Source organism: Pelobates fuscus, chromosome 2 (genome assembly GCF_036172605.1).
Source record: "Pelobates fuscus isolate aPelFus1 chromosome 2, aPelFus1.pri, whole genome shotgun sequence".
In the NCBI taxonomy this organism is placed as follows: Eukaryota; Metazoa; Chordata; class Amphibia; order Anura; family Pelobatidae; genus Pelobates; species Pelobates fuscus.
In genome coordinates, this window is record NC_086318.1 from 268,819,723 (window position 1) to 269,108,080 (window position 288,358).

The 288,358-nt window shown below is 43.9% G+C and overlaps 1 protein-coding gene across 1 annotated transcript; it reads right to left on the reverse strand.

The window, feature by feature from the left end:
* Window positions 1–98,148: 98,148 nt before the first annotated feature.
* Window positions 98,149–214,540, reverse strand: KCNK1 (potassium two pore domain channel subfamily K member 1). Its single transcript, XM_063443389.1, has 3 exons — window positions 213,846–214,540; window positions 126,172–126,567; window positions 98,149–98,693 (listed from the first exon to the last, which is right to left on the reverse strand). The coding sequence occupies exons 1-3, from the start codon at window positions 214,198–214,200 to the stop codon at window positions 98,428–98,430; spliced, it is 1,017 nt and encodes a 338-aa protein (XP_063299459.1). The 5' UTR covers window positions 214,201–214,540; the 3' UTR covers window positions 98,149–98,427.
* Between the last annotated feature and the right edge of the window lie 73,818 nt (window positions 214,541–288,358).

Here is a 288,358-nt window from a genome sequence, read left to right on the forward strand (position 1 = left end):
ACTACTGCCGTCGGTGTAATATTGAACATCGGGGTTCTGGATGGGAAAATCACGAAGATCTGGTCTACTTGAGAATACTTCATCCATTACTTCCAGACAATCATGTTGACTTTCAGTAGGTTGTGGCAAAAGGGTAGCTGGATTTAAGGTGTTTACAGTCTCTAAATGCACTCTTGGGTTTTCACACAACATTGCTTGATACTTGGTCATACGGCTGTTACTAAACCAATGATTTCCTTTGTAATCCAACAACGTCTGTACTGCATGTGGGACTCGTACATAAAGTTCTTGACCCAGAGTGAGTTTATCGGCTTCAGCTACTAGCAGGGCGGCTGCAGCTACGGCTCTTAGACAAGGTGGAAGTCCGCTGGCCACTGCATCCAGTTGCTTAGACATGTAGGCAACAGGTCTTTGCCATGATCCCAAGTACTGTGTCAATACTCCCACAGCCATTCTTCTTTGCTCGTGTACATATAAGTAGAATGGTCGTGTGTGATCAGGTAGACCTAATGCTGGGGCACTCATCAAAGCCTTCTTCACATCTTCAAATGCCGTTTGCTGTTCTTGGGTCCATAAGAAGGGGTCGTGCTCTGTACCTTTGATAGCTGCGTACAGAGGTTTTGCTAGTATCGCATAGCTGGGAATCCATATCCTACAGAAGCCTGCTGCCCCCAAGAATTCTCGCACTTGTCTTCTATTCTTGGGTATTGGTATTTGGCAGACAGCTTCTTTTCTCTCTGGCCCCATAATTCTTTGACCTTCAGAGATATGGAATCCTAGATACTTGACAGTTGGCAAACACAACTGAGCCTTCTTTCTAGACACCTTGTATCCTGCCTTCCAGAGAATGTGTAGTAGATCGTGCGTTGCTTGCTGACAGATTTCTTTTGTAACTGCTGCTATCAACAAGTCATCTACATATTGTAACAATACACACTCTCCTGGGATGGACTCGAAATCCAATAGATCTTGACTTAGGGCTGAACCAAATAGGGTAGGTGAATTTTTAAACCCTTGGGGCAGTCTTGTCCAAGTCATTTGGCGTTTTGAGCCCGTTACAGCGTTCTCCCATTGGAAAGCGAAAATACATTGACTTTCTGCGGCAATTCAGAGGCAAAAGAAGGCATCTTTGAGGTCTAAAACTGTGAAGTAAGTAGCCCCGCCCGGAATTAAAGCAAGCAGGTTATATGGATTGGGTACAACTGGATGTATACTAACAACCGCATCATTGACTGCTCTTAAGTCCTGCACAGGTCGATACTCATCTGTGCCGGGCTTTTGAACAGGCAGCAATGGGGTGTTCCAGGGGGAAGTACAGAATTTTAGGATACCATACCGTATGAACTTATCCAGGTAGGATTGTATGTTCTTCTTAGCCTTCTGCGGGATGTGATATTGTCTCAGGCTCACTGGATAAACCCCATGTTTAAGTTCAATTTTTATAGGTGGAATATTGCGGGCCAGTCCTGGTGGGTTGTTCTCTGCCCAAACTCCTGGTATGTTAAACAATGTCTCATCACTCCTAGGGTTTTGGCTAGTCAACACTGTATAAAGTCGCCACTCTTCTTCCTTTGGTACGGATAAAGTCATAATACCTGAAGGTCCATTAAACTTTAAGGATGTTGTTCCATTTGGTAGGAACGTAATCTGCGCTTGTAATTTTGATAGCATATCACGTCCCAGCAATTGGACTGGACATTCAGGCATATAAAGGAATTGGTGTTTTACTACGTGGCCTCCCAATGTACAGAGTCGACTTTTAAGAACCGGTTTTTCAGCACTTCTTCCAGTTGCTCCTATCACAGTAATAGTCCTTCCAGATGGAGGAGCAACTAGATTAGTCACCACTGAATGTTCAGCACCAGTGTCGATCATGAACGCACTCCTTTTCCCCCCTATTGATACATCGACCATAGGCTCCGCTCGACCAAGGGGGATGGAGCCCGGTCGGTATCAATAGTCCTCCATGACAGTGTCAGCCAATCCTACAAAGTCCCTACCTTCTCTATCGCGGGACCTTTGCGCTGCTGGAATATACCTGTCTTCCCTAACACTTCCTCTATTCCCATTACTCCCTCTATAACCATTACTCCCTCCGGGGCCTCCTCTACCTCTCGCTCTGCCTCTAAAGTTTCCGTAGCCTGCCCTGGGTAGGACCCTCTCGTACTGCTCTCTTTGCGGACATTCGTTCCTCCAATGCCCTTCTTCCTTGCAATACGCGCACTGATCCCTACTCAAAGGCTCCCTACTCCATCTATTATTGCCTCTATCTGGGCCCCGTTTATCTACGCCTGCGATCGCTACCGCTAGCATATCAGCCTTTTTACGCATCTTGCGCTCCTCCTCTTTCTTGCTTTCTGTTTCCCTATTCATATACACCTTATTAGCTACCTCCATTAGTTGGGTGATTGACATACCTGCAAACCCTTCTAGCTTTTGTAGCTTGCGCTTAATATCTCCGTAAGCTTGGCTGACAAAGGCGGAGTTAACCATTCGGGAATTGTCTGCGTCTTCCGGATTAAAGGGGGTGTACAAGCGGTACGCCTCCAATAATCGGTCATAAAAGACACTGGGCGCTTCATCGCTTTTCTGAATCACCTCAACTGTCTTTGACATATTAATAGCCTTCTTTCCTCCGGCTTTCATGCCAGCAATTATAGCGTCTCTATAGGCTCTGAGTTGAACCATATCAGCACCATTTACGTTCCAATCGGGATCGGTGTTGGGATAGTGTGTCGCGGCCCATGCTGCTGGATTGGCTTGGTTCAAAGCACGGGCTCTATCCTCTAATGCTTTAATGGCTGCTTGATTTATTCTTGTCCTTTCCTCATTGTTAAATAAAGTCATTAATAACTGCTGGCAATCAGCCCATGTCGGATTATGTGTCTGTACTATTGAGGTGAACAGATCAGTCATGGCTTGTGGTTTCTCAGTATACGAGGAATTATGGGTCTTCCAGTTTAAAAGGTCGGTAGTGGTGAAAGGGACATATACGAAGACAGGGTCAGCGTGTGCCATTTGACCTGCGGCATCGATATAAGCTGACCCGGGATTTAAGCGAAGAGGCATCTGATAGTGCTTTAATTGTTGGGCACCAGTCAACTGTCGGGTTTGGATGGGGCTACGTAGGGAAGCGTCAGTCATGGGTTCCGGTCGGGGAGAGATAGGGTATGGGGATGTGGGAGGTTGGTTTTGGGAAAAGGTAGTGAATAGAACACTTCGGGCCGAGCTAGATGAAGCTTGACCGGAAGTCTGAAGTGGCGCCAAATCAGGATATTCGTTTCTAATGGGGGTGGATTCTGGTTCCGGAAGGGGAGATTTAGTACGAGGGGGGGTGGATCCTGTACTGGAGGAGGAAGCGGAAGTGGATGGGGGTAGTGAGGGAAGGGTTACAGGACTTCCTGTATTTGCGTCACTTCCTCTTACCGGAAAGTAAGGGGGCGGCAAAGGGATCTCGGACTCAGGGGGCGTGTCCAAAATGGGCCTAACACCAGTCCTAGTGGACGAACAAGTCCTAGCTACCATGAGGCGACACTGCTCCTCGTGGCATGTCCGGAGCCATTTTGGCGAGTCATTTACGGCCTGTCTCCAACAGTCAATATAAGGAAACTGGCCGTAAAGTTCAGGCCTACCCGATACAGCCACGTGTAAGCGCTGTACCAGAGTTGGATCCAAACTGCCACGTGGCGGCCATGCCGCAACCAAAGTAGGCCACTCCCTAGTGCACAAAGTGACCAAACGTACAGGGGACATCTTAACCCCAAAATCACAAACTTTGAATCCCTTTTTAAAATTCTTAACCATACATCCTAAGGGATCCGGAATCGTTGACTGCGACGCACCCATATTTAACAGTGGAACGTCGTCGACAACGATTACTATACACGCGTACTATTCAACAGTCACACCCGTTTCCTCTGGCAACAGCACCACGTGGTACGGTTACCAAGTGAAACGTACACAATAACAATAAACACTCAGGGAATTCCCGTACACACACAGCTGCTACACCAGTCACTATATAATCAATATTATGCCCTTTGGCGTAACTACACAGTCACCCACGCTATAATTCTCTATATACGAATTACCCGTCTATAACACACCCCAGTAACATCGTCTTTTACAAATAGCGGTTACAGTACGGTTAGCATAGGTCAAAGCACAAGTTAAGGTCACAATACAATTATTAGTGGTTATGGTGTTAAACATGCAATGGACGACAATGATTAGTACTTATTATATAATGTCAGTAAATATACAGGGTTATGGTACCGTGCACTATAATACAGCAACACACTATTAACACTCTCGCTAGACGGCTGAGCTCGCGCTATCTAACAAGATATACACTTTACTAAAACAATCGTTAACACATTTACAATTCCCAACTAAACTATTGGCCAGTACCTTGAATGGACTACCTAAAACTATATACACCCGTTTTGGTTAGCCACACTGCCCAATCACCACATATATAGCGAGCTAGAGAACCGAATTTACACAGGCGCCTCTTAGTCGCACTATCAAAAGTCTAGTGGGTTCCAAATTTACACGCCTTCCCACTTAGCCCAGATAGGATGAGAACTAGCGAACCGAATTTACACAGGCGCCGCTTAGTCTCCCGGTCCCTCCGACCTAGCGAACGTAATATACACCCTAGAACGCTAGTCTAGACAAGACACCGGTGTCCGGCTAGGGCTATTTACACCAGGACCCCGCCTGACTAACCAAATCATACCGTCTGACTAAAGAGCGTTCGATCGAGCGGTGCGCCTTCGCTCCTTCCCTCCGACAGAGGGGGCAGATACAGATTCAAAAACCCCTTTGGGCCTACCGCACAATCGGTATACCCCTAGCGGGTCCTGCCGTCTAAAACAGCAGTTATCTTACCTCCTCGTTCCTGAACCTGAGTTCACACTCATCGACGGGGACACCCCAGCACTTCTCACGTAGAGGCCGATGATCTCCTGGACAACAGACCAGTGGCGCCGAGACGAAGGGAGGTCCACGCAGAAGTTCAGGGGTGCAGCCGTAGAGAACGTGGGCAAAGATAGACCGTCTCACGCCTCTGCCTCTCAGCTACCGTTGAACGATGAGCTTCCCGGCCAATGCACCAAATGATACCGGAGAAACTGACGGAAGCCAAGCACAGAGAGATGGACACAGGTTTCTTCAGGAAGGAAGAGATTCTTTATTGGATCACCGATCGGGACTCAGAGGGACTAGCGTCACCAAAATACAGCAAAGTCTGAGTACTGAATACATAGAGTACATTCCTTATATAGCACTGTAGCTCCTCCCACAATTAACTACACCCACACATACCCTTAACCTATTTAATAAATAGAGTCTAAACTCATCCATCCGGTCTAACCACGTGGCTCAGGAGAGGGACGCGTAATTCCAGTTCTTACATTCCTGCACCTGGTCAGTACAGTGATAACAGTATCTTAGCTACGTGTAATTAACTAACTGATACTACAAACACATATACATACATATGCCTTGTGGCAATCTTAGCCTGCTAAACTTGTATTTTACTGGAATTACATCACACTTATTCCCTTGTTTTCTTCTGTACCCCTACCCCACTGACACTGAAAACAATTCAAAATCTGACAAAAATAAAGAATTTAAAAAAAAAAGAATACACAAGCAACGTATACCCTTAATGGAAGGGAATTAGGGATAACAACACACGAAAAGGACTTGGGAATTGTTATAGACAACAAACTATGCAACAATGTGCAATGTCAATCAGCAGTGACCAAGGCCAGTAAGGTATTGTCATGCATGAAAAAGGGCATTCATTCTCGGGACGAGAATATCATTTTGCCTCTCTATAAATCACTGGTAAGACCACATATTGAATATGCTGTGCAATTTTGGGCACCTGTTCTAAAGAAGGATATCATGGCACTAGAAAAAGTGCAGAGGCGGGCTACAAAATTAATAAAAGGAATGGAACATATCAGCTATGAAGAAAGGTTAACAAATTTAAACCTATTTAGTTTAGAAAAACGTCGCCTGAGAGGGGATATGAGAACATTATACAAATATATTCGGGGCCAATACAAACCATTGTGTGGAAATCTATTCACAAAACGGACTTTACATAGGACACGAGGCCATGCGTTTAGACTGGAAGAAAGAAGATTTCGTCTAAGGCAAAGGAAAGGTTTTTTTACTGTAAGAACAATCAGGATGTGGAATTCTCTGCCTGAAGAAGTGGTTTTATCAGAGTCCATACAGATGTTCAAACAGCTACTAGATGCATACTTGCAAAGACAGAATATTCAAGGATATAATCTTTTAATGTAGGGTAATAACTGCTTGATTCAAGGATAAATCTGACTGCTATTCTGGGGTCAAGAAGGAATTTTTTGTCCTAGCTTGTTGCAAAATTGTGCTTCAAACTGGTTTTTTTTTTTTTTTTTTTTGCCTTTTGGATCAACAGCAAAAAACAGGTGTGAGGAAGGCTGAACTTGATGGACGCAAGTCTCTTTTCAGCTATCTAACTATGTAACTATGTAACTATGTAATATCATCGCTGTGATATGTTTTACTATTTTGAAAATACTAATATTTGTGTTCAGCGAAACCTCCCGAGTAAAACAGTACCCCACATGTACAGGTTTTAGGGTGTCTTGGAAAGTTACAGGGTTAAATATTGTGCTAGCAAATTAAATTCTGTAGACTTTTGACCTGGGTTTTCAGACAGGTCCCTCAAATTGCAATCAATAACATTACTTAATTATATAAAAATATTACATAACATTACATTTAAATATATATACATATTTATATATTTGAAGTCTATGTGTATATTTATGAAATTATTTATGTAATTATGTTTATGGACATATGTATATTTTGCATTATTTTTATTTATATACATTTGAGTAATTGTGGGAGGGCTTAAGTTAATTCACTTACCTTTATAAGGTACACCTCTTACCTGAGTCCATACCGCTCGAGGTCAGCTTTTGAATGCACTTCCGGTTCATCCAGACGCCATTTTGGAATACCGTTTGCTTTCCCACGAGGTCTTCCACGCTGAGCTGTGTCCAGAAATCCAGCCGCAGGCTTTTCCGTCCAACCAGCTTCTTGCTTCTTTCCATCGCCGCAGATAACGTCCTAGTGACTCGCAAACCGTAAGTTGACCTACCCGTTACGCAAGGCAACAGTCCCACGGCATCATTCATGGGTCAGGTCCTCACTTTACGGTTACGTTCGGTTCTTACTGTTACACTATCACTGTACATACAACTGTTCGTAGGCAACAGCCTTTCGTTTACACGGCATTCGGTTGCATCCATGGTTATGAGTATATAGCCCCGCTCAAGCATTCGCATACTCCCGAACGGGAACCACATAGTAACTCTACATTGTGTGCAGGCATCTCCGTTCGTGCATTACTACCGCACGAACGGAATCCAAGTTTCTGTTTTCTGGATAGAACGGGCGCACAACCGTATGGTTTACAACCAGGTGTCCAATATCACTACATATCTGGGCCAGCAGGCTTTCGCATACTCCCGAACGGACACACTCTGTACATATAATTTTATGTAAGGTAATCGCCAATTCGTGCATTTCAACGCACGAGCGGGAAAGCCTGGGGCCTAAAAGGCTTCTTGTCTGCTTTTTATTCCTGCCTTACGGGAACAGCAGGTACCTACATATTGCCAAATCAACCCATGTGCAGGCTTCACATACAACACGGGACCACCCTCAGACACACACAGCACCCTCAGACACACACACAGCACCCTCAGACACACACAGAGCACCCTCAGACACACACACACACAGCACCCCCAGGCACACACACAGCACCCCCAGGCACACACACAGCACCACCAGGCACACACACAGCACCCCCAGACACACACAGCACCCCCAGACACACACAGCACCCCCAGACACACACAGCACCCTCAGACACACACACAGCACCCTCAGACACACACACAGCACCCTCAGACACACACACAGCACCCTCAGACACACACACAGCACCCTCAGACACACACAGCACCCTCGCTCACACATATACAGCACACTCCCACACACACACACATATATATATATATATATATATATAAAATAACCCTCAGTGAGTTAACAGACAAAGAAAATTAGAAACCTAGAATGTGACGGCACATAAAAACACCCTCACACACAGCACCCCTCTTACATACACACACACTGCGCCCCTCACGCATACAATATGTCCAAATATATATACACACACACACTAAAGCACCCCTCACACTGCACCACTACACACATTATGCTCCAGATACACGCTAGATCCCTTACCCTATATGCACTCTTAATCCTCTACACACACACACACACACACACACACACACACAATCTCCTATACACACTCTGGGTCCTTTACACAGTAGATCTCCTACACACACACACATACAACATTCTCTAAACACACCCTCTCTACAACCCCTACACACACTACGTCACCTATACACACACACTACAATCCGTATGCACACACTTGCTACATCCCCTATAACACTATGCTCCCTATACACACACACACTCTCTACAGCCCCTAGCCACACATATTAAACCACAAACACAAATGAAATGTACCTATTTACACAATACCACACCACACTCTACACACACGCAATCCCACAAGCAGGCTCCATACACATGCACCATACACTTTCCTGGCCCTTTTGTCCCCTGTTATCCCACTTGTGGAGACACCAGAGACAATTTAAAAGCAAACTCAGCGCAAGCATGTTATTAAATTTGCTTGCACTGCGCAGAACAAATTCAGGGCCTTTTTCTAATGCCAGAGCTCTTCAGCGGGCTCTGCGCATTGAACTAACATGCTCACTTTGAGCCCCTTCTTAGGGGGCCGCTCTGATTGAAAAATGCCCAGGCCTAATTTTTTTCCCAGTCCTGCCCTGCACGGGACATATGTTAAATAGACTGCTATTACGTTCACCAGGCTACAATTGTATTCACCTAAATCATACTCCCGTACGGGCTCAATTGCATGTTTAAGTCATAAAAAATACATCAAGACCGACAGTGGTTCTACCGACACTGCCACCTACAGGTCTTTTCAAGTACATTATCAAATTGTATGGGATTTTACAAACACCATGACCACTGACCCCTACAGGTCAACAGCCAAACCGCAATCTTCACATAACCAATCGCTATACTACCAAACCGATATACGTACACATTTTCTCATACAGTAGCCAGTAAAATTGCACATATGTACCCGGTAATACATATATATATATACAAGCACAGACCACACAATGGCTTGTCTACACATACATATCCCCTAAACAATACAACGTACACATATAATGAGATAGAACAATTTTACTTCTGCATACGGCGCACAAGGGGTCAACACCTGGTACATTTTTTTATTTATTTTTTTTTAATTCTTTATTTTAGTAAGGCATACGTGAGGGATACAGAACGAAGATAGGGAAATGCAGGTATGAGTTACATCGTAGGGTTAATACATCAATACGTTTAGTTAATTACATTTCCAGATTGTTAATGCCTCAAGTTTTTATTTTTTATTGTGAGGTGTCGGTTAACTTTAGCATATTATAGCCAAGCTGCTAGTGTGATACATTCGATGAGGCTAGTGCCTCGCTGTCGTACTATGTCGCTTGGGCCCGTTTAAAGTATTGCACGGTGTGCTATTCCCATTGTGTGTGCTATAGTTATTATTAAGGTATGGCTAAAGCTCTGCAGGTTAGTCTGTGGGCTTGTCGCTGTAAGTCATGCTACATTGGCATGAATGTGTGAAAGTCAGGAGTCTAAAGCATTAACATCATGCATTTATTCATGAACCGGTTCAGCTATCGCTGGCAAATATAAAAAACAAACGGGTTAGACAGATAATTCTAATGGAGTTGTCAGACACTCCCCTCCTTTACCCCTCCAAAGGTAGGTATAACAGTAGTCTAGCGAGTTATCAGGCTGTAATGTATGACAATAATGAGGTGTCCCTTCATCTCCCCTAAGCCCTATACTTGCTTCAGCTGTCTCAGTAGGTATAGTGTTAATACAAGAATAGAACCAACAGTATTAGAACAAATACAGAGCTCTATAGGATGCATGTCAATGGGGAGTTAAGGGAAAACAGGGAGTACAACACACTATGTTAGCTGAGATGACTATAATAACGTAAAAGAAAAGGAAAACAGAATATAAAAACAGTAGCTTATCAGGCTTTATGCTCTTCAGAAGCATGACTATGACAGCCAGGCTGCTGCAAAATTCCTATGGGTCTGATGCCTAAGGGTAGTGAGCCGCTTGGTCTGCGCCACTCTGTGTGTCGGTAGCGCGTGAGTATAGTCCATAGGGCAGTTCAGCCGATGCCCAGGGATGGGAGGCTGGTAGCAGGTGGGTGCTTAAGTCCGTCTGCTGCTCTAAGAGAGAGATGGTCCCGCCGGACTCTGATTGCTAGACGCTGTGTCTTGAGGCCTTCCTGTTGTAAGCCGCATCTGACCGCCATGGGCTGTGCTCCCAGACCTCCAGTTGCTTGTGACCGGTCTCGCTTGGTACGGTACCTTCGCCTGGGTGGGCTGGGATGTTTCCGCCATCTATGTGAGCGGTAGTGGGTGTGTGAGTAGTATCTTCGGCGTTTAGGTGCCGACTGTTTGCGCGTTCGCCTCTGTGGTGTCGAGTGGGGGATGCTTGGTGGTGGCCCAGCTCTGCGTGCTCTGTCTTCAAAATGGATCAAAAAAGGCTTGGCTTGGCATGTGGGAGTAGCAGGCAGGGTATGTGCCCGAGCAGATAGCTTCTCCCAGAATCGGGCAAATAAGCAGTCCAGAGCCTGTAGGAGTGGGTCCACGTGTGTCGGAGGAGGCTGAGGGAGGACTTCAGACACTTGCGTGGCGGCCATCTTGAGAGGTAGGCCTCAACCCTCCAACTGGTCAGTAATTTTTATGTTTCGTCGCTTAAGCCACTAGAGTGACCCAGTGGGGACCGGGATATCCCCCGCCGGTCCAAAGGGGGGGGGGGAGATTGGGGGGTCCTATGTTCCGCAATGCAGAGAGCCTGGGTCGCCTCAAGCGGAGAGAACGGCCGCTTCTCCCGCCGAGAGCCCACAGGCCTTGAGTAGCTAGAGGCTGCAATAGTCGATCGGCTTACATGAGGTGACCCGGATTTTACTCCAAAGTCGCCCGGTGTGTACCCAGCATGGGTCCAGTACAGGTATGGCTGTAGACGGGGTTTTATCACCCTTAAAGTTGCTTTAATAGTTTTTCCTGGCTGGAGCTCCACTGATCTGCGACCATCCAGTATGGCTTCCAAGCCCCGCCCCCACCTGGTACATTTTAACACCATCATGGCTACATTTTTACACACATTAAGGTACCATACTGCATTAAATACTACACATAAATTAAGGTAAAACTCAGATTGTGCCATATTCCATTATTTTCATACGGTCTCTGTCTATTTAAGTTACAGGTACTACTGAAACCTATATGGATTGGCAGGTTTCAAAATCATACTTCCAGGTACGTACACCTGCTTACACAGTATATCCATATCTGATCTCCCATGAAATATAAATAGCGTACTGGCAATCAGGGTGATAGGGGCCAATAGCTATTACCCCTCTTTCTCGGCATTATGCTTCGGTTTAGTGGTCCCGCGAGGCCAACACCCCGCCTCACCCCGCCACTCGTGAGCTAGCCTCCTCGCATTGTATCATAGAGAGGGCCTCACCAGTCACTCCCCTCCTATTTTCTGTTAACTGTCACCGAGAGGCCAACATCCTGCCACTACGTTTGGTGGCCACCAGAAACCCCTCGCACCAAGCATAGATAGAGCCTCCCAAGCCACTTGGCAACTAGCAGGGCCTCACCAGACTCCAAAAAACAATAATTAGAATCGTTTTGCCTTACAGCTTAGCTAGCAAGCCAGTACAAGACCTCTGGGTACAAATAATAATTGCAAATGCTTATTATTATTTAAGTATGTCTCAAGTAGGTGGTGAAAAATTATCTCTTCCTAGCACCCCAGCTAGAAATGAAACACCTTCAGTCCAGCATCAATCAGGACCTGGACGATCCCACGCATTACCACCGAGTTAAGGAGGCGACAAATCCCCTACCCTGCCACGGCAAGAAAAGTGAAGTCATTCAAACTCCTCCACACGTCAACGGACAACACGGAGGCAGGGGAAGGCCCCAGCAACACCAACTCGGGGGACAATTAAGCTATGCTGGCCTTGCTCGTCAACTCCATGAGCAAGGTCAACAACAGACTGGGTAATCTCGAAGCGGTCACCACAGCCCTCAGCATGGCTGGCCTTTTCGATACCGTACAACCAGCACCAACCGATCCTCGGTTCACTGGTACCACAAACTCTTCCGATACTCAGGACGTTAATCCTGCTCACATGATCCCAGCACACATTAAGAGAGATATCCTGGAAGGTAAAGATGTCAACCTAGCATCTCTACTAATTGCCTCCCAGGATGTGATGGAAAACAAAACTTATATGTTTGGTGAAGTATCTGTGGTGGTCAGATCCAGAGACTCCAGGTTAAACCAGAAACTGACCATCCCTGAATTTGTGTTGGCATTTGGTATTTATAGAGATGTCATCTGTGCAGTGTACCCTAATCGAAGGGAAGAATTCGATCTTTACATGCACAAGCTGCTAGACCTGGGAAACAAATATGGTTGTTCGGCTTTTTACGACTACCATAGGTCTTTTTCAGCCAAAGTGTCTGGCGCTCTCTCCCAGTATGGTACCCGAATCAACTGGAGCAGACTAGATACAGACATTTTCTGTAGGCACTTCGCAGGTCTCAAACACTGGCTTGTGCATCCTGCTCCTCTACTACCCACACTACAAATTTTTGTTCTAGCACGGCAGATGACCACAATCAGTCACCTAGCACTAGCAATGCTGGTACAACTGAGAGAACCACCAGAGACAAACTGGGTCGTCCCATAATATTCTTTGGCAAGTCACAGATTTGCAATAATTTCAATGTGGGAACATGTAGCTTTAGTGCTTGCAGACTATTGCATATATGTTCAAAATATTTCAGGGCACATGCAAAAACCATGTGCCCAAATAAAATGTACCCAAAACCGTACCTAACGTCTGTTAACATTTATGCTTTCTCAGCATCCTTTTAATCACCGTTCCAGACATTTGGTAGATTTTCCAATGACTGGATTTTAAGACGGATTCCATACAGGCATCATAAAAATGCCCACAGGACATCTAGAATGCCCTAACTTACAATCAGCACAACAGAACCCAACAGTTGTAACCATACTCATATCCCAAGAACTGGCCTTTCAAAACCGGGCCTTTCAAAACCCCACCATTTACTGCATGGCACACAAATCCCATTGGGATTGTCACCGGGAAATCTTCCCTTAAACAGCGACTTATTATAGATTTATCAGCCCCTCATACCTCTACTACCCCAAGTCTCAACTCCCTCATTCCCTCCGAAGAGTTTTCCCAACAGTATGCTAGCATAGATCATGCCATTACAGCCATCACCCAAAGAAGGGTCGGAGTCTGGTTAAGTAAGACAGACATCACTTCAAACTACTACCAATCCACCCTACACTTACATGGTATCAAGTGGGCAGACAACTATTATTTTTCTCCCGCTTAACCTTTGGGTCAAAAAGTAGCCCCAAAATCTTCGACACATTTGCAGAAACACTTTGCTGGATGTTACTAAACATCTCCAGATGCCCCACAGCCATACATTATCTAGATGACTTTCTGCTGGTCGAAGAAAACACCTTTCCCCCCAGAAGCCTAAAAGAAGCCATTAGTATGTTCGACCACTTGGGTGTCCCAGTATCCCCTAAGAAAACCGAAGGTCCAGACACCATCATTAAATTTCTGGGCATTCAACTTGACTCAGCATCTATGCAAGCAAGCTTACCACAAGAGAAAATGATAAACATTCTCAACAGCATAAATCACTACATCATGCTGGGTACTTGTAACTGCAAGGAACTTCAATCTCTCATAAGTTCCTTAAACTTTGCCATGCGCATCATTCCACAAGGTCGGGCTTTCATATCCAGGCTTCTTTGTCTTTTTCCAAATTTTCAACACAACGACCATAGACTGTCCATGGATATGCAGGCCACAGCACATGTGGAAGGAATTCTTAACCACCTGGAATGGTAAAAGCTTGTTCCTCCCAGGATTATCTGACACGTCACCAACCATATGTTTAGACGCGGCGTCTACCACGGGTTTCGCAGCAATCGTTGGGAACGAATGGCTTTGGGTAGGTGGCCTGAAGAAGTCCAAGACTTGGAAGGCTTTTTTACGACCTCAGCTCTTTTTGAGATCTACCCCATCGTAGCGGCTGCTGTGGCATGGGGGCATTCATGGTCAGGATTGTCAGTTCGTTGCTACTCAGACAACCAGGCCACATGTCACATCATTAACAAAGGCCGCTTATCATCCCTAACATTCATGAGATTTCTCAGGAAACTCACTTGGTTGGCAGCATGTCACAATTTCTTCTTGGTTTGCTTACATGTACCAGGTATTTGTAACATAGCAGCTGACAGTCTGTCTCGTTTCAATTTTCAGGCTTTTCGTCAAGCACTTCCTTCAGCCGCTCAAGCAGCCACAGCCACCCCTTCGTTTCAACAGCTAATCATGGGTTAGAATTAATTATGCAACACAGCAGGGATCTGTCCAAACTAGCACTATCATCCAACATCCGTTCCTCCACACCCCCGCAGAGATTACCTATAGACAATACACTTTTCCAATCACTATCTAACCTATTAGACTCCAAACCTTTCTAGTCTACCACCAATTCAGTCATCAAAGCAGCTATGTACATAGCCTTCTACGGTTTCCTCAGACCAAGAGAATTCACTACTATCACCACCACTCAGACAGATGTCTTTTACGGACACACCTACGCAATCATATGGACCACTACATACTAACACTACCTCAGTCCAAACAAGCCAACACGCACATCCAGTGGAAATCACTTATTATCCTACCCACAACAGATAGTGTCCAGTGGCGGCTCTAGATTCCTACCTTCTACATACCACATCACTACCATCACAACCTTTATTCACATTACAAGGCTCTGTACTCACTACCACTACTTTCATGAAATACACCAGGTCCCTGTTAACCATGCTTAGGCTTTAACCCTTCTACCTACTCAGGTCATTCCTTTTGTATAGGGGTGGCCTCCACAGCCTCCAGCGCTAACATACCAGTGCATATCATAAAATCACTAGGGCGGTGGAAATCATCAGCATACACGACTTACATACGCAAACCAACACAGGAATTAAGGAATGCATTTAAATACATAAAACAAATTGGGAACAGCTCACTCTGGTATACTGGAGGAGAAGGGGGGTAACCCCTAGTGGAATCAAAGGGAAGAAAAAAAGGGTAGTATACCAATATTAGGGTACTAGAAACACATAGGAAGTACTATGAGTTATAATACCAATGGAGGCTAAAGATACCAATCAGGAATAATAATAAAAAATAAAAAATAATTTATTTGAAAAGATATATTAAAAATTGCCGTAACACACTAACTAAATATAGTGGAAAAAACTAAAATAAATTGAATGATTAAATGAAAAATGGCTTGATAACTAAAGATTCAAAAGTTCTAAAGTTGCACTCCATTTGTTGTCTGTGGAGCACACGTCTGTGCTTCACAAGAATTATGATAAGCGTGGAGTATTGGAGGGGGAAGGATAGGATGCCCTAGGAGTGTGGAAGATAAAACCTGTGTATATAGTATCGAGGAAAATGCCTAAGTAAAAAAAGAGCCTTGATACAAAGTCTGCAAACAGCAGGCTCAATAACTGGGCATACGTGATAAGATGTAACAATTTGTCAGTACGTGTTGCCAATTTTTTTTTGTCAATCTTTCTTTTATTGAGGCAGGAGTTAAATGGGGTACAGAATAAAGAGGAGGGGATGCACAGCTTTGTACAGAGTGGGATTGCTTTAACACAGTAGTACATCTCCTTCTAATGACAGCCTAATTTTATATTTTATATTATGCAAACTTTTCAATAGGTTAATAGCACGCATAGAGAAACAGTTATCAATGTAGTTTTAACTAAGCGATTGTATCATCAAGAGTTAAATGAGTTAAACCAGTTGAAAACAAATGTAAAACAAAGGAAAATACCATCCACGCTTGTCGTTGCTAGACTAGTTATGAGAATTAATTCAATCTAAATATGTAGGTACATTCCAGCCTAACAGTGTTATCAGCTACATATATAAAGTAAAAGGATCGATATTTCGACAGCTTATGTTCTCGTTTGGTTTAGATGAGTAAACAGGACGTACAGATCAGCAGTGACATATTCACTAGATCCTGTAGTATGCATGCTGACTAAGCTTGGTAGCTGGCTAGGCTTTACATTATTGTATGATTAACTGATGGATGGCTGAGTGGTAAACGTGTATGAGTGTCCCTGGGTGATCGACTGTACACTACAAACAATGGCGAAAGGCTCATCAATATTTCCAAGGATTAACTGTAAATAAAGTAAGCTTAACTATGCAACGGTCAACTGCATTTGCCCAAGTCCTGGCAGTACGTTGGTCACAGGTACTCGTTCAAGACAGCATATTGGAACATGTTAGGTAGTCACTATATGACCTAGTCGCTGTGTACAACTGACTACTGAGTAGGATTAAGCAGGCAAGTAGTATGCAACGTGTATCATTAGTCAGGATATGCTCTAAAGTACATGAGATAGTCCTAGTGGGTCTTGGGTTGCCTCCTCTAGGGCTTGGGTATCAGTTGGTTTCTGGTAGTCCCTTGGGGTAGCAGGCGGTCGGCGGCAGGTATACAGGCTGTTTCTTTTGCTGAGGCTCTTCACCCTATCCCCCGTCTGGGTACCACCTGGGAGTATCTGTTGGGTCCTCCAGAGGGTGTTCCGCTGTGCCTACTGTACATGGTTCCGAGTAGCATCATGCTCTCTGTGGGCTCCGTGGTTTCTTCTGCCCGGTAACAGTCAGACGTGGTGGCACATTGGGGGTGGTGAGGTTGCTCCCTGTAGCCCCGGGCCTGCATATGGGCCGACATCTCCGGTCCACGGACCCGGGAACCTCGATGGGCCGGGCCCCCCCCGGAACGGGAGTGGCGGGGGGCTCTGATGGTGTTCCGCCGCCTGCGGCGGGGTGCCCTCCGTCGGTGTGGCCGATGTCTTGGGGTTACACCCCTGATGGCCCTCAGCCCGGGTAGGCCTGTAGGAGGTGTCGGTGTGCGGGTATTGGCTAGGCCCGAGGGGGCTCCCTTTTCCCCCCGACTCTCACCCCTCTGTACGTCCACCGTTGTTTGGGGTGGCGATCTGGCTCTGTGATTTTCAAGAGCTTCCCAGAAGTGCTGGAGGTGCTCATCGAGCCTCTGCAGGAATCGCTCTATGGGGCACCGATAGTTTTCTTCAGGCTGTTGCTCAATGCGGTGAGGTTGCTTGCCTTGGGTCCATTGTCGGCCCTGCACCTTAGTGGCATTTTCGTCCGCCATCTTGTGGGGTGCGTTGTTCGCCGATCGGGCGTTTGGCGCTTGCAATAGGGGCAGGTCCGTTCAGTGGGGACCGGTTTTGGTACAAGCTGGGGCGGACCGGGATCTCCCCCACCGGTCCGGGGGGGGGGAGCAGGGCTGTGTTGTACGTTTGGGAGGGCACTAGGTCGCGCAGAGCAGGGGATCGGCCGCCTCACCCGTCCGGCGATACTACTAGGCCTCACTCCCGTCGGACGCTCCGTGCACCCACGGGCGGCAGACCCGGGGCACCTCGGCTGGCTTCTGGGGTAAGTCGATTCAGTCTTCTTGTGTTTGTGTGTGTTCAGGCTGGCTGGAGTGCGTTTAATTCGTCTCGATAAGCAAATTGAGCTCGGAGCTCCCACGATGCACGTCCAGCCGCCATGAAGCCCAGGCCCCGCCCCCCGTGTTGCCAATTTTTAACACTGTCCGTTCGCTGTATGTATAAACACTGAGTCTCTGTGGAACACAGAGCAATTTAAGGCTGTCACATTACCCGATAGGGTTAAATGCACATTGATTGTGTCAGTGATTCTGGATAATGTGCCGTAATATTATAGTCTACAAAAAAAGCAAGAAAAATGGGAAAGGAGGTCCGCCCACTAAAAGTGGATGGAATCTATTCCCATTTATACACTACTCCCTTTAATTTAAATAGTCACATAAATATGGTAAAAAAACCTTTATTGAAACAAGTAAGGGTAATGGTTGGTAACAAAAGTTGCCAAAAACAAAAAAAATTATATATGGTGATGAATACACCGTGTTAGTGTTTGAAGTGAAAAAAAACAAAACCAATTAAAAACCTGGATAAAGCTCCTATATATCCACCTACACATGTATATCGAGAAATAAAGCAAAAGAAGGGGGGTAGATATAAACAGACCTTCAAAGAAGATCAAAGTAGTGTCCCCAGATTGCTAAAAAAGGGTGGAAAGTACGGTCTACTCAGGTGCTAGCACAAAATAATAATAATTGTAGTACTTGCTACCAAGGCATAAATAAAAGGATAGGGGTAGAGGGTGCCTAGCAGCAGGTAAACTGTTGGGTGGAAAAACAGAATAAATAGTCACTTAGTGCAGGCGTCCAGGGAGTCATACAGAGCCTACTGAGGGTCTAGTAGATTGCCCCTCCATATAGTAGGAAGGACTAAGAGAGAAACGGTACCCCTCCCAGTTCCAGCTGGAGGATAGGAAGTAGCACCAAACCTATATACGCCCTAAATAACTGTCTAGATCACAGCCAACTAAACTGCTGCTTCGAGGCAGCCTAATAATATCCCTCGAACCTAAGTGCATAGCTGAACCAGAGTAGACATTGTGGGAGCCCAGGTAAGTAAAAATAAAAAAAGAATTCAATCAGAGTGAATGCATCGGCAAATGAGCCCGACGCACGTTTCGTCGTTTCCAAACGCCTTTCTCAAGAGCTAACCAGCAAAAGGGCACTACTCTGTTTAAAAGGGATCTAACAGCTCCTCCCCCTAGGCGTCCTCCAATCCGTGCCCTCTGAGGATTAGAGGTGGTCCGAATGGAATTCAACACCCTCTTCCCAAGCCGAGCCAATTGATTGATTTTCTTCTCAAAAGTATATTAATAATTTTGTCAATTCCTCTCTATTCTTCTGATCTCTAATAAGAGCATCACTCAGTTTCCACGTGGTTCTACCTGGTGATTGAACTAAACCTAATGCCATCAAAATGTAACTATGATCAGACCAGGGATTATCATTAATTGTTACTTTATTAAAGTAATAGAACTAGCATTAGTTTAACAAAGGGCTATCCGTGAATAGGTATTATGAGCACTGGACAAGTGAGAATAGTCTCTTTCTAGAGGATGGAATAATCTCCAAAACGTCATAGAGATTGTATAATTTAGAAATAAGTTGTAGCTTTTTAGCTTGTTTAAAAGCTCTCTTATCTCGAACATTTGGAGAAATATACGTTTTATCAAGTTTAACATTGGCTACACAATGAAAATCGCTGGATATTATCAACGTACCCTTAATAATTATGGAAATTTTGTCCATTATACGTGAAAAAGAAGCCATTGGGTCTTTATTTGGGAGGCATACATACAACTTGATCTTCAAAACTTCTGTAATTTGTCCGCTAGTAAATTTATTTAGTGTTTAATTTCCACTTTAATCCCATCTACCATAACGGCCAGTTCCTTTTTTATGTTCTCCAAATTTTTATTAGTGGCAATGTGCACTTGCAGAGGTTGGCAGAGTATACGCTGTAGGCCTGACACACCCGCTTGAAGACAAGTAACTGCTATTGAATCTATAACAGTGAAAAACGTTTTTTGGTTTTAAATGCACGCTATTGTGACACCAGATATGAGTGGCAATGTGCACTTGCAGAGGTTGGCAGAGTACACGCTGTAGGCCTGACACACCCGCTTGAAGACAACTAACTGCTATTCAATCTATAACAGTGAAAAAAGTTTTTGGGGTTTTAAATGCACGCTATTGTGACACCAGATATGAGTGGCAATGTGCACTTGCAGAGGTTGGCAGAGTACACGCTGTAGGCCTTCCACCCGCTTGCAGACAAGTAACTGCTATTCAATCTATAACAGTGAAAAAAGTTTTTTGGTTTTAAATGCACGCTATTGTGACACCAGATAGAAGTGGCAATGTGCACTTGCAGAGGTTGGCAGAGTACACGCTGTAGGCCTGACAGCCGCTTGAAGACAACAAACTGCTATTCAATCTATAACACTGAAAAAAGTTTTTGGGTTTTAAATGCACGCTATTGTGACACCAGATATTAGTGGCAATGTGCACTTGCAGAGGTTGGCAGAGTACACGCTGTAGGCCTGACACACCCGCTTGAATACAACTAACTGCTATTCAGTCTATAACAGTGAAAAAAATTTTTGGGGTTTTAAATGCACGCTATTGTGACACCAGATATGAGTGGCAATGTGCACTTGCAGAGGTTGGCAGAGTACACGCTGTAGGCCTGACACACCCGTTTGAAGACAACTAACTGCTATTCAATCTATAACAGTGAAAAAAGTTTTTTGGTTTTAAATGCACGCTATTGTGACACCAGATATGAGTGGCAATGTGCACTTGCAGAGGTTGGCAGAGTACACGCTGTAGGCCTGACACCCGCTTGCAGACAAGTAACTGCTATTCAATCTATGACAGTGAAAAAAGTTTTTGGGTTTTAAATGCACGCTATTGTGACACCAGATATGAGTGGCAATGTGCACTTGCAGAGGTTGGCAGAGTACACGCTGTAGGCCTGACACCCGCTTGCAGACAAGTAACTGCTATTCAATCTATAACAGTGAAAAAAGTTTTTGGGTTTTAAATGCACGCTATTGTGACACCAGATATTAGTGGCAATGTGCACTTGCAGAGGTTGGCAGAGTAAACGCTGTAGGCCTGACACACCCGCTTGAAGACAAGTAACTGCTATTCAATCTATAACAGTGAAAAAAGTTTTTTGGTTTTAAATGCACGCTATTGTGACACCAGATATTAGTGGCAATGTGCACTTGCAGAGGTTGGCAGAGTACACGCTGTAGGCCTGACACACCCATTTGAAGACAACTAACTGCTATTCAATCTATAACAGTGAAAAAAGTTTTTTGGTTTTAAATGCACGCTATTGTGACACCAGATATGAGTGGCAATGTGTACTTGCAGAGGTTGGCAGAGTACACGCTGTAGGCCTGACACCCGCTTGCAGACAAGTAACTGCTATTCAATCTATAACAGTGAAAAAAGTTTTTGGGTTTTAAATGCACGCTATTGTGACACCAGATATGAGTGGCAATGTGCACTTGCAGAGGTTGGCAGAGTACACGCTGAAGGCCTGACACCCGCTTGAAGACAACTAACTGCTATTCAATCAATAACAGTGAAAAAAGTTTTTGGGTTTTAAATGCACGCTATTGTGACACAAGATATGATTGGCAATGTGCACTTGCAGAGGTTGGCAGAGTACACGCTGTAGGCCTGACACACCTGCTTGAAGACAACTAACTGCTATTCAATCTATAACAGTGAAAAAAGTTTTTTTGGTTTTAACTGCACGCTATTGTGACACCAGATATGAGTGGCAATGTGCACTTGCAGAGGTTGGCAGAGTACACGCTGTAGGCCTGACACACCCGCTTGAAGACAAGTAACTGCTATTCAATCTATAACAGTGAAAAAAGTTTTTTGGTTTTAATTGCACGCTATTGTGACACCAGATATTAGTGGCAATGTGCACTTGCAGAGGTTGGCAGAGTACACGCTGTAGGCCTGACACACCCGCTTGAAGACAACTAACTGCTATTCAATCTATAACAGTGAAAAAAGTTTTTTGGTTTTAAATGCACGCTATTGTGACACCAGATATTAGTAGCAATGTGCACTTGCAGAGGTTGGCAGAGTACACGCTGTAGGCCTGACACACCCGCTTGAAGACAAGTAACTGCTATTCAATCTATAACAGTGAAAAAAGTTTTTTTGGTTTTAAATGCACGCTATTGTGACACCAGATATGAGTGGCAATGTGCACTCTGTAGGCCTGACACCCGCTTGCAGACAAGTAACTGCTATTCAATCTATGACAGTGAAAAAAGTTTTTGGGTTTTAAATGCACGCTATTGTGACACCAGATATGAGTGGCAATGTGCACTTGCAGAGGTTGGCAGAGTACACGCTGTAGGCCTGACAAACCCGCTTGAAGACAACTAACTGCTATTCAATCTATAACATTGAAAAAAGATTTTGGGTTTTAAATGCACGCTATTGTGACACCAGATATGAGTGGCAATGTGCACTTACAGAGGTTGACAGAGTAAACGCTGTAGGCCTGACACCCGCTTGCAGACAAGTAACTGCTATTCAATCTATAACAGTGAAAAAAAGTTTTTTGGTTTTAAATGCACGCTATTGTGACACCAGATATGAGAGGCAATGTGCACTTGCAGAGGTTGGCAGAGTATACGCTGTAGGCCTGACACACCCGCTTGAAGACAAGTAACTGCTATTCAATCTATTACAGTGAAAAACATTTTTTGGTTTTAAATGCACGCTATTGTGACACCAGATATTAGTAGCAATGTGCACTTGCAGAGGTTGGCAGAGTACACGCTGTAGGCCTGACACACCCGCTTGAAGACAACTAACTAATATTCAATCTATAACAGTGAAAAATGTTTTTTGGTTTTAAATGCACGCTATTGTGACACCAGATATGAGTGGCAATGTGCACTTGCAGAGGTTGGCAAAGTACACGCTGTAGGCCTGACACACCTGCTTGAAGACAACTAACTGCTATTCAATCTATAACATTGAAAAAAGATTCTGGGTTTTAAATGCACGCTATTGTGACACCAGATATGAGTGGCAATGTGCACTTACAGAGGTTGGCAGAGTAAACGCTGTAGGCCTGACACCCGCTTGCAGACAAGTAACTGCTATTCAATCTATGACAGTGAAAAAAGTTTTTGGGTTTTAAATGCACGCTATTGTGACACCAGATATGAGTGGCAATGTGCACTTGCAGAGGTTGGCAGAGTACACGCTGTAGGCCTGACACACCCGTTTGAAGACAAGTAACTGCTATTCAATCTATAACAGTGAAAAAAGTTTTTTGGTTTTAAATGCACGCTATTGTGACACCAGATATGAGTGGCAATGTGCACTTGCAGAGGTTGGCAGAGTACACGCTGTAGGCCTGACACCCGCTTGCAGACAAGTAACTGCTATTCAATCTATGACAGTGAAAAAAGGTTTTGGGTTTTAAATGCACGCTATTGTGACACCAGATATGAGTGGCAATGTGCACTTACAGAGGTTGGCAGAGTACACGCTGTAGGCCTGACACCCGCTTGCAGACAAGTAACTGCTATTCAATCTATAACAGTGAAAAAAGTTTTTTGGTTTTAAATGCACGCTATTGTGACACCAGATATTAGTGGCAATGTGCACTTGCAGAGGTTGGCAGAGTAAACGCTGTAGGCCTGACACACCCGCTTGAAGACAAGTAACTGCTATTCAATCTATAACAGTGAAAAAAGTTTTTTGGTTTTAAATGCACGATATTGTGACACCAGATATTAGTGGCAATGTGCACTTGCAGAGGTTGGCAGAGTACATGCTGTAGGCCTGACACACCCGTTTGAAGACAACTAACTGCTATTCAATCTATAACAGTGAAAAAAGTTTTTTGGTTTTAAATGCACGCTATTGTGACACCAGATATGAGTGGCAATGTGTACTTGCAGAGGTTGGCAGAGTACACGCTGTAGGCATAACACCCGCTTGCAGACAAGTAACTGCTATTCAATCTATAACAGTGAAAAAAGTTTTTGGGTTTTAAATGCACGCTATTGTGACACCAGATATGAGTGTCAATGTGCACTTGCAGAGGTTGGCAGAGTACACGCTGTAGGCCTGACACACCCGCTTGAAGACAAGTAACTGCTATTCAATCTATAACAGTGAAAAAAGTTTTTGGGTTTTAATTGCACGCTATTGTGACACCAGATATGAGTGGCAATGTGCACTTGCAGAGGTTGGCAGAGTACACGCTGTAGGCCTGACACACCCGCTTGAAGACAACTAACTGCTATTCAATCTATAACAGTGAAAAAAGTTTTTTTGGTTTTAAATGCACGCTATTGTGACAGCAGATATGAGTGGCAATGTGCACTTGCAGAGGTTGGCAGAGTACAAGCTGTAGGCCTGACACACCCGCTTGAAGACAAGTAACTGCTATTCAATCTATAACAGTGAAAAAAAGTGTTTTGGTTTTAAATGCACGCTATTGTGACACCAGATATTAGTGGCAATGTGCACTTGCAGAGGTTGGCAGAGTACACGCTGTAGGCCTGACACCCGCTTGCAGACAAGTAACTGCTATTCAATCTATAACAGTGAAAAAAGTTTTTTGGTTTTAAATGCACGCTATTGTGACACCAGATATGAGTGGCAATGTGCACTCTGTAGGCCTGACACCCGCTTGCAGACAAGTAACTGCTATTCAATCTATGACAGTGAAAAAAGATTTTGGGTTTTAAATGCACGCTATTGTGACACCAGATATGAGTGGCAATGTGCACTTACAGAGGTTGGCAGAGTAAACGCTGTAGGCCTGACACCCGCTTGCAGACAAGTAACTGCTATTCAATCTATAACAGTGAAAAAAAGTTTTTGGGTTTTAAATGCACGCTATTGTGACACCAGATATGAGAGGCAATGTGCACTTGCAGAGGTTGGCAGAGTATACGCTGTAGGCCTGACACACCCGCTTGAAGACAAGTAACTGCTATTCAATCTATAACAGTGAAAAAAGTTTTTTGGTTTTAAATGCACGCTATTGTGACACCAGATATTAGTAGCAATGTGCACTTGCAGAGGTTGGCAGAGTACACGCTGTAGGGATGACACACCAGCTTGAAGACAACTAACTGCTATTCAATCTATAACAGTGAAAAAAGATTTTGGGTTTTAAATGCACGCTATTGTGACACCAGATATGAGTGGCAATGTGCACTTACAGAGGTTGGCAGAGTAAACGCTGTAGGCCTGACACCCGCTTGCAGACAAGTAACTGCTATTCAATCTATAACAGTGAAAAAAAGTTTTTTGGTTTTAAATGCACGCTATTGTGACACCAGATATTAGTGGCAATGTGCACTTGCAGAGGTTGGCAGAGTAAACGCTGTAGGCCTGACACACCCGCTTGAAGACAAGTAACTGCTATTCAATCTATAACAGTGAAAAAAGTGTTTTGGTTTTAAATGCACGCTATTGTGACACTAGATATTAGTGGCAATGTGCACTTGCAGAGGTTGGCAGAGTACACGCTGTAGGCCTGACACACCCGTTTAAAGACAACTAACTGCTATTCAATTTATAACAGTGAAAAAAGTTTTTTGGTTTTAAATGCACGCTATTGTGACACCAGATATGAGTGGCAATGTGCACTCTGTAGGCCTGACACCCGCTTGCAGACGAGTAACTGCTATTCAATCTATGACAGTGAAAAAAGTTTTTGGGTTTTAAATGCACGCTATTGTGACACCAGATATGAGTGGCAATGTGCACTTGCAGAGGTTGGCAGAGTACACGCTGTAGGCCTGACAAACCCGCTTGAAGACAACTAACTGCTATTCAATCTATAACATTGAAAAAAGATTTTGGGTTTTAAATGCACGCTATTGTGACACCAGATATGAGTGGCAATGTGCACTTACAGAGGTTGACAGAGTAAACGCTGTAGGCCTGACACCCGCTTGCAGACAAGTAACTGCTATTCAATCTATGACAGTGAAAAAAAGTTTTTTGGTTTTAAATGCACGCTATTGTGACACCAGATATGAGAGGCAATGTGCACTTGCAGAGGTTGGCAGAGTATACGCTGTAGGCCTGACACACCCGCTTGAAGACAAGTAACTGCTATTCAATCTATAACAGTGAAAAACATTTTTTGGTTTTAAATGCACGCTATTGTGACACCAGATATTAGTAGCAATGTGCACTTGCAGAGGTTGGCAGAGTACACGCTGTAGGCCTGACACACCCGCTTGAAGACAACTAACTAATATTCAATCTATAACAGTGAAAAATGTTTTTTGGTTTTAAATGCACGCTATTGTGACACCAGATATGAGTGGCAATGTGCACTTGCAGAGGTTGGCAAAGTACACGCTGTAGGCCTGACACACCTGCTTGAAGACAACTAACTGCTATTCAATCTATAACATTGAAAAAAGATTCTGGGTTTTAAATGCACGCTATTGTGACACCAGATATGAGTGGCAATGTGCACTTACAGAGGTTGGCAGAGTAAACGCTGTAGGCCTGACACCCGCTTGCAGACAAGTAACTGCTATTCAATCTATGACAGTGAAAAAAGTTTTTGGGTTTTAAATGCACGCTATTGTGACACCAGATATGAGTGGCAATGTGCACTTGCAGAGGTTGGCAGAGTACACGCTGTAGGCCTGACACACCCGTTTGAAGACAAGTAACTGCTATTCAATCTATAACAGTGAAAAAAGTTTTTTGGTTTTAAATGCACGCTATTGTGACACCAGATATGAGTGGCAATGTGCACTTGCAGAGGTTGGCAGAGTACACGCTGTAGGCCTGACACCCGCTTGCAGACAAGTAACTGCTATTCAATCTATGACAGTGAAAAAAGTTTTTGGGTTTTAAATGCACGCTATTGTGACACCAGATATGAGTGGCAATGTGCACTTACAGAGGTTGGCAGAGTACACGCTGTAGGCCTGACACCCGCTTGCAGACAAGTAACTGCTATTCAATCTATAACAGTGAAAAAAGTTTTTTGGTTTTAAATGCACGCTATTGTGACACCAGATATTAGTGGCAATGTGCACTTGCAGAGGTTGGCAGAGTAAACGCTGTAGGCCTGACACACCCGCTTGAAGACAAGTAACTGCTATTCAATCTATAACAGTGAAAAAAGTTTTTTGGTTTTAAATGCACGCTATTGTGACACCAGATATGAGTGGCAATGTGTACTTGCAGAGGTTGGCAGAGTACACGCTGTAGGCATAACACCCGCTTGCAGACAAGTAACTGCTATTCAATCTATAACAGTGAAAAAAGTTTTTGGGTTTTAAATGCACGCTATTGTGACACCAGATATGAGTGTCAATGTGCACTTGCAGAGGTTGGCAGAGTACACGCTGTAGGCCTGACACACCCGCTTGAAGACAAGTAACTGCTATTCAATCTATAACAGTGAAAAAAGTTTTTTGGTTTTAAATGCACGCTATTGTGACACCAGATATGAGTGGCAATGTGTACTTGCAGAGGTTGGCAGAGTACACGCTGTAGGCATAACACCCGCTTGCAGACAAGTAACTGCTATTCAATCTATAACAGTGAAAAAAGTTTTGGGGTTTTAAATGCACGCTATTGTGACACCAGATATGAGTGTCAATGTGCACTTGCAGAGGTTGGCAGAGTACACGCTGTAGGCCTGACACACCCGCTTGAAGACAAGTAACTGCTATTCAATCTATAACAGTGAAAAAAGTTTTTGGGTTTTAATTGCACGCTATTGTGACACCAGATATGAGTGGCAATGTGCACTTGCAGAGGTTGGCAGAGTACACGCTGTAGGCCTGACACACCCGCTTGAAGACAACTAACTGCTATTCAATCTATAACAGTGAAAAAAGTTTTTTTGGTTTTAAATGCACGCTATTGTGACAGCAGATATGAGTGGCAATGTGCACTTGCAGAGGTTGGCAGAGTACACGCTGTAGGCCTGACACACCCGTTTGAAGACAACTAACTGCTATTCAATCTATAACAGTGAAAAAAGTTTTTTGGTTTTAAATGCACGCTATTGTGACACCAGATATGAGTGGCAATGTGCACTCTGTAGGCCTGACACCCGCTTGCAGACAAGTAACTGCTATTCAATCTATGACAGTGAAAAAAGATTTTGGGTTTTAAATGCACGCTATTGTGACACCAGATATGAGTGGCAATGTGCACTTACAGAGGTTGGCAGAGTAAACGCTGTAGGCCTGACACCCGCTTGCAGACAAGTAACTGCTATTCAATCTATAACAGTGAAAAAAAGTTTTTGGGTTTTAAATGCACGCTATTGTGACACCAGATATGAGAGGCAATGTGCACTTGCAGAGGTTGGCAGAGTATACGCTGTAGGCCTGACACACCCGCTTGAAGACAAGTAACTGCTATTCAATCTATAACAGTGAAAAAAGTTTTTTGGTTTTAAATGCACGCTATTGTGACACCAGATATTAGTAGCAATGTGCACTTGCAGAGGTTGGCAGAGTACACGCTGTAGGGATGACACACCAGCTTGAAGACAACTAACTGCTATTCAATCTATAACAGTGAAAAAGGTTTTTGGGTTTTAAATGCACGCTATTGTGACACCAGATATGAGTGGCAATGTGCACTTACAGAGGTTGGCAGAGTAAACGCTGTAGGCCTGACACCCGCTTGCAGACAAGTAACTGCTATTCAATCTATAACAGTGAAAAAAAGTTTTTGGGTTTTAAATGCACGCTATTGTGACACCAGATATGAGAGGCAATGTGCACTTGCAGAGGTTGGCAGAGTATACGCTGTAGGCCTGACACACCCGCTTGAAGACAAGTAACTGCTATTCAATCTATAACAGTGAAAAAAGTTTTTTGGTTTTAAATGCACGCTATTGTGACACCAGATATTAGTAGCAATGTGCACTTGCAGAGGTTGGCAGAGTACACGCTGTAGGGATGACACACCAGCTTGAAGACAACTAACTGCTATTCAATCTATAACAGTGAAAAAGGTTTTTGGGTTTTAAATGCACGCTATTGTGACACCAGATATGAGTGGCAATGTGCACTTGCAGAGGTTGGCAGAGTACACGCTGTAGGCCTGACACCCACTTGCAGACAAGTAACTGCTATGCAATCTATAACAGTGAAAAAAGTTTTTTGATTTTAAATGCACGCTATTGTGACACCAGATATGAGTGGCAATGTGCACTTGCAGAGGTTGGCAGAGTACACGCTGAAGGCCTGACACCCGCTTGAAGACAACTAACTGCTATTCAATCTATAACAGTGGAAAACGTTTTTTGGTTTTAAATGCACGCTATTGTGACACCAGATATGAGTGGCAATGTGCACTTGCAGAGGTTGGCAAAGTACACGCTGTAGGCCTGACACACCTGCTTGAAGACAACTAACTGCTATTCAATCTATAACATTGAAAAAAGATTCTGGGTTTTAAATGCACGCTATTGTGACACCAGATATGAGTGGCAATGTGCACTTGCAGAGGTTGGCAGAGTACACGCTCTAGGCCTGACACACCCGCTTGAAGACAAGTAACTGCTATTCAATCTATAACAGTGAAAAAAGTTTTTTGGTTTTAATTGCACGCTATTGTGACACCAGATATTAGTGGCAATGTGCACTTGCAGAGGTTGGCAGAGTACACGCTGTGGGCCTGACACACCCGCTTGAAGACAATTAACTGCTATTCAATCTATAACAGTGAAAAAAGTTTTTTGGTTTTAAATGCACGCTATTGTGACACCAGATATGAGTGGCAATGTGCACTTGCAGAGGTTGGCAGAGTACACGCTGTAGGCCTGACAAACCCGCTTGAAGACAACTAACTGCTATTCAATCTATAACATTGAAAAAAGATTTTGGGTTTTAAATGCATGCTATTGTGACAATAGATATGAGTGGCAATGTGCACTTACCAAGGTTGGCAGAGTAAACGCTGTAGGCCTGACACCCGCTTGCAGACAAGTAACTGCTATTCAATCTATAACAGTGAAAAAAGTTTTTTGGTTTTAAATGCATGCTATTGTGACACCAGATATGAGAGGCAATGTGCACTTGCAGAGGTTGACAGAGTACACTATGAAGGCCTGACACCCGCTTGAAGACAACTAACTGCTATTCAATCTATAACAGTGGAAAAAGTTTTTTGGTTTTAAATGCACGCTATTGTGACACCAGATATTAGTGGCAATGTGCACTTGCAGAGGTTGGCAGAGTACACGTTGTAGGCCTGACACACCCGCTTGAAGACAAGTAACTGCTATTCACTCTATAACAGTGAAAAAAGTTTTTTGGTTTTAAATGCACGCTATTGTGACACCAGATATGAGTGGCAATGTGTACTTGCAGAGGTTGGCAGAGTACACGCTGTAGGCCTGACACCCGCTTGCAGACAAGTAACTGCTATTCAATCTATAACAGTGAAAAAAGTTTTTGGGTTTTAAATGCACGCTATTGTGACACCAGATATGAGTGGCAATGTGCACTTGCAGAGGTTGGCAGAGTACACGCTGAAGGCCTGACACCCGCTTGAAGACAACTAACTGCTATTCAATCAATAACAGTGAAAAAAGTTTTTGGGTTTTAAATGCACGCTATTGTGACACAAGATATGATTGGCAATGTGCACTTGCAGAGGTTGGCAGAGTACACGCTGTAGGCCTGACACACCCGCTTGAAGACAAGTAACTGCTATTCAATCTATAACAGTGAAAAAAGTTTTTTTGGTTTTAAATGCACGCTATTGTGACACCAGATATGAGTGGCAATGTGCACTCTGTAGGCCTGACACCCGCTTGCAGACAAGTAACTGCTATTCAATCTATGACAGTGAAAAAAGTTTTTGGGTTTTAAATGCACGCTATTGTGACACAAGATATGATTGGCAATGTGCACTTGCAGAGGTTGGCAGAGTACACGCTGTAGGCCTGACACACCCGCTTGAAGACAAGTAACTGCTATTCAATCTATAACAGTGAAAAAAGTTTTTTTGGTTTTAAATGCACGCTATTGTGACACCAGATATGAGTGGCAATGTGCACTCTGTAGGCCTGACACCCGCTTGCAGACAAGTAACTGCTATTCAATCTATGACAGTGAAAAAAGTTTTTGGGTTTTAAATGCACGCTATTGTGACACAAGATATGATTGGCAATGTGCACTTGCAGAGGTTGGCAGAGTACACGCTGTAGGCCTGACACACCCGCTTGAAGACAAGTAACTGCTATTCAATCTATAACAGTGAAAAAAGTTTTTTTGGTTTTAAATGCACGCTATTGTGACACCAGATATGAGTGGCAATGTGCACTCTGTAGGCCTGACACCCGCTTGCAGACAAGTAACTGCTATTCAATCTATGACAGTGAAAAAAGTTTTTGGGTTTTAAATGCACGCTATTGTGACACCAGATATGAGTGGCAATGTGCACTTGCAGAGGTTGGCAGAGTACACGCTGTAGGCCTGACAAACCCGCTTGAAGACAACTAACTGCTATTCAATCTATAACATTGAAAAAAGATTTTGGGTTTTAAATGCACGCTATTGTGACACCAGATATGAGTGGCAATGTGCACTTACAGAGGTTGACAGAGTAAACGCTGTAGGCCTGACACCCGCTTGCAGACAAGTAACTGCTATTCAATCTATAACAGTGAAAAAAAGTTTTTTGGTTTTAAATGCACGCTATTGTGACACCAGATATGAGAGGCAATGTGCACTTGCAGAGGTTGGCAGAGTATACGCTGTAGGCCTGACACACCCGCTTGAAGACAAGTAACTGCTATTCAATCTATTACAGTGAAAAACATTTTTTGGTTTTAAATGCACGCTATTGTGACACCAGATATTAGTAGCAATGTGCACTTGCAGAGGTTGGCAGAGTACACGCTGTAGGCCTGACACACCCGCTTGAAGACAACTAACTAATATTCAATCTATAACAGTGAAAAATGTTTTTTGGTTTTAAATGCACGCTATTGTGACACCAGATATGAGTGGCAATGTGCACTTGCAGAGGTTGGCAAAGTACACGCTGTAGGCCTGACACACCTGCTTGAAGACAACTAACTGCTATTCAATCTATAACATTGAAAAAAGATTCTGGGTTTTAAATGCACGCTATTGTGACACCAGATATGAGTGGCAATGTGCACTTACAGAGGTTGGCAGAGTAAACGCTGTAGGCCTGACACCCGCTTGCAGACAAGTAACTGCTATTCAATCTATGACAGTGAAAAAAGTTTTTGGGTTTTAAATGCACGCTATTGTGACACCAGATATGAGTGGCAATGTGCACTTGCAGAGGTTGGCAGAGTACACGCTGTAGGCCTGACACACCCGTTTGAAGACAAGTAACTGCTATTCAATCTATAACAGTGAAAAAAGTTTTTTGGTTTTAAATGCACGCTATTGTGACACCAGATATGAGTGGCAATGTGCACTTGCAGAGGTTGGCAGAGTACACGCTGTAGGCCTGACACCCGCTTGCAGACAAGTAACTGCTATTCAATCTATGACAGTGAAAAAAGTTTTTGGGTTTTAAATGCACGCTATTGTGACACCAGATATGAGTGGCAATGTGCACTTACAGAGGTTGGCAGAGTACACGCTGTAGGCCTGACACCCGCTTGCAGACAAGTAACTGCTATTCAATCTATAACAGTGAAAAAAGTTTTTTGGTTTTAAATGCACGCTATTGTGACACCAGATATTAGTGGCAATGTGCACTTGCAGAGGTTGGCAGAGTAAACGCTGTAGGCCTGACACACCCGCTTGAAGACAAGTAACTGCTATTCAATCTATAACAGTGAAAAAAGTTTTTTGGTTTTAAATGCACGATATTGTGACACCAGATATTAGTGGCAATGTGCACTTGCAGAGGTTGGCAGAGTACATGCTGTAGGCCTGACACACCCGTTTGAAGACAACTAACTGCTATTCAATCTATAACAGTGAAAAAAGTTTTTTGGTTTTAAATGCACGCTATTGTGACACCAGATATGAGTGGCAATGTGTACTTGCAGAGGTTGGCAGAGTACACGCTGTAGGCATAACACCCGCTTGCAGACAAGTAACTGCTATTCAATCTATAACAGTGAAAAAAGTTTTTGGGTTTTAAATGCACGCTATTGTGACACCAGATATGAGTGTCAATGTGCACTTGCAGAGGTTGGCAGAGTACACGCTGTAGGCCTGACACACCCGCTTGAAGACAAGTAACTGCTATTCAATCTATAACAGTGAAAAAAGTTTTTGGGTTTTAATTGCACGCTATTGTGACACCAGATATGAGTGGCAATGTGCACTTGCAGAGGTTGGCAGAGTACACGCTGTAGGCCTGACACACCCGCTTGAAGACAACTAACTGCTATTCAATCTATAACAGTGAAAAAAGTTTTTTTGGTTTTAAATGCACGCTATTGTGACAGCAGATATGAGTGGCAATGTGCACTTGCAGAGGTTGGCAGAGTACAAGCTGTAGGCCTGACACACCCGCTTGAAGACAAGTAACTGCTATTCAATCTATAACAGTGAAAAAAAGTGTTTTGGTTTTAAATGCACGCTATTGTGACACCAGATATTAGTGGCAATGTGCACTTGCAGAGGTTGGCAGAGTACACGCTGTAGGCCTGACACACCCGTTTGAAGACAACTAACTGCTATTCAATCTATAACAGTGAAAAAAGTTTTTTGGTTTTAAATGCACGCTATTGTGACACCAGATATGAGTGGCAATGTGCACTCTGTAGGCCTGACACCCGCTTGCAGACAAGTAACTGCTATTCAATCTATGACAGTGAAAAAAGATTTTGGGTTTTAAATGCACGCTATTGTGACACCAGATATGAGTGGCAATGTGCACTTACAGAGGTTGGCAGAGTAAACGCTGTAGGCCTGACACCCGCTTGCAGACAAGTAACTGCTATTCAATCTATAACAGTGAAAAAAAGTTTTTGGGTTTTAAATGCACGCTATTGTGACACCAGATATGAGAGGCAATGTGCACTTGCAGAGGTTGGCAGAGTATACGCTGTAGGCCTGACACACCCGCTTGAAGACAAGTAACTGCTATTCAATCTATAACAGTGAAAAAAGTTTTTTGGTTTTAAATGCACGCTATTGTGACACCAGATATTAGTAGCAATGTGCACTTGCAGAGGTTGGCAGAGTACACGCTGTAGGGATGACACACCAGCTTGAAGACAACTAACTGCTATTCAATCTATAACAGTGAAAAAAGATTTTGGGTTTTAAATGCACGCTATTGTGACACCAGATATGAGTGGCAATGTGCACTTACAGAGGTTGGCAGAGTAAACGCTGTAGGCCTGACACCCGCTTGCAGACAAGTAACTGCTATTCAATCTATAACAGTGAAAAAAAGTTTTTTGGTTTTAAATGCACGCTATTGTGACACCAGATATTAGTGGCAATGTACACTTGCAGAGGTTGGCAGAGTAAACGCTGTAGGCCTGACACACCCGCTTGAAGACAAGTAACTGCTATTCAATCTATAACAGTGAAAAAAAGTTTTTTGGTTTTAAATGCACGCTATTGTGACACTAGATATTAGTGGCAATGTGCACTTGCAGAGGTTGGCAGAGTACACGCTGTAGGCCTGACACACCCGTTTAAAGACAACTAACTGCTATTCAATTTATAACAGTGAAAAAAGTTTTTTGGTTTTAAATGCACGCTATTGTGACACCAGATATGAGTGGCAATGTGCACTCTGTAGGCCTGACACCCGCTTGCAGACGAGTAACTGCTATTCAATCTATGACAGTGAAAAAAGTTTTTGGGTTTTAAATGCACGCTATTGTGACACCAGATATGAGTGGCAATGTGCACTTGCAGAGGTTGGCAGAGTACACGCTGTAGGCCTGACAAACCCGCTTGAAGACAACTAACTGCTATTCAATCTATAACATTGAAAAAAGATTTTGGGTTTTAAATGCACGCTATTGTGACACCAGATATGAGTGGCAATGTGCACTTACAGAGGTTGACAGAGTAAACGCTGTAGGCCTGACACCCGCTTGCAGACAAGTAACTGCTATTCAATCTATGACAGTGAAAAAAAGTTTTTTGGTTTTAAATGCACGCTATTGTGACACCAGATATGAGAGGCAATGTGCACTTGCAGAGGTTGGCAGAGTATACGCTGTAGGCCTGACACACCCGCTTGAAGACAAGTAACTGCTATTCAATCTATAACAGTGAAAAACATTTTTTGGTTTTAAATGCACGCTATTGTGACACCGGATATTAGTAGCAATGTGCACTTGCAGAGGTTGGCAGAGTACACGCTGTAGGCCTGACACACCCGCTTGAAGACAACTAACTAATATTCAATCTATAACAGTGAAAAATGTTTTTTGGTTTTAAATGCACGCTATTGTGACACCAGATATGAGTGGCAATGTGCACTTGCAGAGGTTGGCAAAGTACACGCTGTAGGCCTGACACACCTGCTTGAAGACAACTAACTGCTATTCAATCTATAACATTGAAAAAAGATTCTGGGTTTTAAATGCACGCTATTGTGACACCAGATATGAGTGGCAATGTGCACTTACAGAGGTTGGCAGAGTAAACGCTGTAGGCCTGACACCCGCTTGCAGACAAGTAACTGCTATTCAATCTATGACAGTGAAAAAAGTTTTTGGGTTTTAAATGCACGCTATTGTGACACCAGATATGAGTGGCAATGTGCACTTGCAGAGGTTGGCAGAGTACACGCTGTAGGCCTGACACACCCGTTTGAAGACAAGTAACTGCTATTCAATCTATAACAGTGAAAAAAGTTTTTTGGTTTTAAATGCACGCTATTGTGACACCAGATATGAGTGGCAATGTGCACTTGCAGAGGTTGGCAGAGTACACGCTGTAGGCCTGACACCCGCTTGCAGACAAGTAACTGCTATTCAATCTATGACAGTGAAAAAAGTTTTTGGGTTTTAAATGCACGCTATTGTGACACCAGATATGAGTGGCAATGTGCACTTACAGAGGTTGGCAGAGTACACGCTGTAGGCCTGACACCCGCTTGCAGACAAGTAACTGCTATTCAATCTATAACAGTGAAAAAAGTTTTTTGGTTTTAAATGCACGCTATTGTGACACCAGATATTAGTGGCAATGTGCACTTGCAGAGGTTGGCAGAGTAAACGCTGTAGGCCTGACACACCCGCTTGAAGACAAGTAACTGCTATTCAATCTATAACAGTGAAAAAAGTTTTTTGGTTTTAAATGCACGATATTGTGACACCAGATATTAGTGGCAATGTGCACTTGCAGAGGTTGGCAGAGTACATGCTGTAGGCCTGACACACCCGTTTGAAGACAACTAACTGCTATTCAATCTATAACAGTGAAAAAAGTTTTTTGGTTTTAAATGCACGCTATTGTGACACCAGATATGAGTGGCAATGTGTACTTGCAGAGGTTGGCAGAGTACACGCTGTAGGCATAACACCCGCTTGCAGACAAGTAACTGCTATTCAATCTATAACAGTGAAAAAAGTTTTTGGGTTTTAAATGCACGCTATTGTGACACCAGATATGAGTGTCAATGTGCACTTGCAGAGGTTGGCAGAGTACACGCTGTAGGCCTGACACACCCGCTTGAAGACAAGTAACTGCTATTCAATCTATAACAGTGAAAAAAGTTTTCTGGTTTTAAATGCACGCTATTGTGACACCAGATATGAGTGGCAATGTGTACTTGCAGAGGTTGGCAGAGTACACGCTGTAGGCATAACACCCGCTTGCAGACAAGTAACTGCTATTCAATCTATAACAGTGAAAAAAGTTTTGGGGTTTTAAATGCACGCTATTGTGACACCAGATATGAGTGTCAATGTGCACTTGCAGAGGTTGGCAGAGTACACGCTGTAGGCCTGACACACCCGCTTGAAGACAAGTAACTGCTATTCAATCTATAACAGTGAAAAAAGTTTTTGGGTTTTAATTGCACGCTATTGTGACACCAGATATGAGTGGCAATGTGCACTTGCAGAGGTTGGCAGAGTACACGCTGTAGGCCTGACACACCCGCTTGAAGACAACTAACTGCTATTCAATCTATAACAGTGAAAAAAGTTTTTTTGGTTTTAAATGCACGCTATTGTGACAGCAGATATGAGTGGCAATGTGCACTTGCAGAGGTTGGCAGAGTACACGCTGTAGGCCTGACACACCCGTTTGAAGACAACTAACTGCTATTCAATCTATAACAGTGAAAAAAGTTTTTTGGTTTTAAATGCACGCTATTGTGACACCAGATATGAGTGGCAATGTGCACTCTGTAGGCCTGACACCCGCTTGCAGACAAGTAACTGCTATTCAATCTATGACAGTGAAAAAAGATTTTTGGTTTTAAATGCACGCTATTGTGACACCAGATATGAGTGGCAATGTGCACTTGCAGAGGTTGGCAAAGTACACGCTGTAGGCCTGACACACCTGCTTGAAGACAACTAACTGCTATTCAATCTATAACATTGAAAAAAGATTCTGGGTTTTAAATGCACGCTATTGTGACACCAGATATGAGTGGCAATGTGCACTTACAGAGGTTGGCAGAGTAAACGCTGTAGGCCTGACACCCGCTTGCAGACAAGTAACTGCTATTCAATCTATGACAGTGAAAAAAGTTTTTGGGTTTTAAATGCACGCTATTGTGACACCAGATATGAGTGGCAATGTGCACTTGCAGAGGTTGGCAGAGTACACGCTGTAGGCCTGACACACCCGTTTGAAGACAAGTAACTGCTATTCAATCTATAACAGTGAAAAAAGTTTTTTGGTTTTAAATGCACGCTATTGTGACACCAGATATGAGTGGCAATGTGCACTTGCAGAGGTTGGCAGAGTACACGCTGTAGGCCTGACACCCGCTTGCAGACAAGTAACTGCTATTCAATCTATGACAGTGAAAAAAGTTTTTGGGTTTTAAATGCACGCTATTGTGACACCAGATATGAGTGGCAATGTGCACTTACAGAGGTTGGCAGAGTACACGCTGTAGGCCTGACACCCGCTTGCAGACAAGTAACTGCTATTCAATCTATAACAGTGAAAAAAGTTTTTTGGTTTTAAATGCACGCTATTGTGACACCAGATATTAGTGGCAATGTGCACTTGCAGAGGTTGGCAGAGTAAACGCTGTAGGCCTGACACACCCGCTTGAAGACAAGTAACTGCTATTCAATCTATAACAGTGAAAAAAGTTTTTTGGTTTTAAATGCACGCTATTGTGACACCAGATATGAGTGGCAATGTGTACTTGCAGAGGTTGGCAGAGTACACGCTGTAGGCATAACACCCGCTTGCAGACAAGTAACTGCTATTCAATCTATAACAGTGAAAAAAGTTTTTGGGTTTTAAATGCACGCTATTGTGACACCAGATATGAGTGTCAATGTGCACTTGCAGAGGTTGGCAGAGTACACGCTGTAGGCCTGACACACCCGCTTGAAGACAAGTAACTGCTATTCAATCTATAACAGTGAAAAAAGTTTTTTGGTTTTAAATGCACGCTATTGTGACACCAGATATGAGTGGCAATGTGTACTTGCAGAGGTTGGCAGAGTACACGCTGTAGGCATAACACCCGCTTGCAGACAAGTAACTGCTATTCAATCTATAACAGTGAAAAAAGTTTTGGGGTTTTAAATGCACGCTATTGTGACACCAGATATGAGTGTCAATGTGCACTTGCAGAGGTTGGCAGAGTACACGCTGTAGGCCTGACACACCCGCTTGAAGACAAGTAACTGCTATTCAATCTATAACAGTGAAAAAAGTTTTTGGGTTTTAATTGCACGCTATTGTGACACCAGATATGAGTGGCAATGTGCACTTGCAGAGGTTGGCAGAGTACACGCTGTAGGCCTGACACACCCGCTTGAAGACAACTAACTGCTATTCAATCTATAACAGTGAAAAAAGTTTTTTTGGTTTTAAATGCACGCTATTGTGACAGCAGATATGAGTGGCAATGTGCACTTGCAGAGGTTGGCAGAGTACACGCTGTAGGCCTGACACACCCGTTTGAAGACAACTAACTGCTATTCAATCTATAACAGTGAAAAAAGTTTTTTGGTTTTAAATGCACGCTATTGTGACACCAGATATGAGTGGCAATGTGCACTCTGTAGGCCTGACACCCGCTTGCAGACAAGTAACTGCTATTCAATCTATGACAGTGAAAAAAGATTTTGGGTTTTAAATGCACGCTATTGTGACACCAGATATGAGTGGCAATGTGCACTTACAGAGGTTGGCAGAGTAAACGCTGTAGGCCTGACACCCGCTTGCAGACAAGTAACTGCTATTCAATCTATAACAGTGAAAAAAAGTTTTTGGGTTTTAAATGCACGCTATTGTGACACCAGATATGAGAGGCAATGTGCACTTGCAGAGGTTGGCAGAGTATACGCTGTAGGCCTGACACACCCGCTTGAAGACAAGTAACTGCTATTCAATCTATAACAGTGAAAAAAGTTTTTTGGTTTTAAATGCACGCTATTGTGACACCAGATATTAGTAGCAATGTGCACTTGCAGAGGTTGGCAGAGTACACGCTGTAGGGATGACACACCAGCTTGAAGACAACTAACTGCTATTCAATCTATAACAGTGAAAAAGGTTTTTGGGTTTTAAATGCACGCTATTGTGACACCAGATATGAGTGGCAATGTGCACTTACAGAGGTTGGCAGAGTAAACGCTGTAGGCCTGACACCCGCTTGCAGACAAGTAACTGCTATTCAATCTATAACAGTGAAAAAAAGTTTTTGGGTTTTAAATGCACGCTATTGTGACACCAGATATGAGAGGCAATGTGCACTTGCAGAGGTTGGCAGAGTATACGCTGTAGGCCTGACACACCCGCTTGAAGACAAGTAACTGCTATTCAATCTATAACAGTGAAAAAAGTTTTTTGGTTTTAAATGCACGCTATTGTGACACCAGATATTAGTAGCAATGTGCACTTGCAGAGGTTGGCAGAGTACACGCTGTAGGGATGACACACCAGCTTGAAGACAACTAACTGCTATTCAATCTATAACAGTGAAAAAGGTTTTTGGGTTTTAAATGCACGCTATTGTGACACCAGATATGAGTGGCAATGTGCACTTGCAGAGGTTGGCAGAGTACACGCTGTAGGCCTGACACCCACTTGCAGACAAGTAACTGCTATGCAATCTATAACAGTGAAAAAAGTTTTTTGATTTTAAATGCACGCTATTGTGACACCAGATATGAGTGGCAATGTGCACTTGCAGAGGTTGGCAGAGTACACGCTGAAGGCCTGACACCCGCTTGAAGACAACTAACTGCTATTCAATCTATAACAGTGGAAAACGTTTTTTGGTTTTAAATGCACGCTATTGTGACACCAGATATGAGTGGCAATGTGCACTTGCAGAGGTTGGCAAAGTACACGCTGTAGGCCTGACACACCTGCTTGAAGACAACTAACTGCTATTCAATCTATAACATTGAAAAAAGATTCTGGGTTTTAAATGCACGCTATTGTGACACCAGATATGAGTGGCAATGTGCACTTGCAGAGGTTGGCAGAGTACACGCTCTAGGCCTGACACACCCGCTTGAAGACAAGTAACTGCTATTCAATCTATAACAGTGAAAAAAGTTTTTTGGTTTTAATTGCACGCTATTGTGACACCAGATATTAGTGGCAATGTGCACTTGCAGAGGTTGGCAGAGTACACGCTGTGGGCCTGACACACCCGCTTGAAGACAATTAACTGCTATTCAATCTATAACAGTGAAAAAAGTTTTTTGGTTTTAAATGCACGCTATTGTGACACCAGATATGAGTGGCAATGTGCACTTGCAGAGGTTGGCAGAGTACACGCTGTAGGCCTGACAAACCCGCTTGAAGACAACTAACTGCTATTCAATCTATAACATTGAAAAAAGATTTTGGGTTTTAAATGCATGCTATTGTGACAATAGATATGAGTGGCAATGTGCACTTACCAAGGTTGGCAGAGTAAACGCTGTAGGCCTGACACCCGCTTGCAGACAAGTAACTGCTATTCAATCTATAACAGTGAAAAAAGTTTTTTGGTTTTAAATGCATGCTATTGTGACACCAGATATGAGAGGCAATGTGCACTTGCAGAGGTTGACAGAGTACACTATGAAGGCCTGACACCCGCTTGAAGACAACTAACTGCTATTCAATCTATAACAGTGGAAAAAGTTTTTTGGTTTTAAATGCACGCTATTGTGACACCAGATATTAGTGGCAATGTGCACTTGCAGAGGTTGGCAGAGTACACGTTGTAGGCCTGACACACCCGCTTGAAGACAAGTAACTGCTATTCACTCTATAACAGTGAAAAAAGTTTTTTGGTTTTAAATGCACGCTATTGTGACACCAGATATGAGTGGCAATGTGTACTTGCAGAGGTTGGCAGAGTACACGCTGTAGGCCTGACACCCGCTTGCAGACAAGTAACTGCTATTCAATCTATAACAGTGAAAAAAGTTTTTGGGTTTTAAATGCACGCTATTGTGACACCAGATATGAGTGGCAATGTGCACTTGCAGAGGTTGGCAGAGTACACGCTGAAGGCCTGACACCCGCTTGAAGACAACTAACTGCTATTCAATCAATAACAGTGAAAAAAGTTTTTGGGTTTTAAATGCACGCTATTGTGACACAAGATATGATTGGCAATGTGCACTTGCAGAGGTTGGCAGAGTACACGCTGTAGGCCTGACACACCCGCTTGAAGACAAGTAACTGCTATTCAATCTATAACAGTGAAAAAAGTTTTTTTGGTTTTAAATGCACGCTATTGTGACACCAGATATGAGTGGCAATGTGCACTCTGTAGGCCTGACACCCGCTTGCAGACAAGTAACTGCTATTCAATCTATGACAGTGAAAAAAGTTTTTGGGTTTTAAATGCACGCTATTGTGACACAAGATATGATTGGCAATGTGCACTTGCAGAGGTTGGCAGAGTACACGCTGTAGGCCTGACACACCCGCTTGAAGACAAGTAACTGCTATTCAATCTATAACAGTGAAAAAAGTTTTTTTGGTTTTAAATGCACGCTATTGTGACACCAGATATGAGTGGCAATGTGCACTCTGTAGGCCTGACACCCGCTTGCAGACAAGTAACTGCTATTCAATCTATGACAGTGAAAAAAGTTTTTGGGTTTTAAATGCACGCTATTGTGACACAAGATATGATTGGCAATGTGCACTTGCAGAGGTTGGCAGAGTACACGCTGTAGGCCTGACACACCCGCTTGAAGACAAGTAACTGCTATTCAATCTATAACAGTGAAAAAAGTTTTTTTGGTTTTAAATGCACGCTATTGTGACACCAGATATGAGTGGCAATGTGCACTCTGTAGGCCTGACACCCGCTTGCAGACAAGTAACTGCTATTCAATCTATGACAGTGAAAAAAGTTTTTGGGTTTTAAATGCACGCTATTGTGACACCAGATATGAGTGGCAATGTGCACTTGCAGAGGTTGGCAGAGTACACGCTGTAGGCCTGACAAACCCGCTTGAAGACAACTAACTGCTATTCAATCTATAACATTGAAAAAAGATTTTGGGTTTTAAATGCACGCTATTGTGACACCAGATATGAGTGGCAATGTGCACTTACAGAGGTTGACAGAGTAAACGCTGTAGGCCTGACACCCGCTTGCAGACAAGTAACTGCTATTCAATCTATAACAGTGAAAAAAAGTTTTTTGGTTTTAAATGCACGCTATTGTGACACCAGATATGAGAGGCAATGTGCACTTGCAGAGGTTGGCAGAGTATACGCTGTAGGCCTGACACACCCGCTTGAAGACAAGTAACTGCTATTCAATCTATTACAGTGAAAAACATTTTTTGGTTTTAAATGCACGCTATTGTGACACCAGATATTAGTAGCAATGTGCACTTGCAGAGGTTGGCAGAGTACACGCTGTAGGCCTGACACACCCGCTTGAAGACAACTAACTAATATTCAATCTATAACAGTGAAAAATGTTTTTTGGTTTTAAATGCACGCTATTGTGACACCAGATATGAGTGGCAATGTGCACTTGCAGAGGTTGGCAAAGTACACGCTGTAGGCCTGACACACCTGCTTGAAGACAACTAACTGCTATTCAATCTATAACATTGAAAAAAGATTCTGGGTTTTAAATGCACGCTATTGTGACACCAGATATGAGTGGCAATGTGCACTTACAGAGGTTGGCAGAGTAAACGCTGTAGGCCTGACACCCGCTTGCAGACAAGTAACTGCTATTCAATCTATGACAGTGAAAAAAGTTTTTGGGTTTTAAATGCACGCTATTGTGACACCAGATATGAGTGGCAATGTGCACTTGCAGAGGTTGGCAGAGTACACGCTGTAGGCCTGACACACCCGTTTGAAGACAAGTAACTGCTATTCAATCTATAACAGTGAAAAAAGTTTTTTGGTTTTAAATGCACGCTATTGTGACACCAGATATGAGTGGCAATGTGCACTTGCAGAGGTTGGCAGAGTACACGCTGTAGGCCTGACACCCGCTTGCAGACAAGTAACTGCTATTCAATCTATGACAGTGAAAAAAGTTTTTGGGTTTTAAATGCACGCTATTGTGACACCAGATATGAGTGGCAATGTGCACTTACAGAGGTTGGCAGAGTACACGCTGTAGGCCTGACACCCGCTTGCAGACAAGTAACTGCTATTCAATCTATAACAGTGAAAAAAGTTTTTTGGTTTTAAATGCACGCTATTGTGACACCAGATATTAGTGGCAATGTGCACTTGCAGAGGTTGGCAGAGTAAACGCTGTAGGCCTGACACACCCGCTTGAAGACAAGTAACTGCTATTCAATCTATAACAGTGAAAAAAGTTTTTTGGTTTTAAATGCACGATATTGTGACACCAGATATTAGTGGCAATGTGCACTTGCAGAGGTTGGCAGAGTACATGCTGTAGGCCTGACACACCCGTTTGAAGACAACTAACTGCTATTCAATCTATAACAGTGAAAAAAGTTTTTTGGTTTTAAATGCACGCTATTGTGACACCAGATATGAGTGGCAATGTGTACTTGCAGAGGTTGGCAGAGTACACGCTGTAGGCATAACACCCGCTTGCAGACAAGTAACTGCTATTCAATCTATAACAGTGAAAAAAGTTTTTGGGTTTTAAATGCACGCTATTGTGACACCATATATGAGTGTCAATGTGCACTTGCAGAGGTTGGCAGAGTACACGCTGTAGGCCTGACACACCCGCTTGAAGACAAGTAACTGCTATTCAATCTATAACAGTGAAAAAAGTTTTTGGGTTTTAATTGCACGCTATTGTGACACCAGATATGAGTGGCAATGTGCACTTGCAGAGGTTGGCAGAGTACACGCTGTAGGCCTGACACACCCGCTTGAAGACAACTAACTGCTATTCAATCTATAACAGTGAAAAAAGTTTTTTTGGTTTTAAATGCACGCTATTGTGACAGCAGATATGAGTGGCAATGTGCACTTGCAGAGGTTGGCAGAGTACAAGCTGTAGGCCTGACACACCCGCTTGAAGACAAGTAACTGCTATTCAATCTATAACAGTGAAAAAAAGTGTTTTGGTTTTAAATGCACGCTATTGTGACACCAGATATTAGTGGCAATGTGCACTTGCAGAGGTTGGCAGAGTACACGCTGTAGGCCTGACACACCCGTTTGAAGACAACTAACTGCTATTCAATCTATAACAGTGAAAAAAGTTTTTTGGTTTTAAATGCACGCTATTGTGACACCAGATATGAGTGGCAATGTGCACTCTGTAGGCCTGACACCCGCTTGCAGACAAGTAACTGCTATTCAATCTATGACAGTGAAAAAAGATTTTGGGTTTTAAATGCACGCTATTGTGACACCAGATATGAGTGGCAATGTGCACTTACAGAGGTTGGCAGAGTAAACGCTGTAGGCCTGACACCCGCTTGCAGACAAGTAACTGCTATTCAATCTATAACAGTGAAAAAAAGTTTTTGGGTTTTAAATGCACGCTATTGTGACACCAGATATGAGAGGCAATGTGCACTTGCAGAGGTTGGCAGAGTATACGCTGTAGGCCTGACACACCCGCTTGAAGACAAGTAACTGCTATTCAATCTATAACAGTGAAAAAAGTTTTTTGGTTTTAAATGCACGCTATTGTGACACCAGATATTAGTAGCAATGTGCACTTGCAGAGGTTGGCAGAGTACACGCTGTAGGGATGACACACCAGCTTGAAGACAACTAACTGCTATTCAATCTATAACAGTGAAAAAAGATTTTGGGTTTTAAATGCACGCTATTGTGACACCAGATATGAGTGGCAATGTGCACTTACAGAGGTTGGCAGAGTAAACGCTGTAGGCCTGACACCCGCTTGCAGACAAGTAACTGCTATTCAATCTATAACAGTGAAAAAAAGTTTTTTGGTTTTAAATGCACGCTATTGTGACACCAGATATTAGTGGCAATGTACACTTGCAGAGGTTGGCAGAGTAAACGCTGTAGGCCTGACACACCCGCTTGAAGACAAGTAACTGCTATTCAATCTATAACAGTGAAAAAAAGTTTTTTGGTTTTAAATGCACGCTATTGTGACACTAGATATTAGTGGCAATGTGCACTTGCAGAGGTTGGCAGAGTACACGCTGTAGGCCTGACACACCCGTTTAAAGACAACTAACTGCTATTCAATTTATAACAGTGAAAAAAGTTTTTTGGTTTTAAATGCACGCTATTGTGACACCAGATATGAGTGGCAATGTGCACTCTGTAGGCCTGACACCCGCTTGCAGACGAGTAACTGCTATTCAATCTATGACAGTGAAAAAAGTTTTTGGGTTTTAAATGCACGCTATTGTGACACCAGATATGAGTGGCAATGTGCACTTGCAGAGGTTGGCAGAGTACACGCTGTAGGCCTGACAAACCCGCTTGAAGACAACTAACTGCTATTCAATCTATAACATTGAAAAAAGATTTTGGGTTTTAAATGCACGCTATTGTGACACCAGATATGAGTGGCAATGTGCACTTACAGAGGTTGACAGAGTAAACGCTGTAGGCCTGACACCCGCTTGCAGACAAGTAACTGCTATTCAATCTATGACAGTGAAAAAAAGTTTTTTGGTTTTAAATGCACGCTATTGTGACACCAGATATGAGAGGCAATGTGCACTTGCAGAGGTTGGCAGAGTATACGCTGTAGGCCTGACACACCCGCTTGAAGACAAGTAACTGCTATTCAATCTATAACAGTGAAAAACATTTTTTGGTTTTAAATGCACGCTATTGTGACACCGGATATTAGTAGCAATGTGCACTTGCAGAGGTTGGCAGAGTACACGCTGTAGGCCTGACACACCCGCTTGAAGACAACTAACTAATATTCAATCTATAACAGTGAAAAATGTTTTTTGGTTTTAAATGCACGCTATTGTGACACCAGATATGAGTGGCAATGTGCACTTGCAGAGGTTGGCAAAGTACACGCTGTAGGCCTGACACACCTGCTTGAAGACAACTAACTGCTATTCAATCTATAACATTGAAAAAAGATTCTGGGTTTTAAATGCACGCTATTGTGACACCAGATATGAGTGGCAATGTGCACTTACAGAGGTTGGCAGAGTAAACGCTGTAGGCCTGACACCCGCTTGCAGACAAGTAACTGCTATTCAATCTATGACAGTGAAAAAAGTTTTTGGGTTTTAAATGCACGCTATTGTGACACCAGATATGAGTGGCAATGTGCACTTGCAGAGGTTGGCAGAGTACACGCTGTAGGCCTGACACACCCGTTTGAAGACAAGTAACTGCTATTCAATCTATAACAGTGAAAAAAGTTTTTTGGTTTTAAATGCACGCTATTGTGACACCAGATATGAGTGGCAATGTGCACTTGCAGAGGTTGGCAGAGTACACGCTGTAGGCCTGACACCCGCTTGCAGACAAGTAACTGCTATTCAATCTATGACAGTGAAAAAAGTTTTTGGGTTTTAAATGCACGCTATTGTGACACCAGATATGAGTGGCAATGTGCACTTACAGAGGTTGGCAGAGTACACGCTGTAGGCCTGACACCCGCTTGCAGACAAGTAACTGCTATTCAATCTATAACAGTGAAAAAAGTTTTTTGGTTTTAAATGCACGCTATTGTGACACCAGATATTAGTGGCAATGTGCACTTGCAGAGGTTGGCAGAGTAAACGCTGTAGGCCTGACACACCCGCTTGAAGACAAGTAACTGCTATTCAATCTATAACAGTGAAAAAAGTTTTTTGGTTTTAAATGCACGATATTGTGACACCAGATATTAGTGGCAATGTGCACTTGCAGAGGTTGGCAGAGTACATGCTGTAGGCCTGACACACCCGTTTGAAGACAACTAACTGCTATTCAATCTATAACAGTGAAAAAAGTTTTTTGGTTTTAAATGCACGCTATTGTGACACCAGATATGAGTGGCAATGTGTACTTGCAGAGGTTGGCAGAGTACACGCTGTAGGCATAACACCCGCTTGCAGACAAGTAACTGCTATTCAATCTATAACAGTGAAAAAAGTTTTTGGGTTTTAAATGCACGCTATTGTGACACCAGATATGAGTGTCAATGTGCACTTGCAGAGGTTGGCAGAGTACACGCTGTAGGCCTGACACACCCGCTTGAAGACAAGTAACTGCTATTCAATCTATAACAGTGAAAAAAGTTTTCTGGTTTTAAATGCACGCTATTGTGACACCAGATATGAGTGGCAATGTGTACTTGCAGAGGTTGGCAGAGTACACGCTGTAGGCATAACACCCGCTTGCAGACAAGTAACTGCTATTCAATCTATAACAGTGAAAAAAGTTTTGGGGTTTTAAATGCACGCTATTGTGACACCAGATATGAGTGTCAATGTGCACTTGCAGAGGTTGGCAGAGTACACGCTGTAGGCCTGACACACCCGCTTGAAGACAAGTAACTGCTATTCAATCTATAACAGTGAAAAAAGTTTTTGGGTTTTAATTGCACGCTATTGTGACACCAGATATGAGTGGAAATGTGCACTTGCAGAGGTTGGCAGAGTACACGCTGTAGGCCTGACACACCCGCTTGAAGACAACTAACTGCTATTCAATCTATAACAGTGAAAAAAGTTTTTTTGGTTTTAAATGCACGCTATTGTGACAGCAGATATGAGTGGCAATGTGCACTTGCAGAGGTTGGCAGAGTACACGCTGTAGGCCTGACACACCCGTTTGAAGACAACTAACTGCTATTCAATCTATAACAGTGAAAAAAGTTTTTTGGTTTTAAATGCACGCTATTGTGACACCAGATATGAGTGGCAATGTGCACTCTGTAGGCCTGACACCCGCTTGCAGACAAGTAACTGCTATTCAATCTATGACAGTGAAAAAAGATTTTGGGTTTTAAATGCACGCTATTGTGACACCAGATATGAGTGGCAATGTGCACTTACAGAGGTTGGCAGAGTAAACGCTGTAGGCCTGACACCCGCTTGCAGACAAGTAACTGCTATTCAATCTATAACAGTGAAAAAAAGTTTTTGGGTTTTAAATGCACGCTATTGTGACACCAGATATGAGAGGCAATGTGCACTTGCAGAGGTTGGCAGAGTATACGCTGTAGGCCTGACACACCCGCTTGAAGACAAGTAACTGCTATTCAATCTATAACAGTGAAAAAAGTTTTTTGGTTTTAAATGCACGCTATTGTGACACCAGATATTAGTAGCAATGTGCACTTGCAGAGGTTGGCAGAGTACACGCTGTAGGGATGACACACCAGCTTGAAGACAACTAACTGCTATTCAATCTATAACAGTGAAAAAGGTTTTTGGGTTTTAAATGCACGCTATTGTGACACCAGATATGAGTGGCAATGTGCACTTACAGAGGTTGGCAGAGTAAACGCTGTAGGCCTGACACCCGCTTGCAGACAAGTAACTGCTATTCAATCTATAACAGTGAAAAAAAGTTTTTGGGTTTTAAATGCACGCTATTGTGACACCAGATATGAGAGGCAATGTGCACTTGCAGAGGTTGGCAGAGTATACGCTGTAGGCCTGACACACCCGCTTGAAGACAAGTAACTGCTATTCAATCTATAACAGTGAAAAAAGTTTTTTGGTTTTAAATGCACGCTATTGTGACACCAGATATTAGTAGCAATGTGCACTTGCAGAGGTTGGCAGAGTACACGCTGTAGGGATGACACACCAGCTTGAAGACAACTAACTGCTATTCAATCTATAACAGTGAAAAAGGTTTTTGGGTTTTAAATGCACGCTATTGTGACACCAGATATGAGTGGCAATGTGCACTTGCAGAGGTTGGCAGAGTACACGCTGTAGGCCTGACACCCACTTGCAGACAAGTAACTGCTATGCAATCTATAACAGTGAAAAAAGTTTTTTGATTTTAAATGCACGCTATTGTGACACCAGATATGAGTGGCAATGTGCACTTGCAGAGGTTGGCAGAGTACACGCTGAAGGCCTGACACCCGCTTGAAGACAACTAACTGCTATTCAATCTATAACAGTGGAAAACGTTTTTTGGTTTTAAATGCACGCTATTGTGACACCAGATATGAGTGGCAATGTGCACTTGCAGAGGTTGGCAAAGTACACGCTGTAGGCCTGACACACCTGCTTGAAGACAACTAACTGCTATTCAATCTATAACATTGAAAAAAGATTCTGGGTTTTAAATGCACGCTATTGTGACACCAGATATGAGTGGCAATGTGCACTTGCAGAGGTTGGCAGAGTACACGCTCTAGGCCTGACACACCCGCTTGAAGACAAGTAACTGCTATTCAATCTATAACAGTGAAAAAAGTTTTTTGGTTTTAATTGCACGCTATTGTGACACCAGATATTAGTGGCAATGTGCACTTGCAGAGGTTGGCAGAGTACACGCTGTGGGCCTGACACACCCGCTTGAAGACAATTAACTGCTATTCAATCTATAACAGTGAAAAAAGTTTTTTGGTTTTAAATGCACGCTATTGTGACACCAGATATGAGTGGCAATGTGCACTTGCAGAGGTTGGCAGAGTACACGCTGTAGGCCTGACAAACCCGCTTGAAGACAACTAACTGCTATTCAATCTATAACATTGAAAAAAGATTTTGGGTTTTAAATGCATGCTATTGTGACACCAGATATGAGTGGCAATGTGCACTTACCAAGGTTGGCAGAGTAAACGCTGTAGGCCTGACACCCGCTTGCAGACAAGTAACTGCTATTCAATCTATAACAGTGAAAAAAGTTTTTTGGTTTTAAATGCATGCTATTGTGACACCAGATATGAGAGGCAATGTGCACTTGCAGAGGTTGACAGAGTACACTATGAAGGCCTGACACCCGCTTGAAGACAACTAACTGCTATTCAATCTATAACAGTGGAAAAAGTTTTTTGGTTTTAAATGCACGCTATTGTGACACCAGATATTAGTGGCAATGTGCACTTGCAGAGGTTGGCAGAGTACACGTTGTAGGCCTGACACACCCGCTTGAAGACAAGTAACTGCTATTCACTCTATAACAGTGAAAAAAGTTTTTTGGTTTTAAATGCACGCTATTGTGACACCAGATATTAGTAGCAATGTGCAATTGCAGAGGTTGGCAGAGTACACGCTGTAGGCCTGACACCCGCTTGCAGACAAGTAACTGCTATTCAATCTATGACAGTGAAAACAGTTTTTGGGTTTTAAATGCACGCTATTGTGACACCAGATATGAGTGGCAATGTGCACTTGCAGAGGTTGGCACAGTACACGCTGTAGGCCTGACACACCCGCTTGAAGACAACTAACTGCTATTCAATCTATAACAGTGAAAAAGGTTTTTTGGTTTTAAATGCACGCTATTGTGACACCAGGTATGAGTGGCAATGTGCACTTGCAGAGGTTGGCAGAGTACACGCTGTGGGCCTGACACACCCGCTTGAAGACAACTAACTGCTATTCAATCTATAACATTGAAAAAAGATTTTGGGTTTTAAATGCATGCTATTGTGACACCAGATATGAGTGGCAATGTGCACTTACCAAGGTTGGCAGAGTAAACGCTGTAGGCCTGACACCCGCTTGCAGACAAGTAACTGCTATTCAATCTATAACAGTGAAAAAAGTTTTTTGGTTTTAAATGCATGCTATTGTGACACCAGATATGAGAGGCAATGTGCACTTGCAGAGGTTGACAGAGTACACGCTGAAGGCCTGACACCCGCTTGAAGACAACTAACTGCTATTCAATCTATAACAGTGGAAAAAGTTTTTTGGTTTTAAATGCACGCTATTGTGACACCAGATATTAGTGGCAATGTGCACTTGCAGAGGTTGGCAGAGTACACGTTGTAGGCCTGACACACCCGCTTGAAGACAAGTAACTGCTATTCACTCTATAACAGTGAAAAAAGTTTTTTGGTTTTAAATGCACGCTATTGTGACACCAGATATTAGTAGCAATGTGCAATTGCAGAGGTTGGCAGAGTACACGCTGTAGGCCTGACACCCGCTTGCAGACAAGTAACTGCTATTCAATCTATGACAGTGAAAACAGTTTTTGGGTTTTAAATGCACGCTATTGTGACACCAGATATGAGTGGCAATGTGCACTTGCAGAGGTTGGCAGAGTACACGCTGTAGGCCTGACACACCCGCTTGAAGACAACTAACTGCTATTCAATCTATAACAGTGAAAAAGGTTTTTTGGTTTTAAATGCACGCTATTGTGACACCAGGTATGAGTGGCAATGTGCACTTGCAGAGGTTGGCAAAGTACACGCTGTAGGCCTGACACCCGCTTGAAGACAACTAACTGCTATTTAATCTATAACAGTGGAAAAAGTTTTTTGGTTTTAAATGCACGCTATTGTGACAGCAGATATGAGTGGCAATGTGCACTTGCAGAGGGTGGCAGAGTACACGCTGTAGGCCTGACACCCGCTTGAAGACAACTAACTGCTATTCAATCTATAACAGTGGAAATTTTTTTGGGTTTTAAATGCACGCTATTGTGACAGCAGATATTAGTGGCAATGTGCACTTGCAGAGGTTGGCAGAGTATACGCCGTAGGCCTGACACACCCACTTGAAGACAAGTAACTGCTATTCAATCTATAACAGTGAAAAAAGTTTTTGGGTTTTAAATGCACGCTATTGTGACACCAGATATTAGTAGCAATGTGCACTTGCAGAGGTTGGCAGAGTAAACGCTGTAGGCCTGACACACCCGCTTGAAGACAAATAACTGCTATTCAATCTATTACAGTGAAAAACGTTTTTTGGTTTTAAATGCACGCTATTGTGACAGCAGATATGAGTGGCAATGTGCACTTGCAGAGGTTGGCAGAGTACAAGCTGTAGGCCTGACACACCCGCTTGAAGACAAGTAACTGCTATTCAATCTATTACAGTGAAAAACGTTTTTTGGTTTTTAATGCACACTATTGTGACACCAGATATGAGTGGCAATGTGCACTTGCAGAGGTTGGCAGAGTACACGCTGTAGGCCTGACACACCCGCTTGAAGACAACTAACTGCTATTCAATCTATAACAGTGAAAAAAGTTTTTTTGGTTTTAAATGCACGCTATTGTGACAGCAGATATGAGTGGCAATGTGCACTTGCAGAGGTTGGCAGAGTACAAGCTGTAGGCCTGACACACCCGCTTGAAGACAAGTAACTGCTATTCAATCTATAACAGTGAAAAAAGTGTTTTGGTTTTAAATGCACGCTATTGTGACACCAGATATTAGTGGCAATGTGCACTTGCAGAGGTTGGCAGAGTACACGCTGTAGGCCTGACACACCCGTTTGAAGACAACTAACTGCTATTCAATCTATAACAGTGAAAAAAGTTTTTTGGTTTTAAATGCACGCTATTGTGACACCAGATATGAGTGGCAATGTGCACTCTGTAGGCCTGACACCCGCTTGCAGACAAGTAACTGCTATTCAATCTATGACAGTGAAAAAAGATTTTGGGTTTTAAATGCACGCTATTGTGACACCAGATATGAGTGGCAATGTGCACTTACAGAGGTTGGCAGAGTAAACGCTGTAGGCCTGACACCCGCTTGCAGACAAGTAACTGCTATTCAATCTATAACAGTGAAAAAAAGTTTTTGGGTTTTAAATGCACGCTATTGTGACACCAGATATGAGAGGCAATGTGCACTTGCAGAGGTTGGCAGAGTATACGCTGTAGGCCTGACACACCCGCTTGAAGACAAGTAACTGCTATTCAATCTATAACAGTGAAAAAAGTTTTTTGGTTTTAAATGCACGCTATTGTGACACCAGATATTAGTAGCAATGTGCACTTGCAGAGGTTGGCAGAGTACACGCTGTAGGGATGACACACCAGCTTGAAGACAACTAACTGCTATTCAATCTATAACAGTGAAAAAGGTTTTTTGGTTTTAAATGCACGCTATTGTGACACCAGATATGAGTGGCAATGTGCACTTGCAGAGGTTGGCAGAGTACACGCTGTAGGCCTGACACCCACTTGCAGACAAGTAACTGCTATGCAATCTATAACAGTGAAAAAAGTTTTTTGGTTTTAAATGCACGCTATTGTGACACCAGATATGAGTGGCAATGTGCACTTGCAGAGGTTGGCAGAGTACACGCTGAAGGCCTGACACCCGCTTGAAGACAACTAACTGCTATTCAATCTATAACAGTGGAAAACGTTTTTTGGTTTTAAATGCACGCTATTGTGACACCAGATATGAGTGGCAATGTGCACTTGCAGAGGTTGGCAAAGTACACGCTGTAGGCCTGACACACCTGCTTGAAGACAACTAACTGCTATTCAATCTATAACATTGAAAAAAGATTCTGGGTTTTAAATGCACGCTATTGTGACACCAGATATGAGTGGCAATGTGCACTTGCAGAGGTTGGCAGAGTACACGCTCTAGGCCTGACACACCCGCTTGAAGACAAGTAACTGCTATTCAATCTATAACAGTGAAAAAAGTTTTTTGGTTTTAATTGCACGCTATTGTGACACCAGATATTAGTGGCAATGTGCACTTGCAGAGGTTGGCAGAGTACACGCTGTGGGCCTGACACACCCGCTTGAAGACAATTAACTGCTATTCAATCTATAACAATGAAAAAAGTTTTTTGGTTTTAAATGCACGCTATTGTGACACCAGATATGAGTGGCAATGTGCACTTGCAGAGGTTGGCAGAGTACACGCTGTAGGCCTGACAAACCCGCTTGAAGACAACTAACTGCTATTCAATCTATAACATTGAAAAAAGATTTTGGGTTTTAAATGCATGCTATTGTGACACCAGATATGAGTGGCAATGTGCACTTACCAAGGTTGGCAGAGTAAACGCTGTAGGCCTGACACCCGCTTGCAGACAAGTAACTGCTATTCAATCTATAACAGTGAAAAAAGTTTTTTGGTTTTAAATGCATGCTATTGTGACACCAGATATGAGAGGCAATGTGCACTTGCAGAGGTTGACAGAGTACACTATGAAGGCCTGACACCCGCTTGAAGACAACTAACTGCTATTCAATCTATAACAGTGGAAAAAGTTTTTTGGTTTTAAATGCACGCTATTGTGACACCAGATATTAGTGGCAATGTGCACTTGCAGAGGTTGGCAGAGTACACGTTGTAGGCCTGACACACCCGCTTGAAGACAAGTAACTGCTATTCACTCTATAACAGTGAAAAAAGTTTTTTGGTTTTAAATGCACGCTATTGTGACACCAGATATTAGTAGCAATGTGCAATTGCAGAGGTTGGCAGAGTACACGCTGTAGGCCTGACACCCGCTTGCAGACAAGTAACTGCTATTCAATCTATGACAGTGAAAACAGTTTTTGGGTTTTAAATGCACGCTATTGTGACACCAGATATGAGTGGCAATGTGCACTTGCAGAGGTTGGCAGAGTACACGCTGTAGGCCTGACACACCCGCTTGAAGACAACTAACTGCTATTAAATCTATAACAGTGAAAAAGGTTTTTTGGTTTTAAATGCACGCTATTGTGACACCAGGTATGAGTGGCAATGTGCACTTGCAGAGGTTGGCAGAGTACACGCTGTGGGCCTGACACACCCGCTTGAAGACAACTAACTGCTATTCAATCTATAACATTGAAAAAAGATTTTGGGTTTTAAATGCATGCTATTGTGACACCAGATATGAGTGGCAATGTGCACTTACCAAGGTTGGCAGAGTAAACGCTGTAGGCCTGACACCCGCTTGCAGACAAGTAACTGCTATTCAATCTATAACAGTGAAAAAAGTTTTTTGGTTTTAAATGCATGCTATTGTGACACCAGATATGAGAGGCAATGTGCACTTGCAGAGGTTGACAGAGTACACGCTGAAGGCCTGACACCCGCATGAAGACAACTAACTGCTATTCAATCTATAACAGTGGAAAAAGTTTTTTGGTTTTAAATGCACGCTATTGTGACACCAGATATTAGTAGCAATGTGCAATTGCAGAGGTTGGCAGAGTACACGCTGTAGGCCTGACACCCGCTTGCAGACAAGTAACTGCTATTCAATCTATGACAGTGAAAACAGTTTTTGGGTTTTAAATGCACGCTATTGTGACACCAGATATGAGTGGCAATGTGCACTTGCAGAGGTTGGCAGAGTACACGCTGTAGGCCTGACACACCCGCTTGAAGACAACTAACTGCTATTCAATCTATAACAGTGAAAAAGGTTTTTTGGTTTTAAATGCACGCTATTGTGACACCAGGTATGAGTGGCAATGTGCACTTGCAGAGGTTGGCAGAGTACACGCTGTAGGCCTGACACCCGCTTGAAGACAACTAACTGCTATTTAATCTATAACAGTGGAAAAAGTTTTTTGGTTTTAAATGCACGCTATTGTGACAGCAGATATGAGTGGCAATGTGCACTTGCAGAGGGTGGCAGAGTACACGCTGTAGGCCTGACACCCGCTTGAAGACAACTAACTGCTATTCAATCTATAACAGTGGAAATTTTTTTGGGTTTTAAATGCACGCTATTGTGACAGCAGATATTAGTGGCAATGTGCACTTGCAGAGGTTGGCAGAGTATACGCCGTAGGCCTGACACACCCACTTGAAGACAAGTAACTGCTATTCAATCTATAACAGTGAAAAAAGTTTTTGGGTTTTAAATGCACGCTATTGTGACACCAGATATTAGTAGCAATGTGCACTTGCAGAGGTTGGCAGAGTAAACGCTGTAGGCCTGACACACCCGCTTGAAGACAATTAACTGCTATTCAATCTATTACAGTGAAAAACGTTTTTTGGTTTTTAATGCACACTATTGTGACACCAGATATGAGTGGCAATGTGCACTTGCAGAGGTTGGCAAAGTACACGCTGTAGGCCTGACACACCTGCTTGAAGACAACTAACTGCTATTCAATCTATAACAGTGGAAAAAGTTTTTGGGTTTTAAATGCACGCTATTGTGACACCAGATATGAGTGGCAATGTGCACTTGCAGAGGTTGGCAGAGTACACGCTGAAGGCCTGACACCCGCTTGAAGACAACTAACTGCTATTCAATCTATAACAGTGGACATTTTTTTTGGTTTTAAATGCAAGCTATTGTGACAGCAGATATTAGTGGCAATGTGCACTTGCAGAGGTTGGCAGAGTATACGCCGTAGGCCTGACACACCCGCTTGAAGACAAGTAACTGCTATTCAATCTATAACAGTGAAAAAAGTTTTTGGGTTTTAAATGCACGCTATTGTGACACCAGATATTAGTAGCAATGTGCACTTGCAGAGGTTGGCAGAGTAAACGCTGTAGGCCTGACACACCCGCTTGAAGACAAATAACTGCTATTCAATCTATTACAGTGAAAAACGTTTTTTGGTTTTAAATGCACACTATTGTGACACCAGATATGAGTGGCAATGTGCACTTGCAGAGGTTGGCAAAGTACACGCTGTAGGCCTGACACACCTGCTTGAAGACAACTAACTGCTATTCAATCTATAACAGTGGAAAAAGTTTTTGGGTTTTAAATGCACGCTATTGTGACAGCAGATATGAGTGGCAATGTGCACTTGCAGAGGGTGGCAGAGTACACACTGTAGGCCTGACACCCTCTTGAAGACAACTAACTGCTATTCAATCTATAACAGTGAAAAACGTTTTTTGGTTTTAAATGCACGCTATTGTGACACCAGATATGAGTGGCAATGTGCACTTGCAGAGGTTGGCAAAGTACACGCTGTAGGCCTGACACCCGCTTGAAGACAACTAACTGCTATTCAATCTATAACAGTGGAAAAAGTTTTTTGGTTTTAAATGCACGCTATTGTGACAGCAGATATGAGTGGCAATGTGCACTTGCAGAGGATGGCAGAGTACACACTGTAGGCCTGACACCCTCTTGAAGACAACTAACTGCTATTCAATCTATAACAGTGAAAAAAGTTTTTTGGTTTTAAATGCACGCTATTGTGACACCAGATATGAGTGGCAATGTGCACTTGCAGAGGTTGGCAGAGTACACGCTGTAGGCCTGACACCCGCTTGCAGACAAGTAACTGCTATTCAATCTATAACAGTGAAAAAAGTTTTTTGCTTTTAAATGCACGCTATTGTGACACCAGATATGAGTGGCAATGTTCACTTACAGAGGTTGGCAGAGTAAACGCTGTAGGCCTGACACCCGCTTGCAGACAAGTAACTGCTATTCAATCTATAACAGTGAAAAAAGTTTTTTGCTTTTAAATGCACGCTATTGTGACACCAGATATGAGTGGCAATGTGCACTTGCAGAGGTTGGCAGAGTACACGCTGTAGGCCTGACACACCCGCTTGAAGACAACTAACTGCTATTCAATCTATAACAGTGAAAAAAGTTTTTGGGGTTTTAAATGCACGCTATTGTGACACCAGATATGAGTGGCAATGTGCACTTGCAGAGGTTGGCAGAGTACACGCTGTAGGCCTTCCACCCGCTTGCAGACAAGTAACTGCTATTCAATCTATAACAGTGAAAAAAGTTTTTTGGTTTTAAATGCACGCTATTGTGACACCAGATATGAGTGGCAATGTGCACTTGCAGAGGTTGGCAGAGTACACGCTGTAGGCCTGACAGCCGCTTGAAGACAACAAACTGCTATTCAATCTATAACACTGAAAAAAGTTTTTGGGTTTTAAATGCACGCTATTGTGACACCAGATATTAGTGGCAATGTGCACTTGCAGAGGTTGGCAGAGTACACGCTGTAGGCCTGACACACCCGCTTGAATACAACTAACTGCTATTCAGTCTATAACAGTGAAAAAAATTTTTGGGGTTTTAAATGCACGCTATTGTGACACCAGATATGAGTGGCAATGTGCACTTGCAGAGGTTGGCAGAGTATCACGCTGTAGGCCTGACACCCGCTTGCAGACAAGTAACTGCTATTCAATCTATAACAGTGAAAAAAGTTTTTTGGTTTTAAATGCACGCTATTGTGACACCAGATATGAGTGGCAATGTGCACTTGCAGAGGTTGGCAGAGTACACGCTGTAGGCCTGACAGCCGCTTGAAGACAACAAACTGCTATTCAATCTATAACACTGAAAAAAGTTTTTGGGTTTTAAATGCACGCTATTGTGACACCAGATATTAGTGGCAATGTGCACTTGCAGAGGTTGGCAGAGTACACGCTGTAGGCCTGACACACCCGCTTGAATACAACTAACTGCTATTCAGTCTATAACAGTGGAAAAAATTTTTGGGGTTTTAAATGCACGCTATTGTGACACCAGATATGAGTGGCAATGTGCACTTGCAGAGGTTGGCAGAGTACACGCTGTAGGCCTGACACACCCGTTTGAAGACAACTAACTGCTATTCAATCTATAACAGTGAAAAAAGTTTTTTGGTTTTAAATGCACGCTATTGTGACACCAGATATGAGTGGCAATGTGCACTTGCAGAGGTTGGCAGAGTACACGCTGTAGGCCTGACACCCGCTTGCAGACAAGTAACTGCTATTCAATCTATGACAGTGAAAAAAGTTTTTGGGTTTTAAATGCACGCTATTGTGACACCAGATATGAGTGGCAATGTGCACTTGCAGAGGTTGGCAGAGTACACGCTGTAGGCCTGACACCCGCTTGCAGACAAGTAACTGCTATTCAATCTATAACAGTGAAAAAAGTTTTTTGGTTTTAAATGCACGCTATTGTGACACCAGATATTAGTGGCAATGTGCACTTGCAGAGGTTGGCAGAGTAAACGCTGTAGGCCTGACACACCCGCTTGAAGACAAGTAACTGCTATTCAATCTATAACAGTGAAAAAAGTTTTTTGGTTTTAAATGCACGCTATTGTGACACCAGATATTAGTGGCAATGTGCACTTGCAGAGGTTGGCAGAGTACACGCTGTAGGCCTGACACACCCATTTGAAGACAACTAACTGCTATTCAATCTATAACAGTGAAAAAAGTTTTTTGGTTTTAAATGCACGCTATTGTGACACCAGATATGAGTGGCAATGTGTACTTGCAGAGGTTGGCAGAGTACACGCTGTAGCCTTGACACCCGCTTGCAGACAAGTAACTGCTATTCAATCTATAACAGTGAAAAAAGGTTTTGGGTTTTAAATGCACGCTATTGTGACACCAGATATGAGTGGCAATGTGCACTTGCAGAGGTTGGCAGAGTTCACGCTGAAGGCCTGACACCCGCTTGAAGACAACTAACTGCTATTCAATCAATAACAGTGGAAAAAGTTTTTTGGTTTTAAATGCACGCTATTGTGACACAAGATATGATTGGCAATGTGCACTTGCAGAGGTTGGCAGAGTACACACTGTAGGCCTGACACACCTGCTTGAAGACAACTAACTGCTATTCAATCTATAACAGTGAAAAAAGTTTTTTTGGTTTTAACTGCACGCTATTGTGACACCAGATATGAGTGGCAATGTGCACTTGCAGAGGTTGGCAGAGTACACGCTGTAGGCCTGACACACCCGCTTGAAGACAACTAACTGCTATTCAATCTATAACAGTGAAAAAAGTTTTTTGGTTTTAAATGCACGCTATTGTGACACAAGATATGATTGGCAATGTGCACTTGCAGAGGTTGGCAGAGTACACACTGTAGGCCTGACACACCTGCTTGAAGACAAGTAACTGCTATTCAATCTATAACAGTGAAAAAATTTTTTTGGTTTTAATTGCACGCTATTGTGACACCAGATATTAGTGGCAATGTGCACTTGCAGAGGTTGGCAGAGTACACGCTGTAGGCCTGACACACCCGCTTGAAGACAACTAACTGCTATTCAATCTATAACAGTGAAAAAAGTTTTTTGGTTTTAAATGCACGCTATTGTGACACCAGATATTAGTAGCAATGTGCACTTGCAGAGGTTGGCAGAGTAAACGCTGTAGGCCTGACACCCGCTTGCAGACAAGTAACTGCTATTCAATCTATAACAGTGAAAAAAGTTTTTTGGTTTTAAATGCATGCTATTGTGACACCAGATATGAGAGGCAATGTGCACTTGCAGAGGTTGACAGAGTACACTATGAAGGCCTGACACCCGCTTGAAGACAACTAACTGCTATTCAATCTATAACAGTGGAAAAAGTTTTTTGGTTTTAAATGCACGTTATTGTGACACCAGATATTAGTGGCAATGTGCACTTGCAGAGGTTGGCAGAGTACACGTTGTAGGCCTGACACACCCGCTTGAAGACAAGTAACTGCTATTCACTCTATAACAGTGAAAAAAGTTTTTTGGTTTTAAATGCACGCTATTGTGACACCAGATATTAGTAGCAATGTGCAATTGCAGAGGTTGGCAGAGTACACGCTGTAGGCCTGACACCCGCTTGCAGACAAGTAACTGCTATTCAATCTATGACAGTGAAAACAGTTTTTGGGTTTTAAATGCACGTTATTGTGACACCAGATATGAGTGGCAATGTGCACTTGCAGAGGTTGGCAGAGTACACGCTGTAGGCCTGACACACCCGCTTGAAGACAACTAACTGCTATTCAATCTATAACAGTGAAAAAGGTTTTTTGGTTTTAAATGCACGCTATTGTGACACCAGGTATGAGTGGCAATGTGCACTTGCAGAGGTTGGCAGAGTACACGCTGTGGGCCTGACACACCCGCTTGAAGACAACTAACTGCTATTCAATCTATAACATTGAAAAAAGATTTTGGGTTTTAAATGCATGCTATTGTGACACCAGATATGAGTGGCAATGTGCACTTACCAAGGTTGGCAGAGTAAACGCTGTAGGCCTGACACCCGCTTGCAGACAAGTAACTGCTATTCAATCTATAACAGTGAAAAAAGTTTTTTGGTTTTAAATGCATGCTATTGTGACACCAGATATGAGAGGCAATGTGCACTTGCAGAGGTTGACAGAGTACACGCTGAAGGCCTGACACCCGCATGAAGACAACTAACTGCTATTCAATCTATAACAGTGGAAAAAGTTTTTTGGTTTTAAATGCACGCTATTGTGACACCAGATATTAGTGGCAATGTGCACTTGCAGAGGTTGACAGAGTACACACTGTAGGCCTGACACCCTCTTGAAGACAACTAACTGCTATTCAATCTATAACAGTGGAAAAAGTTTTTTGGTTTTAAATGCACGCTATTGTTATACCAGATATTAGTGGCAATGTGCACTTGCAGAGGTTGGCAGAGTACACGTTGTAGGCCTGACACACCCGCTTGAAGACAAGTAACTGCTATTCACTCTATAACAGTGAAAAAAGTTTTTTGGTTTTAAATGCACGCTATTGTGACACCAGATATTAGTAGCAATGTGCAATTGCAGAGGTTGGCAGAGTACACGCTGTAGGCCTGACACCCGCTTGCAGACAAGTAACTGCTATTCAATCTATGACAGTGAAAACAGTTTTTGGGTTTTAAATGCACGCTATTGTGACACCAGATATGAGTGGCAATGTGCACTTGCAGAGGTTGGCAGAGTACACGCTGTAGGCCTGACACACCCGCTTGAAGACAACTAACTGCTATTCAATCTATAACAGTGAAAAAGGTTTTTTGGTTTTAAATGCACGCGATTGTGACACCAGGTATGAGTGGCAATGTGCACTTGCAGAGGTTGGCAGAGTACACGCTGTAGGCCTGACACCCGCTTGAAGACAACTAACTGCTATTTAATCTATAACAGTGGAAAAAGTTTTTTGGTTTTAAATGCACGCTATTGTGACAGCAGATATGAGTGGCAATGTGCACTTGCAGAGGGTGGCAGAGTACACGCTGTAGGCCTGACACCCGCTTGAAGACAACTAACTGCTATTCAATCTATAACAGTGGAAATTTTTTTGGGTTTTAAATGCACGCTATTGTGACAGCAGATATTAGTGGCAATGTGCACTTGCAGAGGTTGGCAGAGTATACGCCGTAGGCCTGACACACCCACTTGAAGACAAGTAACTGCTATTCAATCTATAACAGTGAAAAAAGTTTTTGGGTTTTAAATGCACGCTATTGTGACACCAGATATTAGTAGCAATGTGCACTTGCAGAGGTTGGCAGAGTAAACGCTGTAGGCCTGACACACCCGCTTGAAGACAATTAACTGCTATTCAATCTATTACAGTGAAAAACGTTTCTTGGTTTTTATTGCACACTATTGTGACACCAGATATGAGTGGCAATGTGCACTTGCAGAGGTTGGCAAAGTACACGCTGTAGGCCTGACACACCTGCTTGAAGACAACTAACTGCTATTCAATCTATAACAGTGGAAAAAGTTTTTGGGTTTTAAATGCACGCTATTGTGACACCAGATATGAGTGGCAATGTGCACTTGCAGAGGTTGGCAGAGTACACGCTGAAGGCCTGACACCCGCTTGAAGACAACTAACTGCTATTCAATCTATAACAGTGGACATTTTTTTTTGGTTTTAAATGCAAGCTATTGTGACAGCAGATATTAGTGGCAATGTGCACTTGCAGAGGTTGGCAGAGTATACGCCGTAGGCCTGACACACCCGCTTGAAGACAAGTAACTGCTATTCAATCTATAACAGTGAAAAAAGTTTTTGGGTTTTAAATGCACGCTATTGTGACACCAGATATTAGTAGCAATGTGCACTTGCAGAGGTTGGCAGAGTAAACGCTGTAGGCCTGACACACCCGCTTGAAGACAAATAACTGCTATTCAATCTATTACAGTGAAAAACGTTTTTTGGTTTTAAATGCACACTATTGTGACACCAGATATGAGTGGCAATGTGCACTTGCAGAGGTTGGCAAAGTACACGCTGTAGGCCTGACACACCTGCTTGAAGACAACTAACTGCTATTCAATCTATAACAGTGGAAAAAGTTTTTGGGTTTTAAATGCACGCTATTGTGACAGCAGATATGAGTGGCAATGTGCACTTGCAGAGGGTGGCAGAGTACACACTGTAGGCCTGACACCCTCTTGAAGACAACTAACTGCTATTCAATCTATAACAGTGAAAAACGTTTTTTGGTTTTAAATGCACGCTATTGTGACACCAGATATGAGTGGCAATGTGCACTTGCAGAGGTTGGCAAAGTACACGCTGTAGGCCTGACACCCGCTTGAAGACAACTAACTGCTATTCAATCTATAACAGTGGAAAAAGTTTTTTGGTTTTAAATGCACGCTATTGTGACAGCAGATATGAGTGGCAATGTGCACTTGCAGAGGATGGCAGAGTACACACTGTAGGCCTGACACCCTCTTGAAGACAACTAACTGCTATTCAATCTATAACAGTGAAAAAAGTTTTTTGGTTTTAAATGCACGCTATTGTGACACCAGATATGAGTGGCAATGTGCACTTGCAGAGGTTGGCAGAGTACACGCTGTAGGCCTGACACCCGCTTGCAGACAAGTAACTGCTATTCAATCTATAACAGTGAAAAAAGTTTTTTGCTTTTAAATGCACGCTATTGTGACACCAGATATGAGTGGCAATGTTCACTTACAGAGGTTGGCAGAGTAAACGCTGTAGGCCTGACACCCGCTTGCAGACAAGTAACTGCTATTCAATCTATAACAGTGAAAAAAGTTTTTTGCTTTTAAATGCACGCTATTGTGACACCAGATATGAGTGGCAATGTGCACTTGCAGAGGTTGGCAGAGTACACGCTGTAGGCCTGACACACCCGCTTGAAGACAACTAACTGCTATTCAATCTATAACAGTGAAAAAAGTTTTTGGGGTTTTAAATGCACGCTATTGTGACACCAGATATGAGTGGCAATGTGCACTTGCAGAGGTTGGCAGAGTACACGCTGTAGGCCTTCCACCCGCTTGCAGACAAGTAACTGCTATTCAATCTATAACAGTGAAAAAAGTTTTTTGGTTTTAAATGCACGCTATTGTGACACCAGATATGAGTGGCAATGTGCACTTGCAGAGGTTGGCAGAGTACACGCTGTAGGCCTGACAGCCGCTTGAAGACAACAAACTGCTATTCAATCTATAACACTGAAAAAAGTTTTTGGGTTTTAAATGCACGCTATTGTGACACCAGATATTAGTGGCAATGTGCACTTGCAGAGGTTGGCAGAGTACACGCTGTAGGCCTGACACACCCGCTTGAATACAACTAACTGCTATTCAGTCTATAACAGTGAAAAAAATTTTTGGGGTTTTAAATGCACGCTATTGTGACACCAGATATGAGTGGCAATGTGCACTTGCAGAGGTTGGCAGAGTATCACGCTGTAGGCCTGACACCCGCTTGCAGACAAGTAACTGCTATTCAATCTATAACAGTGAAAAAAGTTTTTTGGTTTTAAATGCACGCTATTGTGACACCAGATATGAGTGGCAATGTGCACTTGCAGAGGTTGGCAGAGTACACGCTGTAGGCCTGACAGCCGCTTGAAGACAACAAACTGCTATTCAATCTATAACACTGAAAAAAGTTTTTGGGTTTTAAATGCACGCTATTGTGACACCAGATATTAGTGGCAATGTGCACTTGCAGAGGTTGGCAGAGTACACGCTGTAGGCCTGACACACCCGCTTGAATACAACTAACTGCTATTCAGTCTATAACAGTGGAAAATTTTTTTGGGGTTTTAAATGCACGCTATTGTGACACCAGATATGAGTGGCAATGTGCACTTGCAGAGGTTGGCAGAGTACACGCTGTAGGCCTGACACACCCGTTTGAAGACAACTAACTGCTATTCAATCTATAACAGTGAAAAAAGTTTTTTGGTTTTAAATGCACGCTATTGTGACACCAGATATGAGTGGCAATGTGCACTTGCAGAGGTTGGCAGAGTACACGCTGTAGGCCTGACACCCGCTTGCAGACAAGTAACTGCTATTCAATCTATGACAGTGAAAAAAGTTTTTGGGTTTTAAATGCACGCTATTGTGACACCAGATATGAGTGGCAATGTGCACTTGCAGAGGTTGGCAGAGTACACGCTGTAGGCCTGACACCCGCTTGCAGACAAGTAACTGCTATTCAATCTATAACAGTGAAAAAAGTTTTTTGGTTTTAAATGCACGCTATTGTGACACCAGATATTAGTGGCAATGTGCACTTGCAGAGGTTGGCAGAGTAAACGCTGTAGGCCTGACACACCCGCTTGAAGACAAGTAACTGCTATTCAATCTATAACAGTGAAAAAAGTTTTTTGGTTTTAAATGCACGCTATTGTGACACCAGATATTAGTGGCAATGTGCACTTGCAGAGGTTGGCAGAGTACACGCTGTAGGCCTGACACACCCATTTGAAGACAACTAACTGCTATTCAATCTATAACAGTGAAAAAAGTTTTTTGGTTTTAAATGCACGCTATTGTGACACCAGATATGAGTGGCAATGTGTACTTGCAGAGGTTGGCAGAGTACACGCTGTAGCCCTGACACCCGCTTGCAGACAAGTAACTGCTATTCAATCTATAACAGTGAAAAAAGGTTTTGGGTTTTAAATGCACGCTATTGTGACACCAGATATGAGTGGCAATGTGCACTTGCAGAGGTTGGCAGAGTTCACGCTGAAGGCCTGACACCCGCTTGAAGACAACTAACTGCTATTCAATCAATAACAGTGGAAAAAGTTTTTTGGTTTTAAATGCACGCTATTGTGACACAAGATATGATTGGCAATGTGCACTTGCAGAGGTTGGCAGAGTACACACTGTAGGCCTGACACACCTGCTTGAAGACAACTAACTGCTATTCAATCTATAACAGTGAAAAAAGTTTTTTTGGTTTTAACTGCACGCTATTGTGACACCAGATATGAGTGGCAATGTGCACTTGCAGAGGTTGGCAGAGTACACGCTGTAGGCCTGACACACCCGCTTGAAGACAAGTAACTGCTATTCAATCTATAACAGTGAAAAATTTTTTTTGGTTTTAATTGCACGCTATTGTGACACCAGATATTAGTGGCAATGTGCACTTGCAGAGGTTGGCAGAGTACACGCTGTAGGCCTGACACACCCGCTTGAAGACAACTAACTGCTATTCAATCTATAACAGTGAAAAAAGTTTTTTGGTTTTAAATGCACGCTATTGTGACACCAGATATTAGTAGCAATGTGCACTTGCAGAGGTTGGCAGAGTACACGCTGTAGGCCTGACACACCCGCTTGAAGACAAGTAACTGCTATTCAATCTATAACAGTGAAAAAAGTTTTTTTGGTTTTAAATGCACGCTATTGTGACACCAGATATGAGTGGCAATGTGCACTTGCAGAGGTTGGCAGAGTACAAGCTGTAGGCCTGACACACCCGCTTGAAGACAAGTAACTGCTATTCAATCTATAACAGTGAAAAAAGTGTTTTGGTTTTAAATGCACGCTATTGTGACACCAGATATTAGTGGCAATGTGCACTTGCAGAGGTTGGCAGAGTACACGCTGTAGGCCTGACACACCCGTTTGAAGACAACTAACTGCTATTCAATCTATAACAGTGAAAAAAGTTTTTTGGTTTTAAATGCACGCTATTGTGACACCAGATATGAGTGGCAATGTGCACTCTGTAGGCCTGACACCCGCTTGCAGACAAGTAACTGCTATTCAATCTATGACAGTGAAAAAAGTTTTTGGGTTTTAAATGCACGCTATTGTGACACCAGATATGAGTGGCAATGTGCACTTGCAGAGGTTGGCAGAGTAAACGCTGTAGGCCTGACACCCGCTTGCAGACAAGTAACTGCTATTCAATCTATGACAGTGAAAAAAGTTTTTGGGTTTTAAATGCACGCTATTGTGACACCAGATATGAGTGGCAATGTGCACTTGCAGAGGTTGGCAGAGTACACGCTGTAGGCCTGACACCGGCTTGCAGACAAGTAACTGCTATTCAATCTATAACAGTGAAAAAAGTTTTTGGGTTTTAAATGCACGCTATTGTGACACCAGATATGAGTGGCAATGTGCACTTACAGAGGTTGGCAGAGTACACGCTGTAGGCCTGACACCCGCTTGCAGACAAGTAACTGCTATTCAATCTATAACAGTGAAAAAAGTTTTTTGGTTTTAAATGCACGCTATTGTGACACCAGATATTAGTGGCAATGTGCACTTGCAGAGGTTGGCAGAGTAAACACTGTAGGCCTGACACACCCGCTTGAAGACAAGTAACTGCTATTCAATCTATAACAGTGAAAAAAGTTTTTTGGTTTTAAATGCACGATATTGTGACACCAGATATTAGTGGCAATGTGCACTTGCAGAGGTTGGCAGAGTACACGCTGTAGGCCTGACACACCCGTTTGAAGACAACTAACTGCTATTCAATCTATAACAGTGAAAAAAGTTTTTTGGTTTTAAATGCACGCTATTGTGACACCAGATATGAGTGGCAATGTGTACTTGCAGAGGTTGGCAGAGTACACGCTGTAGGCCTGACACCCGCTTGCAGACAAGTAACTGCTATTCAATCTATAACAGTGAAAAAAGTTTTTGGGTTTTAAATGCACGCTATTGTGACACCAGATATGAGTGGCAATGTGCACTTGCAGAGGTTGGCAGAGTACACGCTGTAGGCCTGACACACCCGCTTGAAGACAAGTAACTGCTATTCAATCTATAACAGTGAAAAAAGTTTTTGGGTTTTAATTGCACGCTATTGTGACACCAGATATTAGTGGCAATGTGCACTTGCAGAGGTTGGCAGAGTACACGCTGTAGGCCTGACACACCCGCTTGAAGACAACTAACTGCTATTCAATCTATAACAGTGAAAAAAGTGTTTTGGTTTTAAATGCACGTTATTGTGACACCAGATATGAGTGGCAATGTGCACTTGCAGAGGTTGGCAGAGTACACGCTGTAGGCCTGACACACCCGTTTGAAGACAAGTAACTGCTATTCAATCTATAACAGTGAAAAAAGTGTTTTGGTTTTAAATGCACGCTATTGTGACACCAGATATTAGTGGCAATGTGCACTTGCAGAGGTTGGCAGAGTACACGCTGTAGGCCTGACACACCCGTTTGAAGACAACTAACTGCTATTCAATCTATAACAGTGAAAAAAGTTTTTTGGTTTTAAATGCACGCTATTGTGACACCAGATATGAGTGGCAATGTGCACTTACAGAGGTTGGCAGAGTAAACGCTGTAGGCCTGACACCCGCTTGCAGACAAGTAACTGCTATTCAATCTATAACAGTGAAAAAAAGTTTTTTGGTTTTAAATGCACGCTATTGTGACACCAGATATGAGAGGCAATGTGCACTTGCAGAGGTTGGCAGAGTATACGCTGTAGGCCTGACACACCCGCTTGAAGACAAGTAACTGCTATTCAATCTATAACAGTGAAAAAAGTTTTTTGGTTTTAAATGCACGCTATTGTGACACCAGATATTAGTGGCAATGTGCACTTGCAGAGGTTGGCAGAGTACACGCTGTAGGCCTGACACACCCGTTTGAAGACAACTAACTGCTATTCAATCTATAACAGTGAAAAAAGTTTTTTGGTTTTAAATGCACGCTATTGTGACACCAGATATGAGTGGCAATGTGCACTCTGTAGGCCTGACACCCGCTTGCAGACAAGTAACTGCTATTCAATCTATGACAGTGAAAAAAGTTTTTGGGTTTTAAATGCACGCTATTGTGACACCAGATATGAGTGGCAATGTGCACTTACAGAGGTTGGAAGAGTACACGCTGTAGGCCTGACACCCGCTTGCAGACAAGTAACTGCTATTCAATCTATAACAGTGAAAAAAGTTTTTTGGTTTTAAATGCACGCTATTGTGACACCAGATATTAGTGGCAATGTGCACTTGCAGAGGTTGGCAGAGTAAACGCTGTAGGCCTGACACACCCGCTTGAAGACAAGTAACTGCTATTCAATCTATAACAGTTAAAAAAGTTTTTTGGTTTTAAATGCACGATATTGTGACACCAGATATTAGTGGCAATGTGCACTTGCAGAGGTTGGCAAAGTACACGCTGTAGGCCTGACACCCTCTTGAAGACAACTAACTGCTATTCAATCTATAACAGTGAAAAAAGTTTTTTGGTTTTAAATGCACGCTATTGTGACACCAGATATGAGTGGCAATGTGCACTTGCAGAGGTTGGCAGAGTACACGCTGTAGGCCTGACACCCGCTTGCAGACAAGTAACTGCTATTCAATCTATAACAGTGAAAAAAGTTTTTTGCTTTTAAATGCACGCTATTGTGACACCAGATATGAGTGGCAATGTGCACTTACAGAGGTTGGCAGAGTAAACGCTGTAGGCCTGACACCCGCTTGCAGACAAGTAACTGCTATTCAATCTATAACAGTGAAAAAAGTTTTTTGCTTTTAAATGCACGCTATTGTGACACCAGATATGAGTGGCAATGTGCACTTGCAGAGGTTGGCAGAGTACACGCTGTAGGCCTGACACACCCGCTTGAAGACAACTAACTGCTATTCAATCTATAACAGTGAAAAAAGTTTTTGGGGTTTTAAATGCACGCTATTGTGACACCAGATATGAGTGGCAATGTGCACTTGCAGAGGTTGGCAGAGTACACGCTGTAGGCCTTCCACCCGCTTGCAGACAAGTAACTGCTATTCAATCTATAACAGTGAAAAAAGTTTTTTGGTTTTAAATGCACGCTATTGTGACACCAGATATGAGTGGCAATGTGCACTTGCAGAGGTTGGCAGAGTACACGCTGTAGGCCTGACAGCCGCTTGAAGACAACAAACTGCTATTCAATCTATAACACTGAAAAAAGTTTTTGGGTTTTAAATGCACGCTATTGTGACACCAGATATTAGTGGCAATGTGCACTTGCAGAGGTTGGCAGAGTACACGCTGTAGGCCTGACACACCCGCTTGAATACAACTAACTGCTATTCAGTCTATAACAGTGAAATTTTTTTGGGGGGTTTTAAATGCACGCTATTGTGACACCAGATATGAGTGGCAATGTGCACTTGCAGAGGTTGGCAGAGTACACGCTGTAGGCCTGACACACCCGTTTGAAGACAACTAACTGCTATTCAATCTATAACAGTGAAAAAAGTTTTTTGGTTTTAAATGCACGCTATTGTGACACCAGATATGAGTGGCAATGTGCACTTGCAGAGGTTGGCAGAGTACACGCTGTAGGCCTGACACCCGCTTGCAGACAAGTAACTGCTATTCAATCTATGACAGTGAAAAAAGTTTTTGGGTTTTAAATGCACGCTATTGTGACACCAGATATGAGTGGCAATGTGCACTTGCAGAGGTTGGCAGAGTACACGCTGTAGGCCTGACACCCGCTTGCAGACAAGTAACTGCTATTCAATCTATAACAGTGAAAAAAGTTTTTTGGTTTTAAATGCACGCTATTGTGACACCAGATATTAGTGGCAATGTGCACTTGCAGAGGTTGGCAGAGTAAACGCTGTAGGCCTGACACCCGCTTGCAGACAAGTAACTGCTATTCAATCTATAACAGTGAAAAAAGTTTTTTGCTTTTAAATGCACGCTATTGTGACACCAGATATGAGTGGCAATGTGCACTTGCAGAGGTTGGCAGAGTACACGCTGTAGGCCTGACACACCCGCTTGAAGACAACTAACTGCTATTCAATCTATAACAGTGAAAAAAGTTTTTGGGGTTTTAAATGCACGCTATTGTGACACCAGATATGAGTGGCAATGTGCACTTGCAGAGGTTGGCAGAGTACACGCTGTAGGCCTTCCACCCGCTTGCAGACAAGTAACTGCTATTCAATCTATAACAGTGAAAAAAGTTTTTTGGTTTTAAATGCACGCTATTGTGACACCAGATATGAGTGGCAATGTGCACTTGCAGAGGTTGGCAGAGTACACGCTGTAGGCCTGACAGCCGCTTGAAGACAACAAACTGCTATTCAATCTATAACACTGAAAAAAGTTTTTGGGTTTTAAATGCACGCTATTGTGACACCAGATATTAGTGGCAATGTGCACTTGCAGAGGTTGGCAGAGTACACGCTGTAGGCCTGACACACCCGCTTGAATACAACTAACTGCTATTCAGTCTATAACAGTGAAATTTTTTTGGGGGGTTTTAAATGCACGCTATTGTGACACCAGATATGAGTGGCAATGTGCACTTGCAGAGGTTGGCAGAGTACACGCTGTAGGCCTGACACACCCGTTTGAAGACAACTAACTGCTATTCAATCTATAACAGTGAAAAAAGTTTTTTGGTTTTAAATGCACGCTATTGTGACACCAGATATGAGTGGCAATGTGCACTTGCAGAGGTTGGCAGAGTACACGCTGTAGGCCTGACACCCGCTTGCAGACAAGTAACTGCTATTCAATCTATGACAGTGAAAAAAGTTTTTGGGTTTTAAATGCACGCTATTGTGACACCAGATATGAGTGGCAATGTGCACTTGCAGAGGTTGGCAGAGTACACGCTGTAGGCCTGACACCCGCTTGCAGACAAGTAACTGCTATTCAATCTATAACAGTGAAAAAAGTTTTTTGGTTTTAAATGCACGCTATTGTGACACCAGATATTAGTGGCAATGTGCACTTGCAGAGGTTGGCAGAGTAAACGCTGTAGGCCTGACACACCCGCTTGAAGACAAGTAACTGCTATTCAATCTATAACAGTGAAAAAAGTTTTTTGGTTTTAAATGCACGCTATTGTGACACCAGATATGAGTGGCAATGTGTACTTGCAGAGGTTGGCCGAGTACACGCTGTAGCCCTGACACCCGCTTGCAGACAAGTAACTGCTATTCAATCTATAACAGTGAAAAAAGTTTTTGGGTTTTAAATGCACGCTATTGTGACACCAGATATGAGTGGCAATGTGCACTTGCAGAGGTTGGCAGAGTTCACGCTGAAGGCCTGACACCCGCTTGAAGACAAGTAACTGCTATTCAATCTATAACAGTGAAAAAAGTGTTTTGGTTTTAAATGCACGCTATTGTGACACCAGATATTAGTGGCAATGTGCACTTGCAGAGGTTGGCAGAGTACACGCTGTAGGCCTGACACACCCGTTTGAAGACAACTAACTGCTATTCAATCTATAACAGTGAAAAAAGTTTTTTGGTTTTAAATGCACGCTATTGTGACACCAGATATGAGTGGCAATGTGCACTTGCAGAGGTTGGCAGAGTACACGCTGTAGGCCTGACAAACCCGCTTGAAGACAACTAACTGCTATTCAATCTATAACATTGAAAAAATATTTTGGGTTTTAAATGCACGCTATTGTGACACCAGATATTAGTGGCAATGTGCACTTACAGAGGTTGACAGAGTATACGCTGTAGGCCTGACACACCCGCTTGAAGACAGGTAACTGCTATTCAATCTATAACAGTGAAAAACATTTTTTGGTTTTAAATGCACGCTATTGTGACACCAGATATGAGTGGCAATGTGCACTTGCAGAGGTTGGCAGAGTACACGCTGTAGGCCTGACACCCGCTTGCAGACAAGTAACTGCTATTCAATCTATAACAGTGAAAAAAGTTTTTTGGTTTTAAATGCACGCTATTGTGACACCAGATATTAGTGGCAATGTGCACTTGCAGAGGTTGGCAGAGTAAACGCTGTAGGCCTGACACACCCGCTTGAAGACAAGTAACTGCTATTCAATCTATAACAGTGAAAAAAGTTTTTTGGTTTTAAATGCACGCTATTGTGACACCAGATATGAGTGGCAATGTGTACTTGCAGAGGTTGGCCGAGTACACGCTGTAGCCCTGACACCCGCTTGCAGACAAGTAACTGCTATTCAATCTATAACAGTGAAAAAAGTTTTTGGGTTTTAAATGCACGCTATTGTGACACCAGATATGAGTGGCAATGTGCACTTGCAGAGGTTGGCAGAGTTCACGCTGAAGGCCTGACACCCGCTTGAAGACAACTAACTGCTATTCAATCAATAACAGTGGAAAAAGTTTTTTGGTTTTAAATGCACGCTATTGTGACACAAGATATGATTGGCAATGTGCACTAGCAGAGGTTGGCAGAGTACACGCTGTAGGCCTGACACACCTGCTTGAAGACAACTAACTGCTATTCAATCTATAACAGTGAAAAAAGTTTTTTTGGTTTTAACTGCACGCTATTGTGACACCAGATATGAGTGGCAATGTGCACTTGCAGAGGTTGGCAGAGTACACGCTGTAGGCCTGACACACCCGCTTGAAGACAAGTAACTGCTATTCAATCTATAACAGTGAAAAAAGTTTTTTGGTTTTAATTGCACGCTATTGTGACACCAGATATTAGTGGCAATGTGCACTTGCAGAGGTTGGCAGAGTACACGCTGTAGGCCTGACACACCCGCTTGAAGACAACTAACTGCTATTCAATCTATAACAGTGAAAAAAGTTTTTTGGTTTTAAATGCACGCTATTGTGACACCAGATATTAGTAGCAATGTGCACTTGCAGAGGTTGGCAGAGTACACGCTGTAGGCCTGACACACCCGCTTGAAGACAAGTAACTGCTATTCAATCTATAACAGTGAAAAAAGTTTTTTTGGTTTTAAATGCACGCTATTGTGACACCAGATATGAGTGGCAATGTGCACTTGCAGAGGTTGGCAGAGTACAAGCTGTAGGCCTGACACACCCGCTTGAAGACAAGTAACTGCTATTCAATCTATAACAGTGAAAAAAGTGTTTTGGTTTTAAATGCACGCTATTGTGACACCAGATATTAGTGGCAATGTGCACTTGCAGAGGTTGGCAGAGTACACGCTGTAGGCCTGACACACCCGTTTGAAGACAACTAACTGCTATTCAATCTATAACAGTGAAAAAAGTTTTTTGGTTTTAAATGCACGCTATTGTGACACCAGATATGAGTGGCAATGTGCACTCTGTAGGCCTGACACCCGCTTGCAGACAAGTAACTGCTATTCAATCTATGACAGTGAAAAAAGTTTTTGGGTTTTAAATGCACGCTATTGTGACACCAGATATGAGTGGCAATGTGCACTTGCAGAGGTTGGCAGAGTACACGCTGTAGGCCTGACAAACCCGCTTGAAGACAACTAACTGCTATTCAATCTATAACATTGAAAAAATATTTTGGGTTTTAAATGCACGCTATTGTGACACCAGATATTAGTGGCAATGTGCACTTACAGAGGTTGACAGAGTATACGCTGTAGGCCTGACACACCCGCTTGAAGACAGGTAACTGCTATTCAATCTATAACAGTGAAAAACATTTTTTGGTTTTAAATGCACGCTATTGTGACACCAGATATTAGTAGCAATGTGCACTTGCAGAGGTTGGCAGAGTACACGCTGTAGGCCTGACACACCTGCTTGAAGACAACTAACTGCTATTCAATCTATAACATTGAAAAAAGATTCTGGGTTTTAAATGCACGCTATTGTGACACCAGATATGAGTAGCAATGTGCACTTACAGAGGTTGGCAGAGTAAACGCTGTAGGCCTGACACCCGCTTGCAGACAAGTAACTGCTATTCAATCTATGACAGTGAAAAAAGTTTTTGGGTTTTAAATGCACGCTATTGTGACACCAGATATGAGTGGCAATGTGCACTTGCAGAGGTTGGCAGAGTACACGCTGTAGGCCTGACACACCCGTTTGAAGACAACTAACTGCTATTCAATCTATAACAGTGAAAAAAGTTTTTTGGTTTTAAATGCACGCTATTGTGACACCAGATATGAGTGGCAATGTGCACTTGCAGAGGTTGGCAGAGTTCACGCTGAAGGCCTGACACCCGCTTGAAGACAACTAACTGCTATTCAATCAATAACAGTGGAAAAAGTTTTTTGGTTTTAAATGCACGCTATTGTGACACAAGATATGATTGGCAATGTGCACTAGCAGAGGTTGGCAGAGTACACGCTGTAGGCCTGACACACCTGCTTGAAGACAACTAACTGCTATTCAATCTATAACAGTGAAAAAAGTTTTTTTGGTTTTAACTGCACGCTATTGTGACACCAGATATGAGTGGCAATGTGCACTTGCAGAGGTTGGCAGAGTACACGCTGTAGGCCTGACACACCCGCTTGAAGACAAGTAACTGCTATTCAATCTATAACAGTGAAAAAAGTTTTTTGGTTTTAATTGCACGCTATTGTGACACCAGATATTAGTGGCAATGTGCACTTGCAGAGGTTGGCAGAGTACACGCTGTAGGCCTGACACACCCGCTTGAAGACAACTAACTGCTATTCAATCTATAACAGTGAAAAAAGTTTTTTGGTTTTAAATGCACGCTATTGTGACACCAGATATTAGTAGCAATGTGCACTTGCAGAGGTTGGCAGAGTACACGCTGTAGGCCTGACACACCCGCTTGAAGACAAGTAACTGCTATTCAATCTATAACAGTGAAAAAAGTTTTTTTGGTTTTAAATGCACGCTATTGTGACACCAGATATGAGTGGCAATGTGCACTTGCAGAGGTTGGCAGAGTACAAGCTGTAGGCCTGACACACCCGCTTGAAGACAAGTAACTGCTATTCAATCTATAACAGTGAAAAAAGTGTTTTGGTTTTAAATGCACGCTATTGTGACACCAGATATTAGTGGCAATGTGCACTTGCAGAGGTTGGCAGAGTACACGCTGTAGGCCTGACACACCCGTTTGAAGACAACTAACTGCTATTCAATCTATAACAGTGAAAAAAGTTTTTTGGTTTTAAATGCACGCTATTGTGACACCAGATATGAGTGGCAATGTGCACTCTGTAGGCCTGACACCCGCTTGCAGACAAGTAACTGCTATTCAATCTATGACAGTGAAAAAAGTTTTTGGGTTTTAAATGCACGCTATTGTGACACCAGATATGAGTGGCAATGTGCACTTGCAGAGGTTGGCAGAGTACACGCTGTAGGCCTGACAAACCCGCTTGAAGACAACTAACTGCTATTCAATCTATAACATTGAAAAAATATTTTGGGTTTTAAATGCACGCTATTGTGACACCAGATATTAGTGGCAATGTGCACTTACAGAGGTTGACAGAGTATACGCTGTAGGCCTGACACACCCGCTTGAAGACAGGTAACTGCTATTCAATCTATAACAGTGAAAAACATTTTTTGGTTTTAAATGCACGCTATTGTGACACCAGATATTAGTAGCAATGTGCACTTGCAGAGGTTGGCAGAGTACACGCTGTAGGCCTGACACACCTGCTTGAAGACAACTAACTGCTATTCAATCTATAACATTGAAAAAAGATTCTGGGTTTTAAATGCACGCTATTGTGACACCAGATATGAGTAGCAATGTGCACTTACAGAGGTTGGCAGAGTAAACGCTGTAGGCCTGACACCCGCTTGCAGACAAGTAACTGCTATTCAATCTATGACAGTGAAAAAAGTTTTTGGGTTTTAAATGCACGCTATTGTGACACCAGATATGAGTGGCAATGTGCACTTGCAGAGGTTGGCAGAGTACACGCTGTAGGCCTGACACACCCGTTTGAAGACAACTAACTGCTATTCAATCTATAACAGTGAAAAAAGTTTTTTGGTTTTAAATGCACGCTATTGTGACACCAGATATGAGTGGCAATGTGCACTTGCAGAGGTTGGCAGAGTACACGCTGTAGGCCTGACACCCGCTTGCAGACAAGTAACTGCTATTCAATCTATGACAGTGAAAAAAGTTTTTGGGTTTTAAATGCACGCTATTGTGACACCAGATATGAGTGGCAATGTGCACTTACAGAGGTTGGCAGAGTACACGCTGTAGGCCTGACACCCGCTTGCAGACAAGTAACTGCTATTCAATCTATAACAGTGAAAAAAGTTTTTTGGTTTTAAATGCACGCTATTGTGACACCAGATATGAGTGGCAATGTGCACTTGCAGAGGTTGGCAGAGTAAACGCTGTAGGCCTGACACACCCGCTTGAAGACAAGTAACTGCTATTCAATCTATAACAGTGAAAAAAGTTTTTTGGTTTTAAATGCACGATATTGTGACACCAGATATTAGTGGCAATGTGCACTTGCAGAGGTTGGCAGAGTACACGCTGTAGGCCTGACACACCCGTTTGAAGACAACTAACTGCTATTCAATCTATAACAGTGAAAAAAGTTTTTTGGTTTTAAATGCACGCTATTGTGACACCAGATATGAGTGGCAATGTGTACTTGCAGAGGTTGGCAGAGTACACGCTGTAGGCCTGACACCCGCTTGCAGACAAGTAACTGCTATTCAATCTATAACAGTGAAAAAAGTTTTTGGGTTTTAAATGCACGCTATTGTGACACCAGATATGAGTGGCAATGTGCACTTGCAGAGGTTGGCAGAGTACACACTGTAGGCCTGACACACCCGCTTGAAGACAAGTAACTGCTATTCAATCTATAACAGTGAAAAAAGTTTTTGGGTTTTAATTGCACGCTATTGTGACACCAGATATTAGTGGCAATGTGCACTTGCAGAGGTTGGCAGAGTACACGCTGTAGGCCTGACACACCCGCTTGAAGACAACTAACTGCTATTCAATCTATAACAGTGAAAAAAGTGTTTTGGTTTTAAATGCACGCTATTGTGACACCAGATATGAGTGGCAATGTGCACTTGCAGAGGTTGGCAGAGTACACGCTGTAGGCCTGACACACCCGTTTGAAGACAAGTAACTGCTATTCAATCTATAACAGTGAAAAAAGTGTTTTGGTTTTAAATGCACGCTATTGTGACACCAGATATTAGTGGCAATGTGCACTTGCAGAGGTTGGCAGAGTACACGCTGTAGGCCTGACACACCCGTTTGAAGACAACTAACTGCTATTCAATCTATAACAGTGAAAAAAGTTTTTTGGTTTTAAATGCACGCTATTGTGACACCAGATATGAGTGGCAATGTGCACTCTGTAGGCCTGACACCCGCTTGCAGACAAGTAACTGCTATTCAATCTATGACATTGAAAACAGTTTTTGGGTTTTAAATGCACGCTATTGTGACACCAGATATGAGTGGCAATGTGCACTTACAGAGGTTGGCAGAGTAAACGCTGTAGGCCTGACACCCGCTTGCAGACAAGTAACTGCTATTCAATCTATAACAGTGAAAAAAAGTTTTTTGGTTTTAAATGCACGCTATTGTGACACCAGATATGAGAGGCAATGTGCACTTGCAGAGGTTGGCAGAGTATACGCTGTAGGCCTGACACACCCGCTTGAAGACAAGTAACTGCTATTCAATCTATAACAGTGAAAAAAGTTTTTTGGTTTTAAATGCACGCTATTGTGACACCAGATATTAGTAGCAATGTGCACTTGCAGAGGTTGGCAGAGTACACGCTGTAGGGATGACACACCAGCTTGAAGACAACTAACTACTATTCAATCTATAACAGTGAAAAAGGTTTTTTGGTTTTAAATGCACGCTATTGTGACACCAGATATGAGTGGCAATGTGCACTTGCAGAGGTTGGCAGAGTACACGCTGTAGGCCTGACACCCACTTGCAGACAAGTAACTGCTATGCAATCTATAACAGTGAAAAAAGTTTTTTGGTTTTAAATGCACGCTATTGTGACACCAGATATGAGTGGCAATGTGCACTTGCAGAGGTTAGCAGAGTACACGCTGAAGGCCTGACACCCGCTTGAAGACAACTAACTGCTATTCAATCTATAACAGTGGAAAACGTTTTTTGGTTTTAAATGCACGCTATTGTGACACCAGATATGAGTGGCAATGTGCACTTGCAGAGGTTGGCAAAGTACACGCTGTAGGCCTGACACACCTGCTTGAAGACAACTAACTGCTATTCAATCTATAACATTGAAAAAAGATTCTGGGTTTTAAATGCACGCTATTGTGACACCAGATATGAGTGGCAATGTGCACTTGCAGAGGTTGGCAGAGTACACGCTGTAGGCCTGACACACCCGCTTGAAGACAAGTAACTGCTATTCAATCTATAACAGTGAAAAAAGTTTTTTGTTTTTAATTGCACGCTATTGTGACACCAGATATTAGTGGCAATGTGCACTTGCAGAGGTTGGCAGAGTACACGCTGTGGGCCTGACACACCCGCTTGAAGACAACTAACTGCTATTCAATCTATAAAAGTGAAAAAAGTTTTTTGGTTTTAAATGCACGCTATTGTGACACCAGATATGAGTGGCAATGTGCACTTGCAGAGGTTGGCAGAGTACACGCTGTAGGCCTGACAAACCCGCTTGAAGACAACTAACTGCTATTCAATCTATAACATTGAAAAAAGATTTTGGGTTTTAAATGCATGCTATTGTGACACCAGATATGAGTGGCAATGTGCACTTACAGAGGTTGGCAGAGTACACGCTGTAGGCCTGACACACCCGTTTGAAGACAACTAACTGCTATTCAATCTATAACAGTGAAAAAAGTTTTTTGGTTTTAAATGCACGCTATTGTGACACCAGATATGAGTGGCAATGTGCACTCTGTAGGCCTGACACCCGCTTGCAGACAAGTAACTGCTATTCAATCTATGACAGTGAAAAAAGTTTTTGGGTTTTAAATGCACGCTATTGTGACACCAGATATGAGTGGCAATGTGCACTTGCAGAGGTTGGCAGAGTACACGCTGTAGGCCTGAAAAACCCGCTTGAAAACAACTAACTGCTATTCAATCTATAACATTGAAAAAAGATTTTGGGTTTTAAATGCACGCTATTGTGACACCAGATATGAGTGGCAATGTGCACTTACAGAGGTTGGCAGAGTAAACGCTGTAGGCCTGACACCCGCTTGCAGACAAGTAACTGCTATTCAATCTATAACAGTGAAAAAAAGTTTTTTGGTTTTAAATGCACGCTATTGTGACACCAGATATGAGAGGCAATGTGCACTTGCAGAGGTTGGCAGAGTATACGCTGTAGGCCTGACACACCCGCTTGAAGACAAGTAACTGCTATTCAATCTATAACAGTGAAAAAAGTTTTTTGGTTTTAAATGCACGCTATTGTGACACCAGATATTAGTAGCAATGTGCACTTGCAGAGGTTGGCAGAGTACACGCTGTAGGGATGACACACAAGCTTGAAGACAACTAACTACTATTCAATCTATAACAGTTAAAAAGGTTTTTTGGTTTTAAATGCACGCTATTGTGACACCAGATATGAGTGGCAATGTGCACTTGCAGAGGTTGGCAGAGTACACGCTGTAGGCCTGACACCCACTTGCAGACAAGTAACTGCTATGCAATCTATAACAGTGAAAAAAGTTTTTTGGTTTTAAATGCACGCTATTGTGACACCAGATATGAGTGGCAATGTGCACTTGCAGAGGTTGGCAGAGTACACGCTGAAGGCCTGACACCCGCTTGAAGACAACTAACTGCTATTCAATCTATAACAGTGGAAACCGTTTTTTGGTTTTAAATGCACGCTATTGTGACACCAGATATGAGTGGCAATGTGCACTTGCAGAGGTTGGCAAAGTACACGCTGTAGGCCTGACACACCTGCTTGAAGACAACTAACTGCTATTCAATCTATAACATTGAAAAAAGATTCTGGGTTTTAAATGCACGCTATTGTGACACCAGATATGAGTGGCAATGTGCACTTGCAGAGGTTGGCAGAGTACACGCTGTAGGCCTGACACACCCGCTTGAAGACAAGTAACTGCTATTCAATCTATAACAGTGAAAAAAGTTTTTTGTTTTTAATTGCACGCTATTGTGACACCAGATATTAGTGGCAATGTGCACTTGCAGTGGTTGGCAGAGTACACGCTGTGGGCCTGACACACCCGCTTGAAGACAACTAACTGCTATTCAATCTATAACAGTGAAAAAAGTTTTTGGGTTTTAATTGCACGCTATTGTGACACCAGATATGAGTGGCAATGTGCACTTGCAGAGGTTGGCAGAGTACACGCTGTAGGCCTGACACACCCGCTTGAAGACAACTAACTGCTATTCAATCTATAACAGTGAAAAAAGTTTTTTGGTTTTAAATGCACGCTATTGTGACACCAGATATGAGTGGCAATGTGCACTTGCAGAGGTTGGCAGAGTACACGCTGTAGGCCTGACACACGCGTTTGAAGACAAGTAACTGCTATTCAATCTATAACAGTGAAAAAAGTATTTTGGTTTTAAATGCACGCTATTGTGACACCAGATATTAGTGGCAATGTGCACTTGCAGAGGTTGGCAGAGTACACGCTGTAGGCCTGACACACCCGTTTGAAGACAACTAACTGCTATTCAATCTATAACAGTGAAAAAAGTTTTTTGGTTTTAAATGCACGCTATTGTGACACCAGATATGAGTGGCAATGTGCACTCTGTAGGCCTGACACCCGCTTGCAGACAAGTAACTGCTATTCAATCTATGACAGTGAAAAAAGTTTTTGGGTTTTAAATGCACGCTATTGTGACACCAGATATGAGTGGCAATGTGCACTTGCAGAGGTTGGCAGAGTACACGCTGTAGGCCTGACAAACCCGCTTGAAAACAACTAACTGCTATTCAATCTATAGCATTGAAAAAAGATTTTGGGTTTTAAATGCACGCTATTGTGACACCAGATATGAGTGGCAATGTGCACTTACAGAGGTTGGCAGAGTAAACGCTGTAGGCCTGACACCCACTTGCAGACAAGTAACTGCTATTCAATCTATAACAGTGAAAAAAAGTTTTTTGGTTTTAAATGCACGCTATTGTGACACCAGATATGAGAGGCAATGTGCACTTGCAGAGGTTGGCAGAGTATACGCTTTAGGCCTGACACACCCGCTTGAAGACAAGTAACTGCTATTCAATCTATAACAGTGAAAAAAGTTTTTTGGTTTTAAATGCACGCTATTGTGACACCAGATATTAGTAGCAATGTGCACTTGCAGAGGTTGGCAGAGTACACGCTGTAGGGATGACACACCAGCTTGAAGACAACTAACTACTATTCAATCTATAACAGTGAAAAAGGTTTTTTGGTTTTAAATGCACGCTATTGTGACACCAGATATGAGTGGCAATGTGCACTTGCAGAGGTTGGCAGAGTACACGCTGTAGGCCTGACACCCACTTGCAGACAAGTAACTGCTATGCAATCTATAACAGTGAAAAAAAGTTTTTTGGTTTTAAATGCACGCTATTGTGACACCAGATATGAGTGGCAATGTGCACTTGCAGAGGTTGGCAGAGTACACTCTGAAGGCCTGACACCCGCTTGAAGACAACTAACTGCTATTCAATCTATAACAGTGGAAAACGTTTTTTGGTTTTAAATGCACGCTATTGTGACACCAGATATGAGTGGCAATGTGCACTTGCAGAGGTTGGCAAAATACACGCTGTAGGCCTGACACACCTGCTTGAAGACAACTAACTGCTATTCAATCTATAACATTGAAAAAAGATTCTCGGTTTTAAATGCACGCTATTGTGACACCAGATATGAGTGGCAATGTGCACTTGCAGAGGTTGGCAGAGTACACGCTGTAGGCCTGACACACCCGCTTGAAGACAAGTAACTGCTATTCAATCTATAACAGTGAAAAAAGTTTTTTGTTTTTAATTGCACGCTATTGTGACACCAGATATTAGTGGCAATGTGCACTTGCAGAGGTTGGCAGAGTACACGCTGTGGGCCTGACACACCCGCTTGAAGACAACTAACTGCTATTCAATCTATAACAGTGAAAAAAGTTTTTTGGTTTTAAATGCACGCTATTGTGACACCAGATATGAGTGGCAATGTGCACTTGCAGAGGTTGGCAGAGTACACGCTGTAGGCCTGACAAACCCGCTTGAAGACAACTAACTGCTATTCAATCTATAACATTGAAAAAAGATTTTGGGTTTTAAATGCATGCTATTGTGACACCAGATATGAGTGGCAATGTGCACTTACAGAGGTTGGCAGAGTAAACGCTGTAGGCCTGACACCCGCTTGCAGACAAGTAACTGCTATTCAATCTATAACAGTGAAAAAAGTTTTTTGGTTTTAAATGCACGCTATTGTGACGCCAGATATGAGAGGCAATGTGCACTTGCAGAGGTTGACAGAGTACACGCTGAAGGCCTGACACCCGCTTGAAGACAACTAACTGCTATTTAATCTATAACAGTGGAAAAAGTTTTTTGGTTTTAAATGCACGCTATTGTGACACCAGATATTAGTGGCAATGTGCACTTGCAGAGGTTGGCAGAGTACACGCTGTAGGCCTGACACACCCGCTTGAAGACAAGTAACTGCTATTCACTCTATAACAGTGAAAAAAAGTTTTTTGGTTTTAAATGCATGCTATTGTGACACCAGATATTAGTAGCAATGTGCAATTGCAGAGGTTGGCAGAGTACACGCTGTAGGCCTGACACCCGCTTGCAGACAAGTAACTGCTATTCAATCTATGACAGTGAAAACAGTTTTTGGGTTTTAAATGCACGCTATTGTGACACCAGATATGAGTGGCAATGTGCACTTGCAGAGGTTGGCAGAGTACACGCTGTAGGCCTGACACACCCGCTTGAAGACAACTAACTGCTATTCAATCTATAACAGTGAAAAAGGTTTTTTGGTTTTAAATGCACGCTATTGTGACACCAGGTATGAGTGGCAATGTGCACTTGCAGAGGTTGGCAGAGTACACGCTGTAGGCCTGACACCCGCTTGAAGACAACTAACTGCTATTTAATCTATAACAGTGGAAAAAGTTTTTTGGTTTTAAATGCACGCTATTGTGACAGCAGATATGAGTGGCAATGTGCACTTGCAGAGGTTGGGAAAGTACACGCTGTAGGCCTGACACACCTGCTTGAAGACAACTAACTGCTATTCAATCTATAACAGTGGAAAAAGTTTTTGGGTTTTAAATGCACACTATTGTGACACCAGATATGAGTGGCAATGTGCACTTGCAGAGGTTGGCAGAGTACACGCTGAAGGCCTGACACCCGCTTGAAGACAACTAACTGCTATTCAATCTATAACAGTGGACATTTTTTTTTGGTTTTAAATGCACGCTATTGTGACAGCAGATATTAGTGGCAATGTGCACTTGCAGAGGTTGGCAGAGTATACGCCGTAGGCCTGACACACCCGCTTGAAGACAAGTAACTGCTATTCAATCTATAACAGTGAAAAAAGTTTTGGGGTTTTAAATGCACGCTATTGTGACACCAGATATTAGTAGCAATGTGCACTTGCAGAGGTTGTCAGAGTAAACGCTGTAGGCCTGACACACCCGCTTGAAGACAATTAACTGCTATTCAATCTAATACAGTGGAAAAAGTTTTTTGGTTTTAAATGCACGCTATTGTGACAGCAGATATGAGTGGCAATGTGCACTTGCAGAGGTTGGCAGAGTACACACTGTAGGCCTGACACCCTCTTGAAGACAACTAACTGCTATTCAATCTATAACAGTGAAAAAAGTTTTTTGGTTTTAAATGCACGCTATTGTGACACCAGATATGAGTGGCAATGTGCACTTGCAGAGGTTGGCAGAGTACACGCTGTAGGCCTGACACCCGCTTGCAGACAAGTAACTGCTATTCAATCTATAACAGTGAAAAAAGTTTTTTGCTTTTAAATGCACGCTATTGTGACACCAGATATGAGTGGCAATGTGCACTGGCAGAGTACACGCTGTTGGCCTGACACACAGACGCTTGCAGACAACTAACTGCTATTCAATCTATAACAGTGAAAAAAATGTTTTTGTTTTTAAATGCACGCTATTGTGACACCAGATATGAGTGGCACTGTGCACTGACAGAGGTTGGCAGAGTACGCGTTATAGGCCTGACACACAGACGCTTGCAGACAACTAACTGCAATTCAATCTATTACAGTGAAAACAACTTTTTTGCTTTTAAATGCAAGCTATTGTGACACCAGATATGAGTGGTGGCACTGGGCAAGTAGGCACAGTATCCACTGTGAGCCTGACACAGAAGCTGGCAGGCAGGCAGGCAGGCAACTGCAATTAGATTACAAAAAAAAAAAAAAAAGCAGACTGATGTTCTAGCCCTAAAAAGGGCTATTTGGGGTGCTGTCCTTACAGCAGAGATCAGATGAGTCCTTCAGGACTGTAGTGGACACTGAATACACTAGCCTAGCTATACATTTCCCTATCAAATGAGCAGCAGCTACACTTTCCCTCCTCTATCTAAGAATGCAGCTTCAGAATGAATCTAAAATGGATGCTGTACAGGAGGTGGGAGGGTCTGGAAGGAAGGTTCTGCTGCTGATTGGCTGGAATGTGTCTGCTGACTGTGAGGCACAGGGTCAAAGTTTAGTCAATGATGACGAATAGGGGGCGGATCGAACCGCGCATGTGTTCGCCCACCGTGGCGAACGCGAACACGCTATGTTCGCCGGGAACTATTCGCTGGCGAACAGTTCGGTACATCACTATTTCTGACCTTTTGAGCAGACACATGCACATTTGTGGCCTGCTGGAGGTCATTTTGCAGGGCTCTGGCAGTGCTCCTATTGTTCCTCCTTGCACAAAGGCGGAGGTAGCTGTCCTGCTGCTGGGTTGTTGCCCACCTACGGCCTACTCCATGTCTCCTGATGTACTGGCCTGTGTCCTGGTAGTGCCTCTATGCTCTGGACACTATGCTGACAGACACAGCAAACCTTCTTGCCACAGCTCGCATTGATGTGCAATCCTGGATGAGCTGCACTACCTGAGCCACTTGTGTGGGTTGTAGACTCCGTCTCATGCTAGAGTGAAAGCACCGCCAGCATTCAAAAGTGACCAAAACATCAGCCAGGAAGCATAGGAACTGAGAAGTGGTCTGTGGTCACCACCTGCAAAACCACTCCTTTATTGGGGGTGTCTTGCTAATTGCCTATAATTTCCACCTGTTGTCTATCCCATTTGCACAACAGCATGTGAAATTGATTGTCACTCAGTGTTGCTTCCTAAGTGGACAGTTTGATTTCACAGAAGTGTGATTGACTTGGAGTTACATTGTGTTGTTTAAGTGTTCCCTTTTTATTTTTGAGCAGTGTATATGTCTTGCCGCTAGGCATTACATTTAAAAAAAAAAAAAAAAAATCTCTTTCATCCTTTGTATTTCTATAGAAATGTAATTCCCCAAACCTAATATAAAGGTTTGTGTATATTATTATTATTATAAATGTCCTTTTCTTTTCCGTGTGTCACCATGCGTGATACTTATTTCTTAATGTCTTCTTTATATTTATTTGTGTTGAGACTTTTAAAATTTTGATGCTTTTGTTAAATTGACTTTGGGCTATCAGTGTTGTGGTGTGCCATATTGTTTTAAAAAAGTGTTGACTCTTACATCTAATTCTTTCAATTTACGTTTTCCTTTTACATAGTTACATAACTAAAAAAGAGACTTGCGTCCATAAAGTTCAGCCTTCTCCACATATGTTTTTGCTATTGATCCAAAAGAAGGAAAAAAAAAAAACCTAGTCTGAAGCGCTTCTAATTTTGCAACAAGCTAGCAAAAAATTCCTTCTTGACCCCAAAATAGCAGTGAGATGTCTCCTTGGATCAAGCAGTTATTATTCCACTAATTAGAAATTATATCCTTGTATGTTATGTTTTTGTAAGTATTTATCCAATTGCAGTTTAACCACCTCTTCAGGCATATAATTCCATATCCTTATTGCTCTTACTGTAAAAAAACACATTTTCTTTGCTTTAGATGAAATCTCCTTTCTTCCAGCATAAATGTGTGACCTTGTGTCCTATGTATAACCCTGTTCATGAATAATTTCCAGATAAAGGTTTGTACTGGCTCCCGAATATATTTGTATAATGTTATCATAACCCTCTCAGGCGTCGTTTTTTTCCAAACTAAACAGATTTAAATTTTTTAACCTTTCTTCATAACTAAAATGCTCCATTCCTTTTAGCTTGTCTCTGCACTTTTTTTAGTGCCATGATTTCTTTCTTTAGAACAGGTGCCCAAAATTGCACAGCATATTCAAGGTGTGGTCTTACCAGCGATTTATAAAGAGGCAAAATTATATTTTCATCCAGAGAATTTATGCCCCTATTTATACATGACAAAAACCTTACTGGCCTTAGCAACTGCAGATTGACATTGCATATTGCTGCCTAATTTGTTGTCTATAACAATTTCCAAATCCTTCTCGTGTGTGGTTATCCATAATTCACTACCATTTAGGGTGTAAGTTGCTTGTGCATTCTTAACCCCGAAGTGCATAACTGTGCATTTCTCTACGTTAAATTTTATCTGCCATTTTAGTCCCCCAATCTATCCAAATCCCTCAGCAGCAAAGCAATATCCTGCGCACATGTTATTACTTTACAAAGTTTTGTGTCATCTGCAAACACTGATACATGGCTTTCAATGCCTATTTCAAGATCATTTATAAATATGTTAAATACAAGCGGTCCCAAAACAGAACCCTGAGGGACAACACTTGCCACTTTTATCCAGCCTGAAAATGTACCATTAATGATATCTTTTTGTACTCTATCCTATTGTTCTACCCAAGAACAAGAATATTCATCTAGACCAATTTATTTTAGTTTGAAGACTAACCTATTGTGAGGAACCGTATCAAATGCCTTGGCAAAATCCAAGTAGATCACATCCACTGCAACACCCTGATCTATACTTCTACTTACTTCTTCGTAGAATGCAATTAGGTTAGTTTGACATGACCTATGTTTCATAAAACCATGCTGATTATTGCTAATAATAAAGTTGTTCCCAATGAATTCCTGAATATTATCACTTAATAGCCCTTCAAATATGTTCCCAGTCACAGAAGTTAAGCCCACAGGTCTATAATTTTCAGGCAAAGATTTTGAATCCTTTTTAAATATAGGAACAACATCTGCCTTCCTCCAATCCTCCAGTACAATACCTGAAACAAAAGAATCTTGAAAAATTTAATACAGAGGTTCACTTATTTCCCCACTTAGCTCCTTAAGTACTTGTGGGTGAATACCGTCAGGCCCCGGAGCTTTATTTACATACATTTTCTTTAACTGCTGTAGCACCTTGTCTCGAGTCATCCAATTGCAAGTTATATGCAAGTTTTTCGCAGCATATCTCTTGCCATAGGATCCTCATTAATATATACTGAAGAAAAAAAGTTATTTAAAATTTCTGCCTTTTCCTGGCCTTCATTAGCTAACAAACCCATCTCTGTTTCCAGTGTACCTACACTTTCAATTTTTTTTATTTTTTTTTTTAGAATTGATGTACTTGAAAAAAAATGTTGGGGTTGGTTTTGCATTCTTTGGCTAGCAATTTCTCATTTTCTAGTTTAGCCACTTTAAGATATAGGGAAGCCAATAATGCTTGCAAAAAGGCAATTATTTAGGATGCCTCTGATTTGTCCGATTTAAGTACTTTAAATGCCCTTTTCTTATTTTTACTCTCTTGTTTTACGTCTCTACTGAGCCACATTGGTTTTAATGTGTTTCTTTTATATTTATTACCCAATGGTACATACTGAGAAATGTACCTTTCTAATATTTGTTTGAATAGTTTACATTTATTCTCAGTGTTTTTATCACTAAGGAGTTTATGCCAGTCGATCTATTGTAGAGCTGCCCTAATCTTAATGAAATTGGCTTTTTTTTAAATTATACGTTTTAGTATACCCCACATGCTTTTGCTTTTTTGAGTTTATTTTAACCCCTTAAGGACACATGACATGTGTGACATGTCATGATTCCCTTTTATTCTAGAAGTTTGGTCCTTAAGGGGTTAAAAATTACCATATTATGATCACTATTTCCCAAATGCTGTCCCATTTTATAACTGCATATTTATTTCAAACCCAATTTTTAAACTCTAATATATATTTTTCCCTTTAAACAAGCTTTGGACTTTATAAACTTTAAATGTGTCTATGCTTCAATAATTTTTTTTGCAAGTTACTAGTATATCCAGGATTTTGTGTCCTAATATTTACACTATTTATTATTTATTCAAAATTATTACATAAAATCGTCACACCAACGTTTTAGCCCTCATCCGGGGCTTTTTTCAGGATGAACTGACAACACAAAACTAACAAACAGTAGTGTATTATATAGCCACAAGAAAAGAAATGAACTCACCTCAGGTGAATGTGATCGGAGTATCGGCGTCTATCCGGATCATGTGCGTATGTTTTCTATCCGGAAAGAAAAGTATCCAATCATGCATGTAAAAGATATAAACAGACATTGTACAGCGCTGATTTAAAAATAGTTTCACACTTTAACCCCTTAAGACCGCAGCCAAATGTACAAGTTGTGATCCAAAAAAAATTTAAACAAACCACAGAATTTTACTATATGTCTGTTCAACAATAATTTACCTCTTTCATACTAAGTGCACCCACACTTATTATATATCATTTTGTTCAGGGGAAACAGGGCTTTCATTTAATATCAAACATTCATGTATGGAACTCCATTTTATATGAATAAAATCTAAAAAACTTGAAAAAATTATGAAATCTTGTTATTTTTCAATTTCAGCATGGCAATTTAACTGTTAATGTCAGAATACTATTCGGTTTTCCTGCAATAAAACATACATATTTGTATTCAGAAATGTCTCACGAGTAAAACAGTACCCCCCATGTATAGGTTTTATGGGGTTTTGGAAAGTTACAGGGTCAAATATACGACTTGTCCATTATTTTATTTTCTGCATAGAAATTTGACAGATTGGTTTGAGTGACCTAGGTTGCCTTTTAGACCGTATGGCAGCCCAGAAATGAAAATTACCCCCATCATGGCATACCATTTGAAAAAGTAGACATCCCAGGGTATTCAAAATGGGGTATGGCCAGTCTTTTGTAGTAGCCACTTGGGCACAAACCCTAGCCAAAGTTAGCGGTTTTTTTTGTGTTTTCTTTTTTTTACATAAAATCTGTACTTTCACTGATAATATTATTGTTAGTATATAGTTTACTGCCCTGAAACACTCCTAGTTCTGCTCAGTGATGTCTCACGAGCGCCATGGTACCCCCCATGTATAGGTTTTATGGGGTTTTGGAAAGTTTCAGGGTCATATATACGGCTTATCCATTTATGCTTTTTCACCTTGAAATTTGTCAGATTAGTTTGCAGTGTCCAGGCTGCCTTTGAGACCGTATGGCAGCCAAGAAATGAAAATTACCCCCATCATGGCATACCATTTGAAAAAGTAGACATCCCAGGGTATTCAAAATGGGGTATGCCCAGTCTTTTCTAGTAGCCACTTGGGCACAAACCCTAGCCAAATTTAGTGTTTGTTTGTTTTTTTTGCATTTTTCACATAAAATCTGTACTTTCACTGATAATATTATTGTTAGTATATAGTTTACTGCCCTGAAACACTCCTAGTTCTGCTCAGTGAGGTCTCACGAGCGCCATGGTACCCCCCATGTATAGGTTTTATGGGGTTTTGAAAAGTTTCAGGGTCATATATACGGCTTATCCATTTATGCTTTTTCACCTTGAAATTTGTCAGATTAGTTTGCAGTGTCCAGGCTGCCTTTGAGACCGTATGGCAGCCAAGAAATGAAAATTACCCCCATCATGGCATACCATTTGAAAAAGTAGACATCCCAGGGTATTCAAAATGGGGTATGCCCAGTCTTTTGTAGTAGCCACTTGAGCACAAACCCTAGCCAAATTTAGTGTTTGGTTTTTTTTTTTTGCATTTTTCACATAAAATCTGTACTTTCACTGATAATATTATTGTTAGTATATAGTTTACTGCCCTGAAACACTCCTAGTTCTGCTCAGTGAGGTCTCACGAGCGCCATGGTACCCCCCATGTATAGGTTTTATGGGGTTTTGGAAAGTTTCAGGGTCATATATACAGCTTATCCATTTATGCTTTTTCACCTTGAAATTTGTCAGATTAGTTTGCAGTGTCCAGGCTGCCTTTGAGACCGTATGGCAGCCAAGAAATGAAAATTACCCCCATCATGGCATACCATTTGAAAAAGTAGACATCCCAGGGTATTCAAAATGGGGTATGCCCAGTCTTTTCTAGTAGCCACTTGGGCACAAACCCTAGCCAAATTTAGTGTTTGTTTGTTTTTTTTGCATTTTTCACATAAAATCTGTACTTTCACTGATAATATTATTGTTAGTATATAGTTTACTGCCCTGAAACACTCCTAGTTCTGCTCAGTGAGGTCTCACGAGCGCCATGGTACCCCCCATGTATAGGTTTTATGGGGTTTTGAAAAGTTTCAGGGTCATATATACGGCTTATCCATTTATGCTTTTTCACCTTGAAATTTGTCAGATTAGTTTGCAGTGTCCAGGCTGCCTTTGAGACCGTATGGCAGCCAAGAAATGAAAATTACCCCCATCATGGCATACCATTTGAAAAAGTAGACATCCCAGGGTATTCAAAATGGGGTATGCCCAGTCTTTTCTAGTAGCCACTTGGGCACAAACCCTAGCCAAATTTAGTGTTTGTTTGTTTTTTTTGCATTTTTCACATAAAATCTGTACTTTCACTGATATTATTGTTAGTATATAGTTTACTGCCCTGAAACACTCCTAGTTCTGCTCAGTGAGGTCTCACGAGCGCCATGGTACCCCCCATGTATAGGTTTTATGGTGTTTTGGAAAGTTACACGGTCATATATACGGCTTATCCATTTAGGCTTTATTACATTGAAATTTGGCAAAGTGATTTTCTGGGCCTATATCGCATTTGAGAGAGCATGGCAGCCTGGGTAATAACATTTCCACTATTATGGCATACCATTTTCAAAAGTAGGCAACCCAGAGTATAAGAAATGGTGCATTGCAAGATGTTTGGTCTAACCACTTTATCAGAAATGAAGGGCCCACATAGGGGTTATAGCTTTATTTGTGCTTTTTCACGCACATGAACTCCATTTTCACAGGACATTTCATATTCCTGATATGAGTTATTGCAACAAAGCCTCACTATTTGTATTTAACATTGTCTCCTGAATGTAACAGTACCCCCATGTACTAGATTCTCTGTTTTGGGGGGGGAAGTCATGGGGACAAAAATATTAGATGTCCTTTTCAAAGTTGGCAATTTAACAAAGTGATTTTCTGGGTCTATCTCGCCTTTGAGAGAGCATGGCAGCCTGGGTAATAACATTCCCACCGTTATGGCAAACCATTTTCAAAAGTAGGCACCCCAGAGTATAACAAATGGCATAATTTGAGATGTTAGGTCTAGCCATTTTAACAGAAATGCTGGGCCCATGTAGCGATTTCTACTTTGATTTTTGTCTTTTTAATCAGATAAATAGCATTTTCACTGGAAATGTCATAATACAGATATTAGTTAGTGCACTAGAGACTTGGTATTTTGATTTAACACTGTCTTCTGAATATAACGGTACCCCCACGTACTATTATTTCAGATTTTACTGATAAGTCACAGGGCGAAATATATTAGATGCCCTTTCAGCTTGTAAGTTTGCCAATATTATTTTCTGGGCCTATGTAGCTTTTCAGAGAGTATGGCAGCCTGGGTAATAACATTCCCACCGTTATGGCAAACCATTTTCAAAAGTAGGCACCCCAGAGTATAACAAATGGCATAATTTGAGATGTTAGGTCTAGCCATTTTAACAGAAATGCTGGGCCCATGTAGTGATTTCTACTTTGATTTTTGTCTTTTTAATCAGATAAATAGCATTTTCACTGGAAATGTCATAATCCTGATATTAGTTAGTGCACTAGAGACTTAGTATTTTGATTTAACACTGTCTTTTGAATATAACAGTACCTACATGTACCATGTTTCCAGGTTTTTATTATATCACATGAATAGAACAGTACCCCACATACACTTTGATCTGAAGGCAGAGAGAGGCAGATAGATCTTTGATATCACATAGAGAGTCACTGTGCGAAAAGTTTGAGAAGTAAAAAAAACGAAAAAAACAAACTATTTTTTGTAACCCTTTCAGTGCTAATCACAGCATTAACCCTGTGATCAGTTTTTTATTGGGAAGTCACATTTCAAGTACTACAAATGTAGTATTTTGAGTTGTTTGGTGCAGCCACTTTAGAATGGCTAGCGTAAACAGGGACAAGCCAAGGTCAGGGGAATCCAGAATTCAGAGTAGTCGGTAAAACAAGCCAATGGGTCGGTACAGGCAGCTAACAAAGCGTAGTCAGGACAAGCCGAGGTCAGAAATCCAGGTAAATCAAGCAAACAAACTGCCAAAGTCCCATACAGAGTGATTCAGAAATTCAGCTCTGTATGGTAGACTTTGAAACAGTCTGTTATGCAGAGGGCGGGTAGAGATGGGCAGGTTGGACAATAAAAACTGGAGTCCTTTCGGACTCCTTTCTTGTAGCAAACACGGCACTTTTTTGGGGGAGCTTTTTTACTAGGGGTGGATGGGATTCGGGAAGGGAAGTGTTTGCCACAAAGTCTTTGGAGATCTCCTGATTCCAAAGTGGGATTGGGGGGCTGGGTAAATAACATACGGGACAAAATGCTTAATGTGAATTCGAGGAAAGGGCAGGGCCTACCTATGACCTCTTTTGTATAGAGGACATAGGCATTGAAAATTGCAATCTGGCTCACATAGATTGCAATTTTCTTGTACCAGGTCCTAGTTTTTCGGTTCACCAGATAGGGCTGTATGCATTGGTCAGCCAAGTCTACTCCCCCCATAAACTTGCTGTAGTCTACAATGCACTTCGGCTTTTCCAGATGCTCAGTGCTACCTCTCACAGACACTGGCACTGTACTTTCGTCATGCATCGTAGACAGCATGTATACATCTTTCCTATCTCTGAAGCGAAGAGCAAGCAACTCATCCTGGCGGAGAGCTGAAGAGGAACCTCTACTGCTTCTGCCACTTGCCAGGGCTTGGGGGAAACCCCTGCGATTCTTCCTCACTGTGCCACAGGCTAGGGTTTCAAAACAATATAAATTTTTAAATAATTCTATACTGGTATAATAATTGTCAACCCATAGCCTATATCCCTTATTCAACAAGGGAAGGATTAGATCCCAAACAATCTTGCCACTTGTACCCACAGAATCAGGGCATCCTGGTGGGTCAAGATGGCTATCCTTCCCCTGGTAAATGCGAAACGCCCATGTGTAACCAGTACAGGATTCACATAATTTATAAAATTTAACGCCATATCGGGACCGCTTCGATGGAATATATTGCTTAAATAGCAGTCGACCTTTAAATTTCATAAGGGACTCGTCAATTGAAATATCTTTATCGGGGACATAATTTTCAGAAAATTTGTCTGACAGGAGTTGAATAAAGGGCCGAATTTTATATAGCCTGTCAAACAGTGGGTCGTTTCTAGGGGGACACAGCGAGTTATCATTAAAATGAAGGAATCGCAGCAGTTGCAGGTAGCGATCCCTCAACATAACCTCAGGGAAAAGAGGTGTAGCCAGGATACGTTGCTTGCTCCAGTAGGACCTGATACTGGGCTTTTTTACAATACCCATCATTAGGGTTAAAGCCCAAAACCGCTTCATCTCTGCGACATCCGTGGGTCTCCACATATTCCTGCGACCATGATGGGACCCCGGATGTGCAGAGAGATACTGCATAGCAAACAAATTCGTTTGCTGAGCCATGAGCTCAAATATATCGTCTGACATAAAGAGCTCAAAAAAACGAATTGGCTCGCAGTCGTCCACTGTTACAGTGATGCCAGGTGTAACAGTGAACGGCGGTATTTCTGGGGCCATCATATTTGGAGGCACCCAGTCTCCGCCTGGCATTGGGCTTGCTGAGCGTCCTCTTGTGAGTGGTGGTGGGGCACCATCACTTGAGGTCTCACTCAGAGGCTCAATGTCAGAGGCAGTGATAGTGTCACTGTCTTGCAGAGTGTCACTATCACTGCCTGCCAGAATGGCATACGCCTCCTCGGCTGAGTAGCGACGTGCCATTCTAGGGGGACAAATTAATTAATTTATATACTAAAGTGGGTAATTAATTATCTACCTGCCTAACACCTACTACCCGCCCTCAAAAAATAATATAAATGTACTGATCACAGTATAGGCAGCTGCAATCAGTACACTGAAAGGGTTATTTTCAGATCTATAAAAATAACCCTAAAAAAAAGTCAGTCTGATCAGAGAGCCCTCTGATCACAGTGATCACTGATACAGTACTGTACAGCAGATAAACTGTACAGTTTAGTGATCACGGCAGCGGGGAAAGGGTTAAGGGAGATTTGGGTTGCTGCGACTGACACAAAGGGTAAAAAAAAATTAGAAATAATTTTTTTGACCCAAAAAAGTTTTTAAAACTGAAAGGGTTATTTTTTGATATGTAAAAATAACCCTAAAAAAGGTCAGTCTGATCAGAGAGCCCTCTGATCACAGTGATCACTGATACAGTACTGTACAGCAGATATACTGTACAGTATAGTGATCACGGCAGCGGGGAAAGGGTAATGGAGATTTGGGTTGCTGCGACTGACACAAAGGATCAAAAAAAATTAGAAATAATTTTTTTTTGATCCAAAAAAATAATAATAAATAAATACCCTAATCAGGTTGATCACAGTAATATGCTGTGATCAGCACTGAAAGGGTTAAATAAAATATAAATTTTAAAACTTTGAAAAAAAATTTAAACTTTCTTTTTCCACAGGAGCTGCAAAAACCACGATCTCTCTGCCTCTCTCTCTGAGATCGAAGTGAGGTGAGGAGAGGGGCAGAGACAATGTGTCAGCCAGTGATCTGAGATCATTGGCTGACACATACTAACAGTGATCACAGTGACTGGCTGTCACTGTGATCACCTCCTACAGATCGCGGTAATTGGCCACAGGGGGATGCCTGGGAGGTACAGGCATGCCCCCACCGCGATCTGTAGGGGGCTAATGGCTGCAGTTACATGTGTCAGCCAATGGGCTGACACATAGTAACACTGATCGCACTGACAGGCTATGGCAGCCTGTCAGTGTGATCAGACTGCAGCCTGACAGTTCAGATCGCGGTCACTGACCCCAGGGGGGCTGCCTGGGGGGCCAGGCATGTCCCCGACCGCGATCTGCTGCAGAAGAATGCGGCCGGCTCCATGTGTCAGCCGATTTCAAATCGGCTGACACATGGTAAATACCGATCGCAGTGACAGCCTGTCACTGCGATCGGAAGCTGCAGACCGCGGTCCTCAGGCACAGGGGGGCTGCCTGGGGGGCCAGGCATGCCCCCCGACCGCGATCTGCAGCGGCCATGTTCCGCCGGCCACGTGGGGCTGAAGACTGCCCAGGACGTACTATGCCGTCCTGCGGCGTTTAGAGCCACCAAAATAAGGACGGCATAGTACGTCCTGCGGTCTTAAGGGGTTAATAGTTGCACTTAGCACGAGAATATTTTCAAATCAGCACTGTACTATGTCTATTAATAATTTTTACATGCATCATTGGATATTTGAATAACTATGGATCCCTGGGATTATCTACACTGTTGATGAGTCTGAAAATTCCCTCATTTTGTGAGTGCAACATTTAAATAAGGATTTCACTGTGATTAACGTTCTTACCCTATGAGTCCTTTTTGCTTTCTCTGTTTATATTGTTTAGGTATTTCTTGTTTTTTTGCTCATATTGAGGATTGAGAGGAATCATTTGATATAACTAACTTAAGAGTAATTATCTTTTTGTATTATACATTTATTGCACCTGGGTGGTCTATATTTACCTGTTTGGTTACTACGGTTACATACTGACACCCAATATGCCGTGGTAACATTGAAACATAAAAAAAGTGTATAAAGGATATAAAGTATCTATGAGAATCAAGTGTGCAAGAGATGTCCTAAAGTTAAAGAGCCCAAATATATGTGCATGTTGAAGACCTCATATAGAGGAAAAATGGGCGAGACTAGAGGACCGTCCATAAATAACTAAATGCACCATATGCTATAAAGGACAAATAACAAATAAATTTAATATAAGACTTACTTGGGCTAAAAGTGGATAAAGTGCAATGATATATAATCATTGTAATAATGTTGCTTTCTCCTTAGTTTTTCCAAAATGTCCACAGAAATGTCTATATTAACCTTTGTGCTTTAGATTGTAAAATTACAAATAAAGAATTCAACAACAAACAATAATTTAAAGGGATTTAATAGTGCCAGGAAAACAAACCCATTTTCTTGGCACTATAGGCTCTTCGAGTGCCCTCCTCCCCTTCAGCCATTTACCTTAACCCAGCGCCAGTCTCCCTCAGCACTGGTGACCTCTCAACCCCCGGCGACGTCTGCTCCAGAGTAGAGCCGAATGTGCATATGCGGCCAGAGGTGCATGCGCATTCATACCCGCTCATTGAAAAGCATTGCTCAATGCTTTCCTATGGGGATCTTATTTGACGCTGGACTCTGAGGATGTCCAGTGTCAAATAAGTGCGATTTACTCAGTGTAAATCACAAAAACGGCCTCTAGTGGCTGTCAGGGAGACAGCCACTAAAGGCTGGATTAACCCTGCAGTGTAAACATAGCAGTTTCTCTGAAACAGCTATGTTGTCCGCTGCATGGTTAAAACTAGGGGGACCTGGCACCCAGAGCATGATCTGGATGCCTATAGTGGTCCTTTAAGTAAAGTGAAAATAACTTTAACTCACACTGCATTATTCCTTCTTAAACTATTCATATGTATTTTATGGAAACTAGTTGTCATGGAACCTTGTAAATTACTCCACAATTTAAATACTTACAATCTTCAGTATTAAATATGATGCAATTTAATGCATTTAGTGTTAAACAAACATATAGGAAGATAAGTAGCCAAAAGTTGGAAAATACACCACAATTCACTGTTTAGTGAATACAACAGAGTCACATTTTATTTGCAATATAGAAACTGTGTTCTTTTTCTAGATTAATTTGTCATAAACACTATCTTTTAATGTAATGGTCAGGGTGCAAAGAACTGTTTTAAAGCATCCGATGCCTATCTTTCACAAATGTGATAACATAGCGTTTTGACAAATGTGTTGCCTATCCAAATCCACCCAATCTTGAACGGCAACGAATAGAGAGCTTAGAAATGTCCATTTAAACTTAAGGTATACATCAACAAGAAGTCTTAATTTGCACTACTGATTCACAGGACCATTATCAGCATCACTAGAAAATGGCTGCAGTGTTACAAATGGTTCATTTAATTTCTGTTCTTCTTTTAAAATAACGGTCTGTCCTGAAATTGAAGAAAAAGTGAGTTGGTCATTTTCAGCTATGGCTTCTTGGTCTTCATGTTTTTTTCTTTTCACATGGAACATTTTTCTGAATGTTGTCAGTTGTGGCAGTTCACAGAAAGTTTCCAACACTATAAGCATTGCAACTAGGCCCAATAACAAATAGCCTGTAGAAAGAAAACAAAGAAAAAAAAATTACAATATTTTTTTTTTACCTATATTCACACACAGTTTTGGAAGAAAAAAAAAAAAAAAAAAAATAGACATATGCCTGAATTATACTTTATTTTCCAACCCTGAATATAACCATGGTTATTCACTAAAGTCAGAATAGCCCTGTATTGAATGGAGCAAAACCATTTGGTTTGGCAAAACCCAGACACTGTTCACGCTATTTAATAACGTTCGGATTTTGCATCCAAGGCTCTTCTTTTGACTGCCGGATAAACTTCATAGTATATTTATTACGTTGTCCATGCAGCAAGCAATATATAGGGGGGACTAAAAGACAGCTAAAATCCAGAATCATTGTAACAATATGAAAAAAATGTTTTTTTACAGCACTCTTGTATTAACTGTACGTTTAAAAAAAATTACGTATTTTTTTATTTCTTTATTCAAGTTTTACATTATATGATAAGTCAAACTAAGAAAACATTGTCTATAACCTGTATGTATGGTATTTGAATTGCATCCTTTTACATAGTGCTAATTAACATATACATTTAATTAATTCAGTAGTTAGGTAACAATTTATTAACATTTGTTAAATAAATTGTTACCTAACTACTGAATTAACTAAATGTATGTGTTAATTAGCACTATACCATACATACAGATCTGCACTATTATTTGTAAAAAAAATTTTACATGTACCATATGATCTTGAAAACACCACTGTTATCCATTGAGGAGTATAAGTATCATAATTTCTTTTTACTCTAATTTTGTTTGCATGTGGGAAGGGGCTGATCACCTTTACATCGCTCCACTTCTTGAAATGTTTTCTTAAGATGTTCTGATATGTGGTGAAGGGATCACATTGAAGTGTTGCGGCTGGATGACATAATTTATACTTAAATAGTATATTTTTAAATTTGTGAAACAATATATAAGCTTTATCTACTTTATTTCTATAAAGCTCTTTAGCGCGCCGATATCACCTACCTTAACGTATTAATATAAAGTTATGTGGAAGGGAAAAGTGTGGAAGAAAAAGGTGCACAAGCAGCAGGGATGACCGCAGCCTGGAGAGGATTGTCAGGTAAAGGCCATTCAAATGTGTTGTGGACTTTCACAAGGAGTGGACTGAGGCTGGAGTCAGTGCATCAAGAGCCACTACACACAGATGGATCCTGGACACGGGCTTCAGATGTTGTATTCCTCTTGTCAAGCCGCTCCTGAACAACAAACAATGTCAGAAGCGTCTTACCTAGCCTTAAGAAAAACAGACCTGGTCTGTTGCTCAGTGGTCCAAAGTCCTCTTTTATGATGAGAGCAACTTTTGCATCTCATTTAGAAACCAAGGACCCAGAGTCTGGAGGAAGAATGGAGAGGCACACATTGCAAGATGCTTGAGGTCCAGTGTGAAGTTTCCACAGTCTGTGTTGATTTGGGGAGCCATGTCATCTGCTGGTGTTGGTCCACTGTGCTTCATTAAGTCCAGGGTCAACGCAGCCGTCTACCAGGAGATTTTGGAGCACTTCATGCTTCCTTCCGCAGACTAGCTTTATAGGGATGCTGACTTCATTTTCCAGCAGGACTTGGCACCTGCCCCCACTGCCAAAAGCGCCAAAGCCTGGTTCAGTGACCGTGGGATTACTGTGCTTGATTGGCCAGCAAACTTGCCCGACATGAACTCCATAGAGAATTTATGGGGCATTGCCAAGAGAAAGATGAGAGACATGAGACCGAACAATGCAGAAGAGCTGAAGGCCGCTAGTGAAGCACCCTGGTCTTCCACAACACCTCAGCAGTGCCACAGGCTGATAGCTTCCATGCCACGCCGCATTGAGGCAGTAATTGCTGCAAAAAGGGCACAAACCAAGTACTGAGTCCATATGCATGCTTATACTTTACATAGATCCGATATTGTTCTATGTACACTCCTTGTTTTATTGATTGCATGTAATATTCTAATTTACTGAGATTGTGGATTTGGGGTTTTCATGAGCTGTAAGCCATAATCATCGCACTTATGACAAATCACTGCTTGAACTATCTTGCTTTGCATGCAATGCGTCTATCTCATATATTAGTTTCCCCTTTTACGTTGCATTACTGAAATAAATTAACTTTTGCATGATATTCTAATTTTTAGAGTATCACTTGTAAATGCTACAGATTTTTTGATATTTAAATGCTTTTCCTTTATTCTTATAGAAACCATCTTCCATCTGTCTTTGATGCCCTGTTTGGTTTACTATTTCTGGCTAGATTGACTTAAAGGAGATTTTCCAGTTTCTGTTAGTTCTGTTGCCATAAGGGTATGAATTAAGAAAAATTAATGTTCTAAGTGAAACAAAAAAACAATTGAGGTAAGAGGTTAATTTGTTTTGTACATAGTGTTGAGAATATTTTTTTGATATTCCTTTTGAGCTCTGAAAGACCTTCGCACTCCCACCACATGTTGTATATTGTGTCTTCCTGCTTTGAACATCTTCAACATGTGGTTGAATAGTTATGCTTACATTTTTCATGTACTATCTATGCACGAGCTTAAAAAATGTTTCATGCAATGTTAAACAGTGCGTGGCCTTCTTTACCTGCAGAAATGCTTCCCCCAATTATTCATATTAAAGGATTTCCCCATTTCATTTTCCCATTTATTCATGGATTTGAGATTATGAGAGGTCCTTAGACTGTCAGTTATTGCACTAACTTTGGAAATTACCGTATTTATTGGCGTATAACACGCACCTCATTTTAAGAAGGAAATTTCCCCCCTCCCATAGTATTCTCCCCCCCCTCCCATAGTGTTCCCCCACCCTCATCCCATAGTGTCCCCCCCCTTTCCATAGTATTTTCCACCCCCTCCCATAGTATTTTCCACCCCTCCCATAGTATTTTCCACCCCCTCCCATAGTGTTCTCCCCTTGTCCCATAGTGCACTTTCCTCCCCTTGTCCCATAATTACTTACCTGTCTTGAAGCGTGGGCCGGCTTCACAGCGCGCACCACGGTACAGGAACTTACATTTCAGGTTCCGGTTTCCGGCAGGACTGAAAGTAAGTGTGCACACTGAGTGCGCACTTCCTTTCAGTCCCGCCGGAAACCGGAACCTGAAATTGAAGTTCCAGTACCGCGGTGCGCGCTGAACACCGGCCCACGCTTCAAGACAGGTAAGTAAACCTTCACATTCGCTCCATAAGACGTACAGACATTTCCCCTCACTTTTGAGGGGAAAAAAAGTGCGTCTTATGGAGCGAAAAATATGTATATCGGCGTATTACACGCACACATCGTTTGCCCCCTATTTTCAGGGATAAAAAGTGCGTGTTATACGCCGATAAATACGGTAGTTTGTTTTTATGTTGTGTGGAAATAAACATTTGAAACTCTGGATGAGCTTCGATTTCCTTTTTATCAATAATATATATATATATATATATATATATATACACATATACACACATATATATATATTTATTTATTATTTATTTTTTTAAATGTCAAAAGGAATTAATTTGTTCCCTATAGTAATCTGTGTCAATTTGTGGATGTTCGATTTTCTCCATTTACTCAAATTAATATCGGGAATCATATATTGCAAGGCCTCAATTGGGGTGTAATAATTTGTCAGAAATTTTAAAATTATCCTTACATTTTCTTAAAGCTGAAAGGATATCACCCACTAATGGGTTGTATGTCAGGAAAGATTTATATTGTACCCAACTAAACCATACCACTTTGTGGTGGAATCTCGGTAAAAATAAATTTAGTAGGCCGAGATTGCCACGTGGTATGTGTACATGCATATACTGATGTATCGGTCGGTTGGTTGCACGTGGCGAAGATACAATCAGTAGTGTACGGAGCATGTGCAAGAATACAGGATATAGTATTCCCCTCCTCCATTGTGCTGGGCAAGCCATGTGGTCAAACAGGAAGTTAGTCTTTGTTCTATTGATTGGTTAAGAGCATGTGTGGGTGGAGCTTATTATGGGTGGAGTTATATGCCTATATAAGGGATCTACACTATTGTTCGGGGCTCAGATCTTGTTGTATTTTGGTGACATTAGTCCCTCTGAGTCCCGGTCGGTGAATCGAATAAAGAATCTCTTCCTTCCTGAAGAAACCTGTGTCCATCTCTCTGTGCTCGGCTTCCGTCAGTTTCTCCGGTATCATTTGGTGCATTGGCCGGGAAGCTCATCGTTCAACGGTAGCTGAGAAGCAGAGACATGAGACGGTCTATCTTTGCCCACGCTCTCTACGGCTGCACCTCTGAACTTCTGCGTGGACCTCCCTTCGTCTCGGCGCCATTGGTCTGTTGTCCAGGAGATCATCGGCCTCTACGTAGTAAGTGCTGGGGTGTCCCCGTCGATGAGTGTGAACTTAGGTTCAGGAACGAGGAGGTAAGACGACTACTGTTTTAGACGGTGGACCCACAAGGGGGGTATTGGATACCGATTGTGCGTTAGGCCCATAAGGGGTTATTTGTGTATGGAATCTGCCCCCTCCAGTGGAGGGAAGGAGTGAAGGCGCACAGCTCGTAATTAAATGCCCTGTAGTCAGCCCGTTTAATTTTGGTTTGGAGTCAGGCTGGGTTCTGTGTAAATAGCCCAAGCCGGACACCGGTGTCTTGTCTAGACTAGCGTTCTAGAGTGTATATTACGTTCGCTAGGTCGGAGGGACTGGGAGACTAAGCGGCGTCTGTGTAAATTCGGTCCGCTAGATCTCAACCTATCGTGGCTAAGTGGGAAGGCGTGTAAATTTGGAACCCACTAGACTTTTGATAGAGTATATAGACTAAGAGGGTGCTGTTGTAAATTCCGCCCTCTAGTTCGCTATATGTGGTTCTTGGGCAGCGTGGCTAACCAAAACGGATGTAAATAGTTTTAGGTAGTCCATCGAGGTACTGGCCAATAGATTAGTTGGGAATTGTAAATGTGTTAAAGATTGTTGTAGTAGCGTGTATATCTTGCTAGACAGCGTGAGCTCTGCCGTCTAGCGAGAGTGTGAATAGTCTGTAACTGTATTATAGCGCACGGTACCATAACCATGTATAATAACTACTGATATTGTAAATAACTACTAATAACTGTCGTCTATGTTGTAGTTTAACACCATAACCACTACTAATTGAACTGTGACTTTAAATTGTACTCTAACCAATGCTAACCGTACTATAACTACTGTTTGTAAAGACGATGTTACTGGGGTGTGTTATAGACGGGTAATTCAGATATAGGGAATTATAGCGTGGGTGACTGTATAGTTTCGCCAAAAGACATAGTAATAGTTATTTAGTGACTGGTGTAACAGCTGTGTGTGTACGGGAATTCCCTGAGTGTTTTGTTGTGTGCGTTTCACTTAGTAACTGTACCACGTGGTGCTGTTGCCGAGGGAACGGGTGTGACCGTTGGAAGTGTGTTTGTTTGGTTTCTGTTGGAGACGACGCTTCATTGTTAGTATGGGTGCGTCAGATTCAACGGTTATGGATCCCTTAGGATGCATGTTGAAAAACTTTAAAAAGGGATACACTGTGTATGATTTTGGGGTAAAGATGTCTCCAACACGCCTGACTACTTTATGTAGTAGGGAATGGCCTACTTTGGTGGCTGCATGGCTACCACGTGGCAGTTTGGATCCTAATCTGGTACAGCGTGTACACGTGGCTGTATCAGGTAGGCCTGAACTTTACGGCCAGTTTCCATATATTGATTGTTGGAAGCAGGCCGTAAATGACTTGCCAAAATGGATCCGGGTATGCCACGAGGAACAATGTCGCCTCATGGTGGCCAGAACTCGCTTGTCCACTAAGGCTGTAATTACGCCCATTTTGGACACGCCTCCTGAGTCCGAGATCCCCATGCCGCCCCCTTACTCCTCCTCCACAGGAAGAGGAAGAGGAGGTGCTGTTGGTAACGCTACTCCCCTTGCCCCGTTGTCCCCACCTACCCCCTCCTCTAGCTCAGAGTCCAGCCCTCTTGTTTTAAACCCTCCCCTTCCGGTACCTGTTAACCCCACTTATCCAGATTTGACGTCATATCTAGTTCCTGGTCAGGCTCCTCCTAGCCCGGCCCGGAATATTTTACTTACTGACCTCCCCCTCAGTAAAGCGTCCCCTTCCCCTCGTCTTACTACCCCTCGACCGGAACCCCTAACTGACGTATATAAACGAAGCCCCATACTAACCCGACAACTGACCGGTACCCTCCAACCCCGACATTATCAAATGCCTCTTCGACTGACACCGGGCCCGACACACATTAACGGTGAAGGCCAGTTACAACACGCTGATCCTGTATTCGTCTATGTTCCCTTCACTACTACTGATCTATTTAATTGGAAGACCCATAACTCCCTTATACACCGATAAGCCTCAAGCCATGACGGATCTGTTTACCTCCATAGTCCAGACACATGATCCCACTTGGGATTGCCAGCAATTGCTTATGACATTGTTTAACAACAAGGAAAGGACACGGATAAACCAAGCGTCAATTAAAGCGCTGGAAGAAGTGGCCCGTACACAAAATCAGGCCAACCCGGCAGCATGGGCCACAGCCCATTATCCAAATACTGATCCGGAGTGGAATGTCAATGGCGCAGATATTTAAAAGCATACAGGGACGCTATTATTGCTGGCATGGAAGCCGGAGGGAAGAAGGCGATTAATATGTCTAAGACGGCTGAGGTATTGCAGAAATGTGATGAATCGCCCAGTGCCTTTTATGATCAATTACTGGAGGCATACAGGTTGTATACCCCCTTTAATCCAGAGGCTCCAGAGAATTCCCGGATGGTTAACTCTGCCTTTGTCAGCCAGGCCTACGGAGATATAAAGCACAAGCTACAGAAATTAGAAGGGTTTGTAGGGATGTCTATATCCCAACTAATGGAAATAGCAAATAAGGTCTATATGAATAGGGAGACAGAGACGAAAAAGGAGGAAGAGCGCAAGATGCGAAGGAAAGCAGATATGCTAGCGTTAGCTATCGCAGGCGTAGATAGAAGGGAAAAGGAAGCGTATAGGGGAACGGATAAAGGCGAGAATAAGTGGAATGGGGAGCCTTTGAGTAGGAACCAATGTGCGTACTGTAGGGAAGAAGGGCATTGGAGAAGTGAGTGTCCACGGAGGGAACAATATGAGAGAGACAGACCTAAGGCAGGGTATAATAATAATTATAGAGGCAGAGCGAGAGGAAGAGGAGGTCCTGGAGGAAATAGTGGGAATAATAGAGGAAGCGTTAGTGGAGATAGGTATTACCCAGCAGCGCAGAGACCCGAGAGAGAGAGGATAGGGACTTTGTAGGTTTGGCTGACACAGTCATGGAAGACTATTGATACCGACCGGGCTCCATCCCCCTTGGCCGAGCGGAGCCTATGGTCGATGTAGCAATAGGGGGAAAAAGGAGTTCTTTCATGGATGACACTGGTGCTGAACATTCGGTGGTGTCAGGGTACCTGAAGTCTCTACCTTTGAGAGAGGTAGAGACTTAGAAGTTTATCCGTCCAGAAGGGCTGTTTCCTCCGTCCCTCGCGGTCCTCCCGGTCATTTACACGCCGGCCGCGAGGGATCCACTTCCTTTTGTAACACGACGCTCAGTAGTCGACGTCATGACGCCAACCCGGACCGACCTGTCACTCAATTGTCTGGAAACTAATCAGGACTCGTCGGAGGCGTGTCTACTCTCCTGAGCCAGGGTATTTAACAGTGCTTCTTCCATTTGCTCATTGCCCTGTCGTGGTTCTAGCCTGTCTAGTCACTCAGCGCTCTTGTATTCCAGTTATCCCTTTGGTTCCGACCCGGCTTGTTTGTATTACTCTGCTTATCTCTGTTACCCTTTGACTCGGCTTGTTCCTCGCTTACCTGTCTTCTCGTTCCCTCGACCTCGGCTTGCCTTTGACCATTCTCTCTATCTCCGTACGTTAGTCCGGCCATTCTAAGGTCCGGTATACGTACCTTTCTACTGTCTGTACTCTGCGTGTTGGATCCCTGTCCCGATCCTGACAGGTGGTGACTGACCTAGTCGCTCCTCCTTCAGGAAGAACTATTACCGTAATAGGAACAACTGGAAGGAGTGCCGCTAAACCGGTTCTTAAAAGTCGACTCTGTACATTGGAAGGCCACGTAGTGAAACACCAGTTCCTTTATATGCCTGAATGTCCAGTCCAACTGCTAGGACGTGATTTGTTGTCGAAATTACAAGCACAGATAACATTTCTGCCTTACGGAACAACCTCTCTGAAGTTCAATGGGCCTTCAGGTATAATGACAATATCTGTACCAAAGGAAGAAGAGTGGCGACTTTATACAGTGTTGACTAGCCAAAACCCTAAGAGTGATGAATCCTTGTTTAATATACCAGGAGTGTGGGCAGAGAATAACCCACCAGGACTTGCTCGCAATATCCCACCAATTAGTATCGAACTAAAGCTTGGGGTTTATCCAGTGAGCCTGAGACAATATCACATTCCACAAAAGGCCAAGAAGAACATACAATCTTATTTGGATAAGTTCATAAGGTATGGTATCCTAAAATTCTGTACTTCCCTCTGGAATACCCCATTGTTGCCTGTTCAAAAGCCCGGTACAGATGAGTATCGCCCTGTGCAGGTCTTGAGAGCAGTCAATGATGCGGTAGTAAGTATACATCCAGTTGTGCCCAATCCATATAACCTGCTTGCTTTAATTCTGGGCGGGGCTACCTATTTCACAGTTTTGGATCTCAAAGATGCCTTCTTTTGCCTACGAATTGCTGCGGAAAGCCAGTGTATCTTTGCATTCCAATGGGAAAATGCTGTAACGGGCTCGAAGCGCCAGATGACTTGGACAAGGCTGCCCCAAGGGTTTAAAAATTCACCTACCCTATTTGGATCAGCTTTAAGTCAAGACCTACTGGATTTCAAGTCCATCCCAGGAGAGTGTGTACTACTACAATGATTTGTTGATAGCGGCAGTTACAAGAGAAATATGTCAGCAAGCAACACATGATTTACTAAACATTCTTTGGAAGGCAGGATACAAGGTGTCCAGGAAGAAAGCCCAGTTGTGTCAGCCAACTGTCAATTATCTGGGATTCCATATCTCTGAAGGTCAAATGATAATGGGGCCAGAGAGAAAAGAAGCTGTATGCCAAATACCAGTACCCAAGAATAGAAGACAAGTGCGGGAGTTCTTGGGGGCAGCAGGCTTCTGTAGGATATGGATTCCCAGTTATGCGATATTGGCGAAACCTCTTTATGCAGCTATAAAAGGTACAGAACACGATCCCTTCCTGTGGACCCCCAAACAGCAGAAGGCATTTGAAGATGTTAAGAAGGCATTGATGAGCGCCCCAGCATTAGGTCTACCTGATCATACACGTCCATTCTACTTATATGTACACGAGCAAAGAAGAATGGCTGTGGGAGTATTGACACAGTACTTGGGATCATGGCAACGACCTGTTGCATATATGTCCAAACAACTGGATGCAGTGGCCAGTGGTCTTCCACCTTGTCCAAGAGCCGTAGCTGTCGCCGCCCTGCTGGTAGCCGAAGCTGATAAGCTCACTCTGGGTCAGGAACTCTACGTGCGAGTCCCGCACGCAGTACAGACGTTGCTATACTATAAAGACAATCATTGGTTTAGCAATAGTCGCATGACTAAGTATCAAGCTATGTTATGTGAAAACCCGAGAGTGCATCTAGAGACTGTTAATACCTTGAATCCAGCTACCCTTTTGCCACAACCTACTGAAAGTCAACATGATTGCCTGGAGGTGATGGATGAAGTGTTCTCAAGTAGACCGGACCTTCGTGATTTTCCCATCCAGAACCCTGATGTCCAGTACTATACTGACGGCAGTAGTTATGTGAAAGAAGGGATTCGCTATGCAGGATATGCAGTGACAACCATAGACAAGGTGATAGAAGCTCGGCCATTGTCAAAAGGAACATCGGCACAGAAAGCAGAACTAATCGCACTCACACGAGCGTTACAATTGGCTGAAGGTTTGAGGGTGAACATCTACACGGACTCCAAGTATGCGTTTTTAACCACTCATGCTCATGGAGCCTTGTATAAAGAAAGAGGACTACTGAACTCAGAGGGTAAAGAAATCAAGTACGCAGCTGAGATATTACAACTATTGGAAGCTGTATGGGAACCGAAAGAAGTTGGTATCATACATTGTCGAGCGCATCTGAAAGGTGATGGTGATGTAATAAAAGGAAATCGGATGGCAGATAATGCAGCCAAGCGTGCCGCTGAATTAGGAAAACAGGAGTATGTGGAACGTATAGCTGCTCTCATACCGACCCCTCTGTCTCAGTGGACTACAGTTTATACAGTTCAAGAAGAAGAGTGGTTAAAGACTGAAGCTGGGAAGTACCTGGAGAACAATTGGTATCAGTTAGAAGATGGAAGAATAGTTATTCCAGCATCGCTAGCTGTAGAAATTGTCCAGAATTATCATAACGGGACACATTCCGGAAGAGATAGTATGGAAGAATCTCTCAGGAAACATTTCTACATACCAAGATTGTCCAACTTGACTCAAGCCATTGTACGAAGATGTGTGATATGTGCCAAGAACAACGCAAGGCAAGGTCCAGTGAAACCACCGGGAGTCCAGTATATGGGAGGACTCCCTATATCCGATCTCCAAATAGACTATACGGTAATGCCTAAATCCGGCAGACATCACTACCAACTATTAGTTGTGTGTACCTACTCAGGTTGGGTAGAAGTATGTCCTACTCGTACAGAGAAAGCAGGAGAAGTTGTGCGATTCCTGTTGCGAGAAATAATACCCCGATATGGACTACCATGTTCTATAGGATTGGATAATGGTCCAGCCTTTGTTCACCAGTGCCTACAACAACTGACTCATATGCTTGGTATTAAGTGGAAACTTCATACGGCATATAGGCCTCAGAGCTCTGGGAAAGTGGAAAGGATGAACAGAACTATTAAGAACCAATTGGCAAAGATGTGTCAAGAAACTCAACTTAAGTGGAATGTTCTTTTGCCAATAGCTCTGTTGCGCATTCGTAGTACACCTACCCGGGAACAGGTTGTAGAGTTGGGTAAGACTATGGAGGAGGTACAGAAATGGGTACAAGATAGATTACCTGTGAATATTTATCCACCTGTCCATTGTTATCATCCAGGAGATCAAGTTTGGATAAAGGAGTGGAACAGTGTACCGTTGGGGCCAAAGTGGAGGGGTCCTTATGTTGTTCTTTTGTCTACCCCTACAGCTATAAAAGTGGCTGAAGTGACTCCATGAATTCATCACTCCAGGGTTAAACCAGCAGCAGTAGATTCTTGGCAAGCTACACCAGATCCAGAGAATCCCTGCAAGATCCGGTTAAAGCGTGTAACTCAGTCTGAGTGACGAGGAGATTTTGGAATTTCAAGCGTAATAAAGGAGATCAGCAAGTAGGTGTTTTGACGGCCATAATAAAGCCTGACCACCTACATACGTTACATAGCCAGAGTGTCTTGAAGGGACCTCTGTGAAGGGAAGAGAGGACTTGAAGGACTCCATTCCCTGCAGCCCTTACATCCTGGAAGCTGAGGTGCCGTCGCACGGACGAAGAATTAGGACAAAGATGTCAGGAGAAATGCATTTGATAATGTGTATATTTGTGTTTTTAATTATTCAGGAAGGTAGAGGTACCGACACACCTGGCTGTGAGGTTTGCATTAAGACTACAAAAACAGGTTATAATATTTCCCAAACCCTTATTTGGCATTCACAATATGAGTGTAAAGGATATGTATCTAAGTGTAGATACTTAGGTATAGACTATAGTGTATGCCATTTAGGAGTAGGAGAACCTAAGTGTTTTAGTCCAGAGTATCAACCCCGTACAATTTGGTTGACCCTTCGGAATGGAGACTCAGAGGGGACCCTAATAAATAAGACAATACTAGAAACCGAACATTCCTCGGGTGTTCTGCTATTTGATGCATGTAAGGCGATATCAAGTGGTAGAAAACCGTGGAATGTATGTGGGGATCTTAAATGGGAAAGAACGTATGGGTCTAATGATAAGTATATTTGCCCCAGTAGTAAGAACAGGTATATAGATCCAAAATGCCCAAATAAAGAGTATAATTATTGTCCATATTGGTCTTGTGTAGGGTGGGCAACTTGGGGACAGACAATAGATAAGGATATGATTGTTACTAAGTTGCCTACCAAACCATATTGTAAGTCTATGGAGTGTAACCCAGTCCATATACTTATTAATAATCCTGAGCAGTTTATAGAGAGGTTCGGAAACTTATTTGGGTTCCAGATATATGGAACAGGTTTGGATCCTGGGACAATATTATTTATAGGGATAGAGACCGATACCGTAGCAGCCCAAACTCATCAGGTTTTCCATTCCTTCTACGAGGAGAGGAGTGTAGAAAATAAGATCCCCCATAATGCTAAGAACTTGTTTATTGATCTAGCCGAGAGTATTGCTGGTAGTCTTAATGTAACCAACTGCTATGTGTGTGGAGGTACTAATATGGGAGACCAATGGCCCTGGGAAGCAAAGGAGGTAATGTATTCCGGTTCTGAGACAATTGAACAGATAACATCTTCTCAAGCTGACTATCAAATGAGTTTTAGAGGTAAATCTGAGTGGCGATTAAAGACCTCCATTATAGGTTATGTTTGCATAGCAAGGAAAGGAATAATGTTTAATACATCTGTAGGAGAATTGACTTGTCTAGGGCAAAAAGCTTATGATGATGATACAAAGTATACAACTTGGTGGTCAGCTTCAAATGTCTCAGAACCACCTAACCCGTTTGCAAGTTATACCAATTTAAAGGATGTGTGGTTTGACCTATCTGTTACATCGAGTTGGAAAGCCCCAGCAAATTTGTACTGTGGTTTGTATCTGTGGTAAGAAAGCCTATTCGGAGTTACCACAGGACTGGGAAGGGGCATGTGTATTAGGTATGCTCAAACCATCCTTCTTCTTGTTGCCTATTGAAACAGGAGAGACTTTGGGAGTTAAGGTATATGATGTGAATCATAGAAAGAAAAGGGGACCCCTAGAGATAGGCACCTGGGAAGATAATGAGTGGCCTCCCCAGCGTATTATAGATTATTATGGGCCAGCTACGTGGGCAGAGGATGGTACTTTTAGATATAGATATGCTCAACCGTATTATAAGGTTACAGGCAGTGGTTGAGATAATTACCAATGAGACATTGCAAGCGCTCAATCTCCTAGCGAAACATAATACTAGGATGAGGACAGCCGTTTACCAAAATAGATTAGCCTTGGATTACCTATTGGCAGTAGAGGGAGGTGTATGTGGGAAGTTTAACCTAAGCAATTGTTGTCTTCAAATAGATGATGAAGGGCAAGCAATAGCTGAGCTTACTAGCCATATTTTTAAACTAGCGCATGTGCCTACTCAGGTATGGAAAGGGTATAATCCAAGTAGTTGGTTTGGTAACTGGTATGAGCAGTTTGGAGGACTTAAGGCATTGGTAGGTGGAGTCATGCTAATCTTGATGCTGTGCCTTCTCCTACCATGTCTGATTCCTTTAGTAGTTAGGTCTGTGCAGAGCATTATAGAGAATATAGCAGAGAGAAAGGCTGCTGCACAGATAATGGCTATATATAGGTATGAGGCTCTAAATCAGGGCGAACTAGTACAGGAAGAGGAATGTTGAGGGATTCGTATCTTTAGGGAGTCGCAAAGTTTGGTCTGGTTCATGGCAACTTGAGGTGTAAGCAAACTATGGTTAAGTGATGCATCTGGAATTGTGAAATATCAGAAGCATCAAAGGGGGGAATGTGGTGTAAACTCGGTAAAAATAAATTTAGTAGGCCGAGATTGCCACGTGGTATGTGTACGTGCATATACTGATGTATCGGTCGGTTGGTTGCACGTGGCGAAGATACAATCAGCAGTGTACGGAGCATGTGCAAGAATACAGGATATAGTATTCCCCTCCTCCATTGTGCTGGGCAAGCCATGTGGTCAAACAGGAAGTTAGTCTTTGTTCTATTGATTAGTTAAGAGCATGTGTGGGTGGAGCTTATTATGGGTGGAGTTATATGCCTATATAAGGGACCTACACTATTGTTCGGGGCTCAGATCTTGTTGTATTTTGGTGACATTAGTCCCTCTGAGTCCCGGTCGGTGAATCGAATAAAGAATCTCTTCCTTCCTGAAGAAACCTGTGTCCATCTCTCTGTGCTCGGCTTCCGTCAGTTTCACCGGTATCAACTTGGTTAAGAGGTATGATGGGAGACAGGATTACTTCTATGGTTTCCAGCTAGGGTCAAATAAGGGTAATAAATTCCATTTTAAAAAGTGAGTAATCATAATGCTTTCATGTAATTCTTTTATATTGGGGATGTTTAGACCACATCTTTGTGCCTTCCTGGTTAGAATTTCAAAAGACATTCTAGGGGTCTTAGCTCCTCAAATAAAATGTAAGAATGTTTGCTTAAAGCCAGAAAGCAGTCCTGCAGGGAATATTAATTTTGGAAGAACATAAGCTTTGATTGTGTTTAATCTCCCTAGCCATGAGGTCTCTAGCCCTTTCCATTCATGGAGACTTTCTCTAAAAGACTGCCACAATTTATTGTAATTACCCTTGACTATTTTATTTAGTTTATTCCTAATTTTAATCCCAAAATAGTCAATTTGATCATTTTCCCCATTCCCAAGATTGGATCTTAACTGTCCGTTTTTTTAATTAGAGAGAATTCAGTTTTATAGGCCTTAAACAGTTTCCACCCTATTGGAGGGGAAGAGATCGAATCAAGGCTTTAGCATAAATGGTGACTTACTGGATATACACATTAAACATTATGGAGCCCTGTGGCTTAAATATTGATATAGATTTGGCATGTTTTATGGAAAGAGAGATGGGACATCTTGCTCCTCTTTTTGCACTTTAGCACTCAGGATTAATATCCATAATTTATTACAACATTTATTGTTACACATTTACACAAATATTTCCTTTAATTATCCTGATAGTTTATATTTTTAAACTGAAATGTTGATGCTTTAATAAAACGTAAGTTTTGACGACTGCAAGACCCATGAGTGCTGATAAACTATGAAGATTATATATATATATATATATATATATATATATATATATATATATATATATATACATATACATACATACATACACACACACACACACACAAACAGTAGTGCTCAAAAGGTTGCATACCTTGGCAGAAATTGTAACGTTTTGACAATATGACTGATCATGTAAAAGCCATTTATTATTACATAGTTGTTTTTGGTTCCTTTTAAATCATAATAACCGAAATCCCCCAAATGGGCCTGATCTAAAGTTTAAATATTCTTGAATGTTTGGCCTTGTTACAGACACACAAGGTGACACACAAGTTAAAATGGCAATTTAAGGTTAATGTCCCACACCTGTGGCTTTTTAAATTGCAATTAGTGTCTATGTATTAATAGTCAATGAGTTTGTTAGCTCTCACGTAGATGCACTGACCAGGCTAGATACTGAGCTATTTGGAGCAGAAAAGAACGGTCAAAAGACCTGCGTAACAAAGTAATGGAACTTTATAAAGATGGAAAAGGATATAAAGATATCCAAAGCCTTGAAAATGCCGGTCAGTACTGTTCAATCACTTATTAAGAAATGAAAAATTAAGGGATCTCTTGATACCAAGCCAAGGTCAGGTAGACCAAGAAAGATTTCAGCCACAACTGGCAGAAGAATTGTTCAGGATTCAAAGAAAAACCCACAGATAACCTCAGGAAAATCACAGGTTGCTCTGTATAAAGACGGTGTGGCTGTTTCAAGCAGCACAATACAACGCTACTTGAAGAAAAATGAGCTGCATGTTTGAGTTGCCAGAAAGAAGCCTTTACTGCGTCAATGCCGCCAAAAAAGCACAACACCTTGACACGCCTCGCAGCTTCTGGCACACTGTAATTTGGAGTGACGAAACCAAAATAGAGTTTTTTGGTCACAAACATTAGCACTGTTTGGAGAGGGGTCAACAAGGCCTATTGAAAAGTGAAAAGAATACCATCCCCACTGTGAAGTGTGGTGGTGGCTCACTAATGTTTTGGGGGGGTGTGAGATTTAAAGGCACGGGGAATCTTTCAAAATTGATGGCAAGAGGAACGCAGCATGTTATCAGAAAATACTGGCAGACAATTTGCAATTTTCTGCACAAAGGCTGCATATGGGACACTCATGGACTTTCCAGCATGACAATGAACCTAAGCACAAGGCCAAGTTGACCCCATCCAGTGGTTATAGCAGAAAAAGGTGGAGTTCTGGAGTGGCCATCACAGGCTCCTGCCCTTAATATTATCGAGTCACTCTGGGGAGATCTCAAACGTGCAATACTTGCAAGACGACCAAAGACTTTCCATGAGCTGGAGGCATTTTACCAAGACAAATGTGCAGCTGCAAGAATTAGGGGCCTCAGACAACTATTACAAAAGACTGCACTCTGTCATTGATGTTAAAGGGGGCAATACACAGTATTAAGAACTAAGTGTGGTGGAATCTCGGTAAAAATAAATTTAGTAGGCCGAGATTACCACGTGGCATGTGTACGTGCATATGCTGACGTATCGATCAGTTGGTTGCACGAGGCAAGATACGATCAGTAGTGTACGGAGCATGTGCAAGAATACAGGATATAGTATTCCCCCTCCTCCATTGTGCTGGACAAGCCATGCGGTCAAACAGGAAGTTAATTCTTATTTGGGTTGATTGGTTAAGAGAATGTGCGGGTGGAGCTTAATGTGGGAGGAGTTATATGCCTATATAAGGAGCCTGCACTATTGTCCGGGGCTCAGAACTTGCTGTATTTTGGTGACGCTAGTCCCTCTGAGTCCCGATCGGTGATCCAATAAAGAATCTCTTCCTTCCTGAAGGAACCTGTGTCCATCTCTCTGTGCTTGGCTTCCGTCAGTTTCTCCGGTATCATTTGGTGCATTGGCCGGGAAGCTCATCGTTCAACGGTAGCTGAGAGGCAGAGGCGTGAGACGGTCTATCTTTGCCCACGTTCTCTACGGCTGCACCCCTGAACTTCTGCGTGGACCTCCCTTCGTCTCGGCGCCACTGGGCCGTTGTCCAGGAGATCATCGGCCTATACGTGAGAAGTGCTGGGGTGTCCCCGTCGATGAGTGTGAACTCAGGTTCAGGAACGAGGAGGTAAGACAACTGCTGTTTTAGACGGCAGGACCCACTAGGGGTATACCGATTGTGCGGTAGGCCCAAAGGGGTTTTGAATCTGTGTATCTGCCCCCTCTGTCGGAGGGAAGGAGCGAAGGCGCACCGCTCGATCGAACGCTCTTTAGTCAGACCGTTTGATTTGGTTAGTCAGGCGGGGTCCTGGTGTAAATAGCCCTAGCCGGACACCGGTGTCTTGTCTAGACTAGCGTTCTAGGGTGTATATTACGTTCGCTAGGTCGGAGGGACCGGGAGACTAAGCGGCGCCTGTGTAAATTCGGTTCGCTAGTTCTCATCCTATCTGGGCTAAGTGGGAAGGCGTGTAAATTTGGAACCCACTAGACTTTTGATAGTGCGACTAAGAGGCGCCTGTGTAAATTCGGCTAACCAAAACGGGTGTATATAGTTTTAGGTAGTCCATTCAAGGTACTGGCCAATAGTTTAGTTGGGAATTGTAAATGTGTTAACGATTGTTTGTAACGATTGTTTTAGTAAAGTGTATATCTTGTTAGATAGCGCGAGCTCAGCCGTCTAGCGAGAGTGTTAATAGTGTGTTGCTGTATTATAGTGCACGGTACCATAACCCTGTATATTTACTGACACTGTATATAAGTACTAATCATTGTCGTCCATTGCATGTTTAACACCATAACCACTAATAATTGTATTGTGACCTTAACTTGTGCTTTGACCTATGCTAACCGTACTGTAACCGCTATTTGTAAAAGACGATGTTACTGGGGTGTGTTATAGACGGGTAATTCGTATATAGAGAATTATAGCGTGGGTGACTGTATAGTTACGCCAAAGGGCATAATATTGATTATATAGTGACTGGTGTAACAGCTGTGTGTGTACGGGAATTCCCTGAGTGTTTATTGTTATTGTGTACGTTTCACTTGGTAACCGTACCACGTGGTGCTGTTGCCAGAGGAAACGGGTGTGATTGTTGAATAGTACGTGTGTATAGTATTCGTTGTCGACGACGTTCCATTGTTAAGTATGGGTGCGTCGCAGTCAACGATTCCGGATCCCTTAGGTTGTATGGTGAAGAATTTTAAAAAGGGATTCAAAACTTGTGATTTTGGGGTTAAGATGTCTCCTGTGCGTTTAGTTACTTTGTGCACTAGGGAGTGGCCTACTTTGGTTGCGGCATGGCCGCCACGTGGCAGTTTGGATCTAACTCTGGTACAGCGCTTACACGTGGCTGTATCAGGTAGGCCTGAACTTTACGGCCAGTTTCCTTATATTGACTGTTGGAGACAGGCCGTAAATGACTCGCCAAAATGGCTCCAGACATGCCACGAGGAGCAGTGTCGCCTCATGGTAGCTAGGACTTGTTCGTCCACTAGGACTGGTGTTAGGCCCATTTTGGACACGCCCCCTGAGTCCGAGATCCCTTTGCCGCCCCCTTACTTTCCGTTAAGAAGAAGTGACGCAAACGCAGGAAGCCCTGCACCCCTCCCCTCATTACCCTCATCCACTTCCGCTTCCTCCTCCAGTACAGGATCCACCCCCCCTCGTACTAAATCTCCCCTTCCGGAACCAGAACCCACCCCCATTAGAAACGAATATCCTGATTTGGCGCCACTTCAGACTTCCGGTCAAGCTTCATCTAGCTCGGCTCGAAGTGTTTTATTTACAAGCTTTTCCCAAAGCCAACCTCCCACATCCCCATACCCTATCTCTCCCCGACCGGAACCCATGACTGACGCCTCTCTACGTAGCCCCATCCAAACCCGACAGTTGACTGGTGCCCAACAATTAAAGCACTATCAGATGCCTCTTCGTCTGAATCCCGGGTCAGCTTATATCGATGCCGCAGGTCAAATGGCACACGCTGACCCAGTCTTCGTATATGTCCCATTTACCACTACCGACCTTTTAAACTGGAAGACCCATAATTCCTCGTATACTGAGAAACCACAAGCTATGACTGATCTGTTCACCTCAATAGTACAGACGCATAATCCGACATGGGCTGATTGCCAGCAGTTACTAATGACTTTATTTAACAATGAGGAAAGGACAAGAATAAATCAAGCAGCCATTAAAGCATTAGAAGATAGAGCCCGTGCTTTGAACCAAGCTAATCCAGCAGCATGGGCCGCAACACATTATCCCAATACTGATCCCGATTGGAACGTAAATGGTGCTGATATGGTTCAACTCAGAGCCTATAGAGACGCTATAATTGCTGGCATGAAAGCAGGAGGAAAGAAAGCCATTAACATGTCAAAGACAGTTGAGGTGATTCAGAAAAGCGATGAAGCGCCCAGTGTCTTTTATGACCGATTATTGGAGGCATACCGCTTGTATACCCCCTTTAATCCGGAAGACGCAGACAATTCCCGAATGGTTAACTCCGCCTTTGTCAGCCAAGCATACGGAGATATTAAGCGCAAGCTACAAAAGTTAGAAGGGTTTGCAGGTATGTCCATCACCCAACTAATGGAGGTAGCTAATAAGGTTTATATGAACAGGGATACAGAAAGTAAGAAAGAGGAAGAGCGCAAGATGCGTAAAAAGGCTGATATGCTAGCGGTAGCGATCGCAGGCGTAGATAAACGGGGCCCAGATAGAGGCAATAATAGATGGAGTAGGGAGCCTTTGAGTAGGGATCAATGCGCGTATTGCAAGGAAGAAGGGCATTGGAGGAACGAATGTCCGCAAAGAGAGCAGTACGAGAGAGACCAACCCAGGGCAGGCTACGGAAACTTTAGAGGCAGAGCGAGAGGTAGAGGAGGCCCCGGAGGGAGTAATGGTTATAGAGGGAGTAATGGGAACAGAGGAAGTGTTAGGGAGGACAGGTATATTCCAGCAGCGCAAAGGTCCCGCGATAGAGAAGGTAGGGACTTCGTAGGATTGGCTGACACGGTCATGGAGGACTATTGATACCGACCGGGCTCCATCCCCCTTGGTCGAGCGGAGCCTATGGTCGATGTATCAATAGGGGGAAAAAGGAGTGCGTTCATGATCGACACTGGTGCTGAACATTCAGTGGTGACTAATCTAGTTGCTCCTCCATCTGGAAGGACTATTACTGTGATAGGAGCAACTGGAAGAAGTGCTGAAAAACCGGTTCTTAAAAGTCGACTCTGTACATTGGGAGGCCACGTAGTAAAACACCAATTCCTTTATATGCCTGAATGTCCAGTCCAATTGCTGGGACGTGATATGCTATCAAAATTACAAGCGCAGATTACGTTCCTACCAAATGGAACAACATCCTTAAAGTTTAATGGACCTTCAGGTATTATGACTTTATCCGTACCAAAGGAAGAAGAGTGGCGACTTTATACAGTGTTGACTAGCCAAAACCCTAGGAGTGATGAGACATTATTTAACATACCAGGAGTTTGGGCAGAGAACAACCCACCAGGACTGGCCCGCAATATTCCACCTATAAAAATTGAACTAAAACTTGGGGTTTATCCAGTAAGCCTAAGACAATACCACATCCCGCAGAAGGCTAAGAAGAACATTCAATCCTATCTGGATAAGTTCATACGGTATGGTATCCTAAAATTCTGTACTTCCCCCTGGAACACCCCATTGCTGCCTGTTCAAAAGCCCGGTACAGATGAGTATCGACCTGTGCAGGACTTAAGAGCAGTCAATGATGCGGTTGTTAGTATACATCCAGTCGTGCCCAATCCATATAACCTGCTTGCTTTAATTCCGGGCGGGGCTACTTACTTCACAGTCTTAGATCTCAAAGATGCCTTCTTTTGCCTCCGAATTGCCGCAGAAAGTCAATGTATTTTCGCTTTCCAATGGGAGAATGCTGTAACGGGCTCAAAACGCCAGATGACTTGGACAAGACTGCCCCAAGGGTTTAAAAATTCACCTACCCTATTTGGTTCAGCCCTAAGTCAAGATCTATTGGATTTCGAGTCCATCCCAGGAGAGTGTGTCTTGTTACAATATGTAGATGACTTGTTGATAGCAGCAGTTACAAAAGAAATCTGTCAGCAAGCAACGCACGATCTACTACACATTCTCTGGAAGGCAGGATACAAGGTGTCCAGAAAGAAGGCTCAGTTGTGTTTGCCAACTGTCAAGTATCTGGGATTCCATATCTCTGAAGGTCAAAGGATTATGGGGCCAGAGAGAAAAGAAGCTGTCTGCCAAATACCAATACCCAAGAATAGAAGACAAGTGCGAGAATTCTTGGGGGCAGCAGGCTTCTGTAGGATATGGATTCCCAGCTATGCGATACTGGCAAAACCTCTGTACGCAGCCATCAAAGGTACAGAGCACGACCCCTTCTTATGGACTCAAGAACAGCAAACGGCTTTTGAAGATGTGAAGAAGGCTTTGATGAGTGCCCCAGCATTAGGTCTACCTGATCACACACGACCATTCTACTTATATGTACACGAGCAAAGAAGAATGGCTGTGGGAGTATTGACACAGTACTTGGGATCATGGCAAAGACCTGTTGCCTACATGTCTAAGCAACTGGATGCAGTGGCCAGCGGACTTCCACCTTGTCTAAGAGCCGTAGCTGCAGCCGCCCTGCTAGTAGCTGAAGCCGATAAACTCACTCTGGGTCAAGAACTTTATGTACGAGTCCCACATGCAGTACAGACGTTGTTGGATTACAAAGGAAATCATTGGTTTAGTAACAGCCGTATGACCAAGTATCAAGCAATGTTGTGTGAAAACCCAAGAGTGCATTTAGAGACTGTAAACACCTTAAATCCAGCTACCCTTTTGCCGCAACCTACTGAAAGTCAACATGATTGTTTGGAAGTAATGGATGAAGTATTTTCAAGTAGACCAGATCTTCGTGATTTTCCCATCCAGAACCCCGATGTTCAATATTATACCGACGGCAGTAGTTATGTGAAAGAAGGGATCCGCTATGCAGGATATGCAGTAACAACAATAGACAAGGTGATAGAAGCTCGGCCACTGGCGAAAGGAACATCAGCACAAAAGGCAGAATTAATAGCACTAACACGAGCGTTACAATTGGCTGAAGGTTTAAGAGTAAATATCTATACGGACTCTAAGTATGCGTTTTTAACCACTCATGCCCACGGAGCTTTGTATAAAGAAAGAGGACTACTGAATTCAGAAGGCAAAGAAATCAAGTACGCAGCTGAAATCCTACAACTATTGGAAGCAGTGTGGGAGCCGAAAGAAGTCGGTATTATACATTGTCGAGCGCATCTGAGAGGAGATGGTGATGTAACCAAGGGAAATCGGATGGCAGATAGTGCAGCTAAGCGTGCTGCTGAATCAGGAAGACAGGAGTATGTGGGGCATATAGCTGCTCTAATACCAACCCCACTGTCCCAATGGACTCCAGTTTATACAGCTCAAGAAGAGGAGTGGTTAAAGACTGAACCGGGAAAGTATTTGGAGAACAAGTGGTATCAGCTAGAAGATGGAAGAATAGTTATACCAGCATCACTAGCAGTAGAAATTGTCCAGAACTATCATAACGGGACACATTCTGGGAGAGACAGTACTGAAGAATCTCTCAGAAAACATTTCTACATACCAAGATTGTCCAACTTGACTCAGGCCATTGTACGAAGATGTGTAACGTGTGCTAAGAATAATGCAAGACAAGGACCAGTAAAGCCACCAGGAGTCCAGTTTAGGGGGGGACTCCCCATGTCCGATCTACAAATAGACTTTACAGTGATGCCTAAATCGGGTGGACATCGTTACCTGCTGGTAATTGTGTGCACCTATTCAGGCTGGGTAGAAGCATGTCCTACTCGTACAGAGAAAGCAGGAGAAGTTGTGAGATTCCTGCTACGAGAAATAATACCCCGATATGGACTACCCTGTTCTATAGGATCGGACAATGGTCCAGCTTTTGTTCATCAGTGCCTACAACAACTGACTCATATGCTTGGTATAAAGTGGAGGCTTCATACTGCATATAGACCCCAGAGTTCTGGTAAGGTAGAGAGAATGAATAGAACTATTAAGAACCAGTTGGCTAAAATGTGTCAGGAAACCCAACTTAAGTGGAACGTTCTCTTACCTATAGCTCTATTGCGAATCCGCAGTACCCCTACCAGAAGGATGGGTCTCTCTCCTTTTGAAATTATGTATGGGCGACCACCTCCCGTACTTGGTAACTTAAGGGGGGATTTGAGTCAGTTGGGAGAAGGAATTACCCGGCAGCAGGTTGTAGAGTTGGGTAAGACTATGGAGGAGGTACAGAAATGGGTACAAGATAGATTACCTGTGAATATTTATCCCCCTGTTCATAGTTATCATCCAGGAGACCAAGTGTGGATTAAAGAGTGGAATAATGTACCGTTAGGGCCCAAGTGGAGAGGTCCTTATGTTGTTCTTTTGTCTACCCCTACAGCGATAAAAGTAGCCGAAGTGACTCCGTGGATACATCACTCCAGGGTTAAACCAGCAGCAGTCGATTCTTGGCAAGTTACAGCAGATCCAGAGAATCCCTGCAAGATCCGGTTGAAACGCACTACTCAGTCGGAGTAACGAGGAATTATTGTGGATTACAAATTTTATTGTTACAGGTGTGAGTGAGAAGGCCATAATAAAGCCTGTCCGCTTACCAACACATAGTGTATAAGCCAGGAAAGTCTCGAAGGGACACCTGTGAAGACGAGCAGAACTCCATTCCCTGCAGCCCTCACATCCTGGAAGCTGAGGTTCCATCGCACGGACGAAGACTGAGGATGACGGCGAAAGATGTGCTTTTGATTGTGTTTATTTACATGTGTTTTTATATTCAGGAAGGTAGAGGTACCGACACTCCTAGCTGTGAGGTATGCATTAAGACTACGAGAACAGGTAACCATATTTCCCAAACCCTAATTTGGCATTCACAATACGAATGTAAAGGAGAGGTATCAAGATGTAGATACCTAAATATAGACTATAGTGTGTGCCATTTAGGAGTAGGAGAACCTAAGTGCTTCAGTCCGGAGTATCAACCTCGTACAATTTGGTTGACTCTCAGGAATGGAGATCCTCAGGGGACCCTAATTAATAAGACGGTGTTAGAATCCGTACATTCTTCGGGTGTTCTGCTATTTGATGCGTGTAAAGCAATATCGAGTGGTAGAAAACCGTGGAATGTATGTGGGGATCTTAGATGGGAGAGGACGTATGGGTCTAATGATAAATATATTTGTCCCAGTAGTAAAAATAAATATGTAAGTCCTAGATGCCCAAATAAAGACTATAACTTTTGCCCATATTGGTCTTGTGTGGGGTGGGCGACTTGGGGACAGACAGTAGATAAAGACATGATAGTGACTAAGTTGCCGACTAGCCCATATTGTAAGTCTATGGAATGCAACCCAGTCCTTATACTTATTAATAACCCCGACAAGTTCTTGGATAAGTATGGAAATTTATTTGGGTTTCAGATATACGGGACGGGTTTAGATCCTGGGACATTATTGTTTATAGGAATAGAGACTGATACGGTATCCTCCCAGACTCATCAAGTATACCATTCCTTTTATGAAGAGATGAGTATAGATAATAAGATCCCCCATAACGCTAAGAACCTGTTCATTGACCTAGCTGAAAGTATTGCCGGTAGTCTTAATGTTACCAACTGCTATGTGTGTGGAGGTACTAACATGGGAGACCAATGGCCTTGGGAAGCAAAGGAGGTAATGTCCGGTTCTGAGGCAGTTGACCAATTAATATCTACACAAGCCGATTATCATATGAGTGTTAGAGGTAAATCTGAGTGGAGATTAAAGACCTCCATCATAGGTTATGTTTGCATAGCAAGGAAAGGAATAATGTATAATACTTCTGTAGGAGAATTAACTTGTCTAGGGCAAAAAGCTTATGATGATGATACTAAAAATACAACTTGGTGGTCGGCTTCAAATGTCTCAGAACCATCTAACCCGTTTGCTAGATACGCCAATTTAAAGGACGTGTGGTTTGATTTATCCATCACATCTACCTGGAGAGCCCCAGCAAATTTGTACTGGATCTGTGGTAAGAAAGCCTATTCGGAGTTGCCACAGGACTGGGAAGGGGCATGTGTGTTGGGTATGCTTAAACCATCCTTCTTCTTGTTACCGATTGAAACAGGTGAGACTTTAGGTGTTAAAGTGTATGATGTGAATCATAGGAAGAAAAGGGGACCCTTAGAGATAGGCACCTGGGAAGATAATGAATGGCCTCCCCAGCGTATCATAGACTATTATGGGCCAGCCACGTGGGCTGAGGATGGTACCTTTGGTTATAGAACCCCTATTTATATGCTCAACCGTATTATAAGATTACAGGCGGTGGTTGAGATTATCACAAATGAGACATCACAAGCGCTCAATCTTCTAGCGAAGCATAACACCAGGATGAGGACAGCAGTATACCAGAATAGATTAGCCTTGGATTACCTTTTGGCAGTAGAGGGAGGTGTATGTGGGAAGTTTAACCTAAGCAATTGCTGTCTTCAAATAGATGACGAAGGGCAAGCAATAGCTGAGCTTACTAGCCATATGGTTAAACTAGCGCATGTGCCTACTCAGGTATGGAAAGGGTATAATCCAAGTAGTTGGTTTGGTAGCTGGTATGAGTGGTTTGGAGGGCTTAAGGCAGTGGTAGGTGGAGTCCTACTGATTTTACTGTTGTGTCTACTCCTACCGTGTCTTATACCCTTAGTAGTTAGGTCTGTGCAAAGCCTGATAGGAAGTATAGCAGAGAGGAAGGCTGCTGCACAGATAATGGCGATATATAAGTATAAGGCTCTAGATCAAGGAGAACCAATGCAGGAAGATGAGTGTTAAAAGATTCACATCATAAGATAAGTCTGGTCTGGTTCAAGGTAACTTGCGGTGTAAGCAAAACTAAGGTTATGTGATGCCTCAAGTAATTGTAAAATATCAAGAGGCATCAAAGGGGGGAATGTGGTGGAATCTCGGTAAAAATAAATTTAGTAGGCCGAGATTACCACGTGGCATGTGTACGTGCATATGCTGACGTATCGATCAGTTGGTTGCACGAGGCAAGATACGATCAGTAGTGTACGGAGCATGTGCAAGAATACAGGATATAGTATTCCCCCTCCTCCATTGTGCTGGACAAGCCATGCGGTCAAACAGGAAGTTAATTCTTATTTGGGTTGATTGGTTAAGAGAATGTGCGGGTGGAGCTTAATGTGGGAGGAGTTATATGCCTATATAAGGAGCCTGCACTATTGTCCGGGGCTCAGAACTTGCTGTATTTTGGTGACGCTAGTCCCTCTGAGTCCCGATCGGTGATCCAATAAAGAATCTCTTCCTTCCTGAAGGAACCTGTGTCCATCTCTCTGTGCTTGGCTTCCGTCAGTTTCTCCGGTATCATAAGGGTATGCAGACTTTTGAGCATTTTAATTGTTTTCTTTTTTGCCAGGTTTTGTTTTATGATTGTGCCATTCTGTTATAACATACAGTTGAATATGAATCCCATAAGAAATGTAAAAAAAAATGTGGTTTGCATGCTCACTCATGTTTTCTTTAAGAATGGTACATACATTACCAATTCTGCAAGGGTGGACAAACTTTTGAGCACAACTGTATACATATATACACATATATAATTATAAAGCAGTTGATTTACATTGTGAGTGGGGAAACATATAGGAAGAATTCTGAGGAAGCTGCTACTGATCCCCACCTAGATACATTACTAGTTAAGTATCATTTGTGGGGTGGTGGTGGGATAATACGTTAGTGGGGTGGTGGGATTTTTAAAAATCGAATACCATTATTAATTAGGAACACTTCAAACACCATAACCACTACAATGCACTGTAGTGGTTATGGTGCCAAAAGTACCAGGCCCCCTCAATGCAAGTTTCAGCCTCTCTGCAGTTAGAAGTTCTCTGCATGTGCAAATTCCAGCAGTGTAGGGCTTTGCTCACTGGCTGAGAGTGATCAGATGACAATGCACTGCAAATAGGAAGCTTCTGTTTACTCACTTTGCATTTTGTTAATTGATAGAAATAAACTGTTAACATGTCTATTTTTAAAGCATTCTTATTTTAGAATATAAAACTGTAAAAGCTGACTGCAAAATGTAAAAAATGATGGTACTCCTGCAGGCGAGGGAGGCCAGTGATCAAAATGTACTCCTTATTACTAAAAGTGGTATGCAGACACCAAAACTCATATCATGGGTGGCACATTGACCGGTAATAATACAGAGCAAGTGGATATATAGCTACATGCCCTCAAACAATATCACATGAAAGAAAGAAAATATATGCAGAAATAACTAATTATCAAAAATTGTTAAAAAACACATTTATAATTAACACTTACATGTGATGCCAAATTTGTAAAGATAACGGAATTTCTGATTATACCCTTCTCCAGGAACATAATCCCCAAGCCCAATTGTGCTTAAAGAAATAATGCAGAAGTAAAAGGACTCTAAAAAATTCCAATCTTCTTCAATGCTAGAAAATACTGCTGCCGGGATGATAAAAAAACACAAGAAGGTGATGAATCCCAAAAAGAACGCATGGCACAAAGCAACTGCAGGCTTAGAAAATCCCCACCGAATATGAATGTACAAAACAGGTTGTCGGGTAACATAGACAATGATACGTTGAACCAATGCTGTTAAAAACAGAAGTGTAAAAGGTATCCCAATGAGAGAATAAAAAATACAGAATATCTTTCCACCATCTGATAAGGGAACAGTATGTCCATAACCTGAAATTAGATGAAAAATAGTAAAGGTGATGTTTACAATCAGGAATAATTAGCATTTGCAAGTTATAGTGAATTATGGTTTGAAAGCTGAACCATTGCAAAAAAAATGTATGAACTGAGGCAATTGTACAAATTCAGATCAAAATAAAACAAACAAAACCTTGAATCTGTTCAACTGTAATTCACCTATTTCATATTAAATGCACCCACACTTATTATATATTATTTTGTCCAGGAGAAATAGGGATTTCATGTCACATCACATATTTATGTAAGAAACATAATTTAATATAAATAATATATAAAACAAATGTGAAATAAATTTTAATTTATTTTTGTAAAGTTCTGCATGGCATTTTAACAGTGAATGTCATAATAATGTTTGTTGTTACTGCAATAAAGTACACCTATTTGTATTCATAATAGCATACCAGTGTTTGTGACTAAAAAGACTGGACATACCCCATTTGCAATACCTTGGGTTGTCTACTTTTGCAAATGGTATGCCATCATGGGGGTAATTCTCATTCTTGGGCTACCATATGGTCTCAAAGACAACATTACCAATCTGTCAAATTTCAATGTAAAAAAAACTGAAACGCAAGCCTTATATTTGACTAACTTTTGAAAACACCATAAAATCTGTACATGAGTGATACAGTTATACTCGGGAGACTTCGCTAACAACAATGATATCATCCGTGAAAGTGCCGTTTGTTTGTGAAAAATTAAAAAAATGGCACTTTCACTGACGATATCATCGTCGTGATAGGTTTTACTGTTTTGAATCACTAATAGTTGTGTTCAGCTTAGTCTCACAAATAAAACAGTACCCTCCATGTACAGATTTTATGGTGTCTTGGAAAGTTACAGAGTTAAATATAGGGCTTGCGAACCACATTCTCTGGAATTTCTGCCTGGGTTGTCAGGCAGGTCCCTCAAATTGTAATTAATAAATATATCAAATAAATATATACGTAGAATTTAAATTATATATATATATATATATATATATATATATAAAATCCAAATGAAAACAGGCTGCTCTTCGGGCTTAAAAGTTCCAAATTTTATTTCAATCAATTAAAATTCCGACCAACGTTTCTGTCCCCGCTCGGGACCTTCCTCAGGGTCATGTTCAACAGGACAATACACTACATTGCAGATATCAACAATATATACCACCAACAATTAAGAAAATTAAGAAAAAAAAACACCAGTGTGTTTGTCACCGAACCCGCCGTCACCAAGTGCACTTCCGGGTATGCGAGCGCATCGTTAAGCGTGCCACACCTCCCGTTACGTGATAGTATGTGCATAACGTCATTGGTAACCGGAGAGTACAGTTACCATGGCAACTATACACATTTCAAAATACAGATGAATAGGAGCATGTTCCAATACCAATCAATATAAAGGGAACACACCTATGTGTGCTCAAAGTGAATAAATATTAGACCAACAAGTTTTCCTAAAATACAAATAGTTACACATAAGTGTACATAATGAAATAAAGTGCTTAAAGGTAAAGTGCTTTTATAGATAGCTACGTTTGTGTATAAAGTTCAAAATGCCAAGAAAAGTGCTAATAGATACGGTACAAAAAGTAAGTGTTAAAGTGAATGTGCTAATAATAAAGTGCTACCAAGATACTTAAAGTGCTACATATATATTAAAATTAAAATTAATATTCTGTTATAAATACACTTATACTATGATTACTAAAAATTACTGTAAATAAAACCATATTGACTAGCTGGATAATCCTATAACAAAGAATGGTAGGTAATATTCTCATTAAGTCCCCCCCTCATTAAAACCCCTTTTGTGATCTATAAATTGGTGTGTCCATGTGGTCTACATTATGTGGGGAAGACTGAAACACCCCTATGTGAGAGGATCAGGGGTCACCGTTCAAGTATCAGGTTGGCGTACAGCGATGGACAATCAGATAAACCTGTTGCCCAGCACTTTTTGGACAAAAAGCATCCCTTGGCTTCCCTAAAATTTGTGGGTATTGACCACATCCCTCCCCCTGGATAGGGGGTAACAGGGGTAGGCTATTGCTCCAAAAAGAAGCATTTTGGATTCACCAATTGAATACAGTGTCACCTTTGGGACTTAATGAGAATATTACCTACCATTCTTTCTTATAGGATTATCCAGCTAGCCAATATGGTTTTATTTACAGTAATTTTTTAGAAATCATAGCATAAGTGTATTTATAACAGAATATTAATTTTAATTTTAATATATATGTAGCACTTTAAGTATCTTGGTAGCACATTCACTTTAGCACTTGCTTTTTTATATTTGTACTGTATCTATTAGCATTTTTCTTGGCATTTTACACTTTATACACAAAAGTAGCTATCTGGAAAAGCACTTTACCTTTAAGCACTTTATTTCATTATATACACTTATGTGTAACTATTTGTATTTTAGGAAAACTTGTTGGTCTAATATTTATTGACTTTGAGCACACATAGGTGTGTCCCCTTTATATTGATTGGAATGGGAACATGCTCCTATTCATCTGTATTTTGAAATTGTTATACAGGGAGTGCAGAATTATTAGGCAAGTTGTATTTTTGAGGATTAATTTTATTATTGAACAACAACCATGCTCTCAATGAACCCAAAAAACTCAATATCAAAGCTGAATATTTTTGGAAGTAGTTTTTAGTTTGTTTTTAGTTATAGCTATTTTAGGGGGATATCTGTGTGTGCAGGTGACTATTACTGTGCATAATAATTAGGTAACTTAACAAAAAACAAATATATACCCATTTCAATTATTTATTTTTACCAGTGAAACCAATATAACATCTCAACATTCACAAATATACATTTCTGACATTCAAAAACAAATCAGTGACCAATATAGCCACCTTTCTTTGCAAGGACACTCAAAAGCCTGCCATCCATGGATTCTGTCAGTGTTTTGATCTGTTCACCATCAACATTGCGTGCAGCAGCAACCACAGCCTCCCAGACACTGTTCAGAGAGGTGTACTGTTTTCCCTCCTTGTAAATCTCACATTTGATGATGGACCACAGGTTCTCAATGGGGTTCAGATCAGGTGAACAAGGAGGCCATGTCATTAGATTTTCTTCTTTTATACCCTTTCATGCCAGCCACGCTGTGGAGTACTTGGACGCGTGTGATGGAGCATTGTCCTGCATGAAAATCATGTTTTTCTTGAAGGATGCAGACTTCTTCCTGTACCACTGCTTGAAGAAGGTGTCTTCCAGAAACTGGCAGTAGGACTGGGAGTTGAGCTTGACTCCATCCTCCACCCGAAAAGGCCCCACAAGCTCATCTTTGATGATAGTAGCCCAAACCAGTACTCCACCTCCACCTTGCTGGCTCTGAGTCGGACTGGAGCTCTCTGCCCTTTACCAATCCATCCATCTGGCCCATCAAGACTCACTCTCATTTCATCAGTCCATAAAACCTTAGAAAAATCAGTCTTGAGATATTTCTTGGCCCAGTCTTGACGTTTCAGCTTGTGTGTCTTGTTCAGTGGTGGTCATCTTTCAGCCTTTCTTACCTTGGCCATGTCTCTGAGTATTGCACACCTTGTGCTTTTGGGCACTCCAGTGATGTTGCAGCTCTGAAATATGGCCAAACTGGTGGCAAGTGGCATCTTGGCAGCTGCACGCTTGACTTTTCTCAGTTCATGGGCAGTTATTTTGCGCCTTGGTTTCTCCACACGCTTCTTGCAACCCTGTTGACTATTTTGAATGAAACGCTTGATTGTTTGATGATCACGCTTCAGAAGCTTTGCATTTTTAAGAGTGCTGCATCCCTCTGCAAGATATCTCACTATTTTTGACTTTTCTGAGCCTGCCAAGTCCTTCTTTTGACCCATTTTGCCAAAGGAAAGGAAGTTGCCTAATAATTATGCACACCTGATATAGGGTGTTGATGTCATTAGACCACACCCCTTCTCATTACAGAGATGCACATCACCTAATATGCTTAATTGGTAGTAGGCTTTCGAGCCTATACAGCTTGGAGTAAGACAACATGCATAAAGAGGATGATGTGGTCAAAATACTAATTTGCCTAATAATTCTGCACTCCCTGTAGTTGCCATGGTAACCGTACTCTCCGGTTACCCATGACGTTATGCACGTACCATCACGTGACGGGAGGCGTGGCACTCTTAACGATGCGCGCGCATACCCGGAAGTGCACTTGGTGACGGCGGGTTCGGTGACAAACACACTGGTGAGTCATTTTCTTAATTGTTGGTGGTATATATTGTTGATATCTGCAATGTAATGTATTGTCCTGTTGAACTTGACCCTGAGGAAGGTCTCGAGCGGGGACCGAAATGTTGGTCGGAATTTTAATTGATTGAAATAAAATTTTGAACTTTTAAGCCCGAAGAGCAGCCTGTTTCATTTGGATTTTCTATTTCCTTGGAGCCTTGGTCTGGCGCCCGGCGTTGGTTTACAGTAAAGGTGAGTGCTGGGGATTCAAAGTAATTTATTTATATATATATATATATATATATATATATATATATATATATATATATATATATATACATACATACACACACACGTGCACATTTTGTATGTTTTATAAATTGGCCCCAGCAGCACCCTATAATATATGCATGTTCCGTTCAGCACTAATCAACAGAAAAAGGCTGCATTTCTAAAAGGGGAATCCATCTAAACCCTTTAGAGAATATACAGAAATTAAAAGAAAGGGCTGCGCCAATAGACAATAATTTTTTATAGATTTTTGAAAAAAACAAGAAATAGGTCAATGTGATAGTCCTCACATATAATCGTCTCTTGATAGTAGACATTTTAGTCTTTAGTACAGCAAGGACTTTTCTTTGGGTAGGGCAGCTGTCTTTATTTTATAGAGCCTTAGCCAGCTCTGGCGTGGTATAATCCCCACTTATAGGATATATTGGAGATGTCTGTCTGGTTCACGATGACAGGAACCCAGGGAGAAATAGATAAGGCGACAGATAGTCTGCTCTATGTTTGTGAGTATATTTTAACTATTTTTATCATATACATCACTTGTTTTATTGAGAGCACTAACTGGTCTTCCTAAATATGGTGGCAGACTAACTGTTCTTCCTAAATACTCTTCCCTGGGAAAAGCACCTGAAATTTAAATTAATGTAAAAAGTTCCTCATCCAACAGGTATAAGACACCAACCTGCCATGAACCCTCAGTACGTCACAATAAAACATCAGAGACCCAATACTGCAAATGTATTCTATAAATGGAACTAAATACCACTTTGATATGATCTTATATTGGCATTCTATTAGGTTAAGAAAATTTTTAAATAACTGTTGTAATGTAGAACACCATTCAAATTCTGAAATCTTCAATTCTAACTCTTTGTTCCAGGTATTTATTATTTTAATAGTTTATCATGTATCAATTCTATCATCTTATTAGCCTTAAGGTAATTTTTTGGACCTTCTCATGAAAGAACATTAGTTCCATATGCTTTTGAACTATTTTTGAACTTTTTTAACAGAGTTGTATTTAAAAAAAAAAAAAAAAAAAGGAATTCTTAGAAAAGTAAATATATATTTGGTATTTTGATATAATATCTGGAAAAAATGCTATTTGGTCTTGCCGGGTAATATCCGCAAGAGTAATTTAATTGATATTTGGCAATTTTAAAAAAAGATAAATCTACCATATTATCTTCCAAGGATATTAAATGGCAGGTCTTTAAGATTTTTTTTTGTCTTATGCCCATATATTTCTTTATTTCATCCCATACCAGGATTATTTGAGCTAGTATGGAGTTCTTATATATTCGATCCGTGAATTCCTCCCCACTGTTACACCATAAAAAAACATCGAGTCTTTCTATGCTCACTGCCTCAGATTCAATCATATACCAAGGTTCAGTTTACATTGTGTCTACTTGTAATTTGTAAATATGCACGATAATATTAACGTAATATGTGTGTTTGATAATCGGGTAGTCTAGACCTCCCTTTTGATGTTTTTTTGCCAAAACCGTTGCACTTATCCTAGGTTTTTTACCTTTCCATATGTATGTTACAAAACTGGCTTGGATCATTGTAGATACAAATATCAATTTTGCTATCTATCCTAGCTGTTCATATATACGGGTTAATTTGAACCAAGAATAAATTTGGCATTTTATCTCCTATTCTCGGAAATAGGATTTATATAAAATTCTAGTTACGGGAAAAGTACTGATTTCGAAATGTCCTTGTTAATTGTCCAAGATATCGGTATTTGTAAATATCTGGTTTTAATCAAATGTGTAATGCGTTATATAACGAAAGATTAGAACTAGAAACAGCTGTTTATAACTTGTGAAAAACATATTATGTAATTAAATGCTCATGACCCCCACCAACATGAAAATGGGGTATAAATGCAACTGACGTATAATTAAATTTGAATTGGTTATTGAACAAGTCTCTGCTATTCATGTCCAATTTCCAGAGCTCTGAATGAGTTGGCAAATGTATCCATCATCCACAAAGATTTTATCCCCAACATAAGTCTAGCCAACTTTTAGGAATCTTAAGTGGTAGCATCATGAATAGGTAAGACCATTTAGGTATTATATATAAATTAATGGTGTTAATCCTGCCAAGCCATGATGATTCCACAGACCGCCATTCTTTCAAGTTCTTGTTAGTGTATTTCAATAGTTTTAGGACATTAACTTCCATTGTCCTATCCACCTTTGCCGATACTGTTCCTAAATCATTTCTTCTTTCTTTCTTTCAAATGAATTAAAATAGCTTACTTAAATCTTCAATAGTATCATTATCTCTATTGATGGATAGTGCAGGAGTTTTTGACACATTTAATTTGTAATTTGATATTGCGCTGTATTTTTTTATTTATTAAATATGAGAGGGAAGTTATCGGCGATGTTAATGAAATCAAAATGTCGTCAGCATATAAAGATATTTTCAGGTCTTGTTCTTTGACACAAAAGACTTTTAGCGCTTTATTCTCTCTAAAGTGTATATCGCTAAGGGCTCGACAGACAGAATATAAAGCAACAGAGACAGGGGCAACTCTGTCTTGTGCCATTCCGTAAATCAAACCATCCTGCTCATATGTTTGCTTCTACCATCCAAGCTGAAGGAGTCGGATACAATGACATTATAGCTCCATGAATCCATCCCGCTAGACCAAAAGATCTTAAAACGTTATCTAGATATCCCCAACTGACCCTGTTGAAGGCCTTCACCGTGTTTAGAAACCCCACCCTCCACCCACAGAGGGAAACTCCACCCTCTGTGACTAAATTGATCCAATACGTCCACATTTTTACTCGTACAATTACTAGCAGATCTGCCTGGTACAAAACCAATTTGATCTAAATGCACAATGTTTTTTATTATTAATTTAATTCTGCCATTATATAAGTGTAAAGTCATATCAATATTTATAGTGAGAATGATCTATAATTACTCACATCTGTTTAGTTTTTGTTAGGTTTTAGTTTCGACAGAAGTTTTGCTTGCAATAGTTCATTTAGAGTTTTTGAACTGATAGCTATTTCATTAAACAAGGAAGTCAGAGGCTGGATTAGTTCTATTTTGAATGTTTTATAATAGAAACTGCTGAATCCGTCCGGGCCAGGTGTTTTATACAAATAATTTTTTTCTATTTCTGTTTGTTAGTAGTAAAACTAGCATTTAATATTTCGGATCGGATTTTAAATTTTTTAGAAATATTAGTTTTATTAAATAAATTTAAAAATGTGTTGGGAGAAAGCCCGAGGTTATATAATTTATTATAGAAATCATTGATTTTTTTTTTTGTCCTATTTTCTCTGGGGTTAAATATGTTTCATGTTCATCTATTAGTTTATCACTCCTATTTGTTATATTTTTTTTGTAGGTTTTTTTGTAAAATTTTGTTCCCAGAGTAATTATTATTTAATCTTTATTTAAAGTTGTATTCATTTTTCTTCTAATTTTATGTTTATTTTATATTTAAATTCCATCAACATTTTTAATTTTGACTAGAAGGTTTTCTGTTTTAAATTTGACAGATTAAAGGAGCACTATAGTGCCAGGAAAACCCCCTCAGCCACTTACCTTAAAGCGGCACTGTCATGCCGAACTTACCTTTCCCCAATCGCTTCCTCTTCTCTCCCTCTCAGGATCTGTTTTTCTTTAATTCCTTTCTGCTCTAGTTTTCTTTAAAACATAAGACAAAGTAGTGACTACTTTATCTTATGGAGGTTTCCTACGCTTGACCATCTTTGACCCACTTCTCACGGTCAAAGGAACTTTCCCACAATTCTCACCTGATCTCGCGATGCTTCTTTCACTATTCCTCAGCCAGCAAAACTACCAAATTCTGTCCTAACAGAAAGAACAGTTTGTGCATTCGTGTTAGAATGCCATTTGGTAGTTTCTGTTCATATCGGAATTTCATTCGAATGAATTAAACTCCGATCCTATTCTTGCCGCAGCTGCATCTTGCAGCCGCTTAGTAAAGAGCTCCCTAATTCCGACGGTAATAGGGAGCTATCTACCAAAAGGCTGAAAGAAGAAAAATGTTTTTTTCAGCCAACTTTACTAAGTAAAAATTACTTATTAAGCAAGTAAATTAGGTGGACAGCGCTAAGAATTATTATAATAAAATCATACATACACAGGTAGCAGCAGATTTCGCAATTATGTGTCTTACTCTTAAAAAAAAAAGGGAAATAAAAGTACAATGATAGTGCAGTATGTTATGAATAATATGGTTATAAAGATATATTCCAAAGGGGCACTCACGTTTTCCAGAGCTTAAAAAGCTCTATTTTAGGAGCCTGGACGGAACAATCCCCGTCTAAGGATTTCTTTTTGCTGGTATCAGATTCCCAAGGTAGTGCGATTCATCATATGAAACCAGTCCTTGTAGGCAATCCTTAATCTCCACTTGACATGTTTCGCTTACAGCTGATTCACTTTTGAGAAAGCTGTAAGCGAAACATGTCAAGTGGAGATTAAGGATTGCCTACAAGGACTGGTTTTATTTATACTTCTTTTTACTATATAGTTCACTTTTAAATAGTTTTATTTAATCTGTTTACTAATAAAGATTCTGTTTTAACCCCTTAACACCGCAGCCAAATGTACAAGTTGTGAACGAAACAAAACGTAAACAAAACCTGGCATTTGCGCTATATGTCTGTCCAACCGTAATTCACCTCTTTCATATTAAATGCACCCCCCCTTATTATATATAATTTTATTCAGGGGAAACAGGGCTTTCATTTAATATCAAATATTTAGCTATGAAACATAATTTAATATGAAAAAAATGGGAGAAAATAAGATTTTTTTTGATTTTTTTTGTTCTTCATGACATTTGAACTGTCAATGTCATAATACTGTTTGCTTTTACTGCAATAAAATACACATATTTGTATTCAGCAAAGTCTCACGTGTAAAACAGTACCCCCTATGTACAGGTTTTATGGTGTTTTGGGAAGTTACAGGGTCAAATATAGCGTGTTACATTTGAAATTGAAATTCGCCAGATTGGTTACGTTGCCTTTGAGACTGTATAGTAGCCCAGGAAATAAATTTACACCCATAATGGCATACCATTTGCAATAGTAGACGACCCAAGGTATTGCAAATAAGCGATGTCCAGTCTTTTTTAGTAGCCATTTGGTCACAAACACTGGCCAAAGTTAGCGTTTGTATTTGTTTGTGTGTGAAAAATGCAAAAAACGCCAATTTTGGCCAGTGTTTGTGACTAAGTGTCTACTAAAAAAGACTGGACATACCCCATTTGCAATACCTTTGGTTGTCTACTATTGCAAATGGTATGCCATCATAGGGGTAATTTTCATTCTTGGGCTACCATAGGGTCATAAAGGCAACGTAAGCAATCTGGCGAATTTTAATGTGAAAAAAATTAAACACAAGCCTTATATTTGACGCTGTAATTTTTGAAAACACCATAAAACCTGTACATGAGGGGTACTGTTGTACTCAGGAGACTTCGCTGAACACAAATATTTGTGTTTCAAAACAGTAAAAAGTATTGCAGCAATAATATCGTCCCTGTAAGTGCTGTTTGTGCGTGAAAAATTCAAAAAACGTCACTTTTACTGGCGATATCATGGTTGTAATACATTTTACTGTTTTGAAACACTAATATTTGTGTTCAGCGAAGTCTCCCGAGTAAAACAGTACCCCCCATGTACAGGTTTTATGGTGTCTTGGAAAGTTATAGGGTTAAATATAGTGCTAGCAAATTAAATTCCCTATACTTTCGGCATGGGTGGTCAGGCAGGTCCCGCTAATTGTAATTAATTAGGATACCTAATTATGTAAAATTATTACATAAATATATGTGTAGAATTAATATATGTATATATATACATATGTGTATATATACGTATATATATATATATTTTTTTTTTTATATTTTTATTTATATATAGGTATATATATAGTGATATATACGTATATATTTATGTATATAGATATATATATTATTTCGTTATAAGTGTATTTTGATATAAATATATATATATTAATATCAGAATACAGTTAGAACGAAATAAAACACATCTATATATTTTTTAATATTTTATTTTTAATTATTTTTTTTATTTAATTTTTTTACGTATTTACATATTAATTTTTTTTATATTATTTATAAATATATATATAACAATAATTATATATATATTTAATCAGTATCAGTCTACGTGTAATTTGATATTAATATATATATATAATTATATATATATTAATATTAAAATACACCTAGACGGTGTATGTGTATGTGTGTATATGTGTATATATATACTTAGATCATATATATATAATATATATATATGATCTAAGTATATAATTTTTTTTTTTTTACACTGTTTTAACATTTTATTATTTGATTTTCAGCCAGCAGGGGGACCAACTGTCATTACAGTTGGTCCCCCTGCTGGCAATGCAGCAGGCAGCTATACCGGCCATGTGATTGTGAGGTCCTCGCAAGGACCTCACTCTCACATGGCCGGGAGGGCTCCTGGAGGGCGGACGTGCCGCGGGGGGCTCCCTGGGAGTCCCCCGAACCGCGATCGCCGGCGTGGGACCGCCAGCAACCGGGTAAGTTACTAAAAACCGGAGGGCGTACTATTACGTCCGGCGGCGTTTAGAGACGCTTTTAAAAGGACGTAATAGTACGCCCTCCGGTCTTAAGGGGTTAATACCCAGTCATTCTTGAGCTCCTTATACTCTCACCATCACTCTGCTGTTCCTGATCTACATATATCCCTAGGTGGGGATTGTTCCACCTAAAGCTCCATACACTAGAGCAGGTCATTGCTCTAGCAAATGTAAGTAGGTCAAATATTATTTACTTATCCTACTTTCACATACGTACTGTACCATTGGTATACATCCTTATTTTTTTCATATGATGAATCGCACTACCTTGGGAATCTGATACCAGCAAAAAGAAATCCTTAGACGGGGATTGTTCCGTCCAGGCTCCTAAAATAGAGCTTTTTAAGCTCTGGAAAACGTGAGTGCCCCTTTGGAATATATCTTTATAACCATATTATTCATAACATACTGCACTATCATTGTACTTTTATTTCCCTTTTTTTTAAGAGTAAGACACATAATTGCGAAATCTGCTGCTACCTGTGTATGTATGATTTTATTATAATAATTCTTAGCGCTGTCCACCTAATTTACTTGCTTGTTTTGTTCTATTGTTCACAAGGTAAAAGGAACTCCTTGTTGGTGAATAGCTGCTTTATTGGATAGAGAGCACTTATCACTTTTTTCACTAAAAATTACTTATTAGTAATTAATCTGCCCCTACTCGCTATGCTGCGAGTAGGGGCATGTATACTAAACAGTGAGCAGTCAGTGGCTGCACACTGCTGCAAAAAAGACCCACTCATGCCTCTAATAAAGTGCACCTTAGCGGGGCACATATAACAATTAACAGTGGGGACATAGTGTCCCCCCCCGAGCTGCCCTCACTCATGTGTCTCCCCCCGGCCCACACCCATGAGCAGGGCCCCTAAATAAAACAGGGGAGGGGACCCATTGTCCCCCCCACCCATTAGCGGCGTGTGGGGACCCTAGTGAAAGTTGGGGGGGGACATAGGTCCTCCTCCTGGCCCCCACCCATGAGCAGCAGATGGGAGCCCTAAGATGTAAAAGGGGGACACACCTATTGTCCCGGCCCCCACTCGTGAGCGGAAGGTGGGGGCTCTAGTGACATTGGGGGGATATATAGGTCCTCTCCCCGGCCCCCACCCATGAGCAGCGGGTGGGGGCCCTACATGAAACTAGGACGGGGACCTATTGCTCCCCCCCCCCCGGCCCCACCCATGCGCTCTAATTATAAAAAATAAAACCTTCTGGCTGGGTGACTAAGGGTCCCCAAGTCCCTGTCTCCCCCCCCCCCCCCCCCCACCCAAAAAAAAAAAAAATTTCTACCTGTGACGAAATCACCTTCGTCACTGGAATTTGGAGAGACCTGCTTACCAGCCTCTTGCCCTGTGACTATCGCCCTGGGGTGAACTTTGGGGCTAAAAACCCTGTTTGTGCCTTTTCCTCTTCTATGGTGCATTATATGGTGCTTACCAAATGGATTAGGCTTATAGTGTTTACCGAACAAACTGTCGAACAGCCGGACCACCCGCAAGTGGAGTGTGCAGCCTGTTAACCACAGCTTAATTGACGAACGGCTCGGTGGTCACCGTTCGCATAGTCGAACACGTGGCGGCGGCCATCTAGTTTAAATGAACGCAGTCAGCGGTGTGTTTTGCCGTTCAGTTCATGGAACTGAAACCAGACACTCGACGGCACAAACACCGCTGGGACTTCCACCTCCATCTATGTTCGGCCATATATGCACGAACGGAGTGCCGTTTGGTAGAAATAATCTACCAAACACACTTGAACACTGACTTTGTGCACGAACGGACCCGTTCGACTATCTGAAGTGCACTTTAATCATTGGAAATAGACCGGCCGCACAGCCTAAGTTTCTGGAACTATTTTGGGCATGAAGCCATGCTTGTGGATGGTCAAAAAGAGACTTCCATGAAACTTTTGAACCTCTGCTCTGACCTGGGTGATTTTTGGATATGTTATTCACCCAGATCAGGGCTATCCGGGGATGCAACATGGGCGTGAGTTATGTTTTGGGGTACTTATGAGACTTGGTCAAATATGTTATGTAATTTTATGCTTGGGGATAATTACATTAATCCATTATCTACCTTAATTGTATCACATGCATAGGGGAGGCATTGTGTGCTGTATGTGGGAGTGTCAGGCATTGTTACATTGATCTGTACAATTTGTGTCCTGTGCCCCATCAGGTCCAGTGGGTGTTCCTCTGGCCTGAAAAGTTGTATAAAAATCCAACCTGTACCATTAAACTCTTAGATCATCTTGTACCTTCATAAAGTCTTAGCTCATGTTTGGGGGATTGGAGAACTACACTCTGGGGATTGCTATAATCACTATACTCCCCTGAGTATAATCACTAAGCTCTTGTAAGAGCTGTTCCTGCTATGCTCTCGGGACTAAGAGAGGCCTACCCACTGGAAGCTGGATCCTGGTCTCGGGTCCAGGGTGGGTGGAGGAAGGCACACATACAGGGATACATACAAATACTTTTGTTTCACTTTGGATACTTGGTTTTATGCGAACCCATTCTACAAGTCATTCGTATACATGAATGACTGACCATCCGGCCCTTGGCGTGTGCCGCAAGTTAACCCCGTTGACCTCGAAACCACAGAAAGGACCAATGGACAGCAGACCACCCTCCCCCAGGAGTGTGCCGGCAATTAACCTCTTGGGAGCTGCGGTTTGTGGTTAACCGCAGCCTAATTGACTGTCATCAGGGTGTTCACAGTTCGTCTACAATGTCATCAGGGTGGTCACCGTAGCGAACCAACTCACGAAAGAACTGTCGAACGACGACCACCTAAATTCTGGGGTGTGTATCCAATTAAGCTGTGGTTTCTGCGGTTAACCGCAATCTACTTATCCCAAGGTGGTCGCCGTTCGTATGCCAAACACGAGACGGCGGCTATCTTTTGTCGTCGAATGCTCGGCGGGGCCTACACGTAAAACCCATGGAACTATAATTGGGTCCTGGTTTATACGAATCCCTCTGAGGTGCCGGTTGTCCCATCAGTTCGTGCAAAACCATACGGACAAACTTTAATTTCGTGACTTTTACACACCATTCTTGAGATTTGAGTGCCATTCGTATATTTTGTGCGCTCAGATCTGAGCTATCCAGAGAATGGTTGAATGGGATATTTTAGTATTAAAATATAAGTTATGTATTTTTATGTTATTTTCACGTTAGTAATAAAACATGTCCCTGGAGATAATTACCGTATATACTCGAGTATAAGCCGACCCGAATATAAGCCAAGGCCCCTTATTTTACCCCCCAAAATGAATGCAGTGTGTGTGTATGAATGCAGTGTGTGTGTATGAGTGCAGTGTGTGTGTGTATGAATGCAGTGCGTGTGTATATGAGTGCAGTGCGTGTGTATATGAGTGCAGTGTGTATATGAGTGCAGTGTGTATATGAGTGCATTGTGTGTGTATGAGTGCAGTGTGTGTGTATGAGTGCAGTGTGTGTGTATGAGTGCAGTGTGTGTGTATGAGTGCAGTGTGTGTGTATGAGTGCAGTGTGTGTGTGTGATGCAGTGTGAGTGTGTGTGATGCAGTGTGAGTGTGTGTGATGCAGTGTGTGTTTGTGTATGTGTTGCAGAGCCTTGGTGGGGGGTGGGCATTTTTATTATTATTTTAATAATTTCTTTTGTTATATTATTTTTTATTTTATTATTTTATTATTATTTATATATATTTTTTCCCGTCCCCCCTCCCTGCTTGATACATGGCAGGGAGGGGGGCTCTCACTCCCTGGTGGTCCAGTGGCATTGGCAGTTAAGTGGAGGGGTACTGGCAGAGAGCGTTTACTTACCTCTCCTGCAGCTCCTGTCAGCTCCCTTCTCCACCTCGCCGGTCAGGTCAGCTCACAGTGTAAGTCTCGCGGCCGCGCTATGACCCCGCGACTCTCGCGAGACTTACACTGGGAGCTGACCGGACCGGCGCGGAGAAGGGAGCGGACAGGAGCTGCAGGAGAGGTAAGTAAACACTTCCTGCCAGCCCCCTTCCTACACTGCCCCTTGGCTGTATTATGGCAATTTAAATTGCCATAATACAGACATTGACTCAAGTGTAAGTCGAGTTGGGGTTTTCTTAGCACAAAAAATGTGCCGAAAAACTCGACTTATACTCGAGTATATACGGTTGGTTAGTGTAACCGTTGGGACCAATTATGTCCAGGGTAGGGGGGAGTGTTTTCATAAGATGCACTTTACTCTTGGTTGGGACATTGCATTGTCCAGTGTACCATCAGGCCCAGAGGGGTAGTCCTCTGGCCTGATAACTTGTATAAATTACCGTGCATGAGTGCCATGAAAACAGTTTGTTTTACCCTCAACTCGCAGCCTCGACTAGTGTTGTAGGGAAAGGTGTATCCTAACTTTGCTATAGCTAGTGGAATGCTCTACACATACAGGAATACCTTTGAATGCTGATCGGAGCGGCGCTCTCACTTTCCAAGTTCGGGAACCAGGATATCCAAGTGGTCCTACTTCCAGCTAGCCTGGAGGCAACCGTAACAGTGGGGCTTATGGTGGTTATGGTGTTCCAGTGCAGTGCTTATGGTACTCACGAGTACTAGGAAGCAGAGATTGATGGAGGCACCCGGTCGGGGTGCCTGGCAGTTCGTCACACTACCTACCCCCCTCACCCTAAAAATTGTGAGGGGGACAATAAAACTAAGTCCCTGTAAATAAAAATAAATACCATTTGAAGTCTTCGTTTTTCTAAAATCTTCTTTCTTCAGCACCCAAAAAGACCAAATTAAAAACCATAAAGCCCATCGAACAATAGGTCACCCCCCCTCATCCTCATTTAGGGCCCCCACCCACTGCTCAGTGGTGGGGGCCAGTGGGGAGGACAAATTGTTATGTAGGGCCCCACCTGCCACTCAAGGGAGGGGGCCGGACTATAGGTCCCCCTCTCATTGTTATTTAGGGCCCCCACTAGCCTATTGGTAGATAACTCCCTAATTCCCACGGTATCAGGGAGCTATCTACTAAGCGGCTGCAAGAAGCAGCCGCAGCATGAATAGGATCGGAGTTTCATTCATTTGAATTAAATTCCGATATGAATAAAGTCCCGAATTACGTCCTAACACGAATGAAGAAACAGTTCTCATTCTCTTAGGACGCAATTCGGTAGTTTCACCGGCGTTCTGTCTAAGTGATAGGATGTTTGGGAAAAGTGGCTTCGTGGGAACACAGAGGATAAGTGAGAATTGTGGGAAAATTTCTATGACCACCGGAAATGAAGCACGCGTAATAACAACGTCTATTAGCCTGTTAATTTCACGATTGTACAAAATGTGATGACTAAACTTTAACTTAACTAAAGCTCTGAACAAACATGTATATGGTATAAATATATTTGTACAGCCGAAACTACAATGCTACAACTGCTTATACTCTTAGACCATAATCTTAAGTATGCTTAAACCTGTTTAAAATATAAAATTGTGCATGTTAAACTTGGGCCCCGCTTGTTTCGCGTGGGAAAAGCTAGAGGACTGCCTTTGGGGTACCTCTTGCCTGTTTGTGTTATATCTGTGCATTACAAAAAAATAAAATAAAAAAAAAAAAAACAGGCACAGGATTACCAGAAAGATATTACCTATGTAAATAATTTTACTTTTTAAATTTAATGGATACCTACAAGAAATCTATTGTAAGATAACGAACCAAAGGAAACAGTATAATACTTTATGGCCCAAAATGTCTGCTAGAAAGGATCAAACTCTCTTTGGAGACTACAGCTATTTGATGAAAGGTACCCATAGAGGTAAGATTTGTGATGTCAAATGGATCAATAAATTTAATTAACCCCTTATACAAAGTGGTCATTGGAATTTGTAATGGTGTTAACCCCTTAAGGACACTCGACATGTGTGACATGTCATGATTCCCTTTTATTCCAGAAGTTTGGTCCTTAAAAGGTTAAAACGACATCTAAAAACGCCATCTAAAACGCTATTGATCAAAGTCTATAAGACAATCAATAGAAGAATGTACACCCACCTAATTCCATTGGTCACTTTAAAATATGGACATTAAGAAGCTTAAGGTAAGATATTACCAAAATCAACTCGCTTAGACTAATGACAAAAATATCTGGAAATGAATCACAAGCAACAAATATAGTGCAGACTATCTGAATAGAATATAACGCACGGGGCGGGGGGGGGGGGGGGGGGGGGGGGCTCTGGGTTTGAAAAGCTCCACTTGAGAGGGAAGTATCCCACACTGTGCAGACAAGATCTGGATGGCATGCTCCCAGTTGTTAGATAGTTCTATGCAATATAGGACAGAGAGAGGCAGAAACCCCTAATTGAATAGTATCTTCAACATTTAATTGTAAAAAAAAAAGGTTAAAAACTCTTACTTTGCAATTGGTGGGTATGCCAACAAAACTACCCACATACAAGCATGTGTACACAAAGTAAAACAGCGTTCTCCACTCAGTATCAATCACTTCCGGGTTTTGCCAGTCCCGATCATATGATCTCTTCAGGGTCCGCCTTTCCAGTGAGGCCTTGCGTGACGCGTTTCGCCCGCTTTCCTGGGCAGAGGGGGCCCAGCACACTCTTACTTACCTTCCCAGCAGCTCCCTTCAGCTCCCATGTCTAACTCTTGTGAGTCCCGTGGCCGTCAGAGCCTTGCCGCTGGGAAGAGTGTGCTGGGCCCCCTCTGCACAGTCCATGCCACCGGACCACCAGGGAAGGGGGACTAAAACATAATTGAATTTTTTTTTTAATGATAAAAAAATAAAAATGCCCCCCCCCCCCAATTTTCTACACTTAACATACCTACACAAACACACACACACCCTGCATTAATTATATACACACACTACACAAACACACTGCATTCATGATATACACACACTACACAAACACTCACGGCACATACACACTACACACACACTACACAAACACTGCATTCATTATATACACACACACTACACAAACACACACACTACACTACAAACACTCACGGCACAAACACACACTCTGCATTCATTATATACGCACTACACAAACACACACTGCATTCACTATACACACACTACACACACTCTGCATCCACTACACAAACACACACACACTGCATTCACTCAAATACTCTCACTGCATCCACTACACACACATATATTCTTGAAAACATAAAAAATTCGGACTGGCATTTTTGGTATATATGGTACTGGTATATTTTGTGCATTTACCCTAATAAAAAAAAAAGATTTGCAAAATAAATAAAACAAACATGTTCAGTAGATATGTGAAGAAAGTGTTTTGTTTTTTTAACCTGGACGGAGCCAAATGTACACGTTGTGAACGAAACAAAATGTAAACAAAACCTGGCATTTGCGCTATACGTCTGTCCGACTGTAATTCACCTCTTTCATATTGAATGCACCCCCCTTTATTATATATAATTTTATTCAGGGGAAACAGGGATTTCATTTAATATCAAATATTTAGCTATGAAACATAATTTAATATGAAAAAAATGGGAGAAAATAAGATGTATTTTTATTTTTTTAGTTCTACATGATATTTTAACTGTCAATGTCATAATACTGTTTGCTTTTACTGCAATTAAATACACATATTTGTATTCAGCAAAGTCTCACGTGTAAAACAGTACCCCCTATGTACAGGTTTTATGGTGTTTTGGGAAGTTACAGGGTCAAATATAGCGTGTTACATTTGAAATTGAAATTCGCCAGATTGGTTACGTTGCCTTTGAGACTGTATAGAAGCCCAGGAATAAAATTTACAACCATAATGGCATACCATTTGCAATAGTAGACAACCCAAGGTATTGCAAATGGGGTATGTCCAGTCTTTTTTAGTAGCCATTTGGTCACAAACACTGGCCAAAGTTAGCGTTAGTATTTGTTTGTGTGTGAAAAATGCAAAAAACGCCAATTTGGGCCAGTGTTTGTGACTAAGTGGCTACTAAAAAAGACTGGACATACCCCATTTGCAATACCTTGGGTTGTGTACTATTGCAAATAGTATGCCATCATAGGGGTAATTTCCATTCTTGGGCTACCATAGGGTCATAAAGGCAACATAAGCAATCTGGCGAATTTTAATGTAAAAAAAATGAAACACAAGCCTTATATTTGATGCTGTAATTTTTGAAAACACCATAAAACCTGTACATGAGGGGTACAGTTGTACTCGGGAGACTTCGCTGAACACAAATATTTGTGTTTCAAACAGTAAAAAGTATTGCAGCAATAATATCGTCCGTGTAAGTGCTGTTTGTGCGTGAAAAATGCAAAAAAAACCTAACTTTTACGGGCAATATCATCGTTGTAATACATTTTACTGTTTTGAAACACTAAAATTTGTGTTCAGCGAAGTCTCCCGAGTTAAACAGTACCCCCCATGTACAGGTTTTATGGTGTCTTGGAAAGTTATAGGGTTAAATATAGTGCTAGCAAATTAAATTCCCTATACTTTCGGCATGGGTTGTCAGGCAGGTCCCGCTAATTGTAATTAATTAGGATACCTAATTATGTAAAATTATTACATAAATATATGTGTAGAATTAATATATGTATATATATATATATATATACACGTATATATATATATAAAAAAATGTAATCTTTTTATTTATATATAGGTATATATACGTATATATTTATGTATATAGATATATATATTATTTCGTTCTACGTGTATTTTGATATAAATATATATATATATTAATATCACAATACAGTTAGAACGAAATAAAACACATCTATATATTTTTTTATATTTTATTTTTAATTATTTTATTTTTTTACGTATTTACATATTTTTTATATTATATATAAATATATATATAACAATAATTATATATATATATATATAATCAGTATCAGTCTACGTGTAATTAGATTATATATATATATAGTAATAGTAAAATACACCTAGACAGTGTATGTGTGTGTGTGTGTATATATATATATATATATATATATATATATATATATATATATATATACTTAGATCATATATATTTAATATATATATATTTATATTTTTTTTTTTACACTGATTTAACTTATTTTAATTTGATTTCCAGCCAGCAGGGGGACTACCGGTCATTACAGTTAGTCCCCCTGCTGGCATTGCTGCAGCCAGCTATCCCGGCCATGTGATTGTGAGGTCCTCGCAAGGACCTCACTCTCACATGGCCAGTGGGGGGCTGAAGAGGACGGAGGTGCCGCGGGGGGCTCCCTGGGAGTCCCCCCAACCGTGATCGCCGGCGTGGGATCGCCGGCGTCCGGGTAAGTAACAAAAAACCGGAGGGCATACAATTACATCCTGCGGCGTTTAGAGACGCTTTAAAAAGGACGTAATTGTACGCCCTCCGGTCTTAAGGGGTTAAATGGTAAATGTACAGAATATCGGTAAGCTGTATTATCCCTAAATAAAATCCCTAAATGAAAACAGACAGCAGTATAGTAAAGAGAAAAGGGATCCCCATTAATTTAACAGAGAGAGTCAACAAATGGGAGTAGGGAGCACCAGAGGGGATACAATCCCAATCAACAAAATAGAGATGAGAGGAATCAAAGGAATACTACTCAAGTACTAATACTCAACTTTTTCCAGAGAGAATATGGATCCTAATAAAGGATCAGATCCCAACCCATGGAAAATTGTCCAACATAGAACAGAGAAAAAGTATAATTATAGATCTGACATATCTATTGAAAACAGATATGAAGCACTGAACCAAGGGGATTAATCAAAAGATTTTTTAGAAAGGCACCAAAAAAGAAAAGAAATTATCAAACTAAATATCCCAAATTCCCCACTAAAAAGAAGAATGAAAAGAGAGGAACAAGAGGGGGACAAAAGATTTAGAGAAGGAAAAAGAGGAAGGATATAGACATCACAGGGATATATAACTTTTTTTAAATTACCCTTACTTCAATGCAGAATAGGGTACTCGCTAGGTTTATAAAGTTCTGTCCTACAGCTAATCTAGATAATTTCTCAACTTATGTAGAACTTAAGAAAGGTGTTAGAGAATTATGTTTAAAAAGATACTTTAACCCCTTAAGGACAGAGCTTCGGAAGCTTGTCTTTCACTTAAAGGACCACTCTAGTGCCAGGAAAACTCGTTTTCCTGGCACTAGAGTGCCCTGAGGGTGCCCCCACCCTCAGGGACCCACTCCCGCCGGGCTCTGAGGGGAGGAAGGGGTTAAACTTACCTCTTTCTCCAGCGCCGGGCGGGGAGCTTTCCTCCTCCTCCTCTTCTTCCACGCGACGTCATCGGCTGAATGCGCATGCGCGGCAGGAGCCGCGCTCGCATTCAGCCGGTCGCATAGGAAAGCATTCATAATGCTCTCCTGTGGACGCTTGCGTGCTCTCACTGTGATTTTCACAGTGAGAAGCACGCAAGCGCCTCTAGCGGCTGTCAATGAGACAGCCACTAGAGGCTCTGGAGGCTGGCTTAATCCTCAGTATAAACATAGCAGTTTCTCTGAAACTGCTATGTTTATAAAAAAAAGGGTAAAAGCTAGCTGGACCTGGCACCCAGACCACTTCATTAAGCTGAAGTGGTCTGGGTGCCTAGAGTGGTCCTTTAATGACAACGGCATTTTTTGCTGTTTGCGTTCAACTGCAATTTGCATTTGACTAATTTATTGCACCAACTCATATTATATACCGTTTTTTAAAGGACAGAAAGGGCTTTAATTTGATGTAACATATATATATATATATATATATATATATACACACACACATGCAATAACAATGTGTGCACAATTAGTGCAGGTTAAGGAAAGTAATTAAAAATAAATTCATTTAGTTGATCTGATTTACAGAATATATAATGTGTCTGGGATTTTACGTTTTTTTTGGTGGTTAAAGGTCACAAAGCACAAGGAGTAAAAACATTTAATGTGGAGCCATTTTAGAATTTGGTATGTTTGTCTTGTAAGCTTAATAGCCATAAAAGAAAACAAAATTACCACGCAAAAGTATATATTTATATAAAATAGACACCACAGGCTATTTACCTAAGGTTGTTTTGACACTTTCTACGTAGCCATTTCACCGCCAATCTCTGCTAAATATTGGAGTAAAATTGTGTTTTTTGGGGGTTTTGGCACACAAACTTATAACAAAGAACTTCTCGTGTGTATTTTGTAAAGTTGATGTGTGCTATTCCTGTACAAAGTTTTATTTTGTGTTCAGTTACATCTGCTGAGTAAAATGACAGCCCCATTGTAGGTGTTTGGCACTATTTTGAGAAGCTACAGTGCCATATAGGAGACCTGTCCTTTTCAGTATTCACAGTCGAATTTTGAGAAACGGATTTAATGAGCCTATCCTTCCATTTGGGGTATAATAGTAGTTTGACTGTTCAAAAAAAAAAAAAAAAACACAAAGGCCTACCATTTGTAAAAGTAGACACTCCAGGGTATCTCATAAGGTGCATATTGTGCCTTAACATGCCCCCATTTTTTTTTTTACCAATATATGCCAAAGTATGTGGCAAAAAATAATTGTGCATTTTTTTTTTTTCATACGGATTGCATTTTTGCTGGGCATTTTGTATATTTCATATGTGCCACTAAGTTCAAACCCCCCAAATTATGCTCAGCTAAGTCTTCTGAGTAAAAGGACACCCCCATTGTATGTCTTTGGCACTATTTCGTGAAGCTACAGTGCCATACAGGAGACCTGTCCTTTTCAGTATTCACAGTAGAATTTTGAGAGACGGATTTAATGAGCCTATGCTTACATTTGGGGTATTATAACAGTTTGACTGTTCAAAAAACCCCACAAAGGCCTACCATTTGTAAAAAGTAGACACTCCAGGGTAAGTGGCGTACACACAACCCATGGGGCCCCGGTGCGAAAACTGATCCGTGGGCCCCCCCCCGCGCGCGCTTACTCTGCGCGGGCTGGGGCCGCAACACATGGCGGCGGGCACCTGGTCACAGGGCTGCGACCCCTGCGACCACGGTATGTACACCAGTGCATGCATAAACACATACACTTAAAGGACCACTACAGACACCCAGATCACATCAGCTCAATGAAGTGGTCTGGGTGCCAGGTCTCTCTAGTTTTAACCCTGCAGCTGAAAACATAGCAGTTTCAGAGAAACTGCTATGTTTCACTGAGGGTTAATCCAGCCTCTAGTGGCTGTCTCATTGAGAAAGGTAAGTGCTTAAGACACACACATTAACTGACAGACACACACACTCACTAACAGACGCACACAGACACACTCTAACACTAACACGCACACTCTAACAAACACACACACTAACACTAACACACACACTCTAACGACCCCGGTATGTACGCCACTGTCCAGGGTATATCATAAGGTGCATATTGTGCCTTAGCATGCCCCCATTTTTTCACCAATATATGCCAAAGTATGTGGTAAAAAATAATTTTGGGCATTTTTTTTTACATACGGATTGCATTTTTGCTGGGCATTTTGTATATTTCATATGTGCCACTAAGTTCAAAACCCGCAATTTATGCTCAGCTAAGTCTTCTGAGTAAAAATACATCCCCAATGAATGTATTTGGCACTATTTTGTGAAGCTACAGTGCCATATAGGAGACCAAGCCATATCAGTTTTTACCGAACTTTGAAGCTTGGCCTATGTGCAATTTTCAAGCATCTTCGCAGGTTTTAAATTCAAACTACCCCACAAAGGCCTACCATTTCTTAAAGAAGACACCCCAGGATATTTCAAAAGGCATATTTTGAACCTTAGCGTGGGATAATTTTTCCGCTAGCTTGTACCAGGTGTAGTGGTAATAAGCGTTTTTTCTGCCTTTTTGACACACAAAGTGAGTTTGCACAGTATATTTTGCAAACCTTATGTGTGCTACCACTGTATAATACTTCATATGTTGCTCAGCTATGTCTGCTGAGTACAAAAATACCCCTGTATGTACCTTTGCCAAGTATATGTGGACATCGGAGGGGCACATTTGGGACACAGCCATTCCATTTTTTTTCAAACTTTAAATTTTTACGCTGTGCCCATGTCCCATTTTAGAGTATTTTACCAGGCTATATAATCCAAATACCCCATAAAGCCATACCATTTCTTAAAGAAGACATCCCAGGGTATTTCAAAAGGCATATTTTGAACCTTAGCGTGGGATCATTTTTCCGCTAGCTTGTACCAGGTGTAGTGGTAATGAGCGTTATTAAATGTATTTTTTTACTTTTTAAAACTTTTTTTACTTTTTAAAACTATTTTTTAAACTTTTGTTTTGATTATTCATTTTTTTAAAGTTTCCTAAACTTTCGTAAAACTTTTTTTTACAGATTTAACATTTTTCTAAGCTTTTTTTTTACGTTAACCCCTAACTAGCAGTAAGCAGCACTAACAGTAAATTCCCCATTTTCCCATAACTCCCACCCACCCCAGCTAGCAAAATATTTAATTATACAATATTTAAATTAGTTAATTAAATAAATTTAACCCCTGAGGGTTAAAAAATAAATAAAAGTTAATCGTCAGGGGTAAAAAAATTTTTTAGATCACAGTATAATACTGTGATCTGTATTTTGATCACTGTAGGCAGTGATCGACTGGCAGGGAAGGGGTTAATTTTTATTTGGCCCGGGTAAACGGTTTATTTTTTTAAATTTTTTACTTAAACGTTATTAAAACTTTTTTTTTAACTTAATTTTTTAACTTTTTAAAGCTTATTTTTAAACTTTTTTAAACGTTAACCCCTAGTTAGCCCAATACTAAATCCCCCAATTCCCCACTAACTTCCACCCTCCCCAGCTAGCTAAATTTATAATTTTAAAATATTTAAATTAATTAATAAAATAAATTGAACCCCTGAGGGTTAAAAAAAAAAAAGAATTAACCCTCAGGGGTTAAAAAAAAAATCAGATCATAGTAAAATGTAATCCCTGCCAATTGATCACTGTAGTCAGTGATCAATTGGCAGGGAAGGGGTTAATTTTTTATTAAAATGGGTAAAGGGGGGTGGGATTTTAAATAAATTTTATTTTTTTGTCACCAGGGGCAGGATCAACACTGATCCGTCTCCCTGCACTTCACACTGAACCCGGAATTGCAGGGAGGCGGAGGTGAGTATACACAGCACATGTACTGGGGCAGCCGGATCCGGTGCTCCCGGTCTGCCTCTAATGCAGAGGCAGACCGGAGCACCATTAACCCCACGATCGCCGCGATTGTGGCGATCTGGGGTTCATTTTAACGGGTGACGGACGAGGTCCGTCACTCGGCGTTAACGCATTCCCCTGAGTGACGGACCTCGTCCGTCACTCGTCGTTAAGGGGTTAAGTGCACCCACACATATTATATATAATTTTATTCAGGAGAAATAAGGCTTTCATTTGACATCAAATATTTGGCTATGTGAAAGGCTTACAAATGAAGTATGTGACTACTCTAAATGGACAAGACTATATTATTAGAAATAACAATTGTTAAATGTCAGCTTTAAAGTAAAACCTGATGCAGATCATCAAAGAAATAACCTTTTAACCTCTGGTTACAAAAATACATGTTGTTGGTTGCTGAATAAGCAATATCTGCTTAGCTGATGTAATCTTGTCATGTTACTTTTGCTGTAACTTCTGTCTATAAATATGTTTGCCTGACCCTTAAAGCGGCACTGTCATGCCGAACTTACCTTTCCTCCATCTCTTCCTCTTCTCCCCCTCTCTCAGGATCTGTTCGTCTTTTCTTCCTGTCTTCTTTAGTTTTCTTTAAAATCATAAGACAAAGTAGGGACTCTTTGCCTTATGGAGGTTTCCTCCGCTTGACCAGCGGAGGAGCAAAGTGTGCTTAATTTCCGCTGGTCAGAGCAATTTTCCCATAATCCTTACCTTTCCTCTGTGATTTCGCAATGCTTCCTGTCATTTTAGACGAAACTGGCGAATTGCGTTCTAACTGAATGAGAACAGTATGTTCGTTTGTTTTAGAATGCAATTCGGCACTTTGTTCGTATCGGAATTTCATTCCGATTAAATTTGTGCTGCGGCTGCATCTTGCAGCCACTTAGTAGATAACTCTATGATACCGTGGGAATTAGGGAGTTATCTACCAACTTTACTAATACTAAGTAAAGAGTACATAGTATTCGTAAATAATATGCCCCTACTCGCTATACCGCGATTAGGGGCATGTTTAGTAAAGTCAGTGGCTGCTCACTGTTAAAAAAAAACAAAGAAACTACTAAGCGGCGGGTGGGGGCCCCCTAACCGCCACCCCCCCCCCCAAGTTGTGGATGGGGGCCCTAAAAAAAACAATAAAGGGGGTCCTACTGTCCCCCCCGAGGCTCCCACCCCTGAGCGGTGGGTGCCCTAAAAAACAATAAGGGGGGGGACACCTACTGTCCTCCCCCCTGGCCCCCACCCCTGAGCAGTGGGTGGGGGTCCTAAATATAACAATAAGGGGGGGGAACGACTGTCCTCCCCCCCGCCCCCCACCCCTGAGCGGTGGGTGGGGGCCCTAAATATAACAATAAGGGGGGGACCTACTGTCCTCCCACCCGGCCCCCACCCCTGAGCGGAGGGTGGGGGCCCTAAAAAAACAATAAGGGACGACGACAGTGGCCCCCACCCCTGAGCGGCGGGTGGGGGCCCTAAATGAAAATTCACCCCCCCCTAAACAAGGTGACTAGGGGTCCCAAGCCCCTAGTCACCCACACCCAAATAAAAAGGCCCCTACCTACCCCCCTCACCCTAAAAATAGTGAGGGGGGAATAAAATAACTAACCGGTAAAGAAAAATTAAACTTACAATTTGACGTCTTCTTTTTTCTAAAATCTTCATTTTTCAGCCCCCAAAAAAGCCAAATAAAAAACCATCATACCCGCCGAACTTAAAATAAAAAACCTGAGCGCCAAAAAAAAAAATCCAGCCGAAAAAGAAAAAACCTGACGCTAAAAAAAATTAATCCATCTTCACCCATGGAGGGCTCCGCGCAGACTGAGCTCTGCAGGGTGGGGGAAGGCTTATAAAGCCTTGCCCCGCCCTGCAATTAGGCTAAGAACACTCTGACTGGTTGGTTTAAGCCAATCAGAGTGCTCTTTGTCATTTTACACAGCGTGGGAAAATTCCAAAGAACTTTCCCACACTGTGTAAAATGACACAGAGCACTCTGAGTGGCTTGAAATCCATCCAATCACAGAGCTCTGTGTACTTTTACACAGCATGGGAAAGTTCTTAGGAGTTTTCCCACGCTGTGTAAAATGACAAAGAGCACTCTGATGGGTGGGCTTGAAATCTAACTAATTACAGTGCTCTGTGTCATTTTACACAGCGTGGGATAGTTCTTTGCTGGGTGTGTGGGCCATGGGGGGAGGACAGTAGGTCCCCCCCCCCTTTTTGTTATTTAGGCGGGTGGGGGCCAGATAGTAGGGTTTTTTTAAACAGTGAGGAGCCACATAATAGCCCTTATGCTATTATGGGGGTCATATTGACCCCCATAGAGTGAGGAGGAGTCTGGGGGGCTTAAGAAGTGGCGGGGAGCATTGCTCCCTGCCGCTTCTATTTTTACATATTACAAGGAGGGAGCACCACGCCGGTAGCTCCCTCCTTGTAATAAACTGCACGAACACTGATACTCAGTGTTAGTTTGTTCGTCTGAAATTTCTATTCATTCGTCTTTCTGACGAATGAATGAATAGATGAAATTCCCGTTCACATGCCCAAGTGTTTCACTGGGCATGTGCGGGAATCTCAGTGCTATCTAGTGTGGGCAGATGACGTGTCCCACAGGGACTTCATCTACCCACACAAAGATGGCGGCGCCCTGAATATAGGTTGGGGCAGAAAATAAAGAATAAAAAATAGGTAATATGGAGGGCTTAGGGGCATTTGGGGGTGACTAGGGGGTCAATTAGATGTAGTGGAGACGGGTTAAACCCCCCCCCCCCAAAAAAAAAACGGGATTCGGCCATAACAGTGCCGCTTTAATACACTGGTAGTAGCCCATTCTGAAACATGTTGTCTGTGTATCACTGAAAGGCTCTCCCCGAACATTCGGTCCAAAAGTGAGGTGCATGGAACGCTTTGCCCAGCAGTTTAAATTGATCCCAACACTATGAAACATAATTTAATATGAATAAAATATAAAAAAAAATGTGATAAAGGAAATTTTTAATTTTTTTAGTTCTGCATGACATTTTAACTGTTAATGTCATAATACCGTTTGCTTTTACTGCAATAAAATACACATATTTGTATTTAGCAATGTCTCACGTGTCACAGTACCCCCTATGTACAAGTTGTATGGTGTTTTGGGAAGTTACAGGGTCAAATATAGCATGTTACATTTTTCAGTTTTTTCACATTAAAATTCGCCAGATTGGTTACGTTGCCTTTGAGAGCGTATGGTAGCCCAGGAATGAGAATTACCCCCATGATGGCATACTATTTGCAATAGTAGACAACCCAAGGTATTGCAAATGGTAATGTCCAGTCTTTTTTAGTAGCCACTAAGTCAGAAAAACTGGCCAAAGTTAGTGTTAATATTTGGATGCGTGTGAAAAATGCAAAAAAACTAATTTGAACGCCAATTTTGTCCAGTGTTTGTGGCTACTTGTGTTTTGTCCGCCAGCATTTAGAGCCGGGACCCCAAGGACGGCATAGCACGTCCACCACCCTTAAGGTGTTAAAACTACAGGTGTTTCTGCTGTACCGACCAAATAAAACCTGATCACGTGATGTGAAAGCTCAAAGGATTGGATTGGAAAATCACAGGAGGAGGCCATTCCTCCTCGATGAAGATGTTGTAATAGGCAGAGAGGTAAGTAGCACCCATGGAGTATAGGTGCTTTAAAAATGTGTTTTTACTGCAAATTGGGGTATCTGAAGCTGAATATTATTAGGGACAGAAATATTATAGATTCAGAAACACATTACTTTATTTTTTTTTACTTTGTAAAGGGTGGGCTAATAAAAGGCAACAAGAACACTAAAGTTATAAATACATGTATTTGTAACGTCAGAGTGTTCCTTCAATATACTATTACATTAAATCAAGTTGTGTTTGGATCACCTTACATTCAACAGAGACCCAAAAGCACAAACTTCATAACTGTTCGGACACTCAATAAAAATTGCAATTTATTTACGTTGTCAAATTCATGAGCAAGTGATAACCACATGATGCCGGCCTATTTTGACATGCAGTGCAGGATTTTAATTACCAGTGATAGCATAGACCGTCATGCAGTAAAAGTAGAAGCAGGGGTTAAATCCCGACTGGTACCAAGGAACCCCAGGTATTATTTAATACCTGGGTAGTCCTCTCTATTAGCAGAGGGCAAAATTAGTGTTTCCAAACAATTTTTTTTTTTTTTTAACAAATAAGAATTTATATACCGTATATACTCGAGTATAAGCCGAGTTTTTCAGCACATTTTTTGTGCTGAAAAACCCCAACTCGGCTTATACTCGAGTCAATAGTCTGTATTATGGCAATTTGCATTGCCATAATACAGACTGGGGCTGTGGGGGCTGCAGAGAGCGTTACTTACCTGTCCTGCAGCTCCTGTCAGCTCTCTCCTCCTCCGCCGGTCCGTTCAACTCTTCTGTCAGCTCACAGTGTAAATCTCGCGAGAGCCGCGGCTCTCGCGAGATTTACACTGGGAGCTGACCGAGGTGCTGAACGGACCGGCGGAGGAGGAGAGAGCTGACAGGAGCTGCAGGAAAGGTAAGTAACATCTCTCTGCAGCCCCCACAGCCCCCTCCTACACAGTGCCCATCCACTGGACCACCAGGGAAGGAGAGCCCCCCTCCCTGGCCAGCTAGCAAGCAGGGAGGGGGGATGAAAAAAATGTATATATATTAATAATAATAAAAATAAAAAAATAATAAAATAAAAATAATAATAAAATAAAAAATAATAATAATAATAAAAAAAATGTAATGAAACAAAAAAAAATATTAAAATAATTAAAAAATAAAAATGCCCACCTCCCACCAAGGCTCTGCATTACACACACACACACACACACACACTGCACTCTCATACACACACACTGCACTCTCATACACACACACTGCACTCTCATACACACACACTGCATTCTCATACACACACTGCATTCATTATATACACACACTGTAAATAAATATTCAATTAATATAATTTTTTTAGGATCTAATTTTATTTAGAAATTTACCAGCAGCTGCTGCATTTCCCACCCTAGTCTTATACTCGAGTCAATAAGTTTTCCCAGTTTTTTGGGGTAAAATTAGGGGTCTCGGCTTATATTCGGGTCGGCTTATACTCGAGTATATACGGTATGTACTTAAAAAAAAAAAAAAAAAAAAAAACAGTATATAATTGTAGCGGAGAGGTAGTATAATCCACGGTATCTCCGCTGGTAGTCAGGATAAAGCAGGTAAAACACAGGTAGCGTAATAATATTCCCTCTTCCCCAAGGACTAGACGACACGTAGTCTGGGAGTCAACTGAAGATTTATTCCAAAGTCACCAGATTTATGCATTCCCCCATGCGAAGAGTTTCTGGACTGATATTACAGGGGTTGTAATCAAGTGGACTGTGTGGGAAATTGACCATGTAGGGTAATTTCCCATCATTCCTTGCTGTACAGGAGAGGTGATGACACAAAATTACACTGTTAATTACATTACCTCTCTGTGCAGCAAAGTATACCATTTTACTTTAAATTCTATAAAACAAATAATTTTCATCAGAATTAGCCGAATAACCCCTCATTGCATAGCGGAGATCTGAGTGCACCATCTGATGAAATACTGCTCACATCACTGCAGTACAAAAGGTTTTACACGAACATGTAATGTAATACAGTACTGACTTATATACGTTATTTACTGAAAGGATAATTTATCCGAACGGTCTGGAAGTCCAGTAGTGTTCGTGAAGTAAAGAAGACGATTTTGGTTCCATGCACTCAACGACAAAACACTGCTGGGCTTTCGTGAACAAAAAGATGGCCGCCACCACGTGTTCGTTGTACGAACGGCGGCCACCGGCATAATGCATTAATTGGCTGTAGATACATAGTTGCCAGTGTTAATGGGAGACACACGACCCCCTTGTGTGGTCTCCCATTTGGTAGTTTGTTCGTTTCACGAACAGTGTTGAAATTCACTGTTGGTGAAACTACAAGCGGAATGCGGGCGGCATTCGTATGTTGCTAACATACGAATGCTCTCTATTTTATACACGGGACATAAGAAACAATGAACAATATTACATGCATACAGTCTTAAGTGGCTAGGTTTGCCACAATAATATATGTCAGTGCAGTAAATGAGAAAGATGGAAATTAAGGTTTAACCCACACAGAGCAAAAATTGCTTTGGTCCTTAAAGGGACACTATAGTACTTCATGTCCCTGCAGGCATATTCATGTAAACACTTCCTTTTCATGGAAAAGGCAGTGTTTACATCGCTCCCTAGGGACACCTCCAGTGGCAGTCACTCAAACAGCCACTAGAGGTGCTTACTGGGTCAGAGCTGCACAACACGGCCCGGCATAGGAAAAAAGGTGTTTTATAACTTTGTAAAGTGAGGAGAGGCAGGGGGGCGGGGGGGCGTAAACGGCACTTTTATTTTTTTATTTAAATATTTTGGATGCACATAGTGACATTGTACATTTCCATCATGTGCCACGCAGGGCTTTTGTACAGATCAACAACGTCACAGAAGAGGTGGTTTCATCAATTTTGTTTGGAGTACCTTAAAGGAACACTATATTCCTGACCCTACACGGTGTTAAAAACATCATCTATCCCCCCTGCTCCCCTCTTGCCCCCCAAATATAGTATAATCTTACTTTCATTCCAGTCTTCTGCTACTGGCTCTTTCCCTGATCAGAAGCGGCTTTTATTAGGCGGCCGCCTAAGGCCTTGCGCTGGCTGGGGCCTCATGGCTGCCTAAATAGCCTTAGAGCAGACTTACATGCCCGACATCAGGAAGGGGCCCAGCGGCTTGCCCTGTGTGCCACCGGGTGCAAGACCCCTCCCCCAGCTGCCCAAAGAGCCAGCGCCTCCAATCAGCCCGGGGAGAGCCAGCACAGTCTGCAGCTATGCCGGGTGTGAGCTGCAGACTGTGAAATGTCTCTCAACCTCCAGCCAATCAGAGCTTTGCCGCGGGTTACTACTGCAACGCTCTGACTTCTGGAGATCAAGAAACTCCTATCACATGGTCTGCAGCTCTGCACCTCTGCACCCAGAGGAGCTGCAGACTGGATAGGAAGCCCACCAGACCACCAAGGAGCCAGGACACTGGACCACCAAAAAAAAAAGTGTATGTCTAACATTCTAACACCCCTCCCTCACTCAGCCCCCTGTCACTCCTCAGTCAGCCCCCTGTGACCCCCTCACTCTGGCCCCTGTGACTCATTCACTCTGGCCCTTGCCAGCCCCTGTCAACCCTCCCTCTGCCCCCTGTCACTCCCTCCTTCCCTCACTCTGTCCCGTCACCCCTCCTTCCCTCACTCTGCCACCTCTCTACATTTGGCCACCTGTCACCCCCTTTCACACTCTGTGAGAAAATCAGCCTTTTCTACCTTTGTTCGTGCAACCTTTCAGATTTTTGTTTATATTTTGTTTATTTGTTCAGTCGTTTTCAAACTACACAACGACCGACCACCCCTCTGGCTCATTATTACTACAGGAAACCTTTAATTAAAAGCTCTGTGTGGCCGCCGTTCGTATAGCCGAATGCCACGTGGAAGAGAAAATGGCGGCCATCTTGTTTGCACGAAAGGAGGCAGCGGGACTTGGTCGGCAAGTGTCTGGAACGAAAATTGGACACCCGACTTCCCGAAACACCGGTCAAACTGACGAACGCTTGCTTAGTTTGGATCCTACGAACCAGGGAACAATCTCTGCCATGAGCCAGAGGGATCCATTCATGTATTTTGTTCGGTTTTAAGACTTAACGAAATAGACTCATGGAGCTATTCTCATGGAGCTATTCTGGGCAGGAGTCGGTCAAATGGGACTTCCATGAAATTCGGAAAACCATAAACCGATCTGGGTGATTTTTGGATATGTTGGTCACCCAGATCGGGGCTCTCAGGGGATGTGACATTTGTGGGGGCCCTGTATGTTTTGGGGTGTTTTCCAGATATTGGGGAAATTGTGTCCCCTCTGCCCAGAGATAATTAAGTTATTATTTTATCTGACCCAATTATCTCAAGGCAGAGAGGATTAACTGCTTGTACTGGGAGTGTCACTGTTTTGCTCTGTGTTACTATTGGTTGTTCTAAGTTGTGTCCTTGTTTTCCACAAGGTCCAGGGCTTGTTCCCCTGGCCTTAAACTTGCATAAAAGCCAGTGTGGCACAATAAAATGTCATTCATGTTATACCGTTCATCATGTTTCAGCTGATGTTTGGGTACCGGATTACTGCTTTGGGAAAATTCAGCTTGAGCACCTTATCTACTCTGGAATACTAGACGAACAGAGAACCGAACTCTAATTACTCTATAATTGCTCTTAGCCGTTTGGGTAAAAACTGACGAACCCCTAACTACCACTTCAGGGTTCGTTACAACTGGTGGCAAGCGGCGGGATTCGTATCCCGAATGGACGTTCCGAAGCAGAGGAAACTGAATGTCTCAGCAGTATGACTCACTGAAAAAGACAACATTAAAGGATCTGCTGGAGGCTCAAGGCATAGCAGCAAGTAACAAGAAAAAAGCCACGCTAATTCCAGAGCTAGTGCAGAGTGACAGAACCGGCAGCATGGAAGGAGAGCATCCAGAGGAAAACTAATTCCAGAAGGAGGATGTATGATCAGTCTACTGGGGCCCAATCAATCACAAGAGGCAGTGGTACAAATTGTCACACATGCCAAGAATTCACAGATTGCTCGGAGAGCAGGGTCGCTGCAAGGGAATTCCCTAACCTCCCCAGGCACTGGCGTACATACAGCGGTCGCGTGTGTTATGGGTGTTCGTGTTAGACTGTGTGTGTGTGTGTTAGTTTTTGTGAGTCAGTGTGTGTGTTAGTTTGTGTGTCTGCTAGTGAGTGTCAGTGTGTGTGTTAGTTTGTGTGGCATTGAGTATGTTACTGTGCATCTGTTACTGAGTATGTTAGTTTGTGTGTCTGTTAGTGAGTCTGTTTGGTGTCTGTTAGTGAGTGTGTGTTTGTCAGTGAGAGTATTTTTTTAAGTGAGTGTGTATGTATGTGTCACTGAGTGTGTCTGTCAGTAAATGTGTGTGTCTGTTAGCTAGTGTGTATGCGTCTGTTCGTGAGAGTGTGTGTGTGTGTTTAAAACACCTTCAGCACTTACCTTTCTCCAGCGCCGGATTACCTTGATGCTGGGGATCCTTCCGCCCCGATCCACCTTTCCGCTCCGAATGCGCGGCAAGAGCGCGCGCGCGCGCATTCAAACCGCCCATAGGAAAACATTACTCAATGCTTTCCCATGGACGTCCAGCGTCTTCACACTGATTTTCACAGTGAGAATCGTGGAAGCGCCTCAAGTGGCTGTCAGTGAGACAGCCACTAGAGCCTGGATTAACCCTCAGTGAAACATAGGGGCCATGTGTTGCAGCCCCGGCTCGTGCAGAGTAAGCCCGGGGGGGGGGGGGGGGGAGAAGGGGGGCCAACGTATCAATTTTCGCACCGGGGCCCCATGGGCCGTGTGTACGCCACTGTCCTCAGGATATACAAATGGGCGCCCAGAAGATAAATTATGCAGCATTAAAAGCTTTTGTTGATGGGGGAAACAGACATTGACAACTACCTGCAGGATTTTGAACAGCAGTGTATGTTGGAAGGACTGGAAGCAAATAACTGGGCTGCGGTTCTCAGCAGCAAGCTCTTAGGGCGGGCAGCGGACGCCTACCGGGAGATTTTATTGGTCAGGTTTGCGGACACACCTGAGGCATACCGGAGGAAAATTCTATGATCATACCTCCACAGACGTCTGAGACTGGGTAACAAACCGAAAACCCAAAACTGTGGAGGAGGCCGCCAAACTGGCAGATAAACACCAGGATGGCCGACGTCTGGATCCCAGACCCACTTACCAGGTACCATCTGCCCCTCCACCTACTAGACCGGCTCCTTACACTCCCGCACCAACCCCCCAAAACCGTGGCCTGATGTCTTGTTTTCTCTGCAAACAGCAGGGGCATATGAAACAACACTGCCCCAACAGGACCAATGGAAATTGGGACCGGTCAGCAACACAGCCCAGCCGCTGCCCATTGTTGCCAACAGGACGAGTTCCCGGTCTCAGGGCACAACGAGGAACAATGGACTACTCTACACGAGGCGAACCCAGCACAAGTGGCCAGTGACAACCGCGACCATCATCGGCAGTGGGTCACCATAGACGGGATGGATGCTCGGGCTCAGAGACACCGGAGCCACCCTCACTCTGATCCAGCCTCACATGGTTCGGCTCAAGCTCGTACCCATAAGACTGTGGCCGTGAAAGTTGCAGGGGGAGCCATCCACAAACTCCCCATGGCTCGAGTCCACATCGATTGGGGCTCAGGAGATAAGCACCTGGATGTTGGCATTATGAAAGAGCTCCCTGTGGAGGTGCTACTAGGGAACGATGTGGGTTGCATGACGTCTCAACTTAACCTCAACTCAGCAGCTGAGTCTTTACCAGTGACTACTCGGGCTCAAACACGCAGAGGGGAGCCAGCGCACTCAGAGGAACCTCAGGTAGGACCCTCAGTCCCTTCCCTGACCCTTCCCCATTCTGGGATAGGCCTTCAGGCTTTGAGCAGGAACAGAGGGCCGACCCCACATTAGCAGGGTACAGGAAGGAAGCAGAGAGACCCCAGGAAGATAGGAGTCAGGAAAGATTTGAGTGGGACAAAGGTCTTTTATATCAGGTAACCGGGGGAGCGGGGAGTGGAGCCCTGCAAGTAACGAAAAGGCAGCTGGTAGTACCCAGGAAATTTAGGGATGAGTTGCTCAAATTGAGCCACGATATTCCCGTGGCAGGTCATTTAGGGGTTACCAAATCAAGAGATAGGTTAACCCAAAACTTTTTTCTGGCCAGGCATATCCCAGGATTTAACCCCTTAAGGACCAAACTTCTGGAATAAAAGGGAATCATGACATGTCACACACATCATGTGTCCTTAAGAGGTTGAAGACCTATTGCAGGACCTGTGACGTGTGTCAAAAGACAGGGAGGAGAGGGGATCACCAGGGGCTAAACTGCATCCTTTACCCATCAGTGAGGAGCCCTTCAAACAGGAAAGCGCTACATACTCACAGTGGTAGACTATGCTACTAGATACCCTGAGGCAGTAGCCCTTTCCAACATAGAGGCAGAAAATGTGACTGAGGCTTTGGTAAAAAAATGTACTCGGGTAGACTTTCCCAGGGAGATCTTGTCGGAGAGGGGGGCACAGTTCACTGCAATTGTAACCCCTAGACCTCATACAAGAGCACTGGGAGAGCAACACAGGAGATGAGGAAGTCTCTATTGTGCAGTATGTTCTGGAGTTTAGGGACCGCTTGCAGACCCTCACGGAATCTGTTTGGAAGGCACCTGCAGGTGGCCCAGAAATGCCAGAAGAGATGGTACGATAGGGGTGCCCGAGACAGGGTCCTGAAGATAGGACAGTGAATACTGGCCCTGAAGCACTCTTAGAAAGACAAGCTTCAGGACGCATGGCAGGTACCCTTCAAGGTGGTGGAGAGAATTAGCGACACCACGTATATAGTCAGCAAGTGTTCAGATGACAGGATCCGGAGGGCATTTCACGAGAACATGTTGAATCCTTATTTTGAGCGGACAGGGGACATAGCGGCCGTATGTGCCCCTGCATGTGAGGATAGTGAGGGGCTCCCTTTACCAGATTTACTAGCCCCCAGCCCCAGCACCATAGAGTTAGTACAGCTAGGCAAGATCTTAAACCCCCAGGAGAAGAGGGAGGCTTCTCAGCTACTTCATGGATATAGGGACATATTTTCTGCCCTACCCGGGTACACTTTGGCACCAAGTGGAGACCCAGGGGGACACCCCGCTAAGGCAACAACCCCATCGTATCCCTGTGGCAGTTTGGAACATCTCCTGTAGTTTTAAAAGCATATTGTCTCTGTTAGGGGTTATAGAACCCTCCCAGAGTCCTTGGGTGTTACGGTTACCTCCAAGCTAGCTGAAGGCTGGACCGCTTGGATGTCCTGGTTCCCGAGTGTAGAGAGAGAAGCGCAGTTCCGTTCAGCATACCATAAGAATCCTGCGAATATAAAGCAATCCCACTAGCCATGGTACAGCTAGGATACCCTTGTTTCCACAAAACGAGTCAAGGCTGCGATTTGAGGGTCACAACGAACTGGCTTTAATGGCACACAGACATCGCTATTTATGCAAAACCCCAGGTCAAGGGACAGCCCCCTCTGGACCTGATGGGATACAGGGACAATACAAACAGTCGACCGATAATATTACAGTGTATCGTTTGAAATGGTCACCGCCCAGCTTGGAGATACTGACTCTAACAGTTATGGCAATTTAATTATCTCCAAGCGCCTAAAATCCCACGTGTTATTGTAACAGGTAAAACAGTATAAAAATACATAACTGTAACATTTTAATAGACACATTTTATATTTTATAGCCCAGATCTGAGCGCAGCAGATAGGCGATTAGCGCTCAGATCTCACACCCCGTATAGCCAGTCTTTTCAATACAAAGTCCTTTCGTGCCTTTTTGTCTCGAACACGAGATGGCGGCCATGTTATCAGGCTGGTGAATAGAGAGCGGGACCTGACCCTAACACCTCTGGAGCGAGTAACGGATGAACAGTTGCGCAAATACCGCTCAGTGGATGGTTGCCCCAGCCCTTCGTGAGTCGAACAGAGACCGCCATGAAGGGGGGTACTTAGCTTACGGTTAACCGCAGACCCAACGTTCTAATTGGGGCCACAGGCCAGGGGGTAGGTGGTCCTCGTTCAGGAGTTTAGGTTCGGTCAATTATTATCCGAACGAGGCCACCCTTAGGCTGTCAATTAGGCTTGTGGTTAACCGCAGATTGCAGCTTCCCGGTGGTCAATTGGAAGCACACTCCGCTTGTAAGGTGGTCGGCCATTCGGTTGTTTTAGAGGTGAAAAAGGTTAAGTGGCGTCACACGCCAAGGGTGGTCTTTGTTCGTATGCACGAATACATAGTCCTGACTGTTTGTGTAATGTGTTTTATATATTATAACTACCGAAACAGAGTATACGGTAAAATAAACAGGGTAATCCCGTAACGATCTGTAGAGCGCCCGTAACATTGGGCTTCGCCGGTAGTGCTGGTCCCCAAGCGAGACGGCACGACTCGCTTCTGTATCGACTACCGGAAGCTCACTGACCAGACCATAACAGACGCCTACCCCATGCCTAGGATAGACGAGCTTCAGGATAGAATGGCTGGGGGGGAATTACCTCACTTCCTTGGATTTGTACAAGGGATATTGGCAAATCTCCCTGGAGCCTGCGGCCATCCCTAAGTCCGCATTCATCACGCCATTTGGGCTATAACAGTTTAAGGTTATACCCTTTAGGATGAAGAATGCCCTGGCTACTTTTCAGCGGATGGCTGACCGGAGGAATTTCAGGACTTTGCATGTGCTTATCTAGATGACATAGCCATCTACAGTAGCACATGAAAGTCCCACCTAGAGCATGTATCCAGGGTACTGGAGAGAATCCAGGCAGCAGGGCTTACCCTAAAGCCAGACATATGCCACGTAGGCATGGCAGAGGTTCAGTACCTAGGGCATAGAAAAGGTTCAGGCAAACAGCAACCTGAACCGGCCAAAGTAGAGGCTATTGCCAATTGGCCACAAAACCCAAGTGACTGGTTTACTCTGGATCTCAAAGACACATACCGGTCATTCCCCGTCGCCCTAGATTGTCGTTGCTCCGTCCAGTACAGGTGGAGAGGACAAACATGCCAGTTCACATGTCTGCCTTTCAGCCTCCACTCGGCTCCATGGTGCTTCACAAAGCTGCTGAAGCCAGTGATGGCTCACATTTCAACCATGGGTGTGCGGTGTCTCATTTACCTGGACGATTTGCTGATTTTCTGCGAATCCGCATCCAGACTATGATTGCAAATGAAATTTGTCATTCACTTTCTGGAATCTTTGGGTTTCATGGTGAACAGACAGAATTCGTCTCAAAACACTTTTTAGAGCATCATAATGGTAATCCAGAAGGCCTTCAGTTTATAGGCATAGAAAGAATCAAAGTACATTGGAGAGGGGGTTGTAAAGATAATATTCTAAGTAGAGCAGAAATGAGGTGGATGTTTAACCTCAATACCCTAACCCCTGAAGGTCTCAATGTAGATTTTGAAATTACTTATTTTTTATGATATAAATATCTAAAATATTTTTTTACCTCTTTCTCTTTTAAAATATATTTTAATATATATATTTTTTAACATTATTTTAGAGATTTTAAAATTGCATTTTTAGACATGCCCATAAATCTTTGTGTATGTATATAAAGTGGATGTAATTACATGCATGTTCCTCTATGGTTATTATTGTTTATTCATGATCTATTTAAATCATTTGTATATCTCTCTTCCTTTTTTTCCCCTTCGGTTATATATTTGATTCATACATAATATATATATATATGTGAATATTTTATAACGAGATATTTTATTAAGATATGTGGAAAAGATTATCTTAAGAAATGGATGCTTTTTATATTATTTTTTAATGGACATGTGTATTAAAAGACATTTGGATAAAATTCCTTTGATCCGTCCGAGACCGGAAGTTCATTGAATCACATGGGTGACATGACCGCTGACCCGGAAGTGCCCCTTGACACGCAACGTGACCGAAAGCCGGAAACCAGATGATCGGGAGTAACAGCCGGAAATGAACTGGAGAAGAAATTACAGCGCGCCTTTTTCGAGGATATTTAAATTTAAAGTTTGTTTGAAATGTAGCACTTTGATAAAGACCATAATTGGTTGAAACGCGTTTTGGGAGATCCCATTTTTTATGCTATTCATATGCAAATAAAAGCTTTTTTGTTCCTGTATCTTCCTGTTTGATTTTTATGCAAACTACACAAGGGAATTTCTACAGTGAACAAGCTGATTTGCTTCTTAGCATTTGGTCTCTAGGAATACTTTATAAAGCGCTTATAGACTGAGCCACTTCAAACGGCTCAGCACCACGTGAGTGGGCAATTTTATACCTATATTTATTTGTATTATTATATACAGGCTATACTATGTTCTTTATTTGATGTTTTTAGGACATGTAAACAAGCCAAAGATATATGGTAACATTGCCTGTTTTATTCATGTTATCTGTTCTATTCTTGGTGTATATAGTTTGCTCTCACCATACCACTTATACCTTTTTTTACTTGCATGGGAGAAAGGCTTATAAGCTGAGTGTGTGGAATAAATCTTCAGTTCTGCTCCTGATAATGTGTGTCGTCCAGTTATTGGGAATCGTGATGGAATATTACTGGATATTACTGTATTATTTTATTTACTATTGCTGCTGTTTATCCTGGATTAACCTCTTGTTCCTGCATCCCAGTTTAAATACCAGCGGAGAAGTCTATGGGATATTAGTGCTCCACTACATGGACTTACTCAATTACCACAGGCCGAATATATCTAGTTTTACCCAAAGTCCAGAAACACCCCTGTGGCGAAACCAGCCTCGCTACTGGGCATTGGAGAAGCCTGTTTGCCCACCTCCTGCCTGCTGACTATGGCCCCTGGGAGATTTGGCCCTTTAAATACAGTATTTGGGCATATTGTATTTTATTATGCTGCTACTGGCCCTTTAAGAACCATCTGGGGACATACTGTGGAGTTACTGGGTGGCCACCATTTCATGTATCAGAGGCACATGGATGAAGCACATGGTGAGAACAATGGATGGCGGCCATTTTAACTCACAGACGCTGTTTGGACTTTTCTACATGGTGCCATCTCGCCGGTATTTGGTGCACAAAGACATTGTGCAGTAGTTTTAAACTATACAACAGGGGACACATTATACAGTAGTTGTTTTTCATATAGCCTGTATATGTTCTGCGGAATCTGCATTAAACTGTATCTTCCAAACTACTGAACGGATCTGGGTGAATTTAGGATATGTGGTATGGGGTTATTGCATGTTTTGGGGTCCCTGTGATATGTTTTATAATACTGTATTTCTCTGGCTGTGATAATTATATTACCCATTGTGTTCAGTAATCATATCACAGGCAGAGGGGAGGATTTTGTGTGGGAGTGTCTGTGTGTATTGTACGGATTGATTGGTTGTATTTTAAAACCCTGTGGGCAGTACTATGTTTGTGAATTGTGAGTAAAAGAGGCTGTATGTGCCAGTACAGTCAGTTCTGCTTGACCCTCAAAACGAAGTGTCGTCTCGTTATTGGGGGAATTGGATTGTATGCTGATTGCCAGGAGTGTAAGCTTTTCCTGTTGAGCTGTTTACAGCATTCATATGCTTGAGAGCATTCATATGCTTCTCCGTTCGGTGGTTGTGGTGTCTGCTGCAGTGCTTTGAGTCCTCAGGAAGTGCTAGGAGCATTCTTCAACGGAGGTACCCAGTCGGGGTGCCCGTCGATCCGTTACAACCCCAAACCAACAACATATCCCCAAATTATACATCCCTGGATAGCCCTGATCTGGGTGAACAACATATTCAAAAATCACCCAGATCAGAGCAGAGGTTCAAAAGTTTTATGAAAGTCACATTTGACCGACCGCAAGCCTGGCTTTCATGCCCAAAACAGCTCCACAGATTTAGGCTGTGCGGATGGTCTATCTTCTCCTCTATCCTGGAGATAATTGGCTTAAGTGGCTGTGGTAACTTAATTATCTCCAGGTACAGGAAATATCTCAGTCAGAAACTGTTACAAAAACCACATAAAAATACATAACTCTCATAATACAATGTTTAACCTATATGTCCAACATATCCCCAGATAGCTTGGATCTGAGCGTTCAATATGTCCAATGTTAAAAGTGCCTTATGCTACAAATAAGGGTGGGGTCAGAAAATAGCAAGGGGTGATGGGAGATGGAGGAGGGACAAAGCAGCCAGTTTAAACTGGTCTGGCAGTGTCCCTTGGACAACACCCTGCTGGAGAAACAATAGGACAGGAAAAAGGGGGAGGGGAAGAGGCACATTTTCTCCTGGATTTAAAGGGGCAGAAAAAGTTTTAAAACCCAATATACCGAAATAAAGCTTTTAAAGGGCAATACATCCCAGGGGCCATATTTACAGGGCAAGAGGCTGGCAAGCAGGCCTCTCCAAATCCCAGTGATATAGATATATATATATATATATATACATATATACACACATACACACACACACACACACACATATATAAAATAAATTGGAAAAAAAAAACAATTTATAAAAAACAAATAAAAACGCTAACTTTGGCCAGCGTTTGTGACTAAGTGGCTACTACAAAAAAGACTGGAAAGACCCCATTTGGAATACCATGGGTTATCTACATTTGAAAATGGTATGCCATTAAGGGGTTATTTCATATTCCTGGGGTACCATATGGTCTCAAAAGGCAACACAGACCCAGCAAAACAATCTGGCAAACTGAATTGGGCAAGCCCTATATTGACCCTGTAACTTTCCAAAACACCATAAAACCTGTACATGTGGGGTATTGTTATACTCAGGAGACTTCGCTGAACACTAATAAGAGTCTTTAAAACAGTAAAACTTATCACGATGATGAAATCACCAGTAAAAGTGCAGTTTTTGTGTAAAAAAAAAATGCAAAAAACAAATATGAACGCAAACTTTGGCAAGCGTTTGTGGCTAAGTGGTTACTACAAAGACTGGACATACCCCATTTTGAATACCGTGGGTTGTCTAGTTTTTCAAATGGTATGATGGGCGCAAGTCTCTTTTCAGCTATGTAACTATGTATGCCATGATGGGGTTAATTTTCATTCCTGTGCTGCTATACGGCCTCAAATGCAACATAGGCCCAACAAACCAATCTGGCAAATTTCAATGTGCAAACAAGAGATGTTGCTGAACACATATTGGGGTGTTCTTTGGCAGTAACCCATAGTTACTCAGTACATGTATTCTTAAATTGCTATGTGTGTAAAAAAAAATCACCAATTATTATTATTTTTATTTTCTTTTTTTGACATAGATTGTTGGTTAAATGGTTGCATGAAGAGAGTTAATATTCAGGGATTCCTGACAGATATCAGTTTTACAATGTAACTTGCATTAAATTTTAAAAAAATGTTTTGTACTTATGGCCCCATAATTTTCCAAAAAAGCTAAGATTATGTTAACCTTGCGTGTTTCTAAACTCAGGACAAAATTTAAAAACTATTTAGCACAGGTGTTTTTTGGCGGTTGTAGATGCGTAACAGATTTTGGGGGTCAAAGTTTGAAAAAGTGTGATTTTTTCATCATATTTTATATATTTTTTTATAGTAAATTATATGATATGATGAAAAGAATGGTATCTTTAGAAAGACCATTTAATGGGGAGAAATACTGTATATAATATGTGTGGGTACAGTAAATGAGTAAGAGGAAAATTACAGCTAAACACAAACACTCCAGAAATGTAAAAAGAGCCTTGGTCCTGTCACATTCACCTCCCCTTGCCCGATCACACTCACTCCAATAATGTCATATACACCCCAACCCTGTAATACTAACCCCCCAACCCTGTCTCATTCACTCCCTCTCCCTGTCACACTCACCCTGCTACAGTCACCCCTGAAGACAATCATCATATACACAAAGTCATAAAACATAGCTTCACACACACACACACACACACACACACACACAGGTAAACATAGCTTCATACACAGATAGACCATGCCAGACACTCATAAGTACACACAGCCAGATAAATACACATTGTGACTGTATGTCTATATTGAGAAAAAACAGGTCGCAAGAGTATTCTGAGAACGGACAGCAACTGAAATAGCCTGCCCTTCGGTAGGTCCCCGCTCAGAACTCAAGCTGGTTTTAGCTCATCTTGTGCCATTACAGAGAGAACATATCTGAAGCATATCAGACTGGTCCCACCCATACGGGTAGTCCAGATCCGAAATGCCAGCAAGTTCTCTCTGCACGAGAGATACAGCAACCCCAGACGATCGTTTCAGCCATGTTAGGCATCATCAGTGAGGCATAGCTAATATCTCTCTAGGCACCGTGAGCAAGGGGTCCACGTCTGGAGTACCCTTTAAACTTATGGTGAGAAAAAACGGGTCGCAAGAGTATTCTGAGAACGGACAGCAACTGAAATAGCCTGCCCTTCGGTAGGTCCCCGCTCAGAACTCAAGCTAAAACCAGCTTGAGTTCTGAGCGGGGACCTACCGAAGGGCAGGCTATTTCAGTTGCTGTCCATTCTCAGAATACTCTTGCGACCCATTTTTTCTCTCCATAAGTTTAAAGGGTAATCCAGACGTGGACCCCTTGCTCACGGTGCCTAGAGAGATATTAGCTATGCCTCACTGATGATGCCTAACAAGGCTGAAACGATCGTCTGGGGTTGCTGTATCTCTCGTGCAGAGAGAACTTGCTGGCATTTCGGATCTGGACTACCCGTATGGGTGGGACCAGTCTGATATGCTTCAGATATGTTCTCTCTGTAATGGCACAAGATGAGCTAAAACCAGCTTGAGTTCTGAGCGGGGACCTACCGAAGGGCAGGCTATTTCAGTTGCTGTCCGTTCTCAGAATACTCTTGCGACCCGTTTTTTCTCTCCATAAGTTTAAAGGGTAATCCAGACGTGGACCCCTTGCTCACGGTGCCTAGAGAGATATTAGCTATGCCTCACTGATGATGCCTAACAAGGCTGAAACGATCGTCTGGGGTTGCTGTATCTCTCGTGCAGAGAGAACTTGCTGGCATTTCGGATCTGGACTACCCGTATGGGTGGGACCAGTCTGATATGCTTCAGATATGTTCTCTCTGTAATGGCACAAGATGAGTTAAAACCAGCTTGAGTTCTGAGCGGGGACCTACCGAAGGGCAGGCTATTTCAGTTGCTGTCCGTTCTCAGAATACTCTTGCGACCCGTTTTTTCTCTGTATGTCTATATTAGTCAATATTTGTGTCTCTGTGCATCAGTGTGTTTGTGTGTATGCATTTACCAGTGTATATATGTATTTGTGTACATGTATTAGTGTGTGTCCGTTTGCAATGTGAGGGTGGTATGGTAAGGGTAATGCAATGGTAATGTTGCAAGTAACATATAAATTATATGCATACATACATATACAATACACAGGGAAACCTATATGGGAAGGCATAGCCTGGAATTGTGAGAAGGGATTTACCGGCCTATATAAGCTCAAACCCGTACTGGACTGACGTCCACTGGTCACTTCCGGTTGGTACCTGTAGGATTAACTTGCATGGTTTTCCAGGTCCAGAAACTACCAGGATACTTTTCAGGTCCTCGCTCCACAGACTGCAAACAACAGACTCAGCAACCCGAAAAATGGCACTACCAGCGCCTACTCAGCGCCCGGAGAAAAATTCCCACACTCTGTAACAGTCCTTCCGGGGCACCTATCCACACTACCGGGTCGGCCACCAGGCACCCGGCAATAGTGAGTAAAACAAACAAACGCACATACTTTCCGAACGGGGGATCTATGCGACCGCACACATTCACTCACTTAAGAGTTAAACGAATGGCAGTTAGTACGCACGAATCATTGCTTCCCCAGCACATATTTCGTACGAGCAAAAGAACGATACTATGTACAAACGAACGAACACAGCTGGTTTTCTTATTCAAACGAATGGTCGGTCAGACTAGCACAATACAGTCATCTACTGGTCAAATGGCAAATTACACATATAAAAATCAAACTAACAACATAAAATACTGAACATGGGATTGTTACGGTTACCCTTAGGCTTGCTGAGAGCTGGACCGCTTAGTCGTCTGGATTCCTAGTTGCTGAAGAGAGGAGAGCTGCTTTCCATAGTATTCCATATGAGTCCTGTAAGTGTAGAATAATCCCACTAGCTATAGCATAGCTAGGATACCTTTCTGCCCAAAAAACGAGTCGAGGCTGCGATTTGAGGGTCAAGTAAGAACTGAGGTCTGGAACACCCAGCCTGCTTTTTATTACAGTCAGGTACACACAGACCCCTCCCAGGGGGAGGTATAAAATAACCAATAACAGCATAGTACAGCCCCCTGGTGCCCTCCCCTCCGCTTGGGAGATAATTGAGTTTCCTACTGTATCTACTCAATTATCTCCAAGCTAAAACTTATACATTTTTATACATTTTTATAACTTTCTCATTTTACCTAGTACATTAATAAAACTTATATTTTTGTGAACAACATAAATGGTGGAACAACATACTCAAATTTCGTGGGAATCCGTCCAGTAGTTCCAGAGATATTAAAAAGTCTCTTTGGACCGACCGCACGCCTGTTTGCAAGCCCAGAAACCGTTCCACAGATTCAGGCTGTGTGGTCGGTCGCGGTTTAGCCGGAAAAGCGGTAAAGTTCCATCCGAAGCCGGTGTTCGAATATTCGAACGCACTTCGGCTTTTGTCGAAGTGTCGAAGTAAATGTGGTTTATACTTCCGCGATGGTCGCTAGCCGTGTGGTGATCTATTCCCATAAAAAGAGACGACAAAGTTCCTTTCGACGGTTGTTTCGAATGTCCGGCCAGGACTTAGTCTCCGCTGTGGTGTCGAAGGATCGGGAAAGATACAGGTTACCGCTGACCGCATTCGACTGTATTAAAATGGCCGCCGCCACGTGTTCGACTGTAATGGCGGCCGCTTCGACTACCTCAGTGACTTCGACGGCTTCGGCACTTCGACGGTATTCGACGTGCCAGTTCAAAGATTGAAATGCTGTTCCTAAGTAATTAAAGGTACACAATTAGAACTAGTGTTTCTGTAACAGGGATAAAAGAATATTATCCCCTACATAAATCACAAGCGCTTGTTAAAAGTATTTACCGGGAAAAATAATTTATCTGCATAGAATTAATCGCTGATTCAACATAATTACTACTAATGTTCAAAAAATTCCTCTGCATAGAGAACAGTCGCTTGTGGAATGTATTTACTGCTAATGTTTAAATAAATATGCTGCATAGAGAACAATTGTTTTTTGTATGCAATTATCACAAATAGTTATAAAATTCCTCTGCTTAGTCAATAATAATAGTACAGTATGGTCACTGCTAATATTTATAAAGTTCCTCGGCATAAATAATAGTTACCTGTAGAACATACTCTGCTTATGTTTATAAACCCCTCTACATAGTCAGTATGCACAAGTTGGTAGATCTGGGAAACAAGTACGGTGGGTCTAACTTTTACGACTACCACAAATCTTTCTCAGCCAAGGCCGTGGCAACGTTTGCATAGTTTAACATAAGAATAGATTGGAGTCATATGGACACAGAGTTATTCTGTCAAATAGGGGTATGTACTTGCTACCAATAAGTATAAAACAGCCAAGCAGTCGTAAATAAGTATGACGGATATGGACAGTCAAACTCCCCATTCACGATAACAAGCTTTAAGTAACGAGTTTTAACCTATGGTCACGCAAGTTCGGAGGTAACAGGCAAGGTCACAGGGCATTATCATATGCATGCTCACGCTCACGCAGTCATCATGTATTCCAGAATCCGAACTATACTCACCAAATATTCATCCTTTGTCATTTTGATTCTCCTGATACATACGGTACGTCAAATAACTAGTATGTGCTATACAGCGGAAGGAGGGAGGGAGGCTCAGGCCCAAAGGGAATATAACAAATACTAATCTCGGTCATTCGAATTATTACAGTCAGAACCCCCATCATCCATATAACGTTTCAACGGTTACCATTCCATAAAGAATATGTCTACAATTCACAAGTACAAACCAGTAAGTCAAAAATTCCCAATCTATATCGGTTTCTAAACACAGACATAAACAGTATTTCGGTAATAAGAGGAAGGCAGTCAACCACACTCACAAACACATGTTAATCAGAATAACCTACACATACTTGTTACCTAAAACCATCTTAAATCGTACTAAATGCGGGGGCGTGTCCTGGCGGCGGTTCTGACGCATGTGCTGAGCGCTCCGCTCCGACGGCACCCACAAAGGAGTAATTTGGCAAATAGCCACGAAAAAATGGGGCCCCATATACCCCAACGATCATGTCACAAGCTAAGGGGAAGAGACAAGCGGAAAAAAACTGACCGGAGTGCCGCCTTTGCCTCACGGACACACCAGGGGAAACAGGCCTCACTGCAGGGGGAAGCCCAAGATGGTGCCGAGGAGGCTGGAGAACAGCAACATGCTGAAATGGAAGCGGATGCTCCTCTCACACAAGAGATGTTGCGGGCAATGCTGGAACAGATGTCTGCAAGGCTGGAAAACAGCTTCAAAACCACAATTGGGGCACTGCATAAAGATTTAAAAGAACACTTGGGTGAGAACTGCTGGGACTGAACTTAAAGTGGCAGAGCTGAATGAGGCACACAGGGGAATGGAAGAGGAGATGGCAGGGCTGCACAATAGAATGCAGCAATATGAGACTAAGCTAGCAGACATTGAGGACAGAGTACGCCGCAATAACCTGTGGATTCGTGGGGTGAGTGAGGAAGTGGGACCCGCAGAACTGGCGGCCTACTTAACAAGCCTGCTGAAAACGCTAGCGCCAGACGTGCCAACAGACCTGCTGCTCATGGACAGGTACCATCGAACTGCCAAGCCTAGCGTCCTGCCCCAAGACACCCCTAGAGACAGACATTCTCATCAGAATGCACTACTACCACGTGAAGGAAATAGTGCTACAGGCAAGCCGCTCAAAGAAGACGCTTCCAGACCCGTATAGTGGGCTGTTAGTGTTTGCGGACATATCAACATTCACATTAAGACGAAGGAGAGAATTTAAAGAAATCACAGAACAACTCCGGCTCCACAAGCTGCCATACCGCTGGGGATACCCGGTGAAAATATTGGTGTCCAGAGGAGGAAAAGTGTCAGCTATCACCACGCCAGAAGAAGGAGCCCTACTGCTACAAAGATGGGGACTATCCGAACCAAACCGACAACGAAGCCCACAGAGACCGAACAATGCCTCCAAGGACTGGAGAAAGTCCAAGAGACTGACATAAAAGGCAAAACAACGACTACAACAGATCTGCGAGAGATCACAAGAGTATGTTAAGAGACTGGTCCTGAAAATTAGACCATGGAGTATGCCGAGGGTATCGTATGAGTGAATAATTGTTAAAAAAAAAAATTGTTAAAAAAAAAACCAAACAATTCTCAAAAAAAAAAAAAAAAAGGACTCGTATCCCTATATATATATCCCTATATACATATATATATATGTAACAGAACTTCATCATCTCCTAAGCCCTGTGGAATAAGACAGTGAAATGCCTGATAAAGCATCTGTTCGGTAGTTTAATTCGTTCCTTTTCGGCAGATTTCTACCGAACACCGGACTGATTTGATATATCATAAAAGCATGTTTTACCTTCCCAGCTTGTTCCCAGCCGTTCGCATCATTCCGCACGAACTCCGTGTATAACATATAGGTCGCCGCCATTTCGGGACTTACACGTGTTCGTGGCCATCTTGCGTACGAACAGCGGTGTTTGCCTGTGAACGCATGGAACTAAAAACGGATACACAAACAGGCGAACACCGCTGAGACCTCCATGCGCCCAGAACTTCGTGCTGGAACTACCGAACGACGGGCCGTTCGGTAGTTACACTTAATCGGCTATGGGGAATCCAGCGAACACGGAGATAGTTGTGGATGACAAGAATTTCGTATAGTTTTAACAGGCGAACGGAGACCGACTGCAGGGCCAAAACTTGTGGAACTCTTTTCGGCTAGAAAATCCGTGCGGTCGGTCAAAACTTCAAACATCCATAACCCCCGAACCCCTCAACCTCAATGGGCTGAAATTTGGACATATTGTTCTCCTAACCAAGACCTATCAAGCGGTGCTGGACTTAAAGGTGTACCCCCTGTGTTTGGGGTACATCCAGAACTGGGGTAAAATATTGTACGTTATAATTATGTTATGTGTTTATCTTAGGGGAGGAGACGTGGGGGTGTTACCCTGCGTATGATTGGTTATTTTCATCCTCCCCCTGGGAGTGTCCTGTGTGTACCTTTTCCTAATAAAAAGCAGGCTGGGTGTTCCAGTCCTCAGTTCTTCTTGACCCTTCAAAACGTAGCCTCGTCTCGTTCTTGGAAGGGGATTATTTGGGAATGTTATTCTGCTCCTGTTACAGCTGAACCTGACACTCGCTCTGGATATCGTGGATGGGATTATACCAGCTTTACTTCTCCACAGCAGCTTGCAGGGAAAAGGACGTCTCCAGCGGCAGATACCCTCTCTCTACCTGGGTAGCCGTTACATTGGTGGCAGCGGTGGGATGGTCCTTTTATCCAAAGAACAAGCGCTGAATGGAGTCGCAGTATGCCAAGCTGAAAAGACCCACACTAAAGGATTTATTGGAGAATCGTGGTAGGAGTGCCAGCAACAGACCACGGAGGGAGCTGATAGCTGACCTACTGGAGCTGGACGAAATGGATAGGTCCATGGAGGTAACTGAACCCATGGCACCCATCAGCGAGGACGATGTGCTTACCGCAATTGTACAGCGGAGATTATCTTTGTATCCAGTCACGTCTGCGGAACTAATAACTCAACTGTTCCGGGAAGCAAGGGAAGAGATACAAACCAAGAGGGAACAGGAAATGGAACTGGTAAGAGCGAGACAGCCCATTACACATACAGTTCCTACCCCGCTACCCACTACTATGGTAAAGAAAATTCCCTTTACTGCATTTAAAACCTTTGTGGAAAGTGAAGAGGAAATTGATGGATATTTGGCGGACTTTGAAAGGCAGTGCTCACTACATCAAATACCGCCAGAGCAATGGGTCACTATCCTGGCGGGGAAACGGTCAGGAAAAGCCAATGAGGCTTTCCGAGCACTCACTACAGAGGAGATCACGCAGTACCAAAAGGTAAAAGAGGCACTGCTCACCAGGTATGCTGTAACCCCAGAAGCATACCGTCGCCGCTTCCGGGAGTCCAAAAAGAAAGCTGTGGACTCCCACATGGAATGGGCCAACCGGCTACAAAGAGTGGCATCACATTGGGTCCAAGGGTGCAAGGCCAACACCGGGGAGGAAGTATTACAGTTGTTCTTAATGGAACATTTCTTCCAAGATTTGGCTGCGGACATACAAGACTGGGTACGAGACCGGCGCCCCGCTAATCTAAATGAGGCGGCTCGGCTAGCCGATGAATATGCCGAGACAAGGAAAGTAAGCCAGGGTACTACACGACAAGCTCATAAGACAGAGCCACGTACCCCAGCCGTTGTCTCACGCCCAGAATTTCGGGCTCCAGTCCCACCAGGACCACCAGGTCCTCAGGGACCTACCAACTACCCCCGGGATTTGTCAAGGGTGACGTGCCATCACTGCAGCAATCCCGGACATATTGCCCGATATTGTCCCCTAAGGTCTGACAACAACAACTGGAGACGTACAACTCCCAACACAGAGGCCCCTGCATCACGTCCCGCTGCGGCTCACTGTCTGGAAGCCGAGATGGGCCCTGAGGAATGTCTGGGGATTTTGTACGAAGCAGATCCAATACAAGCTGCTTCTCCAGATAACCGGCAACATCACCGGCAGGAGGTTCGGGTGAATGGACAAATAGCACAAGGCCTAAGAGATACCGGGGCTACCATCACTTTGATCCAAAAACATCTAGTAAAGCCGGAGAATGTGTCTACCCGCACCGTTGCTGTTCGGGTCGCAGGGGGCGCTGTGTTTCGCTTGCCCACCGCCCGAGTACACTTAGACTGGGGAGTCGGATCGGGAAAGACCACAGTTGGCATTATGGACAACCTGCCTGCCGAGGTCATATTGGGAAACGACATTGGCCCTTTGACTTCAGCATATTTACCTACACCTGCTGCCGCTTGTCCCGTAACCACCCGCTCACAGACCTGTGTCACGGATGATCCTAATACAGGCCGGGAGACCCAGGTAAGCCAAGCACCCACATGTAACCCCACTACGATAAGAAGGCCCATAGCTTGGGACACCCCAGAGGAGTTTGGGAGGGAAACTAGAGAGGACCCCACCCTCCAAAAGTATCGGGAATTAGCTGACAGTAAGGGAGACGGACGGGAACGCTTTCTATGGGATGGGGACAGGTTATACAGACTGACTGAAGGCAGAAAGAGAGGCTGTGTCCCTTCGCAGAAGCGCCAACTAGTGGTACCCAGAAAGTACCGGTTGGAACTTCTTTGAATTGGCCACGACATTCCGTTGGCAGGGCATCTAGGGGGTAACCGCACCACCTTCAGGATCACCCAGGCCTTCTTTTGGCCGGGGGTCTCGAAGGATGTGCGACGTTACTGCAGTACTTGTGACGTATGCCAACGGGTAGGGAAGAGAGGGGATCACCCTAAAGCTCGACTGTTACCTATGCCTGTGATCGAGGAACCATTTAGCAGGGTGGCAGTCGACCTAGTGGGACCCCTACCTAACCCCAGTCCCTCTGGTAAGAAATACATCCTTACCGTAGTGGACTATGCTACTCGCTACCCGGAAGCCGTCGCTCTGACGAATATCCAGGCTGACACGGTCGCCAGTGTTTTAGTCGGGATATTCACCCGAGTGGGCTTTCCTCAGGAAATCTTGTCCGACAGAGGGACCCAGTTTACCGCAGACCTAACCCAGTGTCAGGATCGGGACAGGGATCCAACACGCAGAGTACAAACAGTAGCCAGATACGTATACCGGACCTTAGAATGGCCGGACTAACGTAAGTAGTACAGTATAGAATGGTCAAAGACAAGCCGAGGTCGAGGGTAACAGAAGACAGGTAAGCGAGAGACAAGCCGAATCAATCGACGGGGAGCATGAACATCCTCCTGAGGTACCCAACTCCTCTCCTCAGGACCATATCCCTTCCAATCAACCAGATATTGTACTCTCCCCCGGGAGATTCGAGAATCAATAATAGAGTTCACCTCATACTCCTCCTGACCCTCCACCTGAACGGAGCGAGGAGGGGCTATTGTGGAGGAAAATCTGTTACATATGAGTGGTTTCAGCAATGAAACGTGAAACGAGTTCGGAATGCGTAAGGTATTAGTAAGAGCTAAACGATACGCAACTGGATTGATACGGGTCAGCACCCTGTAGGGTCCAATATAACGAGGAGCGAACTTCATGGAGGGCACTTTTAAACGGATGTTCCTCGTGCTCAGCCATACCCTATCACCTGGAACAAAGACCGGAGCCGCCCTTCTACGTTTATCAGCGTGTTTCTTGACCAACATAGAGTTGTGCACAAGGATTTGTCGAGTTTGATCCCACAACTTCCTCAAATTGGCAACATGAACATCAACCGACGGCACCCCCTGGGAAGGAGAATCCGAAGGAAGAATAGACGGATGAAAACCATAATTCATGAAGAAGGGGCTTGAATGAGTAGAATCGCAAACGAGATTGTTGTGTGCAAACTCCGCCCAAGGAATTAAACCGACCCAATCATCCTGGTGTTCAGAAACAAAGCATCGTAAATATTGTTCAATTTTCTGGTTGGTACGTTCAGCAGCTCCGTTAGACTGAGGATGATAGGCAGAAGAAAAGTTTAATTTAATACCAAGTTGAGAGCAGAAGGACCTCCAAAAGCGGGAAACAAATTGGGAGCCTCTGTCCGATACAATTTGAGAGGGTATCCCATGTAGGCGAAAAATCTCCTTAGCGAATATCTCTGCCAATTCGGGAGAAGACGGGAGTTTAGGCAGGGGAATGAAGTGTGCCATCTTAGTAAACCTGTCAACCACGGTGAGGATAACAGTCTGTCTTTTAGAGATAAGTAGATCGACAATAAAGTCCATGGCCAAACAGGACCATGGTTTTTCTGGAACCTCCAAGGGGTGCAGGAATCCACATGGAAGCGTATGGGGTTGTTTGGTTTTAGTACAAACTTCACATGCAGCGATGAACTCCTCAATATCCCTCCGTAAAGCAGGCCACCAGAAGTCCTTAGAGATCAACGCGTAAGTTTTGCGAATACCAGGATGTCCCGCCATCTTGCTATTATGTAAAAGTTCCAGTTGAAGAGCAGGAGGAACGAAATGACGGCCCGCAGGAGTCTGTTTAGGTGCAAGATGTTGCAACTTAATGATCTCAGCCAGTAATGGAGAATGAATCCTGAGATTCGTATTAGCAATGATATTGCATTTCGGAACTATAGAAGAAAGAACTGGTTCAGGTACAGTAGAAGGTTCATATTGGCGAGATAATGCATCGGCTTTAGAGTTTTTAGAACCAGGTCTGTAAGTCAGTACATAATTGAAGTGAGTCAGGAATAAGGACCAACGAGCTTGTCTAGAGGATAAGCGCTTAGCCTCCCCAATATAGGACAAGTTTTTGTGGTCCGTCAAAATCGTAATAGGGTGTAGGGTCCCCTCCAACAAATGTCTCCACTCCTTTAAGGCTTTAATGACTGCTAACAGTTCCCTTTCCCCGATGTCATATCTGCTCTCAGGCCCAGAAAATTTCTTAGAGAAGAAACCACAAGGGTGTAACGGTTTATCCACCCCTAACCTTTGAGACAGAACAGCCCCAACTGCTGTCTCAGAGGCATCGACCTCGAGCAAGAAAGGCAGAGTCGTATCAGGATGGACTAGAATGGGAGCCGAGGCAAAAAGTTCCTTGAGAGTCTTGAAAGCACCCAGAGCTTCCTTAGACCAGAACTTAGTATCAGCCCCTTGTTTGGTCATATTGGTAATAGGCGCAATGATAGAGGAGTATCCTTTAATGAAGCGCCTATAGTAGTTGGAAAAACCAATAAACCTTTGGATAGCCTTGAGTCCTTTGGGCAAGGGCCAGTCTAAAATAGATTGAAGTTTTACAGGATCCATTTTAAAACCTTCCCCAGAAATCACGTATCCAAGAAAGTCTACCTGAGACTGATCAAAACTGCACTTCTCCAATTTGCAATATAGACCATGTTGCAGCAGCTTGTGTAATACCTTTCTGACCTGTCTATGGTGAGTCTCAATCTCAGAGTGTATTAGTATGTCGTCCAGGTAAACAATAACACAATCATGCTGAAACTCCCTAAGTACCTCATTAATCAAATCTTGAAATACTGCAGGAGCATTGCATAGTCCAAATGGCATAACAGTGTATTCGTAATGGCCATACCGGGTATTGAATGCCGTCATCCACTCGTGACCTTGCTGGATTCTCACCAAATTGTAAGCCCCTCTGAGATCTAACTTGGTGAAGATTTTGGAGCCCTTAAGACGATCAAATAACTCGGTAATCAGTGGGATAGGATAGGCATTTCTGACAGTTATTTTATTCAAGCCTTGGTAATCGATACAAGGTCTCAGCGTTCCATCCTTCTTCTTAATGAAAAAGAACCCAGCCCCGGCCGGAGAAGAAGACCTCCTGATGAATCCCTTTTCTAAATTCTCCCGAATATACTCCTCTAGAACCGAGTTTTCCTGAACAGACAAAGGATATACATGGCCCCTCGGAGGCATAGTGCCGGGTAGAAGCTTAATCTTACAGTCAAATGACCTGTGTGGAGGCAAAGAATCGGCATTCTTCTTGTCAAACACTGCCCTTAAGTCTAGGTAAAGGTCTGGTATTTGTCTTTCTGTGGACTGAGTAGGATTCTCCGGTATGTTAATATTAGCTAATGGAGAAACCTTGCACAAACACCGATCCTGGCAGCCCTGGCCCCACGAGAGTATCTCTCCTAACTCTCAATCGATAATAGGGTTATGTTTTTTCAACCATGGGTACCCCAGAACTATGGGAACGGAAGGAGACGAAATGAGCATAAGAGATAATTTCTCCACGTGTAGGATACCAACATTTAAATTAATGGGTATGGTCTCACGAAAGATAACAGGGTTTAGTAGTGGTCTACCATCTATGGCCTCAACGGCCAAAGGTGTCTCCCTTAGCTGGGATGGGAAATTGTTCTTACTAGCAAAGGCTTGGTCGATAAAATTCTCAGCAGCACCGGAATCTATCAATGCCATAGCCCTTACTACTTCCTTCCCCCAAGTTAAGGAAACTGGTAGCAGAAGCCTGTGATCTTTATAATCAGGAGTAGAGGACAAAATAGAAACACCCAAGGCCTGTCCTCTAGAGAGACTTAGGTGCGAGCGTTTCCCGGGCGGTTAGAACAGTTCGAGAGTAAATGACCCTTGGCTCCACAATACATACACAAACCCTCTCTTCTCCTGTGCTGTCTTTCCTCCTCAGAGAGGCGGGTATACCCTATCTGCATAGGTTCAGTAAGCAAAGATATCGTGGAGTCAGGACTTGGAACAGCGGGAGCTAACCTAAAAGAAGGTCTCTGGTTCCTCTCTCGAGTGTTCTGTCTCTCTCTTAGACGTTCATCTATATGAGAGATGAACGAAATTAAATCCTCTAAATTCTCAGGGAGTTCTCTGGTAGCAACCTCATCAAGGATTACATCAGATAGGCCATTCAAAAATACATCCATATACGCCTGCTCATTCCACTTGATTTCTGCCGCCAGAGACCTGAACTCTAGTGCATAATCCACCAGTGTTTGGTTCTCCTGTCTCAGGCGCAACAGTAATCTGGCTGCATTAACCTTTCTACCTGGAGGGTCAAATGTTCTTCTAAAAGCAGCTACAAATGCGTTATAGTTATAAACTAATGGATTATCGTTCTCCCATAGTGGGTTGGCCCATCTCAGAGCTTTCTCAATGCCCTATCTGTAGGATAAGAGCGAGGTTGCAATTCAAAGTGGATACTAATTTGGTTTAAAAAACCACGACACCTCTCAGGAGCCCCACCATAGCGTACTGGGGGGGGTAATGTGAGAAGAAGCACCCACTGTGGCTACCTCTAGACCTGAACCGACAGGAGGAACAGGGGTATTACGTATCTCCTCTGGTGGGTTATTGGCACAAGCTAATAGAGCCTGTAGCGCAAGCGCCATCTGATCCATTCTGTGATCCATGGCTTCAAACCTAGGATCAGGAGCAGCCAGCTGACTGTTTGTACTTGCAGGATCCATTGGCCCTGTCATAATGTCAGGATCGGGACAGGGATCCAACACGCAGAGTACAAACAGTAGCCAGATACGTATACCGGACCTTAGAATGGCCGGACTAACGTAAGTAGTACAGTATAGAATGGTCAAAGACAAGCCGAGGTCGAGGGTAACAGAAGACAGGTAAGCGAGAGACAACCGAATCAAGGGTAACAGAGATAAGCAGAGTAAGGTAAACAAGCCGGGTCAAAACCAAAAGGGATAATAGAATACACAAGCACTGAGTGACTAGAACAAGCTAGAACCACGACAGGGCAATGAGCTAATGAAAGAAGCTCTGTTAAATACCCTGTTCAGAGCAGTAACCACGCCTCCGAGGCGTCCTGATTGGTCCTGCAGCAATTGACTGACAGGTCGTCCCGGGGGAGTGTCCTGATAACTACTTCCTGCCTAGATGCTGTAAAAGGCAGTCACTCCCTCGCGGCCGGCCTAGCATGACCGGATAGACTGCGGGGAAGGGAGCCATCAGACCGTCTGGATGGAGGAACAGCTAAGTCTCTACCTCTTTCGGAGGTAGAGACCACAGGTACCCTGACACCCAGCAGCTATGGAAGGTCTGTGGTATTAAGCCCCTGCTTAGTTCCCCGTACCACCCTCAGACTAACGGTCTCTGTGAACGCTTTAATGGTACCCTAAAGCAATTGCTGCGGACCTTTACGGCGGAATACAGAGACTGGGAACGATTCTTGCCGCACCTCCTGTTCGCTTATCGGGAGGTACCGCAGGAATCCACAGGGTTCTCGCCCTTTGAACTGCTCTATGGACGGAGAGTACGAGGCCCTCTCGACCTCATCCGAGAGCACTGGGAGGGAGAGACAGAACATGAAGGTGTCCCCATCGTGCCATATGTGCTGGTAATGCGGGACCGTATGGAACAGTTAGCCCGGATGGCACGGGACCATCTCCATGCGGCCCAGGGTCGTCAGAAACATTGGTACGATCAGGGCGCTCGCCAGAGAACGTTCCAAGTAGGCCAGAAGGTGCTGGTGCTTAGACCTGTCAAAGGGAATAAGCTCCAAACCTCCTGGCAGGGCCCTTACAAAGTGGTAGCACAGGTCTGTGACACCACCTATGTAATTGCCAGCAGCAAAGATGAAAGGATCCTGAAGTCCTTTCACGTAAACTTATTAAAAGAATATCATGAAAGACCCGAGGATATAGCCGCCATATGTATCCCAGCCACTGAAGACCCTGACAGCTTACCCATACCCGACCTATTAGCTAACTCAGAACCTAAAACCCTGCTCAATACCATACAGCTAGGGGAGCGGTTAACCCCCGCAGAAAAGGGACAGATCCGACAGTTGCTGACTGAGAAAGGGTTGACGTTTTCCCAGGAGCCCGGGTACACCCCCTTAGCAACTCACTATGTAGAGACCCCAGGACAAACCCCTCTCCGACAAACTCCCTATAGGATCCCTGAGGCAGTAAAAGAGGAGATGAGGAAGGAAATCCAAGAGATGTTAAGACTGGGGGTGATAGAGCCATCTGACAGTCCGTGGGCCTCACCTGTGGTCCTAGTTCCCAAAAAGGACGGAACCACCCGGTTCTGTGTCGATTATCGACGTCTCAATGACAGAACCGTGACAGATGCATATCCCATGCCCTGAGTAGACGAGCTATTAGATCGTATTGCCAGGGGACGTTATCTGACCACCATCGATTTGTGCAAAGGGTATTGGCAGATTCCCCTGGCCAAGGAGGCTATCCCTAAGTCGCCCTTTGTCACCCCATTTGGCTTGTACCAGTTCAAGGTCATGCCATTTGGGATGAAAAACGCCCCAGCTACATTTCAGCGCTTAGTGGACCGCCTCCTTGATGGCTTCCAGGATTTCGCTTGCGCGTACCTGGATGACATTGCGATTTATAGCGAAACCAGGGGAGAACACTTGAGGCATGTAGAGGCCGTACTGGATCAGATTCGGGCCGCAGGCTTGACTCTGAAACCAGAAAAGTGTAACTTCGGCATGGCCGAAGTCCAGTACCTGGGACACCGGGTGGGATGTGGGAAGCAGCGCCCAGAACCCGCTAAAGTTGAAGCTGTAGCTAACTGGCCCACACCCCACACCAAGACTCAGGTCTTAGCATTTTTGGGGACGGCAGGATATTATAGGAGGTTTGTCACTGACTATAGCGCCATCGCAAAACCCTTGACAGACTTAACCAAAAAGAACTTGCCTAGGATAGTCCTGTGGTCTCCCGCCTGTGAAACCGCCTTTCAGGCCCTAAAGAATGCTCTAATTCATGCACCTGTCCTGTCTGCCCCCGTTACTAACAAAAGATTTGTCGTTCATACAGATGCATCCATGTATGGACTGGGGGCAGTTCTAAGCCAGGTCGGAGAAGATGGGGGCGAACACCCTGTCGCGTATCTCAGTAGAAAACTGTTACCTAGAGAAGTGAGTTACGCGGCAGTGGAAAATGAATGCTTGGCCCAGGTCTGGGCACTAAAGAAACTCGCCCCATATTTGTACGGACAAGAATTTACTCTAATCACCGACCATAACCCCCTGGTATGGCTGAACAGAGTAGCTGGAGATAATGGACGTTTATTGAGATGGAGCCTAGCATTGCAACCCTATAATTTCTCCATTCAATAGAAACATAGAAACATAGAATGTGACGGCAGATAAGAACCATTCGGCCCATCTAGTCTGCCCAGTTTTCTAAATACTTTCATTAGTCCCTGGCCTTATCTTATAGTTAGGATAGCCTTATGCCTATCCCACGCATGCTTAAACTCCTTTACTGTGTTAACCTCTACCACTTCAGCTGGAAGGCTATTCCATGCATCCACTACCCTCTCAGTAAAGTAATACTTCCTGATATTATTTTTAAACCTTTGTCCCTCTAATTTAAGACTATGTCCTCTTGTTGTGGTAGTTTTTCTTCTTTTAAATATAGTCTCCTCCTTTACTGTGTTGATTCCCTTTATGTATTTAAATGTTTCTATCATATCCCCCCTGCCTCGTCTTTCCACCAAGCTATACATGTTAAGATCCTTTAACCTTTCCTGGTAAGTTTTATCCTGCAATCCATGAACCAGTTTAGTAGCCCTTCTTTGAACTCTCTCTAAGGTATCAATATCCTTCTGAAGATAGGGTCTCCAGTACTGTGTACAGTACTCCAAGTGAGGTCTCACCAGTGTTCTGTACAATGGCATGAGCACTTCCCTCTTTCTACTGCTAATACCTCTCCCTATACAACCAAGCATTCTGCTAGCATTTCCTGCTGCTCTATTACATTGTCTGCCTACCTTTAAGTCATCAGAAATAATCACCCCTAAATCCCTTTCCTCAGATGTTGAGGTTAGGACTCTATCAAATATTCTGCACTCTGCCCTTGGGTTTTTACGTCCAAGATGCATTATCTTGCACTTACCCACATTAAATGTCAGTTGCCACAACTCTGACCATTTTTCTAGTTTACCTAAATCATTTTCCATTTGGCTTATCCCTCCTGGAACATCAACCCTGTTACATATCTTAGTATCATCGGCAAAAAGACACACCTTACCATCAAGACCTTCTGCAATATCACTAATAAAAATATTAAAGAGAATGGGTCCAAGTACAGATCCCTGAGGTACCCCACTGGTGACAAGCCCAAGCTTCGAATATACTCCATTGACTACAACCCTCTGTTGCCTGTCACTCAGCCACTGCCTTACCCATACAACAATATTGGAATCCAAACTCAAAGATTGTAGTTTGTTGATAAGCCTTCTATGTGCAACAGTGTCAAAAGCCTTACTGAAATCGAGGTAAGCAATGTCTACTGCACCACCCTGATCTATAATTTTAGTTACCCAATCAAAAAAATCAATAAGATTAGTTTGGCATGATCTCCCTGAATTAAACCCATGTTGTCTCTGATCTTGAAATCCATGTGTTTTTAGATGTTCAACAATCCTATCCTTTAACATGGTTTCCATCACTTTCCCCACTACTGAAGTTAGGCTTACTGGCCTATAGTTGCCCGACTCCTCCCTATTACCTTTCTTGTGAATGGGCACAACATTCGCTAACTTCCAATCTTCTGGGACTACTCCTGTTATCAATGATTGGTTAAATAAATCTGTTAATGGTTTTGCTAGTACACCACTAAGCTCTTTTAATAGCTTTGGGTGTATTCCATCAGGTCCCATTGACTTATTTGTCTTTACTTTTGACAGTTGAAATAGAACCTCTTCCTCTGTAAACTCACGTGTAATAAATGACTAATTTATCCTTTTTCTTAACTGAGGTCCCTTTCCTTCATTTTCATCTGTAAATACCGAACAAAAATATTCATTGAATAAAATATTCATCAATACCGCCCTGGCAAGTTTAATGGGAATGCCGATGGTCTGTCCAGGCAAACAGAACTATTGCCCTGACAGTTGACCGGACAGCCCCAAGTTGACCCGAAAAGGATCAATCCGGGTCTGCCGGGGTGTTCCACAAAAGGGGAGCAGTGTAACAGAACTTCATAATCTCCTAAGCCCTGTGGAATAAGACAGTGAAATGCCTGATAAAGCATCTGTTCGGTAGTTTAATTCGTTCCTTTTCGGCAGATTTCTACCGAACACCGGACTGATTTATTTTTTATTTAATTTTCTTTTATTGATTTTATATCTCAAAGAATTAAGCATAAGCATGTTGGTTACAGAAGAGAAGAAGTGGTGGTTAGAATGAGCATACAGTATATACATTATTTAAGAGGTTACACACTTCCATTTTACAATACATTGATGTTATACCATAACATTAGATAATATAAAGCGTTGTACTCTCTGTATATGGATGCGACAAGTGAAATACATCTCTGGATTGTCCTGTCTGTTAAATTTTTGTCTACCACTTGATAAGCTCCAATATGTCAGCTTTGACCCACCCTTTGGTACTTCAAGTGATAGCATACTTCATCTCTCAAGTCGTCTTATTTTGCTAGACATGAGCTTAAACACATATATAAACTGGGGGAGGGGGGGAAAAGATAAGTCAGGGTGGTTGGGGTAGGGGGTGGGAGGGAGTTTCCTCGTCTTTATGTGCCGTGGTTTTGAAATAATGTGTGCCCGTGTAGATTTGCTTGGTTAGAGATACATGCTGTCTGAGGCATGTTTTCTAATAGAGAGATTTTAGTTGCTCGGGGAGGTGTGTGTGTTTTGGGAGACGTTTTCCATCCCTCTGTTTGGTTGACTTGATTCCCACATTCTCCAAGCTTCCCTCCAGAAAGGTCTAGGGGGCCTAGTCAGTCTGGCCATGGTTTCGTATGACTTGGTGGACTGTAGTGTCTGTATACATAGGTTAATATTTGGGGATTTTTCGGATAGCCAGTGTGGCGAAACCGAACTCGCCACGTGTCCTTGGAGGGGGCTGCTTGCCCGCCTCTTGCCTTTGGACTATGGACCAGACTTTATGGGAATGTGATACCCCAGATAGCCATACCATGGAGCCTATCTATATAATGAAAGACTATGGGAAAGACTTTAGCTCCATGGCAATTGTACTGTGTGAGTAGGATCTGCGCGCTATTCGGTAGTTTTGTGCGTGCAGATCCCAGCTATCTGGGGATAGGTGAAATGTCTGTGTGTTATGTGTAAATGTGACTTTATGTATTTTAAAGTGTTTAATGTTGTTTTGCAACCATGTGGTTAATGGAGTCTGCCTTTAGTCCTGGGTAATTGGATTACTTCTCCAATTAACTCCAGGGCAGAAGGGAGGAAACCAGGGTGCATTGTGGGGATGTTTTTCTGCCAGCCAGAAAGGAACAAAAGATACTTTTAGTAACTTTTTAACCCCTGGTCGGATTCATGCCATTTTTTAATATGTTGTTCCCCTGAATGGATTGATTGTGGATATGTATTTTTATGTGAATGTGATGTATGGTTTTAAAGTTATGAAAGTTGTGTAAAAGTATATGTTACACTGTATGCATAATGGGATTATGTGTCACACTAAGGGGAGGGGATGTGTGGGAGGTAACATCTATGTCATTGGTTCTTTTATGCCTCCCCCTGGGTGTGGCCTGTATGTGTGAGTTGGAAATAAAAGCCAGGCTGGATGAGCCAGTCCAGAGTTCCTGTTTTACCCTCAAAGTGATGTGTCGTCTCATTATTGGGGGAAGGATTTATTGCATGCTGTTCCAGTTGACTGCTAGGAGTACAAGCCTATTCGTATGGTTCCTATTCAATGGTCTACAGCATTCATATGCTTGGGAGAATTTAAAAGGTTTCTCGGATTCGGTGATTGTGGTGTCTGCCAGAGTGGTTGGAGTCCTCAGGAAGCACTAGGAGCATCCATTAACGGAGGTACTCGGTCGGGGTGCCAGGTGATCCGTTACAGCCAGGTTTTGCTAATTATGGAGAGAGCTGCAATTATGATGTGATAAGAAAGGTATTTTGTGGTTTTCGTTATATCATTGGGGAAAAGTTGCAGTAAGTCAGTCTTCGGGTTAAGTGGTAATCTTATCCCCGCTGAGTCTTGTATTAATTGCCTCACTTCACCCCAGAATTGTGTTATCTTGTGACATGTCCACCATATGTGGTACATAGTTCCCGGTGCAGCTTTACATCTCCAACATAAATTTGATCTGTCGGGATCCATATGTTGTAGCCATGTGGGCACCATGTACCACCGGTAGAGAATTTTCCTGGTTAGTTCTATATGTGCGGCGCACAGGGTAAGTGTTTTGTTTGCAAGGAAAATTTTTGACCATTGTGTGTGGTCTAATGTCTCTTGGAAGTCCGATTCCCATGCCCTGACAAAGGAGGGTTTCCCTGTATGGTGTTGTCGTGTTAGGAGGGAGTATAATGAGGAGAGCAATTTTTTTTTCTTTGGATTTTGCTTTTGAGTGCAAAGTTCTATAATTGGCGTTATATGGGAGCTCGTTTTTTTATCTATTTCAGCCGCCATTGTGGGTATTTGCTCCTTGAGCCAAGATCTTATTTGGAGATACGATAGGAAAGCTGAGTTGGACATACCAAATGTTGTTTGGAGGTACTGGAATGGGTATATAATTTGGCCATTTAAGAATTGTCGGATTTGGGATATCCCGCATGCGGTCCAGTGGGCCACGGAGAAGGTGGGAAGTAGAGGGGCAAGTGCAGTCAGGGGGGTCATTGGTGTTATGGAGATTTTTTCTTTGGTTTGCTTTTGGAATGTATCCCACATAGAGAGAGTGAGGGATGTAGTAGGTAGTGTGTGGTCATATGTGGGTCTGAGATGGTGCGGGAGCCATGCAAGTTCTGCGAGTGTATGACCGTCTGTGAACGGAGCTTCGATATTGAGCCATGTTGGTTGGGTGTCCAGGTGATGTGCTGAGATTAACGGGCTCAGTTGCGACGCCATGTAGTACTTAGTTATGTTGGGTACTCCTAGCCCTCCCTCCCTAAACGGTCTGTGTAAAATTTCAGCAGCCACCCTGGGTCGTTTATAGTTCCAGATATAGTCGCTGAATGTTTTTTGTATAGCTTTCAAATAAGGAGGTGGAAGTGCGATGGGTAGGGTACGGAATAAATACTGTAATTTGGGGAGAAGAATCATTTTTATTGCTGCTATGCGGCCTAGCCATGATACATACTTCCCCTTCCAGGTAGATAATCTTTGTGCTATTTCTTTGGCTATCACTACATAATTGGCTTGGAAGAGGAGTTTGGGATCGGTTGGGAAGTCTATGCCCAGAAATGTGAGGCTATTATTGTCCCATTGGTAGGCATATGTGTTTTTTAAAGTGCATAGTGTTTTAGTTGGCAAATATAGGTGCATTACTTTTGTTTTGGTTATGTTCAATTTATAATATGAGCAGGCGCTATATGCTGTTAGGTGGGTTGTGACATGTAGCAGTGACTCGTGTGGATTTGTGAACGTTAGCATAATGTCGTCCGCAAACATTGTGATCTTGTGTTCGGTTTTCCCAACTTTAATTCCCTGTATATGTGGGTCGTTCCTTATTAGTTGCGCTAAAGGCTCCAGGGCCAAAACATAAAGGAGAGGGTATAGGGGGCAGCCTTGTCTAGTTCCATTCGTTATTGGAAATTGCATAGACTGAAACCCGCTGTTTGCTACTTTGGCGCACGGAGCAGAGTATAGTGCTGCTATTAGAGATATGAACCTCGGAGGGAAGTGAAATTTCTCAAGGACAGCAGCAAGAAAACCCCAGTGCAATCTGTCAAAGGCTTTTTCAGCATCCAGTGACAGAAATGCACTGGGCTTCCTCCCCCTTCTCGCGACGTGCAAGAGATTAAGTAATTTTCTCGTGCCGTCCGCTCCCTGCCTGCCCCTGACAAACCCCACTTGATCTTCATGTATTAGAGCAGGGAGCATTTGTGATACTCGGTTTGCATATATCTTTGCCAGAATTTTCGTATCCGTGTTTAGTAAGGATATGGGTCTCATGTTCTGTGGTATAGTTGGGGGCTTGCCAGGTTTTGGTATTGTTGCAATATGGGCCAGGAGCATATCTGGTGGCATAGTGCTTGTGTCTATGATTTGATTTAATGTCTTGAGTAGGTAAGGGTCTAAGATGTCGGAGTAGGTTTTATAGTAGGTATTTGTAAACCCGTCAGGGCCTGGTAATTTCCCCGACGGGAGAGCCCTGATGGCTTCTGTAAGTTCTGTGAGTGTAATTTCGGCCTGCAAGGCGTTTCGCTGATTTGTGTCCAGCGTGGGAAGAGTGGATTGTTTCAGGAATGATTGAATTTCTTGAACTGTCGGCTGATGCGTATTAGAGTCATTTTTGAGGTTGTACAGCGACGTATAATTCATCGCCATAGTGTTATTAATGTCTTGCGGGTCGAAGACTTTTGTGCCCTCTGGTAGATTAAGATATGGGATTTTAGATTGGCTTTGTTTGTGTCGCAAGAGAGAAGCTAAGGCTTTGCTCGCTTTGTTACCCTGACAATATGTGTGGGTGCGTAGTCTCTGTAGTGTGGATGTTGTTTTGGTTAGTAAATAGTCATTGAGTTTCTTGGTAGTATGTGTTATGGAGTTTAGTCGTGTCTCCGTTGGGTTAAGCAATTGTTCATTTGTTTGGTCTCTTTGTGTTTTCAGGAGTGCATTATATTCGTGACGCGCTGACCGTTTGATGTAGGCTGCTTTACTTATAGCCAGGCCCCTGAGGACCGCTTTATGTGCTTGCCATACTGTCACAGGAGAAATGTCTGAAGTGTCATTCGTATTGAAGTATGCAAGGAGTTCTGACTGTAAAGTCGTTTTAAAGTCTTGGTTGTTTAGTAAGTAGTCAGGGAGGCGCCATGGGGTTTTTCCTCTGTGTAGGAAGGTGTCTATCAATGTTATGTCTATTGGGGCGTGGTCCGTCCAGATTACATCTCCTATGGAGCATTGTTTGATGGAGGGTAGGAGTGTTCGGGCCACAAGTGCATGGTCTATTCTCGAATATGTCTTGTGCATGGGGGAAAAGTAGGTGTATTCGCGGTCATTGGGGTGCGTAGTTCTCCAAGCGTCATATATATCATATTCCATGAGTAGTTTTGTGAGCGCTTTGCATGCGGATGTGAGAGATGTGTGCCTACGTGTTTGTGGAGATACCGTCGTGTCTAGTTGTGGATGTAATATATGGTTCAGGTCTCCACACATAATCAAGTAGGGCAATTGTGGTGACGGTATCTTGGAGAGCACATGGTGGAGGAAGTTACGTTGATTCGAGTTCGTGCCATAAATTGTAACAAGTGTGTATGTTTTATTGTTGATGGTGCAGTGTAAAATGATGTATCGTCCCCGCTTGTCTATTTTGATTTGTAAGAGTTCGAATGTAAGAGAGTGATGTATAAGTATGGATACCCCTCTGGTTTTGGATGAATGGGATGAGTGGAATTGAGTTGGGTAGTCCCTAAGTGCAAATTCTGGCGTGCGGTCCCGCACAAAATGCGTCTCTTGAATGCATAGAATATCTATCTTGTCCCTTTTTGCCGAGTCCAGTAAGACTCGCCTCGTGCGGCGTATTTAATCCGCGAACATTAATGGATCGTAGTTTTATGAATTTTTTAAATAAAGTATCATGCTTTTGTGGGTCTTGGCGTTAGCAGTAGGTGCATGTAAACGGCTTTTAGTGACGAGTGGCATTTTGGTAAGGGGGTTTAGAACTTTGTGAGGGGAATTTAGGTTGGGGTAGTGAGTGAACATAGGGATTCGATATATACAAGGTTCCCCAAAAGGGGATGTGGTGCATGGATGGTGCACCACGGGGTTAGGAACGGTCAGTTCCAGTGCATGTGGCTATTGGGCTATGGTTTCCATTAATATGGCTTTGAACAGAAAGGTTTTCACATAAAACATAACTACATATAACAAGTAATGTCCATAATGGATTATCTCGTGAACATATGTCTTGTGCTTGCAATCGGTCGATTAGAGAGTTATACCGCTATATCAGATTTCTGTGCTTACTCAAATGAACCTCCTCCTCCCCCCCGCAGCTGGTTAGTATGTGGTCGCGTCGGCACTACCCCAGTCCACTCTCGGCAGAAGAGGGTAGTCCAAGGCTCCATTTCCTAGTCCCCCCTCCCTATCCCTTACTTAAGACAAGTATAGTTACTAACATATGCACATTTCTGTTTCTAAATTGAGCACCTCTGCTTCGGAACGGAACAGCAGAGTATAGGCAAGACAGCAGACTGCTGTTTTTGCGTGTTTAATACCCTTCAATATACAATATTCAATTAAACACTGTGTTTGCAGAGCTGTGAGGTTGGTGGGCGTTGGAAGGCTTTCAGCTTAGAGATGTGTATCTAGCCCGAGCACGGACACGTCGACCCCACCCCAGTCCGCCTCAAGCGGAAGAGGGTAGACCAAGGCCCCCGCGCTCCCATCTCTTTTTCTCCCCTTTTCCGTCTCAAAATATCTTGAGCCTACATCAGACGCAGTATATACCTCATTAAAGTTTCGCTCTCTATCCCTACATCAGGGCAGGGAAGCCCGGACAATCTATTATACATATTTGCACTCGCTAGAGCTATACATAGTTAATATATAATGTGACATGCTATATTGTAGAGCAGCGAGTAGGGTGGGCGTTGATGGTACACACCTCGGAATTTCGGTCGGTTTAAGTGCGGTCTAAGTGCGGTCGCATCGGCGCTACTCCAGTCCGCAGGGAGCGGAAGAAAGTAGGCCAAGGCTCCCGCTCATCGATTCCCTCCCTTTCTCTCGTCGTCCCAAACCACTTGATCTCATAATAGGAGTGGCTTATTGTGGCGAAACCGACCTCGCCACGTGTCCTTGGAGGGGGCTGATTGCCCGCCTCTTGCCTTTGGACTATGGACCAGACTTTATGGGAATGTGATACCCCAGATAGCCATACCATGGAGCCTATTCATATAATGAAAGACTATGGGAAAGACTTTAGCTCCATGGCAATTGTACTGTGTGAGTAGGATCTGCGCGCTATTCTGTAGTTTTGTGCGTGCAGATCCCAGCTATCTGGGGATAAGTGAAATGTCTGTGTGCTATGTGTAAATGTGACTTTATGTATTTTAAAGTGTTTTATGTTGTTTTGCAACCATGTGGTTAATGGAGTCTGGCTTTAGTCCTGGGTAATTGGATTACTTCTCCAATTAACTCCAGGGCAGAAGGGAGGAAACCAGGGTGCATTGTGGGGATGTTTTTCTGCCAGCCAGAAAGGAACAAAAGATACTTTTAGTATCTTTTGAACCCCTGGTCGGATTCATGCCATTTTTTAATATGTTGTTCCCCTGAATGGATTGATTGTGGATATGTATTTTTATGTGAATGTGATGTATGGTTTTAAAGTTATGAAAGTTGTGTAAAAGTATATTTTACACTGTATGCATAATGGGATTATGTGTCACACTAAGGGGAGGGGATGTGTGGGAGGTAACATCTATGTCATTGGTTCTTTTATGCCTCCCCCTGGGTGTGGCCTGTATGTGTGAGTTGGAAATAAAAGCCAGGCTGGATGAGCCAGTCCAGAGTTCCTGTTTTACCCTCAAAGTGATGTGTCGTCTCATTATTGGGGGGGAAGGATTTATGGCATGCTGTTCCAGTTGACTGCTAGGAGTACAAGCCTATTCGTATGGTTCCTATTCAATGGTCTACAGCATTCCTATGCTTGAGAAGGTTCATATGCTGCATCGGTTCGGTGATTGTGGTGTCTGCCAGAGTGCTTGGAGTCCTCAGGAAGCACTAGGAGCATCCATTAACGGAGGTACCAAGTCGGGGTGCCAGGCGATTTGTTACATTGGTGGCAAGCGGTGGGATGGCGTCCTAGTGCGAGGAGAAGCAGCTCAGAGACACCGGTAACGTGTGGAGTTGTGCAGCGTCCCTATCTTCAGCAACATAATGGAACCAGCAGTGGCTACAGCAAGCATGGCGTATAGCTACTCCGTACTAGAGTTTGGCACGATGGTAGGGTTGCGCCTGAAGTTTTACGGACCCAATCCAGAGGAGAAATACGTGCGGTTCGTGTGGGACATGGTGACCCGGAACCTACAACACAGGGCGTTGAGGGAAGGCCAGTGGGCACGTTGGGAGAAACTCCAGCCACAGGTAGAGTGGGACGAGGAAGAAACCGAAGTGGCCGGTGGAGATGGGACCGAGGTCTCTCTACCGGCCCTACAGGGATGCTGGGCACCCGGCCCAGATCCCCAGCGGCAGTATGTTTTACAGGGAGGGGAGACAGTCGGTCTCACTCCTCAGCGGCAGAATGGGTTATTGGAGGAAGAGACAACCGGTCTCCCTCCCCAACAGCAACCAGAGGTACCCGAGGTAGAGGACCTCATAGACTGGTCCTGGGAGGACCCCCTGCAGGCAGGTGGAGATGGGACCGAGATCTCTCCACCGGCCCTACAGGGATGCTGGGCAACCGGCCCAGATCCCCAACTAGAGCTGGAGTTACAGAAAGTGGAGAGCATCGACCTCCCCCCCCAGCAGCAGGACAATGTATTGGGAGGAGAGACAGTCAGTCTCCCTCCACAAAGGCGGAAAGTATGTATGGGAGAGGAGCTTGCTACCACCTCTCCCCAGCAGCGGATCATTGATGTGCAGGGAATAGGGAGCCCAGTCTCCTTTCCCCAGCAGCAGGGCACTGTATTGGGAGGAGAGACAGTCGGTCTCCCTCCACAAAGGCGGAAAGTATGTATGGGAGAGGAGATTGTTACCACCTCTCCCCAGCGGCGGATCATTAATGTACAGGTAATAGAGAGCCCAGTCTCCATTCCCCAGCGGCAGAGTGTTCTAATGGGAGAGGAGCTGGTTACCACCTCTCCCCAGCGGCAGCTTAATGTACCAGGGGGAGACTGTAAGCCCCACACCTGTGCAGATGGGACCGTGGTCTCTGCACTTCCAGCACAGGGGGTAGGGACGGTCGGTCCTGCCCCCCCACAACAGGGCTGTTTAGCCAAAGGGGAGACAGTCTGTCTCCAGCAGCAGAGCTGTGTAACTAAAGGGGAGACAGTCGGTCTCCAGCAGCAGAGCTGTGTAACTCAAGGGGAGACAGTCGGTCTCCAGCGGCAGAGCGGTGTAACTCAAGGGGAGACAGTCGGTCTCCAGCAGCAGAGCGGTGTATTTAAAGGGGAGACAGTCGGTCTCCAGCAACCAGGCTCCAACCAGACTACTCCCGTGGTAGTGCTGGCAACAGGACAGAGTACCGCTGGTCTCTGCCCCCTCAGCAACCTACCAAGGCAGCCTACCAGTCCCCCACACAGCCGTGGTGAGGCACCTGAACCTGGACAAGATTCTCCCTCACCCAGGTGTAGTAACGGTTTATTGTGGGTGGGCTGCTCTGCTGTTTCTGTCTTGTGGGTGGGCTGCTGGACTAACAAGGGCACTGACCGGCAGGAGGTCAAGTACCCTGTTAGTCTGGGGGGTAAAGGGGAGAAGTGTGGCGAAACCGACCTCGCCACGTGTCCTTGGAGGGGGCTGATTGCCCGCCTCTTGCCTTTGGACTATGGACCAGACTTTATGGGAATGTGATACCCCAGATAGCCATACCATGGAGCCTATTCATATAATGAAAGACTATGGGAAAGACTTTAGCTCCATGGCAATTGTACTGTGTGAGTAGGATCTGCGCGCTATTCTGTAGTTTTGTGCGTGCAGATCCCAGCTATCTGGGGATAAGTGAAATGTCTGTGTGCTATGTGTAAATGTGACTTTATGTATTTTAAAGTGTTTTATGTTGTTTTGCAACCATGTGGTTAATGGAGTCTGGCTTTAGTCCTGGGTAATTGGATTACTTCTCCAATTAACTCCAGGGCAGAAGGGAGGAAACCAGGGTGCATTGTGGGGATGTTTTTCTGCCAGCCAGAAAGGAACAAAAGATACTTTTAGTATCTTTTGAACCCCTGGTCGGATTCATGCCATTTTTTAATATGTTGTTCCCCTGAATGGATTGATTGTGGATATGTATTTTTATGTGAATGTGATGTATGGTTTTAAAGTTATGAAAGTTGTGTAAAAGTATATTTTACACTGTATGCATAATGGGATTATGTGTCACACTAAGGGGAGGGGATGTGTGGGAGGTAACATCTATGTCATTGGTTCTTTTATGCCTCCCCCTGGGTGTGGCCTGTATGTGTGAGTTGGAAATAAAAGCCAGGCTGGATGAGCCAGTCCAGAGTTCCTGTTTTACCCTCAACTTGAGTCCTGTGTCTTATTGGGGGAATCTGCTACAAGGGATTGCTATGCTAGGCATATTCCCTTGCTATAATCACTGAGCTCTTGTAAGAGCTTGTTCCTGCTTCGTTCTGAAGGGAGATAGCTGCAGCCTGCGGTGCTTATGGTGTCTGGTGGAGTGCTTGGAGTCCTCTGGAAGCGCTAGGAGCATCTTTCAACGGAGGTACCCAGTCGGGGTGCCAGGCGATCCGTTACACTTATTTGTCCTCAAACATTACATCCCTGTCTCTCGAAGGGACAGAAGAGCCCAAATAACATATAACATATGAGCTTATGATCGATACTCAATCAGTATACATTAGGATGTTCTATATGGTATATCAGTCAGGAAGGTGGGGGGACCGAAGGCACACAACCTAGAGGTATCAGCCAAATTAGGAGGCTTATAGTGGGCTTTGCGACAGCAGGCCTGTTTACCTGAGATATTGACAGTCCGCTCCAGAAGAGCATGATGACTTAAATTGTACACGTTAGTAAGCCCTTTCCCGTCCCCCATCGGTCGTTTCACCAGGCCCCGGGGCGCGTCCTCCCGCCCGGCCTCCTCTTGTGGGGAGGGCAGGCAGGCCGAGACGCCCAGGACCCGACTCACCAACTCCAGTGTGCATCGGGCCTTCTGGCAATACATTAGGGGAGAGTGTCTCTAGTGAAGGAGTCTATGAGGGTTTGGAGGTTTAGGTGTTCTTGTCGGTGCTGCGAGCCATCAGGCTCAGAGTAGTTGCGGGTTGTCTCTCAGGGTCAGCGTCCGATTTAACGTTTGGAGGGTGATTTCATCCACTCCAGACAAAGTCTTCGTACTTGTGCGTTGTTTGCTTCAGTGTTGTCTGTCACGTTGATGCCCCAAGCTGTTAGTTTCTTGTGTCCGTCTTCTGGTGTCAAGATCGCTTTAAAGTTACCATCTTTATACGCCAGTAATTTAGTGGGGAATCCCCATCTATATCTTATGCCATTCGTGCGGAGAGCTTCGGTAATTGGAGCAAATTCTTTTCGTCGTCGAAGCGTGGTTGCTGAGAGGTCAGCGAATAGCTGAACAGTGGGGAAGTCGCCATGCGGTTTGTTTTTATTTCTACTTTCGCTGAGTATGTGTTCCTTAATATGGAAATAGTGGATGCGAATGAGTACGTCTCTTGGCGTGGTTTCAGGTAGATGGCGTGGGCGCGGGATCCGGTGTGCTCGGTCTATCAAGAGCATGTCAGATGGAACCTCAGGGCCATATGCTCGAAGCAGCCCTCTGACATAAGCTGGTAGCTCCGCTTGTGTGACAGATTCTGGCACACCCCTCAGCCGGAGGTTATTCCTTCTCGATCTGTCTTCTAAGTCTGCCAGCTTCTGTTCAAGGAGCATCATTTTATCTGCCATAGTTTCGGCATGGTCAACCAAATCGTTGTGGGCCGTCGCGATGTCATCCATTTTAGATTCCACATGTGCCGTTCTGCGGCCTAGCTCCTGGACATCCTTTCGGAGGGAATCCATGGAGTGTTGCCAGGCAGTGATGAGTTTGTGCGAGAGGTCGTCCATCGCTCTTGTGAGGTGGTCTGGGGTGAGCATATCTTCTTTGCTCAAAGTTGTCGGCGAGATATCGCCTATTTCTGCTGCTCCTCCGCCATCTTGGGTGGCCGTCTGGCAGTCATTCCCGAGCTGGCTAGGTTTTTGGCCGAAGAAATTTAATTTTTCTGCTTTAGATGTCGCCCTCTTTGCTTTAGGTTGTGACATCTTGTCGTTTTAAGCTTTGTTCTCTTTCTGTATGCTAGGATGGCGCTGGATTGTTAGCCCAGATGCCGGAACTCAAGGATTAAGCATCCATCTTGTCCGGCGGTTAGCCACGCCCCTCCACCGGACTGATTTGATATATCATAAAAGCATGTTTTACATTCCCAGCTTGTTCCCAGCCGTTCGCATCATTCCGCACGAACTCCGTGTATAACATATAGGTGGCCGCCATTTCGGGACTTACACGTGTTCGCGGCCATCTTGCGTACGAACAGCGGTGTTTGCCTGTGAACGCATGGAACTAAAAACGGATACACAAACAGGCGAACACCGCTGAGACCTCCATGCGCCCAGAACTTCGTGCTGGAACTACCGAACGACGGGCCGTTCGGTAGTTACACTTAATCGGCTATGGGGAATCCAGCGAACACGGAGATAGTTGTGGATGACAAGAATTTCGTATAGTTTTAACAGGCGAACGGAGACCGACTGCAGGGCCAAAACTTGTGGAACTCTTTTCGGCTAGAAAATCCGTGCGGTCGGTCAAAACTTCAAACATCCATAACCCCCGAACCCCTCAACCTCAATGGGCTGAAATTTGGACATATTGTTCTCCTAACCAAGACCTATCAAGCGGTGCTGGACTTAAAGGTGTACCCCCTGTGTTTGGGGTACATCCAGAACTGGGGTAAAATATTGTACGTTATAATTATGTTATGTGTTTATCTTAGGGGAGGAGACGTGGGGGTGTTACCCTGCGTATGATTGGTTATTTTCATCCTCCCCCTGGGAGTGTCCTGTGTGTACCTTTTCCTAATAAAAAGCAGGCTGGGTGTTCCAGTCCTCAGTTCTTCTTGACCCTTCAAAACGTAGCCTCGTCTCGTTCTTGGAAGGGGATTATTTGGGAATGTTATTCTGCTCCTGTTACAGCTGAACCTGACTCTCGCTCTGGATATCGTGGATGGGATTATACCAGCTTTACTTCTCCACAGCAGCTTGCAGGGAAAAGGACGTCTCCAACGGCAGATGCCCTCTCTCTACCTGGGTAGCCGTTACAATATATATATATATATATATATATATATATATATATATATATATATATATATATATATATATATCAGTAACTACGGCTGTACATGTATTAGGCAATTCTTATTTACACCCTACAAAGGGCAATACTGCCCGGCTATGCGCCAAGCCAAACAGACCACTTCGCACGCTACGTAGTGGGTAGACGCGGGGACGGCGTGAACACTTCTGCCCCCACAGGTACCAGGAGTACCTAAGCCGAAAATGGCACACCAGTATATTTTGTATTATATGTTTTCCCGGTTATCACTATGTCCCCCACCCCACCTCGGTCTAGCTGGGACCAAACGACCCACACCCCCTCCCCGGTATCTACAGAGAGTCCACAGAGTTGGCCGAACCCACGGAGTTGCGAACTCTGTACAAGTACCATTGTCCACCCAATCACCCTTAACCCAGCGAGTGAGATATGCCCAAATCCCACCCTCAATTAGGGGTAGGTCACTCGACTTGATGCTGCTGGGACGAGCGAACCCCCCATACTGGTTCTTAATTGGGTATAAACCCCCATGAAAATCTTCTCTAAATGTAAGAGGGTTAAACCTACCGGTTAAGAGACACCAGCTGTATAGAGAACTCAGGAGCACAGATGCGGACGTTATCTGTCTCCAGGAGACTCATTACAGGACGGACAATTATATCCCACCGACAGTTTCTGACTTCCCGCACCAATACCACGCAACGTCCCCCACAAAACCCAAAGGGACATCTATACTGATCTCTAAGCAGGTAGCATTTACCATGATCTCCGCAGAGGTGGACACCAATGGGAGGTATATAATACTGAAATGCACCATTAACAATACGACCTATACAATCACCAATTTATACTCACCAAACACATTACAAGGCACGTTCCTACGACACATACTACAGAAGCTAGACTCGATACAAGATGGGGTGTCAATTATCTGTGGAGACTTTAACCATGTCTGGGACCCGAAGCTAGACACTAACATTTCACAACACAGCCCAAGGTATAAAATACTCCACAGACAGTGTAAAAAGCTACAGAAGCTCCTCTCACTGCACCACTACTATGATACCTGGCGACTATCCCACACCTCGGAACGGGCGTATACACACTTCTCCCAAGTACATAACACGTACTCGAGGATAGAAGGTTTTCTCATTCATGGACGGGGACTTAACCAAATCACGGACTGTGAAATTGGACAGATTACCTGGTCAGACCACGCACCGATTACACTATCGGTAAAGGATCAATTTGACTATAAGCACCGTAGCCCGTGGAGGCTGAATGCTTCCTTGCTGACTGACCCGACATTTAGGAAAGCGGTAGAGACAGCATTGGCAAATTACTTCACGGAGAATGCTACCCCAGACGTATCCCAGAGCACATTATGGGCGGCACACAAATCCGTAGTCAGGGGAAACTTTATTAGGAGGGCGTCATACTTACGCAGGACATCCTCGGCCCAGATCACACAATGGAAGAGAGAATTGTACCAATTAAATACACAAAATCAAATCTCCCCTTCTGCTGAGCTCAAATTACAAATCGCCACCATTACAAACCAGCTACACCAAAAGGCAATAGAACAGACAGGTTATATGCTCCAGAGGTTAAAAATTAATCAATACACGCAGGGGAACAAAGCCAGCAGACTGCTAGCTAGGAGACTGCAAGAACGTAGGGCGAACCAAAAAATTGCTTTTCTTATGTCCCGTGCGGGAGAGAAGAAAATTATACCTACAGACATATGCAATGAATTTGCCAACTACTACGCCGACCTGTACAACATACGTAAACACGATACCACATTTCAGCCCACGACGGAACACATAAATAAGTATCTAGACACAATGGACCTCCCGAAACTCACGACCCAACAGGCTACTGATCTCATTATACCTATCACAGAGGAAGAAATCCACACCAGAATACAAAAACTGCCGAAAGGCAAAGCCCCGGGCCCGGATGGGCTATATAACACCTACTACAAACAATTCCACCATATACTGACACCACACCTGGTGCACACATTCACGGAGGCGACAGCCGCGCAGAAACTACCACAAGACACGCTACTGGCCCACATCATAACGTTACAGAAGCCAGGGAAGCCCCCCCATAATCCCACAAAATTTTAGACCTATATCCCTGCTAAACACAGACGCGAAAATTTTCGCCAAGCTATTCGCGCTGAGACTGGGCACTCTTCTCCCACAATTAATCCACTCAGATCAAGTGAGGTTTGTGGTAGGGAGACAGGGTGCGGATAACACGTGCAAAGTACTGAATATACTGCACAGCTTACCCAAAATACACAAAGAGGGGGGGGTGGTCATCTCCCTAGACGCCGAAAAGGCGTTCGACCGCCTGCACTGGGAATTCCTAGAGGCAGTCATGACAAAATTTGGGATACCAGGGGAATTTAGAGCAGCGGTCAAAGCGCTGTCCAGTGCCCCGACAGCCCAGGTACTTAACGCAGGATTTCTATCAAACCCATTTAGTATCTCCAATGGCACGAGACAGGGATGTCCCCTGTCCCCATTGTTGTACGTCCTGGCTCTAGAGCCACTGGCGTCAAAGATTAGGCAACATGGCTCCATACACGGTGTACACATTGGGGAAAAGGAATACAAAGCCAATCTCTTTGCAGACGACGTGCTCCTGACCCTGACGCAACCACTGATATCAATGCCGCACCTACTGACGGTAATAAAGGAATATGGGGACAGCTCATATTACAAATTGAACGTGACTAAAACCCAGGCCATGGGGATTGGGATACCTCACGACGTACTACAGGTGCTGCGGGAGAAGTTTGTAATGGACTGGAGGGTGGACAGCGTCTCCTTCCTGGGAATTAAATTAACAAAGACAATAGGAGGACTATTCAAGGCCAATTATGAAGCCCTGCAAAAAGAGGTGGAGACCAGTCTGTCCTTATGGGAAGATAAATACCTCTCCTGGCTGGGCCGGATGGCAGCATTTAAAATGTCTATCCTCCCTAAACTACAATACCTATTTCGAACACTGCAAATAGACCTACCAACCTCATACTTAAACAAAACACAGTCGATGCTCACTAAATTCGTGTGGGCACACAAAAGAGTGAGAATAGCTGCCAAACACTTGTATAGACCCATTCACCAAAGGGGTCTAGCCCTACCGAACAACAAACTCTACTACCAGGCGACGTTACTGGCCCCTGTGTTAGGGATCCAATCCACATCACACACCCCACAATGGCTAGAAATAGAAGATCACTGGCTTCAGGGGACAGACCTCCGCAGACTGTTGTGGGTACCCAAATCATCGCGACCCAAACAACCTAATATCTTACCAACCACGAAAACACTTGACGACCTGGGACAAAACACACAAATCACTGTTCTCTGTCACCGTGGTCACCGGCAATGCCCTTATCATGCCTACAAGTAGCAAATAACACGCTTGACCATAGAGAGTGGACAAAGAGGCTGCACGCATGCAAGAGATATACTAGAAGCACAAAAGGTACTACCATTCCCTACCATCCAGGAAAAATTCAATTTGGCCCCTAAATTGATTTTCCCATACCTTCAGATAAAATCCATGCTAGGGGCCCAAACGACCACAAGGGAGGGGGAGACTACACTTACGGAGTTTGAGAGGACTTGTTTAAACCCGAAGCAGAGAAAGGGCTTGATTTCCCTATGCTATACACTCCTGAATATAGGAGACCCTGTACACTTAGACAGATTCAGTGAAGCCTGACAGGCAGACATTGGGAAGCATTTTGATGCAACCCAGTGGAGGCAAGCGACCATGGCTCACAAGGGAAGGACTACATGTACGTCGCACCTAGAGTTAATGCGCAAGATATATTACAGGTGGTACATGGTGCCAGTGAGACTGGCAAAAATATATCCAGGTACATCAACCAAGTACTGGAGGTGCGGGGAGTCAGAAGGTACAATGTACCACATATGGTGGTCTTGTGGGGTACTCCGACCTTATTGGAAGACGGTAGAAAGCATACTTAACTTAATAATAGAAGGTAACTTCAGGATCACCCCAGAAATGAGCCTACTGTTCATGAACATGGACAGAGTCCAGGGAAACAAGGCGATTCTGGTCTTCCACACCCTAATAGCAACACGAACGCTCATAGCCAGAGAATGGAAGACAGACACGACTCCGACAAAACTGGCCCTAACAAGACAAATTTCCACCAACCTCCAATACGAACTCATAGCCAGGAAAAATCAGGGTAACGCACGAACGTTTGAGGACGCGAACACTAGGTGGGAAGACATAAAAGCGTCTTGGGAGATCAGGGATAGAGACTAACCAATATACAGACCCAGCCTGACTCGAAGAACATAGACCAGGCACAGGAGACCCCACGAGACTATGGGGAATCCAGGAAACTGGACCCCTTGGGGAAGAAGGAAAACAGGCAGGTGTCAGTCTAAACAAGTCAAGAGAGCGGGCATATCACTATCTCTCTCCCCCCCCCAGCTTGTATCCCCCTCCTATTCCCCCCTTCACCCCCCCCCTCCCCTGGAAACGTCAATCTAGAACAAGAGTGAATTTTCAGCTAGTACAAGGAGGACACTTAAGGCAGTCCAAAGACAGAGTTGATTAACAGAAAGACGTATTAGCAGGTCGCAATAAGGGAGCAAGGGAGCGAGGCAATACAAACAACGTGAAAAGCTAGGCCCTTGTGAAACTGTGAAAATGGGAAATTATGTAACTGTGTACGATGTAATGTATTATGTAAAGCTGGAAGACATGTAAACCAAGATACAAGATGTTTCCTCCCCCCCCCCCTTTCTTCCTTCTGTATCCCAAGTTTGCTTGATAAGTGAAAAATAAAAATTGTCAAATTGAAAGAAAAAAAAAAAAAATCGTACTAAATGCAAACACTACGCTAGAAGCCACTCATACGTCCAGAGGCTATCACTTAGCAACGTTACTTTAACATTCAGGTCATAATACTTCACACGTACAAACAAACGTATAACATAAGAAGAAACATGCTTAAAGTATGTCAAATTAAATAAGTCACTTAACCCCTTAAGGACACATGACATGTGTGGCATGTCATGATTCCCTTTTATTCCAGAAGTTTGGCCCTTAAGGGGTTAAAGGGACACTACAGTCACCTGAACAACTAGCTTAATGAAGAAGTTTTGGTGTATAGAACATGCCCCTGCAGCCTCACTGCTCAATGCTCTGCCATTTAGGAGTTAAATCCCTTTGTTTATGAACCCTAGTCACACCTCCCTGCATCTGACTTGCACAGCCTTCCATAAGCACTTCCTGTAAAGAGAGCCCTATTTAGGCTTTCTTTATTGCAAGTTCTGTTTAATTAGGATTTTCTTATCCCCTGCTATGTTAATAGCTTGCTAGACCCTGCAAGAGCCTCCTGTATGTGATTAAAGTTCAATTTAGAGATTGAGATACAATTATTTAAGGTAAATTACATCTGTTTGAAAGTGAAACCAGTTTTTTTTCATGCAGGCTCTGTCAATCATAGCCAGGGGAGGTGTAGCTAGGGCTGCATAAACAGACACAAAGTGATTTAACTCCTAAATGACAGTGAATTGAGCAGTGAAATTGCAGGGGAATGATCTATACACTAAAACTGCTTTATTTAGCTAAAGTAATTTAGGTGACTATAGTGTTCCTTTAATTCCCTTAAGCTGTTAGATCCAGAAGTAACCACCCACACCAGCCACCTTAGAGGACCAACTATCATTCCAGGTATGTATCGCTTAAAACAATCCTAAAATCATACTTTACCATAAAAAAGACAGCACTGTTAGTCTTGGTTTCACAGGTGGCACAAGTCAATAATCCCAGAAGTCCCACGACTGGGGTCGTTCCAAGTTCCAAGAAATGAGCAGGTACGTGGTCTCCAACATACCCCAAATTACGTTATACTTGCACTTAGGGTACTAAACGGCCCATATACAGGCAAGACAAATCGTAATCCTGCAGTACCAGCACCCATACTCACATAGAGGTTCCAGCCCAAACGGTCCAAATCATAGCTAGTTGTCTCGTAACGCTCTACATTAGAGCACTAGATAGGGCGTCACGACTTCCCATCCTAATAATACGTAATAGTTCCCCAGAGGCCTACACCCTGCCTTCGCTCAAAGGCACAGCATAGGGCCAAATCATAAACAGTGCCTCGATCAGCCACTGGGCATCAGCAGGGCCTCACCATCCCAATAGTAGTTAAGTTCTTCGCCACCCGGCAGATAGTGCAAATATTTAATTCATAGCAAGGCAAAAAAACTCACGTCTAAATCTTTTTTATAGAATGTCACATGCGTCAGAGCAAGCAGATGATTTCTCACTACCCAGCACGCCAGCTAGACCCCCTACTCCAACTACGGCTCCTACAGTTGCAGAAAGTCAAGACCCCTCTAGTCCCTGTTCATTAAGAGCTTGGACAATCCCAAAGATCGCAGCAGAACTCAGGCGTAGATGGATACCGTACCCGGACACGGCTAGGAAAGCGGAATTATACAAGATAATGATGACCAGCCCAGACAATGCACAGCCAGTGTCTAGCTCACAAGACCAAATTATTCACACTTTCACGGGGATACAGACCCCCATGGCAGCCATGCTCGCGTCTATCAACAGCCTAAACCAGAGAGTGGAGAAATTGGAAACTCCAGCACCAGCCACAGTGTGTCCCCCTAACACCCCTCCTACTCTAGTACTCAACCAAACCGTCCCAGAGGGGAATGCCAGAGGTACACAAAATGCACAGGGTGCGGATGCACACATCAGACCAGCACACATGGTACCACCCAACATCAAGAAAGATATTCTAGAGGGGAAAGATGTGAACCTTATGTCCTTACTCATTGCATCACAGGACACGGTAGAAAACAAGACCTACAACTACGGGGACCTGTCTGCAGTACTTAAGGCCAAAGACGTTCTATACCAGATTTTGTGGTTGCATTTGGGTTGTATAGGGACGTCATATGCTTTAACTTCCCACAACGTAGAGAGGAACTGGACTTGTATATGCACAAGTTGGTAGATCTGGGAAATAAGTACGGTGGGTCTAACTTTTACGACTACCACAAATCTTTCTCAGCCAAGGCCGCGGCAACGTTTGCATAGTTTAACATAAGAATAGATTGGAGTCATATGGACACAGAGTTATTCTGTCAAAAATTTGCCGGGCTATTACCACCGGCGTGCGCCATTTGCACATCTAACGCACACACTACTAACATGTGCTCCAGTGAGCCCAGTTTTCCCACCACCAGCTACTCATCCCCTAGTACCAGCAGGTCAGAACAGAAAGGTTTAAGGGATAAACTTGGTAGACCAATAGTGTTCTTGGGGAAAGCACAGGTGTGCAACAATTTCAATGCAGGAGGCTGCAGTTTCAGCGCCTGCAGATTGTTGCACGTCTGCTCGATTTTCTACCGAGCTCATGCCAAGACCATGTGCCCAATTAGCCTCTTTCCGAGGAAATGACTAACCGAAGTCCAATTTGACACCCTAGCCTTCTACCTAAAGCGCATCCCTCACAGGAGTTAGTGCAATTTCCAGTCACAGGTTTCACAGTAGTTTTTTTACACAAGGTTGATCACACTCCCCATGTGCAAACTAGAATGTAACAACCTACAGTCGGCCACTTCAGAACCAATAGTAGAAGACAACATACTGAAGTTGGAAATGGAGAAAGGATTCATGCTCAGGCCATTCCTAAACTCACCATTTACGTCCTGTCGCACTAATCCCTTGGGCATCGCTACGGGAAATACAACAATAAAAAAAGATTCATAATCAATCTGTCTGCTCCTCATTCTGTCGCCATACCTAGCCTCAACTAACTCATACCATCCGAGGAGTATTCACTGCAGTATGCCACAGTAGACAACGCCATACAGGCAATCTTATAGGCTGGGGTAGCAGCTTGGATCAGCAAAACCGACATTTCCAACACATTCAAGCTGCTTCCCATACTATGGCATCTGCATGGAGTAAAATGAAGGGAACGCTATTATCTCCCTAACATTCGGAGCCAAAAGGAGCCCCAAACTCTTCGACTTGTTTGCTGAAACACTGTATTCGCTCTTGTTGAACGTCACTAATTGCCCAGTCGTAATACACTATCTGGACGATGTCCTCACAGTAGAACACTCAAATACCACACCACAGAGCACTATTTTCTGCACCAAGCGTCCCAGTAGCAACCGAATAACAGTAGGTCCCACCACCAACTTAACGTTTCTAGGGATACACTTAGACTCAATCACAATGCAAGTGAGTCTCCCAGGCGACAAGGTTCAAAGGATCCAGGCAGAGGCTGTGGAGTTTCTCACAATAGGGACTACCTCTGGGAGAGACCTTAAATCCCTGTTCGGGTCCCTGAAATTTGCAATGAGGTAAGTCCACAATGAAGGGCGTTTATCTCAAGACTCCTTAAACTCTTACCTAACATACCCCACAACGATAGCGCCATCACAATTGACAGCCATGGTAGGACAGATTAGACTACATGGAGAGAATTCCTTACACACTGGAACTGGGTTAATCTTTTCATCCCTCCATTAACAGAAACTCCCCTGTTTTGTGGACAGACGCAGCAGCACACACAGGGTTCGCAACAATTTTGGTGACGAATGGTTCAGAGACAAATGGCCAATAGAAACGACTACTCTCCTTTCATTTAACAGCACTTCTGCCCTGTTTGGAATATTTCCCATAGTGGCAGCAGTACTAGTGTGGGGACACCAGTGGGAAGGGTAGACCATAAAATGTCTCACTGACAACATGGCAACGAGTGACATTCACAAAGGCAGGTATCTTCCATCACAATCACGAGTATAGTTCGGAGACTCACTGTAACGGAGCTCCGTGTACTCCGACCGAGTACCCTCCGTTGATGGATGCTCCTAGCGCTCTCAGAGGACTCCAAGCACTGCAGACGACACCACAACCACCGCAGGCTCCACAACCGCCGTAGCTTAACTGGAGCCGCGCCGTCTTCCTTCCACCCTGGATCGGCTTCTGTCCTCCAGGACCGTGTGGGGAAGACCTCTCCTCCAGGAGAGCATAACAGGAACAAGCTCTTAAAAGAGCTAAGTGATTAAGAGCTCAGGGGAATATGCAGCGCATAGCAATCCCCAGTGTGATATAGCAGTTCCCTCCAATAACGAGACAAGGCTACGTATTGAGGGTCAGAAGAGGTCTGAGATGCTGGAACACCCAGCCTGGCTTTTATTGAGGTTACATGCAAATAGGACACTCCCAGGGGGAGGCATAAAATCACCAATCACACATCTGGTGCAACCCACACATTCCCTCCCCTCAGATAAACAGTTAAACCAATTATTACATACAATAAAAATACAGTTTTTACACACACACTGTAACTTTAAAACCATACATTCAATTTCAGACTCAGCATACATCAAACATAAACACTCCCAAAAATCAGCCAAATCCCTCCAGTGGATCAAAAGTTAGCTGGAAGTCCTTTATGACCGACCGCAAGCACAATTTCCTGCCAAAAACAGTTCCATAGATTTGGGCTGTGCGGCCGGTCAATTTCATGCCGAAAAACGACTAAGTCCCATTTCGAACGGGACTTAGTCTCTGGAGCTGCAAGTTCAGTATGGGAGAAGGTAAGGGTCAGCGGTGTTCGGCAAAATGTGTAGCCGATTTTGGTTCCACAGAATCTTTAGCATACACCGCTGACCGCATTCGAATGACTAAAATGGCCGCCGCCACGTGTTCGGCTGCCGAATGGCGGCCACCCAGCGCTCAGCAATTAACCTGCAGTAACCTCACAGCCTGGGAGGTAAATTGCCTGCACACTTTAACTTCTGGGTGGTCCGCCTGTGTGGTACTTGGTTCAGTAAGCCCTATTTACTGAACCAAGTGGGAGAGAGCCAGGGGCAAGTTATTTTACAGGTCTGGGGACATAGTCTTAAAGGGGCATTGTTCAGCAAAGTCACAATATGTCCCCAGACGGTTCTTAAAGGGCCATACACACCCAATAAAAGTTAATAAGTTTTCAGGGGCACAATCTTCCAGGGGCCATAGTCATGAGGCAGGAGGCTGGCAAACATGCTTCTCCACAATCCAGGGAAGCAGGGCAATTTCTCATTTAAAGGGCCAGTTACAAATAGCAATTTGTAACACTCACATCGCTAGCAGCAACACAACAATTCCACTTGATATGTGTACATATACCGGGCATACAGAACACAGCAGCTGACGCCCTTTCTTGTTGCAATCTGCAGGTTTTCTTCCAATAACATCCTTCAGCCAAGAGAATACCAAACAGGTCACCACTATTCCAGGAACTCATCCTGGACTAACAACACTAATTGCACACGGGAGAATGCTGGCACTTACAACATTATTGGCTAACACAAGACGGTTATACAATTGAGCACTCACTTTATTTAACAGGTTTACCACAGAATACCAAATATGAAACCCGTTCACATTAGATACTATGGTGGCCTTTATCTCTTTTTGCCACCTTAATCTAAAACTCGCTCACAATACCATAAAACTCTATCTTATAGGTATACAATACCATGTCACAAACACCTACCCCAGCCACAGTACCTTCCTATCATCAAACCCAATTAAAAACATATTAAAAAGGTATCCTAAGGTTGAAAGGCCCCAAAACCACAAGACGACAACCGATAGACGGGGAAAAGTTCAGAGCCCTATCCCACGTGTTAGACTCACAACCCTTTGAAACAGAAACAAACAACACCATCAAAACAGCAATGTTTCTGGCACTTTACGGGTTTCTACTGCCTCACCAGTGACACCACCAATATGCTCACAGTGGGAGACCTAAACAAAGTAGGGGACCACTACGTTTTGACCCTACACACGACCAAAACGGGTCACCTGTGGACATACCACTATTCCCCACAGGCAACAAATGGTGCCCGGTTAAGTTACTAGACCAATCACTTTCAGCCCACACTGGTTTAGACAAGGCCGCTCCTCTCCTTTGCTTACACGGCAACCCACTGACAACGTCCAAGTTCATGTCATACATAAAAACCCTAATCACAAAAATAGGGAGAGATCCAACAGCCTTCACGGGCCATTCGTTTCGTATAGGAGCAGCAACCGCTGCCTCAAGCCAAAACGTTCCGGTACACATAATTAAAAGACTGGGATGATGGAAGTCATCGGCTTACAATCTATATATACCACAACCAGATAAAGAGCCAAGTAAAGCCTTTCAAGAATTAGCTAGTTAAGTATACAGTCAGGTTTGTATGTATGTAGTAACAGTTTCTTACGTATTAAAGTGGTTAAATATCCTTTTTCCCCCTCTTTATTTACAGGCCCGCCCGAACATCGGCTTCGACACACCACAACCGACTTTAGTTAATTATAAGGTATCAACGTTAATACGGCTTATTTCCCTGACCACAAATGGGAAGGCGGCGCCTGGAGTTGTGGGAGGGGATCGACTGGCCTATATAAGCTCAAACCTACCTCCATACTGGGCTGACGTCAACTGGTCACCCCACCCACCACTCCCTCTATTCAATTACATCTTGGTGGGCCCTCTTTATTTACAGGCCCGCCCGAACATCGGTTTCGGCACACCACAACCAACTTTAGTTAATTATAAGCTATCAACGTTAATACGGCTTAGTTCCCTGACCACAAATATAATTAGATACATGTAGGATATGTGGGTAAAATTTAATGTACACACTACATTTTCTCTGAAAAGACAGTTTCCTGCAAAAAGCCTGAAGGGAATGACGATACTCAGCAGAACAAATTCAATAAGCTGTAGTTGTTCTATAGGGACTATAGTGTCGCTTTAAAGTGACAGTTTCGGCACCATGACAACTTCATCTAAATGAAATTGTTATGTTGCCAGGAGGCTGCTGGGTGCGCTCAAGGAGTTAACTGGTCTTGAACAGTTTAACCCCGAATTTACCTTCAGCGCCGATCCTCCAATGCTCTAAGGCGGTATCCGGCTTCTGAAATCTCAGTTTCTGTTAGTGTGCCACAAGGGAGGGGCGCTACTGATTAACTGAAGAGCCACTACATTAAAAGAACACTTCAGTCACTATAACAACTTAATGTAAATGAAGTTTTTATGGTGCCAGGAGACCCCATAAAAGTATACTCTTACCTCAATGGGTTAAACTGTTCTCGAACTTTATCTAAATTAAGTTGTTACTGTGCCAGGAGGTGGCCAGTGGGTTAAACCAGGGTTTGACAAACTCGTTTGAATCTAGGAGCCAGATAAAAAAGTTAGGAGCCATTTTTTTCGACAAAAATACAATTCTTAAAGGGACACTATTGCCAGCAGAACCTCTGTAGCTTAACCCTGCACTGTAACTATTGCAGTGTCTCACAAACTTCAAAGTATTACATTGCAGGGTTAAAAGGACACTGCACACGCACATACAAAAAAAAATACATTCAATTAACATGTAATGAATAATGCAATTGAGATTTCTTAAAAGCAGCTGTTTGTAAATGACATGCAATGAAACGTAGCAAGGCAAAAAATACCCAACTAAAATACCTGTAGTGGAAAGCACTGTGCTGACAAAAAAAAGCGAAGAGGTGAAGTCCCAGTTCCAATGCGCTGAAACATTGTTCAGTATGGACACTCCATAATTACTGGCTTCCAGAACGGTTGCCAATAGCGCCTCCAGTCTGTTTTCAGGCAAACATGGGTACTGCTGCAGAAAGAGGCGTTTGAGCTCATACAGATCAAGACGAAGATAATGCTCATTCGGCTGCTCAACAGCAGTGAACACGACGGCTCCAAGTCCCAGAAAGAGCACGTAGCCAGACATCAGGAAAGCAAAGTACCAGGTAGACCGGTTCTTGTCTGTCATTCGTAGGCAACTCCTACAGGACAGTGACTGAAGCATAGCGCCTCTCAACTTCGCAAAGTACTAAATACAATTTTTTTTTTTTTAAATAAGAAAACCTGTATTTAATTAACCTTGGTGCTGCTGTCCAATGCGGATGTGAAACCCAGACACGCGGTTACTACAACTATGTAAGACACACCCGCTTATACACTGTATCTATGGTAGAACGTTGGTAAAGAGCGCTGGAACCTGTCGGAAGGTCGCTTATTGCTTGATTGTCGTGGATTTATGTTCCTGATGATTTGTTGCGTGCCGAATAATAAAGTTATGATGGCATCTGATGTGGCAGTGACTGCACTCCGTGGGTGACTTAGTCCCCGCCCCATCAGGTAGAGTTTCAGGCGGATTGAGTCACTGTTGCTGTCATTTCTGGTGGAAAGTAGGGCGTTAAATGGAAATATCCTTATTGTGTCTGTAAAGTAAACTAGGCGTGATCTCTGAAGCGCTTACATGATGGTTCGTTAGTTTACATATAATAAATGTTCACGTTAGCAAGACCGCGTAGCTTTTTTTATTTTACTCCTCTTTCTAAGACCGCAGGTTACAATAGCACCACTTTTCAAATGGAATTATTATCCCAAAACAATATGTCTAGTATTTGTAGAAACGTAAAGCAATACTCTTAAGGTAAAAAATACATATATTTATATATAACCTTAGAGTTCAGAGATTACCTTTTGGAGGGGCACCAGGGGACTCCTGGTAATATAATCAGTGAGCTGTAGTTATGGTGCCTTTTCATGGTTGTGACAGAGTTAGGGGGGCTGTGACAGAGTTAGGGGGGCTGTGACAGAGTTAGGGGGGCTGTGACAGGGTTGGAGGGGATGTGATAGAGTAAGGGGGACTGTGGCAGGGTAGGGGTGCTGTGACAAAGTGGATTTGGGTGACAGAGTGTGGAGGGCGTCATAAATACGTTTTTTTTTTTTTTGTTTGTTTTTCCTTTAATGATTTCCTGGTGGTCCGATGGCCTGGCTCTAGCCTGGATTTATTCCTTGGTGGTCCGGTGGTAGCTCTCTGGTCTGCAGCTCCGACGAGTGCAGAGCATCAGACCACGTGGTGAGTCTCGCAATCTTCATCTCGGATTTGTTTGAGATCGGAAGACAAATCAGTCTGCAGCTCTGCACCTGTCGCTTCAAAAAGGAGTCTGGCTCTCTTCCAGGGCAGTCCGAGTAGAGGGGCCATGCACCCTCCTGTGTCGGGCCCTTGGTCATGGACCGAAGTCCCGACAGTTCAGTTTGCCCTTCGGTGAATTAGGCAGCTGCGAAGCCCCAGTCAGTGCGAGGCCTTAGGCAACCACCTAAATCCCCTAATTAGAGAGCCGCCTCTGCTGGTAAGGACCTGCATGTATGTGCGAGTTACCACCCTATATCGTTTCTTAATAATTGACTTAAAGCTCTTTGCAAAAATGATGACCCTCATGGTGGAGTTGATCCACCTGGATCAAGTGGGGTTTATGCCTACCAGAGATGCAAAGGAGAATACAACTAGAGTGGTTAATCTCCTACACAAAACCTAATCGTCCTCAGCCTGTTTTCCTATCAACAGATGCCGAAAAAGGCATTTAATCGAGCGGATTGGTCCGACCTTGGGGCTGTCTTGCAGTGGTTGGGTTTTGGGGAGGTGATGAGTGTGTGCCCTTTATTAATGTCCATTTGCTCGCATTAGGATCAATAGCCACTGGCGTACAAACCGTGGTCGCAGGGGTCGCAGCTACGACCAGGCCCATCACTCCAGGGGGCCCGGCCGCACTGTGACCGGGTACCCGCCACCATCCTTTGCAGCCATGGGCCGCTCGGCAAACCGCCAGGCCGCCGTCCAAGGGGTCCATCACCCATCAGGTGGCCCATGCTGTGAGGGCCACCCAATGGATATGAATTGTCAGGGGGGCCCGGTCAGTGCTGGGCACTTTAACAGCGCGACCATGCCCCCTGTGATGACATCACAAGCTGGGAGGGAGTGACTGCACGTAACTCCTCCCAGCTTACAGTGAGAGCCCGCGCGGGAGGAAGAACAGGGAGTCAGAGTGGGAACTCTGACTCCCATCCACTTGAGCCACCACTGGACCCCAGATCTCACTCAGATCTCTCAAATAGATTGGAAGAAATTAAAGGACCACTATAGGTACCCAGACCACTTCAGCTTAATGAAGTGGTCTGGGTGCCAGGTCCATCTAGGATTAACCCTTTCTGCTGTAAACATAGCAGTTTCAGAGAAACTGCTATGTTTACATTAGGGTTAATCCAGCCTCTAGTGGCTGTCTCATTGACTGTCTGATTTTCACAGTGAGAAGACGCCTGCGTCCATAGGAAAGCATTGAGAATGCTTTCCTATGGACTGGCTGAATGCACGCGCCGATGACGGGAAAAGGAGGAGGAGAGTGCACAGCGCCGAGGGAGCCCGGCTCTGGGAAAAAAGGTAAGGGATTAACCCCTTCCTCACTCTAGAGCCCGGCGGCCCAAGGACTATAGGGGCCCAAGGATCCTATAGAGCCAGGAAAACGAGTGTTTTCCTGGCACTATAGTGGTACTTTAATAGCATGATAGATAATTATGTGCAGCAGATGAATCAGCTACAAAGTCCGTTAGATGATTATCAGAAGGAAAGTGAAAAATCCCTGTGATTTCTCTTCTTTCCCTGATATCCATACCAGACCAGATTTTCCCAAAACAGTCTGAAAAGAAGATCTTTCAGAAAAATCTGAGAAAACATAATTGGAACAGAGTTCTTCATCTCAATATATCATTGGCGTAGCAAGGGGGGGGGAGTCGGTCCGCCTCGGGCGGCACTTTTTTAGTGGTGGCAAGGTCCCTGCTCCCACCTTCTGAGGGAGACATGGCAGCGATCCTGCTCTGCTTGCCAGGTCTCTGTGCGGTGCAGAGAGAGAGGGGAAGAGGAGGGGCAGGAGGATGGGAAGTGAGATGACTTCCTGTGCTCTCCTGTCCTGCAGAGTAATGAAGAAGAGCAGCTTGACAGAGACATCAGGTAAGTTCTTCCCTACACTGTCTTGTGATTGAAGGGGAAATGCTATATTCACACTGGGTATTGCTATACTTCTTATACTCCCCTAGGTTCTAATCACTAGCTCTTATAAGAGCTGTTCCTGCTACGCTCTCTGGAGTAGGAGAGGTCCTTCCCAGATGGTCCTGGATATCAGAGGTTGGTCCAGGGTGGGAGGAAGACGGCAAGATACTTTTTTAAGCTACAGTGGTTGTGGTTGCGGTGCTTATGGTCCTCAGCGTCAGCTAGGAAGCATCTGTTGGCGGAGGTGCCCAGTCGGGGTGCCAGGCGATCCATCCCATTGGTGGCAGTGGTGGGATTGCTTCCTAATGAGAGGAACAGCATCCTGGAGACACCGGAATCGTTACAGATTGATATGGAGGGATAGATCCAGCCACCGTGCAGCGTCCCTGTCTACAGTGATATGGAGCCAGCTGGTCCGTGGACAGCTCTTGAAGTGGAGGGGAAGTTTCACTGGAGGTTGCAGAACATCTTGACCCTACGGGATGGGCTGGTATCAGAGGCAGTTATGTTGAACTACAGAGAGTTCGCCAGAAAAGAGCTGTGGGACGAAAACCCTGGAGGGTGTATGTAACGGATCGCCTGGCACCCCGACTTGGTACCTCCGTTAATGGATGCTCCTAGCGTTTCCTGAGGACTCCAAGCACTCTGGCAGACACCACAATCACCGAATCTGAGAAGCATATGAATGCTCTCAAGCCTCTGAATGCTGTAGACCGTTGAATAGGAACCATACGAATAGGCTTACACTCCTAGCAGTCAACTGGAACAGCATGCAATAAATCCTCCCCCAATAATGAGACGACACTTCACTTTGAGGGTAAAACAGGAACTCTGGACTGGCTCATCCAGCCTGGCTTTTATTTCCAACTCACACATACAGGCCACACCCAGGGGGAGGCATAAAAGAACCAATGACATAGATGTTACCTCCCACACATCCCCTCCCCTTAGTGTGACACATAATCCCATTATGCATACAGTGTAAAATATACTTTTACACAACTTTCCTAACTCTAAAACCATACATCACATTCACATAAAAATACATATCCACAATCAATCCATTCAGGGGAACAACATATTAAAACCAGGGGTTCAACATATCAGACCAGGGGTTCAAAAGTTAGTAAAGTATCTTTTAAAACCCCTAGCTTTCCAGCTCAGACTGTTTTTTACAGAGCCTTCTCTGTGCTGGAGAAGTAATCTAATTATCTCCAGCACAGAGACAGACTCCATTAACCACATGGTTACAGAAAGACATAAAACACTTTAAAATACAGAAAGTTACTTTTTAACCATAACACACAGACATTTCACATATCCCCAGATAGCTGGGATCTGAGCGCACAAAACTACCGAATAGCGCGCAGATCCTATTCACACAGTACAATTGCCATGGAGCTAAAGTCTTTCCCATAGTCTTTCATTATATGAATAGGCTCCATGGTATAGCTATCTGGGGTATCACATTCCCATAAAGTCTGGTCCATAGTCCAAAGGCAGCAGGCGGGCAACCAGGCTTCTCCAGTTCACAGTGGCGAAGTTGGTTTCGCCACAGTGTACAACAGCGTTGGCGAGGTGAGCGTCTCCCTAGCGAGGAGCAGCAACTACAAGCCCGAATAGCAATGCGGATGCCTATGCTGGGAGAAACGCTCAGGTGGGAGTTGGTGAAGCAGCTTGATTTACTGGTACTGAGGGAACTGTGGCTCGACGACGCGTACCAGGTGCTACGGTGGTACACGGTTCAGTGTGCTCCCGGGATGGCTAAGTACGACAGACCTGAGGGCCTGAGGATTACAACGCCCCTGGCCGGACCAGAGGTCGGGAATGCTGCAGAGTCACAGCTTTGGGACATACATGACTACAGAGAAGCCATGCTGGATCTCCCTATGGCTGCCGACCTAGGTCCAGACCTGATTCATTTAGCCGGCAGGGAATGGGATCTGGAGCAGGAGTACCAGTACCTGCTCAGCTCCAGTCAGTCCCAATGTACCCTGAAGGTAACGCAGGAGAGCGGGGTAGCAGATCCAGACCTAGAGCCCTTCAGCTGTACACATATCATAGACTGGTCCTGTGAAGACCCCCAGATGGCAGGTGGAGATGGGACTGAGGTCTCTCCACCAGCCTTACAGGGATATGGGCAGGCGGCCCAGATCCCCAGCTACAGCCGGAGTTACACGGAGTGGTCCCACTCCCCAGCGGCAGTGCGCATCACAGGGAGCAGAAGGTGTCGTCCTTCTTCCCCAGCGGCAGAGTGAGTTTCAGGAAGAGGACACAACCGGTCTCCCACCCCAGCGGCAGTGTGCATTACTGGAAGTAGAGACAACTGGTCTCACTCCCCAGCGGCAGTGCACCTTGCAGGGAGAGGAGACAGCCGGTCTCTCTTCCCAGCGGCTGTGTACCTTACAGGGAAAGAAGACAACCAGTCTCTCTCTCCAGCAGCAGCCGGAGATACCGGGAGAGTAGACAGCTGGTCCTTCTCCCCAGCTACAGGGGGACAGCAACCCAGACTCCAATAGTACAGATGGGACCGTGGTCTCTGTACTGGACCTACAGGGATGCTGGACGGCTGGTCCAGATCCCCAACTAGCCTCGCAGGAGTAAGCGACTTCTCCCCTCCACAGCCAATTCCCAGCTTGGCCCTGGGGTTAGTGGATGGGACTACCATACCCCCTTCCAGCAGAAGAGCTGGCCTCTGCCCTCCCCTTTCCCTTTTTCAAGGGCCTGACTACCTGCAGGCCACCCCAGCAGAAGCGCTGGCAACCAGGCAGAGCGCATTTAGCCTCTGCTCTCCCTGGTCCTTGATCCAGGAACTAACAACTCCCCTCACTACGCAGCTGTAACACTGGCTATAGGACAGAGACAGACCACAGGAGTCACCAGGTCCAGCAATTGCTTGTTGTGGGTGCAGTGGCGTCTCCAGGATTCATACTTGGGGGGGCACACGGGGGGCCAGGGCCAAAAGTAGGGGGGCAGTTATAAAATGTGTATATATGTTTGTGGATATACACACGTACATACACAGAGCTTGACAAATTCCAGGTACCAGGTCGACAAGACATTTCACCCTGGCGCCTGATATTTGTCAGCCTTTTGCTAAGACGGTGCAGGAAACGTTATCGCCGGCCGACGCAGGGAGCAGTAACCTTCCTGCAGTTCCTCTCTGCTCCCTCGTGCGCTGTTTAGTGGCATGAAGTCACTCCAGCATCACTACAGAGAGCATGCAGGGGAGCAGAGAGAAAGTGCAGGAAGATTGAGAGGAGACACACTGGACGCCAGGGAACGATCCACTCAGCTCTCCCAAAGGTAGGGAGGCTGGATGGATTTAAAGGAACACTATAGTCACCTAAATTACTTTAGCTAAATAAAGCAGTTTTAGTGTATAGATCATTCCCCTGCAATTTCACTGCTCAATTCACTGTCATTTAGGAGTTAAATCACTTTGTTTCTGTTTATGCAGCCCTAGCCACACCTCCCCTGGCTATGATTGACAGAGCCTGCATGAAAAAAAAAACTGGTTTCACTTTTCAAACAGATGTAATTTACCTTAAATAAATTGAACTTTAATCACATACAGGAGGCTCTTGCAGGGGTCTAGCAAGCTATTAACATAGCAGGGGATAAGAAAATCTTAATTAAACAGAACTTGCAATAAAGAAAGCCTAAATAGGGCTCTCTTTACAGGAAGTATTTATGGAAGGCTGTCACATGCAGGGAGGTGTGACTAGGGTTCATAAACAAAGGGATTTAACTCCTAAATGGCAGAGAATTGAGCAGTGAGGCTGCATGGGCATGTTCTTTACGCCAAAACTGGTTCATTAAGCTAAAGTTGTTCAGGTGACTATAGTGTCCCTTTAAATAAAAATAGCAATTTGTGAGAAAATGTGTGTGTCTCAGTCAGAAAGTGTGTGCCTGTCACTGTATGTTTGTCAGAATGTGTGTATTTCTGTAAGAGTGTGTCTCAGTCAGAAATTAAGGACGGAGCTTGTGTACGGGGAGGCGATCTTCCATGCAGGTGCAGAGCTTGTGTGCCGGGGAAGCTGCTGCACAGTGGTGGAACTAACGTAGAGTGGGCCCTGGTGCAAAAACTGTTTTGGGCCCCTGAAGACACATGCCCATCGGGTAGCCCTAATTGAACGGCCCACTCAATGGACGGTGTAACCGCAGCACCAGCACTCCCTGTAGTTCCACTGCTGAGCCTTCCTTATCACAGGCAAGACACCTTTTTCATGGAAACTGTAAAACCTTTTCAGGAGATGCAAGATAATTTTTCATGGTGTTTAAAAGGGGCTGTAATGAAGTGTGTGTATGTGTGTGTGTGTGTATAGAGGAGTCTGTTTATGGTGTACTATTGTGATGGATAGAAATAAATGTAGGTAAAATATCTATTTGTTATATGCACCTGTGCTCATTCCTTACTCAAAATGGCCGCTAGAGCACACCCTCCCATCGACCAAAACACTTGTGTAACAAGATGGCGTCTCCATCCAGAGCTACACCCAAGTTGATGATGACATCAACACCCTGCAGGAAGTACATCAAGATTAAACACTTAACCATTTAAAAGTTTACACTTCATATTTGCACACAATGCATTCTTTTGCCCTTTTTAAGGGGCTACACATGCCCCCTAAATAAACAATTGGAAGTTTTCATGCATCTGAACTTTGGTGTCAGTGTGATTTCTTCAGCGTGCACGCATCTCATTATTAAAAAAAAAGGACAGGGGCAGACACTTGGTCTGGTCCAAAACAATTTGGCGCCCAACGTGGGGCTCCGGGTTGTGTCCCAGTGGACAGCCGACCTAGAAGACGCCGGGGCAGACCTGCAGTGATGGGACGGAGACTGATCACCTCTGAAATACCGTAATGACTGTGCTAGTACTTTGCCTATATATCCTGTCTCTGTGACTGGCCTGTCTCCGTGTCTGTGTCGGCTGCCGAAAGGCACCAAAGACAGGTAAATAACTTGCACGGAGTCCCTTTGTATAGAACCTGTATATTGACTGTCTGCCGCCTGGGTATGAATGTATTTTGTATAAGGGAAAGATAGATTACGAGAGGGAATTTCACAGGAATAAATTGACGTGGTCAAACTTCTGCAAGGTACAGCCGTAGCGCGGTAAAGCACACGGCATTGCAGAGGGCGTCGGGAACGCACATAGTGCGGGGTCTGTGAAGGCAAATATCTTTGCTTTTTAGAGAAATACATGAAGGGTTTAATTGTATATGTTTCTTTTGTTTGTTTGCAATAAGTGTAAGTTTGTGTCTTGTTTCATTCCTCTTGTATACTTTGTTGAGAGAAGTGTTTGGTCACACACTACTTGCCCTGCTCCTGTCTGCGGCCACCTTGGGTGGGCGGACCCAGTGACTAGTCTACGTTTTGGGAAGACGCACGCAGGGTAACCTCCGTGGCAGTCGAGCACTGTAGACGTTCTCTTTCCTGTTTGTCTCTTTCTTGTGGCATCTTGATTAGAGAGGATAGGACAGAAGTTTGAGAAACCCGGTAAGGGTAGCTTAGCATGTGATATAGTGAGAGAAAGAGAAGGCGAAGTGGCAGTGAGTCAGGTAAAGAAGGTAGCTAAGATATGTGGCATTAATATGGCTGCCTGCGGACGGCTACAGCCAGAAGGCTGGCATAAGCTGCTAAAAGAGAAAAAGGGATTATTACAAGACAATAACCTAGTACAGACAGCGGAAGCCTGGTTCAGAGATGCTAGAGCTAGTCACCAAGAGGGGTGGGTAGAAGAAGAAATAGACCTAGGTGGACAGAGGTTGTATTTATATCACAAAGGAATTTGAAATGTTGAAAGCGCATGTCAGCCACCGCCTTATGATGGCGCCTGGCACAAAGGGAAGGTGGTTGGCCCAGCCTCCGTGCCCACTCTCTTACCACCAGTGTTGACACTCACCACCCCTATAGCTCAAACCCAGCTCTATCCCATCCTTCGAGCGGACGGAACTCTCTGTATTCCTCCACCCCCCCCTTATGCCCACTCTTTCCGTCCCTGTTCCCGCCCCTGTTATGCCTTCCCCTGTTCCCACCCCTGTTATGCCTTCCCCTGTTCCCGCCCCTGTTATGCCCGTCCTTACGGAAGGACCCTTAGTATCCGTGGGAGACCCACGGTCTACCCATCCCGTGGGTGACCCGCCCCCCGCGCTCACACCCCAGACTGGAGTTCAGGTCCTGCCCACCCCCACTCGGCCCCTATGTCCTCCCCCTCTGCCCTTTCCCAACGGAGCGCCACAGGCCTCTAGCTCCTTCTAGGCTGTCAGTTTCCATTGGTATCAGCTCCCCCCTGTAGTCTACATGGTGGTAATCCTCCGCATCCTATTGTTGGGAGCCCCAGAGCCCAATTCCTACCAAGCGGGGCTAATGTATGTCATGTTCACCCCCATCCCAAGCCTCATCCTTGGTGAATATTCTACCAGACCCAGAACAACAACCTATGCCCTTTTACCGAAGGATAGCCCAAATCCAAAAGACCTATTTTGCTGCATTGCGTGATTTACTTAGTCTCTGCGAGATAAAAGCAGGAGACGCATATTATGGAGAAAAGTCTCTCCAGCGATTGGCTCCCTAGCGATACCGATTATGAATTGGGCATTGAGTTCTGTGAACAGCTCCAAGAATGGGCCAAAGATAGATTAGCCGGGGGGCAGAGCCAAGCCACGAAGCGGAGAAGTCGCATGAAGCTGAAGCTCCCGTGAAAACAGCGAACCTTTAGCTACTACAGCCCTCAATATCACCCCCAAAATACCACAAGTGACAGCAAAAGACGGCGAAACCGGTATGGGGCGCAAAACAAAAAAAGCGAAGCCCGACCAGCCGAGACAGAGCCAAGACATTGGGGCCCTGTGGAGACAGGCTCGGGAGGCGGCAAGGCCCAAAATGGCCGACCACGTGGACACATACTCCGACTACTCAGACGACTTCTACCAGGAAGAAGACATGCCGACTACTGCACACCTACCTAATCCGGGGACCAAGACTCCGGACCCGGACAACGCTCCGGTGACCACCTCTGTGCTTAAAACGCTGCTGGCAGGCCTCCAGACCACCCTACAGGCGGACATGGCCGCCCTACGCACTGAACTACAGGGCATAACTGGAAGGCTGGGAACCCTGGAGGACGCCTCTGCGGCACGAGACGCGCACATCACTGCAATGCAAGCAGAGATCACCGTCCTACAACGCAAAACGAAGACTATGACCGGCGGTTCGCCGCTGCCGAAGAGGAGCGCAGAGCCACTAATGTAAAGGTACGGGGACTGCCGGAAGATATACCAGCGGAGGAACTGCCACATTATGTCCGCAGACTCCTGACAGAGATACTCAAGCCGAAACAGTCCAAGGCTATCCCCATCGAGTCTGTATTCAGGGTCCCGAAACCGGCTAGAGCCCCGACCACCGCCACTCGTGACCTTATAGTCCGCTTCCACCACCGTAAAGATAAGGCCACACTCCAAGCAGCGCTTATAAACAGACCCCAGGTCAATTTCGAAGGCCACTCTTTAACCTTCTTTGCTGACCTAACAGGCGGCACACTAGCATGGCGGGGATCATTGAAACCCTTCACTGCCCTCCTCAGGCAAAAGGACATTAAATATAGATGGCGCCTTGATAGATCGCTTATAGTCCTGAAGGGCGAAGACAAATTTGTGGTCCACTCACTTCAAAACACAAGAGACTTGCAGCACGTCCTGGGAATACCCCAAGAGGCCACACCTGGACCGACACCCCGGGAGAACCCGAGCCAGCCACACAGATGGGACCCAGAGCGCACCAAGACATTTGTACCACGACGACCTAGACAGGCCCCCTCTGAGGAAACTGGCACTTGAGAAGGCATGGGAGACCCTTCCCACGCAATACACATTAACCGGGACTGAATGATACTCAGCTATGGCAGCGTGGCAATGTGATCCGATAGGAGTCAACCCTGCCTCCCAGATGACTTTTTTCCTTTTTTTTTGATTGGCTTATTGATGTCTTTATTATTGTTTTAATGTTGAATTCATTGCTGCTATTCCCCAATTGTTAGAATACTACAGCTTCATTAAGTGAGCACACATACAGGCACCTCCCCTGCCCCAATACACGCTCAGATACACGTTGAAACCCGCGGGGCTCCTTCCCCCCCTCCCCACCCCGGCCTTGGGTAGTCGCGGGGGAGTGAGCGAAGAGGCAGCGATCGAGTACATCATACCCTACTACTGCAGTAAGTGACGCATCCAAATATACCAGGATACGCTCTGCTATATATAAGCTCAAGACATATATTGACCTACCGCATAGTAACACCTGGTGTCTTTTGCTGCACCCGCCAGCTATCACACAAACTATCTTGCCACCCGCATTCACCACATAGGCACATTTATGTGACACACACACTACAGTTACAGACTGAGGTCGCACCGCAGCAAAGACTAGCCTACAACATAGGATGTTCCCATTTTTCAACTACGCTATTGCCTTACCATCGCTTATGATCGCTTTATTAAAACAAAAATGTGCACATGTTCTTACCATGCCCTATTGTAATGACTGTATACTACAGTATACTTTGGGGCACCGCTCGCATACTTGTTAAGCATAAATGCACGAAAAATAAAGAATAAAAAAAAAAAAGATAGATTAGCCGATCAGGCTACCAGCATTCACGATATTATCCAAGATAAGTCTGAATCTGTGGAGAAATTCCACACCAGGCTATCTCAGGTCTCCTATGATCTAGGTTTCAGTATGTACAACAAGGCCCATACCCAAATATTATCTGCCGCTTTTGTCTTAAAGAACCCCTTGGTAAAGGCCTAATCCTGTCCCACCCTGAATATAGGGTGCTGCCTCTTGACACCCTCCTGTTAGTCACTAAGGGCCTGGAATCCTCCCAGGTTACCAAGAAGCCGGCCCCTCTCATGTTTGCCTCCCCTGTCTCGTCACCCTCAGGTCTACCCATCTCTCAGCCCCCCATACTGCAAATCAGACGATGTTTTAACTGTGGACAACCGGGTCATTTCAAAAGGGAGTGTAGCGCCCCAAGAGTCCCTAGACAGGCTCCCCCACTGGATGGGAGACCGCTCTACCGCTCTGCATGCTCCCTTAGCTACTGAGCTCTTGTAAGAGCTCTTGTTCCTGATCCTGCTTCGCTCTGCAGAAGGAGGAGAGATCACCCATTGGATCCTGGAGCCTGGTCGTAGGTCCAGGGTGGATAGCAGACGGCGAGATACCAGCCCAGCAGCGGTGGTTTGTAGAGTCTGCAGTGTTTATGGTGTCTGCGGTGCTGATGGTCCTTTGGTGAGCGCTAGGAGCATTCTTTCTACGGTCCAACTTCCAGCTAGCGTGGAGGCAACCGTAACAGCAGTGTCTTTAGGGAATAATAGGGGGCCCCTAGCCACGGTAGTCCTGCCTATAGACTACCTGACCACCTTTTTAGTTGACACAGGTGCAGCCAGAAGCGTCACTAGAGAACAAGACCTGCCTGACTTCTCATTCCTGTCCAATATTGATGTCTCCTGCATAGGAGTGGATGGTACCCCTCGCAATAGCCCACTAACCCTGCCTTTGAAGGTTGGCTCCTTTCCTGACCTCCTGGCCCGCTTTGTGGTGTCCTCAACCTGCCCTCTAAACCTGCCGGGCAGAGATGTCCTCTTGCTTGCAGGTCTCAATCACCTTCACCCCAGATGGACTCATTCAATTGTCTTCTCCCCTGTCTGCAGCTGATACATCAGCCCTTTGCTCCCTACCGCTCCTGCTCCACACAGAGGACCCTGTCAAGAATATAGGGGTGTCAGACCCCTCCCCCAGTGCCTTAGCCAGAGTACCTCCCAAGTTGTAGTCAACAGGCCCAGAGGACATTGAATGCCTCCATGTCCCTCCAGTCCTAGTGAAACTAATCCCAGGGGCCAGCCTGTCCCGTAAACCGCAATACCCTCTGAAGCCTGCCTTTGCCGTCTCTCAACAGGTTAAGACCCTAGTGACCAATGGTGCCTTGGTCCCCTGTGTGTCTCCTTGTAACCCTGTTCCCTGTGAAAAAGAAAACCGCAAAAGAGAACCCGAGCAGTACAGGGTGGTTCAGGACCTCCGTGCTGTTAACGAAGCTACCACTCTAGAAACTCCCATTGTGCCTAACCGGCACACGCTCCTCTCAGGGATCCCTCCTACCTCAAAGTACTTCACAGTGGTGGATCTAGCTAACGCATTCTTCAGTGTACCCCTGAATCCTTCATGCCAATATCTATTTGCCTTCACCCATGAACGTCAGCAATACACCTGGACTGTCATGCCTCAAGGTGCACAAAATTCTCCCAGCCAGTTTGCAAGATCCCAGAGGCCTCCCTCCTCATGCAACCCCTCTATGATGCCCTCAGGTCCGAACCATTTTTCCTGTCTTCTGAGACCTTATCCAGCTTCTATGCTCTGCCCCGGTCCTGGGCCTCCTCGACTACCAGAAACCCTTTTAGATGTTCATATCAGAGAGATAGGGACATGCTACTGGGGTCCTCATTCAGTCCCATGGCTCACTTCAGCGCTCCATTGGCTATTACTCTTGCCAACTAGATCCTGTGGCTAGGGGAAGCCCCTCCTGCCTTAGAGCAGTATTTGCAGCACATGCCCTCATTGATAAGACCAATGATTTGGTACTTGGCCATCATCTTGTCATCCTTGACCCTCATGACATTGCTGCCATCCTTAACCAAGTCCAGCCCAAACATCTCTCTGCTGCCCGCCACCTCCGCTTACAGTGCTCTCTCTTACTCCCAGACAACGTGTCTCGACAAAGGTGTTACTCCCTTAACCTGTCCACTCTTCTGCCGCTTCACAAGGGGGGAACTTGGTACAGCCTAGACCTAGACCCAGGCTACATGTTTTTTTTTTCTGAATCGAATCATGCCCCCGGTCCCACATGATACTCACACTTTCCCTCACTTCACTTTGTGGTACAAACCCACCCCAGGACCCGACCCCCACAATGAGGAAGACCTGTTTCAATTGGTGGAAGTGACACTCACCATAACAGACCTGTTCTGCGATTCCAAAGGCAACTGTATGGCCCTAGTCCTCTTGCCCTCGGAGGTTACCAAAGAGTGGCCGGTTTGAGTATGCACTAGTCATAGTAGACATGTTCTCAGGATGGCCAGAGGCCTACCCGGTCCCCAATATGACAGCCAAGACTACGACCAAACGCCAGCTCACCGAAGTGATACGCAGATGTGGGGTCCCCGAGGTAATAGAAAGTGATCAGGGACCAGCCTTTACTGCATTGGTAACCAAAGAAATCTGGGCAGCACTAGGGGTGACCCTTGCATTCCACACACCCTATCACCCCCAGAGTAGTGGTAAGGTAGAGCGCATGATGGCACCCTAAAAGCTAGAATGCTGTAAATGGCCCAAGAAACTAACCTGTCACTCCCAATTGCTCTGTTTAGTGTAAGATACACACCGAGAGGAAGGTTTGCTTTGTCCCCCTATGAGATTCTGTTCGGATCAGCACCCAGATTTGGATGCTATTTCCCCCAACAACTCCAACTCCACTCTGATGTATTGGTTGATTATGTAATTGCTCTCTCTCGTGCGTTGACCAAAATCCATGCCCAGGTGTTTTCTTCTGTTACGGTACACCCAGGTATAAGAGGGGTTAACACCACTAAGGACGTTCACCTTCCGAATGGAGAAGCAGCTAACGAAAGCTCCAATTAGCCGAACAGGAAACATACAAAATAATCCACTAACCAAATAGCCGAACATAAATCCCCCCAAGAACGAGACGAGGCTCCATGTTGAGGGTCAAGCAGTGATCTGTTTAATTGGGGCTACCTGCCTGGTATTTATGCGGGTCTTCCACCAGGTGGACACTCTTCTGGGAGACCTGATGGAAAACTGTGACAAATTTAATGCAGTAGCCAATGGAAACACTTTGGCTATAAACACTCCCCTTTTACTGTACAGAACCCTCCTCTCTATCCTGGAGATAATTGGGAAGTAATCCAATTATCTCCAAGTACAGAGGCAAAACTCCATTTTATGCATGACAATAAAATTACATAAAAATATATAACTTGCAAACTACCGAATGCACTATACACATTTAACGTATCCCCAGATAGCTTAGATCTGAGCGAACATTATTACCGACTGGCGCTCAGATCATATACATACAGTTCAATCGCCATGGAGCCAAAGTCTTTCACATAGTCTTTCAGTATACGAATAGGCTCCATGGCGTAGCTATCCGGGGTAAGTCCATTAGTGTAGACAAAGTACCGAACGGGCCGGCGTTCGTATGCGGGCTGATCAGAAGACGGGAGGTCAGCGGCTTCAGCAGTGTTCATGAGAAATAGTGTCCGTTTTTAGTTCCATGAAATCGTCGACGAACACTGCTGGGCATTCTTACGTCCAAGATGGCCGCCGCCTCATGGTCGGCATATGAACAACGACCACCCAGGCGACATTTGACAATTAGGAAGTGTCTGCGGTTAACCACAACGTTCTAATGAGGCCAAGAGGGTAACCAGCAGCACACTTCCATGCTGGGTTGCCAGCCGTTCAGCAGTTTATTCGGGAAAAGGGTAAATAAACAAAAGGGCTGTACAGACAGTCAGACGAACAAACAAACAAACCAAGGAGGAATAAAATAATTTTAAAGACAGATGGGTCTGTCACATGGCTCCCTCCTTGTGGGACACTCCGGCAGACTTGGCTTGATCCTTTGCGGGTCAACTTGGGGATGACCAGAACTAGGATGCCGGAGTGATGTCTGTTTGTCAGGACAACCCATCAGCATTTCCATTCTGCTTACTGGGTCTGTAGTTATAAGGTTGCAGGGTTAAGCTCCGCCGCAGCAACCTGCCAATGTTTCCTGAGACCCGGTTAAGCCAGGCCAATAGGTTGTGGTCAGTCACAAGGGAAAATTCCTGTCCATACAGATAGGGATTCAGTTTTTTCAGTGCCCAAACCAGAGGCCAAACATTCTTTTTCCACTGCCGCATAGCTCACTCCTCGGTGTAGTAAGTTTCTGCGGACAGTCAATTAGACGAGCAAACAGATGAACCAAGGAGGAATAAAAGTATTTTAAAGACAGATGGGTCTGTCACATCTTCATTTCCAGATCCTGAGTCAGATACAGGTACCCATCGATTGCTCCCTGGTGATTGGGTCCTGGTTAAGGAATTTGGGAGGAAACACTCTCTCGATCCAAGGTATGATGGTCCCTTCCAAGTCCTCCTAGTCACAGCCACTTCTGTTAAATTGGCAGGGAAGAGAACCTGGATACACGCTTCCCACTGCAAGAAGGTTCCGGCCCCAGAGGAGGTGGACTGTCCTAAGCCATGATCGTCCTGTATATCCTTTCACTACTCGGCCCGAAAAAGGCCCAACAAGTAGCCATCGCCTAAAGATAACAATGTATTTACATTTTGGTACAACTCATCCAACACACATGTGGCCACCTTTGTCTTTGACTATTGCGAGATTGTTAGTTGTCCATTCCCAAAATCATGGTTGCATAAATTATATAGGGATATCCGCTGCACTAAAGACCCATATATATGTGTTACAGACAATCATTGGGGAGACAACTGTGGTTACTGGAGGGCGGTGGCCTGGAACGCAGGACCGGATTAGGGCTACAAGCCGCAGAGTGCCTTAGATAGGAAAGACAAAGTCCTTATTAAACAGAATGACATTTACGAAAACCGGGAGGGGGGAGCCCAATGAAACTCACCCTAAACATAGAAAATCCCAGTCCTGGCGACGCTGGCATGTATATACTAGGGATGTGGTGGTGGGGGGTCCCAAAATAAATGGGGAAGATTCTACCTCCAAGATATGTACCAATCACTCAAGTGGACAGCTTCCCAGCATGTGACCAATCGTCTTAAACCTCATATTTATATTCAGACCTTCAAGGACATGGTTGCCATAGCAGACCCCACATTTGAAAATACTATGGTTACAGAGACAGGGTTCTCTGATACTAACCTATTGCTTGAGTGGATGAGATATACTGCTAACAAACATAATAAAACTGTTATGTATGTGGAGGAACCAGACCCCAGCTAGGTACCGTACCCCTAACCCTACCCCCTGACGTAGAAGTGTGTTTCCTGAGTCTCTTCACTAACACCAGGACTAATCAGTTAGTTTGTGAATCATGGAAAAGGAAATTGCCGATTTATAAGACCCCAAACCAAATATATCCAGGGAACTATAAGTGCTATGGTATATACGGAGGAAAAGGCAAGTATATGGGAAATTTCACCAGTGGATATTGTGCCACCTACAGCAAAGTTTCAGCCACCTTAGTACAGTATCAGACTCAATCCCTGGGAGATATTTATTGGTTATGTGGGGACATGAAGATTAGGACGAGATTGGAAGGCCAATGGTGAGGGGAATGCGCCTTAGCCAAGGTTATTGCGCCTTAGCCAAGGCCTCTGCCAATTTTGTATGTTGTGTTCTTCCCTGTATAGAAAAAGTGTTTCCAGAAATCAGTAGCTCAGGTCACACCACCTTTCATTCATCAAGAAATAGATGAGGAGGATTATGAGAAACTCTACACTCTGTTGCAGTCCCTCCCCGCCAGTTACAGGACTACAGTATTTTAGGGATAAGCAGGGACAGCATCTGGCTTCCCTATGTGCACAGTCTGTAACAAGGGGGGTGATGGACAAGCCATCACTCGTCTAACGTGCAGCAAGTAAAGAGTTCCTAGGCACATTAGGACAGATGAGATAGGCACCCATTAGGGACAGATGTTAGAGATAGATGTACATAGACATTTTAAGGGGGGATTGTGATGGATAGAAATAAATGTAGGTAAAATGTATTTTTGTTATATGCACCTGTGCTCATTCCTTACTCAAAATGGCCGCTAGAGCACCACCTCCCATCGACCAGAACACTTGTGTAACAAGATGGCGTCTTCATCCAGAGCTACACCCAAGATGATGATGACATCAACACCCTGGAGGAAGTACATCACATTAAACACTTAACCAATTAAAAGTTTACAATTCATATTTGCACACAATGCATTATTTTGCCCTTTTTAAGGGGCTACACCCGCCCCCTAAATAAACAATTGGAAGTTTTCATTCATTTGAACTTTGGTGTCAGTGTGATTTCTTCAGTGTGCACACATCTCATTATTAAAAATCTGGACAGGGGCAGATACTCAGGCAGACGCTAGGTCCGGTCCAAAAGACTATGTATAACTAGAGATTGTAGTGTGAGGATGTGCTCATGTATAGGAGCTTTTGAGATTGTGTGTGTGTGTGCTGAGAGGGCCTGTAAAGTGTACACGTATGCATTTAGGGGCTGCATTGTGAGTGTATGTGTATTGGGGTTATCAAGGAGCTGTGTATATGGGGTGAAGCGTGTATGTATGTATGGATGCATACATGTGTGTGTGTGGGGAAGAAGTGTGTGAGGGGTGCACTGTGTGTGTATGCAAAGGTGTACTCTGTGTTGATGGGAGTGTACTGTATGTGGGGGGTTTACTATCTGTGAGGGTGTACTGTGTTAGGGGGGTGTAGAGAGTGGAATGTGGAAGAGCTTTACAAGTTTAATTTATTAATTGTGTGACGAATTGAACTTCGCCACTGGCTTTTGGAGAGGCCTGCTTGCCAGCATCTTGCCCTGTGACTATGACCCCTGGGGTGTATTGCCCTTTAACCCCTTAAGGACCAAACTTCTGGAATAAAAGGGAATCATGACGTGTCAGACATGTCATGTGTCCTTAAGGGGTTAAAAACTCTATTTGTGCCTATTGTATTATGGAGCACTGTTTCTGCCCCTTTAAATTGTACTGGTACAGTTCTGCACTTTTGAAGTGGCACTTCGGATGCAGCCGAAGTAGTTGAAGTGACCGCCATTCGACATACGAAAACGTGGCGGCGGCCATTTTAATTCAGTCGAACGTATTAATTCAGCAAGAACACCGCTGAACTTTACTTTCTCCAGACTTCAACGCTTCGACTGGAGTCGAACACTGTTCGACAATTTGAACGGCACTTTAACATTGAAGGTTTGCACGAATGGTTGCCATTCGTCTATTTGAACTGAATTTAATATTGGAAATAGACCGGCAGAACAGCCTAATTCTCTGGAACTGTTTTGGGCATGAAAATGTGCGTGCGGTCGGTCAAATGTGACTTTCATGGAACTTTTGAATCCCTGCTCTGATCTGGGTGATTTTTGGATATGTTGTTCACCCATATCAGGGCTATCAGGGATATAACATTATGGGGATATGTTGTATTTTGGGCTACTTTTTGGGGTTTGTAAAAAATTTGTTTTTTTCTGCCAGTGGATAATTAAGTTATGCCATTAGCTTGCTTACTTATATCACAGGCTTGCTGACTGTATGTGGGAGTGTTACTATGTTAATTATTGTTTCTTTGTGTCCTGTGTTCCACAAGGTCCACATGGGTGGTAACCTTGTGGTGAAAATGTATATAAAAGAAATGCCTTTGTGCTCATTAAACCAGAGTTTTTCTTAACCCTCAATACGTAGCCTCGTCTCGTTATTGTAGGGAACTGCTATAATCACACTGGGGATTGCTATACTTTGTATACTCTCATGGGCTCTAATCACTTAGCTCTTTTAAGAGCTGTTCCTTTTACGCTCTCCTGGAGGAGAGGTCTCCCCCACACGGTCCTGGATGTCAGAGGTTGATTTAGGGTGGAAGGAAGATGGCGAGACTCCAGTTGAGCTACGGCGTTTGTGGAGTCTGTGGTGGTTGTGGTGTCCGGTGCGGTGCTTCTGATCCTCGGCGTCAGCTAGGAAGCGTCCGTCAACGGAGGTGCCCAGTCGGGGTGCCAGGTGATCCGTTACAAATTGTTTAAAAAAAAAAGAATATTCCCCTCTACCTGATCTTACCTTGCAGGGAAGGGGTGGCACAATAATATCCGTGGTGGTTGAGAAGGCTGCCTATCCATCGGGTACAGGGGAGGTCACAAAATGAGAGGTCTCTCTCTTGGATCTCTAGCACTTACACAGACTGACCCATACAAACCTACAGACTGACCCATATACACCCACACACAGACTGACCCCCCCCCACACACACAGACTGACCCCACACACACAGACTGACCCACCCCACAAACACAGACCCATACACACACAGACTGACCCCCCACACACAGAGCTTGACAAATTATTTGGGAATCTAGGAGCCAGTTGTTTTTTAAGGGACACTATAGTCACCAGAACCACTACAGATTTATGTAGTTCTGGTGCCTACAGCCTGTCCCTGTAGCCTTTTCAATGTAAACGCTGCCTTTTTAGACAACTCAGATGGCCACTAGAGAGTCCTGTGTTAGTGCTCTGCATGGAGGTGCGAATGTTACCCATAGAGAACATGCGTAATATCCTCCCAATGGTTTCCTATGGGAAAGCATTGGCTTAGCTGAGATCACTAAGATCTCCGCTATGGGGGAGGGACAAGCCACGGTGAAACCAGCATGGCGTGGGAAAAAAGGCGAGTAAAAACACCAATCGTGATCAGAGGAAGCAGGTACCTAAACAAACACATGCTCTCTGACAGACAGACAGAGGCATACACACACTCATTGACAGAGGGATACAGACACACACTTTCTCTAACACTCACAAATCTGTATATTTTTCATTTTAATCCACCCAGCCTCCCTACCTTTGGGAGAGCTGAGTGGACTTTCCCTGCAGTGCAGTGGGCTACTCCTGTGTGCGAAGGAGCAGTGATCTTCCCGCAGCTCCTCTCTGCTCCCTCGCTCTGTCTGCAGTGATGCTGGGGCCAGAATGACATCATATTCCAGCTCTCAGCATCACTTTACAGAGCGAGGGAGCAGAGAGGAGCTGCAAGAAGATCACGGCTCCCTCATGCGCTGCCCCAGCCTGCCGCCTCCATTCTCTCCAGGGTGGCCGCCTGTACGCAACCCAGGGCGGCTGTTTCCAAGATCCCTGAGCCAGCCGGCTACAATGCTCTGAGAGCCGGCCGCCTCAATGTTACCGCTGGCAGCCGGCCAGCTACATTGTTTGCCAAGCCACCCACTTTAGGTGAAAGTCTGACAAATTCCAGGTGCCAGAACAAGATTTCTAGTTGCCATAGCGCCTCGGATTTGTCGAGCCCTGCCATACACACATAGACTGAACCCCCAACCTCCACACATAGACTGAGCCTGCCCACACACAGACTGACCCATTCATACACAGACTGACCCCCCACACTCGCAGACTAATCCCCACTCACACAGACTGACCCCTCACACACAGACTTACCCCCATGCACACAGACTGAACCACCACACACAGACTGACACACACAGACTGACCCCCCCACACCTATACACTCACAGACTGACACCCCCCACCCATACACACAAAGACTGACATATACACACACAGACTGACTCCCTCACACCCATACACACACAAACTGACCCCCTCCCCCCACACACAGACTGACCCCCTCACACCCATACACACACACACAGAGACTGACTCCCACTTGCCAGCAGCTGCCCGGATTCTTCTTTGCAGAGTTGAGCTTCCTTGTACTGCTCTCTATGATCCCGGATGAAGTCCTCCCAGCACAGTGCCCCCTCTGGCCAGACGTGGGAAAAGGATGGAACAGAGAGCTGACAGTGCAGCTGCTCCCGACTTCAATTTCAATTGGGGGCACAAGGGATGTAGGGGGGGCCACCGCCCCCAGTGACTAACTCAGGTACTGACCGACAGAAGGTCAGGTACCTGGTTAGTCTACCCTTGGGAGCCACTTCGCCACTGGGGTTTGAAGGGGACTACTTGCCAGCCTTTTACCCTGTGACTATGGTCCCTGCAATAAACCTGGCTAAAATACTTCAAACAGGCTCTGTTCGCACGAACAGAGACCACCCTGGAGCTTGTTAATACCTATTAACAACTTGAAACGTTTCTCACCGCAGTGTTCTAATTGTTCGTCTGGGTGGCCGTGATTCCTATAAACAACCACAAGGTGGCAGCCATCTTGTTCGCATGAACGCAGGCAGCGGTGTTTGGGCATGAATCCCATGAAACTGAAATCGGATACAGAAACACCCGAACACCGCTGGACTTCCAGCATCGCCTGCGTTTGTTTCTATTCAGTTTAGAAGGGCACTGTTCGGTGAGATCATTCGTCTGGATGAAGGGAACAATTTCCAGGGTAAGACTATTGACTCTGTTTGGTAGTTTGTTCGTTTGCAAGCTACCAAACTAGACCGTCCGCAAACCCTAATTCTCTGGAACTGTTTTGGGCATGGGACCGTGCCTGCGGTCGGTCAAATACATAACTTCCATAACATTTTGGAACCCCTGAACTGATGTGGGTGATTTTTGGATATGTTGGTCACCCAGATCAGGGTTATCAGGGGATGTAACATTTGTGGGGATTTTATGTGTTTTAAGGTGTTTTGGAATTTTTGGCCTTTTATGACAATCCCCAAGCAAGGTGTACGCCCACATGGACCTTGTTGGGGACAGGGACACAAACGTATACACCAATCACAGTAGAGTTACAATCTAAGGCACTCCCCCACATAATACAATAAGCCTTCCCCTTGTGTCATGATCTTGTGAAGGTCAGGGATGACCTATATTAGGCATATACACAGGATATCCTATAATTGTAGCTATAGGAAGTATAACAGAAGATAAACCTATGAGAGAGAATATAGGTTCTATATACAAGAGAAATAGGAAAACAGGATTTAGGCAATATGTCCCAGAACAGGATAGAAAACAACTAAATAGAACTAGACAGAAATAAATATAATCTACTTTAAATAGGTTTGCAGTTGTTCAGTTTCTTTGTTTAAGGATTATATAGTAGAAGTAGGTCCTTTGTGATGGATGCAAAGTAGATTGGAATATAAGTAAATCCGAGGAAATAGTAAACGGATATCCACAAAGTAAATGAAAGCCCAGTGTTGATTTTAAGTAAGTTGGATGTTCAGCAGGGAGATAGGAAGTCCAGGTAGGTTTGCTGCAGGTTTGTAGATATGGCAGCAAGAAGAGTTGTACAGGTAAGTTTAGAGCAGGTTGGTGAGTATTGCAGGATAAGTAGCCAATAAGGAAATTCCACAGGAAACTCAGGAGCCAGGATATGAAGTATTTTCAGGTAATCATCAAACTTCAATGTCAAGGCCACTTGCTTTGTCGGGTTCGGCCTTTTATAGCAGAACTTGATTTCCTGTTCTACAGGTGAGAGTTGGAGGTGACTAGTGGCTAGTGAAGCCACTACAGGCGAGAAACAGGTACTGGAATGTAAAGTAACGGTATCAAATGAGAAAAGTCTTGCTAGTCAGGATAGGAACCTGACAAGGAGATAATTGAGTCAAGTACTATGGGAGTGCAGAATTATTAGGCAAATTAGTATTTTGACCACATCATCCTCTTTATGCATGTTGTCTTACTCCAAGCTGTATAGGCTCAAAAGCCTACTACCAATTAAGCATATTAGGTGATGTGCATCTCTGTAATGAGAAGGGGTGTGGTCTAATGACATCAACACCCTATATCAGGTGTGCATAATTATTAGGCAACTTCCTTTCCTTTGGCAAAATGGGTCAAAAGAAGGACTTGACAGGCTCAGAAAAGTCAAAAATAGTGAGATATCTTGCAGAGGGATGCAGCACTCTTAAAATTGCAAAGCTTCTGAAGCGTGATCATCGAACAATCAAGCGTTTCATTCAAAATAGTCAACAGGGTCGCAAGAAGCGTGTGGAGAAACCAAGGCGCAAAATAACTGCCCATGAACTGAGAAAAGTCAAGCGTGCAGCTGCCAAGATGCCACTTGCCACCAGTTTTTTGGCCATATTTCAGAGCTGCAACATCACTGGAGTGCCCAAAAGCACAAGGTGTGCAATACTCAGAGACATGGCCAAGGTAAGAAAGGCTGAAAGACGACAACCACTGAACAAGACACACAAGCTGAAACGTCAAGACTGGGCCAAGAAATATCTCAAGACTGATTTTTCTAAGGTTTTATGGACTGATGAAATGAGAGTGAGTCTTGATGGGCCAGATGGATGGATTGGTAAAGGGCAGAGAGCTCCAGTCCGACTCAGACGCCAGCAAGGTGGAGGTGGAGTACTGGTTTGGGCTGGTATCATCAAAGATGAGCTTGTGGGGCCTTTTCGGGTTGAGGATGGAGTCAAGCTCAACTCCCAGTCCTACTGCCAGTTTCTGGAAGACACCTTCTTCAAGCAGTGGTACAGGAAGAAGTCTGCATCCTTCAAGAAAACATGATTTTCATGCAGGACAATGCTCCATCACACGCGTCCAAGTACTCCACAGCGTGGCTGGCAAGAAAGGGTTTAAAAGAAGAAAATCTAATGACATGGCCTCCTTGTTCACCTGATCTGAACCCCATTGAGAACCTGTGGTCCATCATCAAATGTGAGATTTACAAGGAGGGAAAACAGTACACCTCTCTGAACAGTGTCTGGGAGGCTGTGGTTGCTGCTGCACGCAATGTTGATGGTGAACAGATCAAAACACTGACAGAATCCATGGATGGCAGGCTTTTGAGTGTCCTTGCAAAGAAAGGTGGCTATATTGGTCACTGATTTGTTTTTGTTATGTTTTTGAATGTCAGAAATGTATATTTGTGAATGTTGAGATGTTATATTGGTTTCACTGGTAAAAATAAATAATTGAAATGGGTATATATTTGTTTTTTGTTAAGTTGCCTAATAATTATGCACAGTAATAGTCACCTGCACACACAGATATCCCCCTAAAATAGCTATAACTAAAAACAAACTAAAAACTACTTCCAAAAATATTCAGCTTTGATATTAATGAGTTTTTGGGGTTCATTGAGAACATGGTTGTTGTTCAATAATAAAATTAATCCTCAAAAATACAACTTGCCTAATAATTCTGCACTCCCTGTACTAAACTCAATTATCTCCGAACACAAAAAAACACACATTTTTACAAAACCCTCAAAACACTTTAAAACACATAAAATCCCCACAAATGTTACATCCCCTGATAGCCCTTATCTGGGTGACCAACATATTCAAAAATCACCCAGATCAGTTATGGGGTTCAGAAATTTTATGGAAGTCATGTATTTGACCGACCGCAGGCATGGTCCCATGCCCAAAACAGTTCCCGAGAATCAGGGATTGCGGCCAGTCTAGTTCGGTAGTTTGCAAACAAACAAACTACCAAACAGAGTCAATAGTCTTACCCTGGAGCTTTTCCCCTTCATCCAGACGAATGAGCTCACCGAATAGTGCCCTTCTAAGCTGAATAGAAAGGAACGCAGGCGATGCTGGAAGTCCAGCGGTGTTAAGGAGTTTATGTATCTGATTTCAGTTCCATGATATTCATGCCCAAACACTGCTGCCTGCGAACAAGATGGCCGCCACCTCGTGTTTGTTCATAGGAATCGCGGCCACCCAGGCGAACATTTAGAACACTGCGGTGAGAAATGTTCCAAGTTGTTAATAGGTGTTAACAAGCTCAAAGGTGCTCTCTGTTCGTGCGGTTGTTCGGTAAACAAACCATATAGTCACAATTGCACGAACAGAGCCTGTTTGAAGTATTTTAGCCAGGTCTATTGCAGGGGCCATAGTCACATGGTAAAAGGCTGGCAAGTAGTCCCCTCCAAACCCCAGTGGGAAGTGGCTTTCCCCACAGACACATTAAATGCAACTGCAGGTGCCCTCCTAAAAATAGAAACCCCCATTATTCGAATGGTAACTCCCATGACAACCAACCACCTCCACCACCTCCGCAATAGGAAATTGGCAACCCAGTGTCCCTATATGCTTTTAAATATCCCTGACTCAGCTGGACCCTCACCCATTATCAATGATACACTGCCTGGGGACAGAATAGTCCCTTTTCTGCTGGACACTGGGGCAGCCAAATCTATGTTGCAGGAAAAATGTGTTCCCGTATGAGATGTATTTTCATCTGTAGGGGTGGATGGGATCCCAAGTGACATTCCCCTTACTCACAAACTGAGATTGCAGCTACATGAATGCCCTTATAACAAGATTACTTGTCAGCCCTCATGCCCCTGCTAGTCTAATAGGCAGTGATATGCTGTCTGCCCTTAATGCCTTTAGAGGACTGTAACGGCACCCCCAGGCATAGAAGGGTTAAACCACCATTTAGTAGATCTTCCCCTTCCAGAGACACAGGCACAGCTACTGTAGACACCAATCCACCGAACCGGAGAAGCATATGAATGCTGTAAACAGCTGAACTGGAACCATCCGAATGCTGTAAACAGCCGAATAGGAAAAACCATACAAATAGGTTTACACTCCTAGCAATCAAACTGGACAGCATACAGTAAATCCCCCCAAGAACGAGACAAAGCTCCGTGTTGAGGGTCAAGTAGTGAACAGACAGAGCTGTGGCTTTATTGTTCTTATATACACATTAGTACCACCCACAGGGTTTCAGAAAACAACCAATAAACACGTACAATACACTCAGACACTCCCACACAAAATCCTCCCCTCTGACTGTGATACAATTACCTTAAGCAATGGGTAATGTAATTATCACAAGCAGATAAATACAGTTTTTCCACATTATTCATAACTTTAAAAGTATGCATCACATTCACATAAATTACATTTTCAGAATCAGCATACTCCAAATACAAACATACGTCAAAATCATACAAATTGGTCCAGTGGTTCAAAAGATAGATTGTAGTCCTTTGTGAACAAATGAAGCATGGCTTTTCTGCCCAAAACGAGTTCCACAGAGTCTTCTATCCTGGAGATAATTGGGAAGTAATCCAATTATCTCCAAGGACAGAGGCAAAACTCCATTGAACACATGGCAGCAAAAGACAATAAAACACATACAAATATATAACTGTAGCCATTGCATAAAACAAGTACATTCAACATATCCCCAGATAGCTTAGATCTGAGCGTACATTATTACTGAATGGCGCTCAGATCTCATACATACAGTTCAATTGCCATGGAGCCAAAGTCTTTCACATAGTCTTTCATTATACGAATGGGCTCCGTGGCATAGCTATCTGGGGTATCACCGCTCAAACAGGGCAAGCACTGAATGACCCGGCTTTCATGTCTTTGAAGGGGAAAATCAAGCGCTTCAACATGGGGCCATAGTCTAAAGGCAGCAGGCGGGCAACAGGCTCCTCCAATGCACAGTGGCGCGATTGGTCTCGTCAAAAGGACAAACAAATTATATCCCTCTCAAATGTTCTCACTATGCCCGGCCATGTGCCAGAACCTGTAATTGACTTGTCCTCAGTCCCTGATTCTCTATGGGGTACAGGGAAGACAGATACAGGCAGACTCTCTGTGCCCCCAGTCAAAATGAATCTCCTGCCCGGGGCAACCCCTCTCTGTCAAATACAATACCCCCTAAGCCCAGCACAGGAAGATGCTATTTCCCAATCTGTGCCAGAATTACTGCAGGCAAGGGTAATTGTCCAAACCACCTCCCCTTGTAACACACCATTGTACCCAATGAATAAAAAGTAAGAGAAAGGGAAACCTGTGGTCCACCGTATGGTACATGATTTAAGGGCAATAAATGCTGTAACTGAACTCATTGCATATACAAACAAAATAGGGGATAATCTGCTAAATTGAGAGTAGATAAAATAACATAGCATATAACTGTGTAAAGATGGATAATATAAGATGTGTTTACAAGTGGCCACTCACAAATTTAACCCCTTCAGGACCACTGACGGTTCAGGAACGTCAGCGGTAAAACGTGCGTTTGGACCGCTGACGGTCCTGAACCGTCATAACGGTCTGGGGCTACTTACCTGATCGCCGTCGGTCCCACGGCGGCGATCAGCGCTCCTCCCGGTCCAGGGGGACTGCCTGTCTGCCCGGGCAGTCTCCCCTCGGCAGATCAAGACCCCACGGCCATGTGATCACTCGATCACATGACCGCAATAGGTGTCCATGTGTCTGCCTGCAGGGGGACTGTGCTGACAGGCAGTCTCCCTGCAAGTGGAAAATAAAAAATAAAGTTACAAAATAAAGCAATCAGTGTAAAAAAATAATAATATGTATATAGATATATATATATATGATATATATACATGTATTATATCTATATATAATATATGTATATGTATCATAAATATAATGTCATACTAAGTGTATTTTTATATTTATATATACGTATATTAATATAAAAATACACTTATATTTAAATTACACACGAATATATACAATATATATAATTACTAAATATATGGTATATATATATTATTATAAAATACAAATAATATGTTAATAAAAATAAATAACAAAAAATAAAAATAATTTTTAATAATTAAAAAAAATTATATATATATATATATATGCAATTTTATTCTAACAGTATTTTGATATTGATATATATATATTTATATCAAAATACACTTAGAATGTAATGATATATATATATATCTGTGTATAAATAAATAAATACAAATAATACGAAAAATACATATGTCCATATACATAATTACATAAATAATTTCATAAATATACACGTAGACGTCAAATATATAAATATGTATATATATTAAAATTCTACGTGCGTATTTATGTAATATTTTTAGCTAATTAAGTAATTTTAATGATTGCAATTTGATGGACCTGCCTGCCAACCCAGGCCGAAAGTCCAGATAATTTAATTTGCTAGCACTGTGTTTAACCCTGTAACTTTTTATGAAACCCTAAAACCTGTACATGGGGGAAGTGTTTTACTCGGGAGACTTCGCTGAACACAAATATTAGTGTTTCAAAACAGTAAAACATATCACAGCGATGATATTGTCAGTGAAAGTGAAGTTTTTTGCATTTTTCACACACAACAGCACTTTCACTGAGGATATTATTGCTGTGATACATTTTACTGTTCTGATACACTAATATTTGTGTTCAGCGAAGTCTCCGGAGTATCACAGTACCCCACATGTCGAGGTTTTATAGTGTTTGTGAAAGTTACAGGGTCAAATATAAGGCTTGATTTTACTTTTTTTTTTATTGAAATTTGTCAGATTGGTTAAGTTGCCTTTGAGAGTGTATGGTAGCCAAGGAATGAGAATTAGCCCCATGATGGCATACCATTTGCAAAAGAAGACAAACCCAAGGTATTGCAAATGGGGTATGTTCAGCCTTTTTTAGTAGCCACTTAGTCACAAACACCGGCCAAAGTTAGCGTTTTTTGCATTTTAAACACACAAACAAATATAAATGCTAACTTTGGCCAGTGTTTGTGACTAGGTGGCTGCCAAAAAAGACTGGACATACCCCATTTTGAATACCCTGGGTTGTCTACTTTAAAAAAATATGTACATGTTAGGTGTGTTTCGGGGATTTATGACAGATAACGGTGTTACAATGTCACTATTGATACATTTAAAATATATATATATTGAAACTGCAATTTCCTACTTGTATTTATAGGCCTATAACTTGCAAAAAAAAGCAACAAAGCATGTAAACACTGGGTGTTTTCAAACTCGGGACAAAATTTTGAATCTATTTAGCAGTTTTTTTCATTAGCTTTTGTAGATAAGTAAAAGATTTTTCAAGTAAAAGTCCAAAAACATGTTTTTTTTTAATTTTTCACCATATTTTATAATTTTTTTTAAATACAATATATGACATAATACAAATAATGGTATGTAAAGAAAGCCCTTCTTGTCCTGAAAAAAACAATATATAACTTGTATGGGAACCATAAATGAGAGAGCGGAAAATTACAGCTAAACACAAACACCACAAAAGTGTTAAAACTGCTCTGGTCCTTAACGTACAAACATCGCAAAAACAGGCCGGTCCTTAAGGGGTTAAAGACGTAAAACAGCCTTAAATAAAATTCCTCCTTCAGTTCAACTGGATTCTTCCATCATCATACCCCCATCAATAGGCTTGAATATATAGCTCAAGAGAGAATATCTAAAAAAATATTGTAGTGCACTTTCCAGAGTAAAGTATAAAAATTATTTAATAACTTACATATCAGTATAAAACAATTTGTTTTCACCACTAGGCGTCCTACGCGTTTCATCCTAGACTCAGACTTCCTCAGGGACTTGGTGAACAGTAACAACAAACGAAAATAATATAAAAACCTTCACTCCCACAGTCCTTTTATACCCCCCATATTGTTCATTATTGATGTAATTCTTGTCCGGTGCTTCGTTCCTGTTTGGGCGGTGTTTCCTGTCGTCTTCCGGCTTAGGCGTGATGTCCTCATTGCGCACGCCACCTGCATTCCATCTTGTGTTCCAGGAACCCGGAAGTAGATTGTGATTGCCGGTTTTCGTCAGTTTTCAATCTCTCCAAGGGTGGAATGAGTGCATGTATATGGGGACACACGGATGGGGGGAAGAGTTAAAAACTCTGGATGGCACTGTTACGGGCCCTCTGGACATCATTACTGGATTACCTTGTTTTATTGTACCGTATACTCTTTTCGGTAGTATTACTGTATAGACACATTACATGAACAGCCAGGACTATGTATTCGTGCATACGAACAAAGACCACCCGGCCCTCGGCGTGTGCTGCCACTTAACCTCTTTCACCTTTGAAACAACCGAACGGACGACCACTGGAAAGCTGCGGTCTGCGGTTAACCACAAGCCTTATTGACTGCCTCAGGGTGACCTTGTTCGTATAATAATTCACAGAACTTAAACTCCCAAAAGACTACCGAACGAGGACCACCTACACTCAGGCGTGTGGCCCCAAATAGAACGTTGAGTCGGCGGTTAACCTTCATGGTGGTCTCCATTCGGCTCACGAAGGACTGGGACAACCATCCACTGAGCGGTATTCGCGCAACTATTTAACCGTTACTCGCTCCATGGGTTTTAGGGCCAGGTTCCGCTCTCTAATCACCCGCCAGAAAACATGGCCGTCATCTCGTGTTCGGGACAAAAAGGCACAAGAGGACTTTGTATGGAAAAGACTGGCTATACCGTTCGTGAGATCTGAGCGCTATTCACCTATCTGCTGCGCTCAGATCTGGTCTATCCAACGAATGGTAGAATGTAAAATGTGTCTACTAAAATGTTACAATTATGTATTTTTATGCTGTTTTAACTGTTAAAATAACACGTGGGATTTTGGGCGCTTGGAGATAATTAAATTGCCATAACCGTTAGAGTCATTATCGCCAAGCTGGGCGGTGACCATTTCAAACGATACACTATAATGCCATTGGTCAACTGTTTGTATTGTCCCTGTATCCCATCAGGTCCAGAGGGGGCTGTCACTGGACCTAAAGTTTTGCATAAATAGCGATGTCTGTGTGCCATTAAAGCCAGTTCGTTTTGACCCTCAAATCGCAGCCTCAACTCGTTTTATGGGAACCAGGGTATCCTAGCTGTACTATAGCTAGTGGGATTGCTTCATGTTCGCAGATTCTTAGGTTATGCTGAACGGAACGGCGATTCCTTCTCTCCACATTCGGGAACCAGGACATCCAAGCGGTCCAGCCTTCAACTAGATTGGAGGTAACCATAACAATTGTTGGCAGCGGCGGGATCGTCCTGGAATTCCTAGGAGAGATACAGAGCGGATGGAGAGCGCTTATGACAAGCTGAAATGCACCACGTTAAAAGATCTGCTAGAAAGCCGAGGTGGGAACGCTAGCAACCAACCTAGGAGGGAGTTGATCGCAGCACTGATGGAACTGGATCAAAGCCTGACAATGATGTCCTCCGATGTCCGCTAGCGGAGAAAAAAAATGGATTGTCCGGGAGAGGCTCTCCTGATTCAGCCCGAACCCAACTGTGGAATTAATACAGCAAACTATGGCTCAAGTAGATGTGGAGATCCGAGAGGCCAGAGCACACAAGCTCAGCCGTTGCGCACCCCAGCAAAACCCCGCTGCAGGGATGGCAACTAACCCGGCAGAGAGGACTGGAAAGCCGAAGATTCCCCACGCAGTGTTCCGATCATTCCTAGAGAATGAGATGGGGATTGACGAACATCTGGCCGACTTTGAGAGGCAGTGTGCGCTTCACCGAATACCCAGCGAGGACTGGCCCACCATACTATCGGAGAAACTGTTGGGCCGAGCTCTGGATGCGTTTCGGACACTATCTACCGAGGAGGTGACCCAATATTACCGGGTTAAAGACACCTTGTTACAACGGTATGCAGTAACCCCAGATACTTACGCAGACAGTTTAGGAACACGAAGAAAAAGCCGAATGATACGCATACCGAATGGGCTCATTGGATAAGAAGAGCAACCGATCACTGGATGAAAAGGTGCCAAGCCGTAATGGGTGAGGAGGTGTTACAATAATTTATTTTGGAACATTTTTACAATGGATTAGATCGATCATATGGGAAGGACAGACAGAGGGACTTGTATCCTTCATAAATAATATCAATTGTAACGATTATAATTTACATTTTACATCAGTTATACATTCTACACATATTGACTTTCTGGATCTCACTCTTTATGTTGAAGGAGGACAACTCAAAAGCAAAACCTTTTTAAAAGCACAGACTGTAACATAGCAATTAACAAATCTAGCCTACATCACGGTCCGTGGCTCACGAACGTCCCTAAGGGACAAATGATGCGCCTAAGATGTAATTGTACAGACTTATTAACATTTGAGGAACAAAATCAGATTATTAAAAAAAGATATTATGAAAAAGGTTATGAAAAAACAAGGTGGAACTAAAAAAAAAAAACCTAATAATAGATTTGAATATGCCTTTTTCCTGATCAATCATGGCAGCATTTACTCATGGGTTCGCTCCTTCCCTTACAGCAGAAAGGACAGGAAACAGAACTCTGAAACTGGTATAAATAAATCCTCCCCCTTCCCATCAGGCAGTCTTTTTTCCTGTCCTTCACAGCAGTTTGGAAGGAGTCTGCTTATGCAGGCCTAGATTTTTTCTTTTATGCTCACCAGGCAATATTTTTGAAGCCCTGCCGGGGTTCAGCCTCTAAGCCCTGAAGACCCAGCAACGCACTATTGTAAAAGTGGCTAGCCTGGGTACCCCCTTTAGTGACCGGGGGTCGGACCCAACCTCTCCCTCAGGGGATGAAAATGGTCCACTGCATGCCAGGGTTCAGCCTCTTATCCCTGAAGACCCAGCAACAGGCCAGCTTGGGTACCCACTCAGGGGATGTATGTTATATACTGCCTACATGAAGCCAGGCCGGGTTCAGCCTCTTATCCCTGAAGACCCAGCAAACAGCACATCTGTACAGGTTGCCAGCCTGGGTACCTACTTCAGCAACCAGGGGTCTGACCTATCTCTCTCTCTGAAGTGATGACAGTAGTCCACGGCATACATGAGGCCCAGCCGAGTCTAAGCCTTTATCCCTGAAGACCCAGCAAACAGCACATCGGTAAGAGTTGCCAGCCTGAGTACCTACTTCAGCAACCAGGGGTCTGACCTATCTCTCTCTCTGAAGTGATGACAGTAGTCCACTGCATACATGAGGCCCAGCCGAGTCTAAGCCTTTATCCCTGAAGACCCAATATACAGCACTTCCATAAGGTGACTACCTGGGTATACCTATTCTATGTATTCCACCTTGTCTGGGGTTTGGTTAAACCTTCTTCCACTGGTGATGATGAATGGCATATGGGGTACAGATGGAAGCCTATAGTTTAAACAGTTTAGGCTGTCAGTTGTTCAAATCCCCATTTTGCCACTGAAACACAGGCCTGCAACGGTTCAGGTAAGTGTATTAGCAATTTAGATTAAAACTAGTATAGGCACCTGGGTCTCTGTTCTTTCAGTCACTCCCAGCTGCTTACATTAGGCTTCCTTCTAAAAAATAGGTCACATTTAGGAGGTTTGTGTGGTGAGCATTTAGGTAAGTTTATACATGAAAGAATGCTTGGTGCAAAAGAGTGCTGATAATGCAAGGAGGCATTGTGCAAAAGAGTGCTGATAATGCAATGAGGCATTGTGAAAAAAGAGTGCTGATAATGGATATCCTGGCTGTATAAAGTCTGCTGGAATTCCACAGTCCTGAAGACAGAGAAATATCCAAGGTAAGAGAACTTTCCTGGATAACTGATTGAAGTACACACATATATATGACCGGTTTTAAAAATCTAACTCTTAAGTCCATACACACACTTGTTTCTATCAATGCATGTGGCATTGATTGCTGTTATCTGTGCATTATCGTAAATAAGCAGGCTTTTGCAGACAGTGGAAGAATATACTGCACAGGAGACCACTGGGTCTCAGTATCTGTGCACAAACTGGTTTCTGTTACAGCATCAGTATGTTTCCACTATATGCTCCATGTATGAATTGGTCTGAAGACTCTGCCTCAGTGTGTGTCCAGTATATGCTCTATGTATGAGTTACTATGAGGACACGGCCTCAGTATATGTATCCAATATAGGCTCTATGTATGAATTGGTCTGAAGACTCCGTCTCAGTGTGTGTCCAGTATATGCTCTATGTATGAGTTACTATGAGGACACGGTCTCAGTATGCTCTATGTAAGAGTTACTTTGTGAACACTGCCTCAGTATAAGTATCCACTATATGCTGTATGTATGAGTTATGAGGACATCACCTCAGTATAGGTATCCACTATAGGCTCTATGTATGAGTTGCAATGAGGTCGCTGCCTCAGTATATGTATGCAATATATGCTCTATGTATGAATTCTATGAGGACTCAGCCTCAGTATATGTATCCACTATATTGTGTATGTATGAGTTGATCTGAAGACTCTGCCTCAGTTTGTGTTCTTTATATGCTCTGTGTTGCTGTGAACACGTAGCCTCAGTATATGTACTCTACATGCTTTATGTGTAAGTTGGTGTGGAGACATTGCTTCAGTGTATCTGTTCACTATATGCTTGATGTATTAGTGGAAACACAATATAGGTGAATTATATAAGACACATCCTCTATATAAGTCCAATCTAATACAAGTTCTATCTGTGGTTGTTAGTCACAACCGTAGTATATGTGAGTGGAATAATATGTGCATGAAGCTCTGTTAAAACACAGCCTCAATTTAGCTCACTCATATAATCTTAATATGGGTGCAGTCATAGTGTCACTGTATATAGCAGATGTAGGCTATGTAGCCAGAGACGGACTGGCCCACCGGGATACCGGGAAATTTCTCGGAGGGCCGTCGACACCTGGGGCCGGGCAGACACCTGGGTCTGCTGGCGGCCGCTGGGGCACCCGTGCTGGCGGCTGCTGGGGGAGGTCTTCTGGCGGCTGCTGGGGGAGGTCTTCTGGCAGCCGCTGGGGGAGCTGCGCTGTCTCTGCTCCCCAGCGTGCAGCTTAATGAGACCGGGGCCAGAATATGATGTCATATTCCGGCCCCGGTCTCATTAAGCAGCGCGCAAGGGTGGGAGAGCAGAGCCAGAAGACCACCCCCAGCAGCCGCCAGAAGACCTCCCCCAGCGGCCGCCAGCATTGGTGCCCCAGCGGTCGCCAGCACATACAGCCACTGCACGACCCCCTGGAGTTATGTGTATATGGTAGGAGTTATGTGTGTCAGTGTGAGTTTGTCTATCTGTTATGGTGTGTGTGTCTGTCTGTGTCATGGTGTCTGTCTGTGTCATGGTGTCTGTCTGTGTCATGGTGTGTGTGTCTGTCTGTGTCATGGTGTGTCTGTCTGTGTCATGGTGTCTGTCTGTGTCATGGTGTGTGTGTCTGTCTGTGTCATGGTGTGTCTGTTTGTCTGTGTCATGGTGTGTCTGTCTGTATGGTGTGTGTGTGTATGTCTGTGTGTGTCTGTGTCATGGTGTGTCTGTCTGTATGGTGTGTGTTTGTCTGTCTGTGTCATGGTGTCTGTATGGTGTGTGTGTGTGTGTCTGTCTGTGTCATGGTGTGTGTGTCTGTCTGTGCCATGGTGTCTGTCTGTATGGTGTGTGTGTGTGTCTGTCTGTCTGTCTGTGTCATGGTGTGTGCCTGTCTGTCTGTGTCATGGTGTGTCTGTCCGTCATAGTGTGTGTGTCTGTGTCATGGTGTGTGTGTCTGTCTGTGTCATGGTGTCTGTCTGTCTGTGTCATGGTGTGTGTGTCTGTCTGTGTCATGGTGTCTGTCTGTCTGTGTCATGGTGTGTCTGTCTGTATGGTGTGTGTGTGTGTGTGTCTGTCTGTGTGTGTGTGTCTGTCTGTGTCATGGTGTGTCTGTCTGTCTGTGTCATGGTGTCTGTATGGTGTGTGTGTGTCTGTCTGTGTCATGGTGTGTGTGTCTGTCATGGTGTGTGTGTCTGTGTCATGGGGTGTGTGTCTGTCTGTGTCATGGTGTGTGTGTCATGGTATATGTGTGTCTGTCTGTCTGTGTCATGGTGTCTGTCTGTATGGTGTGTGTGTGTGTGTCTGTCTGTCATGTTGTGTGTGTGTGTGTGTGTGTCTGTCATGGGGTGTGTGTGTGTCTGTCATGGTGTGTGTCTGTCTGTCTGTGTCATGGTGTGTGTGTGTGTCTGTCTGTGTCATGGTGTGTCTGTCTGTGTCATGGTGTGTCTGTCTGTGTCATGGTGTGTGTCTGTCTGCGTCATGGTGTGTGTGTGTCATGGTATATATGTGTGTGTCTGTCTGTGTCATGGTATATGTGCACCTGTCTGTCTGTGTCATGGTGTCTGTCTGTATGGTGTGTGTGTGTGTCTGTCATGGTGTGTGTGTGTGTCTCTCTGTCATGGGGTGTGTGTGTGTCTGTCTGTGTCATGGTGTGTGTCTCTGTCATGGGGTGTGTGTCTGTCTGTGTCATGGTGTGTGTCATGGTATATATGTGTGTGTCTGTCTGTGTCATGGTATGTTTGTGTGTCTGTCATGGGGTGTGTGTCTGTCATGGTATATGTGTGTTTCTGTGTCTGTCATGCCTCTATGGCTGAGATCATCAAGCTTGATGATCTCAGCCAATCCAATGATTTGCCATTGGATTGGCTGCAAAACGTTACACCAATCAGCATCTGCTCATAGAGATGCATTAAATCAATGTATCTCTATGGGGAACGTTCAGCACCTACAGAGTGTGGAGGCCCTGAATGTAGGTGCACTGACACAGGAAGCACCTCTAGTGACCGTCTGAGTGACTGTCACTAGCGGTGTCACTTTGAAGCAATGTAGACACTGCCTTTTCTCCGAAGTGTTTACGTTGAAGAGCCTGTAGGGACATGCATATATATATATATTACTCAATCATCTGTCATGGCAAGACATTGCCTTACATATTACACGCGACAATATATGGCGCAGTGACTTATGGGGTTGGCATAATTTTTTTTTCCAGGGCTGCTTTGTATCCCCAGTCCGGCCCTGTGTGTAGCATTACTGTTTGAACAGACTCAGTATATGTGACAAAATCTCAGAAGCATCCACAATGTATGTGATTCCTATATTCTGTATGCAGGTTGGTATTAATATATAACCCCAATTTATACACGGCCTTGGTAGATTTAATATATCCAAATAATCTAAGGTCTGTTTTGCGCTGAAATATAATACAGCCCAATTCTAGCAAAAACAAATGCACTGTTACACTGGGTAAGTACCTATTGCCTACTGTGTTTTTTTTTCCAGTTTTTAAATGAAGTAGATAAGGAAACATACTGCTTTTGGCTTTGTACTAGATTCCCTCTCCCACAGTTGTTTCAGGATAAGCAATTACCGTATATACTCGAGTATAAGCCGAGTTTTTCAGCACATTTTTTGTGCTGAAAAACCCCAACTCGGCTTATACTCGAGTCAGTGTCTGTATTATGGCAATTTACATTGCCATAATACAGACAATGGGGCTGTGGGGGCTGCAGAGATCTTACTTACCTCTCCTGCAGCTCCTGTCAGCTCCCTTCTCCTCCGCGGCAGTCTGTTCAGCACCTCGGTCAGCTCCCAGTGTAAATCTCGCGAGAGCCGCGGGGTCATAGTGCGGCTCTCGCGAGACTTACAGTGTGAGCTGACAGAGGGAGCTGCACGGACCGGCGCGGAGGAGAAGGGAGCTGATGCAAGCTGCAGGAGAGGTAAGTGCTCCCAGCCAGCCCCCATCCCCCCCACTGAACTACCAATGCCACTGGACCACCAGGGAGTGAGAGCCCCCCTACCTGGCCAGCTAGCAAGCAGGGAGGGGGGATGAAAAAAAATAAATATAAATAATAAAATATTAATAATTAAAAAAATAATAATAGCACAAATAAAATAAAATAATACAAAATAATAATAAAAAAAAAATTAAAATAATTAGAAAAATAATAATTAAATAAAATAAAATAATAAAAAATAATAACAAAAAAATATTAAAATAATTAAAAAAAATAATAATAAAATTGCCCACCCCCCACCAAGGCTCTGCAACACACACACACACACACACTGCATTCATACACACACTGCACACATACACACACACACACACACACTGCATTCATACACACTGCACTCATATACACACACTGCACTCATACACACACACACACTGCACTCATACACACACTGCACACACACACACACACACACTGCATTCATACACACTGCACTCATATACACACTGCACTCATACACACACACACACACTGCATTCACACACACTGCACTCATACACACACTGCACTCATACACACACTGCATTCACACACACACTGCATTCATACACACACTGCACTCATACACACGCGCTGCACTCATACACACGCGCTGCACTCATACACACGCGCTGCACTCATACACACACATACACACTGCACTCATACACACACTGCACACATACACACACACACACTGCATTCATACACACTGCACTCATATACACACTGCACTCATACACACACACACACACTGCATTCACACACACACTGCACTCATACACACACTGCACTCATACACACACTGCATTCATACACAGACACTGCAAATAAATATTCAATTAATATAATTTTTTTAGGGTCTAATTTTATTTAGAAATTTACCAGTAGCTGCTGCATTTCCCACCCTAGTCTTATACTCGAGTCAATACGTTTTCCCAGTTTTTCGGGGTAAAATTAGGGGCCTCGGCTTATATTCGGGTCGGCTTATACTCGAGTATATACGGTAACACATAATCCCACTTCAGATAGATTGCAGGTGTTACTGAACCTGTCTGAGTGCCTCTCCTAGGAGAGAAGGAGATCTGATTTCCCAAATGGAGCATGGTAATGTTTAACAGATTCAATGTTGTTTTCTGTGTGCACACCTATGTATTTATACATGATACCATTCTCAGGGCCGGTGCAAAGATTTTTGCCGCCCTAGGCAAAAGAAAGATTTGCCGCCCGCCCCCCCCTCCCCGTGGCATAACAATGCCCCACCTATATGATCTGCCATGTGAACTAACTCCAGTGCTGCACACAGTGTGTGTTTACATGAAAAAGCCTGCAGGGACCGGCTATAGACACCGGAACCACTTCATTAAGCTGCAGTGGTTCTGGGGACTATAGTGTCCCTTTAATGTGAGGTAAATTAGAGATTAGTGTCACTAATAATATACTAGATTGCCTACTTACAACCAGATGAGGATGGTGATGGGCTCTGGCTGCAGTCTGGCTCCACTGGTCTGGTGTAGAACCGGATCTCCGGAGGTTGTTTGTAACTGTGGTCACAAAATTCAATGTTCTGGGAGAACAGGAAGCAGCTCCATTTTTTGGGGCCCCTTACACAGCTCAAGGTCTGGGCCCCAGGGCCTGACGGTGAGTATGCCCATAAGGCCCATCCATAAGTCCACCTACATGTTCCACCCATGAGTTCGCTCACAGGGAGTGGAATGTATAGGGGATGTGTTATGTGTTATTGTAGAGGATCTAATATGTGTGCTTATGGTATGTAGTGTATAGGGATACCAGTTTGTGTAGGTGATGCAGTGTGTTTGTGTGTAGTGGAAGCAGTGTTTTTTTGTGTAAGGGATAGAAAGCAGTGTGTGTTTGTGTATAAGGGATGTATTGTGTGTTGCTTGTTGTGTATAAGAAACATTGTGTGAATCTGTGTTTGTATGCATAAGGGATGCAAAGTGTGTGTCTGTGTATGTAAGGGATGCAGTGTGTGTGTGTAAGGGGTGCGTTGAGTGTGTGTAAGAGATGCATTGTGTTTCTGTGTGTGTGTAAGAGAAGCAATGTGTGTGTGTCTGTAAGGGGTGCGTTAAGTGTGTGTAAGTGATGCATTGTGTGTTTCTGTCTATGTGTGCAAAGGATGCATTGTCTTTATGTGTAAGGGTTGCATTGTGTGTGTAATGGATGCATTGTGTGTTTCTCTGTGTGTAAGGGAAGCATGTTGTGTTTCTGTGTGTGTAGGGGTGCATTGTGTGTTTCTGAGTATGTGTAGGGATGCATTGTGTGTGCGTAGTGTGAAAGAGCTCCCTGTCCTGCCCCCTGTCCTATAGAGCTCTCCCTTCCATCCCTTAGAGATCTCCCCTGCCCCTTAGTGGTCTCTCCTTCCCCCACGTTCTCCTCAACCCTCCCCCTCCTTTAGTGGTCTCTCCCTCCCCCACATTCTTCTCAACCCCCCCCTCCTTTAGTGGTCTCTCCTTCCCCCACGTTCTCCCTGTGTTCTCATCTCCCCCCGCGTGTTCTGCTCCTCTTCTCTTCTTCTCCCCTCCCTCCCCGTAATCTTCTCCCCTCCCCGTAATCTTCTCATCTTCTCCCCTCCCCCCTGTAATCTTCTCTTCTTCTCCCCCTTCACCCCTGTAATCGTCTCTTCTCCCCTCCACCCTCCTTGTAATTTTCTCTTCTCCCCCCTCCCTCCTTGTAATTTTCTCCACTCCCCCCTCCCTCCTTGTAATTTTCTCCACTCCCCCTCCCTCCTTGTAATTTTCTCTACTCCCCCCTCTCCCTCCTTGTAATTTTCTCCACTCCCCCTCCCTCCTTGTCATTGTCTCCACTCCTCCCTCCCTCCTTGTAATTTTCTCCACTCCCCCTCCCTCCTTGTCATTTTCTCCACTCCCCCCTCCCTCCTTGTCATTTTCTCCACTCCCCCCTCCCTCCTTGTAATTTTCTCCACTCCCCCCCTCCCTCCTTGTCATTTTCTGCACTCCCCCTCCTTGTAATTTTCTCCACTCCCCCCTCCCTCCTTGTAATTTTCTCCACTCCCCCACTCCTTGTAATTTTCTCCACTCCTCCCTCCCTCCTTATAATTTTCTCCACTCCCCCCTCCCTCCTTGTAATTTTCTCCACTCCCCCCTCCTTGTTATTTTCTCCACTCCCCCCTCCCTCCTTGTAATTTTCTCCACTCCCCCTCTCTCTCCTTGTAATTTTCTACACTCCCCCCTCCTTGTCATTTTCTCCACTCCACCCTCCCTCCTTGTCATTTTCTCCACTCCCCCCTCCCTCCTTGTCATTTTCTCCACTCCCCCTCCCTCCTTGTCATTTTCTCCACTCCCCCTCCCTCCTTGTAATTTTCTCCACTCCCCCCTCCTTGTAATTTTCTCCACTCCCCCCTCCTTGTCATTTTCTCCACTCCCCCCTCCCTCCTTGTAATTTTCTCCACTCCCGCTCCCTCCTTGTAATTTTCTCCACTCCCCCTCCCTCCTTGTAATTTTCTCCACCCCCTCCCTCCTTGTAATTTTCTCCACTCCCCCCTCCCTCCTTGTTATTTTCTCCACTCCCCCTCTCCCTCCTTGTAATTTTCTCCACTCCCCCCTCCCTCCTTGTAATTTTCTCCACTCCCCCCGCCTCCCTCCTTGTAATTTTCTCCACTCCCCCCTCCCTCCTCTTAATTTTCTCCACTACGCCCTCCCTCCTTGTAATTTCCTCCACTCTCCCCCTTCCTCCTTGTAATTTTATCCACTCCCCCCACTCCCTCCTTGTAATTTTCTCCACTCCCCCCTCCCTCTTTGTAATTTTCTCCACTCCCCCCTCCCTCCTTGTAATTTTCTCCACTCCCCCCCCCTTGTAATTTTCTCCACTCCCCCCACTCCCTCCTTGTAATTTTCTCCACTCCCCCTGCTTCCCTCCTTGTAATTTTCTCCACTCCCTCCTCCCTCCTCTTAATTTTCTCCACTACCCCCTCCCTCCTTGTAATTTTCTCCACTCCCCCCTTCCTCATTGTAATTTTCTCCACTCCCCCCTCCCTCCTTGTAATTTTCTCCACTCCCCCCTCCCTCCTTGTAATTTTCTCCACTCCCCCTCCTCCTTGTAATTTTCTCCACTCCCCCCTCCCTCATTGTAATTTTCTCCACTCCCTCCACTCCCTCCTTGTAAATTTTCTCCACTCCCCCCGCCTCCCTCCTTGTAATTTTCTCCACTCCCCCCTCCTCTTAATTTTCTCCACTACCCCCTCCCTCCTTGTAATTTTCTCCACTCCCCCCTTCCTCCTTGTAATTTTCTCCACTCCCCCTCCCTCTTTGTAATTTTCTCCACTCCCCCTCCCTCCTTGTAATTTTCTCCACTCCCCCCACTCCCTCCTTGTAAATTTTCTCCACTTCCCCCGCCTCCCTCCTTGTAATTTTCTCCACTCCCCCCTCCCTCCTTGTAATTTTCTCCGCTCCCCCCTCCCTCTTTGTAATTTTCTCCACTCCCCCCCTCCCTCTTTGTAATTTTCTCCACTCCCCCCACTCCCTCCTTGTAATTTTCTCCACTCCCCCCGCCTCCCTCCTTGTAATTTTCTCCACTCCCCCCCTCCCTCCTTGTAATTTTCTCCACTCCCCCCTCCCTCCTTGTAATTTTCTCCACTCCCCCCCTCCCTCCTTGTAATTTTCTCCACTACACTTCCTGTACCCGGCCAGACTGATAGGAAGTGCACACTGAGTGTGCACTTCCTGTCAGTCCGGCCGGGTCGCGGACCGGAGAGGAGCTCGGCCATGCTACAGGAAGGGGAGGTGAGGAGAAGGGGGGGGGATTACAGAGGATGTGAGGCATTGCGGCAGCCGCCTGAGCGCTCTCTATAGAGCGCTCAGGCGGCTGCAGCATTTAAAGGGCCGGCGATGGGGCGCAGGGCGCCCCCTCCTGTATGGCACCCTAGGCGGCTGCCTAGTTCGCCTCATAGGAAGCGCCGGCCCTGACCATTCTACATAAGTGTTTCTATTGCCAGGCATCATCTCATCTCTGATCAAGATAGGAATGTTTTGTTTTTTTAAGTTTGGTGGCAGTGTTAACCTTCAGATATATGCTGATTACGGATGCACAGTGTGGCGAAACCAACTTCGCCACTGTGAACTGGAGAAGCCTGGTTGCTAGCCTCCTGCCCGCTGACTATGGCCCCTGGACATATTGCACTTTAAAGACTATATTTGGGCATGTATAATTTATATTGCTGCTACTGGCCCTTTAAAATCAGCGATGGACATTTTGGGACTACTGTCCCTTTAAGACTGTGAAGCATGTTCTATTGTACTGCCTGTATATTGTATATGTATTTATGTATGCAGTTAACCTGGGTTATATATATATGCAGCCTTCATCTGATTGTTCGGTAGAATCACTCCATTCCTTGTATTGAGGAAACTACCGAACAACCAGACCACCCAGGACTAAGTGTGCCTCCAATTACCGTTTGCAACAATGTTGCAAACGGGTAATTGGCAATCAGTGCAGTGTGGTCTTTGTCCTCTGGGTGGCCGCCATTCAGGAAACTAACACGTGGCGGCGGCCATCTTTAACTACCGAACAGCGGTGTTTTGCCGTCGAGTGTCTGGAACTGAAATCGGACACTCGACTAGGCAAACACCGCTGAGACCTCCAGACTTCCAGGATTTCGTGGGGAAACTACCGAACGGCCCGCCGTTCGGTAGAAAGAAACGTACGAACTAGGGGATTCATACGAACTCCCCTTAGTCTCTATAACACCAGTAATTCGTATGTTTCATTCACCTGTTTGTGACCGACCGCAGGGCCAAAATGCATGGAACTGTTTTCGGATACTTTACCCATGCGGTCGGTCAATACTTTAAAGTCCCATAACTCCCGAACCGTTTATCCGAATGGGCTGATTTTAACATATGGAGATATTGGATTTGTGGATGTACCCCAAGTATTTAGGGTACATCCAAAACTTGGGTAAAAATATGTCCCTGTTAATTGCGTTAACAGATATGTTGGAGGGAGGAGATGTGTGGGTTGTACCTAAACCCCTCCCTTGCATGGGAGAATCTCATATAAGCCTGTGTGTGAATAAATCAGTGTTGTTGCTGTTTAACCCTGAAGCTGGAGTGTGTCTCTTTCTTGGGGGGAAAGGGGACTGTATGCCGACTGCCAGGAGTGTAAGCTGTTCATATTGCTTTTCCTGTTCGGCTGCTTCCAGGGTTAGTGTGTCTGCTGTTCGAGAGTTGGTGAATTCGTGCAGTTTGGGAGTTCGGGAAGTTGGTGCTTATGGTAGCTGCTGGTCCATCTAAAGGGGATTATCGCCTAAACTGATTTTTCCCCTTTTATGCTGAAACGGTCCGTTACAATTGGTGGCAGCAGTGGGATCGTTCCTACAACCAGAGGGACAGCTACAGACAACACCATTCCTGGATTACAAAGTGAGGGCAACGCCAGTACCCGTACAGCGCCCCTATCTACAAGGAACCAACTGCAGCAGAGCAAGCATGGCACCCAGCTACACTCAAGAGGCGTATGACAGAGAGGTCACCGCGGTACTGGCTTTATGCGGACCCAACCTCTCAGAGGATCTAATACAGCGTGTGAAGAAAGCAGTGCGAGAGTACTTGCCGTGGGAATCAGAGTGGGCCAGGGGGTTTGCAGACCTCCCTCCCCAGCGGCAATGTGTGGCCCAGGGAGCTGATGGTGTCGTCCATCCTCCCCAGCAGCCGTGTGTGTCCCAGGGAGCCGAAGGTGCAGTCCTTCCTCCCCAGCGGCAGGCTGAGTTACAGGGGGTAGAGGTTGTTGTTCCTGCCCCCCAGCAGCAAAGTGATATGCCAAGAAGGCAGTGTGAAGTGAAGGGAGAGGAGAGCAGCGTCCTCCCTCCCCAGCGGCAATGTGTGCCCCAGGGAGCTGATGGTGTCGTCCATCCTCCCCAGCAGCCGTGTGTGTCCAAGGGAGCCGAAGGTGCAGTCCTTCCTCCCCAGCGGCAGGCTGAGTTACAGGGGGCAGAGGTTGTTGTTCCTGCCCCCCAGCAGCAAAGTGATATGCCAAGAAGGCAGTGTGAAGTGAAGGGAGAGGAGAGCAGCGTCCTCCCTCCCCAGCGGCAATGTGTGCCCCAGGGAGCTGATGGTGTCGTCCATCCTCCCCAGCAGCCGTGTGTGTCCAAGGGAGCCGAAGGTGCAGTCCTTCCTCCCCAGCGGCAGGCTGAGTTACAGGGGGCAGAGGTTGTTGTTCCTGCCCCCCAGCAGCCAAGTGATATGCCAAGAAGGCAGTGTGAAGTGAAGGGAGAGGAGAGCAGCGTCCTCCCTCCCCAGCGGCAGTGTGTGCCCCAGGGAGCTGATGGTGTCGTCCATCCTCCCCAGCAGCCGTGTGTGTCCCAGGGAGCCGAAGGTGCAGTCCTTCCTCCCCAGCGGCAGGCTGAGTTACAGGGGGCAGAGGTTGTTGTTCCTGCCCCCCAGCGGCAAAGTGATATGCCAAGAAGGCGGTGTGAAGTGAAGGGAGAGGAGAGCAGCGTCCTCCCTCCCCAGCGGCAGTGTGTGCCCCAGGGAGCTGATGGTGTCGTCCATCCTCCCCAGCGGCAGTGTCTGTCCCAAGGAGCAGAAGGTGCCGTCCTTCCTCCCCAGCGGCAGTGTGTCCTGCAGGGAGCAGGGACAGTCAGTCTCGCACCCCAGCAGCCGGACAAGAGAATGAAAGGGGAGACAGCTGGTTCCCCTTTCCACCAGCAGAGAGAGTGCCAGGGAGAGGAACCTGCTAACCCCTCTCCCCAGCGGCAGTTTACCATCCAGAGAGAGGAGCTTGTTACACCCTCTCTCCAGCGGCAGCCTAACCCACCAAGGGGAGATGTTAAGCCCCACATCTGTGCAGATGGGACCGTAGTCTCTGCACTTCCAGCACCAGGGGTAGGGACGGTCGGTCCTACCCCCCCACGACAGAGCTGTGTATCCCAGGGGGAGACAGTCCGTCTCCAGCAACCAGGCTCCAACCAGACTACTCCGGTGGTAGTGCTGGCACCAGGACAGAGTACCGCTGGTCTCTGCCCACTCAGCAACCCACCAAGGCAGCCTACCGGTCCCACCCACAGCCGTGGGGAGGCACCTGGACATGGACAAGATTCTCCTCTACCCAGGTGTGGTGGCCATTTATTGTGGGTGGGCTGTACTGTTTTTTCTGCTTTGCGGGTGGGTTGCTGGACTAACCAGGGCACTGACCGGCAGGAGGTCAGATACCCTGTTAGTCTAATTGGTAAAGGGGAGAATTGTGGCGAAACCAACTTCGCCACTGTGAACTGGAGAAGCCTGGTTGCTAGCCTCCTGCCCGCTGACTATGGCCCCTGGACATATTGCACTTTAAAGACTATATTTGGGCATGTATAATTTATATTGCTGCTACTGGCCCTTTAAAATCAGCGATGGACATTTTGGGACTACTGTCCCTTTAAGACTGTGAAGCATGTTCTATTGTACTGCCTGTATATTGTATATGTATTTATGTATGCAGTTAACCTGGGTTATATATATATGCAGCCTTCATCTGATTGTTCGGTAGAATCACTCCATTCCTTGTATTGAGGAAACTACCGAACAACCAGACCACCCAGGACTAAGTGTGCCTCCAATTACCGTTTGCAACAATGTTGCAAACGGGTAATTGGCAATCAGTGCAGTGTGGTCTTTGTCCTCTGGGTGGCCGCCATTCAGGAAACTAACACGTGGCGGCGGCCATCTTTAACTACCGAACAGCGGTGTTTTGCCGTCGAGTGTCTGGAACTGAAATCGGACACTCGACTAGGCAAACACCGCTGAGACCTCCAGACTTCCAGGATTTCGTGGGGAAACTACCGAACGGCGGGAAACGTACGAACTAGGGGATTCATACGAACTCCCCTTAGTCTCTATAACACCAGTAATTCGTATGTTTCATTCACCTGTTTGTGACCGACCGCAGGGCCAAAATGCATGGAACTGTTTTCGGATACTTTGCCCATGCGGTCGGTCAATACTTTAAAGTCCCATAACTCCCGAACCGTTTATCCGAATGGGCTGATTTTAACATATGTGGTTCCTCCAGACTAGGGCTATCTGGAGATATTGGATTTGTGGATGTACCCCAAGTATTTAGGGTACATCCAAAACTTAGGTAAAAATATGTCCCTGTTAATTGTGTTAACAGATATGTTGGAGGGAGGAGATGTGTGGGTTGTACCTAAACCCCTCCCTTGCATGGGAGAATCTCATATAAGCCTGTGTGTGAATAAATCAGTGTTGTTGCTGTTTAACCCTGAAGCTGGAGTGTGTCTCTTTCTTGGGGGGAAAGGGGACTGTATGCCGACTGCCAGGAGTGTAAGCTGTTCATATTGCTTTTCCTGTTCGGCTGCTTCCAGGGTTAGTGTGTCTGCTGTTCGAGAGTTGGTGAATTCGTGCAGTTTGGGAGTTCGGGAAGTTGGTGCTTATGGTAGCTGCTGGTCCATCTAAAGGGGATTATCGCCTAAACTGATTTTTCCCCTTTTATGCTGAAACGGTCCGTTACACACAGCTTAGTAGATCTTGCTGGTTGCAGGAGCACAAATTGGGCTATTTATTGATCTCCTAAGTAGGTAACTCTGAAACAATTACCTGACTGTTTTCTCTGGTATATTTCTTTTCTTTCTAAAATCTAATTTAACTGATTTAAAAGCTGTTAATATTGGCTTTTCTTTCACCTTCACCTATTGGCTTTTCTTTTCACCGTCATAACTTCAGTATCATTTTATTTTTCTGCAAACTTCTGCTCTGAAAGATTCACTACTACTATACCTGGGACCCCTCCATGAGGCAGACCCAGTATATGCTGCCTCCGACAACCGCCAACACCACAGGCAGAAAGTATGGCTCGAGGGTCACCCCACTGAGGGACTGCGGGACACTGGAGCCACAATAACCCTAGTTCAATGCCACTTGGTGCCGGAGCACAAGCGTTCAGGACAGACGGTGGCCGTTCGAGTGGCTGGGGGAGATGTATACAAAATCCCGACCACCAAGGTCCATCTGGATTGGGGGCGGGAAAAGGGACTGTGAACGTAGGAATCATGGATAATTTGCCAGCAGAGGTATTATTGGGCAACGATTTGGGACCTATGACATCTGCTTATGCCCCATCTATACCCCCGATGCTCATCCGGTGACTACCCGAGCACAAGCCAGGAACCAGCCAGACCATTCACCGGTGCGGGAGCCACAGGTAAGACTCACTCCGACCCTGACTGCCCCATTAGATCGCATACCCTGGGATACCCCAGCCACCTTTGAGAACGAGTCCAAATCTGACCCGACCTTACGAAAGTACAGGGAAAAAGCCAAATCTGGTGGAGGGGGGCTAGATAATGAGACATTTGTATGGGAGAAGGGGAAACTGTACAGTCTAACAGAGAAGAAGGGACAACATAGGCCACAATTGCTAGTCCCGTATCAGTACAGACAGGAGATACTAAGGATAGGGCATGATATTCCCTTAGCTGGCCACTTGGCTGTAACTCGCACCCTACACCGTATTACCCACACCTTCTTCTGGCCTGGGGTGCACACGGACGTAAGGACACATTGCAACAGATGCGATGTGTGTCAGCGGGTAGGGAGGAGAGGCGACCATCCTAAGGCACACCTAATGAATATGCCCATTATAGAGGAGCCATTCAGCCGGGTTGCTATTGATTTAGTGGGGCCACTGGCTACCCCTAGTCCCTCCGGTAAACGGTATATTCTTACCGTAGTGGACTACGCTACCAGGTACCCTGAAGCCGTGGCCCTATCTAACATCCAGGCAGACACTGTAGCTAATGCGTTGGTTCAGGTATTCTCTCTGGTTGGATTCCCCAAGGAAATCCTATCCGACAGGGGCACCCAGTTTACTGCCGAATTAATGCAGCAGCTATGGCTAGTCTCCAAGGTTAAGTCTCTCCTTAGCACCCCCTATCATCCCCAGACTAATGGACTCTGTGAGAGGTTCAACGGGACCCTCAAACAGATGCTCAAAACCTTTGCTCAGGAATATAGGGATTGCCTGTTTAAGTAATATTATAAGATCATTGACTAAGGCATTTACAATATTGCTAGAGATTATATTCATATGTAATATCGGTGGAAGAGGTGTCCCATGATGATTGCTTCCTACTGCACCTTCTGTTCGCATACCGGGAGGTGCCCCAGGAGCTGCTCTACGGACGCAAGGTATGGGGACCCCTGAACCTGATCCGAGAGCACTGGGAGGGGGAAACCGAGGTGGGGTCCCCACCGTGCCATACGTGCTGGAACTCAGGGACCGAATGGAGCAATTAGCCAGGTCCGTCCAGGCTAATCTCCAGTCGGGACAGAGGAGACAGAAAGTATGGTACAACCGGGGCGCCCGAGCAAGGAGCTTTACCATAGGACAGAAGGTGCTGGTACTCAAACCAGTCAAAGCAGACAAACTGCAGGCCGCCTGGCAAGGTCCTTACCAGATTGTAGAAAAGAAGGGGGACACCACATATACCATAGCCAGTTGCCATGGCGAAAACCTGAGGAAAACCTTTCACATTAATATGCTTAAGGAGTATCTAGAGAGACCCGAGGATGTGACAGCTATCTGCATTCCCCCTCACGAGGACCCAGACAGCCTTCCCATCCCACACAGACCTAGGGGCCCAGGTGCAGATCGGGGACCGACTTAATGACACGGAAAGAGAGCAGTTAAATCATCTACTCCATGCTAAACGGACTACAGAACCAGGGTACACTCACCTAACCACCCACCAGGTAGACACTCCAGGACAGCAACTCCTACGAAAGACCACCTACCAAATCCCCGAAGCAGTTCGGGCTGGAATAAAACCGGAGATTGAGGAGATGCCCCGACTAGGGGTGATTGAGCCTTCCGATAGTCCCTGGGCATCCCGGGTGGTTCTAGTCCCCAACAAAGACGAAACTACCCGGTTTTGTGTGGATTCTCAGAGGCTCAACGACAAAACAGTAACAGACGCCTACCCTATGCCCAGAGTCGATGAGCTACTTGATCGTATAGCCAGGGGAAACTATCTAACCACCATTAATCTGTAAAGGTTATTGGCAAATTCCCCTGGCCCAGGAAGCTATCCCTAAGTCAGCATTCGTCACCCCGTTCGGCTTATACCACTTCAAGGTAATGCCGTTCGGGATGAAGAATGCCCCAGCCACATTCCAGCACTTGGTGGATAGAATGTAAAATGTGTCTACTAAAATGTTACAATTATGTATTTTTATGCTGTTTTATCTGTTATAATAACACGTGGGATTTTGGGTGCTTGGAGATCGTTAAATTGCCATAACCGTTAGAGCTGGGCGGTGACCATTTCAAACGATACACTATAATGCCATTGGTCAACTGTTTGTATTGTCCCTGTATGCCATCAGGTCCAGAAGGGGCTGTCCCTGGACCTGAGGTTTTGCATAAATAGTGATGTCTGTGTGCCATTAAAGCCAGTTCGTTTTGACCCTCAAATCGCAGCCTCGACTCGTTTTGTGGGACCAGGGTATCCTAGCTGTACTATAGCTAGTGGGATTGCTTCATGTTCGCAGATTCTTAGGTTATGCTGAACGGAACGGCGATTCCTTCTCTCCACACTCGGGAACCAGGACATCCAAGCGGTCCAGCTTTCAACTAGATTGGAGGTAACCGTAACAGGCACGAAAATATACATTCAGATTAAATTTTTTTTTTTTAAATGCATTTATTATAGCAGATAAGCAAATATTTTTTTTTTTTTACATTCTTTATTTTTGTTATGCAATGGTTAAACAAACACTCTTGCTATGCCCCAACAGTGTAACAAGAATTATGAAATACAAACGATGCAGATTTCAGGGTATACGATAGTCTTGCACAATTTTTTTTTAAATAACTGAGTCTCGAACTTGTTGTCCATGTCCTAATGTAACGTTATGTAAGTTATGTTATCTGGGTCAGTTGGACATGTGCGTGGCTCTCTGAGAATAATGTTGAAAGCGGGCTTTTTAAATGCAAGAACGAAAAGGTAGTGTTACTCATGAAAAGTCACAGCTAAACAGTCAGATATACACATTGTTTGCTAGGCAAGCTGGCATGTCGGCTTGATGTAAGTGGGCGATAGGGTCTAGTTTGCCCGTGTAGTTGTGTGGTCGCAAGGTCATGTGTAAAAGGGTGTCAAGTGTTGTTCGTCTAACGGCCTGTGCAAGCCGGTCAAGCATTGGGTCCTGCAAGATTACTTAGCCCACGCCAGCGGCTGGTATATGATTGTCCCCCAAGGCAGCTTTGGAATTCAGGAGGTCGGTAGAGTGCTGCAAAAGTCCCTGAGTCCCTTAGCCTCCCGGTTGGGAAACTCGGGCCCTGTTTCAGCTTGTGCCGGAGCAGGTCTCTTGTCAGCGAGTCCAGGGTTGTGTCTTTGCTGTCTGCGCCGCTGGGGTCATGCCTTCCGGGTTGCTGTAGCAGCAGGTCGAGCTTGGTGATGTCGAGAAGTCCCAGCATTTAAGCGGCTTTTGTGCTTCTGTTGCTCATTATGGCATCGGGTGGGAGTTGCGGCGGCAGCCCGTTGCGGGGAGTTGCGGCTCGTTATCTGGCCCTGTTTCCCCGAGAGGCATGCCTTCTTGCTGCGTGCTGGATCTTGATAAGGCTGCTGAGATGAGTCCTCGGGCGGTTGTGGTGTGTCAGGGTGAGGGGGTGTCAGCGGGTGGTCCTGTGCTGCACTCGAGGGTGTCTCCCTCTCTGTCGGCTGCCGGTGGTCCCTCTCACCCCCTCTCCTAAGGTTTTGCCGCCCTTTCATAGCACGGTTCTGCAGTTTCTCCCAGAATTTTGTGAGTATGTCATCTAGGCGTTTCCCGAGATCGTCGCTGTTGTCAGCGTGTTGCCTTGGGGTTGTGGGCTGGTTTAGCTGTCGTATTTGTCGCTCCGCCGCCATTTTGCCTGTGCCTCGTGTGTCGCCGGCCCAGGAGCTTGTACACAGTTGAGGTGTCGCTTTAAGTGGGTCGCTCTGGGCTCACAGCGAGGATCGGGATATCCCCCACTGGTCCCAAGGGGGGGGGGGGTGTAGAAGACTTGAGGGTCGAGGTGGTCCTGTAGCAGGTAGGGAGAGAGGAGAGCGGCTGTCTCTCCCCTGCACACCGTCCCGCAGGCCTCAGTTACCGCTGCTTGGGTTCCCGGGTGGTCAGAGTAATGAATTGGGTGTCCAAAGATGTGTCCGGGTGTCCCCAGTGCGGCTCTAACCCCTCAGAGTGGATCTGTGCCAAATATTGGGGTATTCACCCCCGAAAACAGGCAGTGTGTGCAGGAGCTTGGTTTAGGCACGTCCACTCAGCTCAGAAGCTAGGCTCCGCAACCCCAAGCAAATATTTTTTAAGTGAAGAATGGCACAAAATTGACAATATAATTATTATATCAGAGGTGCAAAGACCTCCAAAGGTGGTAAAAAGCATTCACTATTTACACAATCAACATATATATAGATTTTAGTATAACATTTACGTGCATAATCTGCTTATATAAATAACAAATATATATACCATATATATATACCAGATATATATATGTAGATATGGTGAGAAATAAAAAGATATGTATAAAATAAAAAAGCCAAATACGGTACTAATAATTAAAATAAAAAATATATAACATCATTCTCTCAATAGCACTAATGTGAGCAAGTGAAAAAGGTGTAGTGCCCCCATTTTATATTGCATTTTTCATTCTTTATGTTTTTTAAGTTTTTAAGTTTTTTTTGTTTTTTTGATATCTTGAGAAAATATAATGCAATAATCTTTTAAAGATGTAAGTAGATTCTTCACTATTGTTCCAAAAAATTTTTTAATGAGATCTAGTTAATTAAAAGCAACAATTTGGTATGTTCTAAAAGAGAATGTTCCACTCATGGATGAGAAGAATATCAATTTATTTATACAGTTTCATTAGTTTTAACAATTTTATACTTCTATTGGTTTTATAAATGAATCATTTGCGATTCAGGTATATAATCCCATTGATTTGAAGTTGAAGAAAAAATGCAGTGTTTACATAGGAAATGTCAATGAACAGAGATCAATCTTCAAAAAAGCTCCATAAATCAATATCCAATTTTTTTTTTATTTTAAATTCTTTATTTTTGTTGTGCAGATTAGTACAGTGATGCCGGCAATGCCACGACAGCAGAAGCAAGCAAGTCTAAATCAACATAACAACTTCATGGCATTTAGAAAATCAGCACATTTTTCAGTATTAGTAATTAGACAGGCAAATATGTCTTAGCAAGTAATTGAAACCAGACAAACAGGCAATGCTCAACGTTTAGACTTAAGTTTCATATTGTGAAAAACCACTGAGTCGCAATTAACTGTACAGGCACCTTACCACTTGTGCATAGAGCGTAGTATGTTTGTGCGCGGACAAGACATTGTATGTGTCAGTGAGTAGTAGAGAATTGTTGTGTAAGTAGCTCTCTATATTAGCTGTCGCGTGGAGTACTCGTGATGCTATTAGGCGCTAGACAGAAATGAAAAGTGCTAGTATGGCATAAAATAAAATAAAAGCTTGTGTCTTAACATGGGTCTGGAATGCATGCAGTGCCCAAATAGCTGGTATCAATGTTAGCCAGGAGTCAACCAACCCCACTTATGGGCCATTGCAGGAAGGTAGTCTCATTAACTGATCTGCGCAACTATTCGCGCTAAGGGAGATAGCCTATCCTACCTGTCGTAGGTTAAGCAGGATTTAACACAGGCAGTTTTATACATATAAACATGCATTGTTTAAAAATTTTAAAATTAAATAAAAAAGGCGTTATTTAAGTCGTGCATTAGATAACAGGCAGAATTTGTACCACCACATCAGCTAGTGCTAGCAGGATAACAATCAAACAGTAACAGTGGTATGGCTTCTCATACATTGCACATTTTGTGTATTTTTACGATCAATACAAGAGTGAATCCATAACTAGAAGTATGTGAGGGCTATTTGGGCTTAATAACATAAGGTAGTAGTGTGCAGTACACTCACAGTAGAATAACATGAAGGAGTTAATACCCGTGGGTAGTAACCTAGCGAGACAGGGTGGTGATCCCTAAAAAACTGGTAAGGTTTAACCTATACCCTTTGCATAGAGTCTCCCACTGCTGAATGATTGGTAGTATGGGCCTCCCCGATCAGCCACCCATCTCCCCCAGACCTTTGCACAGTCCAGCGTTACAGTCTTAGGGATCCCATCTGTAGCTGCAGCTGGGTTCAGGGCTCTAGATCTTCCTCCACGCTGCTTCCCTTCGCTCTGGGATCTGGCTTTCTGGGCAAAGGATGAACTTACAGAGGAATGTCTCTTTAGAGGCTGCTGTCCGCGGCTGTGAAGGGACTCCGCAGGTCGGGGCTTTTGGCGGGAATAGGCCTGTTGCCTTCTCTTCCTCTGCTCTGTTGGTGCCTTAATCGGGCCTCTGTTAATGGGTTGCTGTACGGTGCGGTGTCCGGGAGGTCGGGTTTGGGCCACATGTTTCGTCGCTGGTGTCTTCGCTTGAGGGTAGACCGCACTCCAGAACTGCGCCCAGAATCTTTCAAAGGCTTGAGCTATGCGGTCTTCTCCCTGTGGGTGCTTTGCTTCAGGCTTTCCTCCGGCGGACATCCTGGAGCTCACGTGGCAGTACAGCCGCTCCATGTGCCCTGTCAGGGCTTGTGGATGTGAGCCAGTAGGTGCGCCAGCGGGGACCGGGATAACCCCCACCGGTCCAGAGGGGGGGGGGTTTGAGGTAGTTGAGTGGTTTCCGAGCCGTGTGCTCGCCGGGTCGGGAGATCGTCCGCCTCCCCCAATCACCGGGCACAGTGGGCTGCAGAGGTGGCTCTGGCTGGAACGATGCCGGCGTACGGTGGGTGCCGGTAGATGCAGTGACTCTCCACCGGTACTCCAGGTGGGTCACTTTACCATTTGTAGGCAGTTTTGAGATTCTGCAGTGTAAGGTCGGAGCTGTGAGAAAACACGTCTGGCCATCTTGCTGGTCAGGCCCCGCCCCCTCAATATCCAAATTTAAACCAAAGGGTTGTTATGTTTTTAATTTGTTGATCCAAAAAGTCTCTCTTTGAGAGAGCTTTTTGATTAGATTTCCTCCTCTCCAATAGGGGTTCACATACTCAATGCCCATGAAGAAAAAACTTTGCCAACTAAATTTGTTACAGGTGTTGCAATGTAGAGGTACTATGTGTTTAGTGGAATTTTTCTGATGTTATTTTGATGTTCTAATATTCTCTCTTTGAGTTTTCTACACGTTCTTCCCACGTATTGTTTCCCACATGGGCACGGTAGCATGTAAACTACATTCTTGGTGTTACAGTTTATATTGGACTTTACTTTAAATCTTTCTTTGGTAATGGAGCTAATGAATTCTTTCTTTGTGTGTATTGGCGTTTTTTAAAAGCTTTACAGGGGGTTAAAACCATTAGTGTTAAGTGTGTGTACCTTTACGTGGTAATTTTAGTGCATAGCTGGGCACTAATATGTTTTTAAAATTTTTGGTTCTTTTGAAAATAATAGGTGCTTTTTTAGGGAGTACCTGGCCTAATACAGGGTCTTTACACAAAATGCCCCAGTGTTTATTGAGAATCTTTTTTATTTTCCAGTGTTGTGTGTTTTATTGTGTAATGAAAGAAAATTTATAATCAAAGTTTTTGTATTCTTTAATATCACCATGTCTTTTCTATTCTTTTTCTCTATTTCTCTAATTTCTTTATCCAACAATGTTGGTTCATATTTCTTAGTTAGGCATTTATTTTTTAGATGTTTAGCCTATTCTTTATAGTCTGAATTTTTTGTGTAATTTCTTCTAATGTGTGTTAATTGGCCTTTTGAGATGGTTTCCAACCATTGATCATGGTGGCAGCTTTTCCTGTGTATGTAACTGTTGCCTTCATTTTTTTTTTTTTAAATAACATTTAGATTGAATAGTATTATTTTCAACAAAAAAACATACATCAAGGAAATTAATTGTGATAGTATCTATCTCATATGTAAACTTCAAACCATAATCATTTATATTGATGAATGTAGTCTAGAAAAAATAATAATTCCTTTCGTGGACCTTGCCAAGTCATTATTACATCATCAATAAAGCATTTCCATAGGACCAGGTTTGCTGCGCAGCTATGCCCACTCCATATGTGGTTGGATTCCCAATCCTGTAGATATATGTTTGCATAGCTGGGGGCAAACCTGGTCCCCATTGTTGTGTTAAAAAAATTTGTGGAATATTTCCATTTCTCTCCATGACTCGCTCCACTGCAGTTAAACCTTTGCTATGTTTAAATATTGTATACAGTGAGGCAATGTATACAGTGAGTTACCCAAATTAAATCTTTTTTCCAAGTTATGTCTTCCATGATTCTTAAAATGTGAACAGTATCTTTTAAATAGGAGTGTGCTTCCTGAGCATAGTTTGGAGATGGTGGTCAACAAACTCAGATAAATGAGCAGATATGGAATTTATGCCGCTGATGATAGGCCTGCCGGGGGGTGTTGTTGGTTCTTGGGAGAAAAATAGATGGGAATTATTGGAAAATTGTTAAAAAGATATTCCCTGTTGTTTTTCAAATTATACCTTCCTTATAGGCCTGGTCAAGTAGGGATTTAAGAATGAAGTTAAATCTTTTAGTTGGATCTCCTGTAAGTTTTACATAGGCATTTACCTCTCCCAGAATTCTATATGTTTCATTCATACAGTATTCTTTTGTCATGATAACTATGGCTCCCCCTTTATCAGCTTCTTTGATAATTATAGTGTCCAATTTTTGTAATTTGGTTATACTTGCTGATTCTTCTTTGCTCATATTATATTTGTTTCCCTGTTGATCTTTTTCTAGTTTTTTCCAAATCATGGCATACCATGTTCTTAAAAGTTTCCAAAAAAGGTCCTCTATCCCTTATTGGGTAAAAATGTGATTTCTTTTTAAATCGATTTTGTTTTGCATCGGTTATTTCATTTGAAATTATTTGGGTGTTTAAACGTGTGTTTTCTTCTACCTCCCTTTTGAGAAAAAATCTTTTCAGTGTCATTTTACGAATATATTTTTTAAGATCTATATTTGTATTAAAATAATTAATCTTCTGATTGGGGGGCAAATTTTAGGCCCTTATTTAGGGCTTTTAAATCGGTGGTCGTGAGTTCTATGTTGGTTAAATTATAAATTCCCTAGTGTTTTTCTAGTGCCTTTTTCTCAAGAAGTCCTCTCTCTGAGGATTCTCCTCCATTCTTTTCCTCCTGGGGGGAGTCAATTGAGTGTCTAGTGTGGTTTCCTGAAAATTGTGACGTGGTTTGAAAAAGTGGGTAATTCTCCCATCTTTGTGATGGGGTTCCCTTTCTAAAAAAAGGTCCTCCCTCTCACTTGGATGTTCTGTGCTGGTGATAGGTGAAGTACGTGTGTAGCTATTGGAAATCTTCCTATTTCGGATAGGTGAATATCGTGCGTAGCTGATTGAGGTGTTTCTATTACAAATGGGGGAAACATTCCTTCTGGGCGAGATGTTTCTCCTAATAAATGTGTTCCTACGTGCGTCTTCAAAATTTCTAGTGTCCCTATTGTAATTGCATATACCGTATATACTCGAGTATAAGCCGACCCGAAAATAAGCCGAGGCCCCGAATTTTACCCAAAAAAACTGGGAAAACTTATTTGTTACGGTTACCCTTAGGCTTGCTGAGAGCTGGACCGCTTAGTCGTCTGGATTCCTAGTTGCTGAAGAGGGGAGAGCTGCTTTCCATAGTATTCCATATGAGTCCTGTAAGTGTAGAATAATCCCACTAGCTATAGCATAGCTAGGATACCCTTCTGCCCAAAAAAACGAGTCGAGGCTGCGATTTGAGGGTCAAGTAAGAACTGAGGTCTGGAACACCCAGCCTGCTTTTTATTACAGTCAGGTACAAACAGACCCCTCCCAGGGGGAGGTATAAAATAACCAATAACAGAATAGTACAGCCCCCTGGTGCCCTCCCCTCTGCTTGGGAGATAATTGAGTTTCCTACTGTATCTACTCAATTATCTCCAAGCTAAAACTTATACACTTTTATACATTTTTATAACTTTCTCATTTTACCTAGTACATTAATAAAACTTATATTTTTGTGAACAACATAAATTGTGGAACAACATACTCAAATTTCGTGGGAATCCGTCCAGTAGTTCCAGAGATATTAAAAAGTCTCTTTGGACCGACCGCACGCCTGTTTGCAAGCCCAGAAACAGTTCCACAGATTCAGGCTGTGTGGTCGGTCGATGTTCAGCCGGAAAATCGGTAAAGTTCCATCCGAAGCCGGTGTTCGAATATTCGAACGCACTTCGGCTTTTGTCGAAGTGTCGAAGTAAATGCGGTTTACACTTCCGCGGCGGTCGCTAGCCGTGTGGTGATCTATTCCCATAAAAAATACGACAAAGTTCCTTTCGACGGTTGTTTCGAATGTTCGGCCGGGACTTAGTCTCCGCTGTGGTGTCGAAGGATCGGGAAAAGTACAGGTTACCGCTGACCGCATTCGACTGTATTAAAATGGCCGCCGCCACGTGTTCGACTGTATTAAAATGGCGGCCGCTTCGACTACCTCGGTGACTTCGACGGCTTCGGCACTTCGACGGTATTCGAAGTGCCAGTTCAAAGATTGAAATGCTGTTCCCAAGTAATTAAAGGTACACAATTAGAACTAGTGTTTCTGTAACATTATTGACTCGAGTATAAGACTAGGGTGGGAAATGCAGCAGCTGCTGGTAAATTTCTAAATAAAATTAGATCCTAAAAAAATTATATTAATTTAATATTTATTTACAGTGTGTGTATATAATGAATGCAGTGTGTGTATGAGAATGCAGTGTGTGTGTATGAGAATGCAGTGTGTGTGTATGAGTGCAGTGTGTGTGTATGAGTGCCGTGTGTATATGAGTGCAGTGTGTATATGAGTGCAGTGTGTATATGAGTGCAGTGTGTATGAGAATGCTGTGTGTATGAGTGCAGTGTGTGTATGAGTGCAGTGTGTGTGTATGAGTGCAGTGTGTGTGTATGAATGTTGTGTGTATGAGTGCAGTGTGTGTGTATGAGAATGCTGTGTGTATGAGTGCAGTGTGTGTGTATGAGAATGCTGTGTGTATGAATGCAGTGTGTGTGTATGAATGCAGTGTGTGTGTGTATGAGTGCAGTGTGTGTATGTGTGTGAGTAATGCAGAGTGTGATGCAGAGCCTTGGTGGGGGGTGGGCATTTTTATTTTTTAATTATTATTTTAATATTTTTTTTTGTTTCATTACATTTTTTTATTATTATTTTATTTTTTATTTTATTATTATTTTTATTTTATTATTATTATTTTTTTATTATTATTATTAATATATATACATGTTTTCGTCCCCCTCCCTGCTTGCTAGCTGGCCAGGGAGGGGGGCTCTCCTTCCCTGGTGGTCCAGTGGATGGGCACTGTGTAGGAGGGGGCTGTGGGGGCTGCAGAGAGATGTTACTTACCTTTCCTGCAGCTCCTGTCAGCTCTCTCCTCCTCCGCCGGTCCGTTCAGCACCTCGGTCAGCTCCCAGTGTAAATCTCGCGAGAGCCGCGGCTCTCGCGAGATTTACACTGTGAGCTGACAGAAGAGCAGAACGGACCGGCGGAGGAGGAGAGAGCTGACAGGAGCTGCAGGAAAGGTAAGTAACATCTCTCTGCAGCCCCCACAGCCCCCATTGTCTGTATTATGGCAATGCAAATTGCCATAATACAGACTCTGACTCGAGTATAAGCCGAGTTGGGGTTTTTCAGCACAAAAAATGTGCTGAAAAACTCGGCTTATACTCGAGTATATACGGTATGTCTGTTTTTAATTTTATTACTTGTAGAAAAACTGTTGTAATTCTTGTCCCTTCTATCTCTTTTCATCTTGTTATTTTTTGTTTCTGCAATATTTTCTTCTAGATTATTAATAGTATTACAAATTTATTTTTCTTTCTTTTTGTATTTAATAGATTCTTTGTTTTGAGTACCATTTTAAAATATTACACCCCCCGCAGCCTAGCCCTGCTGCATACATTCCTGGCCCTGGTTTCATATTGCCGACTGTGGTGAAACTAACCTCACCACTGGGCACTGGAGAAGACTAATTGCTGGCCTCTTGCCATGTGACCATGGCCCCTGGGAGACTTTGCCAGTTAAAAACACTATTTGGACTTATTGGTGTTTAAAAGACTGTTTTGGCCCTTTAATTGGAACTGGCACAATTCTGCACCTTTGATTCCATGGGAGAATGTGCCTTCTCCTGTCCCATTGTCCTCCAGCAGGGCGTTGTCCCAGGGACACTGCCAGACCAATTTATACTGGCTGCTTTGTCCCTACTCAATCTCTATATTAGCCCTTGCTAAACTTAAACCCCATGGCGATTTGACTGTGTTCGTGGCATCTGAGCGCTGTTTGGATATATTGAGCGCTCAGATCCAAGCTATCTGGGGATGTGGGGGTTCTGTTCAGTATGATAGGAATTATGTACTTTTGTGTATTTTTGCTGTTGTTGTGAATAGAGATATTTTCTGTAACTGTAGATAATTGGCTTACCACACCCAAGCCATGCTTGCAGTCAGACTTCCAGCTAACTTTTTTTTTTTTTTATTCTTTATTTTTGTAATGCGTATATTGGTCACAGGCATACATATGGTACCCCAACGGCATTCCATATGCAGGTTTCAATACATTAGTTACAGTATGGGGTAGATAAACAATGCACTTTTTTTTTTGTGTACATAAATTATTGAACGCATTACTGGAAACAGGCTTATATAAACATGCTTGAAGTACACATCTAGGCTATGCTTCCGACATAAGTTGCAAAGGATGAACGATCTAGACATGTATATAAACAGGTTGAATTAAATAATTAAAGCAGGTATAACGAATCTGACACAAAATAAGCTATCTTAGCTGAGTCGCAGCAGGATATTAAAGCAAGGCATAAGTAGTAGGCCAAGGTTAACGGCTGTGTGTCGTTTTAAGCTATACATTGCAAAAACAGACCTGAGTAGGCACACCATTGATTGAATAAAGCATTGATCTGTCACTGTTAGATATTACAGGTTACACAATACAGAGGAACATGCATGTCTAGGAGTGTTACTTGTGTTATGCTAGGTAGCTGCAGTGTGTGGAGGTACATGTGTTCACTAAGCAGTTTGAACTATAAGTGTAGGTGCTGAAAATGCGTCTGCATGGGCTATATGACCGTTTTAAAGTCATGGGCGTCAGGTCCTGCTGTGTGTTTCACTCTGTGACCTGTGTGTAGTGAGGTGCTGCAGGTTAGGGTTTGTTGTTCCGTGCCAGCGTGTGGATGCCTGCATGTGGAAGGAGTGTGCCTGCTCTGTTTTATCTTGTGCAGAGACTGTGAGACTGTGCGTGCATGTAAGTATGTAGGGGATCAGTGGGGCAGTCCAACGTGTTGTGCTGGGGGTTATACCCCAGTTCATCCGATACCCTGGTTTGTTAGCCGGCATGTCCGCGAGAGGAAGAGTCCAGGCAAGTCCTCCTCATAGCCCCGGGCCAGTGCAGATTTCCGCTGATGGAGGTTGCATGATGTTTTTCGCGTGTAGCAGGCAGCGGTTTCTCCTGGCGGGGGTCGGTTGCGGGTCCGGTTAGGATGGCGTCTTCTACGGTGACAGTTATACCATGTCGGAGGTCTCGGTTTCTGATTTTCCTCCCCGGTGTGCTTCCGCTTGAGTAAGTCCTCCATGTACAGCTGAGTGTCCGTTTGATGAAAAATGTCCATATGGGTCCTGCTCCTTTTCTGCCTCGCTGTTCTCTGTTTGCTACAGGTAAGCTCTATCAGTAGCTTCGTAGGGATGGCAGTTGCTTGGTCCCAGGAGCTGTCTGTCATGGTGGCCAGATGCTGCGGCAAGGCTCTCTCTGTGCACGGCCTTACTTTGCTCATTAGGTTGGCACGTGGCTGGTCTTCGGCGGCCATCTTGAGGGGAGCTGCCCGGGAACCGCTCCACGGCAGGGCGGCTGTTCGGACCCAGCTCAGAGTAGTAGGAGCTGCTTGTGGGGACCGGGATAACCCCCACCGGTCCAGAGGGGGGGGGGGGGACAGCAAGTCGCCGGTCGGAGACCTGGGAGAGCGGCCGTCTCGTCCCAGCTCAAGCTCCATCAGGCCTCAGGCTTTTGTCGGGTTACTTCAATTCCAAACAGGGTCGTATGTGGTATCCCCGTGTGAACCAGCAGCTGGGGAGCAATGTGGTCGCCACTGTGTGTCAGTGGCTGCTTTTGGCTTTCAGTTGGCACCGATTTTCCGAGTTCTGATGCGGGAGCTCAGACAGAGTGTGTCTGATCCGATCAGCAGTCAAGCTCCGCCCCTCCAGCTAACTTTTTAACCACTGAAGGGAATTGTATGATTTTTGAGTATGTTTATATTTGGATTATGCAGATTCTGAAAATTTAAGTGTGAATGTGATGTATACTTTTAGAGTTATGAATATTGTGTAAAACTATGTATTTTCCTGGCTGTGATAATAACTTTAGCCCATTGTGTTCAGTAATTATATCACAGGCAGAGGGGGGGATTTTGCTGTAATGAATGGGAGTGTCAGACATTGTTGTATTGTTTTGATTGGTTTGTGTCCTTTGTATGCCTATGTACCATCAGGTCCAGGGGGAATGCCTCTGACCTGGGGAATTGTATAAATTGTGAGTGCTTGCTTCCATTAAACAGATTCCTGCTTGACCCTCAATACGGAGCCTCGTCTCGTACTTGGGGGGGATTATTTGTATGGATTTCCTGTTCAGCTGTTTGGAGTGTAAACCTTTCGTATGGTTTTTCTTGTTCAGCAGATTGGTGCATTCAGTAGCTGCCTTTGCATCTGGAAAGGGAATATCTCCTAAATGGCTTTAACCCCTTTTATGCCCGGGGTACCGTTACACCGACCTTGGCTTCACAGTGCAGCAATCTACATGCTTTAGGTTAACCCATGCAGCTGAGGAAGCCTTTTACACCCTAAAGTTGCTTGTCATCTCGGCTCCGGTGTTCTATCAGATTACTATACCTCGTCAGATTTCTATACCGGAAGTGACGCGGCCGCACCGGATGTGACGCAGCCGCACCGGACATGACGTTTCGGAGCAGGAGAAGGAGGAGCAGAGCGCCGCGCAGGCGCAGAAGAACAGGTAGGATTAATTTTCTACCACGGTACAGAGTGGAGGACTCGTACTGCGCATGCGCGAACAACACACTGCACCTGCGCTTGGAGCCACAAGGGGGGGGGAGGTAGGGGATCTAATGGGCCAGTGCGCACGCGCGCCTAAGTACTCCCGACGGGCACAGACAGCGCGCGTGCGCACCAGCGGGCAGGGAGATCGATTCTGCCGAATATTCATTCGATCTCCCTGCCCCACACTGCGCACGCGCCAACCCAGCCAGGACAGCCTCGGACACCGCGCATGCGCACTGAGGGGGTATAGAAATCTGATGGCCATATCTTCTGCTAAGAAATCTCCTACCCCCGAGTGCGCATGCGCGGTGTCTGCATTCTGACATCTCTCAGGTAAGCCTCGCTCCCAACACTCTCAGCCATCAGGGGGGACTGTGCTGTATTGGGGGTAACTTGCAGTATGGGGGGGGGGGGTTCTGGACAGTATTGGGGGGAACTTTGCTGTATTGGGGGGACTGTACAGTATTGGGGGGGACTGTACAGTATTGGGGGGGCTGTGCTGTATTGGGGGGGACTGGACAGTATTGGGGGGTCTGGACAGTATTGGGGGGGGTCTGGACAGTATTGGGGGGTCTGGACAGTATTGGGGGGGTCTGGACAGTATGGGGGACTGTGCAGTATTGGGGGGGTCTGGACAGTATTGGGGGGAACTTTGCTGTATTGGGGGGACTGTACAGTATTGGGGGGTCTGGACAGTATTGGGGGGTCTGGACAGTATTGGGGGGGTCTGGACAGTATGGGGGGACTGTACAGTATTGGGGGTCTGGACAGTATGGGGGGACTGTACAGTATTGGGGGGTCTGGACAGTATGGGGGGACTCTACAGTATTGGGGGTTCTGGACAGTATGGGGGGACTGTACAGTATTGGGGGGTCTGTACAGTATTGGGGCGGGGGTCTGTACAGTATTGGGGGGTTCTGGACAGTATGGGGGGGTTCTGGACAGTATGGGGGGGTTCTAGACACTATGGGGGGTCTGGACAGTATTGTGGGGGTCTGGACAGTAATGGGGGGTCTGTACAGTATTGGGGGGAACTGTGCAGTATTGGGCGGTCTGTGCTGTGTATTAGGGGGCTGTGCGTTAGATGTGGGAGGCAGTGTATTAGGGTGCTGTGTGTTAGATGTGGGGATGGGGGGGATTGTGCGTTAGATGTGGGGGGGGGGTGGGCAGTGTACTAAATGGGGGGCTGTGCAGTATGTGGGGCCTGTGTGTTAGATGTGTACAGCCCTGGTTTGACTACAAAATATTTTGTTTCAGAGATCTCAGACGCCATGGCCTGCTTTTTGCTACGAAAGCCCAGCCATCTAGTCACTCACCAGGGGTGGATGTGCCCCACATCTGCAACCAAATCCGTCTGTCACTGAATTCTTTAATCTCTGTGTCTTTGTGCATTGTGTATGTATAGTACTCCCAATTCTTATATTTAATACGGTGTGTCTCTCACAATCTTTGTGTCTGTCTGCTGTAAATATGTGGCATGCAAGTCTGCATGCACTGTGTCTGTTTTGCCATTTTACTCTAACCATTATATTTTTGTGTGTGTCACAACTCTGACAAGCATGTTCTCCTATGGGGCACGAAGTACATAAAGAGGAATGAAGAAGTCCACGTTTGAGGCTCGCGTCCAGGGTGAAATATTGAAGTGCCATCTGACACGTTTCTCCTGTTTGCACGGCGACTTCAACATTGTGTACTGTGATCAGAGGTAGGTAACCTTAGGCAGTCCACATGCTGTGAATTACATCTTTGCCAGCATTATGGGAGGTGTAGTCCAAAACATCTGGAATACCGAATGTGTATGAATGAAAAGTATGGTGTGTGTGTGAATGGTCAGTAACAAGGGTTGAAGACTTGACGTGGCGTTACTGCTCACATGTGTATTCATGTGCCAATTCAACCAATGTGAGTCACTGTAATACTTATAAGGTAACCAAAAGTACTGTGATTGTGGAAAATGAAACGCCTGTATCACCTACACACTGCTTACACTGTGACCGTATCTCCTAAACACGGCTTACACTGTGACCGTATCTCCTATACACTGCTTACACTGTGACCGTATCTCCTAAACACTGCTTACACTGTGACCGTATCACCTAAACACTGCTTACACTGTGACCGTATCACCTAAACACTGCTTACACTGTGAACGTATCTCATAAACACTGCTTACACTGTGAACGTATCTCCTATTCAATGCTTATACTGTGACCGTATCTCCTAAACACTGCTCATACTGTAAGCACAGACATGCTTTTATTCAAAATTGAAAGCGCTCGACCATTCTTTCTATTCTACGCCTCCAATCTCCAACATTGAAATTGTCGTTTGTAATAATATAAAATAAGTAATATGCTTTCTGGTTACGATTTGGTGAGTTGTAACTATATTTTTTTTATTTTTACAGTTCCAGAGGGAAGGAGCAAACCGCTTTGAGGAGTCCCTGCACAAGAGACTATTGGATACTGAAGGGCTGTACTGCAGTGTCGGCTCTAGACTTGGCGAGGCCTTAGGCGAAAGTCATACATGAGACCCCACGAAGAACACCATTATTGAAGAATAAATAGCAGTTGACTTTGTGTATAAGAAGCTGTAGATATATTGATGGGAGAGCTTTCAGCACTGGATACACAGAGCTAGTCTCTGTATACATCGTTTCATTGTCTACCTGAGTGTGTGTCTGACAGTGAGTATCCTTGTATCTGTATGTATGTTTCTCTGAGCATGTGTATGTTTGTGTACTGACTGGCCTTTGGCACTGAGTTTATGGCGAAGCTAAGTTTTATGACGGTGTGTGTATAATGATTGCCTTTGGGGGGTGACAGGGTGAGTAAAGGGGTAACTGTGGCAGGGTGAGTGTAAAAGAGCAGGAGGGTGCCAGCGTGTTGAGGGTTGACAGTGTGTATGGAGGGAGGTGCCAGAGTGTGGAGAGTGGTGCTCGTGTGTACGGGGAGTGGTGGCCGTGTGGGGAGGGTGACATAGTGTGAGGGTGAGGGTAATGAGATGAGGGGGGAAATGACAGAGTAAGAGGGGGGGTGATGTAATATGAGAGTATGGGTGACAGTAAGGGTGGGTGACATAGTGTGTGGAGGGTGACAGAGTGAGGGGGTGATGGTGAGGTGACCGTAAGAGGGGGGTGACAAGGGGTGATGAGGTGAGATGACAGTAAGGGAGGGGTGACAGGGTGTGGGGGGCTGACAGGGTGAGAGGGGGGTTACAGGGGGATGACAGAGTAAGAGGGGGGTGACAATAACAATATCTGATATTAGGCCACATGTGCAATTATTATGTAAATAATGGACAACATACTTTTTCAATTTTGTTAAATTAGAAATTAAATATTGTTTGACTTTTTTATATTGCCACTTTTAAAAAGATTAAAACTCTTAATTTTTAAATCTACAGTAATTTGTCTGTTATAACGTTAACCTGTGAATTATTGTGGGACAGTGGAGAGAAAACCCAAACTGGGACTCTACCAAACAATCCAGGACTGTTAGGAAATATGGCTTTGTAACAACATTTGATAATTTATGGTGCATATAGCTCCTCTTGTCACTGTGCCTATGCATAGTTTTGCTGATAAATGTGATGACTTTCAAAAGATAGCAATAAGCCTAGTAAGAAATTGCTCTTTAAAATCCCACGTCATCTCGTTTAACCCCTTAAGGACCAAACTTCTGGAATAAAAGGGAATCATGACATGTCACATATGTCAGGTGTCCTTAAGGGGTTAAATGGTTTGGGTGCAGTGCCAATGTCCCCTTAACCCTGCAATGTTAAATATTGCAGTTTCTGAGAAACCTACAATGGAACGCAGCAAGTGCTGGTATTATTTGTAGCTAAGTAACACAAATTGCATGTTAAGGTGTCAGCAAAATACTTTATTTCTTCAAAGTTAATATGCAGTTTACACTTTATATGTATAGTGGAAAACATATAAAAGTCAAATTTGGAAAATGGTTAAGAAAAGTCACACTGTGGTATCCAAGAAGGAGAAAGTTCAATCACATGTAAACAAAGGCTGTATGGCATTAGGAAGGCAGTATCTTAATAATATAATGGTCTCTTTCCCTGGACGGTCCACTGGAAAATGAAGGTTACATCATGTCTGCAGCATGCGTTCCGAAGCAGCCATATGGAAGTTTTCTATAGAAGAAGGTAATCTCTTCTGTTTGAGCAGGTCGAGGTTAATGGTGGTGGGTTTGTCTCTGGCACTGGAACCATCAGTAAAGGAGTGTAAAATGGAGAGGATCACCTTGTTCTTCCCACAAATGTAAGAAAACACAGAACAGAAGATTGAGGAGAGTGGTTAACAAACCGCAAACACTAAAACTAACTTGAAAAAATAACATTCACAGTGTAAGCAGTGTTTAGGAGATACAGTCACAGTATAAGCAGTGTACAGGAGATACGGTCACAGTATAAGCAGTGTATAGGAGATATGGTCACAGTGTAAGCAGTGTTTATGGGATACGGTCACAGTGTAAACAGTGTATAGGCGATACGGTCACAGTGTAATCAGTGTTTATGAGATACGTTTACAGTGTAAGCAGTGTTTAGGTGATACGGTCACAGTGTAAGCAGTGTATAGGAGATACGGTCACAGTGTAAGCCGTGTTTAGGAGATACGGTCACAGTGTAAGCAGTGTTTATGAGATACGGTCACAGTGTAAGCAGTGTATAGGAGATACGGTCACAGTGTAAGCCGTGTTTAGGAGATACTGTGGTGGAATCTCGGTAAAAATAAATTTAGTAGGCCGAGATTACCACGTGGCATGTGTACGTGCATATGCTGACGTATCGATCAGTTGGTTGCACGAGGCAAGATACGATCAGTAGTGTACGGAGCATGTGCAAGAATACAGGATGTAGTATTCCCCTCCTCCATTGTGCTGGACAAGCCATGCGGTCAAGCAGGAAGTTAATTCTTATTTGTATTGATTGGTCAAGAGAATGTGCGGGTGGAGCTTAATATGGGAGGAGTTATATGCCTATATAAGGAGCCTGCACTATTGTCCGGGGCTCAGAACTTGTGGTATTTTGGTGACGCTAGTCCCTCTGAGTCCCGATCGGTGATCCAATAAAGAATCTCTTCCTTCCTGAAGAAACCTGTGTCCATCTCTCTGTGCTTCGCTTCCGTCAGTTTCTCCGGTATCATTTGGTGCATTGGCCGGGAAGCTCATCGTTCAACGGTAGCTGAGAGGCAGAGGCGTGAGACGGTCTATCTTTGCCCACGTTCTCTACGGCTGCACCCCTGAACTTCTGCGTGGACCTCCCTTCGTCTCGGCGCCACTGGTCTGTTGTCCAGGAGATCATCGGCCTCTACGTGAGAAGTGCTGGGGTGTCCCCGTCGATGAGTGTGAACTCAGGTTCAGGAACGAGGAGGTAAGACAACTGCTGTTTTAGACGGCAGACCCACTAGGGGTATACCGATTGTGCGGTAGGCCCAAAAGGGGTTTAAATCTGTGTATGGAATCTGCCCCCTCTGTCGGAGGGAAGGAGCGAAGGCGCACCGCTCGATCGAACGCTCTTTAGTCAGACCGTTTGATTTTGTTAGTCAGGCGGGGCTCTGGTGTAAATAGCCCTAGCCGGACACCGGTGTCTTGTCTAGACTAGCGTTCTAGGGTGTATATTTTGTTCGCTAGGTCGTAGGGACCGGGAGACTAAGCGGCGTCTGTGTAAATTCGGTTCGCTAGCTCTCAACCTATCTTGGCTAAGTGGGAAGGCGTGTAAATTTGGAACCCACTAGATTTTTGATAGTTATCGACTAAGAGGCGTCTGTGTAAATTCGGTCCTCTAGCTCGCTATATGTGGTGCTTGGGCAGTGTGGCTAACCAAAACGTATGTAGATTGTTTTTAGGTAGTCCATCAAGGTACTGGCCAATAGTTTAGTTGGGAATTGTAAATGTGATAAAGATTGTTTAGTAAAGTGTATATCTTGTTAGATAGCGCGAGCTCAGCCGTCTAGCGAGAGTGTTAATAGTGTGTTGCTGTATTATAGTGCACGGTACCATAACCCTGTATATTTACTGACACTGTATATAAGTACTAATCATTGTCGTCCATTGCATGTTTAACACCATAACCACTAATAATTGTATTGTGACCTTAACTTGTGCTTTGACCTATGCTAACCGTACTGTAACCGCTATTTGTAAAAGACGATGTTACTGGGGTGTGTTATAGACGGGTAATTCGTATATAGAGAATTATAGCATGGGTGACTGTATAGTTTCGCCAAAGGGCATAATATTGATTATCTAGTGACTGGTGTAACAGCTGTGTGTGTACGGGAATTCCCTGAGTGTTTATTGTGTTATTGTATACGTTTCACTTGATAACTGTACCACGTGGTGCTGTTGCCAGAGGAAACGGGTGTGACTGTTGAATAGTACGCGTGCATAGTATTCGTTGTCGACGACGTTCCATTGTTAAGTATGGGTGCGTCGCAGTCAACGATTCCGGATCCCTTAGGTTGTATGGTGAAGAATTTTAAAAAGGGATTCAAAACTTGTGATTTTGGGGTTAAAATGTCTCCTGTACGTTTGGTCACTTTGTGTACTAGGGAGTGGCCTACTTTGGTTGCGGCATGGCCGCCACGTGGCAGTTTGGATCCAACTCTGGTACAGCGCTTACACGTGGCTGTATCGGGTAGGCCTGAACTTTACGGGCAGTTTCCTTATATTGATTGTTGGAGACAGGCCGTAAATGACTCGCCAAAATGGCTCCAGACATGCCACGAGGAGCAGTGTCGCCTCATGGTAGCTAGGACTTGTTTGTCCACTAGGACTGGTGTTAGGCCCATTTTGGACACGCCCCCTGAGTCCGAGATCCCTTTGCCGCCCCCTTACTTTCCGTTAAGAGGAAGTGACGCAAATGCAGGAAGTCCTGCAACCCTCCCCTTATTACCCTCATCCACTTCCGCTTCCTCCTCCAGTACAGGATCCACCCCCCCTCGTACTAAATCTCCCCTTCCGGAATCAGAACCAACCCCCATTAAAACCGAATATCCTGATTTGGCGCCACTTCAGACTTCCGGTCAAGCTTCTTCTAGCTCGGCTCGAAGTGTTTTATTTACAACCTTTTCCCAAAACCAAGCTCCCACATCCCCATACCCTATTTCTCCCCGACTGGAACCTATGACTGACGCCCCTCCACGTAGCCCCATACAGACCCGACAACTGACCGGTGCCCAACAATTAAAACACTATCAGATGCCTCTCCGTCTGAATCCTGGGTCAGCCTATATCGATGCCGCAGGCCAAATGGCACATGCTGACCCGGTCTTTGTATATGTCCCGTTCACGACAACCGATCTCTTAAATTGGAAGACCCACAATTCCTCGTATACTGAGAAACCACAAGCTATGACTGATCTGTTCACCTCAATAGTACAAACACATAACCCGACATGGGCTGATTGCCAGCAGTTATTAATGACTTTATTCAACAATGAGGAAAGGACAAGAATTAATCAAGCGGCCATTAAAGCACTAGAGGATAAAGCCCGTACTTTAAACCAAGCCAATCCATCAGCATGGGCCGCAACACATTATCCCAACACCGATCCCGATTGGAATGTAAATGGTGCTGATATGGTTCAACTCAGAGCCTATAGAGACGCTATAATTGCTGGCATGAAAGCCGGAGGAAAGAAAGCCATTAATATGTCGAAGACAGTTGAGGTGATTCAGAAAAGTGATGAAGCGCCCAGTGTCTTTTATGACCGATTATTGGAGGCATACCGCTTGTATACCCCCTTTAATCCGGAAGACGCAGATAATTCCCGAATGGTGAACTCCGCCTTTGTCAGCCAAGCTTACGGAGATATTAAGCGCAAGCTACAAAAGTTAGAAGGGTTTGCAGGTATGTCCATCACCCAACTAATGGAGGTAGCGAATAAGGTATACATGAATAGGGAAACAGAAAGTAAGAAAGAGGAAGAGCGCAAGATGCGTAGAAAGGCAGACATGCTAGCGGTAGCGATCGCAGGCGTAGATAGACGGGGCCCAGATAGAGGCGATAGTAAGTGGAATGAGGAACCTCTAAGTAGAAATCAGTGCGCATACTGTAGGGAAGAAGGGCATTGGAGAAATGAGTGTCCTCGAAGAGAACAGTGTGAGAGAGACAGACCTAGGACAAGTTATGGAAACTTTAGAGGCAGAGCGAGAGGTAGAGGAGGCCCCGGAGGGAGTAATGGTAATAGAGGGAGCAATGGGAACAGAGGAAGTGTTAGGGAAGATAGGTATATCCCAGCAGCGCAAAGGTCCCGCGATAGAGAAGGCAGGGACTTTGTAGGATTGGCTGACACGGTCATGGAGGACTATTGATACCGACCGGGCTCCATCCCCCTTGGTCGAGCGGAGCCTATGGTCGATGTATCAATAGGGGGAAAAAGGAGTGCGTTCATGATCGACACTGGTGCTGAACATTCAGTGGTGACTAATCTAGTTGCTCCTCCATCTGGAAGGACTATTACTGTAATAGGAGCAACTGGAAGAAGTGCTGAAAAACCGGTTCTTAAAAGTCGACTCTGTACATTGGGAGGCCACGTAGTAAAACATCAATTCCTTTATATGCCTGAATGTCCAGTCCAATTGCTGGGACGTGATATGCTATCAAAATTACAAGCGCAGATTACGTTCCTACCAAATGGAACAACATCCTTAAAGTTTAATGGACCTTCAGGTATTATGACATTATCCGTACCAAAGGAAGAAGAGTGGCGACTTTATACAGCGTTGACTAGCCAAAACCCTAGGAGTGATGAGTCATTATTTAACATACCAGGAGTTTGGGCAGAGAACAACCCACCAGGACTGGCCCGCAATATTCCACCTATAAAAATTGAACTAAAACTTGGGGTTTATCCAGTGAGCCTAAGACAATACCACATCCCGCAGAAGGCTAAGAAGAACATCCAATCTTATCTGGATAAGTTCATACGGTATGGTATCCTAAAATTCTGTACTTCCCCCTGGAACACCCCATTGCTGCCTGTTCAAAAGCCCGGTACAGATGAGTATCGACCTGTGCAGGACTTGAGAGCAGTCAATGATGCGGTTGTTAGTATACATCCAGTTGTACCCAATCCATATAACCTGCTTGCTTTAATTCCGGGCGGGGCTACTTACTTTACAGTCTTAGACCTCAAAGATGCCTTCTTTTGCCTCCGAATTGCCGCAGAAAGTCAATGTATTTTCGCTTTCCAATGGGAGAACGCTGTAACGGGCTCAAAACGCCAAATGACTTGGACAAGACTGCCCCAAGGGTTTAAAAATTCACCTACCCTATTTGGTTCAGCTCTAAGTCAAGATCTACTAGATTTCGAGTCCATCCCAGGAGAGTGTGTATTGTTACAGTATGTAGATGACTTGTTGATAGCAGCAGTTACAAAAGAAATCTGTCAGCAAGCAACGCACGATCTACTACACATTCTCTGGAAGGCAGGATACAAGGTGTCTAGAAAGAAGGCTCAGTTGTGTTTGCCAACTGTCAAATATCTGGGATTCCATATCTCTGAAGGTCAAAGAATTATGGGGCCAGAGAGAAAAGAAGCTGTGTGCCAAATACCGATACCCAAGAATAGAAGACAAGTGCGAGAATTCTTGGGGGCAGCAGGCTTCTGTAGGATATGGATTCCCAGCTACGCGATACTGGCAAAACCTCTGTACGCAGCTATCAAAGGTACAGAGCACGACCCCTTCTTATGGACCCAAGAACAGCAAACGGCATTTGAAGATGTGAAGAAGGCTTTGATGAGCGCCCCAGCATTAGGTCTACCTGATCACACACGACCATTCTACCTGTATGTACATGAGCAAAGAAGAATGGCTGTGGGAGTATTGACACAGTACTTGGGATCATGGCAAAGACCTGTTGCCTACATGTCTAAGCAATTGGATGCAGTGGCCAGCGGACTTCCACCTTGTCTAAGAGCCGTAGCTGCAGCCGCCCTGCTAGTAGCTGAAGCCGATAAACTCACTCTGGGTCAAGAACTTTATGTACGAGTCCCACATGCAGTACAGACGTTGTTGGATTACAAAGGAAATCATTGGTTTAGTAACAGCCGTATGACCAAGTATCAAGCAATGTTGTGTGAAAACCCCAGAGTGCATTTAGAGACTGTAAATACCTTAAATCCAGCTACCCTTTTGCCACAACCTACTGAAAGTCAACATGATTGTTTGGAAGTAATGGATGAAGTATTCTCAAGTAGACCAGATCTTCGTGATTTTCCCATCCAGAACCCCGATGTTCAATATTATACCGACGGCAGTAGTTATGTGAAAGAAGGGATCCGCTATGCAGGATATGCAGTAACAACAATAGACAAGGTGATAGAAGCTCGGCCACTGGCGAAAGGAACATCAGCACAAAAGGCAGAATTGATAGCACTGACACGAGCGTTACAATTGGCTGAAGGTTTAAGAGTGAACATCTACACGGACTCCAAATATGCGTTTTTAACCACTCATGCCCACGGAGCTTTGTATAAAGAAAGAGGACTACTGAATTCAGAAGGCAAAGAAATCAAGTACGCAGCTGAAATCCTACAACTATTGGAAGCAGTGTGGGAGCCGAAAGAAGTCGGTATCATACATTGCCGAGCGCATCTGAGAGGAGATGGTGATGTAACCAAGGGAAATCGGATGGCAGATAGTACAGCCAAGCGTGCTGCTGAATCAGGAAGACAGGAGTATGTGGGGCATATAGCTGCTCTTATACCAACTCCACTGTCCCAATGGACTCCAGTTTATACAGCTCAAGAAGAGGAGTGGTTAAAGACTGAACCAGGAAAGTATTTGGAGAACAAGTGGTATCAGCTAGAAGATGGAAGAATAGTCATACCAGCATCACTAGCGGTAGAAATTGTCCAAAATTATCACAACGGGACACATTCTGGGAGAGACAGTACAGAAGAATCTCTTAGAAAACATTTCTACATACCAAGATTG

Coding starts and splice junctions, on each gene's coding strand:
- KCNK1 (XM_063443389.1), bottom strand. CDS start 214,200: ATGCTTCAGTCACTGTCCTGTAGGAGTTGCCTACGAATGACAGACAAG. Junction 126,568..213,845: donor CACAGTGCTTTCCACTACAG/GTATTTTAGTTG, acceptor ATCTAATTTCAG/GTTATGGACATACTGTTCCC. Junction 98,694..126,171: donor TTACAAATTTGGCATCACAT/GTAAGTGTTAAT, acceptor TTCTTTCTACAG/GCTATTTGTTATTGGGCCTA.